The sequence below is a fragment of the Aythya marila genome, assembly GCF_965140915.1.
Source record: "Aythya marila genome assembly, chromosome: 2".
NCBI lineage: Eukaryota > Metazoa > Chordata > Aves > Anseriformes > Anatidae > Aythya > Aythya marila.
Window position 1 is genome coordinate 58,593,899 of NC_139043.1, and position 288,358 is coordinate 58,882,256.

The 288,358-nt window shown below is 42.3% G+C and overlaps 1 protein-coding gene across 1 annotated transcript; it reads left to right on the top strand.

Annotated features, from left to right (window-relative positions):
- The first annotated feature begins 8,884 nt into the window (after positions 1-8,884).
- GLI3 (GLI family zinc finger 3) lies at positions 8,885-217,765 on the top strand. Its single transcript, XM_082753540.1, has 15 exons — positions 8,885-8,908; positions 22,841-23,003; positions 73,467-73,709; positions 122,098-122,203; positions 145,599-145,804; positions 151,434-151,580; positions 159,612-159,813; positions 174,747-174,963; positions 176,439-176,555; positions 177,864-178,004; positions 203,956-204,105; positions 204,703-204,867; positions 208,772-209,062; positions 212,321-212,648; positions 213,818-217,765. The coding sequence occupies exons 2-15, from the start codon at positions 22,880-22,882 to the stop codon at positions 216,106-216,108; spliced, it is 4,728 nt and encodes a 1,575-aa protein (XP_082609666.1). The 5' UTR covers positions 8,885-8,908; positions 22,841-22,879; the 3' UTR covers positions 216,109-217,765.
- Positions 217,766-288,358: the final 70,593 nt, after the last annotated feature.

Below are 288,358 nucleotides of genomic sequence, written 5' to 3' on the forward strand. Positions count from 1 at the left end.
GCTGGGTAAACATACAGATCTTGAAGTGATATTTCCAACCTAAAAACTGTAATTCTTGCGATATTTTTTTTCAAAACTTGTGTTTGGTTTTGTCTTACCAGCTTGAAATGCAGGGCTATATATTATAGCACATCTTACATTGTTTTCCTTGTGTTCTCTTGGTTGGCCAATTCCTGGGCTGTGTCAGTACCAATAACAAGTTAGCACCAGCCTGCAATGTTTGTTCAAGTAAAATTTCACAGGCTTTTTGTTTGCTTGAGCACTACAGGACTGTCCTGGTTTCAGTTAGGACAGAGTTAATCTTCCTCCTAGTAGCTGGTAGGGTGCTATGTTTTGGATTAGGCTGAGAAGAGTGCTGATAACACCCCGATGTTTTAATTGTTGTAGAGCAGTGCTTACACCAAGCCAAGGACGTTTCAGCTTCTCACTCTGTCCTGCCAGCGGGCAGGCTGCGGGTGCAGCAAGAGCTGGGAGGGGACAGACCCAGGACAGCTGACACGAACTGGCCAAAGGGATGTCCCATACCATCTGGGGTCATGCTGAGCAATATATAGGGGTGGCTAGCCAGCATTGGGGCGGCCGGACTGCTCGGGGTTAGGCTGGGCATCGGTCAGCGGGTGGTGAGCAATTGCATTGTGCATCACTTGTTAGTACACATTATTAATAGTAGTACTATTATCATCATTATTGTTATTATTATTTTCCTGTCTTAATAAACTGTATTTATCTCAATTCACGGGCTTCACTTTCCCGTTTCTCTCCCCCACCCCATAGAGGGAATGGGGAGGGTGAGCAAATGGCTGTGTGTTTAGCTACCGACCGGGTTAAACCACAATAAGGACTGAAACCTTTTAGGTTCAAGCAAAATAACACACAGTTCTTCCAATTTATTAGGTAGCTCTCAGATTTTCTTGCCAACAGTTGACAAATTAGATGCCTGTTGACAAAGTGTCATAATTTCATAAGGCAAATGCTCCTTTACTTTTTATTTTCCAAATAGCTTCCTTAGGATGAAATGCTGCAAACATACCAAACATTGACATTTACTTTAAGCATGGGGGTAACTCCAGTAAATTCAATCGAATTAGCTGCATTCCCTCATGCCCATCCAAACCCATGGCAAAAATTCCACTGACTTCAGTGCTGTGGAGTGAAATCTGGACGGGCTTAGGAAGCAGGATTCTTATTTGACAAAAAATTGAAAAAAAAAAAAAAAAAAAGTTGCTAAGGCAAAATGTCGTTTATGCTTTAATTTAAGACCTACAGGCACATGTGTGTCCCTGGCTGCTGAAGGACATTGAAAACTGCTGGGAAGCTCAGTGATTGTTAGCTTCCACCTGGCACTGGGTTTGACTTCAGAGTGCCAGGGGTTCGGATCACAGCCGGACCAGAGTAGGAGAAGGCAGGTTTTGCACTGGGACTCCTCTCCAAACTTCCATGGAAGACTTCTATGAATTTGTGTGATGAAAGGTAGGAAGATCACAGTCTTTTCTTCCCCAAATATCTGCAGGTTTCTCAGCCTTTCTTTTGTGCCTTTGCTTGCTAGGTCCTAGGAAGAAACAAAGCTTGCTTATCTCACTTTGTGTAACTAGCTAGGTGTAATATTGAAAACTTAAGTCTTTCAGACCAGGGCCTTAAATTTAGACAGAGGGAGCTCAACTTTACTGTATTTTCTATCATCAGCTGTTTTGTGATTAATACATTTTTTTTTTTAAAAGTAGTACCAGAGAACTAAATATAAGGCTATTTTCAAAAAGAGGGAGCGTGTTTCAAGTTCAGAACAGCCAGTTCCTCCCAGGTTCTTGTGAATGTTTTTCATTGCAGGAGAGGAAAAGGGAGGGCTCAAACCGGCTGATGCAAATGACCAGCAAGGGAAAATAACTATAGGAAAGATGAGAGGCTATAAAAGGATTTTTGTATGTGTGCATGCATACATATTTGTGCATGTGACTGCTCTGTCGTTAACAAGAGCTCTGCACACTGCTGGGCCTCACACCAGCAGCAGCTTGATCTCTGTGAACATTTGACTATCTTTCTGTTGAATTAACCAAATACAGGTATGCTGGCTGCAGGCGAACAGAAAATCTCTCATCTGGTATAAGTTCTGACTGTTCAAGCTTGTTAGCGTTTCATGATGTACTAACTTTTTACCAACAGAACAGCCTTATGTTGTTGCATGGCATTGTTCATCTATTACTAGAAGCTGTAAAGCTAGATTTGCTGTATTTCTGGACTGTCGCCAGATTTGGAGCATGATGCCAGGGTTAAGGGTGGGAGCAGAGTCACCGACAATCCCTCCAAAGTATCACCTGGTGCAATATGTGTGCATTTATTTGATCCAGTTGGGGAGTGCGCAGCTCAGTGCCTTGTTCACAACAGGACTAAGCCAGCAAGAGGTGCAGACAGATGGATGTGAGACTGAGAGATTAAGAGAGGTAGATATAGATAGATAGATAGATCACATGAGATCTTGGTGGATGAGAAATTCATTCCTTAGATTCACTAATCCCAGATGTCACCTGTCTAGATATCATCAAATATGTTGTGCTGCATCTTTCTGTAGGGACAAATGTCCATCGAGGACAGATTAAGGCCAGTAAACCAGCTAGATTCCTGACGTGATTTGAGTTTGCACCCAGGTGGCCAGAGAGGATAAACCAGCACTTCCCAGGGATGCCTGAAAGCACATGGAAAGCTAACTAACATACTACTGTCACGCTTTACGCAGGACAACCTTAACTGGGGATACTGCTGTAGTGGTAAAGCATTAAAACTATGAAAAAGATACCCAGAAATGCTCACTAAGTGGTCTCATTATACATATGTAGGGCCAAGATTAAATTGCTTAGGAGCCGTTTATCTGTTTTTCCTGTTGCCATTAAGAAAAAGCAAATGAATCCCTTGTATGTTCATTTGAACTATGACAGTGGGTATCAACTAGCTATTAAAATAATTGTTTAAGAACCTGATGAAAAGTCTGAAGACTGCAAGATTTCTGTGGTATTTGAGAATGCTTTAACTCTAAAATATGGGCTAGTAGATTTAAAGCTTAGGGAAAAACCTAGTCATTTCTTTGGGGAATGCCTGAATGCCATGTTTCACCTCAGAATGCATATTTCCAACTCACTGCATCAACAGCTGGAAAAAAAAAAAAAGACATTTTGATGGATCCTTTATATATATGATATTTCCCACCATGACAGACACAACTGTACTAGGTAATGTTAAAGTAGGATTGGATATACTAGGAAAACTGTCTTTTTTTTTTCTGATTATTTCATTCAAGGAAATGGGTTAAATTCTGCCAGCAGAAGAATCTCTGTAAACTCCATGCCCTGTAGAAGGGCTTGTGACTACACCTTGCAAAATACTGCCAAATCCTTGTAGGTGAAGTTCAGCGTCTCACTCAGTCAGGAGAGAAGCTGAGACAATTCTCTCGAGAGAGGTCGAAACTATTCCAGATCATTTAAAGGGGATGTTAATGATGATCTAGCTAATTATAACAACCTAAATATCAGCACCATTAGCAATTTCATTTCTTATTATAGCATGGCAAAAAGGAGATAAACAGATTATTTATGCTTGTTCTGAGTGGAATTTTATTATTTTGGTGTCTTTATTGGAAGCAGCCTGTTAGACTCTGCTTTTCCCTGTATGCTTCCTACCTGATAATTAGTATGTAGAGTTTCTTTTAAATAGCAAACATAGGAAACTCCCTCTGCTTGTTTACTTGATATGTTTACACTCATATAAACCAGTGTCCCCCTCCCCCCCCCTCAAAAAAAAAAAAAAAAGTTTAAATTTATTGGAAGAAAACTTGCTTCTTGTGAAATCAATGTTCATAATAATGACGTGGTTTAATGCAACTATATATTAAATTAGAGAGGGTAAAAGTATCTTAAACAAAAGTTTATACTTAAGAACTGGAGAGCTCAGGCTTTCTCTGTAGCCAGCCCACAAGTATAGAAAATCCTGCAGAAATGAATGCATTTTTGGTCCATGTGTAAACCACACATCTTTGCGTTACTTTTCCTTCAGTAATCACAGCAAAGTTAAAATAAATAAAGAAGAGGTTATCTTTATGTAGTTAAGATGGAAAGTGAGTGAAAATATCATTATTTCACAAATATCACTTGATCTGTTTGATTTTATTGCAAGACATTCAAACCTAGTGATGGGTACGGTATAAATAGCTAGCTAGATTACTTAGATTAAATAGTGAAAGAAAGGACGGTGGATGAGAGATGATCTGCTGGAGTAGAAAGATAATCCTGATCACAAGGGATCAGTCCCTCTTCCACTGAAATCTCGCAAGATTACGTCCCCCCAAAATTTGTTGACTTCCATGTACCAGCTCTATATCCTACTTTAGGCCACACACCCTTCCCTGTATCCCCAGCTTCTCCTCCTGCAGACTTGGAGGATTTTCTCCTGCTACCACCTCATACCTCTGTTCTTCTTCCACCAGCTATCTCTTGAGACCTCTGTGCTGTGCTAGACAGCCATGCAACATTTTGCAAGTTGTGCAGCCAAGTTCTCTTGAGAGAGAATCAGCGTCTGCCCCTCCACTCCCCCTCGCGAAGAAGCTGTAGGCCGTGATGAGGTCCCCCCCTCAGCTTTCTGTTTTCCAGGCTGAACAGGCCCAGTGACCTCAGCCGCTCCTCGTACATCTTCCCCTCTAGGCCCTTCACCATTTTTGTTGCCCTACTCTGCACACTCTGCAACAGTTTAATGTCCTTTTCATACTGTGGTGCCCAGAGCTGCTCGAGGTGAGGCTGCACCAGCACCAAGTACAGTGGGACAATCCCTTCCCTCGACTGACTAGTGATGCCATGCTTGATGCACCCCAGGATATGGTTGGCCTTCCTGGCTGCCAGGGCACACTGCTGGCTTATATTCACTTTGCTGTCAGCCACAATTCCCATATCTCTCTCTGCAGGGTTGCTCTCCAGTATCTCATTGCCCAGTCTGTACATATAGCCAGGGTCGCCCCATCCCAGGTACAGGACCCAGCACTTGCTCTTGTTAAACTTCATGTGGTTGGTGATTGCCCAGCTCTCCAATCTGTCCAGATGGATATTGCTTTATGGATATTGCAAAAATGACCAGAAATCAGTGCTGTGTTTCCATACTTCAGTACTTCACCTGTGCTCCCTGAGATCATTGCAGGGAGACCCTGAGAAGGCACAGTAGATGTGCCCATTTCATAGGATTTATTCCAATAGGGTTTTATTTTTTATTTTTTATTTTTTTGGACACCAAGAAAAGTAACTGTCTTGATAGTTTTGTCTGCTAGGGGGTGACACTTACCTGGATAACAAGAAGCAGCAGCTGAGGGTCTGGCTGCCAATGGGGAGGTGGGTGCCAGTGCTTCAAATTTTTTGTGTGTGTGTATAATGGGGGAGGAGCCCAAGGGGTAGCAGGTACCAGGAATACAGAAGACGGCAATCTCCAGGGGCCAAATGCTCACTGGCATTGGAGAGAAAGTGGAGGGTGGTGCTGCTGGTGGCGCTAAGAAGACCAGCTCTTGGTGTGACCTAATGTCAGGTCTCTTGCATTGCAACTGGTGTTGGCAGGTTACCTGCAGCTAAAGGGGAACATGAGCACACAACCTGTTATTTTCAAGGCATAGTCAGAGAAGAAGTGGGGAAATAAGGCAGACTGAAGAAATGCACTAGGATTGTGCATGATACAAGTTTTGGCAGAAATGTCCCGTGGCTGTGGCATCTTCTGTCAGAGAGATGGGTTTGGGCACTGACCATTACAGCAGACATTACAGGTCTGCTGTAAGAGCCAGTGCCCATTTGCAGGGAAACAACATAGACAAGTCTCACAGTTCGGGCAGTTGGAGGGGCAGTACAGATGTGTAGAAAAATCAATGCATTTTGTTAATATATACTTCTTGTTTTGCTGTTGCCTCTTTAAAGTTCGATTCCTCTGAAGCAGACATGAAAGATTTTAAGAAAGGCAACTCCCTCAACAGAGCTGCCCATTTTCATTTTGCTTAGCTGAAGGGTCTTGGATGCTCTAAGCTTCTGTTACGTGCTTCATTGTCAAGGTGTTGAAACATTTACAATACATTTCAAATGGCAAATGTCACCCTCTCTCCTTCATTTTTTATTTTCTGCTTGGCCTGACCATTCAGACAGGCACAGGCAGAAACCTTCGTTGTTTTTTTCTGTGTTCTCTCAAGACTTTCACTGCTCAGAAATACATCAGAAGTTTTTTGTTGTTGTTGTTGTTTCTTTTTTTTTTTTTTTCCCCTCCATATAAACAGAGCTCAAAGCATTGTAACTGCTCTTTAGTTTTTAAAATTTCTTGACTGTCTTAATTTTGATAGAATTTGATTGTAATGAAAGGGGTTCGTTTGTTTGTTTACATCAGAAATGTGTGCCTTAAATGGAGCTGGTGTGAATCAGAAAATAAAATAAATAAATAAATAAATAAAAAAAAAAAATCACCACCAAAAACCAACCCTATGAAATATAATTTTATGATATAACAAGATGTCCACACTCCCAGGAAACAGGAAGCTCTTTTTTTCATAAGTCCAAGAGGGCTGTACTGATCTGAAGGGCTGTCCTCAACTTTAAAATCATAGCCCTGTTCAGACATTTTTCTTTCTATTAACAAAATTAGTATCTTAAGTTCATCAATACTGAATTATAATTGGTTTGATAAGCAGATTAATTTGTGTCTTTTATAAAGTAACACCTTGTGTGTAAGTTAATTTCCCCTATTACTTTTGAAGACTTTCACTATCCAAACTGAAAAAAAAAGTTTGAGGAAAAAAAAAAAAAACCTGCAACAATATAAAATAGGCAGTACAGAGAAAAGGAAAAAAGGGAACTATGATCTGAAGGAATCATATAGCTCTTAAACTGACCTCTAAAGTGACTAGAGGTTTACCTGAACACCCTCCTGTTTATAAATGTGTATTTAAACCAAAACGTCCTCAATGCCATATAGCTATTGCAGTATGATGAGGCAGCTAACAATATACCAGGACTCAAAAAGGAAGTCCTCTGAGATGAAAAAGGTGGAAGAGAGTCAGCTCTTGGTGTCTGTCTTCAGATTCTGCTGTTGCACATGCAGGGCCATGATTTGCCCCTTGGTTCATGGTCAGATCGCTGGCTATGGCATCATGGTGCTGGGCTCTCAGACTGCTGCCCTCTCCATGCCATGATCCCCCCAGTGCCCAGGAGCCAGGTTTGGGGGATCTGCTGGCCCTAGAGTGTGAGGCGGGTCAGAGGACATGCACCTCTCCCTGGCTGTGGGGGTGTCTAGCTGCTGTGTGTCTGTCCTCAAAGCCAGGGTGCTCCCGGCACCGTGAAGTGGGCTCACAAACCAGGATGCCCGGCACAGCTGGGGCTTAAGGCACCCCTGAATTACAGCCATCTCTCCAAAGCTATCTTTCCTCACCCAGAGAATATTTCCAGGTGAAAGCAAAGCAAAACAAAACAACAGGAAACTCAGACACGTGGTGGTGGCCTTTGGGTCAGATAAGATTGCCTTCTCTTGGTTTCTAAAAAAAAAATCCTGAACCAAGGCTCCCCAAACCACAGAGTGACTACGGCTTTGTTTTGTGATAAAACCCTGCACCTTTTCGACAGCAATGTGAAGGGGAGCTTCATCAAACGCACAGTGTCAAAGGCTGGTCGTTCATTTTTGGGGAGCGAATGGGCCTGTCTTGGAGCACTGCTGATTTTTGTGGGACGTGCTTGGGGCAGTCCTAGCTCGGGTACCTTGCTGAATCACATCGGTAACTATCTCTGCTCGGTGCTGTTGCCAGCCAGGTTATGAACAAAGGTGCCTATGAAGCATTTGACATTGTGATGGCAACAACTTAAATATATACATTTTTCCTTGGCCCCGCCTTTGGCTTGATGGAAAATGGCTGTGGAAATGGCTCGTTTATGTTTTCTGAGACTTTTATTTTAGCATCGGGGGAGCGGTCTGCAGCCGAGGTGTTGCTCCCAAAGGAGGGGGAAGAGGGGAAGGAGTAAGCCCGGTGCTCTTTTAGGCTTCCCCTGCAGCTGCCGTGCCTGAGGCCGGGGGAGTCGTGCAGGGAGGCCGGGAGGAGCTGTGGGCACCGCTGCCACCCTTCCTGCCCCTCCGTCTGGTCCCACAAAAATCGCTGTTTTTAGGTCAAGTCGCTCGGCTTCGGCGAAACTTTGCCTTCAAGCCCCCCGCTCCTCTCAGCCTGCAGCCCACCGGGAAGGGGGGGGGGCGCGTTTTGTCCCCCAAATCCTCGCTTTTGGGGCCGGGGAGGGGAGGAAGAGGTGCAGCTGGGGACGCAGGACGAGCTGGAGGATGAAGGAGGAGGAAGAGGGGGGTGAGGAGGGGGCCGCCCCGGGGGGGAGCCCGGCGTCGCCCCGCGCTGCCTCCCGGCTGTGGGCGGGCTGTCGCCGCCTTCGGGCCGGGCCGGGGGGATGGCGGCGGGGGGAGGAGGAGGAGGAGGAGGAGGAGGAGGAAGGGGGAGCGGGGGTGTCATGCCGAGAGGGCGCCTCGCAGCCCGCCAGGCCGCGGCCCGACCCGCACCCCGGGGCGCCGCCCCCGGCAGCGCCGCCGCTTCGGGGAGCCCGCCCGGCCCCATCCCGGCCCCGTCCCGGCCCCATCCCAGCCCCGTCCCACCCCGATCCCACCCCAGCCCGGCCGAGGGGCGGCGGGGAGGGGAGAGCAGGGAGACGGAGGGAGGAGGGGGGGGAAAGTTTAGCGGAGGGCGCTGAGGAGTAGGGAGCGTCCCGGAGCGGAGCCTTTCCCCTGCTCCGAGGCAGGGGGCAGCGCTGGGAGGAGGAGGAGGAGGAGGAGGAGGAGGAGGAGGAGAAGGGAGGAGGGGGCGGCGTTGGCGCTGCAACATCTGTAAAACTTGGCGGCGAGCAGAGGCGAGGGACAACTTTTCCGACACGTGAGTACCACGGCGCCCCGCTTTTATTTCCCTCCTCGGCGGCCGCGCCGAGACAAAACAGCGCCGGGGGGGTCGCGACGGGACCGAGGGGTGTCCCCCTGTGTGTGTGTCCCCCCCCTGGGCTGCTGGGTGCGAGGCGGCGGCTTTTTCTTTTTCCCTCTTCTTTTTGCTTCTTTTTCTTTTCCCCCCCTCCCCGCCTCCTCCGCTCTTTCCCTCGGAGCGGCTCGGCGATGCCAGCCCAGCACTCAGGCTGGGAGCTGGGCTTACCAGAGCCCCCCAAAAACCCCAAAAAAGTGCGGGGAGGCGGGCAGGGGGCGAGCCAGCACCCAGCACCCCCCCCCCTACGTCCCCCCCGCCGCCTCCCCTGCCCGCTACCACCCTTTGGGGGGGCGGGAGACCCCGACCCCCTTCACCCATAGGTGCTGTGGGGTCGTGGGCGGCAGGTTCGTCCCCCATATGGGGCGGCGGGCTCTTTGTTCGCCGGGCTCCGAGCCCCCCTCGCCGACCCCCGACCCCTTTCCCTTCCCCCCCCCCCCCCCAAACTCAGGGCCCGGGGGGGGTCCGGCCCCGAAATGGCTGGCGCTGGGGTGTGCGTGTGTGTGGGGAAACTTTAACGGGGAATAAAGGGGATGAAATGGGGTCGGGGGCGCTGTCACAGCCCGAGGGGCGAGGGGAAGCTGCGTCCCTCCCCGGTGTGTGTGGGGTTTGTGGGTTTTTGTTTTTTTCGGGGTGTGTTTGAGGTGGGCGCCCCGCGTGGGGGTTGGGGGTGGAAAGTTAAAGTCAGGGAGGAAAAGTTAAAGTAAAACTTGGGAGGAAAGTGGATGCTCGGCGCTTCCAGGGAGCCCTCAAGCCGGGCCCTTGACACACAATTCCTGTTCCTCCCCGCCAGCTCGCCCGCCGCAGTGCCCACTCCCAAACCCTCACACACCACGTGAAGAGAAAAGGTAAAAGGACCCCCCCACACACCCCCCACCTCCACCCCCCATATATTTTATTTATTTTTTTTTAACCCTCTGGTGCATAGTTTTGATCTGGTCCTTTGGGTACAGCGTCCGTGGCCTTCTGCCAGTTCGTATGTAGATATATTTATGTAAAACATTTTCTCTCAGCTCCTTGCCAGCTGTTCCACATTTTCCAGCTGCCACTTCAGTTTGAAATGATGGGCTGTACGGATCTCAGAGAGCCTTTTAGTCAAAGGTACGGATAGCTGTCCACTTGATATACAGTGTCACGTTTTCGAGGCTACTTAACTAAAGGAGCGTTGGCTGGCCGTCCACAGCGAAATGCTGGTTGCCGCTGCGCTCCTGCTACTTCCCGCTTGATTTGCAAGGCTCAATAAACGTGATTTTTTAAGCTTCGACGTGCACACTTCGTTTCTTTTGTGCGTGCTGCGGCGAAACTTGGAAGTGGAGTTTCTCCGAGGCCCTGAGATAATGCGGCTAATTAAATTAACAAACGTTTTTCAGAGGGCACCGCTGCCCCCTCTTTCTGCGCGCGCTGCGGGTACCTGTTCTGAAAGCGCTGAAGTCAGCAGAATAGTGAGAAATCAGCAAGTTCGTCCTCCCTCCGTGTTACAAAACTGCTTTTGGTGCTGAGCGAGGTTACGTAGTGAAATCTGCAGGAACTAGCCTTAAGTAGTTTGAATATTTGTGCAATTGCATTGTAATTTGGAAAGGTGCCTCACTGATTGATTCCTGTAATTATTTCATTTAGGTCCTTTATTAAAAATTAATGATGATCTGACACTTTCTTAATTACGTATGTCACGATTATTTTGAAGGAAGACGAATGCTGTGTTTTAAAAGTAAAGTAACCTTAAAATGTGAAAATCGCTTTGACCACACCACTGCGTTTTCAGCTGAGGAAATATATAGCCAAAGTAATGGTGAATGAGCCTAACAATGTAAACTGTAGGCAGCCTCCTGAGAGTCTGTTTATACAATGAAGCTTTGGGTTTAACTAGCTAGTATGTAAATACTATCAGCCTGGTGTATAGCCCAATTTTAAAAACATAAATAATAGTAACTATGAGAGAAGGCTGCGTGAAGGGGGAGGACTATTTCTTTTAAAAGCGGGATTATGTGATTTTGAATGAGTAAGAGGAATGAGTAAGAAGTGCGCTCCCTTAGTGTACGCACACTCTTTCTCTTTTAAGCAGAAGTGGAAGTAAAACTATGGCTTAAGGTGCCTGAATGAATGCACAGTTGCGTTCAGATAATTGCACATGCTTTTCAGTATGACATGCTGTTTTCCAAGGCATTTCTGCGGAAGTACTACAAAACAAAGACATCACCTGCATTTTCCTGCCTAAGTGGAGTAATGTTTTTGGCTTGAGAACGCATGCAGTGGCCAAGACAGCGTTTACGGCTATAAGTAATCTTCAGCTGTGAAAGGTACATTGTGTATTTTCAAACACAAAAACATTTTGTAACTGAGAAATTAAAGTATTGATCGTTGTAAATCATTTCTGTTTGTTTTGGAGTTGGTGCTAGAGGAACCAAATTGTTAAAGTTTTGAGATGGAATTTGTTCATCTCGCAGATTACTTATTTTTTTTTTATTTATTTGTTTCTAACGTGATAAATGTGTGCGTTTGATACCCACCCTCAAAAGTTTCAGTTACACTTCCTGCCTCGTTTTTGGGAAGGCTATTTCATTACCTGCACTCTGCAGTGTGTTTGAATTTCATCCTGTGTATTCAAGCAAGGAATGGCATGTTTTTGTGTTGCAGAGTGTTAGTGAAAAGTTAGTCATCTTTGCCAGATAAATAAGGAATCTGATGGTTATTAAAGCAGGATTTATTTGGAGTTATGGAAGGAAGCAGTTTAATGATCAGTGTTGCATGCACTCAGCTATATAGAGACAGTAATGTACAAAGAAAAAGCAGACTTGAAGGAAGAGTGAATCAATGAGTCATGAAATCCTCAGGAAAACCTTAGTAATGGAATGTTAATGCTTTTAGACTATAGTAGATTATCTTAAAAGTCAGACTTTTCTTCTTTATGCAATTGTTGTAAATCCCTAGCTAAAGAATACTTTGAAGAAGGCTTTAGTTTTTCTGGCACTCATATTCTGTAGTCATTCTGATTGTTTTGGAAGATTCAGGAAATTTTCTGCCAACTTGCAGTTAGGCAATTAAAATGCTAAAATGGCTACAGAGGAAGCTTTTTATTCAACAAAAGGTTCAGCTGTAATAATGATTTCAAGTTGTCTTTTAAGCATAGGTTTTATAGACATCCTCCCTTTAGACTTTGTCATTTTTATAAGGCAATTGATTTGTTATACTTTAAAATCAAATAAAATGAGACAGAATAAACAAAAATAGGGCATGGGTGCTGCTGCAAACTTTTCAAGTTCTTTCAGTGTATTTTTCATCTTTACTTTTATTTGATAGGTCTGTGAAATAGAGCTGTAGACTGGCAAAGACTTTAAATGAAATTTCACACTTTGATGATTTTTTTTTAACTTTGATATATTGACAGCAAAAGGAGCTGCAAAGCTTTTATATAACTTGAGCAGTAACGCCAAGCAGCAGTCAAACGTCTCTATGCATTTGTGTTTAACTGCAGAAGAAAAACATGTCCATGGGCAGTAGAGGGTTCTTATCAACTCCCTAATCCCAGATCCCAGCAAACCTTGAGGGCATGCCTCAGATCTTGCTGAAATCATTGTAGACTCTCACAGTTTGCAGATTAAATATGCTATGTGTTCCTGGCTCCAACAACAGTTTTATGAGCTCACTAAGCTTCCTGTTTTAAGATCCTTTTCTGAAGTTTTTAGGAGCTGCTAAAGGCGATGCTGTCTAGGGCAAGTGGTACTTGTTAATTTAGAGACACTTTAGATATTTCATTCTGTCTGTAAAAATAGCCAAAATTGCTATTTCCAAATTGGAAGGCGAGTTACGCTGAAAAAAGAGCCCCTTTAAAGAGTGATTCTGTTGTTTTAATGTGTTTGTCAGTACACAAGGTTACAAAGTTTATGTGAGGCTTGATTTGTTTTATGGGGGCTTGACTTTGACTAGGCCCTTTAGATCGAGACTTCTCCTGTTGTAATTCTAAGCACAGCATAGCTTTTAGTACATAATTTCTGAGCCTCTTTTAACCAATTGTATTTGTAGCAGCTCATTAAACATACCTTTGAAGTTCTTATTCTCCTTTAAGTGTCAAAGAAGGGAAAATGTATTCTGCCAGTGGTGAATTTCAGTGAGTCAGGTAGTTAACCCTGGGATTTGTTGACCCTTATGAAGGAAGGGTGGGTGTTGCACCTCGCATTCTGGGTCTTGCCTTGTTTCCTAGCTCTGAAAGAGTTAACTCTTATATCTCACTCCCTGTAATCATGTTTATGCATTTGGTGTAATAGTTTTAATTAAAAAGGAAAATACTTATTGTCCAACAACATGTGTCATGTTATTCCCAGGAGAACTTGAGCCAATTTTGTGCTTAAAGGTTATTCAATGAATGAAATTTTGAAAGCCCATTTGTCAAGGTGCTGCGTGGTTTCTGTTAGTTTTCAGCCCCCAAATTCATTGTCTGCATGGCCCAGTCATTAGTCATCAGTGTATTAGTGCTGCCTTCAGGCAATGCTGCCCAGCACTTCTTCACACCATTATAGCTCTAAAAGTGTACTCTGCCGACTTGTAGAATTACCGCTCTGATTTCCGCTTGGCTGGGTCTGAGGTAAGTCCCCTCCCTACCTTCCAGCTCACTCTAATCCCTGCTTTCTTTTAAGGCTGCTTTCTGCGGAGATCTAGGGGAAAACTTTCTTAAAGATTGCCCTGGCATCACACTGTGGTTTTGTTGTGGTGTACGCCGTACATATAAATTGTACCTGCATTACCTTGAATGCGAATTAAATTGGCTGCTGATCTGAAGAGTTGGTTTGTCTCTCTCTTTAAGAACACAAAAAGAAACAAGACAGTACATTGATCTTTAAAAATGCCTGCAATAACATCTAGATTGCAACAAGGGACAAACTAATTGGGAGAGAACACATTTGTCTCCTAATAGTTGCTGGGTATCAGAACTGGTAAGATCAGAATCCACTAACCAGAGATCTGGTGGAATAATTTTGTTAGCTGAAGTTGTCACTGTTCTGTCAGTTGTTTTCCTTCCTTTTTTTTCCTTTTTTTTTTTTTCTTTTTTTTTTTTTCCTTCACTGATTACCAAGACCAATACTCCCTTTTTAAAATGATGCTCAAAATGCTGCTGTGTGTTTTTGGTACCTGCTGGTTAGGTTAGGGCTGACAGACCCAACTAACCTTTCAGTGGTTCAAGAAGTGAGCTTCCCCTCAGCAGCGTTTGCTGCTTTGTACGAAATTCTGTTTTCTTTATATACAAATCTGTTAATGTCAAGCAAATCAACTGTGTGTAAAGAGTACTTCATCCAGCTGCTGAGAGAATGAAGCCTTCATTAAATAAGATGTATGAATACCTGAAACCGAATAGTCAGAAACACAGATCGAGTTAGTGTCGCTTCAGTACAATGTCTGCTGTTCTGAACTGCCTGCATTAAAATGAAATCCTAGCACTACCGATTCATAACTAGCAGGGCATGTGGTCTGGTGTGGTTTTCCTTATCTTTTCAAGTCACTATGGATTTTTTTCTTGGAAAATCAGACAGCTGGATAATGCTGTGATTACACGATTCGAAGAGGGATAGTGGGTTTTGAAGCAGTTTGTACTGCAGCAGTTCAGAGTTGTGCTGTTGTATTTTGTCAAGGTAAAAAAAAAAACTTGAAGGAATCACGATACAGTTTTACTGCTACTATGAGACAGGTGTAAAACCTAAAATAAACTGTAAAAGCTGAAGATAAAGTTTTATAAAGTACCTTTCACACTTGAAGTCCTTCTCGGCTGTGCGGAGCTTTCCTTGCTCCTTTTACTTGTGAAAACATCTGTCTTGGGTTAGAACGTGAAATTCTGGATCGAGGCATCCCGTAACCTGAAAGTGTGCTGAGCAGATAAATGGGATTCCAGGAGTGGGAATGGTGATCAAAACATGGCGCTTTCAAGAACGTTCTACTCGAGTCCTTTAATCTCGTTTTAAAATGCTAATTGTAAAATACCGGATACAGTCTTTTCTTCTTTCATTTGCATATCATAAGTTGAAAACAGAAGGCACATCTCTGCAATAGCTGTATATTAAATATGTTCTTCCTTGAGCTTAGTTCCTGTATAGATTGACACTGATATATAGGTCTAGTTTTGATTCTAAAGAAACTTTCATCTGTTGGGATTGATGACATAAAGCAAAAAGTGGGAAGAAAATGGTCTCGCCACTGGAATTCACGGTTAGCTTTAGCTCTCAAAATTAGAATATTTTGGCATTTTTCTGTGGCAGTTGTAGCGACTTCTTATTTGAGGAACTAAATAAATGATAATGCAAAGCAGAGCCATTACAAATGTTTGTAATTTTGCTTTACCAGGTTGTTTGTTGAAATACCAGCGAGAGGGGAAAGTAGAAAGCCTTGTATACCCTCAGCATAAATGTTTCTGGTGCTAATAACAGTATCAGTGCAGGAAGTCGTAGGGTTCGTTATCAACACAGCAAGACTTGCTGATTGTCTTCCTCTGGGCATATTCCTGCCCCTTCAAATCTTGAGCATACGAATGCTCTAAATCAGGTTTCATAAAACAAGTGTTTTACAGAAGGAAGTCACTATGCTAATATTTAAGTTTGTTTTGGATTTAGTGCTACTGAATTCCTGAAGAAAAATATGGGCAAAAAGTGAATGTAGACTTAACTCAAAGTAAGTATTCAAACTTCCCTACTGCTGCTACAAACAGTCCACAGGAGATTATTCCTCCACGTTAATTCTTTCACAGGTAATCTTATTTTGACATAATTATTAGAGCTTTTCCTGTTCTACAGCTTGAAGGACAAGGGCATGCAGGATTGCAAAACAAGCTTACTCTGAATTTTCTAACAATATTAGTTTAATTGGGCAGGAGTTATGATTTGTGAAGGGTAAGCGTATTGCTGTTTTTAACACTCTCCCTCTCCTGCCATAGTATATACTTACTGATTTGGAGACTTGAAAAGTATGTGGCACTTCCTATTTTTTAAGAAATAAAATTTGTTTTATTTTCTGTGATTAGATGGTTTGTAAGAGAGTCAAAGTTAAAATGAGAAATAGAAAGAATCCCAAGACCATCTGATTAAAGTAAATATTTAGATGCAGTGTTAACAGCATAGTTTGTTTTGTTTGGGTATGGGTCTTTCACTGTAAAGTTCAGTTACTAAATCTAAAGAGTCTTGGATAATGGCTGGATTATAAATTTTAACCTCAGAGGACGTATCAGCTCTGAAATGAAAAGCCACTAAAATGTATTGTAAGTTCTAGCTCAGTAACCCTCAGCCTTGTGCTGCTTGTCCCCAGACAGCAACTTCTGTGAGGGATGGAGAGAGGGGCTGTTAGGAGTCGGGCAGTTTGACCCAAATCCCACAGTCCTGTTATCCATTACATTCTGTTTCTTCCTGGGTAAGAAACTATGAATCACTGCTTTCCATGTGGAAAGCTGTTTTATTTAGATACAGGCTTTAATCTGTTGAAGTAATAGTAAAAACATTTAATTGGAGTTACACTTAACAGCAAGATAAATACCGTAGCAGGAGCAGAGATAATCTACTTGCAGGAGTATGTGGGTGATGTGTATGAAGTGCAGCCGAGGTGCTGCCTCAGTAGAAATTGTCACTCTCATCTTTGCTGATCCTGCTGTATGTGGGCATGTTTTAAATATTTTTTTGTAACTTTTGGCAATTCAGTTTATCTGCACCAGAAAGATGTAAGCAAATGTAATTCCTCTGGAGTCAAGCAATTATTACACTTGATCAGTAGTTCAATGTACTCCATAGAATAATTTCTCACTTAGGATCTTAATCACGAGGATGATAATAGTACTGCTTTGCCTAGCTGATTGCCTTTGTGTTTGTGATCCTGCATTATTGTTGCCACAAGCTATTTAACCTATCATGAACAGATCAGATCATCATTAACCAGGCTTTAGGTCTACTTGTTTTTCAGTCTTTATGGGGGAAAGAAATCAAAGGAAAGCAACCCACAGGAAAAGACAGCAGATAGTAATGAATTTGGAAAGATTGTATTAATACATATGGTGCCCTATAACTTGGGGTATTTTTTAATTTCAAGCAACAAATCTGCCTATCTGATCCAATCATTTTGTTTTGTCTTTTTTTCTAATTTTACTTTGCATTTCAAAACAGATTTAGAAGTATGCAGTTCGCAACTAGCGCATTTATAAATCATGCATGTAAATTATACAGAGATAAGTATTGTGAAGTATAAGGCACCTTTTTTTTTTTTCCCCCAATATATTAGTGATTTGATGTATTTTTATTCTTAGTGGTTATAAGACTTTTTTTTTGCCAATAAGACTTAAGTTTTTGCTTGGGTTGTATCAGTCTTAGTCTCATTGTGACCAGCTGGCTCAACAGGGACGAATCTGCATGAAATTTGCCCAGGAGTAGTTAATGGGGTTTGCAGAGTTCTGACTGAGCTTACAAAGAACTGAGGAAAGATGAAACTAGTTAGAAAACATATAGCATCTAGATTAGTTCCTATAGCTGTTATAAAAATGGTTTGGTGTACCAGGAGGAGGTTAGTGTTGCAACTGGAATATATTTTTGAAAATACCTGAGCACTACTCGTGTATTTTTCGGTGAGTGCTGTCAGGGGTAACTTTGGCAGTGCAGCTTTGCCAGCAGGTTTGATGAAGAGCAATGCTGAAATCGAGGTGGGTTTTAGAAGCTGAATGTACCTGAATCAAGCCTGTATAAATCAGCGTGAAACAGCTCCCGTATAATAGCATAGAATTGTCTCACGAAAATTTTGCATTTGAATGTGTCTGAACAAGACAGTTTTTTTTCTTTTTTTTTTTATATCCTTAAATAATCCCAAGGAACAGTGTAACTGGTTTTGATAAAATTGATAAAGGGTCCTTTATGGTTGAGAGAGACTGTAATTTCCTGATTGTTCTTCGTGCCTCCCCTTGTGTTTTTCACTTTCCTACAGTTGTGCTGTTCAAGATGTGTTGTATCCCCAAAGACTGCTTCCAGTAGTGTGGATCAAAGTAGTACCTATGAACACCCTAAATACCCAGAGCCATTTCTGAAAAATTAAACATGCTATGTTTGCTTGCACGCTGATTGGGGCACTCTGGTTGCTGATAGCAATCAGTCTGAACTTCCCTACTGCTGATGTAATGATGATGAATGCTGTGACACTGCTATTTCAGACAGCTCTTCTCAGCGGATGCAAACCACTTGTTAATGAATTGAATACAACTACAGCAGCTTCAAATGAAACTGGGAAAGGCTCTTTTTTTTTTTTTTTTTTTTTTTATGCATTAAAAGATACCTCCTCGAAAACGTACCTAATAAAGGCAGAAGGTTTAAGTTTGCAAGAAACATAACCCATTCTAACAAGCAAATTGTCAGTTTTTGATTTTGGTTCCTGACAGCTCACAGTGAAGCAGGTATTCTTGTGGAAGTCAGTGAGACTATTTGCATGAATAAAGATGGGCGTGATCTGGTCCTTTAAAACTAATTAAATATAAAAACAATGATCTAAAAAGTAATTCAGAGAGGAAAAGGAATGCAGAGCTGAAGATTTCTTGTAAAACTGACGTTTATGTTCAGAAAGGGTCGTGTTTCCTGCTCTTCTGGGGACAGGGCTGCTCCACTGCTTTCAGTTAGTTGGCATTGTGAGTAAGTGAACAGAGAGATTCCCACCCCCCCAGTGTACTAATATGATTATTTTTACTACTGCGAGGCACAGTTTTATGACCAGCATACGTAAGGACCGGAAATTATATCATTTCAAATTGCTTGAAAGATTTTTTTTTGTTTGAAATACACTGCCAACATATTGCCATTTGCTGATACTCCTTTTAAAAGAGACAGTTTTCCTTGTGTAACTAAGCTTGTTCCTAATTTTTTTGCAATTTAACATGTGTCTGTGAAAGTTTACATTTATGATTCAGAAAGAAGAGACACACCTGCAGGCAGGTTGCTGTTTTGAGAGGGATTAGGTCGAAAATGGGGGTCTGGAATTAATTGTGCAGGGGGTTCAGGCTTTAGGGATATTACAAAAGATTCAAGCATGGTTGAATGGGAAAAAGCCATGAATGTTTGCTTTCAGGAAGGAATGTTTATCCCTCTATTTACCTATGAAAGTTCAGACTTTCACCCATATACTGTTATAGCATTTTCTTGCCATTTATATGCACATGGAGATGCTGGATAGCTGACAGAAACTAGCTTTCTGTTTTTTTTGAATGCGGAGCTTGTTCTTGCAGAAGAGATATATATTGTCTCAGGCCTGGGGGCAGGATCCGGGAAGTCACTGACCCACATGCTGCGAGAGCCATGTACACGATAAAGCAAACCCCATCGTATTCTAATGTGGGGATGACGTCAGGCTGGCCGATTTTAGGAGTGCTTTTTGATAGGGATTAGTGGCCAGTAGAAATGAATCTTCATGTTGTCCTGGACCTTTTATTTTTTTCTCTTTTTCTTTTGCAGATGACAATTCTCATATGTTGGTACAACTTGTGAGAGAAAATAAAAATCACAGCCAAAATTACAGAGAAAAATTCTAGAAGAACTGTGTGTCTGGTTTGTGTTTTCAACCTGGGCTTAAGTTTGTGTTCATGGAAAAAAAAAAGATATTTTTTTTCGGGCACCATATTGGTTTCCAGTTGTCTGCTTCCATATCAGAAGTGCTTGGCAAAACACCCCAAAACGCATGCCTTCTATCGGTAGTCCTGCAATCTCCCTGGTTTTTCTGTCTTCTGTAGCTGTGCTTATCACCACGTAGCTGATGCAGCGCTGATGGAGCTGCTGGAGTTCTTGCAGATGCCCTTGGACCACGCGCGTGGGTTGGGAGCAGAGGGAGGAAGGCACAGGAGGGAACACCCGCAGCCATCGGCTAGTGATGCAGAGTGGGACTGAGCAAGAAAGTTTACTTTTGTGATGCTCTCTCTTCAGTGCTGACATTAATAAAACAGCCTCCTATATGTAAACTAAGCAGACATGAACCAGAACAGGTACCAAGAGCAGATGTTTATATTAGCACATAGCCAATTCTGCAATTTTCTGTCCAAAATTCCACTTCAGCTGCTACTTCAGACCTGCGTGCTGCACCATTGTCCACGGTAGGTAGCGTACAGCAGGAGGGTGATAGAGAGTGTTAGGAAATACAGGATTACATCTCCTAGTCGTCTCTGCATTAAAACAAACAAAAATTTAAGGAATGGATGGATGCCTCTCTGGGCAGCCACATGTTGCTCTTGAATTACAGATGATCCAAGGGTGCATTTTAGGAGATTAAAGCAGTGTTACCTCCTTACTGTACCTTTGTCTCTGTCCTATTCTGGGCAGCACTAGGATCAGGTTGTAGTGGAGGCACTGTCCTGCCATGGTGGAGAGGGGAAGGAGGTGGAGATACGTGAGTGTCTCTTGCTCCTATCTGCCCAGACATCGGCGTTTCAGGAGGTGCTGGACTGCCATAGACACCTGTCAGTATTTTCATGGCCTTTGCCCATGTGTTTCATGCCACTCTGCTGGCCTTGTGAAGTGGGGTGAAGTATGTGGCGTCTTCCTTTTTAGCTGAGGAGTGGCTACAATTGTGTCCTTTCATGACTATTAGCCAAAGACACAGGCTTGGGGACTGAGGACAAAAGAAAATGAGGGAAAAATTCTGCAGCTTCCCCCTCCAAGCTCTCACACAGCCAAACTCATTGATGTAAATGAAAACGCTGCCTCAATAGATGACTTGGCCCTTAGAATGCCAAACAGATGAAAAATAGCCACAAATGGAAATGTATAGCTTTCAAAACTCCTTCAGAGAAAGCCTTGAAATTTGTTCTTTTTCAAGAATATGATGTAACTCAAATGGCAGTAGTCAGAGCACATTGAAGGACTAGCTTGTGCACTGGCTAGAGAATGGGCAGTGGCAGATTTTGAAGCTCATGTGGCCAAGGCTGTGCAGAGAAAACCAGCATGTTCTGGGCTGCATGAGTTGCAAAGCTTGGCAGCAGTGCTAGCTTCTCCTGGTTTCTGCCATCACAAGGCACTGAGAAGTGCAATGTGAATGAAAATTGACCGAAGCTGTGAATGCTTTTGCATAGGGTCTGCAAAGGGAAAGAGGGAGAAAGCATATGAGAAATTTGGAAAGGTCCTCTACAAAGCTTGTGTGAGATCTCACCTCAAGGTTTGAGCATTGTTGGGTACAAATGAGGGGTGATTTGAGTATTGTTAGATCTCTCCGGCTTCGTATTTGAAGACACCTGACATCCCCTTCATGTACCGTGTTCTGTTACAAGTCATTTCTCAGGTCATGATAATATTTACTGCGCTTTAACAAGTAGGTCTTGAAAGTACTCTTGAGTGTGTTCTGTCCAGGCAGACAAAGCTCCGTTATGCTTAGTTTTTAGCCAGGGAGAAACTGGAGAGGGAAAAATGCCTTGCCGAAGGGTAGACCAGTAGGTCAGTGGCAGGGAGGCTCTGGTATCTAGTCCAGTTCTTTGGCTGTGTTGCCCAGCTGAATAATGATTCATTTAGTGATTGGGCTCCTCTTTGATCCCTACTGTATAACAATGAGGCTTTGGAGTGTTTTATTGTTCTATTAAAAAGAACTCCTACCAGGGAGGTGGGAAAGGGGAAGGTTTACTAGACAGCTGTGTTTGTGATGAATTGGCTTTGTAGCCTTTTTTTTTTTTTTGCCTTTTTTTTTTTTTTTTCTTCCTGGACTGTCAGAACTGGGGAAACAGGTTGCTAATGTAATTACACTTCATTATAGTTCAGTTTGTGGCTTATTTTGAAGCCTTTGTTACTTGAATTTGTTTAAATCTTGTTCTAGAACAGCACAATTTACTTCCATCTCGGACCTGCTTAGCTAATGACTGCAGTGCTGTTCGGAGCTGGAAACGTGCTCTTTAATTTATTACTGATTTTTGTTGTTGGATGGGATCTTGTCCAAAGTACCCCGGCACAAGCACTTCAGCTCTAAGCATGGTGTGTGCTAAATACCAGTTATTGGTGGAAAGCTCACGTGGACGGCTTGGTGTGCATCGAGTGAGCGGTCTCGGTGGCCTGGTGAGGCTGCACAAGAAGTTGTGCCATTTGGGATGCTTGTGGGCCCTTTTAGGTTTACGTGATGAGTATAAAACCTCTGAGAAGAAGGTGAAGTGATCTGAGGGGTATAAAATGAACGTGTTGCTGGAGATGGCCCTGAGAGGAGTCAGGGAAGGCAGAATAATCAGACAGGCCCCTCTGCAGGGCTTTCCATTTTCAGAGTTTTCATGCGAAGGAAAGTGATCTCATTAGCTGCCACTAGCAATAATATTTGCCTTTCCCTGTGGTTTTCAGGGTGTTGCTCCAATGCACTTTTGTTTGAGTTAGATTTCTGAACAAACAAAATGAGAGATGTTTACACAAGTAGGACAAGGTGTAGAGATAGACAGGATAATTCTTACTGCTTTGTGTTCAGATAGTGTGAATGTTGAAATTTAAATATTTGGCTTCTATAGTCAACATGAATGTCTGTCTGATTTCTTTTGCATTGTTCCAAAGTGCTGTGGACATAGGAGAGAAATACTGGCTTTTTTCCCCTGGGTCCATTAAAACCCCAGAGGCTTGAAAAAAAAAAAAAAAAGACCTATCCATCAAGCAGTGTAGAGGTTTGTGATGCTGATTCTCTTTAAAGGCAAACATACTTGCTTTTAGTGTTAGCTTTTCCTTGAATTCCTCAGGAATTCATGCATGCAAACCTGATTTGATGAGCACCCAGAAATGTCCTCTGGCCTGCTAACACACTTGTGCTGCAGGCTCTTCTTCAGTTGAGAAGTGTGAAGGGTTTGGGGCTAAGCTTTCCAATGGTCCTTAAAGCGTACAACTCTCTTGTTTCATTCAGGTATTAGGACAAGGAGAGCTGAAGTAATGAGAAGTCACCATGGAGGCGCAGTCCCATAGCTCTACCACGACGGAGAAGAAAAAAGTGGAGAATTCCATCGTGAAATGCTCCAGTCGAACAGATGTCAGTGAGAAGGCTGTTGCCTCCAGCACAACTTCCAATGGTGAGTAACAGCAGGGATTTACTAGAAGCCAAACCTACGGTAATTTTATGTTCACTACATTCCTTGTGAATTGAGCGTTTGCACCTGGATTGGTGTTTGTTCTAAGGAAAGGCTAAAGAAAACAAACCGGGGGGGGGTGGTGGTGGTGGTAATGGAAAAGTGGTAGGACACAATAAGGCCTGTTTTGGAATCAGGCATGGTCTTTTTTCTTCCAGATGTTCTAATTTGAGATGTAAATGTGCAAAGTTATTTATTATAGGAAGTTCCTGTTTTCGGCGTTTTGGAAATTGTCTTGATTAGCCTGGCAGGGCTTGTGAGCGCTTTGTGTTTTACCATTGAAATCTCTTACACGAGTTGGATAATTAGTTAATACAAAAGAGACAGAAGTAGCCCTGTCAAAATTAATGGCGAAGGGCTTTTGTCTTCTCTTCTTCTTTCACAAATAAACTTGCTCCTCCCAAAGTGCTGCCCCCACCTCCCCAGAGTTCTTTAATGGCCAGCAAGAAACCATCAGGCTACGAGCATATCCTCCCATGAGTTCATTTCAAAGTTGTGAATGCATAACTTGTTGATTTGCAAAAATGGAGTAGTTTACTTAATTCTCCACAGAGATTACCTCACTTGACAATTTTACGTATTCTCTGCTTCTCCAGAGAGTGTGTGAGAGCAAGCCCAGCCCTTTCATTGTTCAGTTTAAGAGGGCCAAGTGTATTGGTCTCTGCTAACACTAAATTCCCTTTGCAAGCTAAGAAAAAAAAACTGCTTGAAGAACTGCAGGCAGAGTTTGGCCCTATGGATTTTGGGTAGCTGCAGATGAACTATTATTTGGTGGTTGGTTGGTTGGTTTGTTTCCAAATGAGTCCAGTAATTGCTACAAATGGAAAATGGCTTTCTGCATATTTTGGAGGCCTAGTGGATCCCTGGCAAAATGTTTTCTGTCCACCCTTTCTGCTTCTGTCATGCTCACTCTGATATCTGGTCTTGTGGTCCAGGTCAGTTTCTCACTTCAGTAACTTGAAGAAAGGTTTGTGCTTTCTCAGAGAGCCATCTGTCTCCAACTTGTGTAAAGCAGAAAATCCACGAATCCTCCAGCCATACTAGGGGAGGAATCTCTGTGGGTCAGTAAAAATTAGATGGCACATGTCCCAGCATCCTTCTATGTGAACTGGACTTCAGATTCAAAGCAAACTCAGCACCTGCTGACCTAATAGTTCAAGTTGATCCCCAGGAGAATACAGAAACTTTTGAACAGCTATGGAAAAAGTTGCATCAGTTTTCTAAGGCACATGAAATTAGATCCTCAGCTGGTGTAAGTCATCACGGATCCATTGCTGTCAATAGAATTACAGAGGTTCACATTAGCTGAAGAGCTCCCCATTGTGTTGTGTTTTTTTTTTTTTTTTTTTTTTTTTCAATAATAGGATTTTCCACATTGGCCCAACTTCTCAGACAGATGCACACTTACACACATATACATATTCTTCCATGTGTTGGGGGGGTTGTGCTCAAACTCAATATTGGCACACGTCTCTTGACTGTTTGGGCTAGCTTTAGCAGTATCATCAAACGTTTCAATTAGAGGGCCACAAGTAAAGCCTTCAGGATGTTTTTGTCTAATTCTGACACTTGGTTTACTAAAACTGTTTGGTCAAATCATTTTCTCTCTGTTCTACCTATCAGCTTATTGGGAGTTATAAGTTAGTATCTACCTGCTGCATCTGCATGGTGTATTACTGCATGTCAGTGTCATCAAACTCCCAGGAGCTGAAAAGATTCTAGGTCTAATAAATAACTAGAAAATTTTGTCACTGTAATTTTCTCCTGTTAATGGATGGAGATGTTAATGTGGTACACATCCTGGGGCCTAAGCCTGTGTTTGTTAAGGTAGTAACCTTTTACTTTCAGTGGATAAAGGTTGGTCTTCTTGCAAGAGTCTTTTTATACTTAAGGGAAGTCACCTGGACCTCCAAGGTCTGGGTTTCTAATCTGCCTTCATGTGTAACTAAGCAAAAAAAATTCAGAGGTACAGGGTTGGGCTTCACAGGGATAAAAATTCCTTCCTGGAGATGAAGAATTTTCTCTTGGTCTAAAGGTTTCATGGAGCATGTACCAAAACAAAATCTACTACCAAAACTTTAGGAATTTAAGTTTTACTGTTGCAATGTTTTAAAGTTTTGCTTCTTGCAGATGTGATTGTCATGATAATGAATTTTGGTTACAAAGGACCAATTTGCATAAGACCTGGGCTTGCATCATCTCATTTGCATCTTTTGTTCTTAATGCTGGAATGAGTATTACTACAGAAACATCATCAGTTGATACAAGACACCACTCCTACAAAACTTGCAGCTTTTGTTGATTCAGTGCCTCCTTTTTGCAGGGGGCTCTGGTTATGTTAAATTGTTGTGATTTGCATTTGAATGCTCTCTTAAACAAGGTAAGATACCTTTAAAAATAACAGAGAAACAGAATCAACCTTGCTGTCTTTGTCAGGAGACTCTGCTGTGCTTGCAGAGCGACATCTGCCTATCATATCAATGTCACCTTGTAAACATGTCTAATATCAGTGTTTCTCTTTCTGGACAACACATTAATTAGCAAAGTTTGCAGGGTAACATGTACTTGAGTGACAGCTGTCTGAGAGACAGCTCTGCTGTTTTCTGAAATAGCCAGAACTTGGCTCATAAATAAGTTGAAAGCTATTAGTTATGTTTTTTTATGAAAAGCTTGCAATCGTGAAAAAGCATACATTAATGACAAAGAAAATACCATTATTTCAACAGTTCCCCAAAGTGGGTAACACACCCAGTAGTAGAAACTATTTTAAAATGAATGCTGGGTGTGGAAACCTTTTAAATCTTACCACGTGCAAACTGGGTACTGAAGAGCCTGCTGTAAGACCTATGCGCAAGGTAAAGAAGGTGGGGAAGGTGAAGTGGAAGGGCAGCTGGTGTTAACCCTAACTCTGCAACGAAAGGTATGAGCCTGGACTTGGGGATGCCCCTCACAAGGCAATAGCTTCCCAGTGGGCTCCAGCAACAAGCAAGCATGGCCAGAGTTTGTTAGCCACTTTTGCTGAGTTACTGTGCCTGCTTAATGCAAAAAGATTTCTGCTGCACTCACCTATCCACAAGCTCTTACTCTATCGCTAAGATGCTTGCACTGTGTTAGATAAGGGCCTGCCAGCATTTCCATTATCAACCCGTAATTTCAGGGATTTATAACTAAGCCATTAAAATGTGCTCCAGGCCCAAACATGCGGGGAAGGTCTTAGTGCTGGAGCAAATTAAAAGTTCTTTTAAAACACGTGTGATCAAAAAAATATATTAAAAAAACAATAATCATAATTTGTAAAAACAAAAAAATCTTTGGTGCACTCTGATGCCTGGTGGGACTTTGTAATTTGGAACCTCTCTTACTTTGTTTTGAATTTGTCTTTGCAGGCTTTTGATCTTTTCTGCTGGGTGCTTCGTTTAGTGTATCTCAACCAAACTGCATGCGGTTTGCTAGGATGTATTTCTCTGCAAATTTCGTTTCCTCCTTCTTTGTTTGACTGCTATGTTTAGTTACTGCTAGGGGAAAAAAAGGCGAAGAAAACTGCTGAGATGCTTATTCACAGAAGGCTGCATGAGTAAAACTTTTTGCTAGGGTATAAGATAAGCTTACTCTTGTGTCTTGAGTGATTTGGTAGCCTCAGACTGATCTGCTTTGGTAAAGTAACAGATAAATACGTTTTTTTATGTCCTGACCACATCACTGGTATCATATGGGAATACCGAGGCTGGGGTCTTGGTCTGCCTTGCTGCCCTGGTGCAGTGCAGTGCAGTCAGGCCTTCTCTTTTTGTGCGCGCATCCCTGCCATGATTCATGATTGCAGTGATAGTCTTGGGGCATCAGAAACGGTAAGACCCTGTTCCCTGCAATGTCTGTGCGTGGATTTAGGTCATCATCCTGAAAACTGCTGCATGCACAGAAAGGTTTTCAAGTGGTGCATGGAGCGGCTTTCTGAAGAGAAGTGTATCTCTGAATATGTTCAAGTTAGCTTTACGCTCCCCTCGGGGAGCCTTCAGCTAATAGTGCAGGTCACGAAACCTGTGTTGCTGGACCTCTGTTGGATCATGTGGCACTTCCTGTAACGTTAGGTAATCCTAAGGTTAAAAAGCAGCCTTCAGGCGAACGCTTTCAGCATTGCAGGGATGTGCACGGGGAGCTGCCTTGTGCTGAAGTGTGTTGAGTGCCGACACGGGCAGGTTCGGTCTCGGCTGCTCGTACACGCCTGATCAGCAGCACACCAGAGTGAGAGCAGTGCAGTCAGGTCTTGAGCTCCTCTCCAGCAACTTCTCAAACAACTGCCTTGCTTTGGGCATGGGAATAGCCCCACTGGGCCCAGTGTAGATATTTGCATGCTTACAGTTAGGCAGCAGCTTCAATGCTGTCCCGGGCTGGCCACCTCAGTGCTCCACTCTGCTCTGCTTTGTGGGTGAACCAGATTTATTGCTACAATACATCCTAAGAGGTGTTGACCAAAAAAAAAAAAACCTACGCAAACCCAACACAGCCCTTATCTACATGCAAATTATTTTTTTCACTGAATCTGCAGTATAGATATAACTGATTATTCATTTTATTTTCTGAAAAGTACAGGGAATTACTGTGCAGGGTGAATTAATGGTTTTTTGGGGCAAACCTGTGCTCTGCAGCATTGCTTGGAGAATGTTAGGAGATTTTAATACTGTGTTTAGCCTTGAATTATTTGCTGCTTGGCTTGCGAGTTTTGTCAGTGACTAAAATGTTTTCCACTTTTGCACATTTTGACTCGAAACTGATTTTTTTAAAGTTGCCATAGAACAATGAAGTTATTGTATAGGGACTCCTTCAGTGTCTGACAGGCAAGCACTTATTTTCAGTTTGATGTGTTTTGTCTAGTTTTTGACCCGTGAGCTCGTTCCAGTGTAATCCGATATTTCTTATTAACCTATTACTCTGCCTTAGAAAAAAAGCTAATTATAAACGTATGTAGGTTGTGGACTTGACTACCTTTATCAGAATCAGATAGTTATTGAGAACATGCTTTAAAGTGATAGAAAGCAGAAATTATTATCTTAATGATGATGTAACTTAAAACCAAGCTTGATAGATGAATAAATGAGAGGAAGTTCATTCGTCCACTTTGATTCTTTTAGAAGAAGAGCCAGCTTCATCCAGGTCTCTTTTTTTCCTTTTTCCTAATAGTTCTTTCAGGATTGAATGAGGAGAGTATGCGGCAGCCTACAACTCCATAGGAATCACATTTCCTGTTTAAACTTTCAGTTGGTTACCAGTCCTGCTGCTTGCTTTCAAGCTCACCATAAAGTAGGTGTTAATCATAATGCCCGTTCGTGGCCCCCTAGCTGGATTGATGTGCTCAGGGTCCTGTTGAGAGGTCAGGGTTCAAAAGAGATTGTTGGGTATCAAGAAACGTTGCCTGCGCTATTTTAGCGGCCTGCAAATTGAGTCCCAGAATGATTATATGAGACCTGATTCCGCACAGCGATCAGGAGATCCCCTCCTCCTCTGCTGGAATCAAAGGGAGCCAAGAGGCCCCGCTCGCTTCTCGTTTTCAGGTGAGGGAGGAAACAACAGCCTTTAGTATTAGATATTGGAAGTGACAGTCTCTGGTGTGTAAGTTTCTCTGAGATCTTTTCTTTTTTTTTTTTTCAGCAGGACAAATATTCCAAGTAGCTCCCACCTGTAATGGTGACACATGGTACCATGAAAAGTAAGGGTAGAATAGTTACATCCAGTGGTATCAAAAAGTCAAGGGAGAGACCTGAACGTAAAAGATTTTGTGCGTACTTCTGTTCTAATAATTGCAGCCAGATCCTATGAGAATAACCTCAAAGAAGGTACCTATCCTTGGGGAGGGTAAGCTCTCCTGGTGCTTGGGAGTATCACAAGCAAAAGTAGTCGAGGTTGTAATTAAGTGTGGGCTGTGTGTCTTGGTATATAGTAATCTGATGTGAGTAGCTGATTAAATGCGTGTTCATTCAGAGCAGTGCACCCGTGGTCCTTTATGCTTACTAATAAAATTTCAGTCATCAAGTTAGGGTTTGTCGTTGACTGTAATAACTCATTCTGCCTGATGCTATTTTCCAGCGTTGTTCCTCAGCGAGCCAGCCCTACCAGTATCCTGCTCTAAACAAAATGATCTGCAAGTGCAATACAGTATTGCTTCATTAATTCTGCAGAGATTTCCCTCCTGTTTTCCCCCCTTCTTTCCCCTCCCTATAGTGGTTAATAGCATAAGGGATATTAAATGTCAATCCCGCTGTATCCCTTTGCAAGTTCCAGAAAGAGATGATTGAGTGGCTTATCCTTGCAATCACTGTAATCAGTAAGTAATGACTTAACATCCTGCTGGATAACACGAGGTGGAATTGGCAGAAAACATTAGTTAGCAGTACAGTCTTGCCACCTGAACAGGGTGGGGGTTAAATTTAGTGAATTATATGCTGGGAACGTGTTTTTTTTTTTTTTTTTTTTTTTCCTTGAAGAGAAACAAAACCCAACAATGACAAAAAAATCACAGCACCCAACAACCATATTACAGTTGTACCTGGGTTGTGAAATAGAGTGATATGACAACAAAAAGGCTCAAAATGGGTCTCTGCAGTATGGCAGTGGTGCTTGCTTTGCAGGAGCCGAGCATCACCCATCAGACCTGAAAAAATTCAGGCATTGCAAGCCCCAGCACTAGGCTGGGGAGCAACCCAGCTGTTAGGTTTTTAGTAGGAAAAGGGCTGCCGGCAGCTGCAGCCACGGTGGTGGCATTAGCCTTGCAGGAAAAGACTCGCTGCTGTTAAGTGCTGGTCTCTGGGGACGACATCCTGCAGGAGAAGGGGGCTCCGGATGACCCCGCTGTATCCAAAAGCACTGCACCTCCCTCCCGGCCGCTGGCAGGGGTGGCAGGCACAAGGGGGTGGCAGGCACACGCATGCCAGGCGGCTGGGGGTGGTGGGAAGGGCCCAGGAGAAAGAAAGGCAGAAACCTTTCGCCTCCTGAAAGTTTTCCTGGGCTCTGAAAAGAGACCAAACTTGGGAATCTGAGAGTGAAGGAGCAATGTGGCAAAGATCTTCAAGTAAATAAAGAGATTTAAAAAAAATCCTTCTAATTGACTTAAAACCAGGCAACCCCTCTGGCAGGCACAGTATTTGCTGTACAGTTTGAGCTGTGTAAATTAAGGCAATTGAAGTAATTAAATTACTTAACAGGTTTTTAAATGGCATTCATCTTTTCTTTTCTAGATGTTTTCTATTTCATATCTGTCTCCAGTTAAAAGGAAACAATCAGGCGTCAGTGTTGCATTTGATTAAGTTCCTGCTCTGTATGTTTCTGTTTTTTTTTTTTTTTTTTTTTTGATTTGTTTTGTTTTTAAGATACAGGACTTCAGCTTCTGCTTACATACAAATGGTTACTAAATACGTATGCCAGTAAGTGGGAGAAGTGAGCTTAGGGTATGGTATGTGACTATGTAAAGGAGGTACTGCATTAAAACTGCATTCTCCGTCTTCTTTCCAAGTCCTATCTCATTATTTTGGGGTGGGGGGGAGGGAGATGCATGCTTCTGCCATCCCAGCTAAGAGGGACTGAGATGGATTTTATTACTTTCTTATTATCTTATTTCCCATTAAATGTCTGTGCCTTTGATGTATATATACTGCAAGTGGTCACAATTTAATTTGCAGATTCTGTGTTTGTTTGTGAGGCTGGCAGCTGAGAAGAATGTTGGCTTACTTGTAGATGTGATCTGGCCCTACTGATGCATGCATATTTCAAGTGTGCAGAGGCACTTTGAAAAAGAGAAGGCTACAGGAAATACTGTGTTTTGTTCAGATGATTTTAAAATATGACTTGTAAGGCTTTAGGGAACAGGTTTTCAAAAAGCAGTTCCTAATCTTCTGCCTGCTATCAGCCAGAGCCTTGCTACACGGGAGCTGCGTGTGCACATTCTTTGCACATGCCAACCACTTAAAATCTGCTTGCTTCCATTCATGTGGTATGACTTGCCGTGCATGTAACAACCGTCCCGCTTTCAGCCGCGTTGTAAATGCAAAAGCTAAAGTCCCGTGTATGCAAATCTTCAATGTATGTCTGGGTATACCAAACCGAGGGGATTTCTCTGTTTTACTGAATGGAATGGATTTGTAGTGATGGGGTTTTTCCTAATATGAGATGCTAAATTAGTAGAACTTAGGCAGGTATTATAAATTGCGTGCCTCTATCTCCCCATCGTGTACTTGCTTTTCTGTTCTTTTCCAGCATAGGGGTTCATACATAACAACAGAGGATTTTGCAGAAAAGTTGCTTCTGGTCCTGACTGCTAGCGTTTTTCCCTCCTTGGTCTCTCTCTGTTCGTTCCTTCTTTCTCTCCTTTTTCTTCTCTTTTCTTTTTCTTTTTTCTTTTTTTTTTTTTTTTATTCTTTCTTTCTTCCTTTTAGTTTTCAGAAAGTTGAGTTCCATCCCAATTATTAAATCTTCGGAGACCATTCCCACATGGTTCTGTAAATGGTAGCTTCATCCTGAGTTCTTTCATCTCTTTTCCTGCTCTCCTGGCTTGACAGTTGAAAAGGTCTGACTGTGCCACACAATGGTTTGATTGGTTTCTCTAGGGGAGGCTTTACCCTGCCTCATCATTCGCCAGGCAGGTGGACCAGAAAGTCTCTTGATTCTTTTGTTGCCTCTCAAAGTCCGAGGTCTTTGACTGAATAAATCCTCCGTCATGGGATAATTTGCTAAAAGGAGACTGAAAGATGTGAGAGAAAAGCCTCACTACTTGGGTGCTGAATTAATGAAATAACTGGGCCTTAGAGTTTGCAATTGAAAAATCACCAGGAATGCAATGGGTGGAGACAGACTGCAGAATGCAAGGCTGTTGCTTCCCCGTAATAAACTATGAGAGCTTTAAATGATATTGCTAAATACTCCAGCTCGCCTGGCAGCCTCTGGTTATTTGCATTTGTAGCCCCATTCTGCAGGGGAAGCCCGGGCCGAATAAAAGGCGTTTTGGTGCAGCCTCTAGTTAGTCATTAGATTATTACGAGGGGCTGGGAAGAATTCCATATGACAGAACTAGGGTTGAGTTAACACAGGACGAAAAGTAATTTACAGATAGGCTGTCCTCAGCCATCTTCGTAGACCCTGATAAGGTTTCATTTCAGAATGGATAGGCGACATTTCCACTTACGGGCCCATTCTGCGACACCTGTGATAACAGCTTCTGGATCCTAATTGAAATTGGTTTCAAAATGGATTTTCACTTTTCTCTGTCTGTGGAAAATATTGAATGGACTCAGAGCTGCCACAGAGAATCCCAGACCTTGGAAAATGGAGCAAGAAGCCAGGATCATCTTTCATAACTGTGTCGATGATATGACAGTTTTGTTATCTGTCTTATTAATGAAATCATTGATCACCTGATGAGGGAGATAATAAACTACATTTTGCTGCCGTTCAGGAAGCTCAATTAGATTTTTTTTGAAAATACGGAAAGGGGGGAAGCCAAACCAAAACAATGAAGTGACAATTTTAAGGTCTATTTACAACTTCTCCTTTGCAGAAGATTTTCAGACAGAAGAAGTCCCCGAGACTGTAAAATGCTGACTGCATCTTGAGCTTATTTAAAGTAGAAAGGAGGAAAGAAAGCCTGGTACTTGTGCTAAGACTTAGTTATTGGTTTTTTGTTTTTAACAAGCTGCACTGAGTAAATAACACTTAAGTCGTAGTAAGTGCCATGGAAACTCAGATGAAGTGAGAAACAATGGAGCTCGATTTTAGCTGAAGTGGGATTAGCGAGCGAACGCCCTGAATGCCCTGCCGTGGACAAAGGCCGCCGCTCAGGGTAGCGAATGCTTGCCGGGAGGATGGTTCTCCTGAAAATGATTTCTCCTTTAAATATGGATGTCAGTCTTTAGGCGTCAGAGCCACTCGGGCATCTTGGAAAAATAAGTTCCTTTCTGTCTGTTTTGTGCTAATGGACTTCAGAGGATTTTTAAACGCGAGCAGAAGTACTAAGTTGCCTGCTTGGGACAAAGTGGGCAAGCTTAGGAAATAAAATCGGGAAGGATTTTGCGATAACGTTGTTTCTCTGTTTATTTTCTAATTATTAGGGAAAGAGGTAAATATGCTGTTTGTGCTCGGTTGCTCTGGAATGTGCGCTGTGTTCCTTGAGGAAGGTAGGAAGGGCGAGTTTTCCTGAAGAGGGATGCCGGTGACTTCTCATATTTCACTCTGAATTGTATCCTAGGTGTCTCTTCAGCCTCTCTGCTAGCGTGGGTCAATCTAGCCCCCTTTTTAAGCTTGAAAGAGGAGCTCTGATCAAAGGCTTTAATGATGTCACTGATCTCTGGTGATTGATTAGGAACAGAAGTTCTGGAGCATTTTGCATGTCCGCCTTTTCCTTATCACTTCAAATCCATTAGTGCCTGCCCATTAGAGTAGCTTTCAATCAGGGGGGAAAAAAGGCAACAAAAAAACCCCCACGTGCTTATATACGTGTGTGCGTGTGTGTATGTATATATATATATATATATATATATATATATATATATACACACACTCCTGGTGTGTATGTACATATAAAGAAAAATAATAGTAGAGCTGACAGGGTTCATAGTCTGTCTGAGTTACAAATTTATTTTTCTTTAATGTAAAGGGAAACATTTTTTTATTGGTCTGTGTTGAAACAAGAAGGTATTTATTAGTTGCTAAACTTAGGCATAATTCTCCCCTGCTCTTCTGCAGCAGCTCTAAATTCATATACATGTAGGTCCCTGTCTACAGTGGGTTTTTGGCAGCTTTACCTTCATTTACTATAGTTTACCCAGAGCAGAATCAGGCCCATGCTTTTTATGTCTTTGCTGTGCTGCGATGTACTTTAAGATCCACTGTGTGTGCCAGTTGCTCAGAGATACTGTTAATTAGAGATTTAAAAATAAATATTTTACATGTACATCTTTTGGAATTTCAGAGTTAGCCAAAATGTATGCTAAGCTGTTTGAAAGATTTAAAAAAAAAGTCTGGGAAGAGGGATCCTCTGGCTGTCAGCTGTGGGAGAGGTTGTGAAATTGGTTTTACTCCTGTAAGTAAGGGTGGTGTGTGTGAGCAAGTGATGCAGGATGGAGTCTAAAGGGTTTGGATGTGACTTCACCGTGGCATGGACGAGGAAACGGGTAGTGTGAAGCAGGAGTCTGTTCCTGAATATCCTGCTTTTAACAGAATATTGTGATTTAAATGAAGAATTTAAAAACTCTGCGCAGGCTTTAAAAATCTTGAGTTAATTAATTATTCTGGTAAATTGAAGCTCTCAATATGTAGGATAATTCAAAAATGTTAATGTTATTTTCATGTATCTCTTTTCCCCTTTCTTTTCTGAGAGGTTGGTTCATTTTTTTTCTCCCTCTCTCAAATCTCCTCCGCTCTCTCTTCTACTGTTGTGCATTTCACACCAGGAGATGACAAGTCTTGTGATTGCAGCAGAGGCAATTGAAAGAAAATAAAAAGAGAGTTCTTTTTCTCTGGTGCTGGCCCATGAACATACCGTAAAAATTGGATTAGACACACCTAGAGTTGGGATTGATTGCATCTTGAATGGGAAATTAGAACATCTGAAAAATTCCTTTTTGGATGGAACAGAAGCACAAGAAGGAAAAGTTGGATGGAAACCAGAGAAGAACTGTAAATCACTATTAAAGTTACTTCCTATGGTTTACCATTGGTTGTCAAAGAAAATTGCCTCAGGCTTGTTTATAGCTAATTCCGTCTATAGAAAACTTCAATTTGTGGACTGGCCTCTGAACGGGATTGATAACTCTGTTTATAGACCAGGATGGGTATCTAAAGATAACAGATAATGCAAATGAGCCCTTTTTTTGATAAGCCAGGGAAGCAATTATGGATACAACTCGGTTGATGGATTCCAGAGTGCCTTTTCGCAGATTATAGATTTTTTTTTTGCATTATACTTTTCTGAGCAGTGTTGGAAAAACAAAATCAAAGTCACTCAAATAGAACTAAGAAGATGGAGCGGTTGATATGGCCAGCTTTCCTGCTACTTGTAAACACGGTGAATCAGATTAAAATATAAACAGGCAGTCCTCAGCCTTCTCTGGAAGAAATATGATTTGATAAAACGTGCATTTAATATTCAATTTACAGTTTCATCCAAAGTGTGTAAACGTAGGTGTCCCATGGGAGTTCACAGCTCACTCCGGATTTAATCCGGGTAAAGTGGTCCATGTAAAATGACCTTCTGGTTTCAAATCTGTATTGCTCCTCAAGGGGAGAAGCACAGAGGCTTGACCCTGTGAGTTGTTCAGTGTCTCCTGGGAAGTGCTCAGCACCTTTATTAATGAAGCCTTTAATCCTGGGGTGCCTGCTGGCTGCAAGGCGCAGGCTCAGAAAGCAATCTTGCTGAGTGGCACCTTCCTCTCTTTGAGCTCCGTGGGTTTTCTGACTTGAAGTGTCTGGGAAGCTGCTGCTTCTCCCAGTGGCATTGCTGTGTGTGAGGTCAGGGCAAGTCTCCTTCTCTGGACCACTGGAGGAAGGCGATCGTGTGCTTTGCTGAGAATATGTTGTGGGGGAAAAGTCCATGGGCAGGTGGAAGGGTGAGTGCTCTGGATGGAGGTACAGCAGCAGATGACTCTCAGTTTATTTATTTTTTTTAACTCTTTCAGTAAAAGTCTACGCATGAGAAGAAGCTGTACTGTGGAAATGATGTAACTTCAGCAAGTGTTACTTCGATGTGTTCTCAGAAAACAGAGAGCAGCAGGATATGGACATCCAAAGTAGCTTTTCCTTACTGCCAAACAGTAAGGAAAACACCCTCTGAAGGTTAAGAGGCAACCACTTTTGAAGTTATGGTTCAGAACAGGGAGCGTGAATTGCAGAATCCCAAGTGAGATAAAGATGAGAGAGCCTTAATCCTATAAAAGTCATGGCAAGGTGCTTTCATAATCATAATTTAATATTGTTCGTTAGTGTTAAAACTGGCTTTATTTCATTTAGGGCCCCAATCCAAAACTCACTGAAAAACTGAAAGGATTTTTAGCAAGTTTAACTGGTTCAAGCTTTAAATATTCAGTCTTATTTGTAGCTTTCCAGTTTCCTTACTCAAGCAAATGTATTTCATATGGTTCGCTTCAGTCAATGTTCTGGGCTCCTGACACCCTTTATTGGTGAACTATAATCTCCATCTCTGGTATAAAACGCAGTCTTGGCAATATTTTTTCTTCTAAAGATGTCTTATTTGAAAGTTCTTTTTTGTGATCAGAAAAAGAGAAAACAGCCTAATTGGATGAGTTAGTTACTATTGAGTTGTAATAATTAAAAATGACTCACTGTAATATTTTAGATTTCAGGGATTTGGTAGGGTACGAGCTTTGTGTCTATCATGAAGTCAGGGACACAACTGCCATCGACTTCCATGGGAGCAGCAGAAAGATGGCAGAAGTGAGCTGTAAGGGATTTTTTTTTTTTTTTTAATATTTAAACAGTCACAAGATGCTGTAAAGCTCATCAGTTTTTCACAGTCGCTTTCAGTAGCTTTCAGTAATGGTTCATACCTTTCACTGGAAAACAAAATTGAAACCAGCATAATTTTGCTTACAGAAATACCAAACTTCTAAGCTGTTCCTTAAATCCCCTTTTCTAGATGGGTGTGTGATGAATTATTTCTTATCTTCAGAGACTTTTGGCTGAAGAATTAGAATGGATGTTGTCATCTTTCAAACACAGTGACAGCTACAAGATCACAGTACCTCTGCCAAAAAAACCTACTTATGGTATTCTTCCATGGCACTGGAATCCCCTAGTGGATTTTTCCCAACTTCATTCTCAGCATTCATCCAAAGCAAAGTCAGTGCCATGTTTTCCAAGTGTTGGCCAAGGGAAAATATTTACAGTAGGTTGTCTTTCATATTTTCAATTTAATGTGGGTGAGCATTGTCTTTTGATGGTCCCTCTCCCTGAGCTTAAAATGTCTGCTCTGAGACTCTAGTTTGTTTCCTGAGATGATGATAGAGGTTAACATTGCATATATAAGAATGGGAACAATTTAAAAGTTCTGTTCTCAGCTTTGACCACGTTTTTTTTTTTTTTGATAATTCAGAGGATAGGGGGAGGTAGGTTAGTTTCACTGCTTACATTTCCAAAGATGCTTTTCTTCAGCCATCTAACTTTACAGCTTTCATACAATTTTTCTGCGACACTGCAAAAACTTTTTTTTTTTTTTTTTCTGAGAAATAACTTAGGTATGAAAGATACCTAAACATCACAAATAATGCAAGTATTTTAAGGCACTGTGGTTTATTGCTACATTTATCTTCAAGGCTCAAAACAGGTAATGAAATGAAGTCTACTTTAAAAATAAATAAATAAATAAATATATAAAAGTGAATGCCATCTATTACAAAAATATTAACAAATTCCACCAGGTGTTTCGCAAGAAATGCAGAGATACAGAAAGAGTGAAAGAAAAGGAGAAAAGCAGAAAAGAAAGAAAAAGGAAGGGCAGAAAGAAAAGCAAGAAAGTAAGAGTTCCGTGCTCTTCTGTGCTGTTCTCATTTAAACATTTTTTAAATGATTGTTTTGGTTGTCATGATCACAGCATGTCTGATTTTTAAAAGATTAAGAACCTGTCAAAAACCAGTAGTTTAGCACTACTAGACGGAAGTCACTATTTTTCATGGGACTGGTACTTCATCTGCTGAAGTCCAAGAGCTTGTATATAGGTGCAGTGCAGTTGATACAGAGTATTTTTTCACTAATTTTCTCAATGAATCTCCAAAAAACAGTTCTATTTTAAACTCCCTAACTATAGGGGAGAAGTTACCTGTTACCTTCCAAGATCTGCAGACATTTTGGGAAGTGAAGGCAGAACCTTGGCCCCAAGGGATAATAGAGCACAACATGGGCAATGTTTGATGGCTTTTTGCAGTCCTCATAAGCGCAGATCTTGTGCGTGGTCTGGCTATATGCAGTGCTGCATTTCACAGATGCTTCTGGATTTCCAAGGAATTTTGGCTGCTGTGGAAACCAAATCCTTGGCAGTCTGGTTGTGAGAGACCCCTGTCTTGCAGGATTAAACTTATTTTAACATGGAACATACCTAAACAATGAGAAATTTAGGCGATGGGGTGGGGAAAGTTTTTATCCTTATTTTGTTGGATTTATACTTTGCCTTAGCAGTAAAGAGAACAGGAAAATTGCTTTTCCTTCGCTTTGCTGGCGGAGTTGCAGAGGGTAGCAGTGTGTATATCTCAAGCTATCGAGCTGTAATTGAAACGGAGAACATTTAGATCTTAGCAGCAGTTAATTCTTCAAAATGTAAAGAGTCCTTGAAGTTAGGTGGATGTTAACTAAAGTAAACACAAGCCATAAAGAGGTATGAAATGACCTCACTGAGAATCTGTTTCCCAGCTTTCTGTCCCTGCAGGTTGTACAGTTCTCTTTCCCCAGCTCTGGAGGTCAGGCGGAGACAATTTCCGACCTGAAAAAGCGAGGCACAGAAATAAAAATGTGCAGATGTTGCAGGCAGAATGGTAACATTGCTCCTTCATCTGTTCCCTTCTAGGTAGGTGCAAGCAGTCCAAACTTCCTGTAAAGAGGTTAGTGAAGAGTTGGGAATTGGCTTGTGAGACTGCTACCATGTGAGCCCAATAATACCAGTTTATTTCAAGGAATGGAAGGAAAGAAGAAGCTAGAAGGAGGTGGAAAGGAAAAAAAAGAGATTACACTTTACAGTGCTTTCTTTAAACTTGTTTTTCTTTTTACTTAAAAAAGTATCTTGTACAAGAGTGTTTTCATATTCTCAGAAGGCTTCTATTCATAAACACTTGTTTTTGTTTCAGTGCTACAGATGCCTGGCAGTGACATACAATGAAAAGGGGACCATGTAAGCAGGGGAAAGGAGGAGGATATTTTACATTTCAGGGTTTAGGAGTGTTATGCTCAGGAAATAAAAAATTAGCAAGCACTTATAGGTGTCTGTTCTTCCCCATTCTTTATTAAAATGCGTATGATGTGGATCAAATGACTTTATTCAGTGCTTAGCATTTCAGCTACCTTGAAATGGGAGACTGCAGGCAGTTGGATAAATACATTGGAAAGCTGCCCAGTTTTACTACTGCTTATATAAGCTTGCCTGTATGCTCTGGGGAATCCTGTTTTGTTACATGTCACATCAGGATGAGTATCCCTAGTTTCCCTTTAGCTCTGGGATGCCAGAAGTAGATGAGTGGTGGGAGCGATGATGATGGCTGTCCCACTCTCTCCATTTTGGGGTAACAAAAGACCGTCATTAGGGACTTTGGCCAAATCAGGGTGCTACCCCTCTCTGCTTTGCTGTCATCTGAAAATAACACGTGATGTACATTACTCATGATAAGTAGTTACAGTCGAGTTATGAATTATTTTGAAATTGCCATGTTTTTGGAGTTGCCTAAATGATAATTAAAGCAACTTATTGTGAAGCTGGTATAATTAAGAATGTGTAAACGACTCCCTTATTAGACTGCTTTTTTATCGGGTTTCAAGAAACAAGGCATCACAGCTTGTTTATATGCTGGTATTTTATCTCTGCAGATGTATGTGCAGCCCTCAGCTGTGCTACATTTAAGATTGGATTTGAGGTCTGGTCCTTCCCTCGGTTGGATAGCTGTTCATGTCAAACGAAAATGCCTGAGAGTTTCACGCTTCAGATATTAGTATTGTAAATTCACCAGTGTGGTAAAGGAGACGGCTTTGAAATCTTTAAGCAGATTCTTTTTTTGTCCTTGTCAATGATACTGGCACAGGGATACATCTGTTTGTGGAGGCTGACCATTTACAGTATGAATGCACATGCAAATTCCTCACTGGACCCTGCAGATGAGCACATGTGGGATATACCTGCATCTGCTCCAACTTACCGCTACATCCTTCTGCTTGGGTTCTCCACCAGGAGAACCACTAAGCCATGTTTTCTTAAGTCTGTACCAGTAAGTAGCAATCTAGCTTCCTTATCTGCTGGCCTAATTTTGGGTCAAAAATTGCTGTTGGCTTGGCAATAAACCCTTGCAACTGGGTACTGCGTGATGATGCTGGTTACTTGCATTTTACAGTGCTCGTTGAGGGTTGGAACGCTCTGAGGACTCCTCTGAGGCTTGGAGTGATGAGGACAATGCATTTTATGCCATGTTTCAGAGTAAAACATAATCTTTTAGGGTATTTGTGATCTGTAGAAGCATTTAAGATGAAGGTCCTCTCATGCAGAGCAAAGAGTACAGCAGACTCTGTTGAAGGTAGTGTGAAGAAGAGGCTGAGAAGCAGGTTGGATGATGACAGTGGTCACTGAGTTGAGGTGACATGGATCAGCTGGTATGGCTGTACAGAAGTTGCTATGGTTCTTAATTCCTTGCTGTCTCTCCAACTGGTAGCGTCTATTCTTCCCTGAGAAGTCCCTTTTGTTCTTTGCCTGAAACCCACTAAGCTGGGTGGAGAACATTTCATTGTGTTGCATATTCTGAACTGTCCCTAATCCAGCCTTTTACTGTAAAATTAACTTCAAACAGTGCTTGCTTGAAGATAATGACCTGACCTAAAAATCCCAAATCCACATAGTGTATAGTCCTCTTTGGATGCTGACAGGTATTCTGGTATCATTTGCGTGTATGCATGTAGGTAGGATTGGGATGTTATGTAAAATACCCATTTAAGAATAGATTTCTAGCTTGGTGAAACTTTGAGGAAAATCTTTTTACTTCTTTTCATTGCAGATGTAAAAAGACATTTGTCTTTCTTGATTTACAGTGTTGAGTTAGAATAAAGTGGCAGGTGTCATTCTGCCAGTACAGACCCATGTGTTCAGAAGTGTTAGTTCATATGGTTTTTGCATATGCCCTGGGAGTTGCTGTTAAGTCAATATTTACTTTTCAGGGAGTAAATGTCAAAGTTGTGTCTGTGCTACTGCTGCCTCAATGAAAGAGTTATTTGCTGTGTCACCAAGCATCCTACAGAGCAGATTCCTGGAGTTTTAGAAGTGTTGTGATTAGGAGCTTATGGTAAGTAGCTGGAAACAAAAAAGGTGTTTTTCAGCAACTCTATATGACTTTCCAGATCATCTATTTACACTATTTTAGGCAGTGGCTCTCTCATGCTTCACAAGCAGCTTGTAAGTGCTTCTCCTTTAGGGTCTTCAGTAGCATCAACGAAGGCATATGTCAATTGGCATTACTGAAATTTCGGTTAGAAATATTGTATTTTTTTATTATTTATATTTTGTAGGAGGAGGACAACAGGGGAGAGAATTCAGTCAAAGACTTTGAAGCTGTCTTAGCAGCCTTTACATGTAGACTATGCTTGGTGTAGTTGGGGTTCCCTCCCAGCAGAAAAGCGGTGGGCTTAGCTGAAGATAACAAAGGTCTGATAGGAGGTAGGATGTATTAGACAAAAGGTTGCAACATGGGCTTGTCTGAACGTTGAATCATATCATATATCATAGAATGGCTTGGGTTGGAAGGGACCTTAAACGCCATCCAGTTCCAACCCTTGCCATGGGCAGGGACACCTCCCAGCAGACCAGGTTGCCGAAAGCCCCATCCAGCCTGGCTTTGAGCACCTCCAGGGATGGGGCATCCACAACTCCCTGGCAACCTGTTTACTCTGAAGAAATCTCTAAAAATGCACTTTTGTGTCAGATCACTGTTCCCTTCCCAGGGGAACCCAACAGTGCAGTGTTGATGCGGATAAGATCTCTAATGGTGGAAGGAGGCAATCTGTGGGTGCAAATGTGTGTTGCAGTAGCACGTTAGCCCTGGGCACACCTACAGTGTGTTTGTGCATAAATGCATCGTTTCTTCCTTCCTTGCTTCCCACAGAATGTGGCCACCACTTCACAAGGCTGTGGGAGGGAAGCTGGTGGTTATGCAGTATTTAACCTCTGACTGCAGTTAGTGGGAAGCTTAAAAGCCTTCTGGGAAAGAGGCTGGAGTGTGAGGCTGCCCACATCTTCTCCCTCAGCCTATAAAGCCAGGTGAAGCATAAACTCTTTGGAAGCTGGAGACTTCTGTGGAGTTTATAGCCCGATTCTGCAGTGTACTAAGGTGAGTGTCTTTCTAATGGGTCTTGACTGAACCCACAGGAGAACAGGAGCAATAGACCCACAGAAACGATGCTACCCGAGTTTTGCATTTTCCTCTTTTCCACTGAAGAAATCAGCAGGGAGAAGCATGTCTTTTAGTGACTGCTGAATATAAGCAATTAGAAGTCATTCAACATTTAGACTAGCTTAAATAGGTTGCACTGTATGTTCTCATTTATTAAGCGTTCCTGCTCTCCTGTGCCTTGGTGTCTTTGTTCAACGTCTCTCACCAGTTTTATGTATGAACACTTGGTGTTAGATCATTAGATTGGAAGGTGCCCTAAAGATTATTCAATTCCAACCCCCTGCCATGGGCAGGGATACCTCCCACCAGACCAGGCTGCCCAAGGCCCCATCCAGCCTGGCTTTAAACACCTTCAGGGATGGGGCAGCCACAGCTTCTCTGGGCAACCTGTGCCAGTGCCTCACCATCTTCATTGTGAAGGATTTCTTTTTTATATCTGACCTAAACCTACTTTTTTTTTTTTTTTTTTTTGAGTTCTAAACTGTTACCACTTGCCTTCTCTCCTCAACTCCACTCCACAACCCCAACTTTCTTAGCCTTTCTTCGTAGGAGAGTTGCTCCTCTGAATAATGAGCACATGGGCCTCCATTCTGAATGCCTTGGTGCTCCACAGAAACTGGCTGCCATGCAAACCCTTTCTGCACTCCAGCTATGAAACAACTGATTAGAAAGTTTGGATTTTCTCCTTAGCTTGCATTTAATTTAGTTGGATTTTGCATGGAGTGAGAATTATTAGTCTACAGGTGATGCATAACAAAAAACTTAGATAATTCAAACAACATGGCTTGTGCAAACACTTAACACATTGAAATACAGTTAAGCCAAGGATCTAGTAAAGATCAACCAGTCCGTACTTTGGTCATGGCACACCAACCATACTTTTTTGCATAAATGTGAGTATATTTTTTCTACTTTGTAGATCATGTAACAAAAGGGTAACAGATGAATCTAATAAATATTCCAGCAAGTGCTTTCATGTGCTGTTTACTGTAAAATAAAATTAAAACTTGGAGCATATGTTAGTTTTTCAGGGAAATAGGTTTCTAAAAAAAAGAATGAGGAACACCTCAAAGGCTAGATGTTAGCATTTATATGTAGCAAAGAAAATTTTTAACAGACAAAAAATATATCTGGATTTGCACTTCAGAAATGGCATTGTCTTCATGCAGTTCATAAATGTGAAGCTGAGGTGAAACTACATGGTTAAACTGTGATGTGACAAAGGCAATGTATAACCTCTTTAAAGTCTATATAAATCAAACCTTTAACCTGCTGCCTTTAAAAGGGAATGCCTAGAGGATGCTTTTGTATAACACTTTTTTTTTGTATTCCATTTAAATGTAGATTTTTAAGGCCTTTAGTATAGTGGTGCATCTTTTGCAATGAAATGTTAATCAGGACTCTTTTGTAGCAACTTGGTTGGAAGATAAAATATTTAGTGCCGTTGTATATTGAACCCACATTCCCTATATACACACATGCTATTCCCCTTCCCCCATTCCCTCTCTTTCCTGCTTTTTTTTTGTTCCCATCAGAGTTGTGAGGAATTATTCTAGTTATTATTTGGAGAGCTGACCTGTTCTTTCCATTACTAATAACCTAAGTTGGTTACGTTTCTGGCAGACTGCTACTAGAGAAGTGTAGGATCTTGTAGTTGGGTGAGTAATTGTCGATTATTCCCTTTTCCTCATTAGCCCTGTATTTCTGAGTACAAAACAATGATTATAGAAAGTAAATTTTATTCTTATTAACGTCACATCATAGTGAGCTTAAGTTGATTTGCTCAGGTGTAATGGGACAGAGTTTGGTCCAAGATTAATAATTGTTTCACAGACGTCAGATTTTGTTTGATTTTTACTTTTTGTCAGATTCTTCTTGTTGATTTATTGATTTTTCTCGATTATTTTCTTGACTACTTTGATTTTGTATACTTGGTAGAAGCCATAATGATAATATAATGATTGTAATGCTAGATTGAGTTAAACTGAGCTTTCCACAAAGCATTAGACTTCACAGTCCATGTATGATCATCCTTGACTGTAAGGCTTTACTTCAGCTGTGTCTCTAGTGGACCAATTTCATTTTTGTAAAGAAACACGAAAAAAAGAACTTGAAAGCGGTCAGGAGTTGATCTGTCATGGAATGGCAACGTGGGATTAAGGCATTGGGTCCGTTTTCAGAGGAGTCCAAAGCACAAATTTGGACTGAGGGGTTGAGAGAAGCCAGGGAGACTGTTCAGCATTCTTGCATTGGCAGGCATTTAGCATGGGATTATGCTGTGCTTTGTCTAAACTCTGCTTCCACAGAAATCAGTGAGAGCACGAACAGAGCTGAATCAGTGCAAGCAGCCTGATGATCCTTCTTTCCAGCTCAGCAGTGACCACTGTACTGGAAATACTCATGTGTTCATTGTTTCCTCCTTTTTAGCATACATACAGAAAGAAAAAAAAAAAACAAAAACAAAACCATAGGGACTTTGGTAAATACTTTGACTCCTTCCCAAACTTCATCTGTTAGGCTTTTATCCTGAGCATAACGCTCTCTGCTCAACTGCCCCAAACTATTCGTTATAGCTGGATGGTACTGTGCAAATACAAACCAAGCTGAATGTTCAAAATCGAAAGACAGATTGTGTCATTATACCTTATTGCATGTAACACACTCCAGAACACAGATACCTCACGTCCTCTGGGGGGATGGTGAAGTTTCAAGTATTCCATTTTGGAAAACGGTGCCATGTTCTGTCAGTCTCATGGCAATGCTATATTACGTAGGCAAGTTCAGACTAAAATAATGTCAGGTGTTCCAGTTCTGTATTTAGCAGGGGGCTAGCTTAAATATTTTTTTTCTGATGTCTTTGCCAGTCACTCTTCCAATTCTTCAGGAGTCACTACAGCATGAGGAAAAACAGTTTTTGGACTACTCACCCTCCCAAAAGAATCACTTTCATAAAGAACGAACAGGCTGAACAGAACGAACAGCCTATTTCTGTATGGGTTTCAGATTTTATTTTATCTTGGTGAGTCCCGAGATTTTGCAAGAATCGACATTCAGCAGTTGTGTGAGGAGGAGGTGTCTCTCGCTCCATTTCACTGAGAATTTTACTGGGAGGTATGGACTGAATTTCTTCCACTTGGTTTATTACAGTGCAGCTACAGCTCCATTTGTCAGTGACAAAGTATTTTTAATGATATTTTCTTAGTTTTGTACCAAGGAGTTGGTGTTCAGACCTAAAACCAAAGTAGCGGGCAGTAGTTCAACAAGGCCAGGTGCCGGGTCCTACACCTGGGGCGCAATAACCCCAAGCAGAGCTACAGGCTGGGAGAGGAATGGTTGGAAAGCTGCCAGGCAGAGAAGGACCTGGGAGTGATGGTGGATAGTCATCTGAATATGAGCCAGCAGTGTGCTCAGGTGGCCAAGAAGGCCAACGGCATCCTGGCTTGTATCAGGAACAGCGTGACCAGCAGGGCTAGGGAGGTGATCGTCCCCCTGTACTCAGCTCTGGTGAGGCCGCACCTCGAGTACTGTGTTCAGTTTTGGGCCCCTCGCTACAAGAAGGACATCGAGGTGCTTGAGCGGGTGCAGAGAAGGGCGACGAAGCTGGTGAGGGGCCTGGAGAACAAGTCCTACAAGGAGCCGCTGAGGGAACTGGGCTTGTTCAGCCCAGAGAAGAGGAGGCTCAGGGGCGACCTTATCGCTCTCTATAGGTACCTCAAGGGAGGCTGTAGCGAGGTGGGGGTTGGCCTGTTCTCCCACGTGCCTGATGACAGGACGAGGGGGAATGGGCTTAAGTTGAGCCAGGGGAGTTTTAGGTTAGATGTTAGGAAGAACTTCTTCACTGAAAGGGTTGTGAGGCACTGGAACAGGCTGCCCAGGGAAGTGGTGGAGTCACCATCCCTGGAAGTCTTCAAAAGACGCTTAGATGTAGAGCTTAGGGATATGGTTTAGTGGAGGGCTGTTAGCGTTAGGTTGGAGGTTGGACTCGATGACCTTGAGGTCTCTTCCAACCTAGAAAATTCTGTGATTCTGTGATTCTGTAACCTGTGAGAGCTGAAATTAAGCAGGCAGTGCTGTTACATAAAGGTGCAGTAAGAACCATCCTGTTAGGATACAGTAAAGGTCATGCTAGATGCTAACAGTGAATTCCTGGCATTACCAGGCTACTTCAGATTGGGTTAGCATCTAAATAATGGAATAGCATGCCCGAGGAAGGCTTTTGCTATAAAGAAAGTAATTTTTGTTCATGAAACTTCATGCTAAGAACCGCTGAAGTCACCAGTCAGTGGCAAGGACATAACAACATGCATTGATCTTGAGCCAGCCAAGGAGAGGAGGAAACTCCTTTTCCAGAATGATGCTCCCTGAGACTCCTGGATCAGTGCTGTGTGTGTGTTGCTTCACTGGATGACTCCTCTTGGTGTGCATTGGTTTTCAGGGAGATCGTGAAGAAGTTTTCCATGTTTAGCTCATAGCACTTTGCATGGTGCACCCTTTGGAAATGCTTTCTTGGAACCTCCCTGAGATTATTTGAGCACAAGGTGGGATCCTTAAATTTTTTAAAAGCCGTCGTGATTTGCTCTGGCTGTAATCAGCTCCACCCGGCCTTTCAGTCACTGAGCAGAGCTTTACAGAGCCTGTAAATGCTGTTCCCTAATTGCTTCTGAGCAATAAAAGGAACTCTTACACTAGCCAGATCTTTTTAAAAAAATCGCTGTTAAATATTAAGCTGTCTTTTATGGTTTAAATGAGGCAGCCTTGTTCTGCAGGGAGCAAGAACTGGGGACCAAACCGTTTGCAATCTGAGTCTGATCAACTTGCTATCAGGCTGGACTTTATTCTTCCTGGGCATGTTATTTTTGTCCGTAAAGGGAGGATTATGTATCCAACAGCTTCTATGCTTCCTACATGCTTGAAAGAAGAGTTTGACATACGTGGGGCTCCCTTAACATATGTGTTTAAGGGGGTACCTCGATGTGCCTGTGGCCCATTGATGTCCATGTCCTGCTTCCCTGAGCATTTTGCTTTTCCTTGGGAGCCAGCTATCAGACAAGGGTGCCTACATGAGGGGGATGCTCCTCAGGCTCTCAGCGTCCCCTGCCTTGAGGTGCACGGCATGGTGCACTGCCTCTGAGGCAGGTTGTGGGGCTGAGGCCACATCCACCACCTCGTTTGGTGCTGCCTGCCCTTCACAGCCCCTGCTAGAGGCATGGCTCCATCCTGGGCTGTGAGGACTGGGCTGCAGGATTTTGGGAAATGGACTAAGTGGTGGAGTAAGGCTGGTAAGGAAACAAGGAAACTTGGGAATATAGGGTAAGGGAAATGACAGCTGGATTGAAAAAAGTGAGGGGGAACGGTTTTGAAACTGGCAATGGGTAGAAGGTACAAAGAGCTGAAAGAGCTACAAATAAGTGATAGATGAGATGCCTAGTAGAAAAAGAGCAAATGGGTGGGGAAAAACAGACAGGAGCTTACAAGAAAAAGAAAAAAAAAAAAAGATGAACATGTGAGCATTTTCTTGAAAAAGAGGATATCTGTGGTGAATCACAAATGAAATATAAAAGTCAGTAGAGTAACAGAAATGAGGTTAGAGAGAAAGAACCAGAAAATCCCCAGCTATGTGTACACATTCAGAAGACACCTATATCTGAAGGAGGAGGTAAGGATGAAACAGGAGACAACTTATGACAAACCAACCACCATATCCTTAAGCATACTGAGCCCCAGCTTCTAGCCCCATTTTTGCTGCTTCTCTACCTCGCTGGGCTTCATTCTGACTAATGAAGTAATTTAATACAGTGTGTGGAAAAGAGAGCGTTTTTACACCTATAGAGAGAGTGATGTCACATGTTTTGGTTAGGATGGCAAGAGTTACAAAAATAGTCTGCGTGAGTGTTTTAAGTTGGAAGAGATGATGAGATCACAGCTTGAGTTGAAATGCAAACATTCTGCTGAAGCAACCTCATGCATAAGAAGTGGCCTGTAGAAGTTTTTTTCTTTTTTATTTATTTTTTTTTTCTTTCTTTCTTAAGGAAGCCAAACAAACCTGAAACAAAAATAACCTCTCCCCCGGATTTTTTTACGAGGCTGTTCGGGCAGGCCCCAGCCGATGACTCTCACGACAGGAAACCTCAGTTTGCAAGTATTTTGAGAGTCACCAGGGTTCTCATTATCCTAAGTCTACAAGTGATGATTGGTGTAGTGTGTAGTGGTAAACATGGATGTACAGCAGCATTTACAAAAACAGCATAAATCAACTGGTGTCGGCTTTTTGGTGGCAGAGTTCCCAGCGGAGTTGCCCAGCAGAGAATTGCAGGAGATTTAACTAGTGCAGAAGGATGTGCTGCAGGGGGGAGAGATAAGGCTGCCTGAGTATGAGGAAAAGGAAAAACAGCATGGCTTGCTGAATTTGCCAGAGTTTAGAACCATGACTGACAGGGGCACAAGATGGGCTGGGTGCTGAAGAAAGTGGGCTGCTGTTTCCATTCTTTAGTATAGTTCTTTAGGTTTCCACAGGTTCATTAAATTTCTTTTTATACTGTGTTTTAGGTCTGGTACGTCTGGGTCTTCTCACTAGCCATTTGTTTGTGTTGATGTGGCAAGACTGGCCTTCTCTATTTTTTTCCCCTACTTTTACCTCCTCTTTTCTTCCCTTCCCTTCTAAGTTTTCTCCGGTTTCATTTTGTCCATCATCTGGTCAGGAGATCAAAAGCATTTTGAAGCATCTCTTTGCCAGTTTCCTGTTGTTTTCACCTCTTGATTGCTGTCATTTTTTTCCCCTCACATGCTCCTTGCAATTTTTCCATTCTCTCTCATTTCCCTTTTCATTTTTTTCAGTTCACCCCATTTAAAATTCTGCCCTCTGCTTCTGAAGCTTTGCTCTCTCTGCTACAACCCTCCCAATTTCTGCTTGTGGAGCTGTCCTGCACGATTTTCCTTGTATCTCAACCTGGCTGCTTATCTTCATTTGCTGCTTTGGCAGCCTAACCTTACTTGGTTTCAGCAGTACCTGTCTCTGATGTTTTATTCACTGCTTGATATAATTGGAGCAGAATTTACTACCTTCTGTAGTAAATGAGGCGAAGGAGTCATACTCCTGGAGCTTTCTAGAGCTATTCTCCAGCTCTGTTTTGTTTACAGAAACGGGATTTCCAGTTCTCTTCACGTGAGTTAGAGATCTATCAAGGATTCCCGTTTTCTGTGCCCTATATAAGTATGTTTTAGTTTCCAAGGACAATTTTGAGCACTAAATTCACAAAGTGACCCCAAGTCACTGCAGGATGGAGGGAATGAAATGGAGGACATTACTAGTACTTTTTTTTTAAAAAACAAAACAAAACAAAAAAAAACAACGTACATCAGATCTTCCTCAAGTTCACTCACCATTCCCAAATCCTTTATGCAACTGGCAGAATGAGAACTCCTTTATTATATGTCTCTGTTCAAAAAATTGCTTGGGACAAGATAAGGTAATGAATGGATGCCTCAGGGCTCTGATGAAAAGCTATATTTACTTTTTAAAAAAGTCTTCCTATTTAATGAAAAACAGACACCATACTAGACTGAGCATGCCCTCAAGATATGCCAGTGTACACAAAACACAGAAAAATCTGTGAATCACATCGCATAAATGGTTGCAGATACTGGCACTGCAGTTCTTCACAGGCACATGACAGTGATGTTTACAAGCTGTAGGCATTGTGCAGATTCAAATTAAGTTTAGAAATGAATGTGATACAGATTTTATTGTTGCTACATTTGCAGTAAGTAAACTGGATGCATTGGTATCTTGTATTCATATATTGGTAGTGTTCGTCCAAATAAAACTGTTTCTCTTTTTATATACATTTACTTCAATTCCAAGTGCTGATATTAAGATAAGTGAATTTCTTAAAAGAAGTTTTGCTAAGGCTTGTAAGACTTTGATTAGTCCCATAGAAACTGGTCAGCAGTTCTGAGGTCCTGTGATCATGACATTGAAATGGCCACAATCTGACCCGCGGCAAAGATGCTTCAAAGTCTGGCATATGTGCAGAGTATATTTAAAGGTACGAGGAAAGATTATTTTGTCATTGTCATTTCCCTTACCGATAGTCTGCCTGCTGTCCCGTTCTCATTGCCATTTATTTTGATGTGCTAATTGGTTGCTGTTTTTCAGAGGAAGCTGACAGGGAAATCTTGAATTCCTTTCCCAGAAGTGTTCTGCTTGTAAGTTGGGAAAAGCTAACAAATATCCCGAAATAACACAAATATTTCCACCAAGACCACATCCAGGTGTGGAGCAGCTTTTCTCTCTCCCTTTGCCACCATCCTGGGTACTGGTACAGGCTAAGTCAACAGGGAAAATGCTACGTCCCAGGAAACAATCCAAGATAGGAATGTAACCGATAGAAGAGTTTATCTTACTGCAAGCCAACATTGTCTACTGGTACAGCAAGGACAAGCGTCGTATCGAAGTGAAAGCCCAAGGCGGTGGGCAGAAATGTGTGCTACCGAACAGGGATGTAGCTGCTGTGTGCCTTCTGTGCAGAGCTGGTAGCAAGGATGGGGGCTGTGTGGTTTATAAACAGGAGTGATAGAGAACAAACATGTCATGATTCATAAACTGCTACCACCAGATTCCTTCAGTGTGATGATAAATAATACAGTGTCGTTAACTAAAATGTACGTGAGTCTAAATGATTTATTTTCTGTGGTATAAAGCTTCAGGAGGAGGTCATAGATGATGTCCGTGTTCTCATGCTTCTACAAATGATGGACCAACTCTGCAGTAAAAGGCCAGTCCTTACTCTAATGTACAAAACACAGAGACAGTTTCTCCTGACTGAAACTGGAATATTTTTGGAGAGTTCATACTGTGGTGTTTGGAGTACTTTTAGAGACAGCAAAGTTCTTCCTGTTTCAGCTTGCTGAAAGGGAAACTATGTCCCTTTAGTTTTAAACTTCAGATTCTTCCCACAGCTACCCTCCATAGCCTGGATTGGAGTATGTGTAGGGAGAACAATCTTCAGGTTTCAGGGCAAAAAGGGGAGTAATGGCATGCATAATGCTAGATGAGTTTTTGATATTTGGCTATTTGTACACAGTAGCATGCCTTTGGGAGGCAGGGGAGCTGAAGACGGTGGAAGTTCAGTAGAATTCCTTGAAATCCTGTAACTATTTCATAATATTTCATAAACTTTTGTAGACAGAATTGCATGTATAGTTTGTATCTCATGTGTTGTCTATCTGTACTCAACATTATAGTATGGATGATAGTGATTTCTCCATCTTGAAATGTATAAAAGATGTGGGATTGTACACTGTCCTTTACAAAACTCCTAAGGAAAATACAGTACCTCTGTGTGTGGCAACTTGAATGTAAGCTGTATTTAAATGGGTTAGCTGTATTTAAATGGACAGGTCTGTAAATATTTTGTTAGTCCATACCAGATTATTTCCAGGAAAAACAGCTGACCAGCTGTACCCTCACTGCTGCTTTGCTGACTGGCCACATAATGACAGCTCCTGCTTGCTTGAGGCTGCTCGAATGCATTAGGAACAGCTACAAGATATGTATAATTATTTTCTTCTGGGCAGGTAATTTTTGCAGTTCCTGTCATGACATCTTGTGTAAACATTTAGCATGTTAGATTGTAAGTTGACGTAATGATTATGTTCTGACCAACCTCGTAAAAAGTTGGATGTTCCCTGCTGTATTTCCCTTTGAAATGAATGATTTCTGGGGATGTGAATACTTACGTGTTTTTTAATGCTCTGAGGCAGCTCTTTGGCATGTCTAAATCAGATATATATACTTTGGCTGTTGCCTGGATGGTGCTTACGGTGTCAGGCACAAGACTGGCTGAAAATACCTACTTTTAGAGGGCGCACGTTTTGTTTTCACCCAAGGAGGTGGGAGAGTTCTGTAACTGAAAGAATTAACAACGCAGATGTTAAATGAAGAGGTGTAATATTGAACAGATAAAGATAGGTGTTTTGTTTTGTTTTTTCAATGTTTAAGATGTTCTTTCAAATGGAGATCTCACTGGATGATGCTGTTTTACTTTGGCATATGTTAATGGCTGCCCTGAACCCTCATATGCTCCTGTGCAAGGAGAGATTTAATGGTGCATAATCAACTTTTCCAGATGCTTAACAGTGCAAAGCCTTTGACAATTTGTACAGGAAAGGTATAAAGTGAAACATTTGGATTTTGGATGCAACAACTCCATCTGACTTGATAAAAATTGAGGCAAGAGCAGTTGACTTTACATGTAGACTGTTCTGAACTAATGTTGACCCAGTGTATCAAATGAGGATGTGTCAGAATCAAACACACAAGGTCATTCAGAGTAAATGCTGGTCTTAAAGCATTTCATTTGGAGAAATGTTTCTCTTTGCTTTTTAGCTTGCCATAAGGTATGGGCCTAGTTTAATACCATTTTTACTGCCACAACAAAGAAGAATTTTTGACTGCAAAGGCAACTAGAGCTTCAAAGATTGAGTGTTCTGAGTGGGATTCTGACCAGCTACAACTGCTAGGGTCCAATTTCAGTTCTGCCTCTAATAGTGTAACCTCTCCATGTTCTTGTGGACCACTCTAAAATCTGAACTCTGGGGACTGTATGAGGCTGCTAATGTCCTACAGAAATATGCCCTGGAGCAGATTATCCCTGTCTTACTGGGGAAACCATGAGGTCTTGCAGAAAATATGGTGCTGTTCATGAGGGATCCTCAGTGCTGATATTTTCCTATAGAAAGGATGGATCTTTATCCCTCACTGTTAAATTGAGCTTTATTACTACGTGTACTTTCTCTATCCACGAACAGCTGACATGACAGTCATGACACTAAAATCATATTCTCCAATTTGTTATTTTTTTTTCCTCTTTCTGTGCTAGGAATGGAAAGGACATGAAGCAGAAACAACAGGAAGAAAAAAGAGGGAATTGATGGAGTAGTACCAGTTAAAACTCTTCCTTTCTAAGTTCTGTTCCTATGCTAGTCCAAGTTGCAGTATCATGAGGGGGAGTATTATATGTATTCTAGCCTGGCTGTAGTTTCTTGCTTATTGGCATGCTTCAGGAATGCTAGGAGTATTTTGATTTTATTTTTTTCTCCTTGTTGCTCAATTTCATTCACAAGAACTTCACATTTTTGCAGTTACTACTCATACTTCAAAGAAGCAGCACTTCAAAGTGATGTCCTTATGGATACTGTGGCACCAAACTTTCTCTTCCTCAAATTTTGTCTCTCTGATTCTAAGAAGTGTTCATCTGCTAATGAGGGATGGCTGTCAGGGGCTTTACAGAAGTCCTCTGTTGAACCCTGCCTCCCTCCTCTCTTGCCATCTGAGTTACAACTTCTAAGAAGAGCTTACAAGCAATGATGTGGTTTGGATCCTGAGAGCTAATCAAGGCCAGCAGCCTAGGAACTGCACAGATCTGTTTTCTGTTACTGGATGGTAGTGCCTTTATTCATAGAATCGTAGAATGGTTTGGACTGGATGGGACAAAAAGATCATCCATTTCCACCCCCCTGGGACACCTCCCATCAGACCAAGTTGTCCAAAGCCCCATCCAGCCTGGCCTTGAACACCTCCAGGGATGGGGCTTCTCTGGGCAACCTGTGCCAGGGCCTCACCATGCTCTGAGTAAATAATTTCTTCATTATATCTAATCTGAACCTACCCGTTTTTAGTTTAAAGTCATTCCCCCTTGTCCTATCGCTACACTCCCTGACAGAGTCGCTCCCCAGCCTTCCTGTAGGCCCCCTTTAGGTACTGTCAGGCCACTCCAAGGCCTCCCCGGAGCCTTCTCTTCTCCAGCCTGAACAACCCCAACTCCTTCAGCTTGTCCTCACAGGAGAGATGCTCCAGCCTTCTGGTCATCCTTGTGGCTCTCCTCTGGCTTCAGTCTAACAGGACTGTGTTCTTCTTGTGTTGGGAGCTGAACACAGTGCTGAGGTGGCGTTTTGCAAAGGCAGAGCAGAGCAGAGGGGGAGGATCACCTCCCTCAGGTTGGCTTTCTGGGCTGCAAGTGCTTATTGCTGGTTTATGCTGAGTTTCTTATCAGCCACTATTCCCAAATCCTTCTCTTCAGAGTTGCTCTCAACCCATTCTAGGCCCAGCCTGTATTCATGATTGGGGTTGTCCCAGCCCAGATACAGGACCTTGCACTTTGCCTTGCTGAACCTCATGAGGTTCCATACTGATCTCCACTTGGACACTGAGCCATTGACAGCAGCTCTCTGAGTGTGTCCATCTGGACAATTCCTTACTCACCGTGTTCCATCCATCAAATCCATATCCCTCCAATATAGAGACAAGGATATCATGAGGGACAGTACAGCAGTAGCTGTTCAGATATTTCCAGAACTGAGCTCAAGGAAAACACAAGTGGTTTGGCCAGTAAGGGCTCTTCCAAATGGCTTGCTGTGTGGACACAGCTCAGCTGCTTTTGTTACCATCACAGATGTACTTGTGGTCATCTATTTTGAAAGAAATATACTTATTATATGGACAAGAACTCTGATTTAAAAGGCTGAGAGTCAAGTCAGTGATGATGTCTGTGGTGTGCAGTTGTGTGCAATCCTGGTAAGACTGACCTTGTTTATTTGTATCTCTTCTGAGATGGAAGAAACATAGTTTGGTTTGTAGCCTGCCAAGAGATGTATGGTACCCATGAAGAAAAGCTGCTGTTGTGGTGCTTCTGTGTGCAGTGACGTCTGGGCAGCTTGGCCATGGGAAGAGGAAATGTGGGCAAAGGCTGGGACCGTGTGCTTTGTGCTGCTTTCTTGGATGGGTGGGTGGATGGATGGATGGGTGAAAAGGTTGTTAATGAGAGCTTTAGGCTTGTCATTATTTAGTGTGTGCCTTTTGCTGGGAAAATTTGATGCTTTGGCAAAAGTCATTGTGATCGGTGTAGTAGCAACTGTGGAAATACCAGAGTGGGAGGCTTTCAGAGGGCAGTACAATATTGATACCAAGCTGTGATAACAAAGGTCTGTGTTAAGATTAGATAAATTGCTGCTGTCCATAGTCCCACACTACAGCCTCTCTTGCCATGCTGTTAGCAGAGCCCAATTAGTATCAAATAACTAGCCTGTCAAAGTTGGGTGGATACGTTAGACCTTTTTGTTCAAAATTACTGGCTTGTAGTTGTTGTTTTGACTGTTCCCAAACTCATTGCTCTGTTTGTACACAGTTGTCACCAACGTGATGTTGGATGCCATCACCATGGTGTATTTTTCTCTAGCATGCGTAGCTTTTAGAGTTTATTTGTAGAGCATTTCCAGCACCAGCCCAGGTACATATTTGTCTTCCCCAGCACCCTTTTTGTGTTTTATCTCAGGTTTGTGCTGCCCTTAAAGGCCAGTTCCACATGTGCAGCTTGGTAGCCCATGGGATCAGCTAGGATTTCGATTTTGCTGTGTCACCCCACCCCCATCTTGGGGTTTTCATATAGTGGGTAGCATTCTTGTGCCTATATTTGCATAAGCTGTCCCCAGATCCTGCTATCTCTCTAGATCTCTGTTAGCTCTCATTCACTATCGGATTTCCGCTAGCCGTGTTTATCTTTAATACTCGCATGCTTTAGTTTCTGAAGTAGCTTTTGCACATTTTTTTGATGCAGATTTCTGATGTTTTCAGCATCAGTGTGCAAAACAGACAAATAGCATTAGTAGCAGCAATCTGGACTTTTGCATAGCTGCTTATATGCATGGTCAGATTTACTATTGTATTTGAAACCAAGCTGAGGAGGTTGTGAAGGAAATGAAACCCTTTAGAGCCAGCTGGGGGAGCGGATGGACAATGTTGTTATTTTGGAAGCATGAAAACCTGTGATATTAGGCTTGTTAGCATAGCTTAAAATCGCTACAAACTTTTATTTCTGAATTACTTTCTGGCCTTCAGGATGGAAGAAGAAGGGGTGATAGGGCAGTGGGAAGGAATTATTTGCTCTCATGCTAGCTTTTCATATTTTACTCAACAGTGACTTTTTGATGAGGAAAAAAAGGCGAGAAAAAAAGGGGTGGTGAATAAAAGAGAAAAAGTGGAATAAGGAGAAAGGTGGGAAAGTAAGGAGCTTGGAGGGGAAAAGGTAACACAGGTATTCTTCTCAAGTTAAATTCATAGTCTTTGTAAAGTACTTTTGTGCTAGACACAGAGTTCCTCAAATGGTTTCAAAAAAATGAACAAATTCTCACAATTTTATGTAAGGCTTTTTTACCTGCTTTTTTAGCTCATAAGAAGCCATTCTGTTCATGCATATGGTTAGAGAAATGATTTCCTATTTGAAATACACATGTTCAATCTACATTAAAAGCAGGAAAAGTTTTGTTGTTGTTAGTTCTCATAGAATCCTTGATATGTTTACTAACAGGAAGAAATGTAACTCCATTTTAAAGAAAAAATAGATGCAAGCCATATGTACTGCGCACGGAAGGAAGCATCTAAAATCTGGTTTGAGTAAAGAACTGTTCTGTGATCTCTTTGTAGAGCTGAAGGGAGAAGTATTTTTTTTGTTAACAACTCCCTCGTCCCAATTTTGCTCTGTGCTTGATTTTCTCTCCAGATTTGTTAGCTGTTAAGGGACGCTAGCAGTTTTTTAAAACTTATTATCTCTCGATGGTAAATACAACTTCCCCAAACTTTGAAATGAAACACTTTGGCAATGCAAGTTAAAATTCAAATTGGTTAAAAAATAAACATATACCAGCTACACTCAAATGCCTGGGAAGTTTTCATGAATCACTAAGGTTATCCTTTGCCTTCTTTACAAACACCCACACGTACTCATTCACGGCAGTTCTTTCACAATTCTGTCCTCCAGCAGTGAGCTGTTTCAAAGCCATCTGAAGTCAAATTCTGCAAGTAAATAAATCTAAAGTTTTTCTCCCACTTCTCATTTCTACCTGTGTTTCTTTGACATGGAAATTGTCCAGACCATGTAAGAAGAAAGACGGGATGTGATTTAATTATTCCACAGCTTTAATAACTTATCTGGGAACAGTGACAATTAATTGTACTGTACAGTTCATCAATCTTCGCTGATCCTGGATTAAAAAAAAAGAAAGTGTTCTTGTCAAGATAGGGAGCATGTGCTTTTTCTTCTCCAGGTGATCACTAGCAGTACTACAAAGTCCCCAGTCAGCTAATGCTTCCTTAAGAAGGAAATCCTTAAGACTACAAGTTTTTGCTGCAGTAAAGAAAAGGCAATGTTAACAATACAAAGCAAATGAAAGGAAACTGAAGAACCCACTGGAAACAGGTAGCCAGGATTCCCACTGTTCCTAATGCCCTATGAAAGACACCCCCACCTCTGTCTGTATTCCTGTGCTAGCTCAGAGTTTGATGCCAAGAACAATGGGGGAAATTTTGTTTGATTAAATACAGGTTGTAGAGTGGGAGAACCATCAGAGGGGAAAAGGGGATGACAGAGAAAATATCTGGAGAGGGGGGAGAAAAAAAAAAGAAAGGCAGGGGAAAGGAGCCCAGCTCAGTATGCTGGGATTAGGTGGGAACTTGGAGGTAGACATGGGAAATCATCAGGAACAGGGTATACTGGCTGGTGTATGTGACTGAAGGTCAAGGAAAAGACGTTGAGAGAGAAGTTGGGAACAGCTGAGCAAGAAGATTCACCTCACAAGGAACAGTATGGAGACAGGCTGGATAGCTGAGACTGCGGCTAGCATGTATTGTCAGATACAACGAGTCTGAAATAAGAGTTTTTGGAAAGGAGTGTGGGTGCAGCAAAAAGGACTGGGATGAGGAGATATTAGTAGGAACAATGCAGCATTTTAAAAAGAATAAGATGAAAGATGGAGCAGTAGAAGTACACTTCAGTGGAAGAAGCAGAAAGTTTGTTCTTACTAGAGCAACCTTCTTCAAAGGCTAAGGTGGAATTCAGTATGCAAAATTTGCAGTTATCAGCAAATGTCTGTGAACCTGTGGTGAGATATTCATGTTCTCCTGCCCTAGATGTCCTAGGGTATAACTTACTACTGCTACAGGGCATTTTGTCTGTTTGCTTCAAAGGGGTCAGTGGGTTGAATTGGAAGCACCCATTTCTTACGGCTGCCACGTTCTGCATTCCATTCAGCTTTCTTTTGTTTTTTTGTTTACACTATATGAAGCTACATACAAGACATTAAAATATTATTAGTTATATCACAAAGTCATGGTAAATGCTCTGAAAACTTGGGTTCTCAGGTTCTTACACTGAGTACCTGCAATTAGGGACATTAAGTGGGTAGTTTGTGTATGTGATGAATGATACCATCTCTCTACCTCACAGGACCATGGTAAAATACATTCTGTTAATGCTCATGAAGCATGCCAATAGTATTGTGATGAGCACTAAAAGGCCGGAAAGAAATGAGTAATTCTATCTGGAGAGCTGGATTGCAATGAAGTGCAGTAAATGAAGCAGAGGGGCCACATGTTGAACTCTGAGAAGAGAACTAAACACATGCTGTCCACCCCATGAAGCAGGGCTTCTGTAGAATAAAAACAATATGTAACTTTGTATGCATCTTGAAATAGATGTTAATTATGAACATGACGGTCCACAAGCCACCTTAATTTTGCCATGTCTTAAGGGCTAGATGCTGGGTTCAAATGATGATCCTTCCTGTTACATTAGTGTTCTAATAGCAATATATGTGTGCATGTGTATGCAAAGCTTGGCAAACACTGTCATAATTTTGTTTTACAAACAGTTGTGGCAAAAATACATACTTACTCTCAAGTCATTACAAGTAAAACATTCCAATTTGGGAAAAGGAAGGATAAATTAAGGACTTACTGCCCTTAAATGTAGATAGCTGCATTCATGTGATGGATCTTCCTGAGTAGTACTCCTCAGATGAGTGGTTCCAGGACTGAGTCTTTGGTGATTAAGCAGTTCTGCCTGATTTTCTCTGTCCTTCCAAGTGCTGGTATCCCACCGTTCTGCCATGTTGTTGACATTCTGTGTACATTGCCTAATGATTTAGAAATCCGCTCACATTCCATTAAAATTGTTATTACTTACCTCTGTAATGAGACAACTTGCTGGGCATAGGAATTTTATTGGTTTAAGGTGCAATTTGTTCCCTGTTTCCTTTGGGCCCACTCCTGCCGCTGTTTCCTGCTTGTAACTTCCATTGAAGTGAATAGTGGTTTTGTCTTCTGGAGGAGTTGAGGAATTGCCTGTAAACCCAACTTCTGCTGTCAAGGTCTAACATTTCTACAACTGCACTCCTCTTCTATGAAGATGGCTATGTTCACTCCTGGGTCACGTTTTTAATTGTTAGACTTTATAAAGACTGTACATGTATAGTTTTCCTAATTTCCAGTTTGTGACAGGTTTTACGGCCAGTCTGGCAAAAACAAGGTATAGTCAGTCACCATTTTCCTGCCTACATATTTGTGAGCGGGTGGTAAGTTGGGTGTATGAAAGCATTCCTGTGTATTCCTTCTCAGTGACCGACTGAAACTCAGAAGACAACTGCCTGGTCCTCAGAATAATCCTCATTTACTTGCAAACAGCGTAGACCTCTTAATCATTCAGATAGTGCCTTAGTGCGCAGCACTGCATGTGAATTTTAGCACATCGGGGTGCTGTAAGTCGGAAGATTTATTCTGGAAATTTTCTGAGTCACACCCCTTAGCAGCACAAAAGCAGCTTGGAGTGGGAATGGGTTTACTTCGGGATTTCCTCCAGGGCATGGCTTTCTGTCTTGATTCTCTGATGTCTAATAAGGTGCTGGTTCTGATCACAGATTTTTCTTCTGATGGGATGTTTATTGCACCTTCCTCCTTGGATGCTTTCTTGTATGATAAACGTAAATCTCTCTGTAAAGTTGGTGTTGGAGGGGCTGGTAACAGCATTTCCTCCACCTGTCTGTTGTCTTTTTTTTTTTTTTGTGTGTGTGTAATTATTTAGTACAGAAACTCCTGACTCACAGTCAAAAATGGTTTTATTTAGCCTTGTTTCCTTAGGAGGTTAGGGTAAAGAAGGTAGTGGTGTAGAAGGAGATGGTTACATATTGGAGGAGATGGTTATATTTTAACATGGTTAAAAAAAATCTTTCAATGAGGGCATTTGCAATTGAGTGCTGAGAAGAGAACTGGGTACTGACATGCTGTTGTGAATGCGGAGTCAGATGTGACAGGATGAAGTATACATGTATGTTAGTGGCATCTGTTTACATAACTTCTTCAGGCATTTGTATGTTTTTTTTCCACTTTAATTTGAGGCTTCAACAAGCTTTGTCTCTGAGACAGTCTTTCAAAACTTAATTTCCCAGAATTTCCCAGCAAAATGGCAAGTTTCACCTTGTTTTGACACAGAATTGTAACTTGAAAATAGGCGCCATTGGCTCATAAGCTTCACTAACATCAGCAAGTCTCTCAGTGGTCAGGATTGAGTCTTGGAGTGGAAACAACCTGAAAGCTTCCCTGGGCTTCATGCAGCGTGCTTTCTCACAGGACTCTAAATTTTCCTGCGCCCAATGGATTCTGTAGTTATCCTTGGGAACTACAGTTTATGTCTGGTGGGTTCATGATGGGACAACTCTGAGTAAAGGCTGAACATCTCTACATAAGGTGTCTGAGATGGTATACGGTAATTTTTTATGTAAACCAAAGGGTTATAGTTTTTGTAGCCCTTGTTTGTATGGGATACAAACAAGTGTTTGCCCCAATGAGAGGGAATTGCCCTGGATGGAGAGTTTAAAATTTCAGAATGTATTAGATAAAAAGAAACAAATGGAAGGCTTCATGTGTTTGGAGAGATGAATTGCATTCCTGCTGCTTGCTTGATCGGCAGCTAGTTGTAAAAACATACTGATACTATGCTTTGAAAAGCCAGTGAGCAAATGCAGGCCACAACAGAGAGCTCAGTTCAACAGTTTCTGAAATTATATAGACACCGCTGATTTGTGTCTGTTAGATTGCTGGTTCAAGGCTTTGGTTAATATCAAAAGTAGTGCATGTACTTTGATGTTAACACTCTTTAATGTCCAAGTTTACATCTTTGTTTCCGTGATTTTTGAAGATAAGACCTGAAAGAAAGGGAAGTATGCAGTTCAGTGAAGCTGACAGTGGTAACCTTACTGCTCTGGAAAAGGTTTTTTTAGTCTTAAGAAGGGAGTTGCAACAAGCAAGCCAGATACATATTCTGCTAGGAGAAGACTGTGGTCTGTCAATCTTTTTGCCATGAAAAAATGGCATTTTCTAATGGGAATTTGTTCTTTACATCTAGCCCGTTTTGATGTTACAATTCTGGTACATCTAAAAAGACTAATTGCATTTTATAGGATATCATCTGCAAGTTTTTCTGCCTTAAAACAAAAAATGGCTGTGGCATGGCTGATGATGCCACGAGTAACAGCAGAAGTAACATTAGGTGTTTAGGTTATGGATTATCTTTTGCTATTTTCGCTTTCACAAGGCTTGTAGTAAAACAGGCCCAAAAAATGAGATTAAAATGAAAATATTATTTATTAAATATTATTAATCTTAAAGGTTTGGCAGTTTGATCTGAAATATATCTGTATCATAGTTCCAAAAGACACTAGTTGCTCTGTAAAGGGGGCAAAAAAAAAAACCCTTATTGGCAAGATGGACCTTATGTCCTGTACTGGAGAAGAAAGAGAACTACTACTTTGAAAGAAAAAAAAAAAAACAATCTTTGAATATTTAGTAGGCTGGAGAACACTGGTAGATCAAGTCCGTTTTTATTACTCAGGTATTCAGGAAGCTTAAGCCATCATTCAGAACTTAAGGTAGCTTAGATGCGTAGAGGGGGACACTGGCAAAATTTCTCTGCTAATGGTACAACAGGCAGGAGAGTTGGATAGTGTAAATCCAAAGTCAGAGTCAGGGCAAAGAACGTTTGAAAGATTGACTTTTTATTGTTTTCCTGTTTTTTTTTTTTTTTTTTTCCTTAAATTTTTTTTCTTCTTTCTGTAGAGGGATGTGGTAAATACTTATTAGTCAACAGTTCTGTATTTGTGGACAAGTTGTGTAAATTGTGGACACCCATTTTACGTAACAGAAGTGGGAGTCATGCTATGTTTTGCAGAATCGGAACATTTAATATATGGCATGATGTAAGGCAGCTTTACGCTGACTATTCAGTATATTTTGTCTTCAGATCTAACTGGATCTTTTTGTATATATATATCAAATGGACTTTGTATCTTTCCATGTTTCCCGTGACTATTTGCTCTGTAGGAATACTATTTCTCTTATGAAATTATGGTCCATCAGCATTTTATCAATTTGGTGAGTGAAGAAGGCAAAGTTGTGAGAAATGAAGTGACTTATGGAAGACCAGGGAGAGATCTGAAGAACAGAGGGATCTTCAAACCCAGACTCCAATGTGAATTCTCCCATGAAAATTTTACTTGCGTAAGAACTGAAGGTTCAGTCAGGACTGCTAGTACTGATTCTCCTGTACTTAGAAAAAGTCTGTGGCCCTTTTAGAAATAGTTAGAATTCTTAGTAGTAAATTTGAGGCAGTCTTTTTTTTTTTTTTTTAATCCTTTCCCCTCTTTTTTTCTTCCCTCCCACTTTTTTTTTTTTTTTTTAATAGGCTCTTTTCAATAAAATCCAATTTTCTTGTTAGAATACTTTCTCAATTGGAATGAATCCTTCCTGGCTACAGTTCCACGTTCTTTCTCAGTACCCAGAGGTGATGATACCCCTGGGCAGGAGACAGTTGAGGTCTTTTTTGCTTGTTTGTAAATCATAGAATCACTCAGGTTGGAAAAGACCTCTAAGATCATCTATGCCAACCTTTAATCTAGTACTGAAGTCCACCACTAAACCATGCTACTAGGTTCTACGTGTGCATGTTTATTGAAGACCTCTGGGGATGGTGACTCAAAATAGTCAAAGTGAATTAAGTTTTCAGGTGGTTCCCTTCTTCTCCAGCCTTTAACCCATAAAAACTGTGGTTATTTTGGTGGGGGGCGGGGAGGAGGGAATGAAATGTAGTTTGTTTATTTTTGTATGAAATGAGTGTTGCCTGAAAATCCAAGTGGCCAACAATAATAAGGAAACAACGAAATCCCCTTTTGCCAGATTGTTTTGGTGCCTTCATCCATGCACATAATTAACAAGTTAAGAAATCTTAACCTGCCATGGCTAGTGTAATAGGAAGAGAGGGTGACGTTTTACTAAAAAATGTTTGGAAATGTTTTGAAGGTATGACTATTATTATGACTTAACTGCCTGATTTCAGGTGTCCATTGCATGATGATAAATGGAAAAACAGAATATTGCTTAAGATAGTTAACAAGCATTTAAATAAATGCAATTAGATTGTTAAAAGCTTGCAGAAATATCCCAATGTCTTAAAATCTGTTACAGAACATTAAGGTTAGAAAGATCGAGGCAGATGTAGTCAGAAAAGTGAAATCTTAAAAAACGTTCTGTTTATCTCTGGAACTCAACAGAAAACATTAACGATTAGCATATTTTTTTACCTACAAAATGATCTCTATCCTTTTTTGCCTAGTCAACATGCACCAGTCCTTGGGGCTCCATCTTTTTATTTTCAGCTGGTGGTAGTATACTTGGTAACTGGGATTTGAAGACTGTAACTCTGTGAGGTAGTATGGCATAACGCATCTCTGCCACAACTTGTGCATCCTGCACGATGGAGAAAACAGAAGAATGGTGTGAAGAGAAAGAGGTTGGCCTCTGGGAAGGTGCATCACTTTTTCAGGTATAAGGAGAGGCTTTTATTGAAAGGAGGGAGGTACCTCCATGGTATAGGCAGGGAAGGCAGTCTGTGAGCTTTTATACTTACTGCACCTATCTGCTAGGTAAAGAGATGGTTTCAGGTTTGTGGTTTTCTCAAGGATACCAGATTCTTGGGGAGAAACAGTGTAGATAAAAGGAGTATATGACAATTTCTGTGGATTAGTAGCTCTGCAGTTTTTAACTAATGGGCTAATGACTAGAAGAACATTCAAAGCATATTCAAATCCTTTGGTTTGCAGGACTTCAGTGTTTTCTGAGGAGGTTTTTTCTTTGTTTTTTGCATCCTTAGCTATAATTCTTGCATTTGTTGTTCAGCATTCTTCCCCTCCTGAATAGTTTAAACTTCTGATGAGGGTTGTGAAAAGCTCATTTCTGTGTTCAGGTAGCCACCATGCCTGTGTGTGTGCTTGTGCAACAACATCCATGTATCATCCAGAGCTTCTTCTAGAATCAGCTGGATTTTATGAAATGTAGGGTGTGGCTGAATTTGTGTGTGCACGTGTACATACATACGTGTGTGTACCTGTATATGTATCTATAGATATCTGTATACCTCTGCACACAAAAAAATGTATATATCATTTTAATCTGAGACCTTGATGAAGTCATTGTTCTCAGCTGCGATTGCAGCTACTGCAAATCAGGGCAGAGTAACCTCTAACATATTTTTAAACAGCTGGTATGCTTCAGAGGCCAGAAGTACAGGGATATTGTGGAAACACTGACTCTTACTGCAACTGTGCAAAAGGATGCAGCAATAAATAAATAAATTTCGCAAGGAAATAGGTGATATCTGCCATCTAAACTGAAGGGTTGTCATGGCTCTGGGTTGTTACAAACTGCTTAGTGACTGGATAGTGATTGCATTTAGCAGTTTGAACCCATATTAGGAAAAAAAAAGGAAAGATATTAACTTTGTATGCAAAACACTAATTACAGTAACTTTTATATTCTGTTGCTGCTGAGGTGTATGGCCTGTAGGTGTTAGAAATGGAGATGGTGTACCAAAGCGGGGTTATAACTCCTCTGTCACTATTTTGCTTTTTTTTTTTTTCCTGGCTTCTAAGCATGGCTAATCTAATTTACGTCAGGCTACAAACGGCTTTGTAAAACAGCTTTAAGGCCCGGTGTTGCTGCTGGCTTGGTAGAAAGTGACAGCACCACAGAATATGTCCCCCAGTGTCTACGAGTGAAACGAGGCGGTTACCCTCAGATAGGCATAAATGCACTATTAGATGGTTGAGAAATACATTTTTCCCCCCTAAAACCCTCCTGGGAATTTATTGTAGCGCCTTTGATGTAACTAATTAGCCCGCTCAAAGTAAGCAGTGACTAACAGCCTAATAACGGGCTAATGGAAGGAACTTCATAATGTTTTCAAATCAGGATGCTTTGGAGTGTCTTGCAAGAGGCTGAGGAGCTTTTCCCCGATGAGAAATGGTTGCCAATAGTCAGATCCTGATGTCTGCAGTCGTTTTTCTCTCTATCTGAGACCCCGGTTCTTTGAAGAGGCTAGATGTCGGAGCGGAGCACTAGTCCCAGAGATATTCTGAAAGTGCTAAGTTTGGTTTCAGCCCCCATCGGCAGACTTGGAGCAAAGAGTTTGGGGCTGTTACACAGCAACTTGTAGGCTTTACTGAATTTTGTACGGTGGAACACTTTATAAAAGGGGAAATGAAAAAAAGTCAGGTTGTTTTTGCAAGAGGTCCTTTTTTTTTTTTTTTTTCCTAGTGTGAGTTTCTCAGTCCTTAAGTAGCAAAATCAGAACATTAAATGTACTCTACCAAGGAGGGGAAATGTTTTTGCCTACTTTCTGGTCCTGTGAATTTACAATGAGAAATGATATATCTAAGTGTTAATTTTGCCAGTTAATTCTCCCTTCAAATGTCTTCTATGCCTGCATTCTGTTCTTTTTACCATGTTAACAAACATCTCCAAGACATTTCCCACTTGCCCAATAGCCTGCGCAGTGCTGATGCTGGACCCGAGTCCCTCTTGCTCTACTTGCACGAATAGTTTCACCGAATCCCTGGGATTATGGTGTGAGTAAAGCAAGCAGGATTTGGCCTTGTAGGCCCCACGAAGGTAAACTTAAAAGCTCACCACCTGCTCGATACCTGGGTGTGGGGTTTAGTGTTTCTTCCACAGCAGCCGATGTCGTCACTAACACCTAAACCAGAGCATTGGGGGCTGCACTCGCGAGCGGTGTTAAGTATCACTGCAATAATCCACTGTCTGTAATGGGAGAAACACGTAGCACTGAATTTGGGAAGGGAGAAAATGGCTTTCAGCTGTTTTGGTTTAAATTGTTTGTTTTTGTTATTTTAAAGCCTGGGTGGAAATAGGCTGGGAGACAGCTTGTTGAGAAAGGAGGCTCCCATTTCTTTGGGGGCCTGACCCTGCAAGTTGCTGAGGATTGGTGCCTCCGTTAGCTCCACCGAGGCTTGCAGCCCAGCAGGCTGGGGCTCCATGCTTCAGAGGCTCAGGCTGTGTGTACGGACTGGCTGGCCGCTCACCTGAGTGACTCTAGGCAAACTTGGCCAACAGGATACTGCGGGAATCTGGCTCAGCAGACAGCTTCAGCAGCTTGATCCAAGGTCACTGAAGTTAGTGGGATGGCTTGAGTATCAGGTCAGTAAACACACATTCCCAGATGTTGCTTGTTTTTACTTATTTATTTTTTTCCCCATGCCCTGCAAAATATTGTTGCCTTGCTCGGCAGGATGTTGGGGCCAGGGGCAAGGCAGCCCAGCCCTGCCTTTTGCCCTCCTTGTCTGCGTTTTGAAGGGAAGATTCCTGGGACTGACAAAGAGGTTTCCACAGCGCCCTGTGCCTTTGTGTGTATAGGTAGCCCTGTGTTCCTGAAGTAGGATTTCTCATTTTGAATGAGATTTTTGACATCTGTCTATAGATCTGATGCTAGGGTCTGGAGAAACAGACTCCCAGTTATATCTGAATTCTTTAACTGAATTCTAAGATGCTTTGTACAGTTAGCAACTTCCCCAGCAGTCCTGGGGAAGAGTTATGTGCACGGCTGGAAAACTCTGCGAGCCGTGGTTCAGGTGGTAGAAATGCACCGCTAAGGCAGTGGTGGAGCAGCGTTAGCTGTGTAAAGGCCCATTTGGGTCAGCGGGAGCTCTGCCACTGATCCAGAAGAGTGTAGGATCAGGCTCAGTTTTGGAAGTCATAGAAACTGTGTCCTGGCTTCCTCTTGCTTGGAGAAAAGGACTGAATTGAGTTGTGCTGTATGTGCAGCTAGACTGAATATACATATCACTTGTATAAAATAGCAGGGGGTGGAGTATTATGTAAGTATTTTCAGGATTGGGTCCGTAGGCAGTTCTACTTAGTCTTGCTGATAAATCCTTTTTCTTACAGTGAGAGTTAAAGTTTTTGTTTAAAAACAAAAGAATATAACATGTTTATGGAAACAAACAAGAATTCAGAGAAAAGAGCTGTGTATTTGTATTCCAAAGGTCACAAATCAGTTTCTGGAAAATACTATACATATGGTAATGGAAAAATAACTAAGCTGAAAATCCATTACGAACGGGAGTATAAATCTATACATTTTCAGTGGTGAGCTCAGATAGTGTATGCTATTTATAATAAAAGTCTTGTATAAGGTATGCTTAAGCATTGCAAAGAAGGTAAGTACTGTACTTGTTATCTAACAGATTTTGTAGCCTCTCGTATGGTTGGTCTCTATTTTTAAAAGTGATTATGAGCATTGTGCTTCATATCTGTGTTAGCCTTTCCAGAGCGCGTGCTTCATGTGCAATTGCTCCAAATGCAGGGAAATAACAAACTTGGTGCTCAATTTAGACTACTGTACCCACCCAAAACAAAACTTTGGTTACAACGCAGGCTTTTAAAGGCAGGCACAATCCTGCGGATGCATTTCCTACTGCTTTGCTCTTAAGGTGGCCAGAAAGTAGTGATCAATGGATGTATGCAAGAAGCTGCAGATGCCCATGTCCTAATGAGCTTGGCAATTGCTCTACTATATTATTCCAAGAAAGAAAATACCAGGTCTCAAAAACTTAGATCTTCTTAAACGTGAGGGAAATTGCTTTCTTAGTAGATACCTATTTTATTAAGAATTTAAGTAGTCAATCTCTTTTGCATCCCCCTCCCCCCTGCCTTCTGGTTCACAGCAACCTAAAATGCTACTTTTCTGGGAACGGCTGATATTCTGACTTCAGTTTTGTAATTTAATGATGGAGAGTTTCCTTAGTAAACCAAATTTAGAGTACTAGAATGCTTATCTTATATCCAGACCTTGAACATAAAAGGCATTTTATACCAGCAATTGTTCATTTAATGAGCAATTGCAGAGTGCAGGACGGTTAAGGGATTGAGCTATATGCACCATTATTGCAAGAAGTATTCCGAAATACCAGAAATAGGACGTAAGCTCTGATCAGGGGGACTGTGAGCACAATTACCTTCTTTTCAAATCCTTCTGTGACACTGCGGGAGGAAAAAGGACTTTGAAACTTGAAAGGAAAGAGCTTGCTTTCAACCTCAAAAGCTAGGAGGAAAGGGCTCTGAAATTTGCTCAGTATTCCCAATTCACCATTAGCCTGTTTCTTCCTTTAGCCTCAAGGCATTCTCCGCTTTTTGAAAAGATGTTAAGAAATTCAGTCACAATAGAGAGCCTAGTTTTGAACATGTTTCACTCGGTCCATTGAGGTCTGGTCTTCAGCCTTTGTGTGGGGTGAATTGAGCTGAGCAGCAAGCTGGTTGGGGAGAGGTGAATGAGCAGTCTCTGTGCAGTCACAAATTCTGGCAAAGAAAAGATTACCCTCTCCTTTATTTTACAATATGCATTCCTGTACAATCCTGCTAGTGGCAATATGCGGAGCTGAGCTTGTGCTTAGGTCAACATGGAGCACTTGGTTTATAGCAACTCTTGTTAAGTTTGTCTTGTAATTGAAGCTGCTGTTGACCTTGCTTGGAGACCATTTGTAAAACCGTTTATTTAGCATAAACTGAAATAATAAACCCTCCTTCTCTTAGGCCGATTGTGATAGGGTGACATTAGTTTGATTTAATGATTAGCCGCCTGACCCCTCAGCTAGAGAGAGCTGCTTGAATAGGGAGAGTTCACTAGGAAGCACACAGGAAGAATACTAATGAGCTTGTTAAATTTAGCATGGCACCAACCACTTTTAATTCCTCTAATGGGAGAAGCACTGCCTCTGAGAGAGAGGGAGGGAGACAGGGAGAGGGGGGGAAAGGCAGAGGAGAGAGAGAGAAAAAGAGAGGGAGGAATGTCCACAGCCTGGTAGCCAGAGAATTTTGGTCAAGAGAAGAGCTTGGAGAGCGTGTAAGCCAGGGTCTTTTGGACTGCGTTGTAAGTACGTTGCCTCTTCTCTTACCCAGGTGCAGCGTGCCGGCAGGTTGCTCGTGCGGCAGCAACGCTGCTACCTGCCAGTCGCCTGCAGGAAGGCGGTGGGGAACTTGGCGCAGGGACAGATTTAACCGGACCGGTGGTGTCTCCTTTAAGCCGGGGTAACTTTAAAGTGTGCTGGGGGTGATTTTCAGCAGGGTATATCAAGTAGATTTTAACTTTTTATATATATATATATATATATATAGTTGCTGATTCTACGAGGTTTAAAATAAAGAAGTGTTGACTTTGTCTCTTGAGGTCTGTGAAACTGTGATAAAAGGAAAGAAGTTAATGTGGGAAGAAAGTTTAATGGAGTTTTGTGCTTGATTGTGGTTTGCCCTGCTTTTTAATTTGCTGGGTAAATTAGCTGAACAGCCAGAAGTACGTTTGCTCAGACACACTGTCCAGTGCAAGCTGTTCTGTTGATTAAATGAGGTAGGTGCTCCTTGGTGCTAAACACTTCTAATAAAAACTGCTTCAGATCATAATAGCCGGACTAAATCGGGTATTTCTGAGTGGATGGGAGAATCTTGAATTAATGCAGTCGTTCCAGACTGGGTGCCTGTAACACGTGTCTCTGGCTCCTAGCTCGCAGGGCATACATGAAGAAAGGGAGGCTTATGCAGATTGCTTTGGAGGCCTGATTACTCTCTGCCCCCACCCCAGTCTGTCTCTTCTACCTGCAGAAGGCAGGATGAACGGTGCTGAAGTCGGTGGGCTCCCACCAGTAGGAAGCAGGTAGAGATGAGGGAGAATTGGTCCCCTTCACTGTAACTTGTCTCTGCAACATTTTAGTAAATCAGATGTTTCTTTTGACCCTAAAGCAGGCTATTCCTAAATCGTGAGAAGAGGAGTAGCAGCCATTGTGTGTTTGGCTGTGAGGAACCTTTGGCAGATGCTGCCGGGGAAGTGGGCTGTTTGCTTACATTTTTGCTATAGAGTCCCACTTGTTGCCATGGTGGACAGTATGTTTCCGTCAATAATTTGGCCCGGTGCAGCTTGTCTGCACTCACTCTAAAACTTGATAGAACAATTCAGCTGAAACAGAACAAGATCAGACAGCTTTCGCCCTTTGGCTCACTGAAGTGGCTCTGGGAGACTAGGCAGAATTATTGCCGGAGAAGTTTCCCCCTCAGTGTAAGCAGGGGGCTTTTCCAAACCTCTCGGCTGTTTGTGTTCTGAACCGCAGTGATTGTCAAGCCCCCTCGTCTGCCCCCTATCCAAAGCAGCTCTGTGGGGTAGAGCGGGAAGTAAATGCTTAGCAAAATGTTTGTCTGTTGAAATTCCATATTATTGCAAAAAAACCATCATGTTTACTTTTTAAAAAAAAAAAAAATCTGCATGAAGTTTTATGTGGTGGGCAGCATACAAAACTGCTTGACTTTAACAGCAAGCGGCATTAATTTCATGACAGAGAGAGAAGGTTGATACAGAGGAAAAAATGCGATTTTTCTTTTGTTTACTTTTTTTTTCTTGAGGAACCAGAAAAAAAAGGGAAAACTTATTAAAGCGAAACACATTTTTCCTTTAGTTTCAAAGTTAGTGAAAGTAGGTTTTGAATTTCATTCAGCAGTTTAAAAAATCGTTCCATACCAGTCCCCAGTACCTTGATTCATGACACATGCGTGTTTTGAGAAGGAAGGAATAAAACTGAAGCCTGAAGACAGGCATGAGCTTCTTGTTGTATTCCAGGATGGCAGTTTTAACAAATATTATCTTTATATGGAAGAGTAAAAGAACTGAAATCCTATCTGATCCTCAGATTGATTATACAGCCACACAAATCACTTTGGCTTGCTGCTTTCCATACCGTGGTAGCACAGGTTAGCTTGCTCTGCTTAAGGGTCTGTCAGGATTTCAAATGGAGTGTAATCCCCTATTTTTACAAGAGTTTACATCTCATCAGTGAAAGTTCACTCTAGGTTGAAATTTAACATAAAAGACTCCAGCTAGAGAGAAACGCGATGGAAAATGTGACTTTGGTTGGGGTGATTTATTTTTTATTTTTCAGTTATACAAGCAGTTTTCTAAAAACCTCATATAAGTTTTAAAGTTTTAGACTCCCTTTTGCAGTCCTCTAACTAAAAACAGCTTTGGTGTAAAAAGTGGAAACCTTAAACCCTGCTAATCCAGAGCAGGGACCAGTGCCTGTGCATATTAATAAAAAATAGAAAAGGGCAAAGGGTTTAAACTCTACAGCATTGTTGTCTGTTTCTATTAACTCTTTCTCCTCAGACCAATCCGGGAAGCGCTCTGTATGGAGAATTACCGCTGGCTGTTAAAAGAATTCAGTCCCTGGAAGATGCTGATAAGTCAGCAGACCCTGCTTGCCGTAATACCTGGAGATAGAAAAATAATTAAGCGTTCAATAGGCTACACTGCTGGGTTTTGTTGTTGTCCCTACTTTGGAGGAGAGGGGGCAGGGAAATGCCTGGAGAGCACAGCATTAAAAGTAATGGCGTAGCTAGTTTGTACGTATAATGCCCCAAATTCAACTCCGGGTATCTAATACGCATGGAGCCTGTTTGTAATCTAATTTATATGAAAGCAAATAGGTTGAGTTACGCTGGTGGCGAACTTGTGAGAGTAGGCTCATGGTGAATTGCCTGCTGGTGCCTTTGCTGTTTGAATGAGCGCAGCAGGGCAAGTTGTAAGTAAAAATGTGGCCCTGACCTCAAATATTCTGGCCTCTGACAACTGAGGTGAAATCTTGGCACTGCTGTAAACAACCCTGCTTTGCCTGTGGGTTGTAGGATAAGTGTACCTGAGCTGTGTTTATTTCCTAAGGGTACTGTATTTTCCTTTCCAGTTACCTTTTTGCACCCAGTGTTTAATCTGAGGTTCTTAATATACTTTTGAACAACTTTTGATGCTAGGAGTATTTATAAATATTTCTTCAAGACACACTGGTGTATGCCCACACATACAAGGTGGTTTATAGAGCAAGGTTGTACCTGGAACATGGGATCTGCCTGAATCCAGCCAGCAGTTATGCACTGGTTTAGAGAAATGTCTGTTTTAATGAAACAATAATACAACTATGGGGGGTGTTTACAGTAGATATTTGTGCAGCTAAGAAAACTCTTCTGGTACATGTAAAATACACCTGGGGAAGCCACATGTGGCTTCTGAGGGGAAGAACCCCTTGGTGTGGTTTTCAGAGGGTATGTGTGGCCCACAGGGGAGCCCAGGTTTGGTTAAACACCCAGCTGTGAGGCAAGGCAGGCCAGTGGATCCATCATCAGAAGGCCATAGGGCCCTTCACAGCAGGCAAAAAGGCCTCAGAGGGGGATGCTGGAGACGAGCAGGTGAAGAGCCATGGCCTGATGGACATGTGGAGAGGAGGCCTGCGGATACTTCTGCCTTCCCATACTAAAATGCACACATGCGATATCATAGGCCTAAGGGGTCATCCAGACTGGGGCTTGGGCTCCACCCTCCCCACTCTCTTTCATTTTCCCCCTTTTTCATTGAGATTTTTTTTTTAATTTGTGGATATGGGAGTAAGGACAGAGGGTGTGTGCTCCACCATCCTCCACACATGTCCCTGTGGTGGCACTGCCGGAGCAGTTGTCCCCAGTTGTGCCTGCCTTACGCAGCTGGTGCTGGATTTTGGGCAATTTTACCCATTTCCTTGTTGCCCACCTTGCCTCTCATCACTAATGACCTTTCTTTAAGGCTCCAGCCTCTCACAAAAGCAAGCCTCTGAAGGACTGGAGCAGCGCTGCAGAGCAGCAGTGGGTGGCGAGGTTTGATTTAGGCTCAGCTAGCGGGGTTCATCTTCTGCTGTTTGTGACAAATTGTTTTCTTCCTCCCCATCAGGCAGGCAAAACTTCCAGTCTCCTTGTCCCGGTGGCAAAAAAAAATACAGCAAGTCCGTGTCTGTTCTTGCAGGATTGATAGCCCCGCTGCTAAATGCATCAGTGCATGGGTGACGATGATCTACCGCCCAAGAGCCGAGCTGGTGTGCTCGGCCTGTACCCACAGCATCCCTCACAGCCCGGCGTGCACCGACGGCCACTAACTCGCGCCCCGGCGTTTCTAGTGATGGTGGTGGCGGGGAGAACTTTTTATTTTATTTGCTAAAAATGGACTAAAAGTCTCTCACTCTTTCTGCTCTCTCTCTCTTCTTTGGTATTTTTTTCCAGAGGATGAAAGTCCTGGACAGACCTATCACAGAGAGAGAAGGAACGCAATCACAATGCAGCCACAAGGTGGGCAAGGCCTCAGCAAGATCAGTGAAGAGCCCTCAACATCTAGCGAGGAAAGGGCCTCATTAATAAAGAAGGAGATCCATGGATCTATATCGCACCTTCCTGAACCTTCTGTACCTTATCGTGGGACATTGTTTACTATGGACCCCAGAAATGGTTACATGGATCCTCATTACCGTGAGTATTTGCTGCAGATTTGTTTCGGGGAGCAAGGTTGGAAGGCTGTTGAGGCTGTCAAATTGAGTGTCATTTTATTTGTCACATTGCATCGTCCCCGGAGCCAGTTCCTTTGTCTGTCTTAGGGTTGAGGTAAATGTGTTCTGTTTTTTTTTCTGTCTCAAGTTAAAAGCAGGGAGCAGTTGCATGGCAGCTCAAAATTAGCACAGGCCACTGCAAAGCAACTTCCACAGGATATATCATCTGTTGCTAATCCTCCTCAACGATCCAGTGCTGCATTTGCTCCACCCCCTTCATACACGAAGGAAAAAAAAAGCCTCATTAAAGAAAGCAGAGAAGGAAAATGAAACAGCCCTCAAAATCTTTTTTTTTTTTTTTTTTTTTTTGGAAACAATTTTGAAGTGCAGTATTAAAAGGAGAAAGGGAGAAAGGACTGCCTTGTACAATAAGAATTTGGGGAGTGATTGGAAACTTTATTGCTGCTGTTATTGTTTGCTTTTATTATTTTTAAGGATTCACTTTTTCACAAGCATGCAGGCTAATAGGGTAGTTTTGTCATTTTCTTTCCCAGCTATAGTCCCCTGAAGTTGTACAGGGGAAAAAAAGGCAAATGTTTTCAACTTCTGAATTCCTGCTCAGGCATTAATAAAAAAGTAAGAAATTAACTGACACTTGAACACAGATGTGGAATGGATTTATCCACAGGCAAAATGTGAGGGAGTTAAGCAATTTTTTTCATCTGCTTCTAGTTTTTTTTTTTTAAATGGCAAAAAATCATTTAGTTGTGTAGTAATGAAGTACATCTTGAGGTGTCAAGGCTTGTGCCTTTTGATTATAGATTTATCACCTAGTCAGGATACAGATTTGCCATTTAACCTTCCAGTCTCCAGTTCCAGATGATAGGTTTAAGACCCACAAAGAGGGGCCAGTCTGTGTTGTTTTTTTTTTTCCTTCACATCATTCAGAAATTTTAGTGTTTTAAGGCAAAAGGTCATTAGCCAGACAACTGATTAGTGAGGACAGCTGATTAGTGCATGTTTTTTTGCTAAAGAAAGTGCCAGGGATAAAAGCTAATTTTATCCCTTCATTAGTTGGGCTAGCAGCAAAGGGGAATGTTCACTCATCAGGGTGCAGATCAAAGTATGTCTCGCGCAACCTTAAATCTCACCGACCTCTTTTTTTTTTTTTTTAAAAAAAAAAAGAGCCTGATTGTTAATAAGAACGAAGGCATTATGAGAAAACGAATACTTGCTGTCTTTGTAGTCTAGATCAGTGTTTAGGGAAAAAGTTTGCAGCGAAGCTTTTCAGCTCTCTTCCAATGTACACACTCCGTTTCTGCACACTGTCCTCTTCTCTCGCTCTTACGCAGCCCTGTTCGAACCCTGGAGGGGAGTTACTCATCCTTCTGCCTGGAAGGGTGTGCAGCAGCACGCTAGTGGCAGACTTGCCTGCCAGAGAAGCGTGAATGTGCAGAGCAGAGTACTGCTCACAGTCAGCAGCACACAGAAATACAAGCTTGCAGATAGGAGACACCAACTGCAGCGTACAGCTTTGAGGATTAGTTAACGCAGACCCCAAGTCTCACTCAAAAACAAAAATCCTGGTAGGGAAGCAAATCACTTCTGTGTGTAGGCACTACAGCTGGAAGGAAAGGAAGCATACAACTGCCCCCCCCCCCCAAAGCCCCAAACAACCGAACAACAAACCTTATGCTAAATTTAGTGATTGCCATTTTGACCATCTGACCAGCTGCTAACTAACCTCTTAAATCTGGACCAAAGTGTCTCTGATACTACTAAAGATTCAGACTGAGGAGTAGGGTCCAGCCAGTCAGAATGACTGGGTGGTTTGGGCTTGGTTTATTTTGCTTTCTGTTATTAAATTTGCCTCTTTTGACTGGAGTTCCCAAGACTTTATGTAGCTGCTATGTCTATATTGTGACCAGTAACATGAGCTAGTTAGGATGTGTGGACTGCTAGGGAAGCATCGATGTCAGAAGTTGAGGGAACAGCATAAGTTACCCTCCATATAATGATAGAGAAATAAGTGATGAGTTAACTTTAAATGAACAACAAGATCCTAAAGCAGAAGTCTAAGCCAGAAAAATATCAGATGGGCAGACCCACTTCACTGCTGCTGTATTGAATTGCTGGGTTTTACTCACTGATTTATAAAATCCCTCAAGCTATTAATGTCATATAAAGAGCCATCATGCTTTTATTTACCTTTAATAGATGTGATACAGAAAGAAAACTAAAGAGACAAATGTCTATCTAGATTTATAGGGAAGCAGACAGGCTTACTGAAATTTTCATAGTAGTTGTATCATTTATATATGTAAGACATGCTTTCATCGAAGTGGTGACAGTATTCAGGCTGACACTTATAGTGGGCCATATGAACAAGGCTGAATAATGTAATCATATCCCAGTCCCACTGTAGCAACAGGTGAGGAACCAGCGAAGCTATTGTTCTTTTCCTTAGTTTCTTGCCAGTTTTCGTGGGCATATGGATAGAAAATACTGTTTTAATTCACCATAGTTGGGTATGTAAACACTCAGAGTAATTCCTTAGTTTCCCTGTGGTTGGAAAATATAGACTTTTCAAGATGCCTAATTTGTGCTTCTATATATACCCACTTTGTATTTAAAAGTGTGGGCAGGCTTCCTGTAACACAGGAAGAGGGAAAATAATTTTTTTTTTGTTTTGAAGAAGGACATCTGTATATTTTTATGGCAAGAAAAGAAAAAGAGCATTTAAGTCAATTGTGTGTGGAACGCATGTCTGCTCCAGGAGCTGCAGTTATTAGAAACAACTTGAATGCCTTGCATTTCTACATGTAAATATGCGTGTCTCTGTGTATGTGTGCTGCAGGATTTTCTGTTATAATTTTTTTCCTAATTAAAATGACTGATGTTGTAAACGTTGGGAATAATAGTTACCATATATGTGGAATAAATACCTCATCGAGGGGGAGTTAGCTCTCCTGCAGAGTGTGGGTGGGGAGGATGGTTGTGTTTCAAGTGGACCAGCTTTTCAAACAGCTGGGATGAAACATGCTATGGAGCTGGCGGCCCTTGTGCACCGCCAAAGAGCTCCTCAACTGTTTAGCAACCGAGGATGAGAGTGCGGCCTTGTGCTCAGTCTGGAGACCTCTGTCCTCCCAGAAATAAAAACAAAAACACATCCAGGCCTAAAACAGATATTTTTGTTTTCAGTTATTTTGTCATTGTTATGATTTTCTCAAGCATCGATTAAACACTGGTCACTAAGGATGTTTTTTAAAACTTTTTTTTCTGTTTAAAAGCTTTAGAGGAGATGACAAAAATGCTGGGGTTTCCCTTCATATGTTACAGCTTTTCTTTACTGAGGAGAGCAGCGTTACTGAGCTTGAGCGTGGATTTTTGCAGTGTTTCTTAAATGGATTGGAAAAAAAAAGTGTTTCTCAAACACTGATTATGGTGGTAGTTTGAGCCCCTTGTTAAAGTAAATTCTGTCTCCAGAGGTGGGGCTGAGGCAGGGATAGCAACTTCCTTTTGTTATTCTCTCCCCAATTTTAATTCCCACGCAGATTTATGGCAGTGCTAAGACTGCCTGTCTCAAAAGTCATTCCTCATGGAAAAAATGAATCATTCCTGATGTAAACACTTTGATTTAAAACATACTGCTGGTATTCTTCCCTGCGTTTCACAGCTCATCTGAAAGAATTGTTAGTTCCTAATTAGTAAAGCCTGAAGAATTATCTTAAGCAAAAAGCAGTGACAGTTCAGTTGGCTCTGATCTAAAAATTCATATACACAGGAATGGCCCTGGCAGGATTCTTTCTGGTACGTCCCTTCAGCTCAGTGGTTGCACTGAACATAGCTGAAAGCAGGATCTCACCCTGCTTTTTTTTTTTTTTTTTTTTTTTTTTTCTTAACAGGGATTTATTCTGCTGGTTTTGAAGCTTCTGTATCTATCTGGGGAAGCGGGAACTGCTTATTGCACATTTCATAGGATTAGCCCTCCAAATGCATTGATTGCCCTCAGTTCCCACCAAATGTGTCTGGACTTGTGCTTTGCAGGGATCATGTCCTCATAACTGCCCCCCTTAGATTCCCCGGTGTTAATGTCATCTCAAAATCAATTTGCAACACGAACAAAAGACCAAAGCAAGGAAAATAACAGTGCTAGTTCACTAGGTGCACTTGATCATTTACTTGTTCGTTGTTTTAATTCCCCTTAGAAGAATTCCCCTTCCTTCAATCTTCCCCATAGAAAAGGAGGGAGAAATATAATAAAAAGGAGATCAGACTGTTTCTACAAATGGTAAGTGGAAACACTGCATTAAAATGCAATCATAAAAAAGCAGTGACTTTATGTGGTGGTGTGGCTTGCACTGTGATGGTCATCTGTGTGTGGCTCATTGGATGGTAAGAACTGTCCAAGCTGCCACCAGCAAATGAACTCAATCCCCCTTTCTGGGCTGGGGGATGGGGTGGTGGCTGGTGGCCTCCTTTGTCCTCTCCCTGAAATGTTTTGGGCCTCCAGTGGGACAGCCGAGAGCCTTTAGGTTAGTCCCATGGCAGGCACTTTTCTTAGCACACCTCTAGGTTCCCTGCGTCACAGCATGGTGGTGGCCAGGGACAGCTCTTTACAGCCATTTTCTCCCCCAGCCCTGTTGGAGAGCAGTAGGTGAGTGTCAGTGAGGAATCCTTGCAGAGATTTAGGGCCAGAGTCTTTAAAGATGTTTAGGGGCTCTTCAATTTCAGCACGAGGTTAGCCTCTTAAATACCTCTAAAAGTCTGGGTCCTACTTGTTCAACCCTTTCTGCAGCAGTATGCGGAGGAGGGGCATAAGCACTGTAGTAACAAAACTATCCTCTGACAGTGATTTATGGAGTGGTTTCTAAATGTTGTCAAGCAGGGGTTGTTGGAAAAAAAGTTAAAGCATCTAATAAAATTCACAGGGAAGAAAACTCTGCTACAAAAGTGAATGTCAGCTGAGCAACCAAAAAGTTGGTCTTAATGAAAAGAAAATTAGCATCTTTGCACGAAAGCTTTTGGAAAAAAAATCTAAAATTTAATAGCTTATTTCAATGGCCTCCAACAGAAAGATCTTACTGCTTTCAAAATCAAGCTTAGTGTCAGAGACACCTTCAGTTTGAAATTTTGGAAGGAGCAGCAGACCTCTTGAGCTTAACAGCTACTTGGAAAGCTGTTCTGCAGGATGTCTCCCAAGCCTCTCTAGTCATGTTTGAGAAGTTCTGCTCCCTGTAAATACTCCTGCCTATTTCTCCTGAGTCCCTCTGTGGAAGAAGCATGGACTCTTTAGAGCCCTGAAGTAGCTGCCCCTGCTTGCTCCTCTCATTTGGAAGTTACAATTGCACTGAAAAGATTTACAGCTAGAAGTGGCACATAAAAACGTCCTTTTTCTACCTGATTTTCTTTCTCCTCAGCGTGAGACTGCAGAACCGCCAATACTTGAAAGGCCTTGAAATGTAATGTAGCTGATAAATTGAAGGGTGATCTTTTTGGCTTTTTGCTTTGCTTTAGCTTCAAGTTTAGGTTAGTATTCAAAGATACGTATTTACCATTTTTTATCTTGTCATTACAATTAGTATTAAATTCAACTGGAAACTACAGGGGATGATCTGGAGAGAGGTGATCCTGTTTGGGCAAAAGGTAGAATAGGATATTACTGAGATCTCTTATGAGTAATTCTGTTGGACTTAATGTAAAAAATGTCCCAAGGATCAAATTTTCAAAAGGAAAGAAAAAAAAAGTATTTTGTCCTTCTATTGCACCTAAGAGAATGTGACTACTGAGCACTGCTGCGTGTGGAGCCGTCTGAGGACCAGATTGGTTCTGTTAATCTCTTTCATTGGGTTGTTTTAAGAGAATGTGGGTTGGTTTTTTTGTTTGTTTGTTTTGTTTTTGTTTTTTTGAGAATAAATGCAAAAACACTTCTTCCACAGATTTGATTTGGTTTGTCAGGTGAGGCATTTTTAGATACTTTACAGTGTGTATTTGTTGTATACTGCCTTCATGGAAGGAGACAGAGTACATTGCTCAGAGCTATAGAATCATAGCTAGGAACTCTGAAAACCAGCCAAGAAATAATGTAATCCATCTCTTTAGCCTCAAGGCGGATCAGCTATCCCTAAATCAGGAGAGAATGAAAAGCTTCTTAAAAGTTGCCGTGTCCCTTGATACATGGACGTTCCTGTCTCTAAGAGTCTTGTCACAAGGTCTGTAGTGGGTTTGGACTGATCTTGTTTCCCTACATGGTAACTTCTATGCATCAGCAGCTGAATGGGGAAAAAAGGAAAACAACAAACCAAAACAAAAACATTTGGAAGCCCTAAAACTGAGTTGAAAAAAATAACAAAACAAAACAAAAAACGGTAAGGTTTCCTCTTCAGAGATTTGCTAATGCAAGAATGTTGAGAGTTGTGGTATTTGCCATTGCTGTGTACTCTAGAAAAAAAAAAATAAAAATCCCAAAGCCTGGTGCAGAATTGTTGTGCTCATTACTGCCATGACAACAGGCAAGATAATTAGCTTTCTCTTTTTATTTCTTATCAGCGATCTTTCTTGTGACGTTTTTGAGGATTCATAGTGCTAGGGTTTAGCCAAGTATGACAGGTATGTGGAGAACTAGTGGCCAAAGGAAGATATGCATCATCTGTTTCAAAACTTGAAGCATCCCATAATGCCTGAGGTTGCTGTCTGTCAGTCGTCTTTTTCTGAATGTTCTGTCCTGCAAATGTTTCTCAGCCAAGGATACATGGTTTGAAAAGTAGCCTGTTGGATGTGGCTGCTTAGAGCCTTAAAAAACGTTAGCCAGAACTCATCCCTGTGCAGCTTTTGGTGTCGGATGCCTTACCTGTATCTGTAAGGGGCTCTGTGGCTGCAACAACTTGAGTCCTTGTGGGAAAGCATGGGAGACATCTCAACCAGGTGCTGGTTCATAATTACAAGTCCTTGTATTTTTTGTGATTATGGCTTTCATTGAGAACTGAAGTGGGTTTTCCTGAGTTGATGAGTGTGAGTCTTGTATTTGTTAACCTCTGTGAAGCATTTTACACTGGCAGGAAGACAGTTCACTTGCACTAGTGGTCTTCCATCTGGTCAATGCAATAGAGGGAGTTCAATTACCTAAGCAGAGGTTTCAAGTGCTATTTAATGTCTGGAAGGATTGTAGGTGGTCTGTCTGCTACCCTGTAAAGCTACTGGTCTCCATCTACGTCTGATGTCATATCCATTAATTCTGTATAAAAGTCTCAGATAGAGTAGAGGTCTCAGATGGCCTTATGTGTTTGTGTAGGTAGCCGGATTCTCATAGGTGTTGTATATGGGAATTTAAATCAGTGTGTCCAAATGTACAAAATAAACATTCAAGTTCAATTCCTTTTTATTCCCATCTCCACTGCCATAGCCCTGTTTTCATGAAGAAATCTGTAGCAACGATTAAATTGTGGGGTAGCTAACAACCACAGGGTGCCCCTCTGTCACAGTCCCTTGGGGTAATCTCATTATGCCATCAGTGCTTGTCAGAGCGAGATCAGCATTTGCACCATCATTCTTTGCTTCAACCCTGGATTTGGGGAGAGCAAATAACTCTGTTAAGGGATTATCAGAGGAGGGCTACAGTGATGGTGAAGGGGCTGGAAGGGAAGACATATGAGGAGCAGCTGAGGTCCCTTGGTTTGCTCATCCCAGAGCAGAGCAGGCTGAGGGGAGGCCTCATGGCGGCCTGCAGCTCCCTCACGAGGGGAGCGGAGGGGCAGGCACTGAGCTCTGCACTCTGGGGACAGCAACAGGGCCTGAGGGCATGGCATGGAGCTGGGACAGGGGAGGGTCAGGCTGGGGGCTAGGGAAAGGTGCTGCACCCAGAGGGTGATCGGGCACTGGGACAGGCTCCCCAGGGAAGCAGTCATGGCACTGAGCCTTACAGAGTTCAAGAAGCGTTTGCACAATGCTCTCAAGACACACGATTTGATATTTTTATTTATTTTTTGAGTGGTCCTTTGGGGACCCAGGAGTTGGACTCTATGACACTTGCGGGTCCCTTCTTTCTTGGATATTCTTTGATGCTATGCTGCAGCCTCTAGGGCCAGAGGAAAACGCGTATGTGTGGGCGCTGAAGGATGGTGTCCCAGAGCATGCCTCAGGCAGTGGGCACACTGTGGACCTGCCCTCCCCATGGCACCATCTTGGCCAGGGAGGTTTTAAACAGCAGTGTGGTTCCTATTGACATGGCATGAGTTCAAGATTGTCCCATGGAAGTCTCACAGCACCAGCTGTGGCCTCCTGTTGGGCTCCAGGACCGAACAGGCCTTTAGTTTTAAGATAGTTTAAATGCTTTGGTTGTTGAATGATTTTCAGGACTGCTAGTGGTACAGCTCAATTTCTGTTGATTGAGTTAAGTAGGAGGAAAGGCTTCCTCTTATTCACACCTAGCAACCCAATTAGCTTCCTCTTAGCCTGTTTTTTGGGTAGTTGGCACGGTACTTTTTAACCTCTTACTAAAGCAGCGCTTAAATTGCTTACAACTGGGGCCCTTGAGCTGGCTCATTCAGTGCATTTGGAGATCACTGCAGAAACACTTCCCCTTTCGATCAAATTTATAGTGGTTACCATTTTTTGTTTGTGATGATATAACTTACAGCCAAGGCAGCAGCCACCAGTGTGGGAAACCAGGACTGCACCAAGTATCGGCATATTTGTAGCTGTGTTTTAAAAGAGCATAGCTTCGGTAATACAATGTGGTCGTTGGCATGCAACGTGGTGGCGTTGTCCACAGCAGCATAAAAGACAGTACTGGCATGGAAGTGTTTGTGTATGTACAGGTTTGTACTCTGTCATCATACTTCCTTTTAAAAATGAGTAGTCACTTTGCAAACAACAACAAAGAAAAAACCAACAGGAGCAAGAGAACATTTTATATTGTCTTTCAGAATTTGTCTGAGTGAGTTTTTGGAGTTCAGCACAGCTCCCTAGATAATGGAATCTCTTTTCAATCTCAGTTATGCATGTTTCCTGCTTCACACTGAATAAGGTAGAACAGAGGGTCCCCTATTGTTCCTTCTGTTTTCCCTTTCACATTTCAATGCTGCCCTGAGCCATCGGTTTTCCCAAACAGCGCTGATCCAGAACCCAGTGAATTCAATGAATCAACAGCTGCTGGCTTCAATGAACTTTGTAATAATCCCCAGTTGTCTTATAGTCTCCTCTTTCATCTTACCTGCTCCTCATGCTAGTTGTAATTTAAAATCATAATTCCCAAGGATCCGTGTTACCATTTCGCAAATGAAGAGCTGAACATTGTTATTCCTCTATCTAGAGTCCCCTGTTGAAGTAGCTTATGGTAACAAGCCAAAAGTAATGGCATATGACATACTTCGAAATAAATGGCTGATTATGGTAACAGCTGAGTGTAACACCAAGTGTTGAAGCAAATAACTAATGAGGTAGAATGTGTTGAAATAAATTTCATTGCGGTATGTCACACTCCTCAGTGTAAAGAGGTGCTGCATTTGATTTGTATGTTTTTTTGCCAACCTGTCTGCAGATACAACTGTTGAAAGCCTCCAGCTATGGACTTGAATTCTGTTAGACGTTGTTGCTGAAATGAAATCAGGTTATTTGTATGAATAAGGTTTGTTGGATCGAGGCCTGTGTTATGTAGAAACAGTGGCTGCTCACTTTACTGGGATGGACCAGCGTGGTACGGTGATAGCAGGCTGTTGGCACCAGTGCCATGTTTCATGCTGGATGGTATTTGAGTTGGCATCAACACAAGTGAGCTATAGTGCTTTTGACAATAAAATCGGTGCCAGACAACAAAAAACAACATTCATTGCTGCTGTGACAGGAGTGGATTTTCGTTTCCTTTTCACTGGAAGGGAGAGGAGGAATGCTGGTCATATATCACTGGCTAATCATGGAGCTGCCCAATACTTGGGATGTTTGACTTGGGGAAGCTCATAAATGCCTCTACTTTGCCCGAGACCAGCAGTGACCACGGCCTGTGCTTATTTGCACTCTTACAGATTTTCAGTTTTTCTTGATTTGTCAACTTAAGTACAGAAAATTTAAATAAGCTTACAGGGAAATAAAGCCATCTGGAGGAAGCCCCTTATGAATAAAGACTGAAGACCTGATCTGGCTTTGTCTGCTCCCATGGAAAAAATTGCAAAGGCTGGATGAAACCCAAAATGTTGGCCTGTGAAAGTGTTTCTCAGTTCTTGTGGGGAAATGGCACATCTCTTTAAGGAAGATAATTGCCTTCCGTGTACATCACAGATTGTAACACAAATCCTACTTTTAGTCGCGTCTTCCATGCTTCTGTACTTTCTAAACCAGCTTAAACCAGAAAGGCAAGTGGAGGATGTGCTGCTGTAGTGGTACTTCCCATAGGTGTTACTTTTTGTGTGTCTGTCACTCCGAAAGGGTGGTCTGTACAGGAGGGTAGGGCATCCTGTGCCTGTGTCCTGGCCAGCCTCCACCTCTAGGATTTGCTCGTAGACTGTGCTATCATGTGAGGCTCTCCTGGGCATACAGGATCCTGCTGGACCAGAAGGGCATAGGCCAGTGCTGCTGAGGGCACGCTTGAAGGCTGGCAAAATGCAAAATCACCCTGTTGTATCCTAAAGGCATCGCAGAGGCCACCCCTTTAAGAGGTGACATATACACAGATAGCACTTGCTGAGGCTACACAAGGCACTGGCACAATCCCCTGCGGACAGCAGCCCTGTGAGGCTGCTCTGCTGGCTGCTGAGAAGTGACCACTGTATTTGCTTAGGGAGGCTGGTGCTGGCCTCACATTGCTCTGTGGTTGTTAAGCAAAATTACCCTGCTGTGGGGATGTGGGGTAGGAAGAAATCTTCATATGGGTGGGAAGAGGTCTTCAACTTTCCTTTCCTTCTGAGCATGCAGTGCAGCATGTCCACAGGCCAAGCTAATTTGGCAACATGGGCAATAGGTCTTGGCTCCAGAAAATCCTGTGGTCCACTCAATGTTTTCCATGTAAAGTCTTTTTAATTAGCATTCAAACACTATAATTTGTTCCTCTTTTTTTTTTTTTTTTTTTTTTTCCCTACAATCTTTGCATATCTGGGTGTAATAATAAGAGAAAACACATCCAGCCCAGTAGTTTGATGTGGAGTCTGGCTATTTACGTGGCTGGTTGAATTCTTCCAGCTGTGATTTTCCAGGAAGCTTCAAAAGCAAAAGGTGCTTTCTCTTTCTTGCTTCCATCCTTCTGCGTAGCACTTCCGTAAGCCTCACCTAACTGCAACTAATGACACCCTTTTATGTTGTCAGTGCAGGGAACTGGGAGGTGCTGCTGACAATATCCTGTTCAGCCCAGTTATGCTTGGCTTCTTGTTCTTCTGACAGTGCAATGTGCACAGAAGAAAAGGACTTCAAAACTGGTTTAGAACTGATTGAGCGCAAGAGTGGGAAATTAGGGGTGGGAACTGTAGCAGCTTTCCTCCTCTGCCAAGCCTTTTTAGGACCCTGGTGACTTATATATTATGGCTCATAGCTATCGGAATAAAATCTGAGGACAACTCTCTGCACACATCTTCTCTCCCTGTAACTGCTTGATGCCTCCTGGAAGTATGTGCCACCAAGCAGGGGCAGTGTGCTTGCCAGGCTGTCGCTGTTTGCAAACTGAAACGCTGGCTCTGGGCATTCCTGGTCAAGTCATAGCCCTGTGTGTAAGCCGGTATATACTTTGTGTATGCCTGCATCTCAGGTAGGAAAGCTGCTATTTGACATGAACTGGCCAACTCTTTGTTTTCACCTAGGGTGAATCCGGCATTGTTACAGGATGCTGGACAGGGGTATTGTAGGATATTTGTGTGCACTATAGGATGTGTGCATGCTCTGCAGTAATTTAGTGTATTTTTTTTCTGAGGCTTGTTGCTTCCTGGTTATTTTCCTGCCTGTTTTTGTAATGTGATCTTTCATATACTTCTGTATTATGAAGCTTTTTGTTTTTTAAGCTATCTCTGATATGCAGCTTTCATATCTTGGCTCCCAGCAACGTTGAACCTCATTGTGAAGTCCCTTCGTGTAAAAGCCATCTAGTTATAACTCTCAAAAATAAGAGGCTTGTCTCCTGAGGACAGCTCCATATTGCGGGCGGAGTATAATCCTTAACATTGTTTTTTTTGCTTTCAAATAGCTGGGGACAGTGAGTCAAGGAGTGAGAACTCCCTTTGTTTCATGTAGTGTGCGTTGCAGGGAAAGAATGTAACAGAGCAGAAAATGAAGAAAGACATAAAAGAATCTCAGCTCAAGGAGGTCAGATCCATCACAGGCTTAGTGTTGCCTTCAAAGATGCCTGGGACAGGTGGCAGTTCAAGACAATCAGAGGAGAAGCATCCGCTAGCGCTGAGATAAGGGATTCTTGCAGAATCCTGCTATCTGGTCCCAGTTTGCTTTGATGTAACTCTGCTAGAGAAGACTTCTGGGAGCAGGCTACCGCTTCCCTCAGTGATAGGCTGCTGTTGTTCAGCCTTTTAAGGTCTCATTACAGTGGTCCTTGAGGATTAATCCTCTTTAAGGTTTACATGGGAATGGTTTTGTCTGAAGGCCCAGCCAGGGACCTTGGTACCACCTGTACAAAGCATTATTGCATTCTTTTGGTCTATTTTTTTTTTTTTTTTTTTTTTTAGAGTGGCTCATATTTAACAGTATTTGACAGAAAGTAAAACCAAACATCTCGCCTTTTTTGCTTCCCTCTTTGGCTATTACTGAGTTTTTGTTGAGCACAGCTTGAGCAGCCCCGTGCAGACATTGAACCATTAGCAGTAAATTGTCAGCTTCCGGTTACTCTACTTAGCCTGCTGCTTTTGGCAGTTTTCCTTTTTCTTCTCTTCTCTTTCCCCTGCCCCCTTTTTTTCCTCCGTAAAGAAGGGAAGTGATGACATTTGGCTTCAGAGTCGGAAATCATCCCATCGCTGTTTCACTCGTGTGCCTGAACTAGCGGGTTTTGCTGTAATGCCATTTTGCTCAGGGAAGAGAGTTCAGGTTATGGCATTGTCGTAAATCATCAGTGGTAATTTATTAAAATAGACTCATCTGCACATATAAAGGTTTGTTTATGATAAGAAGCATTTGCCTTGTTCTTCAAGGGGCAAACCCTGCTTCCAGTGAAATAGCAGCAGTGCAATAACAAATGTGGGAATCGTGTCCTGTAGTTTGTGATGCAATAGGAAGCAAGCATTTTCCAGCTCCTTGATGTATTTTGTTGTTAGTACAGTTTCCATGTAACTCTTCATTATATATCTGCATCTTGAAGATGGAAAAAAGGCACGCAGCTGCAATTCCAAACAAAGTGGCATATTACTCTGAACTGGGTTTCTTTCTTCAGTATTGTTCCTTGTTTCCCTAACCCAGGAAGGTGTTGCAGAGTCCACGTGATGTTATGAGACTCAGATGCTGGCTGAGTAAAGGTACGATGAAGGTTAATGTTGGATAAGTGAAAACAGTGACCTTGACACAGGGGTAAAAGTGAACTATCTGATCTGAGGGCAGTGAATAGCTTATGGGATTCATCTCCACTTCACCGTACAAGTCCTTAAGTTTAAGTTTCCTGAACTTGTATTAAGCAGCTTGATGGCCTTAATTCAAATTATGGAAGCTGGTTGTATATTGTATTTTAAACAAACAAGCAAACAAAAAAGAATTCTAACTAAAAAAATGCAGCAGTATCTGCGAATTGAATCCTTTTGAGGTAAAATAAGGTGTGCCTTGTTGTTGCCTATGGAGTACTTGCTCAATGGTTATGTGGTGATTTTACTTTAAAAAGAAAGCAAAAGAGCGCCTTCACAAGTATTCTGGGTTGTTTTTCAAGTGTTCTGTTTGGAAGGTATGTGGTATGCTGAAATGTGCTTGTAATGCACATATAGCATATTAGTTTTCTTTACATATAAAAATATTATGGGAAACCCTATAGCTAATGCTGGCTATATAAAACTGTATGATTCTGTTATTAGCATATATATGGCTATGACCTTCATACACTTACATTTCCAAACTGCGCATAATTTAAGAGTAATGCATATATTTAATTTTTACTGCATTTGTGAAGGTTGTTAAATTCTGCCCATACGAATTGTTTCCCTAATAGCTAATTCGGAGAGAGTGGGAGGATGGGAGAAGCAGAAACTAAGGGGGGAAAAAAAAAGATTAAATAAAGTAAAGGCAATAAAAAATGTCATGATGTGAGGTGCTGTAGATCCCTTCAAGAAGACCTGTCTTCCAAAGAAATACAGGCAAATTCTTGGCAGCCTAACTTTATACACACAGACACACCTGTCTGATTTATATATACACATGCTCTCAAGGGCTCTAGCCATAGTTTTGATACATGTATTGAATATGTATATAAATAGAATAATCTATGCTTGCCGTCTTCAAGATGCAAATATTTTGAATAATGTATTGTTAAATTGCCTCCTCCTTTAATTTCACATTAGAAGTAGTTGTCAGCAAGTTGGACTTTTATAGTACTATTCCGTAGGTTGCTGATGCATTTCTGACTTCATAAAATACAGGGAATGTGAGAACTCTTCTTCCCCAACCCCCATGACAAATGCATGAAAATTGCCAGTTGTAAGTATTTAATTGAATGTAATGGCTTTTGTGTAATTTCAGTGTAAGGTGCCATTATCAAGCATCTTTTCAAACTGAAAGTCAATGCTGTGGTTTAACAGTGGTTTGTATTACAGCACACGGTTCTTAAGTGTGTTTCAGGTGGAAAAATGTGCTCGGCTACACCAAGCCAAACTGTGAGCAGCTCTGCAAACAGCCCTTGCTCCTTTGCTTTCCCATCTGAAACACAAATGGCCTGGATGGGACGAAGGGGAGAGACAGCTTTTCAGGCAGTGTGATGGGAATGTGGTGCTCCTGCTCAAGGATTCAGCTGCGTTGTCTGTAGCAAGGCAGCAAGCTGTCTTCTGGGCTGTAATGCTAACTCCTCTGCTTGTCTTTTTCCAGGCTCTAAGGAATAATGCCTCTTGGAGACAGGGAAGTAAAGTGGCCAACTCTCACACTATTAGCAAATGTTACCATGGTATATGTACAAATACGAGGACCAGTATTTTCTAAATAACAAAAGTACCTAGTAATCAGTGAGGCTCAGCCATCCTGGAAGTTCATACCGTAAAGTTCAACCATTCTTTCATTGTGAGAGGAAAACAATATATGAAGATGGAAAAACAAAACCAAACCAAACCTAAAAAAACCCCACACAACAGGTTTTCACTGTTACATAAACCAAAAATATGGTAATTGATTTTGCTCAATAGGGGAACAGGCATGGAAAACATAACTCTTGAAAATGAAGTTTCCAGAAAGTTATAATCAGCTATAAAAATAGAGTTTTGTAAGTCTTTATATAAATCTGCTACAGCAGGTGCTACTAAAAATCTGTCTATATAAATATATAGGTGCGTGTATACGCTTATATATATGCATATATATTTATATTACAAATTTCTTTAGGGCTTTAAGCATCTGATTAGCCAAAAAGTTTTCAATGGTAGGGAATTCTGTACTTTATATTAGTCGTAGCGGCATGTTATGTTTTTTATTAGTGGGGAATAAAATTGTGATCGAAGGTGATCTCAGGCTACTGAGTGTGGAACAGACTAAGAGGTGTTCAGAGTAGGTCTTATGTTTACACCATATTGTCTTTGTCAGAGTTTAGAAAGTACTTAACCAATCTGAAAAAGAAAACCAAAAGAAAAAAGTAGTAACTATATGTGTATATTAAGCATTTACATATGTATATGGCATTCAGGAGCAGAGCACTGTTGTTAGCAAATAAAACTTTCTTTTAGAAGTGGCCATAGCAGCTGTAGATACAAACGCTGCAAGAAGTAATTACTACCCAAAATATCTATCAAACGTGATACAATCCGTGAGAACTGCAAGTATTTACTATTTAAATCGTTTCAGTGAATTTTAGTTACCAACTGTTGTGTTGAACACTTAGTATAGATTGAAATTACATTTCCAAGAGTTTGAAGAGGAAAAAATAAAATGGATGGATTTCCAAGTTGCCTGTCTTCAGAACCTTTTAGGGTCTCCTTGTATGTAATTCCTTTTTCTTTGGTCTTCCTTTTCCACCAACCTCTTCAATTTTTTTCCTTATTTTCTATGAAATCTTGTGCGCACTTCCTTCCTTTCCAGTCTTAGTTTCATCCATGCCTGAATGGGCTACCTCTTTCCTGACTTCTCTGTATACTTTTTTTCCTGGTCCCAGGTTAAAGCCACATAAGATTTACTTCTCTTATGTTCGTGCTGTAAGAAGAAAACCTCTTCACAACTTAGGTCACTCCTATGTACACTAGTACACGGAAGATCCTGTCCTGAGCTCACACATTCTGCAAAGCTTTCCTGGTTGGGAAAATATCAGCATGGCCTGTAAGACATAGCAAGGACCTGAACTGTGGCAGAGCAGAATCAAAATATTCAGGAATCTCTTGACAGGGTTTGGGCACTGAATAGGAGTCAGCTTAGTTCCTCAGTATCTATCTGAGTGCTGACTGCAGCTTAGGAGGAACATACAGGTTTTTGATAGAGGTGGCTAACAGGGCTTTTCCTTGATTTGGGTGGTGCAGCCTGGAACAGTGGGGTCTGGCCTTGGCCATGCAGGTGGGCAGAGCTTGTTCTGAGATGCTAAGGGTCTCATCCCGTGAAGTGCACAAACTGATCACAGAGCTGTTAGGGAAGCAGCCCTTCCCCACCAAAACCAGCTGAAGCCTTTCCAAGTATGTTCAGGATTAGATCTTACAATGTTCTAAAAGCAAGAGAGCAGATGAAGTACTTCTTAAAAATAGCTCAATTAGAAGTGATGCCAAAGTGATTTTGGTCCATTGTCTGTTTTCATTATTTCTTGGTACATACCCTGTTTTTACAAGGTGTAGTTTTGGGGAAAAGAAGGAAAGTAAATCTTTCCATCTGCTCAAGAAAGCAGTTTTCTAAGATATTAAAGGACTTGTTAAACATCATTCTTCGTGAATAAAGTCAATACACAGCTAGTAGTGGGAAATGTTTTCATTGTTGACCCACGTTATTTTTCAAAAAATGAAGCAAAACTCCAGGAGTTGATTAAAAGAGGCTTCATGTCATGTGTTCCGTATGAAATGCTATTTTTCTCTCCAAGAAGTATGCACAGATCCGTTTAATATTTGTAGCAACTGACAAGTGGAGAGGTTGAGATTTGCTAGAGATCTCCAAGGAAGTTTGTGGCAAAGCCACAAACAAAAATCTTTGTCAAATGTGCTAAGCCCATGCCTTACTAATTAACTAGAAAGACTTTCATGAAAGTGGATTCAAATCTCTGTTCCTAGCCTGGTTTTCAGTTTGGTTATTTATTTATTTTTTAACCCTTCATTTTATAGACACTCTTAAAAAGCCTTTTTACTGGTCATGATTTTTTCACACGAAGCTGTTTAAAACATGAGGTTGGGCCAATAATTTGATAGTTAATGACTGTTTAAGCTGTAAGCATTGCTATGGGAGCCATGCAGAGTCAAACTACAGCTTGATGCAGCAACGTAAATCTCTTCATTTTCAGAAGTGCCAAGCACTGAGAAGTTGTTGTTGTTGGTTTTTTTTTTGTTTGTTTGTTTGTTTTTTTTTTTTGAAAGCTCTTCAAGGCTTTGTAATTTAAAAATGAAGAATGCTTTCTTCAACATTGCTGAATGTCTACTGCATTCCTAGTAAGCTGAATATTTCTGAAGATTTCACTCTTAGAGTTTAACTTTGAGGTCTTTTTTTCTGAAAATCTTGGCCCCAACTTCCCGACTTGAATTTGAGTATTTTTCTTCGTGTGTATTTTGCCTGTATTCGAGGTGAAAGCAGGCTATGCTGCAATGAATGTGGTTGTTTTTGCTATGTAATGAAAGTGCAGGTGTTGTCAGGTGTGTAGTGAATGCAGCAGGTCTCAGAGGAGCAATTCTCAGCCTTGCCAGCTCTACTCACACCTATATATTAACATGATGACACATTTTCCCTGTTTATTGGAAAAAAAAGTGTTTGAAAAATACTAACTCCTCCTTTCAGTGCATTGTCATCTCTCAGCATTTACTCATATCATTGTATTCCACAAACTGCAGGTTGTTACAAGAAATGTCTTGAAGTTAATCATCTGCTTAATTGTTGTCCTTAACAAGATTGATATCCCTAATAGGGTGCGTTCATGTATTGAGGCAGGACCTTTGGGTACCCCAACTGGGGAAAAGAGGAGTTTGTGTGGAGAGAGCAGTGCAGGGACCTCACGGGAAATTCCTGAAGCGCTCACTTTAATAGCCAGTTAACAGTCACTAAGTGACAGTGGAGTTAACCTGTCTCATGGTTTACATAATGGTTTATATAATCCCAGCATTTATAAACAAGAAAATCAGTGGTTAAGGTGGTCATAAATCTTACATTACCCACACGGTAAATAGGCACGTTATTCTTACCAACTTTAAATTACCTTAACTCGACCCCTAGTAACTGATAGTCGAAACTTTCATTTTGGGGTAGAAAATCTGCTAAACTCAAAGTATTGGTTTGAAAACATCACGCTCTGCTTATCTTAGCTGTAATGTCAAAATACAAAGAACTACATAAGTATCTTACATGAAAGAGTAATACATTAATGTGTTATGCTAAGCACTTAATAAGGATATTATTCCTTAAAGCCCTAATTATGAGCCATTGACTATGCATTCAATTTTAACAAAATTTATACAAGTCTGTTATAAACACTTCCCTTTGAATATTTGTTTTCAGATAAAATTAGGAAACAGAGAATATGCACCTTGAAGCGTAAGTTTGATAACAATGTAACTGTAAAATCTCATCAGTTTAGGCCTCCGTTAAAGTTTCAAGTATGGGGGGAAGGTCTATTCATGGGTACCTGGTGAGGATAATGTACACATGTTCATTACAGAGAGAAATTTATGTCCATAACCACTCCTTTCTTTGGTTTGAAATCGCTAGGGTTTTGGAAGCGATGCCTTAGCTAGGTACGCTTCTGTCACCAGGCAACGCTAAACAGACTTTTGAAACAAATTATATTTGGAATAGGCAGTTTGGACTAACTTCAGGTGGAGTAAATCTTTCAGGGTATCCCTGGCGTTCTCCAAAATCAGATACCTATGCTATGCCTTTTGCAGGGGTCCTTTTTGTTAGGAAACACTTGGAAAGCAAACGTCTTCCAAGGTGACAGAAGTTCAGCTCAGACTTGAGCTTTGGCAAAGCTTTCGGAGAAGCAAATGCCATGAAGGAAGATCTTTCCCTTCCAAAAGACCCATCTGTTTTGCAGTTAAAGGAGGGTCCCACTATGACAGTAAATCAGTTGATCTCGAGTGCCATATTCCCACACACTGAATGAAGTGGTCTCTGAAGTAACTAGCGCTTGAGCCCACCGAGGCTTTACTGCTGCTGCTAAGCCAACATTTCAAACCACAGCAGTAATTTAACTGAATGTTAAGGAAATGGGTATTTATATATGTACCATGAAGCACAAAAGGTAGGTAATGGCAAGGTTGCGGTATCTCCTGGTTCCTTTCCAAAGGTGATGGTTAGTGAAGGCGCTTAGGCACCAAGAAATGTTTATTCTTGATAAAATAGGGCAGGTAGCGTCGTGTTTACTGTCTGCTCATTTGCAGCAATTGCAATATGATATTTTAATTACGGGGAGTCTGTGTATATTATAACATCCATAAGCAGCAGGCATCAAGCAATGCTCCTGATTTTCTTGCCCTCTTTTGTTAGCGCTCTTGCTCAGAAAGAATAAAGGGGAAAAAAAGAAAACAAACCTTCATTACAACCCTTCAAGAAGAGCCTGGGAAGGGTATAATGAGCAGTACTGCGCTGATATGTTTTAATAAATATTAGTTTACTGCATACCACAACAGAGAGCAAATACATGCAATTACTTGCAAATTTCTTCAGTGTTTGTACTTATAAATCTCTGCCTAAATCTTCCCAGCTGGGAGTTAGGCTAGTCTTTCTGCTGTGGAAGCAGGGCTTTGTTCTCATGTTCAGTTTCAGCTCAGTCTGGAATAATTCAGAAACGTATTAGATAGATTGCTGCTCCCAAAAGGCATAATGAAATAACCTTCACTCCCAGCCTTAGGGAAATAAGCACACAATCAGGGTTTGGGCAGATTTCTCGATTAAACAAAGAACTAACTGTGCACAAATTGCTCCATAACAATTTGTAAAGAGTCCACTTTATAAATTTCTTGCAGATGTAAAGCTGATATTTTTTAATCAGAATGGCAGGGCTGTTAAAGTCAAAATGTCTTCAACGTTTTCCCTTTGCTCCGTAATTAGTATCAGAAATATTTAGATTTAAAATGGGACTGGTAACACATCCTGGGTTATTTTTAATTTGTTTTTGGGAGTCAATGAAATGTGATGTCAAACCCAAGCTAAAATCTCCACTTAATATGTACAGTGAACTTAATCCATCTGGAATGGATTCAGGATAACTTTGTGCTGTCAATTTTTATTTTGTTTAATTTCATATGGTGTTCAGCAAAGGAATGAAAAGTTATTGCATTTAATGTTGTTGTGACTTAAGGTGTTCTACGGTCAAATTATTCAATAAATCAAAATCAGGCTCTGGCTGTAGCTGCTAAATGTTGTTTAGAATAGGATATTTAGGAGATTTTTAGCAGCTTTCCATCGATTGAACAAGACACGTGTCATGCAAAAAGCATGCAGTGTTTTGATGAATTGATGTATTAGATGGCAAGTCTAGGGACCCAGTAAACAGAACTTCTTATTTTACCGGCCTTTGTTTTTAACTGGAGAGCTTCTGTTGTAAAACAAAATACCACTCAAGTATCATTCTGATGCCTTAGTGCTTGTCTGTGACCCATACGCTTACCCTCTGAAATCTCCCGACATTTAAAAATATGTACCTATTTTGTACACATTAGTTTGCCACTGATTACCGTATTGTTCAGCTAATTAGATGGTTCTGAGTCCTGCTCGCACCTAATTGTAAGAGGATATTGCTGCTGTTTGTGAAGAATGGCAGAGAGTCTCTGAATGCCCTTTCCTTGAAACATCACAACAGCACCTTGGGCTTATCATTCCATCTCTGGCTCTGGTTCTCTTTCTGCTCTATCCAGATATCAGAGCTGAAATCAGTAGAGCTGCAGTCCCATAACAGAAAGCAGGCCCCTCTCTTTCCTATGTCGCACTGGAGAGGGGCTGCTGCATGTGTATCAGCATAGCTATCATCAGACACTGATAGGTCCAGTTTCTACAAGCTTAATGTTCAGTTTCAGATTAAAGAGACATGATTTAAAAAAAAAACAACAAAAAAGGAGCTTTCCTCAAAACACATGCACTTACTTGCCATGAAGCATGCTGCTTTCTAAACAGCTGTAGTTTGCATCGTACTCAGCCTGCTGCTGCTTGGGCCCTGGGAGACCAGTGGCGTCTGCAGGCCGGAGAGCTGCTCCTGCAAAGCTGCGGCTGAGCTTACAGGATGTTTGGTGTTCTCACACAGAACATCGTCTCCTGGAAGTCCTGAGCACTGACAGTAAGTTATGAATTGGGCGGATTATAACCTGGAGGCTCTCTGCACTATTTTACCCTTTGTGGGTAACATACAGACCCAACTGGCCTGACAGCACCTATCCCTTTCAAAGGAAATGTGAGAGACGTAAGCAGGAAGCCTAAAACCTCTTCCTGGACACACTTAGGCTCCAATTCTGTTATTAATTTATAGCTGTGCAAGCTTAGCTGTGGTTTGGGTGCATATTACAAAGGGGGAGATAAAATGCATGCATACATTCTTGCTGAAGACTGGACTTTATATACTTCTGCTGAAGTGCTTAGCACACACGCTCACCTTGTGTACTTCAATGTCTAACCTTGTGTGTCAAAAATAATAGAAAAATACCAAAATAGGTTCAGGAGGGAGGAGTGCTAGGGCTGTTCATTGTAAAAGGAAACAGCGAAATGGTAAGCGGCATCGTGAGCTAAAGAGGAAAAAGGCAACTGAATTTACTGGGAGTCATCTTATCTTTTACTCTGCTTCGTGTTTGACAGGACCTTCTGACAGCTTTTACCCATCAAGCAGATATGAAACACTGTTCAAACTACTTATATTCTGATAGCTGAACCCAGGGTTAGGAAATGAACTTTCAGTTATAGTGGACATTTAATTAAATACAGTGTCGTCCTGCCAATAGAGAACTAGCAATTGCTTGAGGTGCTCTGCTTTTACACTAGAGAATCTGCAGTGGCATGTTGAACAGGAAGGCCCAGCTTGGTTTTCTTTTAAAATTGCATTTAAATGTACACTAGATACACATTCATCACTTTAATCTAAACTCTACTGTAAATTAACATGTATAGCCTCTGAGATCATACACTTTCACAGAAGTACTCTAATGAAACTTGGCAGCTTTCACCCAGTAACATCATTTGTTCCATTCACTAGCAAAAGCAGACCTCAAACAAGTCAAAACTGTTTTCAGTAATGAGTTCCATTATTTTTCTTTATGTTTTTGGAGTCTCAAAAGCCTCCTGTCCTGTGTCTTTATTTTACAATAATTCAAAAAAGCATGACAAGCCTGCAGCTGTATCAAAGGAAAGCTTTCTTATGTAAGATCCTGAGATGTTTGTCATTTACAGTAACCAAGTGTAGGACTTCAATTAGCCTGAGTGACTTGTCAGTAAGGAAGCTTTCTTCTCACAACTGGTACATTAGCTGCTTGATGTTCACAGATGCTGTTACAAGTAAAGCTGCCTTTCGTGTGGATGATTCAGTTGTAGTCTTTTGCATCCTCAGTGATACTCACGTAACGCTGACTTGAAAGTCAGGTGCTAAAGCTAGCTAATAAATGTAAGGGTTTTGTCTGAATTCACCATTTCTGTTGGCCTCGTGTAAAAGTGCATGCTATATATTGTAGATGTACCACTGAGTCCAGGCTGGTGAATGACTTAGTTACAACCATCTGTTATCAAGCAAAGGACGTGACTGCTCAGTTTTCAGGGCGGGGGTAAGGAGGGGAGAGGTATGAAAATTGGCATTCTGTATTGCTCCTCTGTAAGGGAAAACCAACATAATCCACTTTTGGCTGTCCTAACATATAACAATGGCAGAAAACGAAAATGATATAGGAAGGACCCATGCGTGCAGCCTAAAAAGTGTGTGTGTTTGGGGGAAGTTACAGCAAAATTTCCATGCAGTTGATCTGTTGCATGAGCGGTGATGTCTGCTGTGGTTGTAGTTTGCTCGTCATCCTGTTTAAATGAAGGATAACCCAATTTATTCAGAAACAAACCATTCCTTTGCGGAGGGTTCAGTTCAGAGTTTCTCTCAGCTCAGAGATCTGTCCTGAACTTGCAAGGTAGTGAGTGGGACAAGCTGAAGAGAGAATGGGCTGCTTCACTGCAACTTGGGTCACTTAATTTATATAGATACAGCATTTCTGCTGAAGAGGGTATTGAAAGAAATACTTTAGATCTATCTTGTACCTAACTGCTCTGCTTAATTGTGTAGGTGCCACTAAGGAATAAGAGAGATTTGAAATTTCATATTTTCAAGCGAGTTATTTTCTTTTATTCTGATGGCTGTATATCATGTCTGTAATTCTATGAATTGTAGTGGCAAGGGAGAGAACGTCAGTTCTAGTATATATGTCTTCCTCTTGAAAAATACGACCTGATTCAACAGATGACTTGATGACCTACTGAAGTCTTCTGCAGAAGTCAGTGTTGGTCTGCAAATAATCGATAGGTCAGCTGACAGCTTTCAGTATGTCTCTATGAATTAACCTCATCATGTCTTCTGGATCTATTCTGATGAGTTATCCAGTTCCAAGTTTTTGGAAGCAGGATCAAATGCCTCAGAGGAGGAGGGAATTTGTCTTAATAATAGTCCTTTGTTTATTAAATACTTCTTTGTGTGTGTATAAGTTCTTGAGTAATCAAGGAAAAAAAAAACAAACAGAACCTTAGTAGAACTGTGCTGATGTGATCTTGGATTTACAGCATGGTTGGTATTCCCACCAATTAATCCATGTTGCCTAATAAAGCTGTGTTAGAGACCAGTTAGAAAGGCAGGAGAAGATACAAAGCCTCTCAGTAGAACTGAAAGCATCTTTCTGATAGCAGAAGAAGAGGAATGTCCGTTCTACTTTCCAACTATTCCAGACTTGGATTGTTTCTGTTCCTATTTTTTTTTTTTTCTTCTTGGCTTCTTCTCACTTTGTGCTTTATTTCTGTCAGACCTTTTTCCTTCTCTTTTCATACAGCGTCTGTGCAGCATACTTAGATACTGATTAATGGGAACCCTGACTCAGAACACCTGGCTGCAATGAGCCCTTCATTTAACAGTGGATAAACCAGCAGACTTTAGGGCAAAGAATGCATGTACCTCATTCTGGTGATCAAGTTTAAACAACAATCTCTTATATTCAGCCTCCACCATCTAGGGAAAAATTGATAATGTTTGCGCATTTATTGTCAGCTGCTTTCAGCATGACTCTCTGCAGTGTCCCATGGGTTATATTGATGTGTCTCTTTTTGTCTTCATTCTCCGTGATCCAGAATCCATGGGTAGCTCCCTCCTCCTTTTGTGAAAAGAGCTGAAGATGCCCCACGTGTTTTTTCTGGCTCTACCTGTGGTTAGTTGTTTCTGCATGGAAATCAGAACCAACTTCTTGACGCTGGGCATACCTCAGCTGCCCACGTTTCTGTTGCTCTAGACATGTATGTGTATGTCTAGTATTGCAAGGCTTTCATTACGTGGTCTTTTTTCTTTTTGTTACTTTTTTTCCTTTTCTTTCTCCTTATAGAGAAGTGTATGGTTGGAAGATCAAGGCTAAGAATTATGATGAACATAGTGAAGGGAGAGAAAGCTTGGTGTGACTGGTGTAAGAAGTTACCTTGGGTTTTCTATTAGGCAATGGTGGGAGTTGGAAGTGTGCAGAGAGCAGTCCAGGGCACACAGACACCTTCATTAAGATGGAGTGAATTAGTCCTGCAGGTACTTTGGTGTTTGACTTTTTTTGTCAGTATATTAAAAACACGTTAGACTGACCAAACACTACACTTTTGGATTGGTAAACTTAGGTGTGAGTCTTCTCATCCAACTGCCTCGTCTAAGACACATGTAAAGCAGATGTAAATAGCATTAAAGAAACAGAACACCCATGCTGGGGAAGAAAATGTGTCAGCATTCCAGATGGCAGTCTTGTCCCTAACCTCTCAGATGCCCATTGTGTATAAGCTGTTCTCCCAGCTTACGGTTCACATTTTGCTGGACTAAGTTTTCTTGTGGAGCCCTTTTTGTATCTAGTTCCACATTTGCTGTAAGTAATAAGGAATTCTGTCTGTGTTCAAGCTTTTATTTCACTAAAATTTTCACTTTAAACTCTTCTTGCAATGAATTCTACTGCATTGTATTGAGCATACTTTTTTTGGTCCTTTTCTGTAGCTCTTCACCAAAAGTTTTGAAAACGTCATAGTTTCTGTCCATAGTCTGGACATTTCGTATGGCTTTGTTTGCTTCCACTGTATGTATAGCCATGATTCCTGCTGCCTCTTGCAGGGTCACACCGTTGTCATTTTGTAAGTGCCTTCTTGAAGGATTGCTTCTGCTCTCACCAGCAGATCTGAGGCTTGTTACCTTTGGTACTTTGTTTTGTTTTCCTTCTAGAAGTTGAATTATAGTCTGGTTTGGTCTAGTCTGCTGACAGAAAGGCAAATTCTCACTGTTTTTGTAAGTATTAATCATAGGGTGTTTTTGGAGCATCTTATCTCAAATTAACTATTCTCCTCTAAACCTGCATGTTTAATTCACCTGTCTCAAACCATCAAGAAATTAACGTAAATCCTTTCCCTCTTATGAAGTTGTTATATCAGGTAGTATCTCTCAGAAGTTTCTTAAGTTTCAATAGTCCTTACATTTCTGTAGTAAAGTTGTGTACTTGCACTTCTTCACACAGCTGTCAACTATCAAACATAGCCAATTCTTCTGACCTAGCAATAGTTAACTTTGGCCATAAATATATGTCAGAGTGCTTCTAGCATGACTGCTAGTCAGTGGTTAGGTAATCAGCCATGTACCATGATGCAGCATTCAGGTAAAATTCATTTGCAGTTGGGAATTCGAACACAATGCATGTTCTCCAGGATGTCTTGGAAACAACAGGAATTGTCAGGAAAGGTGTTTGGAGAAAAAAAAAACACAAACAAAAAACAAACAAAAAAACCACCACCTGATAGCAAAAGCAGGCAGAAAATAGCAAAAATAGGCAGAAGTGATGCCTGCCCCATAGCCTCTAGAGAGCAGAGAGGATCCCTGGTGAATGAATGAATTTGGAGAATTTGGCCTTGGCTTCTAGGGGAGGATTGTAGTGCTACAGTGTTGGGAGGAAAGATGGATAGAATAAAGTGGGTGTGAAAAAACAAGGCTAAAACTGGTCCTCTTCATCGAGGAATCCAAGGACTTCTTAATGTCAGTAGGTGCTTTCCTATATCCAGCAGACAAATAAATGACGGAAGACAACAGGAGAGGAAGTGGCCTGATGTACTCTGTAACAGAAAAATATCATATGAAGAATGTAGCGTAGGTTTCAAAATGTATCATAGGTATCAAAAGGGGCTCTTGTCATTGAACTTGGAGATGGGAGCAGAAGTCTTGGTTTGGTAAGAAACAACTTGGTGGATGCACTGAGACAGCAGTCTGCATGACCATAGTGAAGTGATATGTGTATCTGTAGTCCCAGCTACGTTTATAGATGTTTTTTTCTCAATAAAACATCCATTTAATTTTAGAAGCATGGAGTCTTCTTAGTCTAGCTGACATCACCTTTTAGAATATAGCATGATACAGCTGTTCAGCATGGAAAATCAGATGCAGCTGGTTGGCTTGAAATGAATTTATTTTGAACAGAAAATGTTTTTATTGGTGAATGATGGACAGCATGTACACTATACCCTAGCTAAGTATACACAGCTTATCAGATCCGTCTGGAATAATGATAATGGTTATATATGTTAAACAAACAAACAAACCAAAGTGTACCAGAAGCATTAGTAACTGTCAGGGCCTGAATCTATACGTCTTTTTAAATAATCTTGCTGGAAGGATTTTTTTTCTTTTTCCCGTTCTGTGCTTGTACTCTTAATTGAATGAAAAATTAATTCATGCAAGATGGCAGGGCAGCAACAAAATATATAACCGATTCTGAAGGTAAGATATTTGAGGCAAAATAAATTATTGCTGTGAAATTCAAACCCTGAAGGAGGGATTGAAGAGATGCGAGGATAACTTTGGTTTATGTGGCTGTTGTAGGGTTCTGTCAGCCAAGCCCAAGGTGACAAGTTGTTGACTCAAAAGGCTGTGCAGGAATGTTAAATGGTTATCGTTATTTAATACTTAAGCTCTATTAAGTGACAGACTCTTCTTTACATCTTCAAAACACTTTTCAAGCACGCACTGGTTTGCAAGGCTGGAGGCTGGCCCTTCTTACTTACTTCTTACTGGCCTCGAGGTCTTAAATCCTGCGATGGAGCTGAGCTGGGGACGGGGGGAAGTTACCAAGGGTTTCTGCACAGATTGATCTCCGCTCTTTGTGGCACAGAGCTGGTTTCAAGTAGGCTGGTTTACTCTGGGGGTCACGGGCTGGTGAGAAGCCCCTTTTTACCTGTGATGACTGAGGACTGCTCATTTAGAAAGCCTGTATGAAGCTGTCAGTGTGAAAGCTAAACAAACAGCTCCTGGGCCCCCACAGGGTAATCCTGCAACTTTAATGCAGGTTAGGAGAAACCTAAAACCCCTTCATTCCAGAGGCCAGGACTGAGTTATGTTTCAGTGTTGGTGGTGTTCACCCTGAGTAAAGGCCGTTCTCTTATTTTCATCTTTTGCTGGGAGCTTCGCCGTTCTTACTAAACAGTGAAAAGAGCACATTTTCTAATGGTCTTCGTTAGTACAGAAAATTATCTGTCATTAATGGTGCTGTTTTGATTTGATAGTGTTTGAGTAATATATAAAAACATAGATGTATTTGGAAATCGAAGGTGAAAGTGTACCCCTCTTGAAGTCAAAGGCAGCTTCGGCAGCTTCCCCCTGCGTACACATGCACGTTCACTTTTAGGGAACTATGACTTCTGGAAATCTATGACTTGTGTACTCTCTGCTGAGAAGCCTAATTTTAGGCCCTTCTCTTTCTGTCTTGGCTCTAATTATTGTCTATTGCTTTCTCTTAAATTCGGTCATTCCTTTGAGCTCTGTGAAGCATTCTGACTAGTTTTGCTTGCTTTGTTTTGCAGCTTTCAAATTGCAGTAATCTGTTTTACGTTACGTGATTATTTCAGCTTAGAATATCTCCACCGCACAATTCATGTGCTTTATAATTAAGAAACGTTTGTAATGAAAAACCAGATCCAAACAATGAAAGGCAAGGACAAGACTTGATCACACGTCTAGGGAAAAACCAGCAACAACCCAAACCTCACCATATTAAAGCTCTATTTTTTTTAATCTGTTCAGTTCATTGTTTTGATCATCGGATGTTCTTCTTTCCGAACTTGTTTTGCCAATGTGACAGTAAAATATTTATGCGTCAAATGTGCTTTGGAGAAACTAGTTTTTGCATCACCTGTGAAACCATTTCTTAGACCTCTCCTAACATCCTTTGCTGCCCTTTTATGCTGGAAGAAGAAAATGTTAGCTCGGCAGAAATCAGCATGAGAATGTAAGACAGTTAAGGTACATTAAAGTCTTTTATAGTCATAAATTCAGAATTTTTCACTTAAAGGGCTTGCATTTTTTATGAATAGATACTTGGTATGTAAAAGTGGAATACATTCAGCACACTATGAAAAATATCTTTGTTAAGAAAGAAGGAGTCAGGCTGCTAGCAAATACCCATAATACTAGGAAAATATCAAATTATGTGACAGTAGTTGCACATTTTTGAAGCATGACCAAATAACATATCACTCGAAGCATTTCCCTACCCTCTTGTTGTTTTTTCCCCCCTGGAACTCAGAGGAAATGGATACTACACACCCACCCATTCACAAAAATCCTGGCGGGGAGCCAGCTTCCCTCTCTCTTCATCTGTGAGCCAAGCTCCGGTCTCCGTTCCCCTTCTCCTTTCTTACTCCTCTTTGCAGTTGCTGCCTGACAGATTTGTACCTATTTCAGCAACAAATGAGCTCTATAAGGCCCTCTCACAGGGGTCTCCTGATAGTGCTCATTATCCACACGGATCCTATTCCCCTGTGTTTCCAAAAACTTGCATTTTTGCAGGCCTCTGGCTGGTTGCAGTTTTTTTTTTTTTTTTCTTCTTCTTTTTAGCTGTTACTTTATTTCCCGATTCTCCTTCAAATTTCTGCATGTTCTTGTCTGTCATTTCAAAGTGTCTGTGTTGGCATAAGCTGCTGCCAACAAGTGGGGGGAAAAAAAAAAGTTCAAAAGCCCTTGCACACATCCGTATGCCAGATCTTTGCCAATACCTCTTCCCCAGCTGGTTTGGCAGCAGAAGCAGTACCTGTTTTGGCGGCAGCGGCTGCCGCAGCCGCTCCAGATGCTGTGGCTGGAGCGGTGTGGCAGGATTTAAACACACAGTGCAGCACGCATCTGTGCCAGTGCCTGGGGGTTTGAGGCTGAAACTGTCAAATGAAAAACAGTGTGTACCGAATTGTCCCCATAGTAATTCTCAGCTGCTTGGGGAATGTGGATTTTGGATCATGGCCAAACTCACGATATTTTTATTTATTTTTTTTTCCATGTTGGGGCTAACACCGCACGAAGAGTCGCTGGGATATTAAATAGAGAACATTGGCTGGAAAAGCTCTTCCCGGCAGACACCTCTATATTTTATTTTATTGGCTGGAAACTCCCTGGCCTGCTTTAGTCTTGAGTCTGCTAAGGGATGGCAAGGCCTGAGCCTCCACAGGAGGGTGGATGGGTGGATATGACAACGAATGCCTAATACAGCCGTGCCCTGTGCTAGGTGCTGGCTCTGCTCGTGACTGCCCTGTAAGTGATGAGGAGTCATCATTGGAGTGTTAGTTTAGCATCCCGCCACGACAGGGCTTATTCCCACTTACCTTTAGGCCGTGGGGTCAGCACAGAGCCTGTGAGTCTCTCAGTTGGTATGGCTCTGGTTGGTGCTGGTGCTTGTGCCCACCGGTGCCCAGCCCGCTCAGGTGCTGATGCCACACGTGGTGGACTCTGTGCAGACTGCCCCAGCTCCAGGCTCGCTGCCTGGGTAAACAGGCCAGGACTGTAGCTGTGAATCCAAATTCTGTATTAGCATGGCTCTGCTGTTGCTGGTTCCTGGAGTCTTTGCCATTTCTGTGCTGAAGGAGCATACCAGGTCTTCTTAATGTGACTTGCTTGTGGGAGACTCAGCTCCCAGTTCTCAGGAGGTCTTCTTCATCCAGGGGTGTCCATACATGCTGGTCACATCTCCTGCTTGCAGATGAAGTCTTGGCAGGCTGCTCCATACATGTAACAAATGCCCCTGGTCCTGGTAGAGGTGCTTTCCTTAAAGAACTGCGCACACACAACAGCACTTAATCAACCTGAAGCAACCTTATCAAGCTCCTTCGCGTGTCAGGCCTCCATCAGGCTCCCTGATTGCTTTTAGGGTCTGGTGTGTGCTTTGCTGGGTTTGTGTAAGCAAGATGAGTAAACTGGCTTCTGAGTCAGACAACCTCGGAGCACATAGAGCTGGTCGGCAGTGCAAACCATTTGTGTCCCATTAACACAGCTCTTGTTACAGCGTGGTCCTCAGGCTCCTCCTCACCCACCAGCTCAACACCCGGGAACAAGGAGCTTCCTTGTGCTCAGGGTGCAGAGCGTCGAGCCAGAGATCGCTCTCTGCTGCCGTCACGTGCACAGGACAAACACCATCCGCCCCGAGCCAAGTGCTTCAGTTAAGAAAGACCTTAATTGCGGATTACTTACAGAGGGTTTGCTGACCCCCCTCCTCCCCCCCCACCCCCCATTATGCCCTTCTTGAGAAGGGGGAGAGGAGGGAGCTCAAAACTGTTGTTTTCTCTCCAAGCCTGTGTTTGAAAAGGAGAGTCTCCCTTGTTTTTTTTCTTTTTCAAAAAGCAAACGCTATGCCAAATTTGTAATCAGATACAAATAGGAACGAATGCCAGAAGTGAAGGCAGCCAAAGGGAGCTTTTCATCTTGAGAACTGCTTTCCCACCTGGCCAAAAAGTCCCTGCATGTGCCTGGCATGATGGTTCAGCCCTCCCTGAGTCTCCCAAAAGGGTCTGCCTAGTGCTCAAGTGTTTACCCTGAAATCCATTCAGTCCTGGTTCTTGCCTCACTTTGGCCTTCCCAAAATCTTTCGGATGAGAGGGAACAAAAGGCGTGTACCTCTTGTCATGAGGATTTACATGCCACTTCTGCCTAAAAAGCAACTTACAGCCTGAGCGCTCTAGGAAGTGGCTTCGCAGATTTCCATCAGAACAGACCAGCCTTCTGTGTGACGGAGGAGGTGGTAGATGCTGCTCCTTTTGAAACATCTTCTGTTGGTCTCACCTTCCACTGTGCCTCATCACAGGATTGTTCACTGTGGCACAGTTTAAGGTCTGGTGTTGGCGACTGTCTCTGTCCTGGGTTCACCCCCAAGTTCTAACCGTGATGTACAAAGGAATCTACAGGCCTACTAAAAACAGCTTTCTGGCTTCCACCTGCTTTAACAATTTGGGGCTGTTCAGCAAATTCTGGAGTTCCATTTCAGTGAAAGGAAGAAAATGCTAAATATACTTGTCGCTACTTTATAGCCTTGGTCATGTTTGCACATGAGAAAGGGGCAAGCCCCTCTTAATTGCTTTTGGCCTGCACTGAAAGGCTACTTGTGCCACCATTATTGTAAACATCAGTGAAGTGTTGCCATCTCATTTTGACTAATGAGAATATGTCACCAAGAAGAATCTAAGAGCATAGACTATTGTTGATGCCAGTTGTTCACATTCTGCTATCAAGAAAGCTGCTGAACTCAAGCATGATTGAGAGTCTCTCAAGGATGACCCTGGGCTTGGGCATCAAGTAAGAGGTCATTTTTTTCCAAAGACATGTCACCCCAAGTTAAACACTTGGAAAAGACAAGCCCTGGTGATCTCTCATGGATCTAAACCAGAGATCTGGATTTCTTCAGTGCATGCTTTTTCTGTGTTTCACTCTTTGAAAGTACATTCATAAGATGTTTACATGAGTTATTGTCTTTAGCTCATTTGAGGTTTTTACTGCTGCAGTATGGGTAGATGAAATGAAACTAATTAGAGACTGCTCAAGTAAAGAATATAGTAGAAGTAAAACTTGCAGAGAAAGATGGGCTGATGGGATTTTCCTGTGTTCCTAGGATTCTTCTCTATACTTGTGGTTTAGAGAATGGGGGATTTCCTTATCTCTGAACTGACTCTTCCAAAAAGCTTGTCCATTTGTGGCAAGAGGGTAAACTAAATCTGGAGGGAAAGCTGTAGTCAGATGGTTGATGTCTGAGATGGAACTTAGTTTAGCTCTGGCACCCTTGAACCATCAACTCAAAAAAAAAATGTGTTATTTGGGTAGGCATAACTTCTTACAGAAGCTGAGATCATTCAGAAATAAAATTCAGTATGTGTCAGTTAAATACCTCATCAGGCCAGTGCATCTTCTCCTTGTTTCAGCTGATCAAACAGAAGGAAGAATATGATGCGTACGTGCAAGCTATTCTTATTTTGCTATCATCAATAATATATAGAATAAATACATGAAAAAAGGGAATAGGGAATGTTGTTGTCTGTTTTGTAGCTTACAGTTATTCCTACCAAAGATTCTGTAAAAACAATGGATAGGCAGTTTTCAGCTAGTAGCTGAAAGTGCGAGGGAACAAAAAACTGCAACAGAAAACTGTGGAATGTTGTAAAAAAAAAAAAAAAAGTTCTATGGAAATGGTCTGTTTCAAGTTGAAGATTGGGGAATGTCATAAACAAAAAATTATTTTTTTCCCTTTTGTATTAGAGAAGCCTCGGGCCATAAGCATCTTGAAATAAATGGATTTTTTTTTTTACCCCTTTGAATGGGTCAGAGTTGCTTGAAAAAATCGTATTGTTTGTACATAACCCACAAGAGCAGCAGGGTTTTGATTTCTATTTTTAGCATCCGCAAGTTAACCAACTTGGTACGCTGGGAAATCCCCAACTCCTGGCACCTAAAGGTTAATATTATCAGCTCTCCAAGAACTGGTTTAGAAGATATTTTAGTTCCATTAGCTCAGCTTGTGTTATCAGTTGTAATAATAATAGTAAATTTATTGCCTGTATTATCATAGCCCCTCAAAGAAATGGATAAGACTGTTATTTTGTCTAGTTCATGCGGAAACTTAGGGGGTTTTATTTCCACTTTAAACCTAAATTCAGCTGTTCCACTATAATGCTCAGAAAGGATCTTTCTACCTCTCATTTTTTAATAAACAATCCTCATAAACACAGATTATAGCCTTAAAGCACAATGTAGAATACTCGACCCTTGACAGAGAGGACAAATAATACCCTTTGTACAGGAAGCATCTATTTAGACAAATAAAAATTATTGCTATGTGTGTTATGCAATTCTAGTATTGACCTGTACAAAAAATGTTGAAGATAGCCACAGTTAAAACATGCAGATTTTAACGCCTGATGATACTGTTTGGAAAAAGGATGTTCTGTCCTGACATCCCCAAGTACCTAACTGCTCAAGATCGTAATTTGGTGTATATGAGCATGCAAAACATACATACCTGTTTGATGATCCTGTACCAACATGTGTGCTCATGTGTGTTTGTGTTGGCTCTTTTTGTTTGCTCACAGGTTATGAAACCTGGGGCTTTCTCATTTTCCAGCTTTTCTCTGCAGCCACAACAGCTGGAAACATACGTGTGTTGTTTTTTTTTTTTTTAAAAAAAAGAAGGCTGAGATTCTTTCTTAGTGACATGACTAAAAAGGCTGGAGCCTTAAGAAAAAAAAAAGGAAAAGAAAAACAAGAATGATGATAAAATCACAAGAACTACATTGAAATTAATGATAAAACTCTCATTGACTTAGTGGGACCTGAGTTTCACCCTGAGTATGTAAATGACTGGAAATTACGTTTTCAGTCTCTACAGGGCTGAAGTTGCAGTTGCTTGGGTGTCCTAACATTCACGTCCATACTTCACAATAGTCAATTTACAATCCCATTAACAGTAGTCCTTTCCTCTTGATGTGACCGTTTGAGTAACTTCAGTGCTCTCATGGCTTGTGAACACTTAGCTCCCAGCTACGTGCCCTCAGGCCCTACTGACAAATTTTCAGAAGGATTTTTAGATTTTAGTTGGTTGGTTTTGCCTGAGGATGTATCTAAGAGAGTCTGAGTAGTCCGTAGTTTACTCTTTAAGGGTGTGCTAAAAGCTGTGGAGATAGCATTGGTTGTGCCTTACCAGTGATGCCCAGAGCGTGCGGCCTACGGTGCTGGCTTTTTCCTTCCTCCTCCTTTTCTGACTGCTTCTTGGGTCTGAGAGTACATTGGGAGCTCTTGAGGAGGTTGAAAATCTCTGTGCAGTTTTTCCAGAAAGAAAGAGCTTAGTGCTTTGTCTGGCAAGGCGCATTGTTGATGAAACAACTTTCCCTCTTTTCTACGGGCCTCTGCCCTGGCCAATTTAACAACTGGGTTAAATACTGAGAGAGGTGGGGTAACCTTGCCATTGGTAAGGGTAAAATCTGATTCCCTTTGTAGAGCCAAATATGCCAAAAGCACAGTACCAAAGTAGCACTGCTTTTCCAGTTTAGCAGGTTTACCTTATATTATTGGATCACCACTGAGTTTTCTGTGCCACAGCTCACCCAGGGCTGGCAAGGAACATTTTGGGTTTTCTCTCGGTGCCCGCGAAGCGGCGGCGATAGTCATCGGGGGCTTTCAGCCTTGCGGATAATCTCCTTGGGGTTATCATTTACTTACAAACAGACGTGTGAAGTATTTGTGGAAAGGCTTTTGAAGCCCAGTTCCACATGGATGCTGCCGACCGGGCCATGTTGACACAGGGGCAGAGGATTTCTCTGCCCGGTGTGGTTCTCCTCAAGTGCTAGTATTCTGTGGCTAAACTGTTTGCCTTTCTAATGAAGTGAACTGTTTGTTTGAAATATGTGGTAGAAGGTATTTAAACAGAGACTAAAGTAAACTTTCGGGCTGTTCAAATAAGCCATGCATATCTGGTTTGTGAAGTGAAGGAAAACAATTTGGCTGCAGCTTACCTCTGGGAAGGGCAGTTAGGGGCTGTTTGAATAACAAACTGCGCTGAAGCGGATGTTGCTGCAACCTCTCGCAGCCCTTTGCGATGGCTGCTGCTCATGCAGGCATGCCTTGGGATGTTGCCTCGATGGAGAATTTGAAATTATTGTCATTATTTAAAACGGGGATTTATTCATTAGCTGTGAAAACTCGGGTACATTTATATTTGATTAAAACCATCCCAATTAGACAATGGACTGTTGAGAGCCAACATATGCTATTGCCTTTATAACGTCATTAGTAACCCAGAGTCCCCACTTTGAAATAAGATCGTGCCCAAGTACGCAGACATCTGTTTCTGCCTAGCCAGATGGAGGTCAGAAACATAACTTAAACTGCTAATCCTCATTGTGGAGAGGGGAACAGGAATCTGAGGAAGGTAGTAACAAATGAACTTGGATCCTGCTTCTGGCAAGGCACGAGGTATCAATGGCTGATACAATGCCTGGAACATGCACTGCATAGATCTTGTAATAAGTTTCTGCCTAACCGCAAGCACGAGTTCAGAGAGCAGAGGAGGGCTGCGAGAAGTGATACTTTCTGTGGTTACGGCACTCGAGTTCGTCTCGGAGAACCTCGCTGCTATTCCTGACACTGCCACGGTTTTGTCTAATGGGACTGTTAGTCAGCTAATGCAGAATGCTGCTCAACAATGACTGGCAAAATGGAGATCTTGATCATAGCAAATGCTTTTCGCCCCCTACCGTAGCACAAAACAATTAAAACCAGTCATGTGGGGAGTTCAGGAGCAGAGATTTCCAGCGCTATCCAACAGGGACCATATGTTTCCATCCATCACTTATATTTTTTGGTGAAGAAGAAAGCTCCAAGTTGGTTGGGACTACAATGCTCCATCCTCTGGCATTGTTCACCCATGCATTCTCCTCAGGAATAAGAGTAGTCACAACACTACAGACTCCTTCAGTTCAGCGTAGAGATTAAAACAAACAAAAAGTCCTTATGCTCCTGGAGTGCAATAAATATGCTAGAATTTCAATAGGATCCAAACAAGCAACAATAGTAGCATTAAGAGCTGGCGAACCCTTTGATGTTATTGACCAGAAAAGGACTGCTGTCGTCTCTGTCACGAACATTTAAACTTTTGACCTCCAACCTTTGAGTCAAACAGCTTTTCCATATGGAGTGTTACTATACCTCTCCAAGTGCCACTGCATTTAGTAGAGCATCAAACACTTCACTGGCGGGAAACCGATGCTTAATGTGTTGGAAAAACTCCAAGACTGCCAAGGGGTGTGACTGAGCTGTCTCTTCTTCTGCTGAAGGGTAAATGAAGTCCCCGGTGAAGTCCCCCATTTTCCTGTAGCCAGAATGCACTGAGATGCAGAAGGGAGGACTGCTGCTCGGTGGGCAGGGCACACACATCTCAGTTATTTTTATTACCGCCGTGTGCTTGATGTTAGCCGCAGACCAAAGCCCTGTTTTGGGCAGTGTGCTGCACAGCCACGGAACTAAAAAATTTGCTCTTACAGGCTTGGGAAGTCTTCCTACTTGTGCCTCTTAGAGCTGCAGAGGCCCCGCAGGAGGCAGCAGAGCAGCCTGCTGGCGTCCCACGGCTCAGGCACTGCTCTTGGTGAGGCTCTGGCTGAATGTTAGGGGAAGGGCTTTGCAGCCGTCTTAGCTCTGAGGCCAGGACTGCACAGAGCACGAGAGGCCAAACTGGCTCACACCAGAGGCCTGGCATCCATTCCAAGCAGTGACCAGAAGCAGATGCCCAGGCGCTTCTGTAGGAACAGGGCAGGTGGTTCTCCTCCCCTTGCACCCCCAAGTACTCTCCCAACTTCCAGTCACTTGCAGTCCAGGAATTTCCTTGTCTGGAAGCAGTTTCTACATATTTGGACCCCTACTGCATTTCTCTGCTGTGAGTTTCCCCACACTCCCTTGAGGCCATTGAAATGCCCAGAATCCGTAGCCTCCCGTGGCTGCTGGCAGGGTGGCAGGGAATGGCGGGCTGTCTGCCTGATCCTCATTTGGCTGTCTTTCCCCTCCACTGGCTCTTGGTGTCTCCTAATATCATCCTTGGCTTCTCCTTAAGGATGTAAGGATGAGAATGAAAAGCAGTGACTTCCTCTGCAGTGCTCCCTCACTGCATGGCAGTGCAGAACAGTCCTTTCTCACTCCTCTCACATTTGTGGGGTCGTGGTCCACCTACCTCTACTTTTTTCTCATCTTGTCCCTTAAAAAACAATCTGAAGAACACTGATGTCCATAGTCAGGTAATGTAGCTTTGCTTCTAGTCAGCCTGGACTAAGGCAGGAGAAGACGATGTTGCTATAATCATCTATGTTAGTGCCAAAAAGCTCAGTTATGGGCTGGGGCCCTATAGCAGCAAGTACCGTAGGCACAAAATGCAAAGGTGGAGACTGCTGTGAGGAGTTTGAACATGCTTGTGTGCTTTTGCTGTGTAGAAAGATCTTTGGTAATGTTGAGGACTGCTTTGCCTACTGTGATATTTGTATGCTTCTGCCTGCTCACATCTGGCTTCTTTCACATTCCCTTTTCTCTCTTTAATGGTACCATTCTTGAGGGTAGGAAAGCTCTGCAGGAGGATCTGGATAGGCTGCACCAATGGGCTGAGGTCAACTGCATGAAGTTCAACAAGGCCAAGTGCCGGGTCCTGCACCTGGGGCGCAATAACCCCAAGCAGAGCTACAGACTGGGAGAGGAATGGTTGGAAAGCTGCCAGGCAGAGAAGGACCTGGGAGTGATGGTGGACAGTCGGCTGAATATGAGCCAGCAGTGTGCTCAGGTGGCCAAGAAGGCCAACGGCATCCTGGCTTGTATCAGGAACAGCGTGACCAGCAGGGCTAGGGAGGTGATCGTCCCCCTGTACTCAGCTCTGGTGAGGCCGCACCTCGAGTACTGTGTTCAGTTTTGGGCCCCTCGCTACAAGAAGGACATCGAGGTGCTTGAGCGGGTCCAGAGAAGGGCGACGAAGCTGGTGAGGGGCCTGGAGAACAAGTCCTACGAGGAGCGGCTGAGGGAGCTGGGCTTGTTCAGCCTGGAGAAGAGGAGGCTCAGGGGCGACCTTATCGCTCTTTTTAGGTACCTCAAGGGAGGCTGTAGCGAGGTGGGGGTTGGCCTGTTCTCCCACGTGCCTGGTGACAGGACGAGGGGGAATGGGTTTAAGTTGAGCCAGGGGAGTTTTAGGCTAGATGTTAGGAAGAACTTCTTCACTGAAAGGGTTGTGAGGCACTGGAACAGGCTGCCCAGGGAAGTGGTGGAGTCACCATCCCTGGAAGTCTTCAAAAGACGTTTAGATGTAGAGCTTAGGGATATGGTTTAGTGGAGGGCTGTTAGCGTTAGGTTGAAGGTTGGACTCGATGACCTTGAGGTCTCTTCCAACCTAGAAATTCTGTGATTCTGTGATTCATCCTCCCTGGTGAGACTGCTCACGCAGTCCCAGCAGTGAGGTGTGTGTGAGCTGGACACGGGGCAGGCAGGAGAGCTCAGGAGATGTGAGTGAATGGATGTGACCCAGCACAGCGTGAAGCTGTGGGTACGACTTCACGAGGAACTTGCCATGCGTTGTGGAGACAAAAGCCCTGTGGTGGGGAAAAGGAAACTGGGAGGAAAGCTGTCTGCGGACAATATCCTCACAATAATCCAGCAAAAAGGACAATTATATCTAAAGCTGTTTGGTAATCGTCTCATCCTCTGTTTGTATATTAGGAAATTATTAGAAGTTGTCTGTACAGGAAAACAAACATAAAACAATCACGAGCAAAACCCAAAAGAGATTTGTAAAGAATGAGCAGTTTTGAGCAATTAAACTATTATTTTTAAGGAATTAAATAATGAGTAGACAGAACATGGTAGGTTTAATTCTCTCATTTCAGCTCTTAATTACCACTTTTCATTGAACTGTCAGAGAGCTTCACAAAGGACATCTTTGCTAACAGTGACCATACTGAGGCATAGACAAGGGGCGTAATTTGACTAAGGCCCTTTTCAATAAAAATATTTGCCTTGTGAAGCTTGGCTTGAAAAACTAACACAGATTGGCTTGAATATTGACAATATGACATTCTCAAAAATAGCCTGAGTGAGCGCTTAGGATAGATGTCAATATGGCAAATTAAGGGAACTTGCCTTACTTTCCATCTTCTGTAATGATCTGAAACAAAAAGCACCCAGCATAAAAATGAAATACGTGGCAGAAACTCTCGAAGAAGCTGAGGGGGAACATGAGGGAGCAAGGATGAAGAACACAACTCCAACTGAAGTGTTTAGCAATGTCAAGAAGTAACAAGCAGGAGCCAGTTTCTGCCTTTACTTGGCTTGAGCAGTGCCGATTTCCCCATCAGTCCCCTAGAAATTGTGGCATAGGTTGCTACCACATCACAAAGGTACTGTAGCACAGTGGGAAGATGGAAGATAATGGTACATGGGAATGTGTGTGGAAACACACACCCCTGCTGGAGAGAGAAATTTGCAGAAATAGGTTATTTGGCTCACAAAATTCTAAGACTTCTTCCTCCTGAACAATGTCATGTCAGCCTACATGAAGGCCTGATGCCCTGAAGTGCAGGAGTGATAACAATGTAGCTCTCCCAAGCTGGAAGGAACCCAGGGAGCAAAACCAAGTGACTGTGATTAATTTAGATTATGGATATAAAGATTAAAGAATGCAATAAACGTATATTACTGAGTGGCCTGAGAGCACGTGCAATAGCTATCTACTCATCTGCAAGAGCTTGAAGAGTGTAAACACCGCAGAAGGAGAGTAATTGCTTAGGATGGTACAGAAAGAAGCGAAATAATTATGAGTATTTGGATGAATTTAAAAAAAAATCAAGTTGAACAGCAGGGAAAAAAAAGTCTTGCCGAGACTTCATCTGATTGTGCATCCCATAGAATCTGAACTCTTTTAATATCTAAAAATAGACCTAATTGATCTAATTATACTTTTTACTCTCTAATTCCTATCATGCCATAAATTACTCATCAAAGCTGCTAAGTATAACCTGTTCCCAAGTCTTTCACCCTGTGGTCCAGAACCTCAGCTGCTGGAAAGCTGTTTAGCCACAATGATTTGCATCGTGCTGTTCTGATACCCAACTGTTCACGATTTGACCTTTGAAATAGCTTTTAGGCTTGATTTTGCTACACAGAAGAACGCACACATCTCCAAAGCGTTACCTAAACAAGTAATGTTTTCACACTGACTCCCAGCGTTCTTTTACCAACTTCTAAAAATGTCACCAAAGCTTGTTTAATTACCCAACTGTTCTTTATTCGCTCCCACGTCAAATCAGCAGCATACAGGGATGTTTCTGGAATTTTTCAAGGCTTTACCTTTCTGTTACCTCTCCGTAGCCACATTTACATCTGCATCTTGCACATATCTGTAATCACTACGTTAATACACATGGCTGACAGCAGGGTGCTCAGACACTTTCATTGACCAGTGCTGAGCCACAGATAATAACCAAGCTGCTGTATGGCAGCTCATCACTCCCACTGGTCAGGGAGCCCCTGTTCAACCTCTGCTTGGGATTAGTTTTGAGTTGTGAGCTTTCTCCTTAGCTCTCTTCCATGTAGATCAGGATTTATTTCTTTTAAAATCTTTCCATTTCCTTAGTTTCCACTTTGCAGACCTCCTTCAACCACTGAAATTGTATGTTACAGGAATGTGTATGCATGTGTACCTATGTACAAAAGTGTTTGTGTGTAAATGTACAGACACAGAAAAATGTTTGTGTATGTACAGCAGTTTTGCATACAGTTATTTGTTCCCCTTAGAGGAGAGGATGCTGAGGATATGATCTTTGTACACACATGTAATCAAAGGTGGGAAGCATTCCTGAGCATCAGGATTAAACTCCCTGCCTGAGGAGGTCGAGTTAAACGAGGATGCTTGTGTTGCTTTCCGTAATTCTGGTGAGGCTGATGTGTAGCTGCAGAGGATGCATTGATGTGCGGTAGCACAAGAAGTTAGGGAGAACAACAGCAAAACAGAAAGCATGTTGCAAGGCAGAAGATAAATTATTTTTTCACTGAGGAGAGTCCATTTGAGGTAATGGAGGGAGGGATTTCTTTTGTCAGTTTCCTGGCAGAGGACAATTTGTCATTTTCTTGTGGAGACCACGTTATTAAGTTTGTTAAGAAACGCTGCATGGGATCCAGAGGTTATGAAAAAGATGAGCTGTGCTGTACCCAGAGCCAGCTGCATGAGATGAAACATTTTCCCTCCAAGTAACTTGGTAATGAGGCCAAGATGTCTCGTCATTGTCTTTTTCCTGAAAGCATGGGCCAATGCACAGATGCTGGCTATACACGACTTGCTAATGTTCGTGAGGGTTTTCTGAGGTTGCTTATAGGCTGAAGCAGCCAGTGCTGCTTGCTGGGAGGACGGCGCTATTGAGGTGGGCTATTCCTGCTGCATTTCTACCTATCTGCTGTTTGTCCTTGGGGAAACTGTGTCAGGGTGTCTTGATTTTCCTTCACTGAAAAATGTTTTCCCAGGGGGGAGCTGTGGGGCAGCGCTTCTGCCAGGCAGTGCTGCGGGCATGCTGCTCAGCTGGGCAGGAACACAACCACTGCCTGATCAGGGCAGCACTCACGGCCCTTTGGTTACCCGTGAATCCATCCCAGTGGATGCAGTCACTTCTAAGTCACCGGCCTGTGATGAACCACAATTTATATTTTTAGAGGATGTGAGAATCTTGAGTTCAGGGTGTTTTGTAGAAGTAGCGTATTTCTTACCCTATAAGCCTGTCTCTTACTACTTTTTCTTTTTTTTGTTTGTTTTCTTGAGCAAAGGGTGCGCTGAAGTGAGCTGAATGGACTTGAGGAAGTTTATTTAGTATTCCAGAGGACAGGCCGGCTTCTCAGACAGCAGAGTTGCGGTGACAGGGGGGAATAATAAGGCATTCAAACTGAAATCAATCCAGCAGCTCTTTAGCCAATACCTGCAGCAAATTTGGCATATTAAAGACCTCTTGGTGCCAGCTGATGAAATCATTTCCAGCCACTTTTCTTCCACCACACAGATAACTGCTCCTCCTTCAAGCGTCTGGCACGATGGTTGTTGTGGAACTACTGAAAACAATAAAACATGTTCCCACAAGGTGTTTAAGTTTACAACCTGAAAAGGGGTAAAGTGGATGCCAAGGATCCCAGTTGCCCTGAAGTCTTCATTTTCAGCTTTGCAAAGGTAGACATTATTTTTTCAGCTGTAACAAGAGGCACAGAGCTGGAGCTGCGTTCTGGTTTGTGAGGTTTGGGCTGGAACTCCTGTGGTTTATATTTAATATCAATCTATGGGTTTAGCAAACAGAAGCAGAGGATAGGGAGGGAATTCTGTTCATTGTTATTAAATACAGACACGTAGAAGGGACAGGGTCTGATTGAAAACTGTGTTTTTCAATGAAAAATGTACACCTACTGCATGTTAGCACAATTAATGTGTGGTGTTTCTGAAATTAGAGAGAACTTACCAATTAAAAATTATTTCTCTCCTTTTCCCTCTGTCCGCTTGTAGTTTAACCCATTTATTTGTCTCTTTATGGTTTTGCCGTGGCTTTTTCTTCTTTGTTTTCCCCTACTTAAAAGCTCATTCTCTGTAAAGTCAGGCAGCAAGTGGTCCCATTCATGTCAACACTACAGTCTCTGTGCTGGAAGTGTGCACGCACCCCCAGACGCAGAAAAGCCTCCTGAGATAACCGGCCGTAGCACATCTGTGGATCAGCCTACAAATAAGCTGTGCTTCAGATGGCAACCAGCACCGCTGGAGCAGCAACCCCAGTCACCGTGGGGAGACTCTTCAAAGTGCACGGAGTTAAGTGCATGCATTACCGTGTGGATGTGGCTCAGTCATTTGTCTTCCTGATTAAAGCCTTTGTATAAGCATAAGTAGAGAGCATAACTCACCCTGGGTTGAAGGAAAACTAAAAAAGTCCCCCAAAGACAGCAGGACATGCTCTTACTGAGCCCTAATGCAAGCTGTAATTAAAAAAAATAAAAAATCCAAAATAAGCTTGGCAAAAAAAATATCACCTGATTCTTGCCATAAAACCTGGCAATCCCATTAAGTTCAGATCAGTTGAAGCAAATGTGCGTGAAGAAACAGTGGTGCCCCTAGGGACTCTGCAAACCTGAATATTAGAAAACTCCCATCTGGTGATCAGCTTATGAACCAAAGGAAGTGTAGAAATTTGCTGGCAAACTCTTCAAAACTCTTCTGCGTATTGAAAAGACATTAGTGGAGAGGCTATATTTTGCTTGGTATTGTTTCTATTACATCTGGTATGAGATCTTGGTACCACTGAGTTCAGCATCAAAACCCAAATGAATTCTAGTGGGGAGAAGATTTCACCTCAAACGAGGTTACATCTCAGATGCAGTTTTGCACCTGGCTTAGTTCTGACATGTAATTTGGTGAGCTGATCGTTCTGATGACAAATGTGCTAAAACACAACCAGTGCTTCCTGTCCTGTGCTTGAATCCTGTGTTTGCTTGTGCCATGATCTCACAGTGCAGGTGCAGATGTTGGGGCTGCACTGAATGCGTTCAAGCTGATCCAGGCATTTTCTACAGTAGTAAATGTTTTCTCAACGTGCTGAGAAATTCAGTCTGTCATTTCAGCAGCCATCCTCCTCAAGGGTTTGGCAAGGATCACAAGGTGCTTGAGCGGACCAGTTAGCTGAGGGCACTCTGTTTTACATGCCTTGCCATGCCAGCAAAGCCCAACTCCCCAAATTTAGCCATCCCCTAACTGAATTAGGCTCATTTGAGAGACTACGGCATCAACAGAAAGATTATCTGTAACATCAGTGAGCTTTGGGGCAGCCTGACCTCTTCAGCATTGTCCCAGGGTGTTGCATACCGTCCCTAGGTGGGTTTAAGGAAAGGTTGGACGTGGTGCTTAGGGACACGGTTTAGTGGTTATAGTGGTGGTAGGCAGCAGTTGGACCTGTTGAACGTGGAGGTCCTTTCCAACCTTAATGATTCTGTGCTTTGAGCCAGTGTGAATGATCTGCCCTTCCACCGGGTCTTGCACTGAGTCACTGCTGGCTGGCTGCTGCATCTCTTCAGACGTCTGTTCAGATGTACTCTTCAGCACCGAGGAACATACATACCCGTCATTTTTCCTAGTTTCTTTCCCTTGATGCTGCAGAGGAGCCATAGGTTGCTGACTTTCAGAGAACACGTGGAGATGTCTTCTTTCTTTCCTTTATAGGAGTGATTGTAATTTGAGGGAGATGATCCTATTCACTTTCTTTAAGGAGGTAAGAAAGATTCTTGAAGAAGAAGTAAAAAGGCACGTTTTGCACAACAAAAAGTCAGCATAAATTGACATATTTCCCAGAATGTCTTGCCACGTTAAAATGGATTGGTTTGCAGCATTTCAGACAGTTGTATCTCCCATTTTGTTTTAAGGAGGCTCTGTTCACTGTGTAGGAGACCGAAGAGCGTCTGAAGGAAGCCTGCAGGAGCGGGCAGCAGAGAATTCAGGAGAAGGCAACAGATACCACGTTCAGCTATATGCGAGGAATGTGTTTAAGTGTATTTCCAGTACCTTGGCATGTCCTTAAGAGCTCTTGAAAATAGTGAGAGTTAAACACAGAATTGGATACTTCTGCTGAATGGGAGCCGAGGGCTCCAAATACACAGGCAGCATCTGTCCGTCCTGCCTCCTATGCTGCATGCTTACATCAGGGAGTCTCTGCAAGGATGTAAGGGTTTCTTGCAGGATTTGTCCAGGAATTCATAGTTGCCTTTGGATGTCTATAAGAAAGCTGCCTGGCAGATGCTGTGCTAGTCTGCATCTCAGCCAGAATTTTTAAGAAATTGCAAATGGCAATAAATAATTTCCTTAGCAGGATAGGAAGGTTCCTATTTGTTAAGTGTGAGAGCTTTGCTCCTCCAGCTTTAAATGGGAAACATGTAAACGTCTTTGTAGTCAGAGCAGGTGCCCTGGCTTTTGCACTGAGTTGCCCCTGGTTTTCTAAACAGGTAGAGTACCCTGATCAGCAAAGATTTGGGTAGGTGCAGTTTCAATTCCAACCTGTGAGAAGTCTGACTTGCTCTTTGCTCAGCTACTGCACAAACAGTAGTGCCAGGATGTGCTCGTAGTATTCCAGTGGTGGTGCCCTTAATGAAGCAGTTTGCTGTGTGGCATATGAAAAATTTAATGGGAAGCTGGCTGGGGCTTGTATTAGTGCTTTGCAAACTTCTTAATACATATTTCCATGTAAATGCCTGTCAAGCAATTGCATTTTTATGGAGTTTCAGGTGAGCTCCAAGCGAAGCCCTAGATGATGGGTGTGTTTGCAGGTCTCTGATGCAAGAGGCTTTCCATGTAAATATTCAGTGCTCTTAAAAATGGAGTGGTTTTGGCCTTTCCAAGCTTGTAGTATTCCCTGCTTGCCTCTGTGCGGAGGGCTTACAGAAACATGGCAGGATCTGAATTCCCTCCATAAAACTGGCTCCACTGGTTGTGCACATTATTCTCCCTGTCTCCCATTTAGCGCGTTAGTTTGCTGACAGTAGAGTACACAGCACTTAGCAGCTGGTTTGCGGAACCATCAGTCAGGAAATTATATGATAAATAGGAGGTAGCCGGGTTTAGTGGCACTTTATTCTGCTCCAGCAGTTTTAGCCTGACTTTGGAAAAGTCATCATGTGGTTTTTCTTAAGGGTTGCAACAGGAGATGGCTACAGTGTAGTAACTTATTACACATACACTTGAGTTATGATGTTCCCCAGCTGTATTGCTCATGTGTAAATAATAAACGGTGAGATGGATAATTATGTTGGGTTTTGATATGCAGCTCTGCTCAGTCGGTGCAGGGCCGATGGAGACAACTCCCTGTGCTGTGATGGAGTACGGCTGCTTCCCAGATGGAAACTGCAAACAAGATGCAACCAAGATATACAAAGGATCTTAATGTGAGAGGACTCGGAAAGGTGTTCCTGGAGATTTATGTCCCATGTGTTCAATACAACTTGTTGGTGCTCTGCAAGGCACCGGCCCCGCAGAGGGGAATACCATTTTTGAGTTGTTTAAAGTGCATTTTCCCTTCCCCAGATAGGGGATGATAGATGATCGCGTTCAGCTCCAGCGCTGGCCCTCTGGAGGGTTAAATGGCCTTTCCCTGCATATCTCGGGGGTAGGTGCTCAGCGTGGGGCAGCCTTGGCCGGCTGGGACCCGTCCTGCCTGAGATGGAGCAGGGAGGTACACTCAAACACATCTCTTGTTCCCCTTTTCCCGTGTACACATTGCTGGCTGGCGAAGAATGCATTTCGTGAGGTGGAAGCAAGCATCCTTCATTCAGACGACAGCTCTGTGCTCGCTGGGCGCTCCGGTTATCCCTGACGCGCTGCTCCTCCCGCTGAAGTCCAGTTTGTGCAGCAGAACTGGACTGAAAGCTGCCATGAGGTCGGGTTCCCGGCTCCCATTAGTAAGCCACAATTATTTTTCATTTCTGGTGCTAAGCCCTGAGTCAGTGCGTGGCAGAAATGTGCTGTGGCTGATTGCATGCTAGCTGATGTTTCACAAAAACAAGCCCTGAAACTGGGCAGGCAATTTCAAATGTTTCCAGACTTCCCTGAAATACTGGAAATATTTCCTCACAACGTACGTGATTTTCCCTTCATCTCCTGTGTTTCTTCCCTGAGGGCCATGATTTTTGTTACTCTAGTTTTTCCTTCCCTCTTCAAAACAATAACAAATCAAACCAACTTTAGACAAATGCCAAGGGAAAAATCCTTTTTTTTTAATTTTATTTTTTACCATCACTAGTTGGCGTGAGGCAACTGTTTCCATAGATAACATAATCTAAGAAAAGGATTACATTTTGATGAATAGGAAGGGCAGCACATATGAAGAGAAGATACTGTAAGAGTCGGCAGGCAAAACTGAAGCAGGCTTGGTTTTACACTGAGTGCATAATTAAAGATTTTTTCTTTCTAGAAGCATTTTAGTAAATCCATGACATGACCTAACGTCTGTACTTGTCAGCTTTTAGTATCGGATAAACACATGACCTCATCCCAAGTGGCAATCAGGTAATAATTGGGCAGGATCTGTTTGCTCTGTGCTGCTGGAGAGGCTCAGCACTTCTCGGGGAGCTGTTTGAGTTTCATGCACTTGGGATGCAGCCGGGGATGGCACGGGCTGACCCGCAGCCTCCATACACGCTGGTGGCAGAGGAGCTCGTCCTCAGCAGCGAGGCAATCCTGCCGCAGGCGTGGTGGGGAGATGTGGGGTGGGCTTGTGCTCGGCCCCTTGACAAGAGCCCCAGCGGGAGGTGGGGGCGAGCAGGGGCGGCCCAGGCGCATTCCCCCTTTTGTCAGCCTGGTCGCTGGGGCTCTCTGGAAGCAGTAGGGAGCGGATTCGTGGCAGCTGCGAGCCCCGTCCTTGGAGGGAACGGGGCAGGGGTGTACGGCAGCTGAGGGTCTCCGGGTCTGCAGCCACAGGGACAAAGCAAGCACTCATCCTTTTTAAGAGTGGTGCATGTAACAAACCCCTTGTCCTTAGGCAGATTCCTCGTGATGTGTCTGTCTGTCCGTGCGATGCGGTTAAGCATCTCCGGTACGGCGTTGCTCCGTTGCATTTCCCTCTTAACTTCACTGTCTGATTCACTCCAGATTGTCGTTTCTCAGCAGGCTGCTTCAGTTTTTCTTTCCGTTGTAGGACTGTGCACATCTCTGAGGGTATACATTTTTATTGTATTGTGTTCTCTGCCTTCCCTTTTCTTCCTGGGATATATTTTCTTGTTTTAATAAAAAATAAATAAATCAGGAATGCTTATGAAAGGCTTGATGGTCCTTTTGATCTGACACTTCACATATGGGCACATAATTATTTATTAAAGATTTCTTTATGTCCCTTTCCATTTAAGCTATAAAAAGAGAGCACTGAAATTAGTAAGTAGATACTCATGCAAATACAGTGGGCCAAACATTCAGACAGACCTGTCTGACTGCAGCAGGAAAGCAGAATTCGACCTGTAAGTTTTAGAGCTGTTGGCACACTTTTTAACTATCTTTTCCGTTTTGATCAATGCTGTTTCTAAAGAGTCACTGGAGATACTCAGATATGGGAACCTCACTTGTTTTTTTCAGATCCGCCTCACCTCTTTCCAGCATTCCACCCTCCTGTGCCAATTGATGCGAGACATCATGAGGGACGCTACCATTACGAACCATCTCCCATTCCTCCTCTGCATGTGTGAGTATTCAGTATTTCCCCTCTGCTTCAGCTGACTGGGCTACCTTGAAGAATGGGCAAGTACATGGATCTTCGCCATGCTTAAAACCGTGCACCTGGAGCACTTTGCCAGTGTAGCCGAAGAGAGAAATTTATGTTTAGAAAGCATAGAGGGTGTCTGTTTATAAAGCAAAACCAGGCTGGTGCCTGAGGAATTCCTGTTCTGGTAGGTGGCTGGCAAGTGTTACCTATATATTTTGCTGACATTTATTCTGTGTGCTGTTGTTCTATAAATACTAAATTAAAAAGTGCCGAACCCTGTGAAATACAGCCAGGCAAAACGTGTATTTTGTCTGGATGAGGCTTGGGATTCTTCATAGCTAAAATTCCCTCTTGTGCCAAAGGTTCTTTTTCCAGTGAATGCTATGAAGCATAATGAAATTTTTGGTAAATTTTCATAGTCCCTGTTGTGTGCACGCACAGGCAATCGGTTGATTGATGGGAATGTCACCCAAACAAAATGGCAAATGTGATAGAGCACATGGTTTACACAAAGATAAAAGAAATGAATACCAGTGATAACATGCATTAGAAAAGGGTGGTAGTGGTGAAATCCTGCAGAAATAAATATTATCTTATTCTATATGTGGAGACAGATATCAGCGTTGCAGAATAAAACAGTTGTGTCCAAAAATCTGCTATATACCATTAAAAATGAAGCTGAAAAGCAAGGCTTAGTACTTTGCTAAAAGGCTTGATATATACATTTAATCATATCTACTAATCACCTCTCATACTGAGAAAATAAAAGAAGAAAAGCACAAGTAATACTTTGAAGAATAATGTGAGTTGTTTAGATGGCAGATTGCTTTGCTATGGCTATTAGTTACAGCTGTGTAATTACATATATGCAGAAGAAAAATGAAGTTGTTTTAAAACAAGTCCTCCTCTGTGAGCAGAATTAATTGATATTAACAATCCTAACTACATGCCCAAGTACACACACAATATTTTACTGTTTTTTTGGATCAGTCTTCTATTACTGAATTGTAATTTTAGAGCAGATTTGCCTGGAGGTAAGTAATAAATCTGTGTTGCAGTCTTCTTGGGCATTAGAGGAAAAGTGGGTATTTATAGAAGGGGAGAGTGCAGAAACTTGTGATTTATTCCTGAGTTCCTCTGATGCATCAGTATCTCCACTGATGTCAAACACGTTATAAAGTATACTCAAAAACACATTTAAATTTGCTGCTAAAAACATTGTAAACTGCAGGAGGCAGGCTCATACAAAGTCATTACAGTCATCCCAGATTTTGCAGTGTATATGAACATTTTGACTAGATGTTTCTTGGCACTTTTTTCCACTGTTTTCAAAGCAGAAGGAAATAACCTGTGGCTGGGAGCTCAGGAAAGGGTCCTGCTCCTTCTGAAGCTAATGAGAAATTTGTCTTCAATGTGAGCAAGACCATGGTAGGAAGCCCTAGGAAGCAATTCCTGTGTTGTTGCAAACAAGGGTATCTGTTCCATGGCTTGCCAGAGCAAGGGCAGCAGGCCTGAGCCTGGTCAGCTGGTGAATTGGATCCAAAGTGGATCACTGATGTGTTTTAACTCACATTAGCAGAGGGACTTCTTCCAAAATCTGGGCACCAGCTGTGAGCCTCCACCAAGGCTCCTGATCCCGTGCTGTATGGGATCCTGTCTGGCCCCATGATGTCCCCTTGGGCAGGGGCTTTTGCGTGGGTACCTCGCATCTGCTGCTTTGGGTGACGATGGGAAATGGGGAGTAGCATCTATACTGACAGAGTGCCAGGGTTCCCATAAGAGCTCCTAAAGACGTTGCCTCCTTTGGAGTTCGGTGGTGCTCCCCTCTGGCGCCGCGCTCGGTTGCAGGGATCAGAGCAGTGAGTCACACACGCCCCGCGCCCTGGTACCCCGCCGGCCCTGCCTGGGAGCCCTGACTCAGCTGGGCCCTGCAGAGGCTTGTAAGAGACCAGGAGATCTTAATGCTGTGCCGTATGGCTGCAGGCAGTCGCTTTGGAAACATGCTCTGATATTGGCCCAGGCTCTACGCTGAAAGTTTCCTTGATATTGGCCATTTATTTTTCCATAAACTCCTGTCAATTCTTCTGCTCATTTAGTTTGTGTCACAGTTAAAATGATGAGTTCTAATAGACCCCTGGGCCATTATGGTCAGTGTAATTAAATGTAAATTCACAATTACGCAACTTTAAAAGAAAAAAAAAAAGTGTGTTGGACTCCAAGAGCTTCTTTGTAGGTTCTAAGGTTTCTCATGCTTTAGCAGGTTTCAGGAATATGTTTTAATGTTTGTATGTGACAGACGCCAACAGTTTTCTTGTGAGTTTTACAGACCCTGATGGAAGTATCACTTAGGAGTGTTAGATTTGGGATCTTTTGGAACAATTGTTTGCACTGTAGTCCTAATGCCGTAGAAAGAAAGGAAGGAAGGAAGGAAAGGATGGAAGGAATGAAGGAAAGAAAAAGAAAGGGAAGAGAGGAGGGAGGGAGGGAAGGAGGGAGGGAGGGAGGAAGGAAAGAACGAAGGAAGGAAGGGAGGGAGGGAGGGAGGGAGGAAGGAAGGAAGAAGAAGTGAACAAGAGAAGCAGATATGAGAAATTATTTGAGAATTCTGAGAGAAAATGGCTAGAGCAACAGTGAGGATATGTTTACCCACAGTTTCATCAATGACTTCATTGCATGAGTGGTTTTTCTCCTTGGCTTCATAGCACCTTCAGATGTGGAAAAATAAAAAATATAAAAATAAAAAAGCAAAAGAATTGGAATAATTCCAATTATCCAAGCTCCTAGAAATGTGTTCCAGAACCTGTCAAGCCTTAGTGAAATTAGTCAGGAATAATACAAGTGCAGAAAAAATGTGGAGGGGGCCTTGACCACATGATATCTACAACATATACGCATAGTTTTGAACAGTGGCCAAATCAAAAAACAAAAACAAAAACAAAAAAACAAACAAGTGGAGGAATTTTTAAGGTGTTACAGGTCTCTTATTTACGTCCAGCTCTAAAGATACACTCATATTTATATGTATGATTTTTGTAGTTTAATTGCTGATGGGCAAAACTATATCCCAAATTTCACCCTGGAGCCAAATTTTATAACTGGGTTATAAACCCCTAAAGCAGGGGTTTATGTTTATGATGGAATAGCTGACAGATGCTTATGTATACTAGGACTAGCAGGCATTGCTGTAATTATGCTATCGTATCCTATCATTAAAGATTTCAATTGAAAGAGGTTTATAAATTGCTCTTCTTCTTAGATAAACCACCCTACATTAAGGCATCAACGATATGGTGCAGAATTAAATTAAAATCTCATAAAATGAAATATGTTCTGTATTAGCTGTTTGACACTTAATTTGCCTCTGAATGAGTAGAGGAAATCACAAATTAACCTGCCTTTGTTTTTCCAACCATGGCTTATTAGGTGTTAGAACAACTGCAATTACAGACCAATAATAACCCCCAACCCTTATGAATATGTACTGAAATATGTCACTTTGTGTTACCAAAACCTGTTTGTTAGGACTGCTTAGTTATCCTGGAATTTCCACAGTACATCCTCGGTTTATACTTCAGGGAAGACGTATGAAACTTCAGTTGTTCTTTAGCAGCGACATATGAACACTGTAATTGGATCCAGAGCATGTGTTTTCCTATTATTTTTATTTTTTTTTCAAATTCAAGGCATGAATCTTATTTTTCAAGATATTTCCAGTAAACTGTAATTCAGTTTTACTACTTTTCATTGAACTAGCAAGATAAATTACTTGTTAAATATCATATGATTAAAACATACCAAAAGAAGCATGGCTTTAAAATAATCCCACTGCTTGTTTTGGTTTCCTTTGTTGTTGCTTTTGTCTAGCTCTTTCTTAATTTTCAGAATTGATTTCTGAAGTCAGGTACTAAAGCAGAAACTGAAGCTAAGCTCATTTTTAGTCCTTGACATTTGCCAGGCCATCCAATAGAGAGAGACCCCTTCTCCAAGTAGTGTCCAGTGATTCAAAATCATGCTGCTGCTGAGGGTATTTGAACATAAATTAATACTTTGAGCATGCTATTTTTTTTGTTTTTATTTTTTACTCCTTAGGAGCCAAGTCATAAATTTGCTGTTAGGTAGCTCTTAGTCATCTGATGTCTTTGTTGGAATGAGTCGTTAGCAGTGAGCAGAGCAGAACAACAGCATCTCGACTATTTTTATGACAACACAAATGTAAATAGCTTTATAGTGCCACAATTTTAAAAATTCGGCTTAGCCAGGATGAGAGTTTCGTTAATTAGAAGGAGAAAGCTCCAAAGGCAAAGACTAACTTTTACTCACAGATTTAACTGCAGTGCTTTAAGAAATTAGTGTCTGTGGTCACTCATCCCCACATCTTTAGGGCGCTGTGTTAACAGGTTTCTCCTGATCTGCTTATTACAGAGTCGGGTTGGACAGCCTTTACGGAGACCTGAGGTAGTATTGCCAGGTACCACTTGTGGCTGTGAAGAAAGTCTGGCCCACAGAGGTGAGGCAGGGGACGATTGCAAAGTGGCAATGTCTGGAATGGCTCCAGAGTGCCTGTGCATGTCCTCAGGGTGGTTAATGGGCATGTTGTAGGAGGCTAGTACGAAGTTAAAGTTTCAGGGCTGAACATACCACAGGAACCGTGCGTGTTCCCAAACGTTCATCCACTTAGTCTTCATCTCTCTTTCTCTTGCCATCCCATTTTCTGTTAGCCCTGGGCTGTGAGTAAGGGAGCGTGAGCAAGGAAATCCAAATGAAAGTGAGCCGATGTTACCGCACAATCACGGCCAGGAGGAAGCTGCAAGTTAAAGCTGCTGTCTTGTAACTTCCTTGAATCAGCAGTACTCCAGGCTCCTTTTTTCTAGTTGCTGATTGAGGCTTGCCGGGATCCAAGTTTGGCAGTCACAAGCTCCGAAATTACGCACATGCAGATAATTATGCATGTGCCTAGCAGTAATCCCTTGAACAGATATTTTGAACTGCATGAATGCACCGGCACTAAAACAAAGCATGTGTTCTGTTTGCAGTCAGCTTCAAGTTCATAAAAAGAGAGTCTGATCCTGGATATGTTATTTCATATCTAATTTTTACAGACATCAGTTACACAAGGGTGAAAAAGAAAGAAAAGTCAGGCCCAGGCATTTAGCTTTCATCACCCCCTGATTTTGCAGTAAAATGGGGAATGTCCAAATGTGAAAAGAGCAAAGCGTTGGCCTCGCAAATTGTCCTTGATGTTGAGAGAAACTGCTTGCTATACGGTTCATAGGACATTTTCCTAACCTTATCACAGATATTTTGATTTTAACCTTATACTTTCTTTCCTAAACTCTTACTCCTTTTAAAAATCTTAGTGTTTTAACCTCCTAAATCTTCTACCTGCCACTTTATCTCAGTGTACCTCTAAGCCAGAAACTTGACCAGGAGCTTCTCAGTTTGTCGGAGGATTCATTGACTCTCTTACAGTGGGAAGGAGAGCCCCAGCCAGTGTGAAAAACATCACTGGCTGAATTGGCTTTAATTACTTTAAGACTTGGAAGAAGTTTTATTGTTTAGCCTGTAGCCATTGAAGAATAAAGGCTGAATGAAGATCTTAGGACATGAAAAGATGACAGTAGTTATAATCTTTACAAAATCATCCATGAAAGCATTTTCTGTAAGCAGGGAGAAATCTTGAATAGGAAGCACCCCAAGAAACCTGTCCCTGGAAGAGGGGAAGGTGCAGCACCAACTTAAGCAGTTAATATCAAAGGACATTGTTACAGCAAGCATTTGAGAAGGAAGCACTGTGGTCCAGTGTCTTGGTAAGCTTATTTGATTTTAGTTTATGCCATGGATATGCACGTCACAGGCTCTGTAGGCAACACACATGCCTCTTGGTGACAGAGCGGTGTGCTGATGGTAATTAGTAGAAGTAAAATAGCAGGGTTGGATGCCCACGTGTAATCATCAGGAGTTTTCATTCAGTGCCAGACGTTTTACAAATCGGGGAAGAGGAGGCCTGAGTCTAGGCCACAATTGTGCTCTCTCATGCAGTATGTAGTGTTGCATCATTTAAAATAGTGAATCAGTGTTCTGTTCAGCTGGTACTACTTGTTTAGTAATATTTACCGTAAGACTTTCAGATCATAAATTCTCCTTTGCAAGCACGCTTGCAGAGCAGCTTCAGAAGCAGACCGCATTTTTAAAAAGTATCTGAAACTGCGCAAAGTTTGGAAAACACATGATTCTTTGTTTGGTGGCATATACTGAAGGGTGGAAAAAAATTGGTGGCTGCTACTGTTAACATTTGTGATTCTAAAAGCTGGAAGAAAAAAAATGTGCGTGCATTAAAACAGGGAAATATCTTTGAATGTAGCTGTTTTACATAAATTCTTTTACATTGATTTGGTTAGGTAAGCTCTAGTCTAAAGTTTCTGCACATTCCGTTGAAGTCTTTACATTTCTCCTGGCTTTCCTTCCTTCTAGAAAAAACAGACACTATTGAGAAAATAGTATCTTATTTAAAAGATCTTTTATGCTGGCAAATAAATTGTAGATCAAATGAGGATTCATTGCTAAAAATCATCCCCATTTTTAGCGAGCACATTTACATGAAAGCCAACAGAATTGCCTCTAACTGCACCAGATTAAATTTGGTTCACATCATTCATCTGTTTCTGTTGCGGATAATACTTTGTGACATAATCATTTTCTCTGGAGTAGCTAATTGTAATGCCAAGGAACTACAGATTTATAAAGGAGAAACAATAGCGGCAGATAAATATTGCTTTAACAGAGAGTCTTTGTTCTTACACAGTGAGCTTGATTTCAGGATGGCTGGGGAAGTTATAGCAATTGAAACACGAGGAAAATTTTGGTGAGGCTTTTAATGTAGAAGGAAAATCTAGACCTTGTAAAATGCAATGATTTGTTTTGTTAAAAATTATTTTGTAGAAACTTTCCCCCAAATTTCTATTCATCTCTTGTGTTAAGAAAAAAATGACAACAACAAAAGACATAAAGACATAAACATAAACATAAGACATAAACATAAGACATAAACCTTGTCTTTTTCTTTCTCCATGCCTTTTCCTGCTGTTATCACAAGCTCTCAGAGGCTGTCTGGTGCCCTGACAGCCACCCTATAAAGCCACATGCACAAGTGAGATTCACCTTGTATTCTTTCGTGCTTCACAGAGAGCCAAAGATGCTAGAGAAACAGCAGTCCCCAGATGTATGAGAAAGGCATGCCTTCACCAGTGGGCTGCTGGCTGACCACCATTCATGATACAGTCACTCAGTAGCAACAACAGCTTGCAGGACAGATCCTGGCACGATGTAAAGGGAGGAAAGAGAGGGGAGATGCTTCGGTGGTTGCTGTGTTAAGTACACCTGAAAGGCTGGTTGGCACAGGTTCATCTGGGGGGACCTGAATCCAGTTGAAAGGGATTCTTAGAGTGGTTTGCATGGATTATGGTGCTGAAGAGAAACAGCTTCTAGTTACCAGCATTAAGGTCTGTATTGCCACTGGACAGCAGTGCCACTTAGCTGTTTTACCCCATCTGGGCTGTTAACAACACTTAGACGAATTCCCGGCTGCCAGTGAGAAGTGGTTCCCTAAGGCAGGCTTTCAAACCAGCATAAATTAAGAGCTGATGGAAGCAAAATGAATGGCCACCAAAGTCATGCCTCAGGACACCTTTTCGCGTGTAACATTTTGCTGTAGACTGAGAAATAACTAGGCATGGCTTCGAGCATTTGGGATGCTCCCTGGGTGCGTGTATATGTACAAGTGTGCACATTTGTGTGCATGTGCGTGCACCCTCTTCATATAATAGGATGAGTGTCTTTTCTTGGGTTTATTATCGTGGACTTGGCCTGAGTTATTTTTTATTTTTACAGTTAAAACTAGTGGAAGGATCTATTCAGAGTCTGAGAAAGATGGAAAATTAGAGGGAAAACATGAACAAAACAAGTAGGAAAAATATTCATGCACAAAACCACAGAGGATGCAAATCAGTGGGTCATTGTCTTAATTTATCATTTAACCAAAAAATGCACAGAATAGCTGCAATACCAGAGTTTTTGCTACTCGAAATTTATATTATCTCATTCTGTTATCAGCTGCAAAGAATGCAAGCTCTAAATATAGTGCACATTCAGAGGCTCCGAGCCTGTGGTTTCTTGGACAAAATTCCTGTGTTCTTTGTGCTGTAGTCAGCAGTATTAGTCGAGTGAGCAGATATTGACTGTGGTATTCACGTGCAGTGAACCAGAAGCAAGCCAACTCTATAGAGGCTGCTGTCAAACTTGTTGCAATGGCCTGTGAGGTACTGGACTGTGACAGACTCCTTTTTTTTCTGTACAATTCTTCCACTCATGTTAAATCTTGCTTCAAAGAGAACTGAAATGTTACAGTCTTAGCGTTCTTTCTTTCTTTCTTTCTTTCTTTCTTTCTTTCTTTCTTTCTTTCTTTCTTTCTTTCTTTCTTTCTTTCTTTCTTTCTTTCTTTCTTTCTTTCTTTCTTTCTCTTTTTTTGCTTTCTTTTTTTTTTTTTTTTTTTAAGTGTAGTGGTGAGATTTCTGTGTTATGAATTGGAAGCCCCTAAAGTGAGAGTAGGTATAAACTGGAAGAAATGTGAGCATTGAGTATGTCTGCAGCGTAGGAGCAAAGAGCATCTTCATCGTACTCTCACACAGTCCTTCCCCAACTTGGGTTCTCTCCTCCCCCTACAAAGGCATCATGGCCTATAATCTTGGAGTATGGATTGAATTTAGTTCTGAATTTTTCAGAAAAAAAAAGACAAGGCAGAAATTAAATACCACCTTGCTTCTGCCACCCTTCACTCAACCCAGTTTATTATTTATATGCATGTATGTGTCCATATTTGTTTGGATATTTGTAACAGAAAACAGAACAACAACAGAAAGCTGTTGTTGATTGTGCTTCTGAGATGTAAGAGACTAAACTAGCTACCCCTTGCATATTCTGTATTATATGATGCATAAATGAAAAAAAAAGGACCTTAATTCTACCCGTAGGAATGTGCTCAATGGGTATTTTGTCTGCGTGCCTCAGGGTAGACTGGGCCAACGTTTGTGACTGATTTTATCGATTAATAGAGGAAGTGATTCAAAGAAAACTGCCAATGCAGTTTGATTTTTGCTCTTAGGATGGTTTACATGACCAAAGGAGGACTTGGGGCTTTCGTTTAGAAGATGCTTTTCATTGAAGCTGGGGCCTATGTACTTGCTATTAAAAACTAGGCAAGGATATGTTGCGTAGGCCCTTCAAGCATTGAAGCTGTAGGTCTGATCCTGCAGTAGGTTATGGCTGCATTTATAGTTGGCTTTGTAAGGATGTTGGTGAGTTTCTGGAGACCCCGCAAAGGTTAGACACAGAGGCAAAACATCCTGAAGAAATGAGCCAGGAATACGTTTCTTCTCAAGGAATGAACTGACCTGTCTTCTCTTGAAAGCATTATTTATAGGGTGCTGTGACCACTGGTGTTAAGGATCAACAGAAAATTAGGGAGTATTTCACATGAGAGAGAATTTCTAAACATATCAGATTTAAGTGGCTATCTCTTTAAAGATACACATCTTTCCGTCCCGCATCTCCTGCTGAAATTCAGCCTAGATTTATCATGGCTTTTTCTCTGGCCTGTGTAAGAAAAGATTGATGGTCTAGTCCAGTTTATAGAGGCCACCAACACAAATAGCCCCATTTAACAACAGTGTAGACAGATTTGGTGGGGAGGGCAGGAGCTGTATGACCAGGAGCAATCAGGTGTTCTCATCTTCACGGTGGAAGATCACTATCAGTGTACATCATCAAGACAGTACCAGGAAAGCTTGCATAGCTGGTCTCTGCCTTGGTTTGCTGTACTCCTTCCGTGGACATCAGGCTTTTCTAGGAACTATGTTTCTAATATCCGATCATTAGATTGAATTGTGAAGGTGCAGAGGTAGCAAATGTGTAGGTTGTCCTGCTGGTGCAGCTGTGTCCCACATTGGCCAGTTTGTTCTTTTTGGGCTTTTCATCTGCAGCCATTGCTAGCTGTTGTGTTTAGGGAATTAATAATGATTCCAGCACTTAGATACTGCATGTATGTCAAAGACTTCAAACCTGAACTTACTACTTCTACTACTACTGCCAAAACATTCATTTGCTTTATACTTACTTAATGCTTGTTTTTCACATATTTTCCCCCTATAGCCCCGGTAGAAGTGGTGCTCCCACCCATTTGGGGTTTTTGAGATTGTTAAAAGATACAGCTTGGCTCAAGGAATGCTTTTTAAACTCCAGTTCTGCACACAAATAAAGCAAGAACTGCAGTGTGAAGTCTTTGTCCCTTGCTTCTTCTGATGGCTATGGTATTCCAGTCATTATACATTCAACATTGGTGAGAACCGACTTGTAGTGCAGATTATGTAGCATCACAATGGCTTTCAATGCCTGCAAGATCAAATAAAGAAACTGGCCCATGTAAGAGAAAACTTCTTAGCCCGACATGAGAACTGAGTGTTTTCCCACTCTGATTTGGTTGCACCCCAGCCAGTCCCCACAGCTGGACCTTTGGTACTGGAGTGGAAAATACAGGAAGCAACTGTTGGCAGAATTTCTTTCTTCCCCCTCATAACTTAGATTTTTCAGCATTCACCTTTGCTATACATCGTGCTTCACAGAGCTGTGCATTCTGCTGCCCTTGTGGATGTTGGTGCTGATCTTTTGCTTGTCTGGTGTTTGTGGTGGTGCTCGGAGGCAGAGAGAATGCTGTCCCCTGGTTTCCTGATAAGCGATGCTCACAGAGAGCTGAGAAGCAGCTGTGTTTTCAGTGACTCCTTGACTTCCAGTCCTCAGTGCAGCATATACGTGCACGTGGTACTGCCACTGAATTAGCAATAAAGAGTAATGCTCTCAAAATGACTCCCCCCCCCGCCTTGTCCAAATTAGCTGCCATGGATTGATGTGGAGTGGGATGAGTCATGTCTGAAATTGCCCTCTGTATTTTATGCAGACAGTAATTTCTGTACATCCATGTAATTGTTTTTGCTGCAGGTGGTACTGTTAGGTGAGAAATTCTAGCTGGTGCGCTCTACGTTCAGTAGTAGTCGCCAATCCTTGTGAATATCAATTTTGGGCTGTCTGGTAATGTTAGTACAGAAACGAGAAGCAAATCCTGCCACACCTCAACAGGAATGATTAATGCTGAACCTTTGCATCACTGTTTCTGTTAAGGTTGTAGTCCTTTAAAGTTAGAATTTGTCTAATGTTCCCTTCACAAGCAAATGTTGGTAGCAAGTGCAATATGACAGACTTCTGGTCACCAAATGTGTATTTTATTGTTGTCAGCTTGCTTTTGTTTTAAGCAGTTGAGATCTGATTTCAGCATGTATAATTAGAATTGAAGGAAAGTTTTCTTCCTTTCTCTTCCCCAAATCTCATTTTTGTGATGTTGTGGACATGACTTAAAATAGGAGCATGAAACGAAAGCTGAGGGGTTTGCTTTGCTTTATTTGTTTATAGTTTGGAAAAAGAATGTTTCTTGCATCACAAAACAGACTTTGAAGGGGGTGTTCATATGAGGTAATGTGAGAGGCTTTTCAGGTATTTTAAGGGGCTGAAGAATGCCTGCTTTCTGCTGTCTTAGCGGAAGGAGTTAAGGGAAGAAGAGAAGCACAAATTTGCTGAAACAATAGTAAGCGTGACATTCTCAAGTGCTGGGCAGAGAGGGCTTATGGCAGCAAAGGAAATAAATGAGGAGAGAGGTACTTGTAAGTACTCTAAAAGCTTAGTTCTCTAAAAATTTCAAAACACTAAATTAGGGGAGTAATAACCCATTAGTTGGAAATGATGTTTTTAAGAGAGCAGAGTACTTGTGAAATTGAAGTATCAGTTGATTTCAAAGTCTAATTTTATTGTCACCAATCCCACCCATGGCAAGAGAAACTTCCCAAGCATACCACAGGAGCGTTGGTGAGGCTGACACCAGGCTCGCCCTCTTCTTTCTGGTCAAGCAATCCCCTGGCGGGTACAGGAATCTGGTCTTCAGACTGTCAGAGTGGATCCCAAGGAGCAATGAAGTCTTTCCTCAGAGGGTATCGGTGCACATGGGTAGGAGCAGTGTTTGCGTGCTGGCTGCGTCCGGGTCCCATCTGTGAACAGCCAAAAGATGAATGAGCAGGAGTTGCAGAAAGCATTTCAGCTCTCTTCTTAGCTCCCTACCGTTTGGATGTTCTTTCCCCAGTCACGCATGCATGTACGTATCTGCGCCTTCTCCTCTGTACATAACAACTTCAAGGATATTTTGTAAAAGACCTTCAGGCATTTTCTGAGTGTTTTTGAACCACTGTGCCATTCACCGGTGTATTTGCTTGGATAGAGGTCTTCTTTGATGAGGTTTTTGTCATGCGCACCCACTGAAGTTTCAGTGTACTCAAGCATTAGAAAAGCCACAATTTGAGCGTCTTTGTTTTCTTTGTTGAGCTGTTTATTTTGCTTTCTTCCCACACAGTTCCCTGGCCTCGCTCTGACAACTGCTTTTCTGCATGAATTACATTCCTCGGGGCCGCAAGTCTCCTAATTCTTCCAGTCGATTTGATTCCTGCCTGTGTGATTAGTCCTCTGCTCCAGCACAGAGTTGGTCTTTGCCAAGCAAACTGCTTGCTAAGTGCCTTTAACATGAAGACCTAACTACATTTTTTAACCTCATTAGTGCGTAGGGCACTGCTTCATTCCAGCTTAATAACATGGCCACTATTGAATCATCACTTGCTCTAAAACAGGTTACAAAAAGGTTACCTAAGTTGTCTGGTTTTCTTTTCATATGACTGTGCTTTTGCTGGGTAACAGTCAGTCTCTTTCAGCACATGTCCAGTTTTAGCTGGGAAGTCCCTCTTGGAAAGGAAACCCATCAGTTCTGTTCAGTCAGATTTGTGATGCTGAGAAATTTTGTCTTTGAATCTTCAAAAGATATTTGGCACCTAGTTGGAAACAGCGAATCTAATGCAGCTGTAAGAAAATGTGATTTGGGGAGAAAAGGAGAAGAGGCTTTGGGGGAGCTGATAAAATTCCCCCATTTGTTTCACCTTTGGAGTTACGAAGATCTCATCTTCACCAGTTTAAACGCAGACTTCTCACTATAAGGCTGGATTTACAGCCATGCAGCCACAGTCTGCGCTGGTTCACTTTGTCTCACAGGACCAATTTTTAGCTGAACGTATCGTCACTGAAATTTAGATTTCAGTTGCAATTGCCTGTAAACTTGAATGGAAAAGATATTCCTGGACTTAAAAATGTTGTAAATAGACTAAAAAAAGAAAAGTTTCCTAAGAAGACAGCCTCACCAGGGAAGCAGGGAAAGAAAAGAGGCACTGGGTCACATGCCACTTGTGATGGTGCATTTGTGCAGTTGCATAGCACAGCCACTCAGAGGGTGAGACTTCATGATTAATGGTGTTTATTCTTGACAGAAGCCTCCTTTATTTATCTGCAATACAGTTTAGTGATTTTATCAGTCACCTGAATGAAAAATATTCAGTCATACCAATATTGCAGTGTAAATTGAGTAGAGTCACTTTTTATTATATCTTTCAGCCTTATCATCTGCACAGTAATTTTCTAGCAGGGGTTTGATATAGAAAGGCTGGATTTAGCTGTACTTGACACAAAGCCTCTTCAATTTCCCCTAAAAGTTCAGGCTACTCTCAGAAATGCGTATAAATATATATATAAAACCCTCTTATCCAAGCAATTTCAGGATTTGAAAGAATAAAGATAAAATGCACAAACCTGGATGTGAGAAATGTTGTTAATGTGAAAACATCTAATAGCTCTGAAGCCACTGGTGAAATGCTCTGCAGTGTTTAAGCTTGTGGCTTACTGCAGTTCTTTTTGCATGGCTACGTAGTCCGACTTTCTTCTAATCAATCATCATCCAACTCCAATCAGCATACAGGCAGAGCCTATCGCTCATCCTGGGTGTAATTTCAGAGTTGAAGACTATAATGGCCACATACAGCACATTAGTCACTGTGATAACAGCTAGTGGCACTCCTGAGGAAGGGGGAGGTTGGGGGAGAGGGGGAATAAAATTCTTCTCATTCTCACAGTGCATTAGTGAAATAGGAGCAAATGTTAAACAAATGTTTATTCAATTAGCTGACTTAACAGCATTAAGTGTGAGAAAGCTTCTGACACTCCTTTGACCTGCTGTTTTGCGGGAGGAGAGGAAGGGGAAAGGGAAAGAAGAAAGGGGTAGCGGAACGCAGGCAGGATTTATATATATGCCCGCATGCTCCTGTGATGGTGCCTCTGTGGTTAAACACTTCAAGAGATGGCAGGCCCTGCCTGTAACTAGGAGGAAGCTAAAAGTTGAATAGCAAATGAGACCACCTCTAGAGCATCAAGAGCGAATCGCAGAGCATGGAAGTTTGCGGTAGGAATGCAGTTGGTAATTTCACTGTCCGATCTGTTATTAATAACAACAGATAATTAATTAGCATGCTGTAGACCTTTTAAACTTTCCTGTTGCACTTTGAGCTACCACATGAAAAATGAGTGGTTTATGGGAGGTCCATGGCAGTCTCTCGTCTAAGCAACACATTTTCTGAGCTTATTTGAATAACATTTGCTTGGAATGTGAGTCTGTTACATATTTTCAGTCAAAAGTTGTGCATCAAATGTAGCTTTGATAGTTATCCTTGGTGTATTAGTGGCCACAAGTCATTAGACTTGGAACCAGCTGAAGATGGGGGAGGAAAAATGTACCAACACTGAGGCTGTGCTGTGTAGATACAGGATCTTATTCTATTTATGGTTCACAGAAGTCAGTGCGAGCTGCGTGAGGTAAGACAATTCCTTGGTAAGGCTCTACCAGAAGCAAGCAATGGAAATCCCAGCTGGCCAAACCTGGCAAGCATTACTTTTATTGATTGTTTGCATTGCTGTAATGTCCAACAGCTCTGTGCAGGGTCAGCACTCTGTGGAGTGAGCACTGTGCAAATACAAGGAGCTCGACAAAGACCTCACAGCCAATATGTTTTGGCAAATGAACTCTAGTGAGTCTTAATGTGTGTGAAAGCAGGTTAACGGTGAGATTATCGCTATGTGAGAGTGAGAATATGAAGCCCAAGCTTGACTTGGAGAGACATTGAGAAGACAGTACAGGGTTTTATGTGCATTTTGAAATAAATAAAAAACATAGTATCTGCATACACTTCTTAGGAACACACGAAAAGACTCCAAACCAGCACTTGTGCAATGAAGAAATGAATATGCTCAGTGGCATCTGAAGCAGCAGTTGCTTACTGTACAGATGTTAATTTGGGATGAAAGTCATCAGTGTTACAGCTTGACCTTATGTAAACAAAATGTTAAAAATATTAAATAGTTGAGTGAATATACACTCTTTTTTACGGTATAAACATCTCTTGAGTGAGTCCACAAACTGATGGTCAGGTTATTTATGAAGTATTGCAGGTAGCAGAGAAAGTGAGTAAAAAGCTGGATCTGCATTGAGGCAGTCCATCAATTGAAAATAAGGAATGCAGTCACTGACTGAGGATTTGGTGTGTTGATTAATGTAGCCAATTTTTAACTGTAACTACATAATGTTAAGACTTCCCAAATAAGGAAAGGCGAACCAGAGTAATATGCTTTTGCTGTGGGTCATCAGCTGGTTGTCTTGCATGATTTCCTGCACCACAAACATTTCTTGTGCAGTCACTCGTATCTTTTTCTGTGCAATAATACATTTTAACTTTATGAGGGAAAAACATTCTGATCTAACCCAAAGTAAGGATGTTTGTATGTTTTATGAATTTGCATTCCAGAACTGCACCTGTTTTGTAAGATGCTGTCCTTGCCACAGTGAGAAAATACTCATAGCATAGTATCTATTGGTCTGACCTTGTAGACACCAAGCACTTCCTGAGCACTTTGCCACAGTTTTACATCTGGGCAAACAGCTGAAGAGCAAGTGAGCAAACTCCTTAAAGGTGGCAGATAAGTGATGGAACACAGAACAGGGCCTGTGTACTTCAAATCCTGGTCTAGTTGCTTTTATACTTAAGCTACATAGGCACCAACCTATTCATGTTTGATATGTGCATATATCTACCGAATGGAGGGTTACTAGCACATGTATTTCTGTGACTTGCTTCCTCATACTGACTATAGGGCCAGCGTGAATCTAGGAGAAAAAGCAAGCAAAATATTGACCAGTCTTGGAACATGAGAAGAAGTATCGAAAATCAAGGTTCTTTCTCATATTAGGAGTTGCCATGTTGCCAGGAGCTCTTTCACATGAAGAGTGCTCTGGCATTTCCATATATTCAATTAACTCTAATTCTTTAAACATTCTGAATCATTTGCTTAGCTGTCCTGATTTCAAGAATGCCATGCAGGTTGCAAATTCAGTTAGAAGTCCAAGGAGAAAAGGAGCTGTGGAATTGCATTTTAAAAATAGGCAGTGCTGTCCTCACTGTCCTTGTATTGAAGTCAGTGGAAGGTTTTCTGGTGGCTGTCAGGGCAGCAGAATTAGGTCAGCACTTTGTGCTTATAAAAAGTATATTCCCAGTCACTTCAGGATTTTATTAATGGAAATCAGTGGACAGTTTCTCATTGATTCTGGTTTATATAGTATTGAACCCTACAATAACAACTAAAGATTTTGAGAAGCAGAATGATTGTTTGACTCATGATTTTCCCATATCATTTTGGTGTACAATTAGTTGCATGAGTCTGATTTATCAAGGATGTACAACCATGAATATGCTTGTAACAGTGAGGAGTAATTTGATCATTTGGGCTAATCACAACTATTAGAATTGTTCTCACTTGTATTTTCAGGGTCAAGCCTTATTATTTTGGAACTCAGCTTGCTTAATATGACAAGTTTTTACTAGCCAGTTGTTGACTGCTGGTGCAAAATGGTCAGTCTGTACAAATAGTTATGGTATTAAACATATATAATCATTTAACATGGGAAGTATTACCAAAGGGATTTAGCTTTGTGCTTTAAAAAAGGACTATTCACCTAACAAGAAAAGTACTTATTGCTATTTCATCTTCCAGGGTCTACTAGAAATAAAAGTGTTAACGTGTTTGGGGGCATCCATCAGGAGATTATTTGAGATTTAAAAAAAAAAAAAAAAGTAAAAAAGAAAAGAATCACAGACAGTTTAATGAGTTCAACATTTTTCAATTCTTCAAGCAGGACTGAATTGAACAGATATCAGAGAAACAGCATGGATATCATTGGTATGAGAGTTATGCCATCAGTGCTTGCTCCAGCATTGAATAACGTACTGCTAAATGATTAAATATCGAGGTTTGAACTTTGACACTTTCATAATATAACAAGATGGATGAAAAGGCAATAATAAATTAGGTTATGTTACAATATTTCATCCCACTTCGTTGACAAGCTTTGTTCTGTGAGATAGATTATTGTTCCATCTGTAACCTCAGCTCAGTGTCATATTTACAATGTTATAGTTAAGGATCACTTGCTGTTTTCAATATAAATGTATTTTTCAACAGATTCATAAAAGAGCCATTTAAAAATTTATCAGGACAAAACTTGGCATTAAAATTTGCAGTCCTGGAGTTATAGTTTCCTCTAAAATCAGGAAATGCTTAAATCACCATGATTTTTTTTAAGATAGGTTATGCTTAGAAGAGGTTTTTACCTAAGCACAGCTTAAAGCAATTTGGAAGCCATTTGTGACAGATCACCTCTCTAACACCAAACCAACCTCAGAATTTTGATCCAGACTTTCCTGTGACACAGACCTTTGCGGCCATCCTGAGTGGCCTTAAATCTGCTTCCAGGAAACGCTGCTATTTTAGTGCTTTCTGTGACAAGCATGGAGGTTGTCACATGTCATGTGTTTGGGCCCACTGTACTTCTCACAGTTACAGGGGATGCCAAACCAGGGACCATGTGTACTATATTGATATCTTGGCACATTTTAGAGCAGTTCCAGCTCTCCAAAGCAAAGAAAACCGATGTGAGGATCTGGAGGCCACTAAGGGGCCTTAATTGCCTTGAACAGCCTCACGTAGGACCTCCACCCACAGCCATGCACCCAGAAGTACTTTTTAAGCTCAGCCCAGGGCCCCCAGTCCCTGTCTGAGTCCTGCTGTAGGTGTGCCTGTCTCTGGCCCTGCTCCTGGGTGGGCTGGGGCCTGCTCGCGAGGTTCCTGTTCTCCCGGACCCCTCATATCTATGATGCAGTGTGTCTCCAGTCCTGTCTTTGGCCCTCCTTCTGTCTGGGTGGAGTTCATCACTTTGCCAAGACTCCAACTGCTGATTATCCCTGCCATCAGCACCTGGCTTGGCTCACCTGGCCCAAATCTGGTGGGACTGAGTGCATTGCCTGTGCCTGGGTTATCCAGGGCTCCTGGCTTGCCTTCTCTTAGGGACAGCTGCCTCTTGCTACTCCTTGAACTATTCCTGCCACTGGAGTAGTTCAGAAAGGTGGGAGGACAAGTGCAAGTTTGTAGGGAAAACAAGGCTGGGTAGGGAATGCTCTGCAGCTTCTCTAAATGGACATCTGGAGCTAAGATGGCAACTCTTACCTCACCCCATTGCACCAGTGGTGGGAGACAGAGACTGGAAATTATTCTCTTGAATCCTGTCCATTTGGCACTGAGCGGGTGGGGTGGCTGAAGGACCGTGTATGAAGTCAACAAATTCCATGCTTGCTTACTTATCTGTAGATTTTTGCCGCTACTCTGTTCATAGACAGAGAGCAGTATGTCACTTGCCTGAGTGGGCATCTTGTTTCTACCAAAGAAAAGGGTAGCATTTCCACTTGAATTTGAAGCATCTTATCTTCTTCACTGAAAACTGATTGAACGCTTATGTACCAAAAGCAACCTAAAGCGTGTGGTATGAGAAGCCCCTGCTCTCACTTACTGCTGATACAAAACATATGTGATCATTTCAGGATGATGCCAGGTAGTGATATTTTGAAATAGGTGTAACTAACTCATGCTTGCCACATCAGCTTTCAGAATGCCATAATTCTCCTTCCCCAATTCAGAAAGGGTTACATGGGCCGAAAAGGGAATTGCACTTTGCTCAGTTTTTGTGATGGCTGAATTCCAAAGCTGCTGCTGGTTGGTCTCTGTGTGAAGAGTTTCTCTACTGCAGCTGTAAGCAACAGAACAAAATGACACACCAGTTTTATGAATAATAACTGAATTCTTGCTTATAGCTCACCTGTAGTTCAGCAGTGGCCAGAGAAAGTTTTAAAAAAAGAAAGTGGCTTCACCTGTTTTGTGATTTATCATGCATCTGATTCCGTTTGCAGCTGCTGAACTTGTGTGACCATGTAAGTTTTTAAGACTCTGCAGGCACCTCCGTAACATTCATCAAGAAAAGTGTCATGACTAATAGGAAAAAATATACCTGCCTCCCCGTACACTGAGCTCACTGCCTCGGCATGCACGTGCCAGTCTCCTGCTGAGTGGTTGAGACTCTCCAGAGCATCAGAGTCTGGACAAGGGGAAGTTGGCAGACTGGAGATGGGTAGGTGGTGCTGTGTTAGGTACAGCAGTTGCGTGTCATTCACAGCATTTTGACATGTTCATGATGAAAAGGAAGGCAGTCTGGCCAGAAAGGAGACACCTACATAGCCAGCCCTGCTTTCTGCTGCTTCTCTGTCCTGGCTCTGTCCTCTTCCAGCTCCTCGTGCTCCCTCAGGCTCCTCATTGGCAGGGTGGTGTGAGAAGCTGCAAAGTCTGTGACTTAGTGTAAGCACTGCTCTGCAACAACTAAAACATTGGCATTATTCTCAGCCTAAATCCCGATCACAGCACCATACTAGATACTAGGAGGAAAATTAATTCTGTTATTTTTCTTCCTTTTCTGTCCCATTAAACTGTCTTCATCTCAACCCACGAGTTTTAACTTTTTTTTTCCCACCCATTCTCTCCCTGACCCTACTTGGAGTGGGGGAGCGAGCAAATGTCTGTGTGGTGCTGAGCTGCCTGCAAATCACGGCATTCTCTTATACTTCAGGAGTGTAGGTGTAGTCAAGGTTATTGAGGATTAGAATAAAATCAGCCTAATGTCAGAAACCTGGGGACCTCTGTCTTCACATAACTGTTCAAACTATCTTAGGCATTGTATTAAATTTTAGTTGAGTTTGCAGGAGCTGTGGGTGCAGACGCAAAGGTCCTGATCTGGAGGAAGCCTTAGTGCCCTAAGTGTGCTGCTGAACGGGAAAACCCCTGTGTAGGAGAAGATGCAGAGAATTCCTGCCTCCCCGTGGTTTACAAACGAGGCATAAAATGTCAAGCAGTATCTCTGAAAACGAACCTGCCTTTTCTCATGCTGAAGGCTTGTTGTGTCCCATGGCATGGCCTCAGACCCAAGGCAGAGCACCATTTGCCAGGGCCAGTGATGAACTGCATGTGCAATAATAATGTTGGGGGAGGAGTGCCACTCACATCTGGAGATGTGATTTGCTTGTCACTGACAGAGCCAGTCCTGGACTGTAGTATTTGTTATTTACACAGGACAAAAGTCAATCTTTACTGGTATGTGAAGAGGTTGCAACATAAGATCAGATGCTGCACTGGAAAACAACAGCTAAGAGTAAGCACGTTCGGCTGCACCCTTTCTAAAAGTCATATTTTAGTTTGAAGGAGGGAGTTAAACAGTTAAAAAGTTGTCCATGCTGAAGTTTACCATGAAGGGGAAGGAGAAGAAGGGATTTTTCATTTATTGGAAGAAATCAGGAGGGCTCAGACAGCAGGAGCTGAGAGCAGATGAAGGCAGAGGGAAAATGGGACAGTAGGAAAGGAGTGTCTGGAAACACAAAGGAGTGAGAAAAGCACAGGCTGGAATTGAGCAGAGAAGTTAGCAGCAAGTTAAAATCAGATACTGGAGAGAAGATTAGTAAACATCAGAGTCCAGAGCTGGGAATTTTATGTGGAATCTGATGACTCCTTCTTTCTGCCTCCACTAATACAGCGGTTGTGCCTGCTGCTGATTGATGCTACCCAGATGGGTGTCCTTTCTGCAGCATCCTCAGACACCAGGCATGCGGAGGAGAGGAGGGAGAGGAAGAGGCAGGGCAGAGGAGGAGAGAAGCAGTTGAATCCCAGTGTCCTTGAATGGCTCCCACTGGGTCTGAAGGGAGAGGCTGACAGCCTGGCTCTTCATCTCGCTCCCGCTGCAGCGGCTGGCTGTTGGCCAGTTGGAGAGCGAATCGCTGAGGATAACACAGGCTCGCAGCCTTCTTGCAAAAGCTGTTTAACAGTTTTCTGTTCGATATGCACCAGATAACACCAGGGCTCCTGCTTGCCAGCACTCTTGTTTGGGTTTCGAGCTCTGAGTTTATGCGACACTAGAAGAAATGATTTGTAAAGTGACATTGTGAGCTTACAAACTCAGTTTCTTTGTTAGACGTGTATCGAATTTGCTATACTACTGCGTTTTCCTCACTGCCGGGATGGGAAATTCACCCTGTAATGTGATATCCAGCTGTGGTATTTTCGCTTCCTACTTCGCCATGAGTTTCAAGGCTCCTGCATTCCACCCTTGGCCTGGCAGGGAACCACAAGACAGCTAATGCTTCATGGCTGCTTGGGTTTCACAATACCAACCAGAGCAAAGCTGTGTTTCCACCAAAGCCGTGTTTCCAAAACACTGACGAATCAAAAGCACACAGAGAAAAGGTGCTGCGAGGGAAGGGGATGCCTGTTTTGCACTGTGGTGGGAAACTGCTCCTGGTTTCTGCTAAGTGCATTTTAAACACGATGGATGGCGAGCGACTGGACTTCTCTTGGGTGCTTTGCCTGGGTGCCAAAGGAGTGATTGCTCTGATGCCTGCTGCTAGCACACCGCCAATGCAGCCCTGTAACAAACGTTGAAGCAGGGGAGGTATTTTCATACGTGGAAGGCTTACCTTGCAAAAAGCCTTGCAAGAAACACATGGAAGCCAAATAAGGAAGGGAAAGGGGGAAGAGGGAGAAAAGCACAACAGGAAAGGTCTTTATTCCCCAGATTTTATGAGCCCTTGTGGATTTTGTTGCAGGGAAACTTGTATCCTGTTAGGAATGCATAACTTTGATCTCTGTCCCATTCATAGGTTAGTGTTTCCAAGCCGATAGCAGGGCAGAATTGGCTCCCATGTAAGATTATGTTCTGTTGGCCTTTTAGGTGATGACAAGTATCTCCATTGATCGCGGTGTGTGTATGTTAAAAGAAAAAAAAAATACATTTCTTGCTTTATTATTCTTTGTAAGCCAGCAGCATCAAAGGAACAGGCTGCCCTTGCTGCTCTCACAGCTGCTGCCTGTGTCTGTGTTGTATATATGCTAAATTAATTGGAAAAATAGGAACAAAAAGACATTTAGTTCGGGTCAACCAGTTGGACTAGAGCAAATACATGACAGGCTTAATCATTGTCTTTTGCCAAAGAGCAGGTTGGCAAGGGCAGTCACTCCAACCCCTTCTGATGAAATTTGGATTTCTTCCAGTGCCTTTGGAGCCTGGATGCTGTGAGAGGAGGGTCTTCACTCTGAGTCCTGACGCTGTCATACCGTCAGGGTGTGGTGGTGGAGAAGGTTACAGCAAATTTCTTGTCTTTTGTCAGCTGCGAACTCAACATTCAGCCTTGCTCCATCACAGCTTCGTACACGCAGCCTGAGAAGGCAACACAGCTCTCCCTTCGTATGGGTGATGCATTTAGTTACTGTTGACTTGTTAAAGGCATCGGTCTTTGGTGCCAGGCTAAAAGCAAACACATACAGCAATCTTTGTTCCTTTGCCACCAAGTTTTCAGTAGCTTTTGTGGGAAGGGACATCAACAAAATTGCTCCAAAAGGCTCAGCTGTCTTAATGGCTTTTTTGAGTTTTCTGAAATTATTTCTGTACAGACATTCAATCTTGCACTTTCAGGAAGGGTAAGCTGGCATATCAAGGGAGTGGGTGCAGTGTAGCTTCAAACTTTCCAATAGACATGGTCATGAAGACGTAAGTGATTCAGCATCTCAGTATGTCTTCCGTATTACAGCAGTAATTAGTATCTGGTATACAGGGTGCATATTTCACACTAATTAAAGCGATTATCTACTAAACTCTACAGAGAAAGGGTATTGAGGGATGTAAAGATTATACTATATATACATGTAAGCTTGTGTTAAAACTGGCCAGAGAAATGTTGCTAATAATAAGTACAGAGAAGAATCCATTTCCTTTCCTTTCTCTTGCCAGGCAGTTGAATTTGGTGGAAGTTACTACATGTGCAAGCCAGTTGTTATTTTTTCAAGAGATAAATGTGTTACCTTTAAACTGTTTTTGTTTATCACGTAGATAACCTGGCTGTTTTTTTGTTTGTTTTTCTTTCTTCCTTTTGCCTTCCAGGCCTTCTGCCTTATCTAGTAGCCCAACGTACTCAGACCTTCCGTTCATTAGAATTTCCCCGCACAGAAATCCTGCTGCAGCATCGGAGTCTCCCTTCAGCACTCCTCACCCCTACATTAATCCGTACATGGACTATATCCGCTCCCTGCACAGCAGCCCGTCCCTCTCCATGATCTCGGCAGCACGCGGACTCAGCCCGACAGACGGTGGGTTAAGACAGCCTTCCTGTTTTCTGTCATTGTAGCAACTAAAGTTATATTAATCTTGTCAACATTTTTCGCCCTCATTCAAAGCAGCTTCAGCAGGTTTGTCAGACATATTCATTATGTCATAAATGTTTCAATACTTCATCAGCCTATCATGGCTCATTTGTACATTTCACAAATGTTGAAACTTCAGAAAAAAAAAAAAAAAAAGCCTTGCCTCATTCAAAATTTAAGCTGGAAGGATGGTGTGTGTCTTGTGACATCTTTTGTTTGTGGAGCTGACCCTGGGTGTGATTTTGATCTTTGAAGAAACCCTGTGCATCTTCACTGATTTGAGCCACATTCTTAATGAGTGCACATCAGTGTAGTGCCATGGAGTTCAAGTGCCAAGGCTTGTTAATTAACACAGTATTTTTCAGTTATGTAAACCATACATTGATTTGGTATATTTAGTCAATAGTTCTGATTAAGGTTCTGTAGATTTATTTCCATTTACCCTAGCCCAAAGATATGAGACTGAAATAAAAGAGGTGGACAGCACACTTGAAATGTTGGTGCTTTAGGTCTTGGTGGGACCACAGCTATTACTGTCCAGGTTTTTTGGGTTTAAGTGAACCTCCACAATAGGTCTTGTTATTATTCTGGCACATTTCTTATTCATTTCAATTGGAATATTGGTGAAGTGAGCAATGAATAGAGTTGCACATGGTCTCAGTCTCATTAACAGTAGGTATTCAATAACAAGGTAAGTAGTTTGACATTTCAAAATTGTGGTATTTGCTGAAGAGAGCTGAAATATAACACACTAGCAAACAAATATGTAGTGAAGATAATTAAACTGTTATTTTGACTATGGAAAAGATGTGCCCACTGTATGCAGAAACTTACCAGAGTTAAACTGCCTTTAGGTGAATTTGAAAAATGAGCAATGCACCCTATCCAAATGGATAACTAATTAGTCCTCACTTATAAGAACATATACCTTTACAGTTAATCCATTAGTTATGGGCACATATTCTTATGAGAATAAATTTTAATGACCTAGTGTCTGTCAAGTTATACGGCATTCACATAGGGCTTTTCTAGCAGCACTTTGGATGTTGTATGAATCCTCCCTAATTCCACCCTTTTTATTTCAGCACAGCTATTTTCTTTTTTAACTTTTAAACATATATATTTTGAAGTAACAATTTGGATGCTCAAAGATACATGTTTTGACTCAGGGAGCTTTGGAACATTTGATTTGGGATAAACATAATATATCTATAATGTTATGGCATATTTCAAGAAAATTCTTGCAGTGTATATTTGTTCTTTCTTAAAGCTAATATGCAGAACATTTTGCTATCTTTTCTTTAGTAGCCTTCAGAATCACATTCATGCAGAATTTCATTGATACTAAGGTACCTCCAATTGCACATACCAAGAAAGGAAGGAAGGAAACCACCTATCACACTAATGTAGGACATTATTCCTTTGTAAGTTCTCAGTCTCAGGTACATGGTGCTTACTTCACTTGCTTGTGTAGGCATATAGTGCCACCCAAATACTCTGGGGTATCTGGCTATCACCCAACACTCTAGAAAGGCAGAGATCTCCTAGAGGTGTTTTGTCATATTCTTCAGGCCAGCAGTAATCTCTGAAACTCTAGAGCGTTTCATGGTAGAATGCAGTTTCAGATTCTGGCAACTAATTTTAAGTGTCTACAGTACAGAACCCTACCTGTGATATTGGTGTGCTATTTTGCCATTATAGTGCAGTGAAATCTACATAATGCAGTCAGTGAAACCTTAGGAAACTATTCAGCTAACCCAAATATAGGTGCTAGTATTTTACTAGCTGAATCTGGAGCTCAGTCATAACTACAGTAGTGCTAAGACTCACATGTCTACAAATTAGGTTTCTGGTGTTGGATGAGGTCTGTGGAATATCTTACCTTGCCTCCAGCTGCCACTTCAGAAAGGTAGTTTTCTCCTTTAAGGCTTGCTTCATGTCTGCCAGCCTTGGATATCCAGGGGCTTTCAAATGGCATGAGACATTTAGGTGTGCAAGACACAGGCTTGATGCATTGCTGCTCATGCCTTGAGCTTTGGTCACTGACTTTATACACAAATATAGTCTTTCATAAGTACAAGTTAAATGTACTAGGTAAAGCTTTTTTTCATCATTTTTTAAACAATTACATATTAGTTCACATTTTCTCTAGGTTCATGACTCATCTCTGATGACTTATTGCAGCCCAGGTGTTGTGCAGCAATGCCTGAAAATATAGTAAATTAATGGAGGCATTAAAGATATTTTAATAAAACAACATGCTTATTGAAAATCTGTTAAATCTGTTCTCTGGCATCCATAGGTTGTCATCAGGTCAGTCAGACAATAAAATGGCTTTTTTTCAGGTATAGGTTCCAGGAATCAGATAGTCCAGATCATGGTTTGGGCACTGCAATGAAAATTTAAAATCCTATGATGTAAAAGGGAGACATGCACGTAAAGTACTGATAACATGATGGACATCATGGCTTAAGTCATATAGCATTTGAAATTTGACAACTTGTAAGTTGTTACTATTCTTCTGAAAGTCATAGCAAGATTTCTCTTCCTACTCTTAATTGCTTTAGGCCAGTTAAATAATTAGGTCAGTGTACTATTGGGCTCAGTCTGTTGTCTTACAGATCAGGGGATGGCCAGGAGCCAAAACAATCCGTAACACAACTAAGAGCAGTTTCACATTTACTATGGGTCTTGCCAGCTGTAATTAATGACTGCCACAGCAGCGGTGATGGTAGTGTCATGTCATGTACTGTGTCACTTCACCTTGCCCAGCAGAGCCAGTGGGCTGGGGATGGACAAGGATTCCACAGAATAACACGAGTGTTCAAGGCAGGGTTAAGGACTGAACCCGCTGTTGCTGGTGTGTGTCAAGCTGAGAGCTCGAACAAAGCTCAGCAATGCCCACAAATGCAGAAGCACAGAAGCGGATGCCTCCTCCTGTAAAAAGGCAGGAGCAAAGCTGAAGCTACCCAGGGATAAACAGGAGAGAATTCAGTGCTGTGGGCCTTCCCGTTTACCCTTCATTTACCCTTCATGCAATACATCATTTAGTAGGCTAATTTTTTATGTTTGAAGAAGGTAGTAAGAAATGATCTTTAAAGAGCATCAGAGCATTTCTCAGCATATGGAACATTTAGTAATGCAATTATGAGCTTGCTATGTGTTCTGCAGCAGTTCATTTTAACGTTTGCAGCCAATGTTATTGTTAGTTAACCCAGACACTTATGTCAGAAAGCTCAGGAAGTATGTTAAGTGTGTCTGGAAAGATATGGTGGTTGCCTACTACTGTAAAACTTTAAAATCGGTGATTCAGGGTGAGTTACTCGTCTTTTGGAATTTGGTCTGAATGTTTTTCTTGCTGTTTCACAGAAAATGATGGTGGCTGAAGTAGATTATATTTAATTAAAAAAACAAATTTGTAATTTGGAAAAATAATTTGTAATTTGGAAAAATATACCAACAACCTTTAATTTATCTCAGCTTATTTTCTTATACCATTTCGGTTCCTGTTCAGTATACTTACATTTTTTTGAATCTTCCCTGAAAATTGGTTGTATTTGACATAACTTCAAGACTATTTTCTTCAGTTCTATTGGGTAAAAATAAAGGCAGGTGATGCACTTTAGAAATGTGGTTGCTGAATAAACATGCTGTATTTTCCTCTGTTTAGTATAAATGTTGATTATTTGCTTCTGAGGTTTGTATTTGGGATCCAGTTCTCTAATGTAAACATAAATTATATTTTTAGTAGTACTATGTAAGTAAGAATATTCAGGTAAGTTAATAAAACACAGAATTGCAGCTTGAAATTCTGTTTCCAGGATTCTTTTTTCAGGATTTGGTTACTGGGATCAAATAAATGTCTCACTAAATAATAATAATAATAATAATAATAATAATAATAATAATAATAATAATAATAATAATAATAATAATAATAAATAAAAACAACATTTGTGGTGTAGCTTCTGAAGCTAAGGAGCTTTAAGTTCTTTAGGCTAACTGATGGGCTGATGTACCATCTTCTGGTGAGCAGAGTGTAAGGAAATTTTAGGTGTTTTGCAAGTGGCAGAAGTAGAGAGTGGAGATGAAGTCTGCTCCCCTCAGTTTGCATAGCAAGCCAGAGTCAGAATCAAGAATGGAGCCCAGCTCATTTTCTGATCACTTCAGTACTTCTCATACAAGCCCATGAAATGACCCTGTTCTTACTGTAGCATTTGGAGCCTGCTGAAATGAGATAATACTAAAATGACATGGATTTTTGTGTTTATCTATAGTTGCCCATTAGTTGATAGGACTCTTGAAAACTTAAGGGGAACAGAAAGCTCACACATTATTTTTACAGGAGAGAAAGGCTAATATAAGTCACTATCAGAGGACTGCATCACTCATCACTTATGGGTAGTAGAGCCCATTTTGTCTGTGCTTCTGACTCTGCAAACATGCTTATAAGTCAAGTACATGTATATATGAACTTTGTAGGATTTGATGGCCGCATTCATTGACTTCAGTCTGTCCTCCAAAAAAAAACAACCAACCAACCCGCCCCTGTTCATGGATGGCAAGTATTTGTCCTGAAAGCATGCTTTGTCCTTGTTTACTCCTAAACTTTTATGCAAACTGTCACTGTGAGTGAGAGTCTGAGAAGACCAGAGGTCTTAGAATAGTAGAATCATAGAATGGGTTGGGTTGGAAGGGACCTCAAAGATCACCCAGTTCCAACCCCCCTGCCATGGGAAGGGATGCCACCCACTAGATCAGGTTGGCCAATGCCCCATCCAGCCTGGCCTTGAACACCTCCAGGGATGGGGTATCCACAGCTCCTCTGGGCAACCGGTTCTAGTGCCTCACTACCCTTGCAGTGAAGAATTTCCTCCTAATGTCTAGTTTAAATCTATCCTCTTTTAAAGACCATTCCCCCTTGTCCTATCATTATCTACCCAAGTAAAGAGTCCTTCTCTATCTTCTTTATAAGACCTCCCTAAGTATTGCAAGGTCACAATGAAGTCTCCACGAAGCCTTCTTTTCTCCAGGCTGAACATCCCCAGGTCTCTCAGCCTTTCATCATAAGAGAGGTGTTCCAGCTCTCTGAGCATCTTTTTAGCCTTCCTCTGGATCCCTTCTCTGGTCTTCTGAGCAGAGACTCCAGAAATCTGAATGGTTATGGAAGTTGAGCCACGTTGTTACCTTAGTGATGGATTCCTTTGGGCCAGGGGTGAGGTAAATGAGAAAAAAGCTCTAGGAAGGTTTTCCTGCATGTGGTTAGCTTTTTATGGAATGAAATAAATCGTACTAGTTTCCATTGCTGTCAGCCTGTCACTTTTTGAATCACTTAATAATATAAAAAAAATGAGATCACTGAGCTCATTAATACTTTATGCTTGCTGTTTTTGAATGGTGTCTTTGCAGTATCATTGGTTGAAATACATTGACCAGTAGTGCTTACTGCAGATGTTGCATTACATTAAAAAAATAAACAAGCTGTTTTAATAGCCAGAGAAACCAGAAATGTGATAAAACTTTCCTTTTCGTTTATCTTACGTCATTAACGCTGCTTTTTATGTTGTGTTTTTAGCTCCACATGCTGGCGTCAGTCCAGCTGAATATTATCATCAGATGGCTCTGTTGGCAGGCCAGCGCAGCCCGTATGCAGACATCATTCCTTCAGCTGCCACTGCTGGAGCCGGTGCTCTTCACATGGAATATCTTCATGCCATGGATAGTAAGTGACATTTTCTAGAAATACAGTCCTGCGAAGGGAACCCCATTGTCATTCCTGGTCTGACCCAAAAGGTCTCCACGCAGATAAAGAAGTGGGAGTCAACACAAGTCTCTTCATGAGGCTGGAAGACCTAAGCATTGATTGCCAGATGTACAGAGGTTATATTGAGTCTGAAAGTGAACTATGAAAGAAAGTAGGGAGAGGAACAGGACTGCTCCTGAAAGTAGGTTATACATTTTATTTCCAGCAGGGCTTGAGTGCTTTTGAAAATGTCCTTTTCTATTCACAATCAGTAACTCACTTTCATCGTTAGGGTGAGTATTTCCCCTGATGAGCTCTCTGTTAATAAAAGGTTTATGTCTGTTTTTCCATTAGGAGAGCATGTTACCCTCCTTTTTAGAGAATGGTAGGCATGCCTACAAGTTGTAGGCGTAGGCATCACAGACTTTGATACTGCTTCTAAGGTGAAGCAGGTTGCTGAATTCTTAAGGATCCTGTCTTAGTTTTCCCTAGTATTAAGAACATTCTTTACCCACTTCAGCATCTTTCAGACCTTTAACATATCTCCCTTTCTCTGGCGAAGGAAGAAAAGAGAGCAGACTATTCCCAGCTGTTCACTGTTGCTTCTTTTGATCAGCTTGAAAGGTAATGCAGAGTACTCCCCTCTAGTCAGAAGATGTTTGTATGCTTATTGGGATGAACATTGTTTCTTCCAGAAGGGAAGTGAAAGGCGGTAACAAAAGACAAGCACTGCTGACTCTTGCTTGGTAGTACAGAGCAATGCAATAGCATTAGACCGCCTTATTGTCCCACAGCTTTTTTAGATCTTTGTTAGCATGTGGTTTCTTCTTACCCGTGTCCCACTGTTGGCTGCATGCCATAGCTGCTGATCCCCAGGAGCGTGGGAGTTGGAAGGTTCACCTCTGGAACAAGTGGGAATATAGGTAGCTACCCCTGCAAAACACACTCCTGGGAGTGTGAAATATTTGACTTACCAGTGATCTTTACAAGAATCAGGCAAGACATATCACTGTGGAACTGGGAAGGCAAACGATTTCCATTTTGGTACCTTGATAATGAAGGGTTTTTTTAATTCAGTTTCTGTTATCAGTCTCATATTGCACTGGCAGTGTGCACAGGGATTTCACAGTAATGTAAAATACCTTGGATGCATTTGAGGAACATAATAAAACCAAACAAGGAGTATGGAACAGGAATTAATGTGCATGTTTCAGTGCTTGAAAGCTTATGAATTTGATACTTCCTAATTTGGATTTTGAGAGGAATATGGAAAGATGAGGTACACTGTTAGTGCAATTAGTGCATATTAATAATAGCTTGCAGAATGGAAATTCTGTTGTAGTAGCAGTTCAGGTAATGTAAATCTTCTGCTGTGTTCCAGTTGTGAGGAAAAATCCCAAGCTTGTGTAAATGGATGTGACTTCATTGAAGTAAAGGGATATTTTGTACTTGCAATGTTTTCGGTTCCTATTGGGAGAGTTCCCAAATGCACACAGATAGAAGTTCCTAACCACGTATTTAGCTGCAGACGTGATGGAATGGGCCTGTTCAGTCTATAGGAAGATGGATACCTAGGTGTATGATAGAAAACCTAAGAAAATCAGAAGGCACTGCAGTACTCATACCAATAATGGCATATGCACAAAGGACCTACTTGTGTGAGTAGAGATTATATACTCTGTAATCTACATAGAATTACAGTTTTTGCATCCCAAGCATATTATCACTTCTTATTTAAGGGGAAGTGTATTGACCTTTGCCCATAACTTCATCCCATTCATAAAATGTACCTAAACACTAGCTCTAATAAGGATGTTTGCTGTCACCAGCTTTAGCAGCTATATATTTGAAATGTGCTCTTTAATTTATTTTGTGTTTGTTTTTAAAAATTAAAATCACACATTCGAGATTCAATATAGTGGCAACTTTTCAATTAGGGATTATTTCAGAGTTAAAGACAAAAAATGTGTAACAATATTATGCAAATGGGTTATTTTTAAACAGTAAATAGAGAATTAAAATAAGAACGAATCCTACTAAGGTCACTCAGCTCACCTTCTGTATTTGATGAAAATGTGTTTAGTCAGGCAATAGCTGCTTTTATCTAAATAGAGTATGAAGTTACCCTTTTACTTTGTAAAAACTAATTAAAACTATCCTAACTTGCATGGGTAAAGAGTAAATTAATTGTCATTAAATAAGAATCTGAATGTCCTATCATTCATCATGCTAAAGAAAACGCCTTTCTTCTTTGTCAGAATTTTACATTAGAAAAGAGAACAAAACAATTAGCAGGAAGCCAATATTAAGGCTTTAAAAAAAAAAAAACAAAAAAACAACAACAACAACAACAAAAAAAAAACACAATAAGAATGCCCATGTTTTCATTTAATAGCTGAGTACAGTGATCAATGCAAAGCAATGTCATTTGTTTGCATCTTTCTTCTTAAGGGTTTATATAGTGATCTTAAAAGTGCTCTTTCACCTTTGCCCAGTCTCGTCAAAGGAAACAGAAGAGAGATTGGTAGTTTGCTTCATTATCTGCTATCAAATTCTGAGTGAGTTAACTCAAAGACTGCTGCTCATTTATTCCACACAGCAACCAATAGATACAAGCAAGACATTGTTCTTATTTTGTCAAGCAAGTCTGTCTCCTAACTGTGTGCTTATGCAGCACCTAGCACAGTAATCTGGCATCTTTACCCTGTCCTGTAATGTGAATAATAATGCCCACAGTTGTGGATGATATGAGCAAGAGAAGGGTTAATCAGAAACTTAAATGTTGCCCAAGGAGGAAGAAACTTCTTGAAGCTCTAAACTTCACCGCCCGTGAATGTTTTAGTATGTTGTGGGAGAGTAAGGCCAAATTCCTGTATGCTTGATTGGCGTGTTTCCTCATCCTCTCACGTGCAGCATGAAAAGTGGACCAGAAAGTTCTGTGTTGTTTGTAATGCTTTTCTGCCGCTTTGACAGCCAAAATCCCTCACCAAGTCTTCCCATCATCTTGCTTGATCTTATGGGGTCAGATATGTTAGCTTTAATTATAACATCAAAGTAACCAGGAGAGTAGCTGGAGAACTAGCTGTTGCTATTGACAGTAGCAACAACTGTAATTCATTATTGTGGCTGGAACGATACTGTATGCAAAACGTGTCTTTTAATCACTTACATAATTCTAAAAATCACGCGACTTTTGGGGTTGATGTCTGCATATTTCTTTTGGAGAATCAATTGTACTCTGCTTTTGAATTGTGTTTAGTGGAATAATGGAACCATAGAATAATTCAGGTTGGAAAAGATCTCTCAGATCATCTAGTCCAACATTTAAGGTTGGCAAGTACGTTCCCTGAAGTTTCTAGGTTCACCTCCAATCAGTATTAATATCCTCATTCTGATTAACTTCTGCCTGTGCTCACCCAGAATAGGAGATTTTCCCTTTTCAGAAGCCATTCAGCATTGGCCTCCCCCTTTTGACATTACAGACACTGATAGCAGCCCCGTTGATGTAACGAAGTAGGTTTACCTGAGGAGTTGAACCTATATGAGGAGCTTTGAATTTAGGCTTGCTTGATTCCTGATTTTCAACCACATCTGGAGAATGAATGCAGAATAGCAAATACATTCATTTTCCACTTGCACTGACAAGTGTTAGAGCATTTTAGAAACAAAGACAAAATTCATGACAGACTCTCATGAAGTAAAAACATAGTTTACACATATGTGAGCAGAAGCCAAAAGGAAAAGAAAGAAAAAAGAATGCTTTAACTAAAAATGAAACAAAACAAAACAACAAAAAACCACCACACAACACCAAACTTCCATGTTCACAACTTTCAATAGAAACTAATGCCTTGGATGGGTTCAAAGAAGTTTGATTTAAAGGGATAGAATAAAACAGGTTTGATGAAGTTTGATTTAGAGGGATGGAATAAATGATACATGTCTGAAGATTGCCTTATAAATGATTAAGTAATGCTAAAAACTTCAACTCAGAAATCAAATTCATGGGCAAATTTGCTGGATGGCATATTCCATTTTTGAAATTTATGATGGAGATAGATATCTGTTATTTTAGAATTGATCTCCACCCCAGGAATAAGATCTTTTCTTCTGACACCTGCTGGGTTTTCTGTTGGCACATTGTAGTCTTTACTATCTGCTACTGGCTTTTTTTTTTTACTATAATGTCTGCTCCAAAAGGGTGACATTCCTAAACAAATCTTCACTGTCAGCTTACATTTACATGCTTTGCCAAAGCTGATTTTTTTTTCAGTGCTTGCACAGAGGTAAATGGATTTTTAGTGAATCACTAGTCCTGCATTTTTTGGTTTTAAAGCATTTTATAAAGATTGCGGAATGTAATGCTTCAGTGGGAGAATACAGTGCGTAAACATCTCAAATTGCTAAATAAATATTGAAGTGTTTGTGTTTAAAATAAACGCCTGGGCAAGGCTGAAGAGTTTGTCTTAGTAGTCAGAGTAACTTACAAATTGTGATCTAGTCCTTTTTATAGTAATAGACTGAGTAAGAATGATGTTATACTAAATGAATGGTTTAGCAAACATTCTGCAGGCTAATGAATGGACAGCTCATGCTGAAGACTTTTTAAGAATGTAAAATCTAATTAAACCATGGAATCTGAAAAAAAAAAAAACAACCAGTAATTCCATTTAATTGTATTTTATTTGAAAGTTGTGGCCTCCCCTGAAGCGAATCCCCTTCTCCCACTGTCAGATTCTGCAGAGCTCTTGCGTGGCCTTGGCTGTGGTTCCTGCTGTGAAGCAGGAATGTCCTCCTGTGTGTAGGGGACTGCTCACCCTTGGGAAACTGGCCCCATCCTAGGTAGATGGAGGGTGCTGGCAAATATGCCTATCTAGGTGGGGCTAGAAATGGGCACTGCCTGGAGGAGAAGAGGAAGCCCCAAGCTGCTGGATGGTGTGGCTGAAGTCTGGGCTCTCTGCAGCCAATGCCCAGCACTTCTCCTCTGGTAGCTGGAAGAGACCTCTCTCTTTGTCACTGCCCACAGATCTCGTGCATCTCCCACAGTGCAGGGGACAGGCATGCCCTGGCACAAGGCCTGGAGTAGCCCTGTGCTGAGGTGAGGAGTGGGCTGGCTGCTGGCAGCAGCTGGGAGGCAACGGGGAGGTTTCATGAGCATTGGGAGCAGCGCTTAGAAGAGCCATGGCATGACTTAGACAAGGGGTGAAGCAGATGGGCTCAGTCCAGAAAAGGCAGGAGGAGGACAAAAGTTATTGCAGTTTTTGAGGATCCATGGAGAGCATGAATTTCACTCCTGGGTGATCTGCTGAGGGTGACTGTGCTTCTCTCCAAGATTGTAAGAGGTTTCAACAGTTGTTGGTGATGCTTGCTCAGACCCCTCTGAGGTATGGGCTGGGGTACTGATGAGTTCAGCTGAGTGCTGCTGGCACAGAAAATAGTGGCTGATCAGAGAAGAAGCAAAACCCAGCTGTTGTCTCCTGCTTTTATTGCATACTCTAGCTTCAGATGAAAGATGTTCAGTTGTTAGTGTTCTTAGTAACTGCTCTGCTTTTTTGATCAAACCTATGCACCCCGTCTCTAGTTAGATTCAGTATCCATCAAGCCACATTTTGCAGGCTCCTAGCAACTTTCCCAGTTTCCCAAGGAGCAAACCCTTTGTAGTTGTACAGATTCAAAACTGCACGTCAGATCCATCATCACATTTGAAACTGCTCAAACAGTGACATCTGTAGAGCACAATGACTCTAGACTTAAATACAGCAATTTAATGAGGTCTTGTCCCCTTCTGAGTATGCCTGCTGCCTCCTTGCTGGCCTGATGAGGTCTGTGCTAGAGGGTTTGCATCAGTGTTCACATAACTACAAACGGTTCCTGTCATACGCAACACACCATTGGGATAGTTGGTAATAGATGCTGCTGTGGTAATGGTGCTTGAACAACATCTCACTTCGCTGGTCAGCCAGTGTCTGTCAGGTCTTGTCCCCTTTGCTTTCTGCTTAGCCAGGAACACCTGTACTTAAGCCACCCCCTTGTAAAACAGCAATAACAGAGTTTATTCACTTATAAAACACTCAAGTTGTATCCTCAGCTGAGGCAAATTACACTACCCCTACTGACTTCAGAGGAGTTGTTCTAATTTATGCTGGCTGAACAGTCAGCAGATGAGCAGTGGATGAAAGATGTAAGTGCAAAGTATTGCTATTTTTGTCTTACCATAGCGTGTATCTTTAATTTCCTTATTAAATACATTGCAGCTTCTTATAGCTGCTGATCAGTGTTGGGTTTTATTTTGGCACAAATAAAGCATTTCAGCCTTTGAAAGATATGGAGCATGGTACTAAGAAAATAGCAAGCAGATGCAGTACGATAGCAAGCTTGTAAGAAGGAGATAAAAAGGATTACATTAAGTGTAGTAGATTTAGGAAGAAATAAATGACTATGTCTAAGTTTAAATTGATGAATCAAGACTGTGAATTTTCATTGAAAGGCTAAACACTATGGACTCTAGTGCATAGAAGGAAAAACAATACAAAACAACGTGTCAGCCAGATGCCAAAGAGAATTGACACCCACGTTGGCAGTTGAGGCAAAACTCAACACATATTAGGAAAAGGACTACAGGCAGAGATCTGATCACACAAGCACAGCTGTAATAAAGTGGCAGCTTTTAATACCAGATAAAAATCTTGGATAGCATGTACAGAGAGAAGGGCAACCCACTCAGATGTGTAAGGAAAGTGTAATGGCAGACTGTAATCCAGCTGTGTCCTGGAGATTGGACTAATTGCAGTCCATTAGGCTGGTTAAAGTTAGGCACATAAATGTAAATAGCCCATTGAAAAGTTGTCCTGAGCACCAAGAGATGAGCAAGAATCAAGAAAAGCAGACCCATAATGGAGGCTTGTGGCCCATTGTTAATTACAAGCAAGTTACAGATGAAGTCAAGGAGTCTGGGAGAAGTAGCTGTAACGCAGGCATTAAACCAAAGACCTTCATGACCCTGGCTGTCAGGATTGTTAGGACTCAGTCCTTTACTGTAGCAGGTTAAAGGGATTAAAAAGGTAGAAGCTGCAGTACTGTTACAGGAAATAGTTCAGTACACAGCAGGGAGGCTAATTCTCTCTTCAGTTTCAACTGAGATGGAAAATAATTAAATAAGGGGAAGAAATTTAAGGTGATCTATCTTCCGTCAGGACTGCAGATCATTGGTTGATGGTAAAGGTAAAGGTAAAATAGACCAGAAGAGGCAAGGATTTTCAAAGCAGCACAGAGAATTTAGAAATGTAGCACATATTTGTTTAAATGGTATCTGTATGGTTGCCTTCTCTTTACTGTTTTGAAAAGTTTAGTTCTAAGGAAATCTGGCAACCTGTGGGCCCCTGTGCACCCCAGCACAAGAATATGGGATCCTGGACAAATTCAAATAAAGCCTACTGTTTATCAATCTAATGCCCTGAATGCCAATTTGACTTCTGTTGGTAGAGCTGGCCTTTACAGTGTTTTTTCAGTACTGATTTTTAGTTTTGCATCAAGTATCGCACAGGCAGCACTACTGTCAACAAAGGAAATGCTGCAACTTCATTTCTACACTGTATCTTACAAGTTTAGCTTTGACTGTATGTATTAAATGATGCGGGTTTGGGTTTGCTGGTAGCCCAGATCTGAACCACTGTCTCATTGCTTGTGGTTGAATTAATGACGTGAATGTCTAAGAAGCCATCAGATTCATAAATCACCAGAAATGAGAGGGATAACTCATAAAAGTCTTTTCCTTTTGTTTAGCAATTTATCATTTTGCTTGCACATTAATAAACAGAGCTCCCCTGAGGTAAGCCACAGGAAGATAGATTTTTCATCCTAATTTTCCTCAATCGTAGCCAGTAGATCACAAGTGGAGAGAGTGGGCTTGTCACAGCATGTTGGTGTCTTGTGACTCCCTCTACCCATCACTGATAAAAAATAAATGCGATTAAGTACCCCGGTGGATAATTATTTGTGTTTACATAACAGGCGCCAGGTTTCCGAGTCCGAGATTGTCAGCTAGACCAAGCCGAAAGCGTACGTTGTCCATATCCCCCCTATCTGATCACAGCTTTGACCTTCAGACCATGATACGGACATCTCCAAATTCCTTGGTCACAATTCTCAATAATTCTCGTAGCAGTTCCTCAGCCAGTGGTTCTTATGGCCACTTATCTGCAAGTGCAATAAGGTAAGAACAGCATTTTCTATGTATATTGTATATTCTTGTGTATGTCATACACACACACACAGGCACACACAAGTGTGAATGTACACTCACATCTTAAGTAGCTGTTCTGTTTTGTATATACTTGTATTTTACAGTTTCTATACTGTATGTTCACTAGAGCTTAGTTTAAAGTATAAAATACTTTTTTTCTTGCTCAGAAAGGTAACTACAAGGGACATTTTGGCATATTATTATCCAGTGTATGTGTGTGTCTACTCAGGAATCTGTATTCAGAGAAGTTCTAGGATAGGCTTGTGACTTAAGCCACTTGTGCTCTTCTGTTCATAGATATATCTGAGTGAAATGTTCATACATTACAATCATCAGACAGTAAAGCACAGACACACGGTGCTGTTCAATTAAAATGTTTCGCTAGAATTTCTTGATATCCATGATATCCATGCTCAAGTTTTTTCATATGTTAGTTTGTATATTGAAAGATTAGACTTTCTGTGGCTGAATTATCTTTTTTTTTTTTTTTTTTTTTTTTCCTACCAAGGAAGTGCTGTTATCATCCAGTATCATCAGAAATGCAGTGATTTTCACTTGGCCACTTCACTTGCATGTGCAAAAAAAGAGCCAGAAATGCTTGTTGTGAAGGCAGATCAGAGTAGAGGCAGGGAGAAACTGTACTGTTTAGGGAGAAAGGAAAGGGAAGCAAACAGAGCACAGGGAGATGGAACAAAAGCCAGAGTGGAAGAAAATGAAAAGCAGCATAAAAATGGAGATGCAACTGCAGAACATTCTTGTACGTGTGACACTGCTATATCTTAACTGAGAAAAGCTCCTTTGGTATTCAAAAAATAAAAAAATAAAAGTCGCCCACTTCTCCAAAGTCTCAGAAAGTATTGGTTTTGCATTTGTGGCACTCGAACAAAGAGTACTTCTGGTCCCTGGCTTAAAAGCAACCTCCACCTTCAATTTGCATTGAGGGAAAGGAGCAAGTCCCCACAGCAATTTCTTTAGATCTAAAAAAAAAACATTTTTGGCAAGGCTCAAACATGCCTTTCCAGCAAAAATGACACACTTAAAACTTCAAAAAGTGGCTATGGGGATTTGCACTGTTGGAGAAAATGGGGCATGCAACTGGTGTGTTGGAAACCATGAGCCTGCCAAACTTTGAAAGTGACAGCACTGTAAATATTTGGTATTAGCATAAGTGCTGTCGTGTTTTTTTTTAAGCACTTCTTTTAAATAGTCGTGTTCCATAGCTCTGATGTACTTGAATAGCTGTGTAGTATTTCACAGGTATGATATCATAGCTCTGCAATACAACTCTACAATCTTTGTAACCACAGCCCCAGTTACCAAGCTCCCTAATGTGGAATATGATTTATATCAGTAGCTGGCAGCAGTTTTGGACCACATCTGTTAAATATATGTGCTGTATGGAGGTGTACTATCCCCACTGTCGTTAAGATGGGATGGCACTTCAATTACTAACCTCCTTTTCCATTGCTTGTAACTTTGGTTAAGCAAATAGTGCATGAAAGTTGGCATACTCTCTACGCTGGAGTAAGTCTTCCCTCCTTTTACTCTTCCCCCACAAATGGAAATGATTGCTCTATGTTTTTGACACATCAGATCACAGACATAAGGGCCATACCTGCCAAGCCAGAGTCAGATGAATAGTTTTGCTGAAGGCAGTTGTAGAACTTATGTGCAGAGACTGAGTAAGGAAGGGTGCACCCACTGATACAATGGGTCTTGTGAAATGGTGTCACTGGGGACAACAAGGCTTGTGCAACTGAGCCTGTGGTTGGCTGAAACTTTCAGCACTCCCTGGTTATACTTTCCAGGCATGCATAATATAAAATTTCACACCATTTTGAATTAATATATTTATTTTTTTTTTACGAGAGTATGTTCATCGTGAAAAGTGGTAAACATATCACTCCATTCTTTCCCTCTTTGAAAGGAGGGAAAGGGAGAGAGAGCTAGCTCTTTTCCCAGCATTGAAACTCACCTCTGTTGATGCCTTTTAACTTCTCTCATGTAAACCTGTCTGCAAAAGAGTTACGCTAAAATAAACAGTGACATAAGGTATTCAACCCAGGCCACATTTCATTGCTTTAATAAATTCCAAGACTAAATAACAACAGAGCTATCAGTAAAACTTCATTTATTGCAGTTCACTGTCTTGTAAATAATGCATTCAGCACAAGAACTGCTGTACTGAATCAAATCATAGGTTCATCCTGTTTAATATCCTGTCTGCAGCAGTGATCAAAATGTAGAAAAAAACTTTTCCTAGTGTAAAATCCCAGCTTCTGGAAACTTGCAGGTAAATCTCGTAGGAGTTACAGCAAGAAAAGGGTATAGTTCAGCTCTGCACATGGAATTCCAAGATAGGAAGGATTTGGATTTTAGGCAATGTCAGTATTGTTAACTTTATTTAACATTACACAGTCCTTCTACTTCTAGATCTTGTTTCCAATTACTTTTAACTGAGCCCAAATAATTTACGCTTGGCAGCATTTTTTCATGGCAGATGACTATCTAAAGCTGAGTATTAAAAAAAAAAAAAAACAAAAAACACACAAAAAACACACACACACAGAAAAATTCTTAATTTCTCAGAATGATGTTAGGGGAAACCAGACTTTCCTGTACATAGTAGAAGAGCTCTTGCTAGCATTTCTCTGAGAAGCTAAAATTTGTGAGGAAAGTCACCTAGATGCTATAGATACGGTCTTTGCTGTTCCTGAGAGCTTGTCCCATTCAGCCAGTGATAAGCCTTTAAGAGATTTCAATTAGCATGTGTTAAATAGATGTTTACTAAGAATTCAGCGTGTTTCAGTCCAGGGCCCACAGAAAGGAAGGAGGACTTTTCCCTGCAGCTGCAGCTCCTGTTAATCTGCTGCTACCTCCTTGGGAAGCTTGTGGAGGCAAAGCTGTCTGCCCAACCATAACAGCCTTCCTTCCTTGAATGTGAAAAAGAAAGCAGTCTTCAGAGGAAACAGGTGCCAGACCAGGAACTGTCAAGGCTAAGCACACTGGGACAAAATGCTTCCAATAACTCAAAGAAAGATTACACTAGACGAGAGAAAAAGCTGCAAAATAAGGCATGCAGAAGCCAGTCATTAACGAGAATGAAGGTACTGCCCCCTTGTGATTGTGCGTTGATACCATCTTTAATTTTAGGGTTGCACGGTGTTTTTTCACAGGATCTCTGCCTACTTCAGTGCACCAGCTGAGCCACCTCTCTGGATCAGTCAGAGCTGTGGGACTCTCCCTCAGCTGCCTCAGGCAGCTGTAGAAGAGAAGGGAGCATCTTAACCTGGTTATTTGCTGCATGGAGAGTGGGCTCTACTCTTGCAACAAAATCCTAGCGTGACACTGGGCAAACTGAACTAGTCAGAAATGACCATCAGGGTCATGTCATACAGTTTCTTTTCTGGAGGCCCAGCATAAAACTTAATTTTGCAAAGAAGCTGAGCGCTCACAGCCATGGCTTGAAGCTACTGACAGCTATTTTGAAAATTTCATGTTCTGTGTCATGTTAATTAACCCAGGAGATCAGGCCTCCATGTCTGAAATTGGGCAACCGCAATGAGTGGCACTTCTTACCTTAGTCTGTCTTTGATTCATGTGCCTGTGCAAATCGAGTCCTTCCCCTTCACCTCAGAGGGAGGCTGAAAGCATTAATGTTTTGTGAAGTACTTAGATTCTGTGGTGATGAGCACAGTAGAGAAGCTCAGGAGGGTATCAGTAATTATGTATTCACAGAAGGTTTAAATACAGTGGAAAGAAGACCCATGGGCAATAGCCTGGGCAAGGAGAAGAAAAATATCAGTGTTTTTCAGTGAAGAATATTGTGCGTCTTGTGCCTGAACGAGGTAAGCATCCTGAAGGGGGAAAAAAAGGCGCATGGTCACATAATTAAAGACCGATGAGTGAGAACATGAGGGTATGGGCAGGTTAGTTCTGGTATGTTTGATTTTGTAGGCTCAATGCTTTTCCAATCTATTTTTGCAGAGGTGCTACTTGTATTAAGAAAGTATCTCCAGGACCTGATTGGTCTTTTCATTGGCTAAAAAAAAAGGTGCATCCTCTGGCTAAAAGATTACATCCTGTGTTTCACACAGCTTTTCAGCCTAGGACCCTCTGTATGAGCACCGTGGGATGTTGAGGGTGAAGCCAAATAAAAGGAGACATTTTGGGCTGTGGTTTTACAGAGGCCAGCACGAGAGGGCTCTGGTGCTTGACATGGGTACTACTGCAGCTTGAATAATAAATAATAATAGTTTAGCACAATCCAGATAGGGCTCGACTTGGCGGGCGCTTTGTCATTGTCAGCTGGCAGCATAATGCTGTATCCTGACTACTGGCTGAGTACTTGAAAAGAAGATGTCGCTCCTGCTGACAGCTAATAGTGGATCTCCTTTAGCACACCAGGTAGAGCTTCTACTTTGTGCATTTGAAAACACCTGGTTTAGGTCTCAGCTGGGAAAGATTATGCAGAAAGTAGGCGTATGAAACAGCATCAAATGAGGATAATCCTTCATTTGACATTTACTCATTTGGTTACCTGCCTCAGTCCTGCAGTGCAGCACCCCTGCTATTAATCTTTTGTCAGGATGTACTTACATGTTATATCTGCTACCTGTGACAATTATTAGACTTTGCACTTCACTAGCACTTCTTTTCTGAGAGGCAGCATGGCCTAGCGTGATTATAGCAGGGGTAATCACTTCCCATAATATTAAGAGTACCAATTCAAAACCTTTACAAAAGATTAGCTGGTCTTTAATAAACACAGGAGGTTGGGACTTCATGTTCTGTATGATCTGAAATTCAGAACCTCTGTTATTCTTCCAGTCCCTTAACAGCCCTACAATACCAAATCTACAGTTCTCAGAAAATGGGCCAAACTCCCTCTCAGCTACAAACTGTTTAAGTCAGGAGCAGTTCCACCTACTAGAAGAGATTTTCTTACGATCTATGCAGATGTAACTGAGAATACACCACAGCCATCTCATAACATGCTAAAAATCAGTTTCTTATGAGCACAGGAACCCTTTGGGATTTCCTCCAAGGTCTAAAAGAAACTGAAAAAGCACAGCAACACTTTTTTTTTTTTTTTTTTTTTTTCTCCTGGACTCTGCCCCTGCATCCCTGATGTTGTGAGAACAGGAAGGAGAGATTAACACAGTGTGGTTAATTACAGCCAGATTCTGGTTGTTCTGGCCCCAATCACTTTGATCTGAAGCTGGACACGAGGGGAATGGCGTTGATGCATTTGCCAAGAGCACTAGAAAGAGAGAGCCAGGTTTGTAGGGAAAGCTTAGGTAGCAGTGGATTAGTATCACCGAGGAAGACACGAGACTGTTTCTGCAAGCAGGTATTGGATTATCAATGATTTCCTCATCTCATACAAGCTTCTTGTGTAGAGCGTTTGTGGTAGAGTACCCGTAATGAGTTAGTACCCTCCTCTCTGTACTGCTTTACAGCTAGAGATGAGTGACCACGTATTAATTTCTACAGTTGCTCTTTGCAAACACAAAGAGAAAAGTGAAGAGAAACATAAAACCAGACTTAAGACGTATTGAAAGTATATATATATATATATATTTTTTTTTTTTTGCATAAGAAAGTAAAAGTAACTCCAGCAGGGAGCCCAAAAATTCGGACTATGCACTGTATAAAAAAAAGCAAAGAGTACCGTATTATTAGCTGTAAATTATCCAATTTTTGAATTTAACAGAATGTCTTGTAATTATAAGACAGGGAGTCCTCATGTTCTCAGTCTTCACTCTTTTTTCAATATTTTTTATATTCTTATTATGTTTCCTTGTATTCATCTCCTTTCTGAGGCAAATGATTGTTTTGAGTCTGCTCTTTGGAGAGCTCTGGCATTGTCATTTCTGCCGGTACTCTCTGAAACAGTCTCCCTCTACTACATGCAATAATATTCCAGAAAAGGATCAGCAATATAAACGTACTATGGTTTTCTGTATTCTGTATCCCGTTTTGCTTGCCTTAATGTGTTTTTTACACAGTTTCATGTTGAGAGAATTTTCATTCCTCTTTTGAATTCTGCACTGGCCTTCGTGAGTTAGCTCAGTTGTCTTACAGACAGTGTATCAATAGTTCAGACTTAACCCTTCAATATCAATATACATCTGGCTGTCGGTGTTGCCCATTCATCTAGCGTATTTGACTATAAAGATACTTCTTAGTTCTTCACCATACTGCTCAAAATAATTTTGTCAGAGGCAGCTTTTGTTTTTTCATTGCTTACATCCGCTGCCAGATTGTTGACAATTACACTGAAAACAAAAAATGCCATCTGAGAATTCATATCTAACTTTTAGTAAAAAAAAAAAAAAGCTTAATTCTTATCTTTGATTTCACTTTTAGATTTTAAGTTCTGTGTGTTTTGAGTATTTATTAAATGTTCGTAAAAGGGCACAATCAGATGCTGCTTAACAAAGTGAATCTTATAATGGACATGTTTAGAGCAGAACGGGTAGAACAGAGTATATTTGGCAATGTTTTGCAAGAACCTTTGTTTGATAGGATGTACCAGATAGAAAATGTGTTATTTCTGTTGGAATTAAAGGTGCTTTGCCATTTTGTTATCACTCTTATTGGGGTCTAAGTGAGACACAAAACTGATTTGAGTGAAAGCATTTCTTGCATCAAAAGGTCTCTTGATAATAGCATGTCGTATGTTGTAAATGAAGGCATAGTTGCAGTTCAGATGGAGTCAAATTCAGACCAGGTGTAACCCCACCAAAACTGTCTCTATTGTAACTAGGCACATGTCACATATGGGCAGCACAGGGCTTTATTCTCTGTGGTCTTGAACCATGTATAGTTAATCTACAGAAAAGAATGTAACGCTCTATCATGCCATAATAGCTTCATTTTATACCCTCTTTCAAGAAGTTTGAATGGCAGGGAAGTGCCACAAAGTGAATAAAAATGAAATTCTTCAGTGTTACGGAAAGTTGCATCTAATTCAGGCCCTGTTGAAATGGAATTCTGCAGCTGGCCTGCTGCAGAAAGCACAGACAGAATGCAGGATGGAGACATTCAGGGAGATTGTTCTGGAGATCACCTGCATCTTGCATTGGAAAGTGGTTCGTGATTTTCACCACACATAAACACAGTATGGCAAGATCTCTGCCTTCAGAAAGCACATAATGTAAGAAGTCAAGCAAAATAAAGAAATACAGAATATACAGGTGCATGCTGCATACACATTTAAATGTACAGATAAACATATATACAAGTGTGATTACATATTTACATACATGTGCCTGTAGATGCATATACCACAGATCCTGTAATTAAAAGGCATTTTGAAGCAACTTGCTCCAGATCAATTTGGTGTTACTAGAGTTTAAATCTTTAGACAAGGCACTGGATCCAGTGCAGTATTAATTACAGGAAAGTTCTGTATCTAAGAAAACTGTGCTGGGGTTTTAACACAGAGCTCACTTAATTTTCAGACCCTAAAAACAAGAATTAATTAGCACTTTCCATGTAATTAATGATACCAGCTTCAGAAACAAAAAAATGCTTAGCCATGAATTTAATTTAAAAAGATGTTTACCAGAAATGTCATGGGCTTGCACGGAACAAACACAGATGAATTGTGCAAGATACTTTTAATACAAAGCCCGTTTAGGATGCTAAGGATTCCTAGACAGGAATATCACAGTTAGGAGGACAAAACTGTCAATTCTGTCTGAGCATATAAGGTTAATCAGGTTCTGTTGCTCTCCGAAACTATTCCATTTTACTCTGGCATCTGGCAATGTATTCATGAAGAAAAAATTCACCTAGCCGAGCAGATAAAACAGAATAGATAATATGGTAAGCTGAAGAGAAAGTACAAACCACAGAGTCTGTTAATTTTAAACTGGTAATGGAAAAGTGAGAAAAGAGGCAACGATGCATACGAGTTAAATACAATTGTAAAATGATGACTATTATCTGACAGAAGCTGAAAAAGTAGTATAATATATACTGTGCTTTATTAGATACAGGATACATCTCTACAAATTCAGTTAGATGACTTGTCTCTAAGTTAGTGATTTTTAATAAAATATGTCAATATTACAAATGCAGGGGGATATTCGTGAAACCTAGTCACTTTTGAAAAATGTGTTCAGTGCATTTCAAATTTCATACCTGCCTTTAGGATCATGCCACATGTCTGGTTTCATGGTCACAGCCTTATTTTGTTTTCCTCTGTACTTAAGTGATAAACCATAAAACCAACTGATTAAAATTGTGCTGCGTTGTCTACTCAAACATCAGTGCTGCCATTTAGAAAGCAGAGAGAAAAGAACAGAATTGAAAGCAAAATTCTTCTTTCTTAGTTATAAAAATGTTGTGCATATTGGAGGCAAAATGCTTCACAAAGAGGTGCATTTTTAAAGTCTCCCATCCTGGTTTTGGTTTCCATTCGGTTTCCATTTTACATCTAGGATATTTCAAGCAGTAAGAATTTCACAAATCTTTTCAAGGCTATGTGGTTCCTGAGTGCGTTGTCACTCCTGTGACCTGAACAATGTGTCAATATAAAGTCTTGCAGGTTGTTTCCATCAGGAGGAGAAGTAGATGACAGGGTTGGAAACTTCTTTTTATTTGCTCCCGTTTGTTCACAGAGAAGGTACATGAGTTCCTGTTCCTGCAAACCTCAAACTTCAGGAGGCGGTTTTCTTACATGATGTTCCTGGCTTCTTCTCATCCAGTTACTGTCCAAGGAGAACTCATCTTCTGTATCTCTTTTGGGGTCAGGGAATGAGTCTGTCCTGCTAACCATCTACAGCTTTCCACATCTGACTGCGCAGTGTTCCTGGCCGCACATTGCAGATATGCATAGTTCCATCAAAAGAGATGCATAAACTTCAGTGTTTGAAGTCAGCTTATGCAGATCTGCTTAGCACCCGTGGTTCATCTCCAGCCACTCTTTACTTACATCCCATGCTTTGGGCAGTGGCTCATGCAAGTCAGTTTACTGTGGGATGAATGAAGCTACTTACATTAGTCCTTTTAAAAAAAAGAGCCTCTGCGCATGTGAAAGCTATCACGAGTGTAATTATGATTTGTATTATGACTTAGTTCAACAACAATTTCTGTGTCTGTAGGGCCTAGGTTTTAGGACAGCACTTCAGGACTCTCTAATGTTGGTCTCATTTCAGCAGTGCTTACGAGTTATTAGGGATGCTTTCCTGAAAAGTAGCTGGTTACATTTGTTTTATGGGAAGGGTGCTTGTTTGCCTCTCAAGAACATTCATAAGCAATAAAAGACTTTAGAAATCCAAATTAAAAACTAAAGGTGAATTCCTGACCTGCAGAGGTTAAAAATTCAGTGAGTCCAGGTGCTCATGCAACATTTATTGGTGGGTTACTGCACCCTGGTTTCTCAGTTTCACTTACAGTGGGCTTCATACAACTCTTAAGGAAGAGTAAGACAAAATAGTCACATCTTTACCGACTTGAGCATAAGCTAGAAGAAGCTATGACGATACCTGATGAAGGTAAGCTAATACCTGCTGATCAGCTTTATTCAATATGAAGCCAATCCCCTTAACAAATTACCTCTTTGTTTGTGAACTGAGATCCTTTTAGGAGTGGCTTGGATCATTTGGTTTTCTTTGTGTCAGTAGCTGATGGCAAGATGGAGGCAACAGAGTACGCTGAGAGCTCCAAGGCTTCTCTGCCAGGAAGGTCCCATGTACCCCCTTGCAGAGCAGGAAGCTCCTTCCCCCATGAAGTGAGCACTTGTGTTGCACTTGTGTGTATCAGATCTTGCAGAGCTGTGTTTGTTCCTTGTTGTTTGTGAGGATAGGAAAGCCATCACAACACGAGGAAACTTTCGTGATACAATGCAACTATACTCAGAGTTTTTACAAGATTAGGATCTCTCTTGCAGAGGAGATCCTTTTGCGTCAGCCTGTCCACTTAGGCACACCTATGCGATGTATAGGAAAGAAGGAATTTTTCGTGACTTTGAATTCGTAGCTGTTTTGCGGTAAATTCTGCAGTTGTGACCAGAAACTGGACGACCTTGTTAGTAGGACAGCCACAAAGTAGCCACAAAGTTTGGTTTTGATTATAACGTCTGTTTTTCTTCTTCTTGAAGTCAGTTCCTTAAAATTTGATGTGCTCATGTAATTGCAATGTAGTTCACTGCCCTGCTTTACCTCCAGTGAAGGGAGTTTGAGACTTTGCAGAGGAGAAGAGAAAGAGAGACACAGACTGACAGACAGGTACGGAAGCCCACAGTATGGAAAAATAAATGACATCACTGATGGGCTATTCTGTCATTAAATATGAGTTATTGAATATTTAAGTAGAAGTATTACACATTTTTTTTCTAACCCTTACCCCCCATAAAACTCAACAACTAAAAAAATAACCTTCATGTAGTTTACTAGTAGTCTTACAAACATTCATCTTTTCCTTATCTTCCTCTCCTCCTTTGTTAAAAAAAAAAAGTCTGTAACAGAATTACAAATCAGAATCTCTCTAGTGGTATAGATTTTCTTTTTTTAAGTAGATGGAAGAAACAGATTCATAATTCACTTACATTTCTGTGAATCCAAGATGTTTTGGAAATGACTGTTGTTTTGGAAATCGTGAAAGATCGGGGCAGCCATTTTGCACTCTTTTGGCATCTGGCATTGGAAAGTGTTGAGCACCCCACATCTGAACTGCAGCCCCTTGAAGGTATCTTCAAAGAAGCATGAAGCAAACTGAGGCCTCTGAAGCCACTCATCACTTCTTCAAAAAATGGTTGTGGTTTTCACTAGATGTGGTCTCGTAGCTCTCAAAATCACTACTTGCAGGCCTTGTTTACCACCTCTGAGTATGAATTTTAGGCAGTCACTGAGTGACAGCGTTGCCATATAGGTGCAATTCTAAGCAAACATGGCTAGAAGGGCTGGTGAAGGCCTGATGGTGCCACGGCCCATCCTTCCTGTTGATGCTGGTCTCCTGACCAGAAAACAGCATGGGGCCATCAAGAGAGCACACAGCTGTCGGTCAAGGCTGAGGGATCTCCAAGGGGTCTCAGGGGAGTCTGGGCTACAAAAATGCTGTATGTACCTTGTATTCAAGAGTTATTGGACAAAGTGCTTTAAAAACTTTGGGAAGGAGAGGAGAAATCCAGGTCTCCCTTCCCAACAGAGTGCTCTGTGCCAGCCGTGTTTAAGTTTTGGTTTCTTTTTCTTCTTTTTGGCTCACAATATGAACTTTATTGTCGAGCAGCCTGAATGGTTTCTGAAAGGCAGAGAAAGACCTGACACCTTCTGTTCCTTAAGATCTTTCTGATCTTTTTAGATCAGAAAAATTGGCCAAGTTGCTCAGTGACAGCATCTCGCCTAAGGGTGACATTAAACTGAGGCAGGTCATTTTGCCTTATGAAGAGCTCTCCAGAACCAGTTGGAGAGAATTATTTGAAGGCAGCTGTCTGAGATATTTAGGAAATACCCTGGTGCCTGAACTGTTATCACCATTTCCAAGTACTCTTCCTCAGATGTTCTGGCTAGTTGCTACCCTATTTGTCTGCTCCCTCGTGATCTCCTTTTTGTTTCAGTCTGAGGGGTGTGAAGTTTGGAAAGAATGTAAAGCAAGTTGCGAGGCTCCATAGGAAAATCTCAGTACCTCAGTCTCAGCCCTGTGCTGTTGGGTACTGGGCAAAAGAAAGATACTAAAGAAATAAGGATTCTTCCTCCTTTCATCAGCACATCTGTGCATGTGTTTCTCAATGCATCTGCTGCTGGTGTCATTGTTTTCCAGTAAGAGCCCCTAGCTAAGATAATGTCTGGACAAAAGTCAGAAATGCCTGGCTTAGCATCCTTCTGGAGGCTCCATATGGTGTTAGAGAAGATGTAAAGAAAAATGGCATCTCTGTGGGGTAAAATGTATCCTTTTGATGGAAGCCATGTGTATTTATGTACAAAGGAATAACAAATATACTTACTTAACTTTTAAGCTCTTGCACTGTACTGCTGCAAGGCATGTCACTGCAGGCCAGTGAGACTGTCTTCTATATTTGTTAAAGTGGAGCTGCTCTCGTCTTCTAGTTAAAAAGATGTTTTGCCATTGGAGGCATCATCTCTTTTTGTGTTGCTCTCTGTGGGGTAGAGAATGCAAAGCAGGGATAACTGACTAAAAATACTGTTGGCACAGCAGCCGTTCCCCATCTTTGGAGGGACAGAGGCTAGAATATTGCCAAACTCCAGTAAATATATATGAGGTACATTAAGTGCAAATTGTGTGCATATATCTTAGGGCTCCTATAGTATTTTCTCCTTCTCAGGGCCAAAGGTTCCTCTTCACCATCCAACTTCCTGAGTCCTTATCACCGGCACTGTAACAACCTCCTACTGAGCTAAAAATAAATTCATATCACAGCGGTACCTCCTGCCCCTCCTGAACTGTTTGGGAGTGATCTCCTGTGCTCTGGATAGGTTAAAAATGAATGTTAGGTGCAGGTGCTCATGTATCTGTATTCACAGAGCTGATAGGCAGGATATACGCTCAAGGCAGTCATGTCTTGTGGATGAATCCTAAATTTGTCTTTTTACTGTGTAGGATTTGGAGAATATTGGCGAGCTTGTGAACTGGGACTTGCAAAGCTAGGTATTGCTGTGCATGCTTAAACACCTAGAAAACAAATAATAATAATAATAATAATAATAATAATAATAATAATAATAATAATAATAATAATAATAATAATAATAATGACTGTGTTTCTAAGGGTGGTACATACTTGGAGCTCCAAATGAAATGAGACCACTTATTTTTTCTTTTAAACTGATTCAGCTAAGGAGTGAAAATGTCCTAGGTACTAACTGCTCATAAAGAAATAAAATACTTCATCCAAATTGTTTGCACGTTGTATTTGTTGATCTCAGGATTTGATAGCATCTTCAGAATGGTGCCGTCTACTGTTTAAAGTACACAAGATTAACTCACAGTGTATGTAGCAGGATAGAGGCAGGGATATAGTAAAGAGGCATCGTTTCAGCCTCATGTATGACATTGTAATTGTATGTTTTTTAATGAACAGACCAGAGTAGTTACACTTAGTAATGTTTGTTACTAAAAAGGAAAATGGGTGTTAAATCATTGTGTTCTTTGATGAATGGCTTGTACACTGAAGAATAAATTGAACAAACTGGCATAGAGCTCAGTGAACATGAAATCAGCTATTAGAAGAAAGCTGTGAACAAATTCTGAGCCTGATATGCATCTTTTGATTAATGTCCTATCAATCATCCATAGTGGCTACCTTAGCTAAGTCGTGCTGTAATCATTCATGGTTGCTTACAGGAACACTAGCAGGGACTATAGAGCTGCAATAACTGAATATTATTACTGATTTCTCCCTAACTCTTGCTGTGAACAATTACTGTTTTCACTCCGTTTCTGCCTCCCTTTATTAAAAAGAATACAATGCAAAATGAAAAGAGAGTTCCTCAAAGACCAGTAAAATTCTCCCAGGGTATTCTTAATGATATTCTGTCCTAAATGGGCAAACTATTGTAATGCACAGTTCTCACCAGGAATAATAGTAATGTAATCACATTGAAGCTGTCTCTATATGGATTGGAGTCAAACAGACAAAATGTATAGTCAGATTAATGAACACAGAATTTCTGTAGAAGTATTACTTAAAATGGTTGAAATGATTTCAGCTCTTTTTGTATCACAATATTTTCATTTAATACACTTAACAGTAACAGCAATTAAGACTTGAGACTGTAAATTTGGATTAAATCCACGCTTTTGACATTAGAAGAAGCCTTGATTATTAAAAGGTATTATGCCTGCACCTCTTTCTTTTAAGACTTGATGTTTTAAATTTGTATGGCTCTTTTGAACTGATCTTTTTTAAAGAAAAAAAAATCAATTAATACCCTGTTTATTCCTTTTTCTTTTTGCTATGGTTATAAGTTATTGGAAAATGTTTACAGGAGAATCTCATATTTCTGTGGGTGAAGATTTAGCTCTGTACCATTTATTTTTTAAGTATGACACGAAGAATGCTTTGGCAGTACCCACAAAATAGTTCCTTAGATGGCAGTGTAATTTCCTCCAAAGTCACTGTAGTCTGGGAAATACAGTGAAGTAATGAAGTGATGACAGGTATTAACATGCATAATGGGCTTTAATAGACATTTAATGTTGTTTAACTGGAAGAAGAAGAAGTGCTTTCCCATTGGAATATTTCTACATTGAAACTCATTGATCACCAATTTCAGAGGGGAAAGGTTAATCCATCAGTTTCTGTAACCAAACAGCGCTGATGGAAATTCTTTAGGTGACATTCTGGATGAACTGAGCTTTCCATCTTTGCAAACAAAAGAGTGATATGACAAGTACGGTGTTCAGAACACATTTAACCAATTGATTTTCTCTCCTCTTGTAATAAGATCTAGAGACATATGAAAGAGCGTAGCATGAGCCAAGATTAAAGGAACTGCTTCATACAGGCGAACATAGGGGAACTGCATTATCAATAAAAGTACTATAAAGCATGTAGGCACCCATTCTTTTTCTTTATCTAAAGTTTGTTATTGCAATAAATAGCTGTTATTGAACTGCTTGCCTTTTATTTCAGTTTTTCTGAATTTTATTTTACTCAGCTTTCTGTGGTTTTGTGGTAAATGTTAGTAAAAGATGTTATGTTTTGTTATGGTATCATTTTTGTGCTCACTAGTAAATCCAGACCAACTCTGTGTTTAAAAGCTGGATTTATCAGTCGTTGGGGCACAAGGAAAGACATGAGGGGAGGAAGGGATCTGACTTCAATTAATGTAAAACATCAAATATTTTTAAGGTTTTAATCTGTACAGTTCCATACAGTAATGACCCTCATCATTTTCCTTCCTTTTCCCTCCTTTTTCTCCCAAATTCAGCCCTGCTCTGAGTTTCACATACCCTCCTACACCAGTATCCCTCCAGCAAATGCATCAGCAAATTATAAGTCGTCAGCAAACCCTGGGTTCAGCCTTTGGACACAGCCCTCCTCTCATCCATCCTGCTCCAACTTTTCCTACCCAGAGACCTATCCCCGGCATCCCCAGTGTCCTGAACCCTGTCCAGGTCAGCTCTGGGCCTTCTGAGTCCACACAGGTGAGAGACAACAAAAGAAACCTTTGCACCCCAATAATTTAAAAATGAAAAAAATGAAACAAATCACGTTGTCTTGTTGGCAATTAATCACCACTGTCACGGAGACCCTTCGATAACAGTTTTCTTGCAGGTATAGCATTTGCAGTCCCGTTATTATAAATCACAGGCATATACGCAGTGTTCCTGATTGGTAGCATGCCTTTTAGTCCTCATAAATATTTCAGTGTGCTGCAGCGGCTTCTCATTCCAACCTGTCTTTTCTGAGTCAGACAACTTAATACAGGTAGGGAGCAGAGAAGGGGAAAAAACACACTGAAACACTTAATGATTTAGAGCTTAGCATCTTCACCTCAAAATCATGTTGACTGGTATACCTCTGGACACAGAGACACATTCTGCCATCCAGAATGGGTGTGAGTACAGAGCAGCTCAAAGATTGTACGGAGGTTTGAAGTTTCTTGTTTTCTTTTTTTTTTTTTTTTTTTCTTCTCTGCTTTATGCAAAATTGGACTTGGTAGGTTGGGATTAGTCATTTCAGTGAGCAAAGCTGTGTTCTCAAAAGCTGGAGATGTGCAGCAGGGAATCAGGCCTGTAATGTGCATGGTTCTTGTTTTGTTTTTGTTTTTTTTTATTAACTCGTGGTTTGTTTCCAGATGACTTGGGATAGGTTATTTATCAGTCTGGGAGCTGTTTATCTCCTGGCTAGCTTTTACAAATGCAGAAGCAGAATATACTGCTGTGGGAAGCATATTGATTTTTTGTGGGGTCTGTGCAAGTTCAGATATCTCTAAAAGATCTCTGGATTTCTACAAGATCCATTTGCAGGTGTAGATAACAGTGTTCAGTCTAGCACAGCAAGAGGGAAAACAAGATTCCAGCCTGTTTATGTCAGCGTTAGTTTTGCTGTTGACTTTAGAGAATCCGGGGCTTCATCTAGGATTTTTCAGCAGAGACATTCACGCTTGTGTTCAATTTTCCTCCCTATCCATCATTGTAAGGGAAACACAATAAAAGAGCTGAGATGTTGCATACAGACATGAAGTGGGGAAACTTTTCCTCCAAGTGTAAAAAAAATCATCTTCTCATGTTTATTCTAACTAGTGCATAGTGATTTCGCTTTTCAAAGTTGCGTTTCTGAAGTCATCATTATGTGGAAAATCAAGTCCTTCCTACCCCTCCCTGGCCCGCCAAAAACAGCATTGGTTTGTAGCAAGGAATTACATCAAATGCTCTCCTTCCTGTTCCCTCCCTGCTCCATTACAAGGTTGAGTGATGCAGTTCTTCCACAAGTTAATGCTATGTAATTGAAACACAATGTAATTGCATATCCAATATAATTAACAGTGTAGCTTCTCCAAATAAAGTTGCTGAGCAGATGCTGCATATTTCTGTTGGGAGCTACATATTTATCACAGTCTAATTTTGTCTTTTTTGGGGAAAAAAAAAAAACAACACAACGCACCAACTGCCTGCAGCAGAACAAACCCACAAGCGAGTCTGCAGTGAGCAGCACTGGAGATCCAATGCACAACAAGCGCTCCAAGATAAAGCCCGATGAGGACCTCCCCAGCCCGGGCGCAGGAAGCGTGCAGGTATGGCCTTCAGCTTGCAGTCATCAGCCTTTTTTTCTCACTGCTGGAGGGAAAACACACCTTTCCCCTGTTTTTAGCCCTCCTGCCCTCCTCAGAGCCTTCAGAGCCCTTGTACACACACACAGCTCACGGTAGCAAGGGACTGAGTACAGGATTAAACCCAAGCAGCGAGGCCTTACTTTGCTACAGAATGAGGGCAGAGAGGAAGGAGGCTGAGGGAGAAACATCTCTGTTGGTTCACTGAGTGCTCAACCCTCTGTTCTCCACAGAAAAGGGAACCAAAGACATTTGGGTCTTTATTCAGGATGGGTTTTCCATTTGGCAAAAATATTTATGCCACATGGACTTTTAATGGATCTTAGCACCGAGCTGCTTTGAGGCCTCGTTGCTGGCCTGCAGTCTGGCTTGCTACACTTTCCTTACTGGTTGATCCCGCTGGTTTTAGTAAAGTGACTTGTAATTTACAGTGACGAAAGGCAGGTCAGTGAATCAGTGACTTGATCTTGTGAGAGAATCCATGAAAACATACAAAACAAGATCCATCTAAATCCCTCAGCAGGGTTGAAATGGAGAAATAGCATGAGTTCATAACCCGAACCGAACGTTTACGTCAATGTCCTACTCTCACCCTGAGCCAGCACAAGCTGGGAGAGGGATTCACTTTGAGGAACTGAAGGTGGAGAATCAAAACCCCAAATTAAATGCTGACTTTCCCTGCTTAGCCCTTTCATGCACATATTATGGACAAGAAAGGACTGACAAGAGGCCTGAAAATTACAAGTCTATTCTTGGAAAGACTTTTATGTGCAAATCTGTCACTGGACTAGCAATGCAAACACACTTTGGATAACTGGTGATGCGATTTATGTCCAACTGTAGTAGTAAAGACAAATTCCAGTTAATTCAACTATATTAAATAATGTCTTTTTTATTACTACTACTTGTGTATAATTAGGGCAAGTGTGCAAATATAGAGCTGCATAAATACAGGGTAAAGGAAGCGAGCCTTTACAATTTGATTTTAACTGACAAGTGAATGGGTTTTATTTTTTACAAATTCTCTGCAGTTAATATTTCTGGGGAAGAAAAATACATTTTACACATATAGCTGACACATGGTTTTGGTTTACCAGGCCTGTTTTGAGCTTTTATATTTCGTAGAGCAGAATAACAGGGTGAACTGAGGGTATAATAATCTGTTTCCCCCCTACTCTGTCTTTCTTTCAATGCAAAAGTAATTCACTTCTCCTCCTCCATTTCAGAATTTCCTCTCTCCTCTCCTCACGCCTGTTTTTTTCTTCTCTCCAGGAACAGCCAGAAGGAATGACCCTGGTAAAGGAGGAAGGGGACAAAGATGAAAGCAAACAGGAGCCTGAAGTGGTCTATGAGACAAACTGCCATTGGGAAGGCTGTTCCCGGGAGTTTGACACGCAGGAACAGCTAGTGCATGTAAGTTAATGGTATTCAGGAACCGGGTTTTAAAACTATGTGACCTTTTTCATGGGGGTCAGGTTCTCTGACCCTGTGCTGAGTCAAGTTTCTTAGCTAACAGCGCTGCAAACTGGAGAGGGGTTTATGAGTTTCTGAGAATAAAGAAAACTCTGAGCCACAGTGCTTGACCTGTTCAGTCAGCTAAAGCTTAGTGTAAAATTCAATAAAGTCTTCAATAGAGATTGTAATGGCTCTGATCCTGTAAGCCAGCAAACGCTATTTTGAGTTAGAGACTTTGATAGTTATTGAGTAATAGTAAGCTGGACATGAATTATTATTAACCTTTAGCCAAGTTTGATTTTTTTCCCCAAAAGGGACTGTAACAGTAGAAATGGGCGAGTGGAGTTCTTCCCCTTCCCTAAGGGTTTGCAGCTTTTTTGTATCAATTTACTGTTCTGTGAAAACTGAATTGGATTATTTGGCTAAATACATAGAGACAGAGTTAGTTCAGTCCTTTTAGCAAAAGCAAACTGTAGGGTTCACTATTTATGCAACCATATTAGCTGTATCTGTCTTGTTTGTCTTGTTTTTTCTTCCCCTCCATTTGCTGAAGGAAATTATTACTATTTTTTAATATTGTAAGCTAGAAAGTGAACCACCAAAATTCAGAATGTAACCTACCAAGTACAATACACCTACGATTTCCAACCACTTAGCTAGTAGCACCTCTTAAATGTCAATGAGCTTATCTAAATACTCTGAAAAAAAAAGGAATTCATAGTACAATTTAGAGAGGACCTTCTTCAGCAAATGATCAGTGTGTCAGAATTATATTTATTGTAGAAAAATGTTTAATACTTTCCTGGAGATCGTGCAAAATCTGTTACATAATATGGCCAATAGTACTGAAATAACATGTTGAAAAATGTACTTTTCACCACAAATTGAAAAAAAAAAAAAAAAATCAACCACCATATATTTCCAAACACTATGCAAAATGGTAGATTGATGCTGCAAAGCTGACTTCAGTAAATCAATGCCAGCTTTCACTTGCTGGAGTGTGACAGCCTGGTGGTGATGGAAATTATTCATCAAGTATTCAGTTTCTTATTTTTTTATTATTGGTAGTAGTAGTAGCAGTAGTGACAGTAACAATAGCAATAATAATAAATTAAAGAATATCATGAACTGAACTAATGGCAAATATGTGGCCTTTTGGGGGGAATTCTTTAGATACTTTTTATGCAAAAAGTATCCTAACATTTTGATAGGACAAAATGAAATGCGAGGAGCGGGCCTTTTAATGTTTTATTATCTTTTTGGGAAGAAATTCCATATGAAAGGCTGCTGCAAAGGGTTGGACACATTTGAAAGATCAAGTGTCGGTCTTGCAATTGATTCTATGCAAACAGACTGATTGACATCATCTGGTGCTCTGCACAGGCCTGATCTTTATATCTGCTCATAATTGTAAGGCTAAGGCTTTATGATGCCTGGAAAACTGTTCTTAATATTCAGAAATGATCCCAGCAATGATGATAAATAATTTACACCAAAATATATGAAATAAAAGAGAAATTCAGAATAAAGGTGCCCTTGGAAATGAAAAAAAAGGAAGAGGATTTTTTGAAGTTGCAGATACAACATTTAATTGAATTCCACTGTGCCTTTTACCTAATAGCTAAAGTTTTATAGCTGCAGGTAAATTAAAGTAGGATTGTTATTTAAAAAAAAAATAAAATAATAATGTGTTGTTTCTAGTGTGTTTTTCATAGCAAATCTGACAGTATTATAAAGGTCAACAGCAAGAATTCTCTAAAAAAATGTATTTCCTATGGTTTTGCATGATGGCAACATCTGAAATGGGTTTCTCCAGCTGTAAACACAGGCAGAGGAAAAAAACAACAAAACAAAAACAAAAACAAAACAAAACAAAAAACAGGTTTCTGTGATAAAAGGAGTTCTTTTTGGCAGATTTACGTATGTTATGGCATTTAAGATTATGAGGCACAACTCCTGACTTGAGACCCTGAAGACAATAGGATCATCATCCTCGTCACAACCATCACATTCAGGTAGCTCAAATCACACTGCCAGAGTCAGCGTGACTCAGTGATGGGGCCCGGCTTTGTGATTTCGTTTGCTGCTCTGGCAGCAGCCTGCTGTGTGGACTTGAGCGAGTTATTTCTGTCCAGAATTGCAAAAGGGCTCGAGACATCTAACTCTGTTTGAAAGACTGGCCATGCTCTGTCTCCCTCACGTTTTGTCAGCCCTTGATTGTCACAGCCCCTTGATGCACACCTGCAGCAGCGCTGGAAATGAAGTCTGGATCTCAGTAGGGCTTCATGGCAGAGCAGCCCAGCTTTGCTTAAGTGTGCAGCTCTGGAAGAAAGTGTTAAGTCCCCGAGCAGTGGTTCAGTCCCTGAAAATCTCCCCACTGCTGGGGCTCATGGCCTTGTACCCAAATACTTGTGGGTAAATCTGAGCAGATGCAAATAGCCATGGCTGCACGTTCCTCTTTGCGCTGAGCTTCTGACGTGGTGTACGCACGTGTACACCTGTGTTAGGCACAGAGAATGTGCCTCTGGTATGAGTACGTCCGTACTCAGTAATACTTACACTGCAGTAGCAGCTGGAAGCCTCGTCAAGCCCAGAGTCCTGTGGTACTCGATGCTGCTCAAATGCAAGGGAAGGAATGGCCTGGTTGTGGGCATTGGGTTGTCTTCACACTGTGACTCCAGGGACGTGTATGTCAGGCTCTTCAGTGCTGACTGGAGGTACCTGAGCTGGCTTGTGTACAGGTAGGCATGTAGCTAGGATCGTGCTATGCTTCCCAGCAGGTTCAGGGCTTTGCAGGATAATAGATACCAACCTTCACATCTTGCAGCAGGGCTCTTCTGCATTGCCTGTGCGAGTGCTTTCTGACTTGCTGGCAGACTTTGCAGAGCATCAGTTAGTTGCTCCGGCAGAGACTGAAGTGGGATTTGAAGTAAGATGCTGGACTGCCACCTGGGACATCAAAAACATGGGTAACTTTCCTGTTCTGTTAATTCTACTGAGGAGTTGTAATCACCAAGACAGGGGCACCTGGGATAGATGAAGTTAATAAAAGGTTTAAATTGCCCTGGCAAGACTCATTCAAATGACATCTGTCAGCATCCCTGTATTCCCTGACACTCAGTGGGGATGATCTGTGTGAGCAGAGAGCTACAGCCATGTGGTCAGAAGTTGGGTGGCTACCTGCATGTGATAGAGCACTACATCATATCGTGTACATACACCTTCTTGACTAAGGGTAGTCAAGTGAACTGTGTAGAGAAACTAAGTGAGCTATGTAGACATTTACAAAGGATTGCAAGAAAACCCTTTCCTGTCACCCACTCCAAAATTTGTATATTTTACGTGGAAGTATTCACAGCGTCCTTTCACCTGTACAGCTGTAGCTCTCTAAGCCAGTTCGCTGAGCTTTGGAAGTTTGGCTGGGAAAATGAAAAACTGTAAAATACAGAGTTTCAGAAAAAGACCTTAAAAGCATTCCTGTACATCCTGAAAAAGCTGAAATTTCAGGATCTGCATGGGCTGACAGTAAGTCTTACAATGAATGTAATTTTTCTCCCGTTTCTCAGAGGAATAAGGATACTCTTCATAGCCATGAATGTTTAGTAGGGAATCAGACCCCAAACCCCCCATGGTGCAGAACAGACTGTTGTTGCCCAAGCTTTGCTTTCAAAAGCATCAAAATTTTAGAGGAACTGCAGTGTTTAGGGAAAAGATGGAAGCCTGTTTCTAGCTGTTTATTTTGTTTCTTAAGGGGTTGGGTACATTAGAATGAATTCCAGTCCCACTAGGTAGAGTGGAGCTCAGGGCATCTTTTCCGTGATACACAGTCCACACAGCTCACATTATTGATATCATTACTGCCGTTATGTACAGGGTGAATCCACAAGCACATACGCTTGTATTTTGAAAGAAGTAAATATGGGTTTGCTTGTGTATATTCCAGTCTTTCTGTCACATGAGGACAGCATTATTACCTTTCTGGAAATTGTAGAACCGATTTACTCTGAAATCAAGGATAGGTGAATCAGATTTTAGCCATGTCTGCATTGCAAAGTGATGTGTAATACAGCATATATGAAACAGTAAATGCAAACATACTTGTGTCTGAATATGTAGTACAGCTTTACAGCACAAATTGTGGTCTTGGGCACAATGGTCAGCACACACTGGCATTTTTCTGCTTTATTTTCTGTGGTGAATTCCAGCTGTTATTAGTGTAAAATGTGGGCGCTAGTCAAAGTGTGTTTAGGCCTCAAGAGACAATGTTTTCGGACTGAATTTATGAACAGAACCTGTGCTGCTATGAATAAATAACTAAAAAGCTACATAAAAGAATTGTTATTGACCCACCCAGAAGGCTTTGACACCGTAATGATTTTGGTGTGGGAGCTCTTATTTCCAAGCGATATGTGCCACTTAGAATTCAGCGTGGTTAAATTTTCATGATACATACACCAAACGGCAAGGTGTTAAACCATTCACATGCTCTGCCTTATTTATAGCACCCATCCATCCTTTTTTTTTTCTTTTTCCTCTTACAGTTAATAGAAAGATTCATGATTCTTCATGGTTGTCTATCTAGTGTCTGACAGTACCGACTGCCCTGCTAAAGCAAGTCACTATCTATAATTGATATCCTTCTATGGAATAGGGTACCGGCTGCAATTGAAGGGTTTGGCTGAAAGCTCTTAAATCCTGACAAGTTCTGCCCTTGTTCTGGTTCAGTCGCTGAGCTGCACAGCTGGGATCCCAGGGTTATTTGAACTTGGTGCAAAAGGGGTGCGTGTGTTTCACATTAGCAAATCACAAAGTCGGAGAGCAGCATTAGAGCCGCTGCTGTGGTCGCCTGCCAGGTCGTCTTATTTACATTGCATTGCGCTCCTGTAAAGATTGTTCACGTTGCTGTTTGAGCATGTGTGTTATGGATTTCTTTCTTTCCTTTCTTCTTATTAAAAAAAAAAAAATCTTATTTATTTTAAAGCGTCAGTTTGCTGCTGGGGTCTTTATCATTCAGCTGTTTAATTAATTTCTCTGCCCAGCGAGATATTATAATTGGGCTTAGCTGAGCTCAAGTTTGTTTTAAATATGTGATAAATGCACTTGAGCGCCCAGAAGCTAATAAGATATTGTATATTTTTATAAATCTGCTTTTTGTTGCAGTTTGTCTTCCTTTTTTTTTTTTTTTTTTTTTTCCCCCAGAAATCAGTTTAGAATAAAATATTGCAAAAGGGTTAAACACTAAAGATAAAAGTTTGTTTAAGAAAATTATCCTTCAAGGAAATGACTGAAGTTATTGTTAAATATTAATACAATGGCAATCAGAAAAATGCAGTCCTGCCTATTTCTCATCCCCCTTGCTGTGTACCCTTGATGATAATTATTTTTTTATTCAAAAACATGCTTGAAGAACTGCAGAGCTATTTTTTGTTAGTGTTTTCTCCTTAATTGTGCAGTAATAAAATTCTCTTATTGTTGTTGTATTTGATTAGATGAGATCAAAAAGCCCTAAACTGACAGCGATGGTTTACACTCAGGATTTCATTTGCTGAGTTCTTCCTGCCTTTCTTCCAAGCCCTGGTGACCGAAGCACTCCCCTGGCAATCACTGGGGCAGTCACTCTAATGCTCTGCCAGGCTCTCCTATTGCACCTCAGCCCCAAGGAAAGTTTCTTGTCTTTCTCAGGTACCCATAGTAATTGCAATGTGCTGAAGATACCCAGAAGAACCATTTTGAGAGGTTCCCTGAGTTGAGTTTCTGACGGTTTTTACCCTCTGCTTCTCCATAAAACCCAGGCTGTGTCCACAGGCTAGCTCAGCTCAGGTTTTCGTGGAATCATAGCATGGTTTGGGTTGTAAGGGACCTTAAAGACCATCTAACTCCACCACCTCTGCCACGGGCAGGGATGCCACTCACTAGATCAGGTTGCCCAGGACCTTGTCCAGCCTGGCCTTGAACACCTCCAGGGATGGGGCATCCACAGCTTCTCTGGGCAACCTGTACCAGTGCCTCACCACCCTCTGAGTGAAGAATTTCCTCCTAACATCTAATCTAAATCTCCTCTCTTTTAGTTTAAAACCATTTCCCCTGTCCTGTCATTATCTGACTGAACAAAATTTGCTCTCCATCTTTTATTTATGTTTTGCAGCATCTGCAATGATTTGGGGTGCCCTCATCACCTCGAAACACTGAAAAACGTGTTTGACTGGGAGATGGGGAGCACACTGCTCTCTGAGGGACCAGACCCTTAGGAGCAGGTCATTTTGGACACCTGTAAATAGGGACACCTAAACTCAATAGACTTCCAAAACCCTCCCTCTTACTGCCCTTGGCTTCTTCCTCAGCTCCTCTCTCACCGGAGAAGGGCAGGTAAGGACTGGAGGGAGTTTCGCCTCTCTACACTAAAAAGGATCCAACTGCACTAAGGGAATAAGCCACTCCTTGAGATGAGAGCAGCTCCCCTGAGTAATAGCTGCAGTGACAGAGCCGTAAATGAACGGGAGAGTCACGCTTTGCCTACCCCTGAGCTGACAATGATGTGGTGCCGTTCACATTTGTGTGGGCAGGCATCTATACCTTGAAGTAGGCAATTACAAACAGCTGCCCCAGAAGGCAGATTATCCTCGGTGCATTTCTTTTCTCTTGGCTCTGGAGGTATGCTTGCAACTCCCCATAGTACAGGTGAAGTTCACAATCCAAATGGGATGTAGTGGCAACATCCCAGTTGCCATGTGAATTTGAATATGTGCTGGGATTTTTTATTATTATTAATATTATAATTCACAGAGGCTGTTTTCAGTGCATTTCCATTATGGTTTTATTTGGTCCTAGTGCAGTAACACAGATGCTTCATCCCGTTCAGAGTCTCATTGTGTGTGACGATGGCAGCCACTGCCCTGAAAGGTTCAGAAATGTTTCCTTTAAATTGAAAAGAGTAAGAAATAGATAAGGACATGAAATCCATTATAGTAATCTTTTTTTTTTTTTTTTTTTTTTTTTCCCTGACAAAAGAAGAATGTTTTACTTAAAACAGCAAAGGTTTTTTGGTGGTGGTTTTATTTTATTTCATCTTATTTTATTTATTTATTTATTTTTTCTCTGTGGAGACTGGACCCTGCCCTGTATTTGGAGAAGCAATGCTGTGTGCAAAAAAAAATAAAATTCTTTGAGTGATACAAGCCCAGGGCTTGGACTGAAGGCTGGGACAACTTTGGGAAGTCAGAGAGCTGCTTTAAAGGCAAGCAAATACCATGCAAAGTTTTTCTTCAGCTTGTGTATCCCCTCAGTGTGTTTGATCTTTGTAGCTGTGAGGGAGGAAGGTAAAGGAGAGAGAGGGAGAAGAGATTATACAGCAAAAGTAAATAATTGTGAGAAAGATCTGTACAGAAGTTTGTAGTGAATGTTTAATGTTTAGATTGCAAAATCTCCTCCTTGCTGTCCATTTAAAGGCCAAGTTGTAATTAAGATGCCACCTTACTGTGCTGGGTTATAGGCAGCTGAACCTGCAGCTTTAAAATGTGCCAGAACAGTGGCATTTGTGGCCCAGCGGTTCATTACATACCATCCCAAAGCTAATAAAGCTGATCTCTGCCCCTAAGTGCGTGTTCACTCTCTCTTGGTTTCCATGTGGGTATCTAACACAGCCTTGTTGTCCTGAAGGACGTCTTTAACCCCCTATCAGAGGTAACCATGTCAGTGCTGGGGGGTTTTAAGGTTAAATCACCACAGACCGACCTCGCTGCTGTTTTCTCTGTGCTCCGTGGCGCACCAGCAGCCTCCAGGGTCCAGCACAATCCCTGCTTGCCTTCCCAGCACATCCCCGCTCCGCACCACCACCGTGATGCCCTCTGCCTTCCAGCAGTGTTAAAAGCCAGCGCGGCTGCCCTGTGAAGGGATCTCATTTACTCAGGGCTTGCCCTGAAGGCCAGCTGTGCTTTGGCTGGGGTCCTCTTGAGCACTCCAGCATCAGCAGTTCCCCTACCTAGAGTCTGGCTTTTGATGAATTACAGAGGAGAAGGAAAAAAAGAAAAAACAAAAAAGTGGGGATTTTTTTTTGATAGAGAAAGGTTTACAAAAAAATAAATCCCCCCTAATCTGTGAAGTCTTAAGAGGGGATTTAGAGAGAGAAATGTAATCATTTTTTTATATTTTAATTCCTCTGTAATTAGCATTTCTTTCACAGCATTAGGAAAACTTGTTGTTAGTCTGCTGCTGCTATGGCTACTGTTCATGTGAATTGCCAAAGTCATTGTCTCTGAATTGGTGTCCCTGACAGAGATGGCCATATAGTTGAAGTAACACTTCCTCCTGGCTGCTATGGGTAGGGACTGAGCAGTGCTCCTGTGCCTGGAGAGGTTACTGCAGCCTTTGGGACTGAACTCAGAACCAGCAGGCACTTTAATGCGAAGGCCACGCATGACAGCGAGCAAGGCCTGGCGGCTCTGTGTGGTTTCAGTCACAAAACACTTTTCAGATGGTTTGTGGACATACCCATTTATTTAGTGTTTATTTGCCCTGACAGCTGAGCTAGTGAGCTCCTCCAGGTTAGTGATGTTCCATGGGTGGCTCCCAGTTTTTTGGGGCAGTGTAGGATAAGAAGCTGGCAGACGAGTCCCAGGGGAGACCGTGCTGCCTGAGTGATGAAGGCATAGACAGAAGCAAAGCTGCAAAGTGAGCTGGTTCTTCAGCTCTTGACTCTGGGTGGCATATCGTGTAGAAGAGAGGAAACAGAAATTGCAGCCTGCTGCTTTTGCTGCGTGGGAGCTGCAGGGAAGGTTGGACTTGTGCACTGACGGATACTATTCAGCCCTGTGCAAAGGTAAAGCATATTCCCCTGGACAGAGCTGCCATTTCTGTGCAGGTTTTTCCTCCTGTGCTACTGCTGACCAAGTGATTTGCTGTTATGTAGCTTGTCTTATGGTGGCAAACCAGTGGAACATCTACAGGAAGCTTCCTGGAGGCCTCTGATCTGCATGATGTGTTTCTGCACTGCTTTTGTCACCCACCTCAAGAAGAGTAGGATTTTATCTTCATATCTTTGTCACAAGTGCCATGTTCTCCCCTCTTAGCCACCCATATTGTACCCAAAATGTTTTGCCCATGGAAACCTGGTGCCTGGAAGAACTGAAATCCATGAGTGCAGGCCCAGCTATTGCACGTGGAAGCTATTGCAGGTGGACGTGTAGATAGAAGTGGCAGACAGGCATGTGCAAGTGAAGGCAGGGCTGGGCAATCTGCATACAGGCTCAAGTGTGGATTCTGCATTTGGTTTTGAGGGCTGGGCTGTGTGGATTGATTTTTGCAGCTGCTTTTGCTTGTGTAACCTCTTAATGGAAAAAAAAAAAAAAAAAAAAAAAAAAAAAGAGCATACAAGTCTTTTATTGTGGTTAACCAAATCTAATGTTTTTCAGTGGTCAAACTTTCATGTGAGTGTGACTTTTCTTCAAGGTGCCTAATCTATAAAATGAATGGGTGGTGTTTTGGTCAGGAGTGGGTCCTCTGGTGGCTTGCACTGTAGGTATGAGGTCTGCCTATGCCATTCTTGCGTGTATCGCAGGGCTGAGATGCTGCAGTTCTCTGTGAGATAAAGTAGTCAAGCTGAAAATGAAACAAAGCTCTAACTGTATCCCTCCTTGTGTTTAGCAGAGATAAACTACAGTGGAGTCTCAGTGCTGCTCCGTTTGGCTTCTGGCAGCAGCTTTAATTGGTAAAATGCAGATTTTTTTTTTGATCAAGAGAGGATTATTCTTGTTATCAGTCTGGAGCATCTTATTTCAAGATGAAAAGACTTTGCTGAATTACAGATGCCAACATTTTTACAAAGCACTTTGGCGATTGACATCTCAAAGAGAAAGTATGATTTATTAGCCTATAATGGCTAACACTGAGCACTGGGCTAGGTCCCACTGATTTGTAAAATTGCTTAATATGAATTGCCTTTTTGTGTAATTCAAGCCCCTGGTTTTTCAAATAAACTTAGAATATAAATTGTATGAAATGTTACATACCTGGAAAGGGAAAAGAGGAATGGGGCTGTGTGGCTAAAAGAAAAGAAAGAGAGAGAAAAGAAAGAAAAGGAAGGAAGGAAGGAAAGAAAGAAGAGGAAAAAAGAGAGAAAGAAAGAAAAAGAAAGACCTACTTCTAAATCCATCTTGGTGGTGCTTTTTTACAGTAGTTTGGTTGATATGTTGGCAGGGTAAAGATTAATAACAAGCCTTGTCGCTATCAGTACCTGCTTGTCGATTCTCTGTAACAGGGCTGTCTGTTCAGCATGGAAATTATTGATTAAATAAAAATTGCTATTAGATTGTGATGTGATCCATAATCACAAACAATGGTGGACATTCCTCTTTCAGATCCCAAGCCATGCATCAAGTTTTTCCTCGCAGTAATTTATATTGTGCTGACACTCGCACCCATTAGGCTTTTATCCTTTCCTACATGTGTCAAGAAAGCACTAAAAGAAAGAACAGCAGCAGCACAGCGGCAGGTAGGAACTCTCTAAATTTTCAGAGAGAAGCACAGCGTAGCTAAGCCAATCCTTTGCTCCTAGTTAGCACCTTACCCCAGGAGTGGGCAATATCCCTTGAATTCAGGGACCTTTTTTGAGTGTTTTCAGTGAAAGCAAGTGCTAGCTCCACAAGTATTTGTACCTAAAATGCTCACCGCCTCTTTTTGCTTCTGTTAATCCCTTGGCACTGGTTTTGTTTATGATCTTTGTTTAAGGTGCACCCATGTCAGGATGATGTGGAAGGGACGTACAGCCCAAGAGATCAAATACTTTTTGTTTGTTTTTTAATATTCTGGAGTGTGAAGGACAAACGAGTTTCTGATATTTATTTAGTTCTGATGCTTCCTAATTCGAGGAATTCGGGATCAGAGGGCTTCATTTAAGACTGCCTCACTTTAGGCTGAATTAATTAAAAAGATAAAATCTCACTCTTCTTTTCCCAGCACATGTGAGCACAGTACCAACTTTCTGCCTCCTGTGAGAGACTTTGTCTCAAACTAGTGGAAACTTAGTCAAGATTTTTTTTCAGAGTTTGGCCATTTATAGGAATTATGCTCACACAGCTTCTCAACCACTTTTTCTCAAAAGACCTTAAAAATGTATGCAGCAAAACGGGCCAAACCCATCTTGCCTGGCTACAAGGGAGAGGCATTTCTGTAGCTCTGAACTGCAGATTGCTGCTAGTTCCTACCAGCACTAGGCAGAAATACTAAAAGAGTTTTGTAGCTCTGTACATGAGCTGAGAATATAGCAGTTTAAAATATGGGTACATGGTATTGTGTTGTTTTTTTTCTTACTGTAATTTTTTTTTTTAAAGTTAGCAGAGTTAAGGCTTTATCTCCTTAACTGTTATCAGTGCTGATTATTATACTATGTATATTTCTGTATTTTGTTAGTGTTGAGACATCTTTTGCACATCTTTCTTGTGGCTAAAGCATTTCTAATGCTGCCACAGACAACCAAGAAAATCCTACCTGCAGTATCTGACAGTTTGCCACATTACACTCAGCTTAAAGAGCATTTAACAATAACCTTAGCTTGCTTCATTATGCAAGGCACAGACAAAGTTTTCAGGCTTGGCCACTGTCACTTAAATCAAGAGACCACTTCATTCTGCAAAGCTGGAGCATGTGCCTTGCACACCTCGCCTCCGGTGCAGCCACTTTCTCTGTGTGGATCAGAGCCAAGGGATTACCAGCCAGGAAATTAATTGCCAAGGGGATTCCGACACTTACGGTTAGTAAAAAAAAAAAAAAAAAAGAAAAAAGCCTGAACAAAGAAGTGTGGTTTATATCACACTCTGAAGGCACCAGGCACTAGCTCAGATAGGTTTTGGATGAGGGAGAGTTGCAAAGTTGCAGGCTTCTCGCCGAGGCTGCCCTTCGGTTTTCTCCTGCAGACTTGGGGGCTTGACTGCCAGCGCAGGTCTTCCCCTTCAAATGGCGCCAGCTTGGTACACGGAAGATGAGATGGATCTTTGAGATAAACCAGACTGTTTAGGATTGATTTTTAGTTACCAGAAGCACCTGTAAGTTCACTGTGAGTAAATTAAAGTTGGTGTGCGGAATGCAGGACAGACAGAAAATTGGCTTCAGCTCTTTCCTAAGTGTGTTAGGTGATACCACCTTGTTCTACTATAAGCTCCTACTCAGTTTTCATTCCAGTTGCTCCAACATAGGGCTGTAGTCTGGCTACAACACAGTGCCTGTGGTACGTACAAGAGAATAGAAAATGTTATCCCATGTCACAAGAGAGATAAAAGAATATCAAGGAAAACCAACTTCTAACATATGATAGAGACCTGTGCTAACCCTGACTCTGCTGTGATGTGGCTGGGATGCCCAAGCCTAACAAGGGTGTGAAAGATAAATTCTAAATGGACGTTCGATGGACAAAAGCCAAGGGGGGTCTCAGAGGAGCAATAAACTGTTGTGCATGCTGAAGCTTTTTAGAAATGTTTCGTAGAGATGCTAGAAAGGAAGAGCCCCAAATATCTCCTCCAATTGTCATGATGTCATGGCTACAACACAGTGCTGCTTGTTACCCACTGATGCATTAATTCTGCCAGCATTTCCTCTGTGATGAAACGAACAGTAAAACATGCATTACCTAGTGAAGATTTTGATAACGCTTATCACTGCCAGAATTTTTCTTTCTAGATTCTGTGAAAAGTGTTGGGTGTTTTTAAGTCACTGTATTCCCAGCTTTCTCAAAGTTTTTTTTTTATGCATTTAATCGTGAAAAGTGGATCAAGCATTATCTCCTAATCTAACCCGCAGCTTTCTTAGATTATATATAAGGAGACATCTCTGTGCATTTCTTGAAATAAATCCCTCTATTCAAGACTGCTTCTCTGCAAACAAAGTATTGGTATTTTTATTGTATAGGCAATTTGAATGTATTCATGTAGTAAGCACAGAGCTCTCAAAAATAATAAAATTAAAAAGACTTACTGATTTACACAGGTAAGTCCCGCTGAGAAGTATATTTTCTTTCATTTCAAGTGTATCAGCGTTAGTTATGCTGTAATCAAAGTATTAAGAGCAGAAGAAAGTGTGTGGTTTTACAAAATCTGGTCCAATATTTTTTCTAAACGAATTTCGTACTGTTCAGCAAGTCCTGTCTACTTAGTCTGCTTAGTGTTACTAGCTGTATGTTTAATACACCCTGAGGAGTAGAGTCCATTTAACCGTCTGACATTTACCTTGCTATTGCACCCCATTAGGAGCACAGTCTTTTCCATTAAAAAACAAAAAACAAAACAAAACAAAACAAAAAAAAAAACACAAACAAAAAAACAAAAAAAAAAGTTTTGTTGTTTTTTGTTTTTGTAAGGGATCAAGTATTTTGCAAATCCTTCTGTGTAGATGGATGACCCACTGTACCAGACTGGGAGTTTGGAAGTCTTCAAAATTTCATTAAAATGATAATTTTTGACTTTTCCTTATTCTGTCTTGCTGTACCCTTTCATAGATTTATAAGTTGGCTCATGAGATTAAGTGGTTTGTCTCTGCTAATACAGAATGATATAAAACTGCTATATTGCATGCTAACATTTTAACTCAAAGAGCCTGTTGGTACTAACCTGCTTGCAGCCCATTTCCAAAACTGGGCACTGAAAGGCAGTATAAATTTTAACAGATTTTTGTTATTAAAGCCATACAATTTCTGTAAAATAGCTCTGGCTTTATATATTCATTTTGTGTACTACAGTTCTTGGGATATTTTGCTGGGTTCTTTTTTACTTGCATTTCTTTCTGCTCTAGGCATCTTTACTATTGAGCATTTATTTCTTGGCTCCACCATTCTGGTCTGGAATGTAAAGGTTAGAAATCTCTTCCCATTTTATTTTCTCGTTAACATGCCCTATTTTAAAGGAAAATGTTATTACTTTGAGCATAGTTTGAACCCACTGCTCAATAGCTAAGTATAAGAGCTGCTAAAGCCCCACTCCTGCAGAGAGCTCAGTGTGGTTGGACCCATTCGAGTTTAACAGGCTCTGAGCCCCCATAAGAGCCCATGTGAGCGGAGCAGCTCACAGAATCGAGATCTCATCTCAGCTAGGAGCAATGACTGGAATTTATCAAAGCCAAACAATACAGGGGGAGAATAGTTAATTTCAGGTTTAATATATACAGCAGGTCTGATTTCCATTGAAGTCAGATGAGTTACGGTGGCAGGAAGGAGGCCTATAGACTTTTGTCTTCTGCAGCAATGTGAGAAAACATCTGAAGTATGTAGTACTTCTACCTTGTGTGGTGATGTGCCTCTTGCAAAACTGAGCTGGCATTTTCCTTCTTCATGCCATTTGCAAATACAATGAAATATCGTAGTGTAATGCTTCTTTATGGTGACTTCCTTCTGCAGTGTGCTGGCAGCAGGGCTTTCTATGCCAGTAAGAAAAGCCCAGATTTAGGCTTTTAAGTGTGTTACACTAACACCTGTACTAGTGCAAGGAACTGAGGTGTTTATGTAGACATATATATGTATATATTTAAGGTAAGTCCTGTTTTTCTTGCGTGTTTTTGTTAAAGAGTGCACACAGCTGTGTGTGAGTTCAGGATTGTAACGAAGGAAGTCAGCCATTGCTCACATTGGATACTGCCTGTGAGGAAGTTCCAATGTGAGGGTTTTAAACTTGGTTTTCGTGGAAATTCTCTAGCAGTTGCATGCAAAATCAATTTTTATCCCTAAATGCAAAGATCATGAAGCAGAAAATTTTGAACGTGAGCCTCAGGTAGTTTTCTGTCCTCCCATTTTCAGTCACTTGCAGAAAGTAACAGGCAGCGTATTTTCTATGCAGCATTCACAGATAATGTGAGACCTGCTGAAGGGTAGGTTTTCAGTTTTTACCTTCTTCGCCATCCAACTGTAGGAAAAACTCTGCCCTTGTTCGTACACTACTGTTTTGACTAGATTGAGAGAGGAATGTGTAACTGATGTCTGGGGGAGCGTGGAGCTCCTCTCTTGTAAGGCTGCAGCAGGAGGAGGCTTTGTGCCTCCCTGCAGTCATGCCACAAAGCTGTTTCCTGAAGGCAGGAATTGTTCTTGCATCTCACCCTGTAGCATTTGGGTCTGTAGCAAGCTCACAGTAGGCCTGTGGGGAGAGCTCGTGTGCATGTGTGACAGAGAGAAAAAAGGCAGGGAAAGAATGAAGGAAAGCAGGCAGAACAGGCTGAAGATCATCAGTGCAGGGCTAGGTATAGGACTTGGGAGCAGACCACATTCTGTCACTGCTGCATTGTAAAGGCCAACAGCAGTCACATCACTTGGTCAGCAGTGGGTTTTAAATCTTTTAGCAAGTGGCCTTTCTTTAGACTCTTCTTCCAGCCCTATCCTTATGAGCCCAGCTTGAATGCTCCCTCATTACTGCAGAGTTTCTCCCTCTTTCCTCTTCTTTTCTCTTTGCTAGTCTGTCTTGAGTCTCTTGGTTTATGCTGCAGGCACCAAATTAACCTAATTTGTATCATATGAACTTTACACCAAAGACAGGTAACTCTTAAATGTGGATGCAATTTGGGGACCTAAATGGTAAGAGCATAAGAAATACAAAGTAAAACTGAGCCAAACAGGGGTATGTTAAATCATTGTTCTTAAAGTGATTTCTGCAATATCTAAACTCTCGTTGAAGGTGAAGTTTATAATGGGGTTCTACCTTTAAGACTACCTTATCCAAAAGGGATGACCCTGCAGCAAAAGGCTTTCTTTTGCCCAGGTCTTGTAGCTTAGCCATTACACGTTCAGCACAGCTCTGTACCTGTGCAGGCAAACGTGCACAAGGAGAACCACGAAAGATGCTGGAGCTAGTGGAAGATGGAGGAGAGTTGTTCGCACAGTGGGGTGGAGCACGTAATACAGAAAATTGATCACCAGGGAGCACTGTGGTGGAAGCAACCAAGAGGGCAGCCAGAGTAGAAAAGTAATGCACGCAGTGGTTGGGTTAGGGCAAAGTGGTTGGGAGAAATGCCATGGGCAGACAGCTTGCAGCTGGCCCCTTTTACCCTTTCAGGAGCAGTGGGGATGTCTCTTCTTCCCTATGCCCCAAGTCATCCTCACAGTCATCCTGTAACATCTTTCTTCCCTTCAACAGCAGTTCTCAGGAGAGGAGGGCATACCCTTGGAGGGCAGAGACATAACCATAGCATCCCTGTTGGAGGACAGCTGACTTGAGCACGTGCTTCATGGTTTCTGCTTTCCGTGCATTCACTTCTCTGCCACAGCTCTCTCACACAGATGCAACTAGCCCTGTCCTTCCACATGTCACAGAGAGAGAGGGGGGGACTTTTTTTTTTGGTTCATTAACATCACAAAATATGGAAGCTGTGATACCCTGTTTAAAGTAGGGCAAATGCAAGACAGAGCATCAGTGCTGGAGGAACTTGCAAGGCCCAGTTATCACAGCAGCATGTTCTGAAAAATTATTTCCATATACTTGGAAAAAAGAATAAAGAAAGCATGAATTCCTCTAACATGCCAGTTTCACCTATTAACCTCCCAGCTACTAATACAAGAATGCAACTTTCAAGAAAGCGATGGCACTTGATTTTTAGACAGAGTTATGGAAGGCAACATCAGAGAAGAAACAAAGCTGAGAGTCATCAAAGCATCTTTCCTACTGCTGTAAAAGTGGAATGATTAATATCCACGACATTTATGTTAATGTTCTGGCAGAATCTCATTTATTAAATTTTCAGTTTTAGGAAATAAAGATGCAGTTTTTGCCCATTGCTTTACAGCTGCATGCTTTTACACAGGAAATCAAGAGAGAGCTGTAAAACATTGCCCTTGATGGAGCTGCATGTTACTGCTAACAGACTTAACTGTGCCGTATATGTGAATATATGTGTATTAAATGAAACAAGAACAAGATGTGATGTTATTGGGAAAGAATCCTCACAATATCCCGTAAGTTCCATTCCCTCCACAAAATATCTCAAAGCCTACCAAAAAGCTGTCCAAAACCTGGAAACATAGACACAGCCTAAGAGAGCTGGTTCTCAGCCTGACGAGCAAGCTCTGTTTTCTCTGCTGGTATTATAGCATATCCATACTGTATAACTACTACATCAGAGATTAAAAGAAGGTCATGCTGTATTACGAACCGCTGCCTTTATTTTTAGGATTAGATAACTTTTCTCTTCTTTTCCTCCCCACTGATTCTCTTTATGTCCTAAGGGCAGATCCTTTCTCTTGGGTCAGGAATGTAATAAGGCAGGTTTTCCTCTCTCCAGGATATTGTGTCTGTCTCACTGTGTTTAAATTGCCACAGAAAGCTCTTCTGAGCAAAATACAGTATTTTCTTTGTACAGGAGCCAACGATTGACGTATCCTTGGGGACTTCTCTGTCTTTAGCATTTAAACATACAAGTTGGATATGTTTAACCTATTGATAGGCAACAGAGACAACTACAGAATTTATTGCAGGAGAACAAAAGGAGAAGCAGAATGAAAACATTTTTTTATTTATTTTTTAACTAGTGGATTGAGAACTTTTGTTGCTGTTGTTAGTGTAGAGAAATGAAGAAAAATAATCAGACCTATATTTTCAGCTGAAACAGGGAGGCGAGAAGAAAACAGTCCTGCTGGGTTTTGTCCTTTGAATTAGCATATTCCTATCTGTTAGTAATACAGCATCACATTTAGAGAACAAGAGTTCTCCAGGCCCATGTGTAAGATCCTGCAGCATCTGGAGTCAAAAAATGACTCCTACAAAAGGAGTAGTAAACTTGTAGTAAACCGCACAAAATGCAATTTTTTTAATTAATTTTTAGTAGTTTGACTTATTAATTTTTAGTAATTTGACTGCTCTCATTCCTTCTGCATTCCTGGCTTCCAAAGTTAAATAGCCCATGAGACGAGAACAGCCACTTTCTGTGTCTTGCCCTGACCCCAGATCTTTAATACATTTTAAAATATGGCTGTAAACCTCGTCCTCCCAGTGGCAGCTGTGCTAGCCAAAGACAGCTGTTGGCCCCAACTGTTTGTTGCATCTCCAGTAGAGGCATGGTTCCCCTGTCTGTCCTTCATGTGGGAATGCTCCTTCAGACATCGCAGTCAGAATGAGCCATATTAGCACAAGCCATTCGGACCAAGGTGAATAAGGAATTTATGAGCTGTTGAGGCACTGAAGTTGGATGTGCAGCAACTTCTTCCTAGGGAAAGGTGATGAGCTGCTATGGGGCAGAAGACGTTGTGCTTCCCCACTGTAAGCATTCAGCACCAGCATCTTTTCCTGGGGCAGAACATGTAAGTTGGAAAGACAACATATTTTCCTACTACATAGCATTACACTCCACACCTGTGTGGAAATGTGGCGCTGGGTGAAAAAAGAGAGAGAAAAGTTTGCTTGGTTGAGGTGGAGAGGTTCCTGATGGGCTGTCCAAATAATTTTGTAGTGTAGGCAGCCACCTTGGAATACAGGTGTGCAAGATGGGAACCATCTCTCAATCTCCTTTCCCCACTTACCTTTTTTTCTTACTGTTTCCGTCCTTTCTTCCACCTATCGGTTTCTGTGCTGCCCTTTTCTAGCGCCTGGCATCCCCTTCCATCTACTTCTGCAGGCTGTCTTAAGTTATAAATCATCATTATTTTTCAGTTGATTCAGGCTTCTAATTTTGATCCCTCTCTTTCTTCACTGACTGCTGTTGCTAATTCTCAAGGGACAGAGACAGGAATCCAGAGCAGCACAGGAATAAATGAGCTTCAAGTGTGAATTCAGCTGCAATGCTGGCTGACGCCTAATTTTTCCTTGCAATTATGTATTAGGTCACATACAAAGAGTTCATATATTAAGTTTGTTAAACTGTGTAAGTTATATTCCCTATTTTCCACATCCTTTGCAACTCTCTGAAATAACGCCTTTTTGACTGAAACTTCTTTTATTTGGTGAGTTGATTATTTTTCTTAATGGAATGAATAAAACCTTTCTAGTCATGCTGGAGTTATAAACACTCGTGCCACATATTTAGTTGTACTATTAAATAAGTCGCACTCCTCTCTCATATGTAATCCCAAAATATCTGACTGCTGACCTGTGGTCTGCCACTAGTCCACATCGAGGTTTACATTCATGACCAAATCTTGGGGGAGAGCAGGGGGCTTCATTTGTTTGTAGTGGAAAACTTTGGAAATTAATTATTGAGGTTGAATGACAAGATCAAACACTGCAGAGTGAGGAGTTCAGTGTGTGTGCAGACACAGTGTTTAGTCCATTCATTATACACAGAGGAAATTGCTCGGCAGTGCTTTAAAGATCCAGCTGATTTTAACTGTGGGTGTTGCGTTTCAGCAAAGGTGTCAAGATTGTCAAGGCACTGAGCCGCTTTGGGCCAGATCGGGGGACTGTATAAATTGTCATGTTGCTAATTAGCATTAGTAAATATCTGTCACTAGAGTATTTCTTAAATCTTCTATAAAGTATGCAAGACAGCTGCAAGGACTCTAGTGGAATATGCGTCCAAAGGAAAGGAAGCAGGAGTGGAGATAGTTATCTGAGCTTCTCCACAGGCATGTGCCTATGCAGAAACGCTGAGTTCTTCATGTATAACTATGGCTTTGACTTGGCTTTAGGAACTGAAAGCGGCTTAGGCATTTATGCCACCGTAAGGCTTTAAAGCAGCTTAAGTGCTTCTTCTGTCTTAGGAACTAAAAATGACTTAAATACTTATGCCACCCTAAGGACACAAGGTCAAAAGCATACTCTTGTGGTTGTTTAACCTGGTTGTGTCTGCAAATGATCTTTAGTAGGGGAAGGACAGAAGGGATCCATACCTATTTTCCAGCAGATAAGAGGAAATTAAAATGCATGCATTGTTCTAACAGAGTGTCACAAAGGTTAGCAAGAGACTCGATTGCAGTGATTGGAATGTGTCTGAACAGTCTGCTGGGGATTTCACTCTACAGAGATGCATTTTTTTTGCCTCCTCACAATGGGATTTCTATTGTTGCAGGGTATTTCCTGCCTCACCAGGACCTCCTTTATACCCTGACTTCTTTACAAAGCTTTTGTCTGTCCATCTTGTCATGGATCATGGAGTTAATCTTTATCGAGATGTTAATGAGATGGTAGGGAGGCCTGGCTGATGTCATCTCTTAGTTGCCTGACTACCTAAAATGGTATCGAGGAGCAGTGATGAGCCGTGGATTGCATCCCTGGGGAGCAGGCAAGCATGGGTACTTGCTGAAGTGCTGCCCTGTCACTTTGCTGAATGATGATGCTCTTTTTACAACTGCTCATCCATCTCAGGAAGCTGTGTGGGTCAAGGACCTCAACAGTATGCATACTGCTTGGGAAGGAGCGGCTACGTTCAGTGGGAATCAGAAATCTAAATACTTCAGTGCGTGTAGTTTAGGTTTTACTTTTCCTGAGCCTTAAGTCTCCATCTCTAGTGTGGCTGCAGCAGCAGATACTATTTCCCAAGGTTTGTTGTTAGGAGAGAGAAATTAACAAGTATGAGGCCTTCAGGTGCTTTGTAAATGGTCTCAAGTAACTATCCAAAGAGAAAGAGAGATCTGTACTTACATCTACACAGGGTTAGGGAAGTCTGAATGCTGTTATGCCAGGTCTGGTTAGCTCTGGTGTACTTCGTACTGTTGTGGCCAAGGAGGTGAGCTCTGGCCTAGAAGAGGTGAAGAGCAGGGCTGGGAGGACTGCTGAGGTGGGACGGGATAGCACAGTCCTGGAAGCAGCAACGAGGAACGTAGGCACAGAGTGACAGGCACAACGTGGGGACTTCCACACCTCGAGCCAAAGCAAGGTAGGAGACAGGGAGCAAGGACTTGGTCATCATAGAGAAGACCAGAGGGCACCAGTTCATTTAATCCAGCAAGTGAAGGCAGAGAGGAGAGTATAGTCTGTAGATTACTTGGGGGTGAGCTATGAAGAGAAATAAATACCATGCAGGGATGTAGCTGTTTAAGCTGAAGGGTAGCTTTGGCACGAGAACAAATGAGTATAAATTGGCCGCAAATAAATCGAAGCTAGAAATGAGTTGCTAACCAGCAGAGGAGTGAGTTCCTAGAGCAGCTTTCCACTGGGGACAGAGGGAGCAGAGTACCAGCACAGAAGATGAAGCTTGCTGGGTTCATGAACAGGATTACACACAGTGGAGCTTGCCATAGCAGGGTGGGCTTGATGACCAGGAAGCCCCCTCCTGTTTCTAACTGTACAAATCTCCATCCCCTCTGCAAAACATGTAAATAGGAGTGTTCCCGGCGGGACCAACAGGTCAGAGACAACTAATCCCCTTCCAAACCAGCCTCAGAGCCGCTGAGTCTGTTAGTGCTGGACACAGTCTCTGCGTATTTCCCCTGTGCAGCTTGAGGGCTCTGCGACTCCCTCGTGCAGCTGCAGGATAAGCTGTATTTACCAGCTGTCCCACTGCAGTGTTTCTTCACAGTTCGCTCTTCATTTCCTACATACCAAACGCAGCAGCTCTGCTGGTTTGAGGGATTTTCTTTGGCAGCACAGTTCAGGGGAAGATGGTAGATGTGCTAGAAGACGCTTTAAGTGCTTCTTCTGCTTAAAGTCAGTAGTTAGGTTTAGCGAGGAGCTATTTTATTTAGCACCTACTTTTTAGTTTTTAAAATACAGGGGAATAACTGAGAGGCTAAAAAAGCCTAAAATAGTCATTGTATAATTGAAATTAGAGCAATTTTTGGCAATGCTGATATGATGCCTTCTTACTCAATTTACCAATGTAGCGTGGTCCCTTCCTAGTTTTTTCCTAGTGTATTCTGGGGTAGTGTGTTCAGGGTAGAAAGCAGCATTGCCCATTTTTTCTGCTTTATCCCTCATATGACACTTCCTTTTCAGATGTAATCTCAGTTGCAGGTGACAATCACTCTTTTTCTGTTGTTCCAGCTCATTCCACTGGTGTGAAGGGCAGGCTTTCCTGCTGCTGTTTGACTACTGTGACAGCACATGTGGCCTTTGTTTATGTATTGAATAACTAACGGTACCAGGCAGTCAACTTGGATATGCTTATACATTGCCTTTATTCTAAAAAAAAAAACACATAGCGGAGGGAAGCGAAGCACTAAGATTATTACAGGTCCCACTTCCAATTTCATCTCATTATCTGCTGCAATATGGAGTTACATGCAGAGTGTGCATTGATCGTCTAAGAACATGTATTTTCCAGCATGTTCCCTTTTAAAATAATGTTTCTTACTGTGTAAGCATTTATGCTTCCAGGATGATGCAGGTTGTGCTTCCAGATGCCAGTTTTTGGAGCTTCCTCAGCAGAGATGTCACACCAAGTTCAGCCTTAATTTCAATACATCTGTTGGCTGTTTCTTGTACTGGAATTGAAATCTACCTCAGAGCTTCCTTCTTCAAAGTTAGGGCACTCTAAAACCAAAATCAGTGTAGAGGTCAGCTCCCTCTGTTCACCTTGTAGCCAAATGTTAATAGCAGCATTCTTTAAATAAAAACAGCAAGGACAGACTGAGGTTTGGTAAAAAGCATTGAAATGGCATGAAAGTGACTGGAATTCTGCAAATGATCCCTGTTTAGCAGCTTTTTAGAGCTGTATGCAGTGGGATATAGCTACTAGAATACCAGCCTTTAGCAGGGCTTTTTTTTTTTTTTTTTTTTCAGGTCAGAAATTCTTAATAGTTCTGAGCTGGTGCTTCAGAGCCTTATATTAGCAAGCCTGACACTAGGGAGTAATATCGTTGGCTTTCATGCACCTATTTACTGTCATAAGGATTACCAATGTAAGTAAAACTTGCAGGTTTGGGTCTACAAAATTAAAAGAGAAGCCTTTTCAAAGCCTGAAACTGCATCAAAATTCAATTTTACCAAGAAAAAAAAATCCTTCTGATCTAGTCCCTGGAATGTGACATTTCATGGGTGTAATAAGGTTACAAACAGATTATAAATTGAAACCCTATAAATCCTTATTGTACTGTACCAAAGCTTCTGCTTTGCATAATACTCTTATTCCTGACTGTTCTTTGTTTTACAAGCTCAAAACTATTCATTCCCTCTCATAATAGAGAACTGGGGAGTCAAAAACACCATGCAAAATCCAAAGGTAATTATCTGAGTCAAAGAACCTGAATGCCAAAGTTCACAAACTTCTGAACTTTTCTAATTGCTGTTGTTTGCACAGGGAGACCTCCCCCTTCCTTTAAATGTGCTTTAAATATTGAACATTGTTTTCTGCCAGATTACAATCATTAAAAAAAATCCCTGTACTGTAGATTTAGTACCTGTTTTATTGGTATAGTACTTCCTAGGTGTCCATAGCAGATGGCCGATCAGTTTTCCAGTCACACCTTGGGTGTGCAAGGGTATTTGAATCTGGCCCTACGCAGTCAGGGTAACAAAGGCAGTTCTTACCTGAGAGCACTGCTGAGTTCTGCTGTTGTCCTCATACTTGTGCTCATTTCATGTGTAGCAAGGCTCTTCTTCCAGACCAGCCTTCCGCTATTCATATGCTTCTGTAGGTCTGCTAAAACATTGCCCCGCTGCAAAAAGCAATTGAGAGGTTTGGTCAGACAAAAAGCAGCGGAGGTCATGTGAGAGCTACAGAAATTACCCAGATTAGCAGATGATGTAATGAGCTCATTTCTTCTGGGTTTTACCTGAAGGTGAGGATCCTCAGAGGGGTTAAATGAGAACAAGATGGCTTTGCAGGCAAGCCCTCAGAGGCCTCTTGGAGCATCAATGCAGCGAACAGGAACAGTGCAAAGAGGGGGTTGATTGTAGCCAGAGTAGAGGGAACAGGAAAGGAGTGACAAGGTAAGAGAGCAGAGCAGGTGACTATGGAGTGACACAGTTACACAGTGAAGTGAAGGTGATCACAAGATGCTTGACAGATGAGACAGTGCAGTGATGTACAGAGGTGGATGATTCAGTCATGATCCTGGGTGAGCTTTTTCAGCAGCTGCAGTGAGCCTGGACAGGAGAAGGGATGAGGAAAGGAGCAGCTTGCCCATGAGAAAGGGTAGATTTAAAGGATGCTCACACTGAAAAAGGCTACATTTCTGGAGGCAAGGTGCAAGCTCATTTGGAGCGACAAAAAGTGTCCTAAAGAGAATGTCTCTGAAAGAGCATCCACAGTGTGTGTGTCCACCCAGGACGGGTAAAGAGGACTGCTGTTGTGAACTGATTGAACCAGTTTTGAAGATTTTCTATCAAATAGAAAGACTTGTCTTACCCACCCAATTTTATATTATATACCTCTTAGCCATGTAGGTTTAACCAAACAGCTCACAGTCTGTAGTATTTACAGGAAGGTGTGGCCAAGAATGTATTAAGTTTTGCCCCTTTACTTCTTTTTCTTTCAAGCAAGAAGAGCACACTTTAACCTAATTTTAGTGTTCTGGTTCTATTTCACAATGCTGGGCATCTGTACGCGTTTGGTACAGGCGTGCGTAATGCAAAGGGACTATGGAGACAGGCATTTGAAACATAAACCCCTGCAGATTACATGCTGTACTTTGTCCAGCACATCTGTTCTGTTCATACACTCTGTGCACCATCAGAAACTTTAAGAAATAATAATAAAGTTTCAGAAAGAGAAAAGAGCAGTCATCTTTTACAGGCAACGCACATGTGTTTGCCATGGGGATGCTGTATAATTCCGAACATAAGTGATTTTATTTGGTTTTCTGATTGTTTTCAGGACCTTAGAAAAGATGGGGATTACCTTTCTTTCTATTCCAGTATGAACTACTGAGTTTCTGTATGGCTGGCTTTTTCTGCAAGCTACTTATGGAGCAGATACTGATTTCATCTCTGTGCTACGATCATGTATAAAACTCTGGAAGGAGCTTTTCTCTCATTCTAATGAAAATAATCACATTTGCTGAGAAATGCAGCCATCTAGTGGCACAGATAAAATGTTGTGGTAGAAAACACAGCAATGATGAAGTCTCTGAGGCAGCGTTTCTCAAAGAGACTTTGGGAGGACGAGTCAGGTAGCTCCTGCTGAAATTCCAGCCTTTGTGCACCTTTGAAAGTCCTGCTGTAGGATGCTTTTGTTGTTTTCTGAAGTTGTGCAAAAAAAAATTCAACAGTTACGCCTTAATAACTTGAGGCTGGCCTTTGTTCACCCGTCTGTTTTTGCTCAGAATCTGAATCAGCGAGAATTAAATCTGTATTTAAATACTCTGCCAAACTGGATCGTGATGAAGGTAACAGAGCAAGCTATTTTTCTGAAAGAGTAAAAAGGTACACAGCCCTGGGCTGACTGTGGATCTGCTCATATAGATTACACTGACCACAAACATGACGTGCATGAGTGTAAGCAGGCCCAGGCCCAGGGTAGTTGTTCTCAGAGGCTTTCAGGTAGGTCATTCTTCACAATGGCAAAAGCTGGCTTGATGGATGCTTCTGTGCTCAGAGTTTTTAGTTACTGGACTACGTAGGGTTTTGTTTTCCCCACCACAATCTATACACTAAGCCAATACTGAAAGAAAACAGGTAATAAGGGAGTGAGTTAAAAGATTTGATGGAAACTTGGTTTAACAATGGTGTTGATTTTTGAGGTTGGAGGACGTCTTTTTAAAGGCTTGATTTTGTAATCCTTGTTTGTGTTGAGTGGCACTTAAGGCTTCCCTCATCCAAGAAACCATTACTCAACGTGAATCATGTAAGTGGTGCTGTGCATGAGATTATCCAGGACCCATTTAACAGCCTGTGTCCCTGAGGCCTGATCCCAAGCCTGTTGACGTCAGTAGAAATGAATTCATGGGCCTTAGTGGACTTCCAGTGTGATGTGTAATTTAAACCCTGTGTTCTCTTTGGAGTACTGACAATCTTACTTTTTTGGCACCTCAAGATCTCAGTTCACACCTGAGCCTCTGTTCCTCTTTCAGTATAAGTTAGCAGTAAGGCCGATGATGAAGTTACATTTCTATTAATCTGTGATCTGTCTTCTACCCGAACAGCATATAAACAATGACCATATACATGGTGAGAAGAAAGAGTTTGTGTGCCGATGGCTGGACTGTTCCCGGGAGCAGAAACCATTCAAAGCCCAGTATATGCTGGTGGTCCACATGAGGAGACATACAGGGGAAAAGCCACACAAATGCACTGTGAGTAAAGGGCTCTGGGCTTTGAAAGGGAAGCTGAGGCTTCCTACAGGGAGCAGAACAGCATAGATGCTGCATGTCCTGACCTCTTGTCCACCAGGTATCTACTGGGGAAGAGATTGCTATGTCTGCTTCATTATCCAGCTGGCCCAGATGATAGAAGTTTAGGAGAGGGGATTCACTGGATAATTTGGCCCATTCTTCAGATTTAGAGAGCAAAAAAGCCCCAGGGGCAATATTACACAGGGCTCAATTTGCTTAATTATTTAAAAGCACTTTCTCTTACAAAGCTACATCTGGGTATTATTGCTGGCCACCAGTCTCCTAGTGATTTTGCAGTGGATTTCTGTCTTAGATGAAGTATGCAAATACTGTCCTCTCCTATAAGAGAAGATTTACATAGTGCTGGAGGCATTTTAACTTGAGATATGATGGATTTTGCAGGGGTAAATTTAAAATCCAAGAAATCAAAACAAAACTAAATTGCGCAAGGTTATGAAGGCTTGGAAAGTTTCTAAATTTTTATAGGTCAGCTTTTACCATTTCTTGCAAGTACAAATATTAAAATTAATCCAGACTTGTCTTACTTCTTGTCTTCAGTTTGAAGGGTGTACAAAGGCCTACTCCAGACTAGAAAACTTGAAAACGCACTTGAGATCTCACACTGGAGAGAAACCATATGTGTGTGAACACGAAGGCTGCAACAAAGCCTTCTCCAATGCATCCGACAGGGCCAAGCACCAAAACAGGACTCATTCCAATGAGGTAAGTAAACACGGCTTCCAAAAAATAATAATAAAAAAAAAAATCCTGAGTCAAAAAGATCTGCAATGTAGTCATAGCAACTTATTACAGAGGACAGACATAGAAATCTCAGCAACCTGAAGGGGATAAATATTAGACAGCTCTTACCAGCACAATCATCTTAGTGTCACAGGGATCTAAAGAATCTATAGGTCATTTTATTAAGTGTGAGGGAATGGAGGGTAGAAGGGAGGCGAGTCTAAGTATGTGTATTAACCAGGGAAGTGTTTGAAGCTGACACGCTGTGATCATTTTTCCCTCTGGAGCTCTCTGGGCTCATTCAGCCCCTAGAGCGTGTCCTCTTGCCTTGTTGTGTGCTGACATCTGGTGGCTGTCGAGCCACAGTTCTTGCTCGGGGAGGAAAGGAGCTGCAGCCTCTTGCACTCCTCACCACTTCCAGCAGAGCAAGAGCAAAGACTGCGCAGCCAGGCTCCGCAGCATCTTGCAAAGTCCTTTGCAGCAGCTGCTGACAAGTATAGAGAAGTCTGCAGAGGCTGGAATATTTGGGTTGCCATAGAAGTTATGAGTTATGCATTTTCCCTCTTCCCTGGGCTATTTCACTCTTTCTGTCTATTCAGAAAAGACCTCACAGAGCAGGGATGCAGTGGTGGGAATTTGTTCTTTTCCAGAGAAACTCACTGTGGCAGTCACAGCCATCTCACCAACTCTCAGTGTAACACCTCTGTGTGTTTCCTGTTAGCGCTGACCCGTTTTTATGAGTTGCACCATCTTGGTGCTTTGTCCCTGTTCCTGTTGCCCCATTTCAGGTTACACAAGTTACATCATCTTAATCTCATATCTTGGGGGAGTTCAGTCTCTGTTGATCTACTTCTGTAACAAAGTGACACGCTGGGTGGATGAGGGAGAGGCTATGGATGTGGTCTACCTTGACTGCAGTAAGGTTTTTGACACCATTTCCCACAGCATTCTTCTCAAGAAACTGGCTGCTCTTGGCTTGCACTGGCGCACGCTTCGTTGGGTTAGAAACTGCTGGATAGCTGGGCCCAAAGAGTCGTGGTGAATGGAGTCAAGTCCAGTTGGAGGCCAGTCACTAGTGGCGTCCCCCAGGGCTCGGTGCTGGAGCCGGACCTCTTTAATATCTTCATCGATTATCTGGATGAGGGCATCGAGTGCACCCTCAGTAAGTTTGCAGATGACACCAAGTTAGGTGCGTGTGTCGATCTGCTTGAGGGTAGGAAGGCTCTGCAGGAGGATCTGGATAGGCTGCACCGATGGGCTGAGGTCAACTGCATGAAGTTCAACAAGGCCAAGTGCCGGGTCCTGCACCTGGGGCACAACAACCCCAAGCAGAGCTACAGGCTGGGAGATGAGTAGCTGGAAAGCTGCCTGGCAGAGAAGGACCTGGGAGTGATGGTGGATAGTCAGCTGAATATGAGCCAGCAGAGTGCTCAGGTGGCCAAGAAGGCCAACGGCATCCTGGCTTGTATCAGGAACAGTGTGACCAGCAGGGCTAGGGAAGTGATTGTCCCCCTGTACTCGGCTCTGGTGAGGCCGCACCTCGAGTACTGTGTTCAGTTTTGGGCCCCTCGCTACAAGAAGGACATCGAGGTGCTTGAGCGAGTCCAGAGAAGGGCTGTGAAGCTGGTGAGGGGCCTGGAGAACAAGTCCTACGAGGAGCGGCTGAGGGAGCTGGGCTTGTTCAGCCTGGAGAAGAGGAGGCTCAGGGGAGACCTTATCGCTCTCTGCAGGTACATTAAAGGAGGCTGTAGCGAGGTGGGGGTTGGCCTGTTCTCCCACGTGCCTGGTGACAGGACGAGGGGGAATGGGCTAAAGTTGCACCAGGGGAGGTTTAGGTTGGATATTAGGAAAAACTTCTTTACTGAAAGGGTTGTTAGGCACTGGAATGGGCTGCCCGGGGAACTGGTTGTCACCATCCCTGGAGGTCTTTAAAAGACTTCTAGATGTAGAGCTTAGGGATAGGGTTTAGTGGAGGACTGATTAGTGTTAGGTCAGAGGTTGGACTGGGTGATCTTGGAGGTCTCTTCCAACCTAAATGATTCTGTGATTCTGCTTGACCTGTCCCCTATTATGCCTTCACCTTCAGGCTAAATCAGAAAGTTCTAGCAAGGCAGGACATACCTCCACGCTGACTGTATGGTTCTGAAACCACACCAGCTGCATTCATTTTCACGGCAAAATCCTTCTCTAGCTTTCTGTCAGGCCTGTCACGAATGGGCTGGCAGAATCTAGGAGCATTCATCTTGTTACAGTCCCGTGGTCCCTGCAGCATCCCTTGAGTCACAAGGAAAGCAGAGAGCATTGCACATACCTGAATCTGCCCTGTCCTTAGAGCATGTGGCCTCAGCAGCCTAACAAATACACTGAAGCCCAGCAGCTACTTTGTGTATTGTCACCAATATAGAAAATACAGACGGATGTTCACCAAAGTCTTACCCATATCTGACTTCCATTTTGTGCACTGTCTGAACCAATCTGTTTGTTGTGTAACAGCAGTTGATGAATAAGATCCTCACAAACTTGCAGACATGCTGCCTGTTGTTTCATGTCAAGCAGTAAGTCACCAAGAAAGGTTATCTATCGCACATCATTTCTGGTAGGTGCAGCAGGAAGGACAATTGAAAAATTCCCTTTACTGTTATCGGGCTAACATCTTAGGCAATGTATACTGATGTAGGGCCTGCCATGAATGCCACTGGAAAGCATCGACCCAATTCAGCACTTCCTCACAGTCCTATTTTGATTGTAAGTAACCTATAAGCAGATTTAAAAGCAGCTCAGATATCTTGATGAAGATCTGTCATAACCGTAAGAGAACTAGCTGATGTACGTTTCCATAGCATCTTGAGAAAAACCTGCCTCAGTAGCTCAGCATCAACTTTACATTACTAACAATTGACATTTTTGCTCCCATTCAAGTCAATGGGAGTTTTTTTCCACTGACGTCAGTGGAAGCAGGCTCAGGCCATAGATAGCTATTAAGAAGCCACATTTGTCAAAGTCTCCCTAGTGCCATGTATAAACAGACCGAAAACCCCTTTAAGGAACTCTGCATGAGGATCTCTTTTTTTCTTGAGGGTTAGTGTAAATAAGACTAAAAATAGTAGTTTCTTGGAAACAATTCAGTAATAAAAGTGAGTGAATGATACTTTGTTTCCCAAGGCAATTAGAGTGTTTAGGAAGGGCTCAACTCTTCCTTTCTAATCCTCTCATAATATAAGAACAAAGAAAGTCTTGGTGAGATTACAAGACAGTACATTTACTTTTCTCCACATTGCTTACTGAAAAAGTGAAATTCATAGACAAAGGAAGCTAGTTTTAAATAAAGTGAGTGATTAGTTATGCTAGTAGCAATAATATTACTATTGAATATATTGATGCAGTGTGAAAATGCTTGTGGAATTGAGTCCTGTGCTTTGACATTTAAACTAGTGATCTGACAGGGCCAAGAAAGGAGTTCTTCCTCAGATACTCCTGCCTGAAAAAATGTCCCAACATGTTCTGAAGGGGATTGTTTGCCTCTGTGTACTGCAAACAGGATATCAAACTGCTGAGAGAAATGGACAGGATTCAAAGTTGGGCCAGTCTTCATAAATTCATAAATTGCCATCGCTCTCTTGGCTCTGCTGCTGTGGTAAATCAAAGCTGTGCCAGTTCGTATCATGTGAGGCTCTGCCCTCTGTAAGCTGTGCAGCATTAATGAGTACCTTCAAAACCAGGGGAAATCAATAGGTTTGACTAGATGCAGTCACTCTAGAGACCATAAATTAGATAACAAATTCACTGTGAAAGTGTAGAACTGTAGCACCAGCTGTGCTCCGAGGAGTTCTTCAGGAGTCCCATATGGAATTAAATCTAATTTAAGTGTTTTTTCCTGGCTTGGCAGAAACCGTATGTTTGCAAGATCCCAGGCTGCACAAAGCGCTACACAGACCCCAGTTCTCTCCGGAAACACGTGAAGACCGTGCATGGCCCAGAGGCACATGTCACCAAGAAGCAGCGGGGAGATATTCACCCGAGGCCTCCGCCACCCAGAGACCCAGGCAGCCACTCTCAGACACGATCACCGGGCCAGCAGACTCAGGGTGCAATTGGAGAGCAGAAGGACCTCAGCAACACTACCTCAAAGCGCGAAGAATGCCTCCAAGTGAAAGCGGTCAAGGCAGAAAAACCAATGGTATGCAATACACCGTGCCATTCCCTTTGTCCTTTCTCTCTTTATAACGGCTTAATAATCCCTTTATGAAATGCTCAAACCCATAAACTCTAGCTCACAAGGTTGGGTTTTGTGAGGTTTTCCTTTTCGTTTACATTGTAAAATGTTTTTAAAGCCTAAGAAATAGCAAATAAAAAGATTACATCTAGTCTGTGCAATATGCAGTAAGTGCAGTGCTGGCAACTCTCACAATAATTGTTTCTCTTAAAACTCCATCTTCTGGAATCAGCATATTATGAGAAAATCATAGCTTTCATTTTAAAAAGGCAGTTTTTTTCCACTCTCCTGTTTACAGAAGACAGTTAGAGAATGTGAATGCTGCAGGCTCAAAACCAGAGCACAAATAAAACTCAGTTCAAAATACTACAGTGATAATGTTGACAATGGTAACTATGGAGAACCTGGAGAAAGAATCAGATTTTACGGGCTTGAGGTTGTCAAGTCTTAACAAACTGTATCAAACTGAAAACGGGATAAGGTGAATATCTTTAACAGCAGGAAGAGATATTTTGATAATATTTGATCTCTGTTATGATGTGGCCTCTTATGTTAATGTGATATTTAATCTAACTTGACCAAATTAGTCTAATTTAAGTAAATTAAATTGAATTAGTAGTTGAATGTTGAAAGGACCGTATTGCTCTTCTTAGAGCTTCTGGGTAATATTTATTCCATTTTCTGACATGCTAAATTAAATTAAGAAGTTCTTCTTTCATCTGCCTGCATTCCATGGACCATCCTGTCCACAATGGTTAAAACTAGTAAAGGCCTTTACTAGTTTACTAGATCTCCATCCTTTTCCATGTCTGGGTCCACAATTCATCTGGATCAACCCTTGGGCACTACACCTATGAGGCCTCCAAAAGCTGCTCATATGGTTAATCTTCGTGCTGTAATTCAAAATGATTACTCAGTGAAATACAAGTTACTGCTATGTTGTGCTGAAGGCTTATGCCCAAACGGTGGAATATTAATCCCGAACTCATAAACTTACAAGGACACAGAGTTAACTCCCTGTGAAGTCCCAAGGAGACCCTCTGCTCTCTTTGGTGATAGCTACCTTAGATTACAAAGGAACAAAACCCATTCACCTCTTGCCTAGTTACCTCAATCCATAGCATTATTGAGGTATATTGAGCTGTTGAATATAGATGGTTTCAATATGAATATAACTTGCGTCAGAGGGATATTAGTTCTGATTACTTGCATAGTGTTTGATATTTCTCACTGAAAGTATCTTCTAAAAACAATCCTGTGTTTCCTGTTTTTTACTGCATGTATGAATTGAGATACGCTTTCTGTTTTTTAACTAATCCGATGTCTTTTCTGTCTAATGCTCTTAAATGTCTTGTTCTAACTTCCTAAGGACAGTGGGTAATAAGGTGAGGGCATTTAAACTTTTCTGCTGTTTTTCTTATTGCAACATTATTTATGTCTTTATTTTAGCCTTCTGCCTGTTGTCCAATCATTCATTTATTTAGTAATGTGCAATCCATCAAACTCATTCCCAAATGTAATGTGCTGTGAGCATTTTGCAACACTTGACATGTGAAAAATCTGGCTTATATTGGTGAAATGTCTTCAGAAATGTCTTTGAACCTTACCCTCTAGATGAAATAGTTTTTTTTATTATTTTTTTTTTCTTTTTCCTGTTGCACACCTAGAAGTATATGTTTCCCATAATGCTGTTCTTACTTCTGTAACCTACCTCACTGTGATCTTGACACATGGCTACAAGAACAAGCTTCTAACCATTAGTGCTCTTCTTCCATATGGCACAGAGCTATTGTCCAGAAACGTAAGCTCTCTTCTGTGTAATAACAGTTGCTTCTATTCTTGTCACCAAATCTGCCATGGCCAGCATTTGGAAATCAACTTGCTCAGTGTGGCCTCGTAAATTCTAAGTATCATCGTTCAAGTTAGAAATAATAAAATAGTTATTGCATCTGAATGGACTCCTCAGGGGCATATGAAACTAGAGTACTGCCATGCCTCTCTGTCTTCATTCACTGATGTTAAAAGAGAGAGCCGTCACTGCTACCTCAGAAATGCTAGCTAGCATTTTTCGGTAAGAGTGTTCATAAAAATCACAGGCTGGTCAAAAACAAAACAAAACAAAACAACAAAAAAAGCTGAAAAACATTAAATATTAACATGAAACTGTTCTTGGGAGCAAAATAATCACTGCATGCACAGATTTGTGGTCACAGTGATACAAGGTACAGTAAGATGCTGCTTCCAGAGACTTCTGTCTGTCTTGCTGTCTGTTTTGTTTGTCAGTCTATTTGCCTTAGTATTTCAGTTTGTTAGAGGAATTTTCCCATTCTTTTACAAGAACCTTATGAGTATAAAAAATAAATCAAGCTTGTACTTCCCCAAGAATCCTTCTACATCAGCAGGGAACACTGTTAAGAAAGAAGAAACTATTGCAGCAGATTTATATTCCCATAGATAGCAGGCTGTACTGTGTACTTAGAAGATTCTAATGAAACAAAGGATTTGATTCTGTGGATCATCACCTTCTTGATACAGGGCAGAGATGAAATAATTTAGAGCACGCTGCTAGGGTCCTTCAGGACGCTGATAATATGATACAGTATTTTTGCACTGATGCTCTGTCCCTGTTTTATTACACGCCAACATTTCTGGCCAACCACTGCTCGTAACAATGAGCCTTAAGCTTGGAAAATACTTACGTTCTTTAGCCACAAGTCTAATTAAAAAAAAAAAAAAAGGCAAAAAACAAATTCCAGTGCTGTTGGAATCTTGTTTGTTTGTTTGCTGCAAGCCTAGCTTTGCAAATTAGACTTCATAACATGGCTGAATTATGATCTGGTTTATTGACCTGCAGTTTCCATTGGGAACAGTGCATACCCAAAACATGAGTATGCATACATGCATGCTCATGAATGGTACGAAGTGATATAATTCCCAATTATGGGAATAACTGACATAAATGGCTCATGTAGATATAATATATACTGTCAGCAAGATATTAAAGTGGATTTTAGTCTCAAGTTTTGCAATGGCATTCATTGCAGTTAAAGTCAGTATTCTAGAAAGCCTCCTAATGAACGACTGCTGTCATCATTTAATGCTAAACTTTTCTTTACATTTGGTATCCTTTGGCTCCATTCAGATACACATTTGTTGCAAGTACCCTGTTAACATTGTCTGCTTAATCCTCACGTTCTTGTGTTTCTTCTTGCACTCCAACAGACATCTCAGCCAAGCCCTGGTGGTCAGTCTACATGCAGCAGCGAACAGTCCCCCATCAGCAACTATTCCAACAATGGGATCGAGCTTACTCTGACCGGTGGCGGTAGTGTAGGAGACCTCAGTGTCATCGATGAAACCCCAATCATGGACTCTACCATTTCCACAGCCACCACAGCACTTGGCTTACAGGCCAGGAGGAATATGACAGGGACCAAATGGATGGAGCAAGTGAAATTCGAAAGGTTGAAACAAGTTAACGGAGTGCTTCCAAGACTGAACCCCGTTCCACCTTCCAAAGCCCCGACCTTGCCGCCTCTCATAGGAAATGGTGAGATGCATGTAACGGGAGTGATAACTCTTTCTGTCCTTAAATTTCTTGGTTGCTATCTCAATCTTGCAGCCTTTGTAAAAGACTAGCACAGTTTATGAAATTCAGAAGCTGTGAGAATAGTCCGTAAATTGATCACTTTTTGTTTATCCCCTTATTACAAGTCCTGCTACCAACCCTGAGGGACAACCGATAGTCCCATGTTTTATAGAAGGGGAGACCAGCAGGAGTGCCATGTATCACATGTGAAATATTCTCTACAGTTAAAGGTTTGGACCTAAGATCAGCATAATCCTGTCTTATTTTTAGGCAAGGCAGATGAATTAAATATCTACCAGTTCATTGTATGTAATTCTTGCAGACAAAACCTTAAAAAAGACGCTCTTTGTGCGCATGCACTGGACTGCCCTTTAAACTGCTTCCACACATACAAGTAATCATATGTACAGATACTACTGCTACTAAAGGGAAATATCCATGAATGGGAGCAAGGTGACCCTGAAGATCCATAGCTGTTTTTGTATGAGCTGGTGCTCGTTGCTAAAACGTATGTCCCTGCTGCCTCTACATTGCCTGTGACATACCTGTAGGTTTCTGCTTTCTACCCAGCAATGACTGCCCAGGTTTTCTGAAACACATTCAGTCAGAAAAAAACTATGTAAAATTAAGAAATGCATTCTGTTTACTTAAAAACAAAACAAAACAAGGAAACCAGCAAAGATGTTTTGCAGTTGTTAGGAGTTATTTCAAGAACATTTCAAGAAGTCTTAGAAATGACCTTGAATAGCCTCCAATTTGTATATTTTGCCATTCCATGCAAATGCCTGTTCAATTATATTTTGCCTATAAAAAGCTGTCGTACAAATGTGTCCTTCTGGCACATCAGTCAGCATAGTTGCACTGCAAGCCAGAGGACTACACCAGCTGATGACAGTTTGTGGCTATGGCCTATAAATTTTGTGCTGGGATTCACACTGAAATGTTACCATTGAGTCTCTAAATTAGCTTTTAACCTAAGGACACAGTTTTTATCCCTACTTCTTTCAATAAAGATCACTGCTATGATGTTGTAGACATTCCTTCTGTACTCCCCTTACTTCTTTACTGAGTGTTTTCTGTACCAGTTTTGGGGTAATGCCTGTTTGTTTAACTGTGAATTTTGCCTCCAGGTACCCAATCAAACAGCAGCTGCAGTGTAGGAGGATCCATGACTATTCTGCCGAACAGGAACGAACTTTCAAGTACAGACATCACTGTGTTGAACATGCTGAACAGGAGGGACAGCAATACGAGCACAATCAGTTCAGCCTACTTGAGCAGCCGCAGGTCCTCTGGAATCTCACCTTGCTTCTCCAGCCGGAGGTCCAGCGACGCCTCGCAGGCTGAGGGAAGACCACAGAATGTGAGTGTTGCGGACTCGTATGACCCCATCTCGACGGATGCCTCCCGGCGCTCCAGTGAAGCGAGCCAGTGTGATGACCTACCAAGCCTTCTCAGCCTCACCCCAGCCCAGCAATACAGGCTGAAAGCTAAATATGCAGCAGCTACCGGTGGACCCCCACCAACTCCACTGCCTAACATGGAGAGGATGAGCCTCAAAACAAGGATGGCACTCTTGGGTGACTGCAGGGAATCCGGAGTATCTCCCCTGCCTCCAGTGAATGCCCCTCGAAGATGTAGTGATGGTGGGGCAAATGGTTACAGCAGGAGGCATTTTTTGTCTCATGATGCTCTAGGAAACGGGACAAGGAGAGCCAGTGATCCGCTAAGAATGGTCTCCGATAACCTCTCTGTCCCTAGAGTCCAGCGTTTCAACAGCCTTAACAGCTTTAACCCTCCTGCTTTGCCTCCATCCATGGAAAAGCGCAACCTCATTCTGCAGAACTATACCCGTTCTGAGGGTGGCGTCTTCCGTGGCTTCAGCTCCCCCTGTCCTCCGAGCATCAGCGAGAACGTCGCCCTGGAGGCTGCTACCATGGAAGCGGGTGGCAGTTTGAATGATGAGGATCTCCTGCCAGATGATGTGGTTCAGTATCTGAATTCCCAGAACCAGGGCATGTACGACCACCTGCTGAACAATGTCCTAGACAGCAACAAAATGCATCACGGCGCAGTGTTAGGAAATAACAATCCCAACAACTTTGACCAAGCCCCTCCAACGAGCAGTCAACCTGCCAGCTCCGAGGCGGACAAGAGCGATTTGCCCATTCAGTGGAATGAAGTAAGCTCAGGAAGTTCTGACTTATCTCCTTCAAAACTGAAATGTGGTCAGCGCTCAGCAGTGCAGCAGACTCGGGCCTTCGGACTGTATAACAATATGATGGTTCAGCAGCAGAACCCGGAGAGAAGCAACGTGGCCCAGCAAAACGGCTATCAGAACCTGATGGAAAACGACGCTTCCTATGGTTTACAGCAGAACAATGTCCTTGGCAGCGGAGCCAGTAATTCTTTCAGCATGCAGCTCAGTAAGCCTTACAGTGAAAGCATCAGCAGGCAACCAACGATTTCTGGGGCAATGGACAATTCCTGTGGCATGGCAATTCAAGGGCAGAAGCTGAGAAGTGGCACCATGCCAGTGAATGGGAACCAGCAAAACTTTGGACATCCCATGGCTTCCAGTGATCAAGCCACCAGTATGGCAAATGGAATGCACAACAGGAATATAATGGAGCAGGAATATTTGCAAAGCCAACCAGTTGGAGATGGAATTCATTACCAGGGAGTCAATCAATCCGATCAGATGATGCTAGGGCAGGTTAGTCCTACCTCACAAAGCAGCCTTTATCAAGGGCCACAGAGTTGTCCGCCGGTATCTCACACCATTGGTAGCCAGCCTTCAGGTTCGTTGGTGGCCAAGAGTTATCAACCATGTGCCAATTACAGTGGCAACAGACGGCAAAATGCATTGAGGAACAACCTGACACAACAGCAAGGACATGTAAGTGATGGCAACCAGACGTACAGGGTAAACACCGTTAAGATGGAGATGCAAGGTCAATCACAGCAGTTCTGCTCTAACGTGCAGAATTACTCTGGTCAGTTATATGACCAAACCACGGGCTTTAGCCACCAAGCTATGAAAACAGGTTCTTTCTTTGTTTCGGAAGCTAACTGCCTGCTGCAGGGGACTGCTACTGCAAACTCATCTGAGCTTCTTTCCCCGGGGGCTAACCAAGTATCAAGCACAGTTGACAGCCTTGACAACAACAGCCTAGAGGGTGTGCAGATTGATTTTGATGCTATCATAGATGATGGGGACCATGTCAGCTTAATTTCAGGAGCCTTGAGCCCGAGCATCATTCAGAATCTCTCCCGCAATTCCTCACGCCTCACCACTCCCCGAGCGTCTCTTACATTCCCAGCTATGCCCGTAAGCACAACCAACATGGCTATTGGGGACATGAGTTCTTTGTTGACCTCACTTGCAGAAGAAAGCAAGTTTCTTGCTGTTATGCAATAGACATGAAAAACAAAAACAAAACAAAAAAAACCTTTGGAGATAACAGATGAAAAAAGACTCATATTTTTTAGTTGTGTATGTATTTTAGCAATCTCATCTCACCTAAATGGGATGTGTTTCAAGTATATTCCTTTTATGGAATAAGGACTCTGAAAACCCTAAAGTGTTCTAGGGAGAAACTGTCTTCCATTTCAGTTTTGAATCAGTATTGCTACACCCATTCCCCCACCTCTCTCTCACCTCTCTCTCTTGCTCCCTTTTTGAATGTCTGTACGCTTCCTTTTTCTTTTCTTTTTTTTTTTTTTTTTAATTGTAAACCAATGTAAAAGTGTGATGTGCATGTTTTTGTTTTGTTTCTTTATTTTTTTAAAGAACGATCTGATGAAACGACTTAATTTTCTGTTCCACAAAAGAAACTTGACTTTTTAAACTGTTGCAATTTCTCCCCTATACATATAGGCACAAAATAACCTGGCACAATGTAAAGTGAACATAAAGTGAGGAAATCCCCTCCGGATGCATTGGATACATCACACTGAGGTGGACAAACAATTTCGACATGCACTGCCATGGTACCCCTGAGCTGTAGTTTGAGGAGCACATGAAATACGAGGTTCAAGCAAATAAGAAATTTAAAACCATCAGCCCTTTGATCCCTAGCAAATGTTTAAGGCTTTTGTAAACACGCATATAGATAGATGTCACTGCCTCGCACAATGATACTCAGATTGTGTCATGTGTGTTTAACCCATTTCAGAGGAGGGAGAGGACCAGAAAGCTATTCTTAGTACAACTCTTTCTTTCTTTTTTTTTCTTTTTTTTTTTTTTTTTAATCTTTCTCTTTTTTAAATGACTGGATAGTAAAATTACATGCCTGTTCCGTATTTTGGGTAGTCTGTAATCCCTTCTTTGCACACTACATTGGTGGAGAGATGTTCAGGATCTCATCATGGATTATTTCATATAATGAAATAATGAAACTCCAGTATTCCATGCTGGGAGTTCTTTTTTGTTTCTTGGTTTGTTTTTAAATACAAATTGTTGAAACATAATGTACTGAGCCGCTAGTTCTCATTCGTAGCAGCTATTCCTTTGCCAAAAGAATTGTCTTGTACATCGCTTCTAGCACATACAGCTTCATAGATGGATCATGTGTTTTAAAATAAGTAAATGTCCATTGACATAATACACAGTTAGAGCTTCAAAGGCATCGTGGTCTTGGCATGTAAAACCAATAGAAAAATAATAGCCCTGTTCTCAGACTAGCCAAGTAAGTCAAAGTGATTACAAGCAATCTGATAATCTTGAATATTTTTCCAGTGTATCCAGGCCTTTCAAAATTAGAAGATTTAAACTGCCATTAAAAATAGCAAAGAAACAAGCTGAACGGCAAGTTTGTCTGGTAACTCATCAAAACTTAAAAATACCAAACCAGTTGTCTACACTTGGTGAAAGTAATGTGCATTTCACTTCGAGTCAGTGCCTATGCTCAGCTAAACCAGCAAACATTGGACTTAATGCCCTGTGGTTGTGAAGTTATTCCCTGATAAAGGTGGATGGAATTTGCTCTGTAACAGCCATCTCTAGTAGCACATTTTTATCTGTGTTGTGCCCCTGAGTTGTGTCACCGTGCTCCTGAGTAAATAGGTTGGGATGGAGGACATGGACAAGAGCAAGGTTTAAATTCACCCATTCCTAGAAGCTGCACTGAAGTCCAGCCCTCACAGTCTTCTCAGTTAATACCTCATATTTAAATCCTGCTAGGGGATGCAAATGGTGCTGGCACTTACACTCATGGATCTGATGTATGTAGGGAGTTGTAGACTTATAATGAAGAGGGGTATTTTGGTCTGTTTTGGACTACAGATATCTATTAGCCTGGTCAGAATTAGGAATAGCACCAGAAGGTGACACCTACAGCCTAGAAGGCCGTAGTACTCATTTTTTGACTGGAAAAAAAAGGGTAAAATGCCAGCTTGTTCAGGGCATAGAATTTGAGAAATGTGTAGGAGTACAACCTAAGTGCAGCTGTCTGATAACGTAGATTTATTAACAGCTGTTAAAATCAGAGGAAGAAGCTGTAAATCAGAAAGAAAACATCATGGAAATCTAGTGCTGGAACCGTATTTGGGCTTATCACAGCATGTACTAAAAGTGAGCTGGAATGTCAGTGATCAATACAAATAAAAAAAATCCCTCGATATTCTACAACTTTTATCAGCAGTCCACTCCTGTCTTTCTCCATATCTTTGGCAAGGATTTCTTTCCTTATCTGCATTATGAATGTGTATACCCTCCCTCTGTGCTCTTTGCCCATTGCTGGTTCCCCTCGTGACCTTCCTGCCCATCATCAGCTTGGACGGCCCTTCTGTAGAGGTCCCCAGCCTGCAATTGGGAATGGGGCAGAGCTCATCGTGGCAAATGGTTGTTTGGCTGGAGGGGTGCTTCGGCAGCCACACTTTACCTTGCAGCACACACCCCTGCTGAGAAACAGCATTATAGACATTAGGAAAGGCTGTGCTCTCATCAGCTGGAAGTATTTCAGATGGTTCTTGGTAACCAATCGCTGGCTGTTTATTAAGCCATCAATTACATGTTTATAAACAATTTCAACAAGGAGACTTATGACGGGGAGTAGGTGGCTTGGGAGAGAAGCCTTTTATTGTTATAGAGCCAATACATTAAAAAAAAAAAACTTTTTTTTTTTTTTTTAACTCAATTTTCCAGTTCATAATTGTATTTACTAGTTCAGTTGAAGCTGGGAAGCTATTAACACATGTGATCCATCAGAGCTTAGAAGGATCCATTCACATTGCTTAGGGCTAAAAGGGATTGTTTGAGTAGCTAATTTGCCTTCCTGGATTTGACAAACCTTTGTCACTCACTTACCCCTGTCTCGGGCCAACAGTGTGTCTTGGCCTAAACCACACGTTCCAGAAAGGCATCCAGTTTTCATTTGGAGATGTCAAAGAAACAGAGACTCCACCATATCCCCAGAGAGTTTGTACAAATGCTTTATCATTTTCACCGTAAGCATATGTGCCACTTTTCGTATGTAAAGGTATCACTTCTCAGCTTTTAGTATCTTCTCGTGCTTTTCTGTTTGATGCTGAAGATGTTGTTTTGATACTTGAGCAGGTATCAATACATCCTAGGCCAGCTATCTTATGTTTTGGTATTGTTTTGATAGAGTAGACTGGGAGAGCCTGGCACCATTAGGTTTGAGACCAGTTTTAAGTTGTTAACCACCTTCTGGATGTGTGTTAGTCTGGAGAAAGTCTCACTAACATCATGCTCAGGTTTACTAGCACACTTCTACTACTCTTCTTCCAGTTACAGAGCTGGAGCTTGCCTTCATGTGTCTGGCACATCAAGTGGCATTACCATGGCAGTTAGAAGCCCACCACTCACCTAGAAAATGCAGATTTTCACTCTTTTTTTTTTTCTGTGGGGGGGGGGGGCGGATTTTTCCTATTTTTTAAAGCATTGCAGTGGGCACAGACTGACTTGAAATCCCCCTTTCTTCTAATAGCTATGTGGGGATCTTCCAGATCCATTACTCTTGGCCTTGGGCGCATCCACCTCACTCACATTTTTCCAGGCATTTTTGCTTTCCACAAAGTGGGAGCCACCAGGGAGAGCTCATCCATAAGGAAAGGTATTTTTGCAGAGAAGTCAGTGGGCTTCCAGAGCAGGTTTGCTGGTAAGTACGATGGCCTAGTGCATCCACACAGCAGATAATATTATTCTCTCCTAGGAGAACGGTCCCAAATGGTACGTGCATTAAAATGCTGGCTTGCTTTCTCGCTTCCAGTCATTCTTCCCTCCCCTCCCTCTCTCGATGAAATGGCCTGTCGGCTCGCCCACAGGCGTTGCGCAATGGCTCACCCTTCTGAACAGCAGTGTTTATATTCTCGCAATGTATGTGCCTTATTTTGTGTTATCTTCTAACAGAGAGGGACCAAGATACGTTGCCAAATTTTCACAAGGAGGCTGTACTCTCTATTCAGCTAATAGCACATACCACTGTTAATAGTGTCTGAAGTGTCTTGTAAACCTCTGGTATCACGTGTTATTGTCCTTGGATTGATAGAACGTCTTCTATTGAAAAGTTACTGTTGTCAGTTCTGCAGATGTGTAACATAAAAATGTGTTTCTTTTTCACTTTTTTTTTTAGTTCTTTTTTTTTTATAAAGCTTGTAATCCTTTTTTTTTTTAAAAAAAAAAAAAGTGTAAATACATTTACGTACAGTAGGAATAGTGTTCGGCTGTAACAGGCCTTAGTGGTCTTCATTTGATAAACCTGCAGTTATGATCTGATGTTTCTCGAGCCTTAGGTTGATCTGAAGGGTCTGTAGCACTGAGTACATATAAACTGTACTTCTGCTTTCAGAACCACTTAGCTCTTTTGTAACAAAGAAAAAAATGTTTCTTACAATGTCAATAAAAACACAAAAGCCTTTGTACTTAAGTTCTTAGCTTTCAGCTTTTAAAATATCTCCTTGGGGGAGGGAGTTAGTTTTTAATTTCACTGGAGAGCCTGGTTGCAATCAGTGCATGTATCGGTTCCACTGATGTCCGCTCGGTTTTCTGTTTGTGCTTCCCAGATGATTGCTTAATTTCATTCACATTTTAAAAACCGATGGGGAATCAAAACAGGGCGTTTACCTTCCCTTTAAAGAAAAATGGCTGCGGGGGTGCCGGACACAGCAACACATGAAACTACTGTGTCGCACAGATAGATAAAATTTTTGAAAGGAGGGGAGGAACCAACCTGGTTAACCCTCCACCACAAGAGAAAGCATTTCAGAGGTCAAACCCACACTGCATTAGACTCTGTCCTGCTATACTGGGGCTGCATTTTCTTACCTCATTCACCAAGCGTCTCTCCCAAAGGCTTGGCCACCCACAAAGCAGCACAGGGCAGGGGAAGAGATGCTGATGTGGCTGGGTTCGTCTGTACATGGCTACTGTGGTGGATCGTTGGGTGGCCTGCAGAAGACTTAAATGCAGTCTTCTTCAAAGCTGGGATTTTGGACAGATTTAGCGAGTGTTACTGTTGAGGGTAGCAGTCATGGGCTTGTACATAGCACACATGCACAGCGAGTGAGATCAAGTTAGCTGGGGCACAAGCTATAGTAGTTGTTAGGGAAGCTTTGTTTTAATGTGACTGAGCCATTCTCATTTCAAGACTTCTCTTTCAGTTACTGTATCTTGGCAAGACCTAGTCTGGTCCACTCAGTATGCAGCATCCTGCCTTGGCCTAAATACTTCAACCATTTTTGCGGTGAAGGCATGTATCCGTAAATATTTGTTTTTATTTCATGTTAACTTCCCCTCCCCCCCACATACACTGTTTGGCCACTATTAAGCTTTTGTAATTTAGTACAGAGCTTAAAGTTTGGGAGGGAGAAAGGGCAGCAAGGAGAGGTGTTGCATGTCCAGCCGAGAGGCGAGAGAGACAGGAGAGGCCTCACAGCAGGAGGAGCTGTTCAAAGAGACCTTGTGGCAGGACAGGGGGTTGGTGGTGGCCTCCTCTGATGTTCTGCCACCCAAAATCCTCCCAGAGTGTGGTGGTGACTCTCCCCACCAGCATGGTTGGCTGGCATGGTGGGTGCTGTGGTGCTCACAGCTGCCAGCCCCCTGAGGCCTGCTGCCCTGCCGCAGAGGGAGGCAAGCCTCAGACAAGGACATGACGGAGCAGTCAAGGGCTCTGTGCTGACTGCAGGGGTAAGCATGGTGTTTCTGAACCTGACCAGTCCCCTGTTGACAGCAGCTCTTTGTGAAAACATCATTCAGGCCTGCCTTGTGCTGGCCGTTGAACAGAAGGGCAGCTGACAGCACCTACCAGCCCTTCAGCTGCTCAAGTGGAAGCCCAAGCAGAAGACCTGAACGGTCCAGCCCTGTGCACAACATCCATCAGTCTGACCCACTTGGAGATGAGGGCCTCTCACATCTGACACACTAAAACAGTAAAGATGTGCCCGTGCAGGCACAGGAAGAGCTGTGACTTGATATGATACAGCTCGGCGTCACGCCAAGTCCTTGGGAAACCAGGAAATAGCAGGGCAGTCTTGGTTTGTAACATCCAAAATTAGTGGATGCTTTTGACCTTCAGTTAGTCTGTGTTTTGGTGCCAAAGCTGTAAATTAATTAATTGAATTCATTAAACTGGTTTCTTACTTCAGAGGGGCACGTACCCGAGAGAACTGCTGTTTGAAAAGCCTGTGAAGTACTATGGAGATACATGGCACTGAGCAGCAAGGCAGGAAAAAAAACATCCTAAACAGACGATGTGAATTTAATACACCCAAACGCCAAACACAAGGGCAACACAAAAACTGCTGATAGCTATAATACAAAGAGCTGAGACCTGCCTGGGTAGGGGATGGAGCACGGCAGGAGAGCACGGGGAGGGCTTAAGGTGCTGCTGAGGTTACCGGGCTGGCTGTGAGCCATGGCACCATAGGGTAGGCCAATGTCATTTTTTCCTTTCTCAATGTTTGTGGGCTCGACTGTGCAATCTTCATACAGTTTTTTGAAGGGGGGATAATGGGAAGGAGACTGCTTGTTCTCTGCATGCTGAAACACTAGCTATTTGTGTTAGGAACATAGCTTTGTTACATGATTAGTGCAATGGGAGCCCCTAGGCACCACTTCCCAGTACAAACAACCAATAATAATAATAACTCATGCTAAAATTGTTTGCTATTTAACAACCTGGGCCTCTTTCCACCCAGGGAAGCACATAACCCATTTGTGTTTCCACTGCCCTTGTTCCCACTGCCTCCGCCCGTTTTCCCTCTCTGACTTCGGACTGGCCCAGCAGCTTTCCCAGGCAAAATGGAGTGGGTTTGGGCCAGGAAGAAGGAAGAATGGGCACTTGATGGGAACGCTTGCACCCGGTGCCTGCCTGCACGGATGCCTCATGGCCCCGATAAGCCCGCACACAGATGCACCACTAGCCCTGTGCCTGAGACGATGCTGTGTCGTGTCTCGCCGAGCGTGGCAGCAGCACAGTTGGAGCCAGGAGTGGTGGGCAGATCAGATGGGAATGAACCGTAAACAGGATCAGTTCCCGGGGGCTGGCTGAGCTGCTCCAGCCTTTGCCAGCAGCACCAGGATCTCTGTCAGGTCTGTGGGGCTGTCGCTAAGCCACCCTGCTCTACAGAAAAACATTGCTAATGTTCCCACGACCAGAGCAAGACAGAAGAGACAAATAACTTGGACAGCAACATGAAACAGTGGCAAAAATCTGGAAAGCAGAGCAGGAGAGAATAAAAAAACACGAGGGTGGAAAGCTATGTAGTGATCAAAAAGAGCCCCAGATGGATATGAGCTGAGAAAAGGCCAGAGATAGAAATAGCAGTGCTAATTATCCAAGCTGAACGACCCCATTGCTGCTGTACCTGTGCACTCTCCACCATCCTTGGAGTCCCTGTGCTAGTGACAGGGAGCTAGAGCAGGGAGCTGCCAGAGCTGGCTGTACAGGAGGCACCATGGGAGATGTGTGTGCCTCCCTGTCCTCTCCCGCTGCACCTCTGCGGCTGGAAGATGTCCCATTTCTGCAACATGAGCAGAGAGCCTTATCCAGCCCTCCCAGGCCATAGGAAGAACTCCGTGTGCTGGTCTTGCCTTGAGGCAGTTTGGCTTGGAAGACCTACAGCACATCCCACAGGGCTGGAGGGTCATGGCAATGCTTTCATGGGCCAATGGCTTCATCTGCCTCAAGGGCTGCACCTCAGGCTTGTGCTTGGCTGAGCGGGAAGCCAAGCAGCAGTGGCACTTGTGGTGGCCACACCACGGTGGTGGGGTGGGCCGTGCCACACTGACTCACCTGCACTGCACTGCATGCAAGAGATACGGCAGGGTTTGAGTGGCCTTCCTTTAAAAAGAGACCGTGATGGCATGAGGAGCCGCCGATGGGCAGAGGAAGAGGGCTGCAGTCCCAGCAGCACGCTTGCCCAGTGCCGAGACAGGTGGATGGGCCTGTGATAAGTCCAGCAGCCCAGCCCTGGTGCAGAGCCCAGAGGAGGAAGCAGCCAGGTGCCACCTGCTGCAGCCCAGTGAGGACGCATTCTCACGGGTACAGGGAAATCCTCCTTTCTTCTCCTGACCCCAAGACTTTTCCAGCAGGTTATGACTTTTGGCCTCCTCACCGGCACTGTGTCTCTCACATTCATCACTACCTGGAGGCTCAGCATCAGCAGGGGGAGATAGCAGTGGGGCAGCAGAAAATGCAGGTTTGCAGGGCTGCTGCAGATGGCAGGGTGTTTTCCTCCCACCAACAGTGAAAGTCAAGCTCTCCTTTGTAGTTCCCCTGGGAGAAACAGCACAGCCAGTCCTCCAGGGCTGCTTTCTTCTCTCCACATCACCTTGGAGCAAGAAAACTCCCACTGCTGCCCCAGCTGGGAAGTGCTGTCCTCCAGGGCACCAGCACTGGGGCTGTGCCATGCTGCTGTTGTTCCTTTTGCTTCTAAATTCAAGCAGCTTGTGTCCCTCTGCAGCCTGCCGTGCAGCGTCCCCACCCCGGCACGCCACTTGGCCTCTCTGCAGGCTGCTGGCTGCCCGGGGCTGGTGGCATGGCCCTTCACACCTTCCCCCATCCAGCCCTTTTCCTGCCTCGGATTTCTTTCCCTTCTCAAGGCTGGCCTGTGGCATAGAGGGAAAACAACAACAACAACAAAACAACAAAAACATTTCATGCTGTTTTTTCGCTCCATGGCTGCTCCCCTGGAGATTGCTGCTGTTTTCTCCAAATTACAAGAAACGGCTAAAACGCTCAAAGCTGTGCAAAGCTGAGCCACACAATTAGGAGGTAGCAATGCCTTTTTCAGCTCTGTGGGGTGCAGTCTTGAACCAGCATAGCACTTCTTGCTTACCTTCATGTCCTGAAACAGCTTGGGTTTCAACCAGCTCCTCACCCGAGCACTGCTTGGCTCTGGTTCAGCTGGAGCATCAGCAGAGAAGGAGAGGGCTCAGCACCGGCCAGCAAAGTGCTGCCGGGAATCCTCCTCTGTTGGCTGGCTGTGTGCTGCACCTCAAACTGGAGAGAATCAAAAACCCAGCGCTGTTCCCAGTCTGCCCCAGACAGCGTCATTTTTTAAGTACTGGTGCCACTGCAGCGTGTTTGCTGATCACGAGTATTTGGTCAAAGTCTTCTTTCTGGTAAATGCTGGGCCACCGCAGCCAAAACATCAGATTTAGAGGAGACAATACAAACAAAAAGGCTACAAAAAGGCTCTGTGGTGTAGAGCCACCCAATGCACTCAGCTAAAAGGGGAGCAACCCCATTTCAAATTGAGAGCACCTGTGAGAGCTGCTCACATCCAAGCCAGCTTTTCCTCCTTTGTCCAGTGCCTACCAAATCATTTTTGCAATAGAGGAGGGCTCTGGAAAGAGCACCTGGGATCCTCATTGTGCAGGTGGGCCTCGTGTCCTCACCAGCAGCACTGCTGGGCCAAGGGCTGCCTTGCTCTCCTTGGGGCTGGAAACCCCATGGCTCTGACTCAGCTCTGGGAAGGAGGGAAAGGAAAACCTCCCTGCAAGGCAAACAAATGGCAAAAACAAAACTCGGAGTGAGATGGGCCAGCTGCCTCCTGGGAAAGGCCCTGGCTGGCAGGAAGCAGCATGGGATCACCTCGTCCCTATGTCCTAACCCTGTGAGCACTCATGGGGAGTGGGACATGCAGCTGTCAGGGGAGGACACCTACTGTACGCTGCAGCAGTGCCGCATTTGCTTGGTTTTGCATGTGCGCTTCCAGCATGCAGTGTCTTTCCATCTTGAATTAACCCTGTTCCAGTATTTCCTGCTCCTCTCCAAGGGCTCAGCAGCAATCCATCAACCCCTAGATGTGTGCAGTCCCCTGGGCCCTGTCACCTCCCCGGGCACGTCTCTCTGCCCGTGCACTAGCTTGGCACATGGCTTTGGCCATAGCTCCAGGTGAACGCTGGGTGTTCAACGTGCATTTATCTCGGTCCCTGCTGTTGCTCATCCACCCTTGCTGCTGGGGACTTGTTCAACTCCTGCACTAGCCCCTTGTCCAGGCAAAGCAAGGTGTCGTTCACAAACCTGCAGCAGGAAAAAGCTGTCTTTGAGGCCGAGGTCTTCTCAGTGGTTCAGTGCTGCCCCTCTGTGGGAGTCCTGGCTTACTGTGCGGTGCCGTCCTGGCTGCCGAGCCAAAGCCACCCACCGCCCCGCTCCTGCCCGGTGGGCTCAGCTCTGGAGCACTGACCCCCTGCCTCCCCACGGCTGAGAAGTGGGAAAATGCAGGTTACTGGTGTGCTTGTCGCTCTCTCTCCAGCCCCACTTCCAGCCCATACCCAAGACCCTTCACCCAGCTGCACTGTTGATGGGTGTGAGACCTCTCTGGCCTCTACCACCCCCATCCTTTTAGATGTCCCAAAACTAGGCAAAACCCTGTTTTGGAGGAGCATTGGACAGGGAGATGCAAGGGTCTGACAGAGCACATGAGCATTACTTTGCCTTGCCTTTGCCCCTTCCCACTGGGAGCATTGTCATGAGTGAATGAGGCAGTCCCCATCAGCACTATGGCCAGGAGGCATCTGGCAGATAGTGGCATCTTGCAGATACTCTAAGCAGCAGCTGGGGATGGAAAGCGAGGAAAAACACGGTTTTGTCCTGGAAGGAAGGTCGGATGACTGCAATTCCCTGGGCTGGCTGCTGGCCAGCAGAGGAGGTAATGAATAATGCCCACTCAATGTCAAGTAGCAGGAGGAGAGGGTCATCTTCCTGCCTGCTCCCAGCCCAGCACGACGGTGGCATTGCTACTGGTGCAGAGGGCAGAAATGCCAGCAGCATGGTCTGCATCTCCTCGCTCAGCCTCATGGCTCTGCCCTCAGAGGCAAACCACCAGCCACAGCCAATTCAGCCTGTGAAAACTGGTGGGACGGCAGCCCAGAGACTTGTGGAGTTTTCCATGGTCAGTTATTGTGCTGGCATGGCCAGGAGCTGCTATTATTAGATGGCATATGAATCACTTACATGAAATGAGTTAGCAGGCTTAGCCTGATCTCAGTTGGCTGCATGTCATAAAAGCCCCATTTGCAGCCCCAGTGAGAGCTAACGTGAAGGAGGAACCTCATGGGAGAAACCTTCTGCCCAAAGGTCACTCGGCTGCTCCCAGCCAAGTGGGAGACATCAGGGTTGGGCTGAGAGATCTGTGCCACCGAGCCTGGATCTCATGGCCTTGGTGGCCAGCCTATGGGGATCTGCATGGCCCTGCAACGGTGACAATGGAGATAGAGATTGGGGCAGGAAAACTACAGCCCTGCTCCTGAACCGTCAACATCATGCCAAATGCCATAACGCAAAAAATTAGGGGGATGCAACCTCGTGTGGTGGTCTGATGGGTTTGGTTGACAAGTTGCAGTCTGACAAAATGAAATTTATTTTAATAAAATTAAAGTACTGGTTTTAGCAGGGCTGAAGCCTAAGGGTCCATGTGCCTACAGGGAAGGGAGGACCCCAGGGCTGGGGTTTCCTGGCATGTTCCTGGGAGCTTGCTGGGTGCAGAGCAATAGAGAGATGGGAGGGAGCTGGAAACACATTTGCTTTTCTGGATGGGAAAACACTAATGCCCTTTGATTCCTGCTTTGACTCATTTTAGCCTGGAACTGCAGAAAGGCAGCACAGTCAGTAACAAAATTCACAGGAATGGCAGCTGCTAAACTTTTCCCTTGCTCTCCTCTCAACTAATTTCACCAGTGTTGCTCCTCACTTAGGTTCTTGCAAATGAGAGAAAGTCCAGTCCCTGTGTCCTTTCCTATCATCATGAATCAAATGCATTAACAATGATTTTCAAAGCAGAACTGTGCCATGATCTGTCCTTCACCCTGTGCTTTTCCTAGCAAAATTAAAATAACCCACTATGTCATCTTTTCACAGGACATGAAATATGATTTTATATGCATTGCAAAATCACACTAAGGTACATTACGAAGAGCAGTGGAGTACACACCATTTCTTATAGCATAACAAAGAGGCCTTTATTTAATAACGGACTATTACAGCACAGTACAAAGATTTGCTTTGTTCAGTGACTAGAAATTGTTTGCAGATTGTTCTAGCCACCGAGAGTTGACAGTTCACTTAGGAAATCAGTTCTTAAAGCAAGAGTGCCTGCATACCTGCTTGGCTTTGAGTGCTGCAAGCCCAGAGTTTCATGGGGTCTAGCCTAGGTTTCTCTTTCAAAGGACTGAAACAGTGAAACATTTCTGAGTATGTTTCTCCATGGAGGAAGCAGAGCCATGGTTTCAGCTGTCAACCCCCCAGGAAAGCTTCCAGCTTCCTAACCAAACTGCTGAAAGCCAGGTACATGAGGTTGCACCATGGAGCAGATTTGTAGGAGCAGCCACCTCAGCAGCAGGGGCTGAGCTGCTTGGGGTTGGCTCCCAGCTCTCTGCAGGCACAAATAATATATCCTGGTATAGATGATGTAAAGAACAGCGTAGAAGAAGTGGGGTGATGCTACAGGGAGCTAGCAGCTTTTCTGCATTGGAGAGGGCTGTGATTTCCCTTCCTCTGTTGCTGCCAGTTGTTGCCTGCACCTGTCCAGCCATGGGGCACAGGACACGGGGGTTCCTGGAGCCCCACCACATGTACTTGCACCTCCAGCAGGTGATTAACCAGCACAGCTTGTTTCAGTCATGCTGGGCTGGCCAAAAGGTGCCATTTGGCTTGGATGCAGCAGTCCCACAGATGGGGTGTGAGTGAATGAGGAGCAATGTTATTTCCCAGAGAGGGAACGTGGCATGAAGGAACATCCATTCACCTGTGGATGTACCTTGATACCTGTGACCAGCAGCTCCAGCTGGGCATAGGGCAATTACCAGCCTGTTTTCTTATCACGACACTTCAGAAGCTGTGGTTGTCTTGGTGAGCTTGTAGTGGGGTGAAGGAGTAGGTGCATCATTGGCCCTTTAGCTCTAAGACAGGGCACTTGATGAACATACCTACCCAAGAAATATCTAAGCCCAGAGCAAAGAGGAATTGTTTTTCATTGTGCTGCCGAGGCCAAGGAACTCAGGTGTCCTGGTTCAGAAGAGGTCCTGAATGCCCATAGCAACTTTGAGGACCTTGAATCCTTAGGTATTTCCAAAATATGGGCCATGAACTTGTGTGCCTACACACATGCATGCACATTTTGTTTGTTTGTCTATTTGTAAGCAAACAAATTCACTCTCACTTTTCTGATGTTTCTGGGAGAAAAACTGAAGGCCCCTGTGGCACCAGCCCCTCTCCATCAGTCAACCACTTACAGCAGGGAGCTGGAAATTTGGCACTTGGCCCTGCATTAGCTTTTGGTGCCACTGAGTGGAACCATTTGCAGGAGACGGGAAAATCTTCCTCCTTCTCTGTGCCCTCTTTTGCATTGCTGGACTCTGCGCGTGCCACCTCCAGCAGATGCAAGGACAGTGTCAGTAAAAGGGCCAGTCGTGTACTGGGACAAAGCAGCAAGGCTCTTGCCAAATGCATGGCCCCACGACATCATATGAGCTTTTGTTTGTCTCTCAGTAGTGAGAAAGGGAAAGAAAAAAATGGGGGGAGAAATTTGACTTGGAGCAGCTCCCTCTAGCCATTTATTTACCTTGAGTGCATGCTTCATGCTCTTACTCATGGGTTACAGTCATGGGTGCACATAAGGTCTTGAGAGTCCTTAGCAGTAATCCCTCGACAGAGGAGCTGGCTCCTTGCATGCTCTAAGCATTTTTGCTTCATTGCTTTTCTCACCAGATAACAACATAAAGTAACATCACTGGTGCTTCTGGCAACTGCTGGACTTCCTTTCCCCACGCGTCACTGACGCACACGTAGCATGGGAAATGCTCCTCTGTTTCAACACACAGCTCAGTGCTAGGCCAGGCAGCCTGGGGTGAGGAGATGTGCAGAGCTGAGCCATCAGGCACTACAGTGCAGGATGCAGATGGCTGCTGTCCCACTGGAGGGTGCCCCAGTGTCCGTGGCACGTGGAAGTGCTCTAGGCTCACGGGTCCACCACTGATGATGAACTCTTCAGGGATATGAAGTTGGGCCTACTTCACTGAAGCCTGGAAAGGAGAGGTGGGAAGGAGAGAGAGGCCAGGAGCAGGAAAGTAACTGGTGACACCGTGAGTTACAGCGGTGTCAGAAAGGCAGTAACTTTAGCCTGCAAACAGGAAAGCAGAGGTACCTGCACTAGTTCAAAACAAACATAGCCTTGGCACCAGAGTGACGTCCCATGGTGACTTTCACAGACATTTTTCTTAGGCCATTTCCTCTCTGACACCGTACTTCTTGCCTCCTGTCCCACAGTGAAGCACACGTTGAAATAAGCCCACATATGCCAATTCACCCCACTCTTACGTGGTTTTATGGTGCTTGCTGATAATGTGCTTACCACAGCTTGGCCCTTCCGTCGCAGACCAAATTGTTCAGTTTGGACACCAGATAAAGGATGGGCTTCATCCAACTTTACAGACCTACACTTGGCCTCTTCGTTGCAGCTCCTTTTACAAGCAGAGAAGAGAAATGGGCAAGATTCGCCTGACCTGTTTTAGACACCGACCTGGGGAGGGGATGACTCATAGCTGTGCCTATATTTCCCTATATTCCCCTCCATAAAGGGAGCATAGCGTGACTAGCTCACATGGAGACATCTATGTTTAGTCAGATGAATCCCACCCAAAGTGGCTGCAGCTGCCGGAGGAACATGAGCTTTCTCATAATCGCTTCCCTTCCCCATAGTTTTGGGGCAGAGGGAATTACTTGAACTGATGAGTCCTTGAAGGATTCCTCGAAAATTGCAAAAATTATGTTTGGAAGGATGTGTGTCTGCTTGCATCAGGTCTAAACATGGTTCAGCAGGCTGTGGAGGTCCCAGGTGAGAGGGCATTCAAAAGGCAAGCCAAGAGTGGCATTATCACACTGCTAGCAGGCATCCTGAAAGTGGAAAAAGCAAAGACAGCAACAGAAGGAGCATCCAGGACAACTCTTGGGTTCAGACAGCTACTAAGTTGGCCACATCCCAAGAGAAACAACTTCCGCTCTGTCCCCTGGCTCCTACCCTTACCTCCGCCTTCCTCCTTTCCCTCTGCTTTCTTCGGTCATTTCCCTCCTGAATAGAAACTTTTGGGAGGCTTATTTCCTTGCACCTGTTTCAGCTGTGATGTAACTGCGGTAATAACTCAACCACTGTTGGATGGAAGGTTACAGCTATTTCTTGGTTCCTTTCTTTTTTATTATTACTTTATGGTTATATTCAGAGATGGGCCTGGACCAGAGTTGCACAAGAGGAGCACTCCCACGGTTCGGGAAGGTCTGGAGCTGGAGTCAGACCCCTCCATCTCAGCTGGCTTTTTTCTTGATAATGTTCTCCAGAACCCCAGGTCTGATGTTGGAAAAGTTCAAATATAAGTCATAGTGCAACCTCCATAGATGAGGCCAGTCTGTGGTTGTAATGGGACAAAACAATGTGCAAAGACTTACATTCTGCCATAGCATGTAATATTTTTCTTCAGTTCTTGATGGGAAAGAAAGTCATTAAGAAATGTTGGGAAAGCCAGCTGCTGCCTTGCCGTCCAGAAGTAGTAACCGAGATGCTTGACACAGAGATCAAAGTCAATGGCAATAATGTAGGCCTCTGTCCCAGGAGTATTGCCTATGAGGCCTCAGTCCCTCGCTGTATACTTTAAGATCACATGTCTTTTAGTCACAGAGAAAAACACATTTTTTGGATCTGTTGTTCAGTGTGACTAGATACTTTCTTCAATGGGATGTTCTGGTCTCCCGGCTGCCAGGGTTGAAGATGAGCCTGTTTTGACAAGCCGATAGGACCTCATGTTCTTCATTGTCTGGTCAACAACATCAATACTGAGCTTGAAGACTTCAGCTATGCTGAAGCAGCACAGTCCTCCAAAAGCTTAGCTGGTCTGTGCCATGGGTAAAAGCCAGAAGAGACCAACCAGGGAACTGGCTTGTGCATTGTGCACAGGTGATTTTGGCAGGTGATTCAGAGACCATGCTGCAGGAAGATGCAGACCTTCCCCGGGATCAGCAAGTCATCAGGACAGTGGCAGTCCTGGGCAGGATCACAGCCATGTGCCAGGGCCAGAGAGACGTCCTGGACCAGCTCATACCTTCCAAAGGATTTTCCCAATCAATTTCCTGTACTTCACAAGAAGATGAAGAAAAGGCTACAATACCCCACAACATGCTGCTTCTTTTGTACTGGAGAATAAGAGTCTGCGGCCAAAAACCTTAAAAGTTCAGCACAGTCCCTGTCTCAGCATGGAGCTGCAGCAATGAGAAAACTGAGGGAAATACATATATTTTCCCCATCACCATGACAAAAAGGGACAGAAATGAGTTGAGAGATGCCCAGGAGTTGAAAATCCCAGTAAAACTTTAAATATGACAGCTGGAGATTTCCTCTTCAAAGGTGGACTCAGGCATATCTCTGAAGGAGGGTCTCATGCCACAGCTGAATTAGTGTAATTCTGTGTCCCCTCACTGCAATTCTGTTCTCCAGCATCACAAAGACAAACCAAACCTCTCCTTGGAAAAAATGACTTGTTTGCACACTTTAAAACTTACATGACAGAAGCAATAATTTTCCCAGCCACCAGGGCACTTCAGTGGCTCTCCCTGGCATTCCCATATTCCTGCTAGGAGGTGGACAACAGGTAAGACTGCTGCAGCCCAGGGGTGCTCCTGCCTTCCCAGGTCGGGTCATTTGCTCCTGGGTTCCCAGCACCATATGAGCCCTCTCACCCATCTGAACCAGCAGCGATCGTGGAGGTAGTCACCACAATGACCCCGTAATCCTGCTTTCCATGGCACAGTCTCCTGTCCTGTAGGTACAGCCTGAACTCTTTGTTCCCAGATGTATTACTTTTCATTTAGCTAAATTAAAACACATTTCCTTGGATTGTGACCATTCAGCCAGGCAATTCCGATCCCTCTGTAACAGTAAACTATCCTCTCCATTATTTACTAGGCTGCAGGTGGACAGACTGAAACACTAGCCCTGCATGGGCTGCCCCCATTCAGCTCAATGGGCTGTTGATGCTGTGCAATAATGACAACTATTTTGGTGTCCAGGGAATCGATTATTTCATAGTTGACTCTTTCAGCTGAAATACTCAGCTCTTCTGAGATTTGGGAGCACATTTGGGATCACTGAAGGAGTAGCATCCTTTCCTCCGCAGCCTGTCTTATCGCTGCATGATAACAGCCTCTCACTGCCTCCCCCTCTCCATTTCCTCTGTATGTGGAAAAGCACAGATAAGAAAGAAAGAGAGAAGGAAAACAGATTCACTTCATTAGTTTATGCTCCGAGTCATGCAATGACAGGGCTGCTGAACTGACATCAACCCCTTTGCTGTCCTCCCCGCCACAGCTGCATCCTACCCTGAGCAGCAAAATATGGCCAAGTGGGGAAATTGAGGCACAGGAAAAGTGAAAAAAATCGAACTGTCCCCTTCCTGCAAACACATGTGAGCTGCTGCTGTGAGGTTTCCTCTGCAGCCCTTCACCCTCTGTGCTGTGTGGCCGTAATGCTCTGCAGCCTGCAGAGCAGATGTCATGCCCTCCACGTCTTCTCCTGCACCACAGCACAGAGGAGCTGTGCAAATCGGGACAAGAAAACAAACCCGAGCAATCTGCCAGGGGTCAGAGCCTGTTCCTGCTCACAGGGAAGTATAAGCCACTGGGTCAGGGAGCTTGCCTTCTGTTTGTGACAGCGTGTTTAGCAATCTTCCAGGAAGATCGCTCTGCAATGACCACATCCAAACCATAGCATTAGTAAGAGCATGCAGCTTTACGGAGCAGGCTTTAAAACTGACCACACTGCTGCGGGGATGCATCACACACATGGTGTGGGTGGCTTACCACCTAGCCTCTTATCCCTGGGCTTATTGAATCAGAGGCGGTGTCACGCTGCGGAGGCCACCAGGCCACACACACGTACCTTTCTGGTGCACGTTGCCTAAATCCTGTTGATCAATGACTTCCTGCACACTTACTGGAAGGCTGTGGGAAGAGGCACATAAAACTCCCTGCACTCATTTAGCCCTTCTGTCAAAGCTGGAGAAGTCCTGGCCTGGCTTCAGCTAGAAAAACATATGAAATATATCATCTGAGGCCAAGAAGAATGGAAGTGGATGGCCAGCCCGGATATTGCTGCTCTTTTTGCACAAAGGCTTGCTTCCGCAGCGGGTGTGGGTGATCCACCCGAGAGCCCAGGTGCTCCGGCACTCACCAGGTACTGCTCTGATGGGGCAGAAAGTCAGGCTAATGGTAAATCGTGTCGGCCCACTATCTATAAGCATAACTCGTCCATGGTTAGAGTGCTGTGACAGCTGTGAAAAGCACAATTTATTTCCTAGCATTTGCACTTTTCGGTCTTCTCTTCATGGCTTCATCTGGGGTACTCACAATGAAGCCAGCAGAGAACTGCATAAAGAGTGGAAGAAGGCCTATCTGGCAAAGGATTTCCAGATTTTGAGATCTGGCTTCCTTTCAAATATGAACGGAAAAACAAAAACGTCCACATGCTTCTAAAGGGGGGGCTGATTAAAAACAAACAAACAAACAATGGGATGACTAATGGTTATTGATGGCTTCATTTTTTTGGGACTCAACTTGAAGTACTTTAAAGCAATCCGAGTACAAGGAGTTAGACTGTGAACGCCTTCTGGAAACCAGGTCCTTTCAAATACGCAAACCTGAGCACACGAAATGGAGACAAACAAACAAACAAACAAATAAATAAATAAATTGCTTATGCATGCAATTTTGAGAGATGACCGGAGCAACTTTCACAGAACCAGACCCCACTAGAAACATGTCATTTATTTTTTCTCTTTCCAGACAGTTTTACTGTTGGGTTATCATATTCACATCAAGCATCATTTGCATGGAAACAACTGCAGGGAACTGCAGAAAAAAATCATCAGCAATTTCAGTTGTGATTATAAAGTATTCATGGCAGAAATGCCTACATGGATCTAAAAATCAGTTAAATACTTGGTTATGCTATATTGAAACAAAACATGTTTGTGTTTTCCTTTCACTTATAAACTCATGCAATTAAGTTATAGTCTTATTTGGCTAGAAATGGTTGTTAAAAAAAAATAAATAAAGAATTGCAAAGCAGACTCTTATTCCACAGCTGGATTAGTTTAAGCATCTTCATTGCAGTAGCGTGGGGATCACCATGCTAGCAAGAAGCCTAAACTGAAGCTAACCTGTAGGGCATGATTTCTAAAGATGTTAAAATGCTGATGGTTGGTACACAACAGGACTTTCACAACAGCTTGGAAGGTTGATGTACAAAGCTATTCATTTAGAAATGCACTTTATAGCAAACCGCTTGGCTGTTCGGCCAATTTGTGTTCTATAGGCCCCAAAAGTCTCCTGTGTTTTTGCTATTGTGAATCTTCACAGTCCCAATAAAGTGGTAACTTAAAAAACAAAACAAAACAAAACAAAAACAAAAAACCACCACCACTAACAATAACAACAAACAGAAAAAAAAAAGCTCCAAAACTTTCATCCATGGTATTTTGATGTGTATTCAAAGTATTGAAGCTATTGGCATTAAAGGTATCCCGAGCAGGTAGCAGCATGATGGTAGTGGGAATGAAGAAGAAAAGTCCCAAGTGATAGAGAGACCCCTGCTTCTCTGAGCAAGAGCTTGGAGGTGGCAGAAAATACCAGGACCATGTTGGCGGGTGTGAAGCTGGCAGCACTGGTGTTGTCAAACACCCAGGTGCCCTGAACTTCAGACCACCAGGCTGGGATCATCTCAGGTGTATTTTCTGGTTGATTTTAAATTAGCAAGTCAAGGCAAGCAGGGAGGAATCTCAAATTCAGTGTGACAAAGCCAAGGCAAATTGATCTGGTGAAAAGAAGTCAAAGAATAAACATTTAATTAATTAATTAATTAATTTATTTATTATTTTTTTCAGATCTCCACACATTAATTCTGGGAATGTAGGTAACTGGCAACGGGAAATAAGAGTAAAAATAATACTATGAGCCTGGCTGTGCTGAAAACCCTCCAACACCATGATGCTGTGGTCTCACCAGGCATGGAAGAAGTGTCAAGATGGATGTGTCCTGGCTGCCCTGGGTGCTGATCACTTGAGACTCGCTCAGAGCAGGGGATGCTGATTTTGGGTGATGCTGGTCTCCTATGAGAAACCCGAGAGAGTAAGTATGGGGAGCTCTCAAGATGACTCAGACAAGGAAAAGAAAATTCTGACTCCTTCTTTCAGGAGCCATCTTTCATGCAGGAAAGAAGAAAGTGTGATGGTTACTATAGGTGACTTCAGTTTGAGAAATTCTTGAGGTCCCACTAATCCAGCAATAAAACAGCCTAGAGTTTCTAAAATTAGCAAATAACACTTATGCAGCAAAGAAGCAACTACACATGGAAGGAGATGGCCTTACGATGGACCTCATGGCTGGCCACTGCTGATTCCTGAGTTGGAGGTGGCTGCTTGCATGGGGACTGGTAACTATGGCCTGATTCTGTATGGACAAAGAGAAGAGATACACAAGTAATGATTAATACACAAGGCTGCAGTAGCAGAGAGATTTCCCAAAGGTTCTCAAAACTGCAAGCCAAATTAATATGGATGAAAACTCAAAACAGAATAAATTTGAATGAAGAGTGTGCGGGCATACTAAAAATAAAAGAGAAATGAATAGTTAGTCATCCCCACCCTTTCTACAACCATGCTCAGAGCTTAAGCTAAAAACTCATCCAAATTCAGCAGCAATTGGAAATTACTAAATAGATCACTAACAAAGGAAGAATAAGTAAAAAATATTGATGATGTTGTGAAATGCTGAGTTGCAGGGAGGGAAGCTGTAGGCCTCAATAGAAATCATACTGCAATGGGAACACAAAGAACAAGGAGCACAAAAAATGCACTAAGGACAGAAAAAAAAAAATGTCCTAGCAAAGATAGACATCAATCATAAAACAGGCAATGTCGATGCTGAAAAGGCTGAAAGAGTTACTTATTAACCTTGTATGGGAAAGGAGAGGCAAGGAGTTTATTTCCTGTGAGAAGTCAAATTGCCTTTCAGTCCATCGATAGGCAAGGACAACAAATTTAGCAGATCAACCTTCTGCCTGACTGCTGTGCCAAAAGGGGCTCAGGTGGCATCCCGCAAAGAGCTCTGCTTAGGAAACACCAGCTTGCGAAGTGTGACTGGGCTGCAAGTAAGTGGAAACCCCTGGCTTGCCCCTCTGCCCCGTGCTGGGAGCAGGACGCAGGAGAAGGGGGGTGCAGCAGAAGTGGGGTGCAGGAGAAACTAGGTGCTGCAGCCTTGTAGGAGCATTGTCTGAGGCTCCAAGCTGTGTTTGCCAAAGGGGTGCTAAAAACCTGCCAAGACACAATAAAGAGCAAAGCTGCATTTGAGTGTGACGCTTTCCGAGATGAGTTTATTCCTGTCATCACAGAGAGGATTCAGAGGAGCATGGATTTCAGCGTAAGGGAAGAGGACGGCCCCTCCTAAATCTTTCTCTGTCTAGCAGAGAAAGCCATAACAACAGCTCAAGGAGGCTGACTCAAGCCAAATCAAATGAGAAAGCTGGCACCAAGTGCTAAGAATGAGGGCGAATAAATTACTTAGCAGGGTCGTGGATGGCTCTGTTTCTGGATGTTTTCATTGGTTTTGGTGGGGAAAACATTCATGCCACTAGCTGCAGACAGCCAAGTGCCTCGGCCAGTCTCTTCAGCCTCTCCCACAGAGAAAGATAAAAAGCCCTGCAGAGGATGATTCGCTGTACCTAAATTAAGCATCTTCTTCGAGTTGTCCTCTGGAGGGGCCCACCTCTCTCTCTTTTCCCCAGTGTTTGCAGAGGGAGACCAGGTGGGTGCCAGGTACATGATTTACCTGCCTGTGGCTAGCACAGATGTACTACCTACTGGCTGCAGACAAACAGTGCAGCAGCTTCACTCCTGAGGTCAGGATTCAGAAATTGGCACAAACAATGCCCGCAGCCATCTGTGCAGATCCAGCAATGACCCATGCAATTCAGACACTGAGCGGAGCACTTCCCCAAAAAAGGTCACCAAAAAACATGGGCTTGAATCCATTTATAAAGTATTTACTGAATATTGTGGACAGGCTGCTAGCTGACTTCCACAGCTGGCTTCCAGCTCACAAATGGCTCACACCACAGAGCCACAGGAATAATCAATACCCACAGTATGTAGGGAAACCCAGTCTTGCAAGCAGGAAGAGTTTTTGCAGCAAAAATCTCAGGCTGGACAGAACAAGGTCTACTTGCTTTTATTTATATGTGGGTGAGAAAATCTGGGATGTGGATTTGCCCCTGTTTTGCTTTGCTTTCCGTAGTGTACTTTTTTTTTGTTGTTGTTCTTTTCTTCCCCTCCCATTAGATCTCTATCAAGAGTGGTCATTTTTCACGATCCCAGCAAACACCTCTATTTCTTCCTTTGAAGAAATTTTCCAAGTTCCTTTTAATTTATTCCATCTGGCTCCTGTTCAAATGCCATTTATCAGCTGGTTCATTCAAAACTGCTTGCTGGGGATGGGTTGCAATCCATCACTGCAGCTGGCGAAGAAGCCACAAGCATGCAGATTTCTGGCTACCAGCTGCCCAGGTAAAACCTGGCCACCTCTGTGTGCCCATGCATGGCATGCGCCGTGCCGAGCAGCCTGGGGACTGTGGGTGTCTGTGGGCAGCAGGGAGCAGCAGGGAGCCCGGGTACCCATGGTTATGGATGGCTCTCTGAAGTGGACATCTGCACATCACAGTCAGGAGGTGATGTGTTATGTGTTAGGCTTGGAAAGGTGTCCCTGCTCTTTCCTTTCCTCCGGTCTCTGCTTGTAAATCTCCTTTTCCTTGGGTTGCAGTTTAGTAGTGTGAAACACACAACCAGCCAAGGCTAAGGGCTTCATCTCTATGCTAAAGATCTGAACCATTTCTAAACTGGTTCAGTTAAACCACTGAAAACTGCCGTGGGAACACCTCTTCTTCGGCTGAATTCTGATCAGGCTGACTGATTCCCAGCTATACACAAGTAAGCCCGGTGTAAATCCATGCTAAGAGGCCGCAAATGGAGTTTACTCTGCTTTAGCTGAAGTGGTTTACTAGACTAGAGTGGTTCATTCATAGGAAAAAAAGCAATGCAACCTATTCCTATGCATGCGCAAAGCGGAGAGCTGCAAGACCATTTTGTTTCTCATTCCTGGTCTCTCATTAAGGGCCGTGCGTTGATCATTTATTTATTTCTAATTTAGCAACAGCAGTCCCACGAACTGCCTCCTTGACCTGAGGTGGCTGCCAAATGTTTAGTTCAGGACCAATTTCAGTGCTACTGTAATCCCCTGCACTGGAGAGCTGGAGCAGAAGAAAAGCTGAGCCAACCTGAAACTGGAGCTGCGCGAATGGCGCCAATCTAATTAAGTTATGAAAAACTGTCCCTCTGGAGATGAGTCTCCTGCAGCTCGCAAGCAAAAAGGTGGAGAACATGTGAATCTGGCCACAGGCCTCAGCTGTTGACAACCCAACTTACAAAGCATCTGTACGCATGCCCTTTGGGAAGGAAGATAAGTGGTACTCAGGGGAACCACGCGTTTGTTTAACTCTTTGTTCCGTACCCAACCAGGCAAGAGGAAAATGTTTCGTATTATGCTGAATACCATCTCAGGTTCTGGCAGGATTACTCGTCAATATTATTGCAGCCTCTTCAGTTACAGTGCTTCAGCAATAAAGTAGTTAGACTGGCTTTGAAATACAGAAATTCAGGCAACACAATCACGCTATGAAAGAGCGCTCATTAGCCTTTGGCTGACCTTGAAAAATTGTGTTTCTCTCCAATTCTTCCACAAATTGCCTTTAAGGAGACCTTCTTAGTTCCACCAAGTCACAAGGTTTGACTGTGTGACTCATGTTTTTTAGCCGCTCTCTCACGATCACAAGGCGTACTTGCCTTTTACACACAGCCACAATTGCTACAAGGAGGATATGTAAAAATGCACCGATGGCCTTATTAATAGTGGCATGTTCTTATTTGTTTGGGATTTTTTTTTCCAACCTCAAAAGTTTCATAATGAAATAGTTGGTCTTATAAAGAGTGTCACTCATCAAGTCAAATATTATGGCTAGGTCACTGTGAGGACTCTGTCAGATTGTGACCCGGCACGATAAAAATCCCGTAGCTGTGGAAGCTGAATTAAGTGTAATCAGACACTTCTGGGGGCATGAGCTGGCTCTCAAAGGGATGCTGCCTCTTGTCCGAGACAAATAGCACCGCTACACAAGCACCGCTACATTTAAGCTACAAATAGCACCGCTACATTTCCTCCAAGACCTTGCTGCTGCTGGACACGGGCCACCAAGCACGCTGAACCAGGAGGTCACCCGTGCCTACATGCAGTGGCCGAAACAGATGCAGGGCTGTAATTCCACCCAAAAGAGGGCAGTGGTGCTCGTGGCCAGGCCGGCAGGCAGGCCAGGCGGGAGTTTGCTCTCCAGCTGCTCGGCTTTCCCAACCAGCTGACAGAAACCCTCCCCAGCTCTTGGCACCGGTGGAGCAGAGCTCTCCCTTTGCCTCTGCTCTCACTTCCTCCCTTTGACTCATTAGCCCTTTTGCCATCATTTCTCTTGAAATTCAAGGGAAGAAATCATGCGGATCCGTCAAACTCCATGCTGTGTGCCCCGGGCCAGGTGCCTCGGTGTCACCTCACCGATCAGTCCCTTGGCTGCCAGCCCGTGCGCGCCCTTTGCAGCGGCAGCTCTTGGATGAGCTGAGGCTTGGGCATAGCTGGGAATGGAAAGTTGGACAGCCTGCAGTTTATGGCAACCAGGCAATATCCAGAAGCTTGATGTCACAGGAAACCACTGATACTGCAAATAATTCAAAGCAATTAGAAAATAATCCCCAATCTGCCAACTTTTCCCCCCTGTGCGAGTGGCTACATGTTTTCAAGCAGCCTGCTTGTCCAGCCCCACAAGCTCACCTTCAGCAGGTGTAGTTTATGAAAAAAACTAATCATCCCTGAGCACCTGCTGCTAACGCTTGTGCTTATCATGGTCATCACCCAGCCACAGCAGGCACAAGCATTTCCACAGCCAAAAGCCAGCATGGGTCCCAGTGCCAAGGTGGGGAGAGACACCCACTTTGCTTCCCAGCACCAGAGGTTGCTCAGCCTGGCAGCCTCTGCTGTCTTGAGCTTGTGCAGTTAATGCTGTTTTCTTGGCTCCTATGCTAAAAACACCAGACATAATAGCAGCAGCCAAGGTATTAACAACAAAAACAGCAGCAAAGACAATAGCAACACAAGCGTAGCTCATAAGCTTAGCTTTGTTTAATGGTACAGGATCTGCACAGCCTCTGGGAGCTGGACTCGGAGCAAAAACCGCAGCCAGCTTTCCCTCCTCTGCTGCTTTTGATGGCTGGGAATGACTTTGCTCCAGACCAGCCTTTTACTGCAGGGTGAAGTGAAACAGCCCCAGCGTGGGGCAGCGAACACAGGCCTGGAGGTGTGATTTATGACGCAAATATATTTGTACAGTGTTTCACACCAGAGGTGAGACACAGGACAGGTGGGTAGCGTGGCACAGCACCCCTGTGCTGCAGCTCTGCCTCCAGGTAGCTCTCTGTGCCCTTACAGGGTTCCCAGGCAGGCAGGGGTAAGCCTGGATGGACAGACAGATGGGGGTCACTGCACTGAGACAAAGCTGTTAAGTTGTTCTTCAGGCTACATGCTGAATCTGACCCTCCCAGGTCACTCTGGTACCGTCCACTGACAGAGAAACCAATATAGCGGGGTCAGACTGTGCTCTGACTATAATGTCCTCTATCACAGATGTACCCGCCCTGAAATGACCTGATTGCTCTGTGTGTAACCCACTTGTTTCTTCAACATCTGCTAGCACCTGCACAGACTAGGGCATTTAAAACCTGACTCTATTCTTGCATTTGAAAACAGACTGTCATCTAAGTAAAGAGCAGAGTCTATCACACTCCCTGTTCTTTCCTGAAGCTGCCTGGACACTCTCCCTTCCAAATAAAATCTAAAAACTTAACGTCTTTCCAAGAGGGACAACCTACTTGCACCCCTAGAGGATGAGATACTGCACTTAGTGGAGCATGGTGCAGACCACCAAGCCAGCAAGGTTACTAATATTGTCACCAAGACCAGCAGTCCTGGATCCTGCTGGCTCTGTATTACTCCCAGCTTTGGGGCTGGTGGTGGAGGCATCACTGCATGATGTTCCTCTGCTTGCCAGTGCCTCTTGTACTTGGTGGCACCTACCGGTAGATGTCTGCAGGTAAAACTCCAGCTTCAAGGGCACCGCAAGCAGAAACCTGTGTGTGCTGTTATTTCTCTGCTATTTGTGTGCATCTGGTCAGATGTCAGACTAACTCTCCACTTCCCTGCAGAGGTGATTGTACCAGAACAAGGACCCTCACAGGCAGTACGATGCAGTGTGGAAAATATGGGCCTTTTTCTCCAGAGGCAGAAAGAAAAATTAATGCTATTGAGTGTTAGGAGAGGATGAGCAATGTCAGTATTACCGCATTTGGGAAAATGCAAACATGAAATTCTTTCCCAGTGAATAGTGACAGTACCGTGCTATGTAGAAATGTGGGGAATTAGGCAGTGTCATCCCATGTGATTTGTACATATTTAAGAGGGAATTAAATCCTTGTGAACCTATCCAGCTTTACAGATGTTGAGGCCTGATTTGGCTTGCTGGTGTGCCAGTTTTACATGGAGGCAACTCCACTGAGACCTGTGGAGTCATTAAACACTGACAGAAGAAAGAGGAGCCTCAGATGCTGCCACCCTATTCACCATGCCAAGGAACAGCAGGCATTTCCCAAACATTTCATCCATTGAGCAACAGTAGCAGCACTGGCAAGGGCCTCCGTGACCTGCTTTGCCCACTGCCGAGCCCATGTGCCCAGGGGGACCTCCCTCAGGAGAAAGAGGTTTATCTGCTCCCCTTCTGCTTCTGGCCTCCCTGCAGTATTGGAGGAATGTCAGCATCTGCCAATTGCCATTTGCACATCATCACTGTGCACAGGCTTTAAAGGGGCTTTTGCTGTACCATTTGGTGCCCAGATTTCCATTCGCTCTTAAATTAGTGTCATATACTGCAACCACTTTAATGCTGGAGCTCATGCAGCACCCTCTTTGCTGAAAGGCTCCCTTTCCGGTACTGTAATTGTGATACACCCCACCGTAATCATTATCACCCCTGTTGAGGGATTGCCTTCCCACTGCATACTGGGCTGTGTGTGCTGGCTGAAAGTAGCCCGATGACCTTCCTCCTTGTTTGTGCCAGCAAGAGAAAAGTCCAGGCCCAAGCATCAGGCTTTTAAGCAGGGCGCCACGAAGCCACATGAGGGGTGTGAGCCTCCCCATCTGCGTGCCGCAAGGCTTGCTGCCTCATGCAGACGGAGCCGGGCGTGGAAATGACACGGGGTGCAAAGCACGCTGAGCACCAGGAGTAGCCTTTGAGCGAGCAGCAGGCCGAGCATCCCCTTTCCGCCCCCATCCAGGGAGGAAGGGTGGAGCAGGCTAGACTGGGATGGGAATGTGATCCGAATCGCGCTGCTGCGGGGCTTGCATACCGACCGAGTGAAAATGCATGCAGCCATGTCGGGTCTCCCCCCTCCTCACCCTTCACCAGTAACTTTTGGCTTCAGGGTGAGTGTGGGGACATGAATGTCCGTGTGTGTAAAGCAAAGCGTCTGCACGTCGTGTGGAGCAGCCAGGCTTCAGTGGTGATGGGTGCTGGTCCCTAAGAGCCCTCTGGCAGCCTCGCAGTACTGCAGCCCAGTGCCTGTGCCAGCCCTTGCCAAGCAGCCCTGCGGTCCTGTCTTCTCTGGGCCTTGGAAGCAAGCCACGGGTGCTGGGAGAAAGGACTGGCTTTCTTTTCTCTTCTTTCTTTTTTTTTGATATTTTCTGACAAACCCACCCAATTTTGCAACATTGCAAAATGAAGACTTTACCCGTTGTTTGTTTTGTGTCCTGCTGAGGGGAGGGACAGAAAGAGCTGGGTGAGATAAAACAATGGAAATTAGAGTGGGATGGAGGAGTGTGAAAAACAAGAAGGTTGAGGTTGTGAACAGCGGGACCCAGCTTGGGAGAAAAAAGCCCTTTCATGTATTTAGGCAACATCTTATAGCTGTGCTACGTATGTGTCCAATACCAACCCGCTGCGTACCGAAAGCACAAACAGGTCTGGAGTTGTTAACAGAGCCTGCTGGGCATTTGTAAGCTCCTGGTCAGCCTAAGGATCACCTCACCTTTAGCTAAAGTCTATCACATACATATTGGTGCCTGTGCAAGCTAAACTGTCTTAAAACAACAAAAACCAGAAACCCAACCCTAAACAACCCTGGGTCTAAGAACAACCGTGGAAATCCCATCAGGTAATCGCGGTGAGCCTGGCACACTCAGCAGCTTCTCGGGGCTGCTCCTGGTGCCAGAAGCTCCAGCTCAGCATGCGGTCCCTGGAGAGGGCAGTGGTGCTGGACCCAAAGCTACCAGATCCCTCTCTTGTTTGTCTTGTCTCCCCTTTCGTGCCCTCTTCCACCGTGGAATAATTTGGAGAAGTGGTTGGAGTGCAGCAGAGAACAAAATCAGAGGCTGTGGTGCTTGGCAGCCCCACCTGGGATGGGCAGTTGGGTGCTGAGTACCTTGTCTTTACGAGTCTTTGCACAAGGGGCTCCTGAGGATCCCAGGAGATGCCTATCTATCTCCTTCTAAACAACCCAACCCCCTTTTAAAACAGCACTCTTATTTTCATGTTTTCACAACACCACATTTGCAGGCATGTGATTAGCCCTAATTAATGCTTGTAATCAATGAATGTTTAATCACTGCTGGTGAAAAATGCTGGGTAAGTGCAGAGCAGGGCTTGATTGAATGCCACTGCACTGGCTAATGTATCGCTCTATTACTTTTAGATTCTGCTTAAGCAGGCAAAATATCTGGGCTGGTGTAAAACAATCCTGCATTGATCTCTGCAGCCAAGTGGGGTCCTTCCAGTAATTAGAAGGGTGGTGGCAGGAACAGACTCTGCTGGCTGCAGGACCAGGGGGACTGGAAAGTTTTTTTTTTTTTTTTTATTTTTAAATCTGAAAGCCATGAAGCAAATAACAAGAGGACTGGTCAGCTCTTTTGACTTTAAGCTGTAAAAAAATCATTTAGCATTCCCTGATAAGCCCCTTGATTTAAACAGAGAAGCAATTTCTGCTCCCTGGGAGTTCCACTTGAGTAAGTCTGGCCCCAAAATTTCACAGGCTCAAATCTCTGGAACCAAATTCCAGGAAACATTCATATGTGGATGATACATCTGTAACAGATACAAAGGGGAGAGGGGAAGCATTTGGCAATTAGGAGCTGGAATCATTTATAACTCCAGCTGGTACTTCTCTTTTTTCAGGTGAAATGTCTTGAGGGGAGGAGGAGAACCTGTCAGTGGCATGCTTTGCACTATGTCTTGCCTTTTCTCCATATCAAGGCTTGCCTCTATGAACTCTTCCAAATGAGGACAGTTTCAGAGGCACGAAGTGGCCCTTGATCGTGCTCTGCTCTGCAGCACCCTGTATGAATGCCATGGAGAAGCATCCTCACTGCACTTCTCCAGATGCACACGAGCATGCATGAGAGCAAACTGTGCAGAGCATAAGGGATCATGCATCAGAGCTGTGTCCCAATTCCTCACCTGGCCATGCCTCCATGGACCCTGCAAAAGCAGGGCCACCCGATGCCAGGCACCCACAAGCACCGATCCCAGCATGATTGGGGAGGGAGAAGAGGACAGTAGGAATACCCAGCATCCTGCAAGCTCACTCCCACTTCTGTGACATGGCTGATGCTTCACGATGATCAGTAGGGAATCTTTTTATATAGAAAGAAAAGGGACTCAAGAAAAGCAAAAGAGGTGTTAGCTATGGGGGACTCATTTTCAGTTTCCTTGTGAATCCAGACAGGCTCCTTGGCACTCAGCTCACAGCTCACCCAGCACTGACTTGCAAGGCTGGGCACTTACAGAAACCATGGCATGGGCACACACGTCTCAAAGTAGAAGTGAGGTTTCAGCAATCCAGTCCGTTGTCTCTTTAACTTTATGTTCAAATGCTCGGGCCTGTGCTCCAATATAAATACATTGCCTGAGTTTCCCTCCCCCTGCACTGTTCCTCTTGAGCTGTGGAAGATTATGCTCTATAGATAAAAAAAAAGTGCTTGTTTCTTTGACAAATGCAAGGCTTAAAGACCACCCTCTGTTCTTGAGCAAAATTAGCTTATCTTTGCCCCAAAAAATGTTGTTACTAAATATGAGCCATCGTTTGTGTGTGGCCTGAATGAGACGCTCAATTCATCTTATTAGAGGTTATCCTTTGAGGAGCTTTAAAAGGAAATGCATTGTTCTTAATTATTCTTATCTCAACAGCTGTATAATTCCTGGTTTTGATTTAAAAAAAAAGAATATCCAAAGAAAGATTATACTGAAAGCTGGAGATGGGTCTGAACCCAGATTGCAGGGTTGAACTGCAGCCCTTGTTCTGTGCTAAACTGTCTTCCCCTTGAGAAGGTGTGTGTCCTTCTTTTTCTCTCAAAGTTAAACAAAGTGAATCTGTGCAGAAAATGCCAGAAAGTCTTTGAAGGGCAGGCTTTGTGTTTCTTGTCTCTGGTTTTAAACTTGTCCTAATACTGTTATTTTGGCTGTATCAGAAGACAGTGAACAAGACGTGGTGAGGAAATACTACCTTCCTTTGTCATTCCTGCACCTCTGGCTACCCTGAAAAATGTTGTACATGTTTTCATCAGAAAGGCCCAAACCCAATATTTCTTTTCCATTCAGTGAAAATTTTAAAAAATTTCAAAGCAAATTGAAATTTGAGTGAAATGCACTACCAAGCAAAAAAAGCCGCTTTCTGTTGGTTAAATGTTTGCACAAAAAGTGACATTTGCTGTGATGCTGTACGGTTGTCACAAGCTGCTACCCACTTTGAAGTGGAGCAGCACATAATGGATCAAATTCTCCACAGAGCTTAGTGCCAGAGTTTCAAGTGCTTGGCATCTCGCATTTGGTCCAGCTTCTCTGAAGTGGTCAGCATCCAGCAGCTTCTATTGTGACAGTAAGTGGCAAGATGTTTTGCGAAAGGGCTTAGCTACCAAGCTGCTGATTTTTTTCTGAAAAATCTGGTCCAGGATGGTACTGAAGGCAGTTTCATCTGGTTTGATTGAACCAGCTGTTGAATCACAGCGGATTCCTTGAACTTCTTATTATAACATGCCTCCACCACGACACACTGTCCCCTCTCCCAGCAGCTAGGTAGCCAGTACCACCACTACCATTTTATCAGAAACAGCAGCGCACTTGTGTGCATTTGGTGCTGGGATGCACAGAGAATATGTGTGTGCCATGAAACGCTGCTGAAAGGACTTGAATTGTAAAACAAACAGGAGCCAATGTGAACCCTGCATGTACCAAGGATGCCTCTGGTTGACATTTTAAATGACCAGCTTGATGGAAAAATCTGTTTCAGCTGGGTTATTTAGTGCTCATCACATCTAAAAATCAGACTGCTTTGGTGCCATGATATGGAACTAGGTGCTGCCTTTGACAAGTACTTGAAACCATTAGCAATTAGACAACCCTAACAGCCTGGCTGTGGAAGCTTTTTGTCTGGTGTAGCAGACCTTAGCCTCACCTTCTTTATACTCCAAATACCAGTGGAAAGATTTAAAATAAGTTAAGCAGCTGCTATGACTGCTTACCATGCTGTGTTCCTTTTGGCCTTGATGTAGGAGGTTGGAGTGAGGATAAACTACCACATTTGCCTCACTGAGCAGCTGCACATCCCGCAGGGGCTCCTTTCAGCCTGGAAGAAGCGCAGCTTCTGCGTCCCTTTCCGGTATGTCTTCGGTATCTTAGCCAGGAGGATTTGATCAGCTGGACAGTCAGAGATCTTCTCACAACAAGATGCTTCCCATAGCACATTCAAGAAGTGTTCAGAGATGTGGTAAGCTCTGTGCAAAGAGTATCTTTGGAGGTGGGGCAGCCAAGAGGCCACGCAAGAAAATCAGAGCACTACACATGGTACGTGGTATGTGGCATGGGCCAGTGGATAGGCACCAAAACATACCTTAACCAGTTCCTCCTGATGATCACAGGGTGAAACAGCTGCCCAGTTTGCATGGTGCATGACTGTTGCTTGTGTAATCAGCTTGCTGGGCATCCAGAGCACTCTCTTCCCTCACGTACAGTGCACAGCACCTCACTCAAACACCCTGAAGGACTGTTATATTTCCTACATGGCAGTTTCCAAAGAACTAATCTTGAACTGAACATGCTATGAAGAACTTCTGTAAGTGTCCCAGTGCGGATATTGCTGGCTTAATCTCTGGCAGATAGCAGCAAGGGACTGCTAGCCAACACTGGTAGGACAGGGAAGCACAGTGCACATTGTTCAGTTTCTCATACATGCTTGGGGGTAAAAAGTATGTTTTTCTTTCCACTAGATCTTAAAATGTCAAGCAGCTATCGAGCATGTTTTTAGATATCTAAATCATAAGGATTTGCTTGTTGCAGTCATTCCTTGGTATATTATTTGCACAGTGATAACATAGAGGATAATAAAACAGCCTGCAGTGGGCACTCTCCATACTGACATCCACACAGCTGTGGCTGCTGCTAAATTCAGCAAGTGATGGTTATTTTGTAAAAATAATGATAAAACAACAACAAACAGCTAACATGAATGTGTTTGTGAAAATCACCTTCTGTCCAACACCCAGCAACTACCCAGCACAGAAATATAATTTCTCTGAAGTAGATCCACTCATTAAGTGGTGTTTGATCAGAATACCAGGCTTCACCTGGAACGAAGCACAGCTATTACCAGTGGGGGATTTAGGCCCTCTCTCCTATGGTGTGCATTTCTAATCCCCCAACAGTGACGTTCTTGCTTTTATTTCTCATTAGTGAGAGGCTACGGGAGGACTACAAGATTAATGACTGCAGCATGGCCTCACTCAGTACCTACAGCAACGGCAGCTGTTCCCTCATACAAAAAAATATTTTTCTCTGGGTGCTCATTCTACCTACACCAGCAGTAGAGATAAGGGCATTTACAGTTTCCAAAATCCCTTATCTTTATTTCTAGACATTCTTAGAGAATGTAAGAAACATCATTGCTAGGCACGAAACAAAAAAATGACCCCACAGCCAAAAGATGCACTACAGCCAGATTTTAAAGAAATAGCAAGGGGGTATGGCAATAGGCCATCTCTTCCAAAGCCAGCTCTGACTGCTATCCAGACACATGCTTCACAAAGAGTGAAACTGCCAAACAGGTATTGATCACAGAAGAATTCTTTTCAAATACTTATTTTCATTTAAAAAGACAAATTCCTGCATCTGAGCAGAACCTGACCATTAACGGGAACTTTAAGGCACTGTCCACACAGAAATAACCTTTTGCCCGCACCAGAGAGATCAGACACACACACAAACAAAAATAGCTTGACTCATCCAGACGGTAATTCAAAGCAGCAAAATACATCCAATCCTACCCAAAACCCCATCGTGTATTTTCCACGTGGAAAGTAGACGGCTCCCACAGAGAACATCTTGTTGTCCTAAGCACTTCTGAAGTTACTCTAGAAAAATCTCTCTTCTACCAAGTCACGCAATATGAACAGGCACATAGCTACTCATCACAAACATACGCTATTTTGTAGAGTTTTCTACATTTACGTAGTTGCTAGGGATACAACTCAGTGGGTCCTCTTGACCTGAGGAACGATTGAGCAATCTCTGCGCACGAACTGATTACAGAAACGGGATTGGGGGTGCCTGGTACATCTCATGAGCAAGCTTGTGTCCTACCCCATTCAAAGCATGCAGCTGGCTTATACCAGTGGCTTGAGCACCAAATGATTTTAAGCCTTATTCTTGTAGTGCAGTCCTGGCAGTGTCCGGTTCAGGCTTCACTGAAGATGTAATCTCATTCGAGCATCTTTCTCAGGGAAGGTGTGGATGCCCCATCCCTGGAGGTGCTCAAGGCCAGGCTGGATGAGGCTTTGGGCAACCTGGTCTGGTGGGAGGTGTCCCTGCCCATGGCAGAGGGTTGGAACTGGATGATCTTTAAGGTCCATTCCAACCCAAACTATTTTGTGATTCTGTGATTCTGTGATCTTTGATCTTGTTTTACAAACTCGGGGTGAAGCACTGGGCTGACTCTAAATGTATAAATGTGACCATCCATTGCTCAGCATCCAGAAGTGACAAGAACTCATCCACTCTGCATCATCCCAATGCTTCTAGCTGCCAAAAGACTCTTTTAACTGGAAAAGAAGGACCGTGCATTTCTGCAGCGAGAGGATCTCTCACATCATAAACACAATGTTGTGAATGTAATTTTACCAGAGGATATAGCTCTCTTTCCATTTAAAATAGAGAGGGGTGAAAAAGGTTGGACAAAATAAAACCTGATCTAAATTTCCTCTGAAGTCTTGAGATGGACTTAGCAGAGAATTAGATAGAATGGCCATGTTAAAATAACTCGATCTCATTTGAAAACATCAAAGAAACAGAAACACCACAGGCCACATTTAATAACTGGCTGCCTGAACAGTGAAAGGAAAACTGTGTAAGCACCACCTCATATACCAAATATGCACTGATGTGTGCGAAAAAGGATATTCATGTACTCCACCACCATTTCTCCTCAGGCAGTTGTCCGTTCCCTTGCACAAACCTGGTCTTGTACAGACAGAAAGTAATCAAATCCATTTGTAAGAGCATTTTGGGTACCTAATTTTGAAAACCTATCCCCAGACAATACATTCTGCCCAAAGAGGATCGGTATGCTCTACCAACATGAAAAGCTGTTGCCAGTACTAGTATTCAGGCGGGTTCAAATTTCCATAGGAAGCCTGATTTTAAGTACATTAATTTCTGTGTGTCCAAATGGAAATGCTGACTTCTGCAGGGCAGGTTTTCAGTGCTCTCTTTTTCAAAAGAGCCTTTCAGGGTGTCTCCTGCTTGAGCTCTCTTAGCATCACTCTGTGCAGTTTTGGAAAGGTAAAGCATGTTCCTCAGTCAGGTGTTTTCTCTCTACCTCTTATGAAGGGACCCATGATCCTTCTTAAAATGCTTCCTGGCAGAAGGAGCATTGCAGTGAAGTTTCCAGGTAGTGCATGGAGTGACTAAATGAAACCTCTGGGAAGAAGTTTGGCCTGACAGCACCAGGCTCCAGGCTACAGCTGTGCCCTCTGCTAGACTGTGCTCTCAGATAAGAGCTGCGAAAATGATCTTTGTGCATCTTCCCACCCTGTTATCTGTCCACTGTCCTCAGCTGGCTCAGCACTGGGATAAACGTGCTCTGGGGAGCTTGAGGCAGGCTGGATGCTGCCCAGTGGCCCAGCCACCCCACCCCGAGGGATTTGCTGCCTGCCCTGGGCACACAGCAAGGGAAAATGGGTCGGGAGGATGGGTGTGAAGCTGGCTGAGCAGAGCCCAGAGGCTCTGGCCCAAGATTTTGCCGGTCAGCTTTATTACAAACATTTGTGGCGTCCCAACGAGAGCACTTCAAAACACTGGCGCTTGCACCGCAGGCAACAACTGCAGAGTGCGGCACTTATTTATTTATTTATTGCTATTTATTAACTGAAAATGAATCTGTTTCTACACTTTTTAAATTCTTCTGGGGGGTGGAGAAGAGTTGTTAAACTCTACTCCTTGCCCCGTGCAACGGAAGGAGCAGTTTTTCCATGGCTGGGGAGTGAGGAGTGTGCTGAACGGAGGCTCTGCACAGTCACGGTGCCAGCTCTGGCAGGCTGTGCCCATCACAGGCTGGCCTTATTTCAAAATCCGGGAGCCAGTTTTAGTGCTCAAGAAAGTAAGGAGCAAGCAGCATGGCTGTGCCACCTGTGCTGCCCTGCACAGCACTGCCAGCACCATGCCTCTTAGCCATGGCCTGCAGCAGCCTTGTCATCCCAGTCCCTGGGAAGGGACCTCTACAGTTTTCCCATTTGATTTCTTACACAGACTTTTCTACAGCCTGCCTCAACAAAGTGCAGTCAGAGCCTCTGATCACTGGGTCGTGTCTTTTTCCTGTGCTGTCAGGTTGAGTAGTGGCTTTATTCCCATTTGACAGAGGCCCAGCACGAGCCCCAGGGCCAGCCCGGGAGCTGGGGCCAAAGGGGCAAAAAACAGGCTCCAGCTGCAGGCTGGGATGGAGGTGAGAGGGTCCCAGCATTGTGTTGAGGCACATGAAGGGCAACCTGGAACTGCTAGTGCAAGGCCTTCACAAAGGCCACGAGCAAACGCTAGACCAGCCAAGCCCTGAAACTAGGAGAGGCAGCTCCCCTGGTGGGTCCATTTTCAGATTTCATGGCCTTGGATGGTCTGACTGGTCTGTGCTCTGGGGAGGGGATAGCTAGAAACTTTGTTTTTTAGCAGCAGGAACACCTTTCAGAACAGATGTGCCCAGAGAGTCCCAAACATCTGCAAAGCTTTTGGGTTCTGCTCCCGTGTTTGCTAGGCAGAGGCAGAATAGTCCATATTTCCCAACCTTCTGTTCTCTTTGAATTATTGCAGTTTTGAAATGCAGCGGTATCATCCATGGGCATTCAGAAGAAAAGCTAAAAATAAATTTAAGAAAATAACCCAAGTATTGGGGTGTGTGTGTGTCTGTGTGTGTCTCTAAAAAACCGAGACTCCAACCCTGATCTAAACCAGACTGTTTCTTTCCTTCCCCCCTCCTCCGTGTCTCACTCTCTTATTTAAAGAGAACTGGAAGGGAAAAGACGCCATCAGTCTCTGAGTCTGTAAACCTTTCCCCTCCCTAATATCCGAGACAAGACTTAAAGAAGAACCAGTCTGGAATAGAACATGAAAAACCTTCTGAAAAATGACTAGAGGCCTAATGCTGTCACTGTCCCATGTTTATTTTTCTTTCTTTGATGTCTGATGTCAAAGAGAAAATAATGTCATCTGCTGGAAACTCAAACATGTTTGCATTTTGAGGTAATTAGAATTAATGTTGGAGGGCAAAACTAACACCGCGCCACTCCAGTCTTTCCCATGTGAGGAAAACATTCCGTAATGACTTACATTTAATCTGGGACCTGGCAGTCAGTCAGCAGCAGCCCGGATTCAGGCAACAGGGTAATGTTACAAAAACCTTTTCTGAAATAAAATAAAATAAAATAAAATAAAATAAAATAAAATAAAATAAAATAAAATAAAATAAAATAAAATAAAATAAAATAAAATAAAATAAAATAAAATAAAATAAAATAAAATAAAATAAAATAAAATAAACTATTTTTTCTGAAATGGAATATAATAATAATAATAATAATAATAAATAAATAAATAAATAAAACTATCTATATATGCCCTGGTTTGTAAATGCCAGCAGGGGCCTGCAGCCTGGCTGTTGATCCAGCCCCCAAAGGGTGCAATTCTGCTGAAAACGAGCGGCTGACAAGGGTGTAAATCAGGGAGTAATGGCAGCACTGGTTCAAGACCACCACTGCTTCCTAAGTACTCAGCACCCACAATTGCCACCAGATTTTCTGAAGAGCTTGAGCCCCCATTCAGATCTAAACAAGGGCCAGACTTTTGTAAGTGCTTAGCACGCAGCCTCTTCCCACTGTGACATTAATGGCAACATGCTGAGCCCTTTCGGAAAACGGGTCATACACGTTTGTTTTGGACTGGATCTTGTCACCCTTATACATGTTGAGTAGCATCGTACTCAGTGAAGAGTCCTACTAAGCAGTGCCTCTCTGTGTGAGTGGTGTTGTGGAAGGACTTCTTCTTAAAAGACAAATGCAAGCTGTGTTGCTCAATAATACCATGCTGTTCAGGGCTGAGATATTATGGTTATTACTGAACTCTGAAAACCTGGGCTGAACATAAGCAAGCTGAACTGAGTAGGTATGGGTTGAAGTTTGGCTCCCGAGAAACTGGGTTTGGTCCTCATGGGGCAAAAAGAAGAAGAAGAAGAAAAAAAAAAGGTTATTTCTGGACTGAGGAGTTTCATTTGAATTACTCAGCCATCTTCAGGGGTTAAAAATAGAAAAGAAACCTTTTCCAGTTCAAAGAAAATAAATGGCTACACTTATCTGTGTGGGTAATTAAAAACAGCTGAACTCCAAGAGCCGAAACCTTCCACACAGCTAGTCCTCAGTGAGGAGCAGCTTCCTAGCAACATTTGACATACTAGAAAATAATGGCATTATTAAAGATTGCTCTGGGGTAAGTGCAATGCTGTGTGCTGCTACATTCAAAGGCAGGTTACTGGCGATAGAGGCCCACAGTGCCTCTGTTGACCTCAGCTGTAGCTAGGAGCAGAGGCATTTTCCCTTCTGCAACTGTGCAGAGGCATGTGCCCTGGCCCTTGCCATTGCATGGCCGTTGTCACCGTCAGGATGACTGCAGCGTGGTTAACGTACTCATGTGACTGGGCTTGTGCTGCTGTTCTACCTCATGGGTTCCCTGAGAGCCGTGGGGACGTCACTGGTTCAGCGCACTGGTTCTGTCATGCACCGTCATCGAGTTCCTCGTTTTCTGCCTTCCTTCACCAGATGGTGTGGTCTGACCGGTCACGCGGTCCGTTGGAGGCACATGAAGCAGAAGTGATGCAGGGTGCTTTCCGCTGTCTGGTCAGAGTCCAGCTCAGTGAGTTTCAGCAGAAGGATGGGACGGGCAGAGAGGAAGAGACAGAGGAGACATTCCCACAGTGAAACTCTGCTTGGCTTTCTATGGTCACATCACAGTTCTCCTCATCCCCTCAGACCTCAACTGATTGCCACTTGACAGCCAGAAATCATCTGCAAAGGCAGCAGATCAGCTGGAGGAATCAGCAATGTCTTTCCGCACAAAGGACAATGTTTTAAAGGCCGTTCTTCTTCATGTTTCATCCAAGAAGCCTATAGGAAAATGAAATCCCAAACTTTGACTATTATCCAGATCATCATTCTTTTTAAGCCTACAAAGCTAAAAGTAGATACCTCATATATTTGCAACATATTTTCTTTATTTAGCCATGGCCAAAAAAGTGTAAAACAATAGCATACTATCCTCTTTAAATTTATATTGGCCAATACAGACAACTCCAAAGACAATTTCCCTAATCTGTGACTGCCTCCCAGGCCTGGACTCTTCCAGGCTATTTCCCATGTTGACAAGACAAAAGCATCTCTAACAACTGTGCAAGGCATAATCCTGCAAATGTCAAGGCCATACAAATTCCTGGGCCCTGAGTGCTGCCTACACATCAGATGTACTCCAGCCACAGCCAAGCAGGAGGCTAGAGGAGGGCCATGGGATGGCTTTCTTGCTGTTTTCTTCAGCCCCAGCCTTCCCTGCTGCTTTCCATCTTCCCTACTGTTCACCTTCCCCCATTTTGCTCCCCATCTTTCTGAAAAATACCATTTTCCTCCCTATCTTTCTGAATAATACAATTTTCCTTTCCAATCTTCCAGGCTAGTGACCTGCTTAATACACAGCTATGGGAGGAGCCAAGTGCTGATGAAGGGGAAGCATGTGTACACCTTGAACCCAGCAAGGAGCACTTCTACAAGAGCATTTGCCCACTGACTCCAGCCACACATTTTCTGGCAAAGCTGATGACTAGTGGTGGGAAATGGATTGGCAGCAAGCAAGTTCTCACACAGAGGAAAGACAGCACAGATCCACGTTCCCTGGTCTTTTTCTATCTAAATAAAATAAAATAAAATAAAATAAAATAAAATAAAATAAAATAAAATAAAATAAAATAAAATAAAATAAAATAAAATAAATCCCTCTGCTTTCTTCTTTTCTAAGAGCAGTGCTGCTATCACAGCCTGCCTGCTGCTCACTGTTCCTCCCTCCCTACTTGTTGCCTCCTCATTTCCTCCATTGCTTCTCACCTTTGTTTCCTCCCTGCTATTCCTCATGCTTTTGCTTCCCTGGGCTCCACTTCATTTGCAGCAGCCGGGGTCTGCACAGCAAGGGTACTGTGAGATTAACCAGGTTTGGAAAGTTTGCCTTTGCTGTGCACACATGCTCTGTTTTCTTCCCTCCACTCCCATTGAAGATAAATGTGTCCAAAACTGCTGTGAACTCCTCAGAAAAGAGCTGGCACAAAGCTCCCCAGCCAGAGCAGTGCCATGCCTTTGTCTTGCGTAGGAACCCGCACACAACTTACAACAAAAAGAATGGCAACTGCTAATAGAAATAAAAAAAAAAAGTCTCCCCACACAATATGCTAGCACTTTAAAGAAGAAAAAAAAAAAAAAAAAAAAAAAGAGAGAGAGAGAGAAAAAAAAAAAGATATCACACAAATTACAAGTCTTTCATTGCTTAATGTAGATATATTGTACCCAAAACTCGTTTCACTTCATTTGGTGTGAAGCTGTGGTAAGCCTATTAAAGCTGAAGGAGCTGCATCTGCCTCGAACTGGCGCAAGCCAGATCATGATCAGATCCATTACATCTATTGCTATAATATCATCACCTCCCATATGGTGCCGCAACCAGTCCGTATGCTGAACTGAGCACTGCCTAAAATCTGCTCATCCCAAAAGCCTCATCGGTCTTACCCTCTGTTACATGAAGAGAAGATTCCACCACCACCACTCCATATCCAAAGGCACGAACATTGCTACAAAACTGTTTAGAAGTTCAAGTGTGTTACAGAGAATTCATCACTCATCCTCTACTACTGAACACAGGTGCTCAGACCTGCTCTCTGGCAACAAGCAGAGCTAAATTTCCTTAGCTGAGTCTGTGTGGGCTTGGCCCTTCGTAAACTGTACTCTGCAAAGCAGGTCCATCCTCTGTTGCTAATACATTCCTCCCTCTCCTGAAGATTAATGTGAATTTTAAACCTTTGAAGCAAAAGATTTCTTCCTGTGATCTTCTCTTGCAAATAGACACCTTGTGGACTTTCCAGTGCTGGTAAATAACAGTTACATCTAATTGCTTTAAAAATGTATCTGTTCAGGTATTCCACCTATTTCACACTTCATGTGAAATGAGTATTCTGGGATCCCACTGCTTTACTGAAGATGTATTTCTTCCAAGTTCCTCCAGCCTTAGATTCTTCAATTCCTATCATCTCTGCAAAGGGAGCACAAACAACAAAGAACCAACACACAAATACATTTATCTGCTCCCAAACCCTCTTTCTCTGGCACTCAACTGACATATGTGGTTTCCAACAAGCAGCATTTATCATTTCAGACTTATCCTCATGTCCTGTCCTATTTTTATCTACTGCCACGGAGCACCTCATTTCCAAACTAAACCTCACCTTGTAATCATATTATGCAAATTTCCTTGGGTGAAATGTTTTGTTTGTAGGTTAGTTTCACATAGTGAGCTGCAGCAGATTTATGCTCTTTTCTTCTTAGCACCCATTATAACTGATCTTTCATTTCTCCTTCACTTTGCTTTCCAGATGAGAACTCACCTGACTGTCAGGTGAAATTTCTGATCTAAGAAGAGAGGGATTTCCTGCTGTTTTCTTATGCTTTTTGCTCCACTGGAATTTCCTCATTTTTATTCTAGCCAAGTTCCCCACTTTTAAAACATCAAATCTAAATTGGCAGTGATCAATATCATCCAGAAGAGTATGTACACTCACTGTCTGTATTAACTCCTGCTTTTTCCTTAGGGGTAAACTGAACCTCCCCCAAACTATGCATCAAAAAGAGAGGCTTTAAATAGCAGTCATCTGTGGTATTAATCAAGTTTCTTCTTAAAACCATCCCAGATGTGCCACTCAACCAGCTTATACTGGTTTCTGTAAGAACACCCACTGTTATTATTGTACCAACAGATTTTGCAACTTCCTTAATTTCTTTTAACACATGAAGGTCTTGAGCTAAGATCTTTTGCAGCAATGAGGATGTGCTAACAGCAGAGGGTTGCATAAATCTGTGCAGCAGGCCAGTGGACAGTGAGGGCTGTAGGTACAGTGTGAATGAGGGCAGGGTTTCTTTAAATACTTTGCAAGCCCTGTAATGTAGCTGATGGTTTTCTTCAGTCTGAAAGCTACTGGAAGCTAGACAGATGAGCAGCAGGATGTGAGCTTGGCCTTACACAGCTACATATGCACGTGAACACGGACTGCGTGAACCCAGAGCACTTGCCTGATTTTTTTTTTGTTTTGTTTTGTTGTATTTTTTATTTTGTTGTTGTTGTTGTTGTTTGAGGGACGGGGAGTGTGTCAGGAAACCTGTCAGAAAAGGCAAGCAGATGGGCAGGGATCCACAGCCACTTCATACCAAAGCAGTGCAGAAAAATGGCGTTTGGCAGAGGATGAGGATCCTATAAAAGAGCTCTCCGTCTGGGCCTGAGACTCTTGGGACATTCTGAGCATTTTTCGTTCCACCACCCTCAGGCAGTGGGAAATTACTACCTCTTGTGTGAGCAGAGAGAAAACAACTAGACGTTCCCATTTTAGCATATAGGAGGTAGATGGGTCACCCTGCCGAAGGGCTGCCCTTTATTTATGTTAACAGGTAGGTATTTCCACTCTGGCCATGCTCTGGGGATTCATGGCCTGCTCAGCTGCTACCCTGCATGACCCAAGGAGAATTATGGCAGCACTTCCCTTCATTACAGGTCCCCACATTTATACCCTGGGTCCCTTGATGAAAGCAGACCCCAGGCTGCTGTCTGTAAGACAACCTGATTCTTCCTGTATGTGGAAGTCTAGCTTTGTATTATCATATGTTCTAGGTCTGTTTTTTTTTTTTTTTTTTTTTTTTTTTTTTTTTTTAATTGGATTTGCCACTCTGAAAATTTGAGATTAACCCACTGAAATCGAAGTGGTAAAAGCAAAGCCTGAGGAAGGCCCAGCAAAATGACAGCATGCTTAGCTGGAAAGCACTCATACTGCAGGCCTTTTTCAGTCATACCCCTTAATACAAACATCATACTCAGCCCTGTGACACTAGAGAAATCCAATAACATTTTCTCATGCAATGGAAACATTTTTGTATAGACTTACATTTTATTTGGGAACTGGCTATCTGTTACAACCAGCAATTCAAATCTAAGCAATGGAGTAATATTTCAAAAATGATTAGAGCAAAACAAATAATCACATGAATGGTATTATTTTGCAAAACATGCGAGCCTCAGTAATTTGTGGGTTTTGGTCCCTGGTGCTAAAATTGTGCTATGTCTTTAATCAAGCTAATTATGCAAAACTTTCTGAAGGTCACAAAAGGTTCAGGAGGAGGCTTTTTGATGCTGAAACACAGACCAAACACCCATAGTACATCGATCTGATTAGAAACAAAACTCTGTTTTCTTCAGACACATACTGGCTTGAGAGGCCAGTGTGACATGCCAGCATTTATACCTTGTGTACCCTCAGACTGCTTTGCACACCTCTGCAAAAATGAAGTTTCCCCGCCTGCTCTCTAACAGGGATATGGAAATGAGCCTTCTCTTTCCATCACTGTGCCCTCTAAAAACATTACATGAGACTTACAGCATTTATTTATTTTTTGGCAGGCAGCCAGAAGAAAGAAAAAAAAAATCCTCTTTCAAAAATACCCCTCCCTGTGAATTGGATTATGTTGTAATCCGTTCTGGATCTACCCCAGGCCTGCTTGCCTTCTGGGGTAAAATGACAAGGTTTTGGACAGTCTGCAGGGCTGGGCGGAGGGGGTGGACCACCAGGAGTCTATGATACAGCCCACGTTTCTCTCCCACCCCCTCATTTTACAGCCAAGAGGAAAAAACCTGTACACAGAGTCGGCTTTGTCCATCTGCAAAACACACGATCACCCAGGTTGCCGCCGCTCATGAGGTCATGCTGAGTGACAGTGGTGTGGGGCGATGTGGAGGCACTCCTGCCCCACCAGCACTGCTCGGGCTGCTGGCCCGCGGTGCGAGGCATCACTGCCCTACCCCACGGCCTCAGCTCTGCGAGGGCTCCTACCCCTGTGCCACGACCGATGCTGTTTAGCTGATAGTTTCTGCGGCTTTTCCCCTGCAAACTGCCACTCTCCTTTATTTCCTTTTTCTTCCTGAGTGGTCTCCACGGCCACTCGCCTCCATCTGACTTTGTGGTGAGCGGGGGATTGCTGGTGTTCTGGAAACCCGATCACCGCGTCTCTGGCTGCAGTGTAGGGACCAGACCTCTCTTCAACTTAAATTGAGGGCGACTCGATGACAAACTGAAGGGACTTCAGAGAGGGGAAAAAATAATCCAAGGCTTAGATGTGGGCTGAAGGAAAACGAAGGGAATGGGCTTTGCAAATATCTTGGCTGGATGATATCTAATTGGGGTATGATAATTCCCTATAAGTCTTAGGAGGATATAAACACTTAAAAGGCAAAGGAATTGATTAGGACCGGAGAAGGGGGTATAAGTGGAATTAATGAGATGAAACTGAGAGCAGGAAAATTTATGCTTTACAGCAACATCTCCTATTAATGAGATCTACTACAGTGTGGGGTAGGATTCCAAGGAGAAGCAATGGAAACCTTGTTGCTTAAACTGTTTCAGAGAAGACTGGACAAAACACTCAGGAACACACGGTAGGGAACAATTCCACAGTGACAGGAGGATGGAAAAGATGATCTAATAGTAGCTGTTTCCATTTCTAATTCATATGGTGACTTTATATTAGAGGGTCTTTTTTTAATTTTTTTTTTTAATTTTTTTTTTCAAGCGGACATCCAGTCATCGGTAAAAGATTCCTTCTGGTATTCCATAACAGTCCTATATTTTCCTGCTTCCCAAATCCTGTCTATTACACATATACACAATAGACCCAATGATTTATAGCAGAAACATCATCCTCCATTCATCCTATTTTGCTGAGTTACTGCAGGGTCTCTGAACAGTGGTTATCTTGTGTGCCGTATGAGCTAAAACATAGCAGCACAGCACAGCAAATTCAGTCAGATGATTCAATACAAATTTCCTGGCTTTGAAAAGTCAAATTTTCAGTCTCATTTGAAAACTATGTCTTTTTCCTATTACCTTTTCTTCACATACACAGGCAGTTTAATAGAATAACACTTAGAAAATCTTTGAAAATAGAGCCTTAGTAGAAGAAAGGCAGAGCCAGGCATTATTCAGTACAGAGAGAAAAAAGCAGTTTCTCTGTACTGGAAAAAATCACCACAAGAAAAAGGGAATTTTTGCTGAAGACACATTTACTCCTCTACCATTAACTTTGTAATGCATGCTCTTCTAAATGGCATGGAATTTTTTTATTGGTTTACATCCTATACATGAAAGTGGCACACTCTCATTTCAGAAAGAGGAAGCAATAAAGGTTCCCTTAATGGTTAACGTAATAACCCAAGTGATAGCACAGATAGCCTGGGGAGGTCACTGAAGCCGAGTTGCCTGCTAGGAATGGTGTAGATAAAGCCCATCCTGCTTTAGGTGAGGGTAGAATAGATGCTTGCTCAAGCTCCTTTCCAGTCATATATATATACATATGACTTTTTTCTTTTTTCTTTTAACAGTATCTTCCATCGGTCTATCTGCAAGTTTTCCAGACATCTATCTGCTAACATTTGTGCAGATGCATGTAGGTCAGCTAAATCCAAACATCGGTAGAGCCTAAGGTCAAAACAGATTGTTGAGCTTATCTTGTCCAGTGTTTCTGAACATTTTCCCAACCGTGATCTCATATTACAACAGAACAGAATAATAGGCCCCTTTCCATCTTCTTGCCTGTAAAGAAGGAGCAGCTGAAATCCCGTTGGACGTCCCAAGACCAGAAGATTGAGAATGAAGGCTGTAGGTCAGCCCCCGAGCAGAGCTGTATACACCAGCTCCCAGTGCAGATGGGTGCACAGCTGCATGACTGAAGTGTGCAAATGGCAATATGCACAGGCAGGACACAAAGCATGTAAAGAAAGGGACTCAAGGTCTGCTGTCTGCCACATACCAAATTAATTGTTGGTAGAAGGTGACTGATTTTTGGAGACTCTTCCTAACGCGTACTAACGCTGTTCAGAGAGTCATGCTAGCGTATACCACAGCTAACGCTGACTTCATTAGAACTCTCTGGTCAATGAAAGCAATTGTGTGTTGTCTAGTGGTTGGACTGGAAGACAGGAAAAGATTTGATTCAATACTAGCTGTGCTCCTGACTCATAGCTTACCCTCCAAGCAAGTCATTTGACCTTTCTGTAGTTCAGTCAATCTGGCTGGAAAATTGTGCGGGAAGAAGAGAAAAGCAGTATTCTTGCTGAAAACCACAGACGGAATCTGAGCTGAGTTTTCCTAGGTTAAAAAAGAAAGAGACAATATCAGAAGGTGAGTCAGATTCCGAACCTTCCTGGCCTTTTCCACTCAGGACGTCTGGTAGTATCATCATTATCATAGCAGAAAATCATTTACTTCAAGTCTTGCTTCTAGCTCAGAAACCAAAAGGAAATACTCGGTACTTGTGCCAGGTACACTCAGCTCCTGAATAGATTGAAGGACTATCTGAACAGATTTAATAACTTTGGACTTCTCTACATGGGTCATATTTAAAGGGTATAAATAACCAGAGCAAAAACTGGAACAGAGATGGATTTATATTAATAATATTTTTTTTTAAATTTTTCTGATGGGAAAATGGAAAAAAGTAGGGACTTAAAAATACCTTTTTTTTTTTTTTTTTTTTTTTTTCCCCTCTGTTATGCTTTCTGTCAGATTTTGTACTATAGAGACCTAAAGAACATTTTCTGGCAAAATACCAAGCTAAATACAACATGGTGTAAGTTCCTAATAATGGAAAGAAAGTTGTGGTGGGAAAGTGTCTAGAGCAGATTTTGTAGACAGAAGGTCCCTGAATTGGCTGCAAAAACAATTTCTTTTTCAGAATGTCTTCCTCATTTTGAAAATATAAATAGCTCTAATTAAGTGCCCCAACCTTTTTCTTTTAGTATGAGTAGGAAGTGGAGCTGTAAAAGATTGATTTTGGCCAGTACTGCCATAAAGTGGTGAAAACAATAACGACCTGTAAGGGAAACTGAAATTCAATGGGGGCTGGATTTGTGGTTCTGAATATCTTGAAAATGTCTCTGTTTTTGTGAGAAACCTCTTCTGGACCCATGAAATCAGACCCCCTCTGGATTTCAGGAACGTTTGAAGTGGAGCAAAAGGCCCTCACCCTGACAGATGACTCACGTGGAGAGCTACCATATGAATGGTACTATTGACGACACATCCATGCATACAGCTCTGCTGGATGTACCTCTGCACAGCGGGTCTTGGGGGGGGGGGGCAGGGAGAGGCAAAACTGACAAGCACTCTGCAGTGAGGGGATCACATGCAAAATGCTGAAGGTGAGTGACACTGTTGGGTTCAGGTGCCGTGCATTTTTGTTTCAGCCCTTAATGAAAACAGAATCTGCTTTCAGTTTGATACCAGGTGAAATATTGTGATGCTTTGATCTGATGGTAGAAATATCTCTAGAAATGAGGCTTTAATATTGTAGCCATCACACTGCTGACTATTTATCAAGGGGTCTACAAAAGACCTGGCATATGAAAAATGTTTATAAATTTTCACAGATCTAAATGTTCTACTTAAGTCTTCTGAACTTCTCTTCAGAAGTCTTGAGAAGTAATTAGCTCTCTCTCATCCTAGGTAGAGGGATTATAAGAGATTTTAGGTTAATATGACCCAGCAACTATAATGACAGCATTGCATAATAGGAGATATTAGCAGGGAGGAGCTGGAATGTGGAAATGGGTTTTCTCCATCAGATTTTTTATTGTTACAAAATGTGATACAGATAGGAACATTTTTATGAGTCCCAGGGATACCACTTCTCCATCAACATCATTTGAAGACAACAAGTCTCTCAATTTTATTTTCAATTACGTGGTAAAACATGATCAAGAGGCTCCTTGTGGGCTCCTGTGAATTAATCACAATCACTGAACTGTTGCATTAAAAGACATAGAGGACCTGATGGACAATAGAGGTCTGGCAAGGTTTCACAGTAAACAAATCTGAAGTGAAACTTAAGTCTTCTTTGAACTCAGACCTGACCTTGACCTAAGCAGGATTTACATCCAGAAAGTACTCTCTTGGCTTATACTCATGAAGTCAGAACTGCACTGCTGGACGTGAAACACTGTGAACTCTGATGCTCTGGAGTAGACCCATGCATCTGTATCACCTGGAAAGTTAAAAATATTTGGACATAGAATTTGATAGGAGTTGTCAACATTGTGGGCATGTCTCATCTGTTAGAGTTCTGAAGAGTTTTAAAAGTTTTGCTTTCAATCTGTGCAGACACTTCATTTTTAAAATTCCCCTCTGTTACTTCTTGTGTGTAGAAGAAAATTTATTTCCCAAATGCTTATTTTTTCTCCTATGATGCAATTGGAGTGGAATACTGTCTCTTTCTCACATGCTTCTATATTGTTAATGCATTACTTTGTGCATTCAGATTATAGTGACATAGTAATTTCAAGGAATTTACAATTTGGTCATAAAATACAAGTGTACCATGACCACACAACAGGAATAACATTCATGATATAATCCTAAATTTTCTTATTTCCTTCAATCTTATTTATACAGTAATACTGCAAAAATTACCTTACATTGCAACAAGTAAAAGCAACTGAGTCAAGTCCAAAGGGACAGATGCAACAAACAATTTTTCTTTTTTCCCTTGTGTTGAGCTGGTCAAATGCAAGCCAGCTGCACACTAGAAACAACGTATGCATGGCAATTATGTGTGAGCTAAATATGCCCTGATTTCTCCATGAGAAGATAGCTTCAGAATAAATAAATCTACTCACACATATGGGGATTTTGCCTTGCTCTCATCTTGAAGGCCAAACATTTAAATGGAGAATTTGCCTTTGGGAGATGGAATAGCCAGGTTAACTTTCATTTTAGCTTAGATGCTCCAGCATCATAATAGTGCTGGCTAAAACACGGGGCAATCAGAAAGGCCCTAAGATGGCCTGTGGGATGCCAAATCTGATGTCAAACTGTTCTCTGATACACACCTTATACAGTAATATAGTGGTTGTTTTCTTCATCTACAGAAGTCTGGAAGAGTTGAGACTTGTTGTTTTTTGCACTTTCCCTTTTTCCTGTTCTCTCTGTGAAAGCATTACTACTTCTTACACTGGTAGGATCAGGTGAAAGTTCCTGGGGAAACTTCTTTCCCACTTCTTTATCCTGGAGCTCATCAGGGCTCCTTACTGCCACAAGTTTTTTTCCTCCTTTGATTTGTGTTAGTGGATCAAGCTGTCAGGTAATTCTTCTAACTCATCTTTCCAGAGGTCTGCTACAACCATGGTAATGTAAGTCATGCTTCAGAACCATGGGGCCCCAAATTGTATGCTTATTTAATTAAATATATTATATACTTAGATATATAAATGAAAGCTTTTATTTTATTTGTCCTTACAATAAGCAAAAAAATGGACTAGAATGAGAAAGAAACATGAAAAACATGGCAGATAAAGCAGATGGAAGTTAATTTATATGAAATTTTGTATGGAATGGAAATGCAGCTTATAGTTGTTTATGAGAATCCAGCTCCTGCTATTTGAAATTGTACATACCAATATCTTGGTATATCTAGAAAAATGCTGATTGCTCTTGGCATATTAAGTCTGACATTTTCTAAACCAGTTTATAATAAAATATAATGAATGAAGGACAATCTTTCAGATTAGAAGGCCAGTTTACTCAAGCAAAGCATCAAAATAGCATTGATATGGTAACAGCCTGGCATCTCACAACGTGCCAGGATTAGAGCACAAGGCTGCTTCCGATTGGAAACCACAGTGGGGAAGTTCCTAGTTTCTCTTCCCTATAAACTCTTCCCTATAAAACACCCATTCCTTTCTAGATGATTCATAAGATAATGGATATTCATCCCGTAACTAATCTATCATTTAACATAGGCTTTGTGGCAGCATATGCCACTGTAATTTGAGAATTTTACTTTGGGAAATAAAACAATTTTTGTGGCAAGCTCTTTTCCTTCCTTCCTTCCTTCCTTCCTTCCTTCCTTCCTTCCTTCCTTCCTTCCTTCCTTCCTTCCTTCCTTCCTTCCTTCCTTCCTTCCTTCCTCTCAAATGGCACTGTTCTGAACTACAGTTTTCACCCCAAAGTCTATATACCCAGTGATGGGCATTTTATCATAAATTGTATCAACTGTCCATTTCCAGGAGGTTGACTAAAAAACACTTGAGGAATTGTGTCTCATATCCATTCCTAAAAATGATGCTATCTTCTACCATGCTGCTATTCTCAGCATTTCCTCAAATTGGAGAGATCATCCTCAAAAATCTTGCCTTGGTAAAAAGAAACAATCACATTAAATCCTGATATCAGAGGGAAGTAATTTTATACATGACCTTGAAGGCTGGATGTGGGCAGAATAGAAGGGGAGATTCCTAGCTTTCTACACAACCTTGTAACTATACTTGGAAGGTCCCAAGAAATCAGACTGGAAATTTGGGTTGCGTTTAATCACACCACTACTGCACTGGTATTTTTAATGACTTTTTTTTTTTTTTTTTTGATTCTCCAAAATCCCCCTGAAGAATAAATACCCTACTGAAGCCCTACAGGTAAACACAGAAGAGAGGATTTCCAGTAATGTTTCAAAAAATGTGTATGAAACAGCTGTCCAGGTGGGACATCCAAAATACCTGGTGCAATGGTACAGCATAAGCTATTTGTACTGATAAATTCTAGTCATGATTAATCTCAGATCCCTGTCAATAAAAGATTTATCACGCAATGCTATGTCTTTTATATTTGCCTAAGAGTCTCTCCCTTCCACTCTGACCAAAAGAAGTGAAATCAAGATTAATCAGTAAATTACTTTAACCTCGGTAGGGTTTCTCATTAATTCGTGGTTTCTCATTTCCCACATCCCCATCACTGCATAAAACTTCCCCATTTACAGACAGTTCACTGTTTACATGATAAACATACTCCCTGCATTACCCTTCTGGACTTGTATTGCTCAAGCGTGAGAGCTTCAGTACATCCCACTTCCTTACCATCCCCTTGAAACCTTGCTGATGACAGTGCTTGGTGACCACAACAGGCAGTGAGTACTAATATTGCAGTACAGAGAATTTCCCCCATCAATGAAGCATAACATTCAGTTTCTCCAGCTGTTCTCATTCCTGGAAACCTGCTGGAAAAAGCCACTGTGGAGGTAAATGGACTATCTTGGAGCAGAAGCATCACCCACATCTTAAAAGAAGTGACAGAAGAGGATGGGGCTTTTGCCCTGAGAGTGGGCTGTGGCAGCTCCTTTTGCTGCACTGCTGAGATAAAAAAGAAATACTTTAGAGTGTCAGTAGTATCTGGAAGCTCACCAAAGGGGAGGCAATTCCTCTGGAGGTTTAGCTGGGACAATTGACTGCCTGCAAGCTTGTGCCTGCACGAAGAGGCTTCACGGCTAAAGCTCATCCCTGCCCTGCTATCCCTGTTTCCCTGCGTGGCTACTGCTCCACAAAATGCCACTTCACATCTGACAGGCACAGCCCTTCCTGAGAGGCAGCCTGCACCCACTGCACAGCGATAAAGCCAGGTTGCCATTTCTCCCATTGTCACAGGGAAGTCCATCAGCAGGGTGGGTATAGGGGTATTTCTGTCTCTTTTTCTTTCTGTCTTAACAGTGTAAAATATTTCAGGCGGCAGCTTCAGAAACCAGACTTCCAGCCTACCTGATATAAGATACGGCACTTTAGAGATTATGTTTGCTTTGGAAAAATGCACTCCACCAAGAGTTTTACTCCAGGGACTTGCTAGAGATGAACCCTACTGAGGCACATATCAGTGTCAGTAATATCTCTATCCCATTAGTACTGCCTATCTAATAAACCTCACCAGCTTCGTTATAGGGTTTTTAGTAGTGTTCTTCCAGAATTATCTCTGCAAATCAACTGATAAGAGCCAGGAGAAAAACACTAAAATTGACCAGCAACTTACATTGTACTCATCATCAGATTCAAGCTATCTGCAAAACCAGAGGCGTTTAAACTGTATTCAAAATTTACCAAGTTAATTTGTATGTTCCTCCCAATTAATTAACTAAACAGTAAGAGCCAGGATCCAGTCTCAGATCCAGGGATACCATCTGTCACAACCTGGCTCGGTCCCATCATGTAAGGTCACCAGTCTGCTGTGAGTGGGCTCCACCCATGGTGTCCCACCTGCTTCCAACCCAGCCATTTCCGAGGCAAATGGCCTCTCCTTGTGCTTCTCATGGCCCTGGGGCACCTCTGACCCCTCTCTGGAGAGGTGAAACCCTGCAGGGCATCCAGCCCTGCCATGCTGCCTGAGGCTCACACACACTCCTGGGAACTTCAGCTGGGGTTTCAGGGGACCATTTCCACACTTCAAACTTAACTCCCCCACCAGGACAATGTGATGGAACAAGGAGCAGTGTTTCAGCAGAAGAATGTCTGAACCAGACACGGGTACTCTTGAAAGGAATTGAAAATCACAGCCCTTCTGAAATAGGGTGGAGTCCTTGCTTAGTCACCCCTTCCGTGAACGTAGGAGCTGGGGTGAGCCCATCCTTGTTTTCACACACTCAGGCAGGACTCAGGCATACTCAGCTGCTCTCCTTTGCAGCATCCCCACCGCTGTTTTCTCCCTGCTTTTCTTTATAAAAAAAAAAAAAAAACATCCCATGGGAAAGGCCAGTACCTAGAGGATACTCGGTACCTACCAGTACTTGGTGTTCTGAGTCCTAAATTAGCATCTTGATGGCTTCTTATAGCTAGTGCCTGGAAAGGTCGCTGAGAACATTTCTGAGGCAGGGCCAACCCAGTAAGCTGGTTTGATGATGTCTACATATGTGTCGGGGAAGATACAAGATAGAGCCATGCTCTTGGCCCCAGATGTGTGCTGGGTTCTTGAGAAGGTTCACCACTGGGGAACCACCCTGTGGTGTAATGTCACCAAGCCACTGTAGATAAGGATCCCTCTTCCCAGCTGCAAAGCATTGATTAAAGGTTGGCGGAGTGAAGCCCCAGCATTACGGAGCTCAAAGGAAGATCTGACTTTGATTTCACTGGAGCCAGAGCTACAGTCATGGGCTGCAAATGATACAGGGCTGTGTGTACAGATAAATGGGTTTTCTGGATTGCCCTCAGGGCACTTAGTGCCTTGTAAGATCAGGACACAGATGCTCATGTGGCTTTTGACATCTCCTGAATTACGGTAGTTCTGAAACCTCATTGCAGTTAACTTGATGGAAGTGTTCTAGACAAAAAATAAAGCAACTATCAAGAGACACAAAAGAATGATTTGTGATAAGAAATTAACAGCAATTCTGTGGCTCACCTACCCACAGAATAATATATTCTTTAGAGGAAAGCAGTCATCTACCTTTTAAATTGTGTAGAATTTAAACATACTTCTGTAAGATGTGTTTGAAAATGATGTTGAAATGGATATGTTATCAATGTTACATAAGAAAACTATATTTTAAAGTGTGTGTTTTTACCAGGTCACCTAAAAACACATAGCCCATAAGTGTAATCAATAATTAGATCAATATAATCAATATAATCAATAATAAGTGCAAACAATAATTAGAGGTGCATGTGTACGTGTATGGGCACATGTATTTTCAGTAATAAATTTGAAAAGTGCAAATAGCATCTATGAAAAGGAACATTTAGGAGGGATCAAGGAATAGTGAAGGGATTCAAACTCTCTTTAAAGTTAAGAAAATATTTTATCAGTGTACTCTAAATCTGGTGGTATAAAGATGGAAGATACAAACTTACCTAGAGAAACTGCATATATTTTTGCCTACACCTACTGAAGAGCAAATGAAATCACAAAATAAATTAAAAATAATTAGGAACTTCAGGTGCCTCCACTTTGCCAAATTTTATTCACTGTAACAGCACCTAGACTTCTGTAGGTAATTTGTTGAGCCACACAGATAGGTCCTTATAGGGTCTGGTCTGAAGTTAAGCACCTAAAGCACACAGTTGGAAATGTTAGATGAAGAAACAGATGTGTGAATTATCTAATTTCCATTGATGTAAATGGGAGTTAAACACCTAAAGAAGGAATGATCTGCCTCTTTGCTGCAGCCTTGTATTTTAGTGGATTCTGCAGAGATTTAAAACTTGCGCCAAAGATTTACAGCTAACAGCATTTTTCACCCAAAATCCTGAACAACTGATGAATAAATAAAAGCCTCTATTGTCATTCAGCATGATACTTCTTTTTTTCAGCAGTATAATGCTTTTACACTTTCCAAAGGTAGAGCCTAAGCTATAAGATGTTTCTCTCATCTGCTACCTGGGGGAGAGCCGTGTGAGCAGCGTCATGTTTTAATTGAGGCAAGGCTTGGGATTATGCTGACAGGCACAGCATGGTGGAGGGAAGGGGCTGAGCAGTAAAAGTCCATGTGGATCCTTTCTTGGTCTAGACAGGATTTGCTTTTAGGGCCAGAATAAAACTCAGATCAGAAATGAGGCTATCCTTCATCAGCCCACCGTGGATCTGAATATATTTCTACTTGGGATTTTTCCCCTCTCCCGTCAGTCCAGAGGGTCACTTGGACCCCTTTATTCTAAGTTTAGGAATACCAATCTTTTTCATTGGTTTTGAGGATGTGAGAAAAAAATCCTATGGGTTTTGAAGGCTGAAATGAAGCAGAAACCTTTTGCTGCTGGCTGCAATGCAAGTACATAGAGATGGCCTGAAGCCCAAGCCATGATTTTTTTTTTTTTTTTATTTCTTTGGGACCTTACAATTTGGGAAACCTAGACAGCCTTGCAGCTCATTAGTTCGGTAATCCCTTTGCTTCAACAACAGAAGCAGAGGGAGATGTGACTCATTTCCCAATCACCACTACCTCTGGCAGCTGAAGACAAATTAGTGCCCAGTTTCTGGGCCAGCAAGTTAGATGTCTGTAAACTCAGTGACACCAGGCCTGTGCAGTAAAGGTGATGCCACCTGTGTGCGTGCAACAGCCACAGTTTTTCCTTCAAAATTTTCCATCATAAAGTGGGGAAAGTTCCCAATTCTACATTTATCAGCAGTCTATAGTTTTCTACCAGCTGCAGGGTCAGGAAAGCCTTTATGTATATAAACAGCTATTACATTTGAATTGTCTTTTTTTTTTTTTTTTTTTTTTTTTCAGGCAGAAGCATGTTTCTTATTTATCTGCAAACATCCTGTTCAAATTTAAGATTTTCTGTGGTAAGTTGCTGTTCATTTTTATCTGTTCTCAAACCAGTCAGGATGGGAATAATTTCTGATGGGTGACCAATAGTGAAAAAAAAAAGAGGAGAGAAGATGTATGGGGGGTCCTGGGCATGGTGTGGTTGATGTTACAATCTGAATTTGAAATGGGATAACATATGGAAGGTCTACCAGGACTTCTGAGAAAATCAGCTAGCTAGCCTGGGATCTGCAGGACATATGCAGGGCAAATACATCCATGTGTCCTTTTTTGACTATTAGTCATTACTGTGCAGTTTAAAAAGTATGCGTCATGAAATAATCTGGGTAACCTTATGTTCTAGCTGTTATACATGGTGTGCCTTGTGCCTTTCCCTGAATCTATCGTTCAGATTTTTGATCAGACATACATGTACATCAAAACAGCAATTACCTGACTCCTCTTCTGGAAGATATTTCTACATCTGCATTTCAAGAGGTTTTTGTCCGTAGGTTCGTGCTTCGGGACTACAAGATCCTCAACATTTAGTTGAGCAAAACATTCTTAATCCAAAATCAGGTTCAGGCTTCCTATCATATTTAGATTTATGAACAGTTTGCAAACAACTCTGCTGAAATACTGATTATCTACAAACCCTACCTGAGGTAATGGAAGCAGCAGGGTATGCATAATATTTTTGCTTTTGTTTATGTTTCTGTAGTGGTCATTTTTGTTCTTCAGTTTGCATAGAGTCCCTTCAGCTCACTCTACATCGTGGAGCGTTACCACAAGAAAAATGCTGTGAGAGCTATGCTGCATTGCCTTTTGGTTTTTGTACGTATAAATCAACCATAGATCATAAAACACAACCTGTAATAACAATCACCAATATTTAATAAATTTCTGACTAGTTTGAAAACCTGTTCAAATACTTTGTACCACCCACAAAAACATTTGTAATAAATTGCAAGGCAATAAAAATCACATAACACGTAATTACTGGCATTATTGTATCCTTCACTTTTTTGAGGGGGGAGGAGCTGGGCAGAGAGAGGAAGAGGCTGGGTTTGAGGAAAAAAAAAAAAGGAACTTTTCAGCTGAATTTTATGACCTAATTTGTTATACGATTCTTTAAATAATACACTTTGAGCAGTGATAAATATGTAAAAGGAGTTTTTCAAACAGATCGCAAGTTCTGTTTCTGAATGAGTCATTTCTGATCAGTAGGATTCTCTTAACAAGGGAGTTACAGCAGAGGGACCAAAACACATTTCCATTGAAACCAGTGGCAAACTCCCGTTGACACCAACACAGGACAGAGGATTGACTTGACAGGCACATTAAAACCAAGAATGGAAAAACTTAGAGAGGTGTTGTTAAAAAAAAAAAATAAAAAAAATCTGAAACTACTCCTCCAATTCAACTTCCATAGTTTTTGGCACATTTTATCATTCTCCTAGTTTGCACACAGGAATGAGGTGTAAATGTGTAAATGACTTAAATATATACAAACACTAAATCCATGTTTACGTTTGCACTAACGTAAGATTCTGCCCTCATATCTATGGTTTGTGGTGAATTTCCAAGAAGTTGGTTTTACCAAGAAGTTGAGTTACTCATTGCTGTAGGGATATTGTGCTTGTGATTCAAAAGAAGTCATTTTACCAACCAAGGAAGAAAACAGAAGATCTATTAAACAAACAAAGAAACAGAACATGGGTTTTCAGGTGAAAATATAGGCTTCTCTGCTTAAAATAAGGACTGAGCTGACTGAATCATAGTATTTGCAAACCACCAAAAGTGATTTAGAAGCATTGACATTTTTGTTACTCTTTTTTTTTTAAGTACCTAGCAAGCCTAATTCCCATGGAAAGTCCCGGGAACTTGGGAACTTGCATGCCTCTGGGAAAGGGACTCAGATTCCTCTGAATATACTACATGTGAGCTTTTAGATGTTTAGCCATTTGAACTAAATTACCTATTTGGTTTTAAAAATATATCATTTAGGAGCTTTACTCATGATCCTGTCCCAGACTCATTCCTTTTCAAAACCCGATTTACTCCTTGATATATTCTCTGATAATTATTCCTTTTCTAGGTAAAGTATCATAGAATTAAAGCCCTTTAGTTTTGCCAGGAACTCAACTAATGTGATCAACAGCACAATAGGAAAGGTTCAAAACACTGGAAGGGTTGAGAGACAGGCACTGTATAGGCAGTGCCTCAGGAGATGGACACCAGTGCATCTTTCAGGTGCCAGCTGCAAGGCAGGGCTCAATGCTTCTGGAAATGTTCTCTGTCTCTCTAACCTGGTCCTGTTTTGCCCAGTCTCAAATACTGATCTTGGCTCTCACCAAGGACACACACCCCTTCATGTCTGGTGATGCTACCATGTAGAAGATAAAAAGAAGTAAAGACCAGGTGTTGAACCTTGTCATGAATGACTTTGTCCCTGGTAGATATCCCAGGATATCTATGGATCTCAGAAAGACTTCCTCTTCCTATAGAGACTAAACAGACAGCTCATTTGAAGGGAGGCAAACTGTTTTCATTCCCCTAAAAATAGGATTAAAAAGAACTCGACATGTGGAACTCTGCAGTTTCCTACCTCCTTTTGATTTTTTTAAATTTTTTCCCATCTAGTGTATTTTCATCTTTAAACAAATGCTTTGAAAAATGCACTTTAAAAAAATAAAAAATTGTGCAATTAGAAAAACATTTATTTCAATACTGCTGAAATGCTTTTCCTGTCTAATTTAAAGTCTTGCAGGTGAAAATGTAAGAAAAACAATTTGGGGCATTTTTCACAGGCAGTCACAAGATCCGGTAAGACAAATTGTGGACCAAGGAAGGAGCAGCCTCTGCCAACTGCAGCAGCTGAGTTAGAAAGTTACATTCTTCCACCAAGCCACTTTTCCCATTGTTAACATGTGTACCAAGGCATTTGGGGATGATATGCATGCGCTGCACACAGACAGTCATGGGATTAAACAGAGTCACTCACAGAATACATTAGCCCCAGTTTTAATTGCAAACCTTCCAGCCCTTCTGTCACACCAGAATCTCTTCGGATTTACAAGGATTACAACGAGTAGAAGATGTTATGCAAAGAAATTACAACAAACATCAGCCTCAGCATCTTGGATGCATTCATCTTCTGACAATGAATGCTCTATGCATACACAGGACACTACATGTAGATCATTTAGGGCTCACCAATGAGCAAGTGGTGTGGTTGAAGAACCAAGGAAAAAAACTCTGTTGAATGGTATTAATAAAATCATGGAACCACATTTTTAACAAACTGAGATGGAGGAAGCAAACTGGAATTTAGTGTACACTTGAGATGCAAGATTAATGCTCCCAGAGCAAAAATGTTGAGTTCAAATGTCTAAGCCAGTAAAGGCATATTTAGACACCTAAACAAAAATGGCCTGATCTGCTGTGTTGCTGAGCACCTGCACTTCCCAGTGAGATCAGTGGGTTTTGCAGGCTAGCTTTAGGAACACAGGTTTGAAATTTGTGAGTATGAAATGGAATAACAAATGGGGAGTGCAAAAGCTGTGTCAGCAGATGCACTAGTCTTTGCCATAGTAGTGTCCTGCAGATGTTAGAGAGACGAAAGCAATTTTCCACGATAGATGATATGTTCAATATATATACAATTAAAGTAATGGGAAACAAAACGAGAAATGGGGTCACGCTCATCTGCTCTTTTGAAGATGTTTTTTCCATAGAAAGAAGCAGCTGAATGCAACTGTCGTTTAGTTACATCAAAACAACATAACATGTGCGAGCAAGGGAATCCTGGCACGTTAATTGGCAGAGTAGCTGGTAATGTGCTGTGTGCTGGACACCGATGCCTCACTCTCTCCCTCCCCTCCCCCCCCCCCTCCATCTTTTTTCCTTCTTAATAAGAAAAGTAAACTCAAGAGAAGGCTTCCAGAAAACAAATAGGCATTGTTCCCTGGATGGTAGATACGTGGGATGTACACAACAGATTTTGTTCCACTGGGTATGGGAAGACGAACAAGTCACCACAGGGTAAGCCAGTATGTTGGATTTACAGCACACAAGCTGCTCTGTAGTAATAATCCTTATGCACCCTGCAGGACACTGCAGTAAATGCAAAATACTTCACCTCTCAAAGGACTTGGATGCCTAAAGACACTCTATCTCCATGTGCCTAACCCATACTGAAATCCATGGGAATCTGGCACACAAGAGCTTTTGTAAACATTACTAGCTGTCCACCTGCAACTTTATGTACCTAAAATCCTTTGAAAAACCTGACCCTGGATCTCAGGCAGGTAATGAACCATTTTCATACTCATTTCATTTGACGCACGCAGAGCATGTAGGCCATTAGGAGAACTATTAACTCGCTCACCACTGCCTGTGTTACTGGTCCTTACGGCCCCTGCTGCCGGGGGAGAAGCAGGAGGCTGGTGGGGTGGGTGGAAGGGATTGGCATCCTATTGCTCTTGGCAGTTTAACTCCTCCTCATCCACCTGCATCCCCTCTTTCTGCCAAACTATGAGCCCCAGTCTTTTCCTGGTCCAGTAACATCTCCCAGAGGGCAGGTTGATGGGTAATATTGCAATTCCCTCAAGTTCAGCTCTAAAATCAGTATGCTGCAATTGTACCTAAAGAGGCTTGAGTTTTGAAGTTGAGTAGCTCCTGCTGAGGTCAGAGGACAGAAGGCCAGTCTAACAGAAGGTTTGAGATATGAACAATAGCTACCTGAGTGCGGTGTGCAGGGTCAACCCTCCTCTTTCTGTGGTAAGACCACCGCTGTGGGAGTTAGGGACCCCTGACTCTTTGCTACTGCTTCTTCTCACTCTGCTGCTGGTATAATGCTGATGGTGCTCCCTTTAAGTCTCCTGCTCTCTGAATGGTGGGGAGGATCTGGTGAAACTACTGACACGTAAGCCCATATGATATGACTGGCACGTGTTATTTTCAGGCAGTTGTTAAGGGAAGTCTCAGAAACTGTATTACAAGCTTCAGGACTTTTGTGTAGAAATGACAAATTAGGAGAGCAGTGTGATGGCATTAGGGGATTCACAAGTCTGAGATTAGCTTATTTCCTGTTGCAAATATACTTTGTCCTGATGTTATGCCTCACCCAGCTCTGATACCACTCTTAGACTAACGCACTGTAATATATAATAAAATTGCCAATGTTGTATAAATTTGGTAGGTGTTAAAGCATTTAGTGCTTATAATTTCTACTGTAAACAAGAGCCTTAAAAACCTTGGAAGATGTAAGCTTAAAATTTATCTGTTAGTTTGTGTTTTTAAAGCACTATTGAGTAAACTGATATTGGCCTCTTTTGCATGTGAACTCCATTATACATAGGTCCAGAGTAACTCTATAGACTAAATACATGTAAACAAGAAAAATAATACACCATGACTGAGAAGATACTAAACGCATAGAAATCATGGACTTAGAACTGTGGAAACTTTAATTTCTCCTGTAAAAATATGACCTAAGCCTGTATTGCTCTAAGTACACCAAGAAACAACAACACAGAGCTCAAAAAGTAGAAGTATTGCACAGGTTATTTAGGCCTGAGTGTTACTGCTAAGTGCACCTGTGGTCATGAAATACTTCATTTAATTTGATGGGATGAGAAATCTGAGTATGAGGAGATAGTAGCTCATTAAGGGGCTTACAGTCTTTCTTGTTACCAGAAGAATTTTATCCTTAAGCAGTTTGGCACAGATAAGGAAAAAAAAAACACAACTCATCTCACATCAATTAAGTCTGCACTTTAGCCACATATCCTTTCCCTCCCTATCTTTGTGAAAGCTGGAAGACCACAGCGTCTGGCAAAATATTTAATGATAATAATACTAAAACATTTCCCACTGACTGAAGGAACTACAGAAGTAACACATAGTGTGTGTAGGCCTCTGTCCAGGAATAATAAACTATAGGTTTCTGTCTGATGGTGAAAAAGAGCTCAGATAGCAGTGAAACAAATACATTTATCCCTGTAAGACTGAAAGATAGCTGTGCTGGGCCAAATATTAAGTGAAAATTACTAGGGATAAGCAAACCCTGTGGAGCTGGAGGTTTTGTAAGCAGTTCAGGCTTTTAATATATTTTGGAGTTTTATAAAATCCCAGGCTTTGAAAAAAAGAAGTTGGAGAGGGTTGGAAAACTCATAACTCTCCTTTTTCTGTTCGCTCCTACTCCACTTCTTCTGTAGGAAAAATGGTAACAGTGATGTAGGCTGCACAAGAAGGAGGACAGAAGTACCCATGCCCCTTTCAGACCTCCAAGTCTTGGTTGCAATGCAGAACACTGAGGCAGACACTCCACCTTCCTCACACCCGAGCAGCTCGGGGGGAATGTTTTTCCCTCAGCTGAGCTAGGAGAATGGCTGGCTGGCAAACATCAAGGTTTTCAAGCCCCTTGTTTTTTGTTGCACCCATATTGATAATTGGTACTTCCTTATGAAGACCTTCACTGCTGCAGCCGGTCTACTACATGTGAATCTTTGCTTTCTTTTTTTTTAGGACAAAGAAAGAAAAGTTAAAGAAGCTAAAACAAAATCTAGCTGCCATGGCTTCTGAAAGAGGCTGTCCTGAGTTGTGACTTCTCAGTTCAAGAGGTTTGCATTGCTGATAATACCACACATCTGCAAGAAACTATAATGCTACCTACAAACCCAACAGCAAAGCAGTCTGTGAGCTGCTGCTCACCTTTCTGAACCCCCAGCAAGGAAAGACAAAAACAAGAGCAGGAGCACAGAAGTTGTGCTGGCAGCAGCAGCTGGGAGCAGGGAGTTACTGCTCTCCAGAGATATCCAGCTGTTTCAGCAGACAGCCCCATCACAGCAGCTGCTTTGCCCTCACCCACTGTTACCTAGCTTCAACTTTGCTAAGCTGAGCTGCAAACTCCAATGTTATAGCCCCAGCTTTCTTGCACAGTGGCAAGAGTCAGTGACCTTAAGCTGAAGTGGAGAGGCAAATGATGTGTAAAATTATTGCAAATACACAGATTTTCTACAGAAAAAATGGGCAGCCACAAAAAATAAGTAATCTAAATCATCACTTAGGGAGCTACACAGCCCTTCTTCCTTACAGAATCTCTTTATCTGCTGGGAAGAAAGCAGCCTGCTACTGCAAATGGTGCTTTATTCATTCGGAGGAGAGAAAATGGAAGAAACCCAGGCTTGCTCTGCTACATAAAAGATTTACCACCCATTCTGAAATCCAGCAGTAGCAAAGGCACAGACCAGGGTACTGAAAGACAGCAAAACTCCAGGTATACCACGATAAACAGGCGTAGGCTGTCTTTGCTCTGCCACCATCAAGTCCCTGCTTTTGAAGGACACAACTTCCCTAAACAGCTAAATAGCATGAATGTTTCATGCTATTGGCATGGCTGGAAAGATTTTGCCCAGAGCTGCAGCTGAGTATTTTGGCATCCATACTCCTCCAGCTGTAAACATCCTCCATATACCCTGCTGGCAGTGTATATTCCTGGGTTCAGTGGCAGAAGCAGCAGACAGGGCTTGGACATAATTCTCTTGCTTAGTTTTTACCATTTGAGCCCTTGCTCTGCTTCAGATTTCTCCGACCCAAAAGGGGGATGACTAGGAGTTAGTGACTCATGAAAACAAACCTCTCAAAGAAGAAAAATGTAGCAACTGCCTTATGATAGAGAGAAGACAAAATATCATTACTTCTCCCATCCACAACAGAAAAACATGTAAGTCTAGAGATGCAGTGGGGAATATATGGGGATGAGGGCAAAGGACTACAGTTCATGATCACAGAATTGCTTCCTGAGAGAATGGGAAGAGTGGGAGAGCTTTACAGAAATCACAGGATGCAGTTTTAAGTGAGATCCTCTGAAAACATGGGACTTTTCTCCTCTTCATAGGAAGAGTGTCTGGCCACAGCTAGGAACTCATACATTGTTAATTCAGGACTTCCTTCTCTTCACAGCAGCCCAAACTGGCATTTTGCCCCCTTTAAAAGGAAAACAAATCGAATCCTTTTGGAGTTCTGTTCCTCATTTCAAAAGTGTGTGAGTGGGTTTGAAATGAAACAAAATATGTCCCCCTCTTATTAGTAATGCCAAATTGCTGGAACTGATTGGAGGAAGGAGAGATCGGAGGGCACATTGCATGAACTCTGCACAGATTGCATGAAACAAACCTCTCTCTCTGTAAAACAATGCAGTTCAGGGGCCAGTGAATTGAGCATAAACCCCTGAGAAAATATCAAGCCAAATACATCACTACAACATCGCTGTTTTCAAAGGAACTGAAAGATGCAATCGATGCATATATCAGACAGCATTTGCTGAAGCCTGCCAGTCTGAATTCTACTCAAACTGGTACAAAGTGGGTGTAGTGGTGTTTGGATCAATGATCTGATATCAGCAGAAATGAAGTCTGAAACAGCACTACACTCTAGAAACAAATCTTCTACCACCTCTACCCCATTTTGCCTTCTTCTCTCCCTGCACATCCCCCCATGCCCCCAGGCTGAATCAGGGAACTCAGCTGCATGGTATCTTGTCACTGAAAAGCTAGCTGGAAATGGCTTCTGCTGAGATGTGTTAACCATGGAAATATAGCCCTGTAAGCCCAACAGCAAAAAAGGAACCTGTAAGCAAAATTCTCCTATCTGAGGTTTTACCTAACACTGTCTGAAAAGGGCGCAGTGTACCAATAATTATGTAGATTGCTTCAGTCATTCTCTGGAGATGTGGCAATGTGCATGCAGCGCAAGCTAGAGAAGAAAGTCTGGAGGAGGCATCAGTCTGTTTGCATTATGCAGTCATCATGCTTGCTGGAGTTGACTTGCAGCATCTGTGAACAGACTTCTCCTAATAAAGAGCTTCTTTAATTGAAGGATAATGAAATCCTACGATTTTATTACCTAGGTTAGAAATGATGAGGGACTGATACTCACGCTGAAGAAGGGTGCATGTTTAAGAAGAGAACAAGGCAACATTTATGGAGAGAAGCAATATAACACACTCTACAGGAAAGCTGGATTTCTAGACAAAGAGTGTTGCATAATCACAGAAACCATGCAAGAGAAAAATGGATTCTGAATACTGAACTGACCTTAAGAATTAATAAGGCAAAGATTTTTCCCAATCTCATATGCAGTACTTTGGCTGGGAAATACAGGAATAATTGATAATTGTAAATGATTTTAGGCAGAAGGACACTATAGACAGGTATTGGGGTTGGGATGGAGGTCAGGGAAGTACTTTATTTTACCTGAAGTAAAGAAGAAGAGAGATTCTTAGGAGGTATGTGAGTTACACAATGAAGAGCTCTGGTATCCACATGTAACTGATGAGACAAAAAGATTCTCTAATCAGAAACAGCTTTTTTTTTTTTTTTTTTTTTTGGACATGTGATTTCAGTTTGCAGAAGAAAAATGTCAAGAGAAATATCCCCAACCCTGGGGAAACACATACAAATGTCAACAGCACAGGAGCTGTCCAAAGGAAAAATCAAAACAGTGACAGCCATTAGTGCACAGAACGAGTACATAGAAGCAAGATAAAGAAGCCAATGACTCAGGACACAGCCAGACTGAAAATCATGGCTCAGTGTACATACTGTGGGAAGAACATGAAAGGCAGAAATTAACATTCTCAGCCACTGAATACAAGAGCAAAGAGTGTAAGAAATATGTCCCAGTGTACAGCCAGTTGAGAAGGAAGAACAGCTTTCAGCAGATGAAGAGATTGGAAGAGAACTAGAGTTGTCAGGATTTATGGAAAGATTGGGAAAGCTAGTAATAAGGTTGAGTACAGCATTAGGATTTGGAAAAGAAGAGCTCAATTTCATTGCCAGATCCTTCAAAGCTCAAAGGGCTAGCTGAAGTGTTTCAGCCAGCACTAGCAAAAGGCTTATGGCTAGTGAGATAATGGGTCAAAAAACCCTATGGTATAGATTTGGATGACTGTTAGGGATATCAAAAGAGGAGGCAAAAAAAAAAAATCATAATTAATTGCTATGTCCTGCAAGACTTACAGGAACAGGATGAGAATGGGTGAAGGATGAAGATTTTTTTCTGAAGCACCATTAGTTCTGACTGTGCCTACAGCGTCAGCTTGAAGACGAAAAGTATGTCCAACACTTCATCGCAAGGCTTGCAGAGAAAAGTGGATTATAGTTAGAGTTCCAGCTTAATTTATTGTTAAGATCAGGGTTAGGATTTGGGAGAGCAAGGACTGACCAGTTTGGTTTGCTCCTGTGCTTTGCTGCTGTGCTATGACCTCAGTTTGGCTGGTAACGGATTTGACGTGTCAGGTGAGAGCAGCTCTTCCCTGTGGCTGTTTCAGATCACTGGCCAGACTTGATAAAGCCACGCAGAGCTCGGACATTATGCATATGGGCCTGTTGTTAGAGTGTCAAACCAAAGGTCCATCTGGCTCTGATAATTATTATAAAGAGATGCCTAGGGTGTAGAACAGAGTAAGCCTGATTGTACACTCCCAACATTCGGACATGAAATTCATTTTCACGATCTTGTCTAGTCTCACTGTGAGTACATGTAAACACTCAGTTCCACAGGCTAGGAACATTGTGCCTTAGTTATATGGTCTGCAAAGAACCAACTTTGTCAGCAGTTTTAAACACATCTCTTTATAATTTCATTTGATTAATCTAGTGTTTATATTGGAAAAGACAGTGGCCAAATGATGCCTATTGATTCTGTGAATGATTTTATAAATCATTACCAAACCCTCCCTTGTGTTGTGTCCTTTCTAGAGTAGAAATGTCTAACTTACTTACATGGCCTTTGTATGACAATTTGTGTGGCCCAGTTCTACTATATTTTCATCCATAAGCTAATGTGCTACCTCAAATTAGGGTAGAGCTCTTCAGCTCTCCAAAAAGTAGAAAAGTTATGTTGAGTTTGCTTTAGAATAAGCAGATAACATGCTACTGTGAGATCCCATGAGGTCCACCACTGCCAGAAGGCCCGTAGCATTTGCGAGCTGTTAAGGTATGGTTGAGTCAAGGTTTTGAAGGGAGGTTTTGAAAACTGTCTTTCCTGCTTGACTCTGTAAGGTTTGTCTGCATGTACAGAACCAGATGTGGTTCATGGCTGCTCTTGAGGACAGGCTTAGATTTGCTTAGGACCTCAGAAACTAGAAACAGGAGAGGTACAAATTCTGATGTACCCAGCAGGGCCTGCAGATCCATGAAGAGGTCCTTCTGGAATGAGGAGAAACCTATGCCACAAATACCTTCAGTTTCAGAAGAATTGCAGAGGAAAAGGTAAGTGGTTAATTTTTATCTCTAAAGGTACATAAACATTAGTAAATGAATAATTCCTGGACACTGGAAAACACTTCTCTACAATATCAAACTGCTAGAAACAGTTAATTTTGGCCTGCTCCCAAACAACTCACAGGCATGCTTTGGTAGATAGGACACTGCAGGAAATACTTCCAGTTCCCAGCATGGATTTTGCAATACTTCCTCTGCCACGGCTCCCCAGCAGCATGCTGTGCTTGGCTGGTAGGAGGTGGCAGTGGACACCCCAGTCTAGATGGCCTCGCGGTACCCCTCAAACCACTCCAAGACCTGAAGTATAGAGATCGAGGAAGGGCCATGAAAATCTTGATTGCTTTGCTCTTCACAGGCCTGGCAGCAGCCACACAGCAGAGCTCCAGGGGTGCCCATTGGGTTTCCATGCTTCCTGCTGTCAGGGGACAGGGGAAATGTGGATGTGTTTGGGTATCAGATGTCTTACAATGAAGGACAATAAAGAACACAAAGATTGGTGGCTTGGAGGAGGAGTTAATTAGCCACTGCCTGAAAAAAAAAAAAAAAAAGTCTCCCATTAAAACTTCAGCAGATGAAACAGCAACAGTCATGAAGGACATCTTTACCACCTATTGAATGCTCAGGGAGCAGCTGCACCAACTGGTTAGATGTCTCTGCCTCTAAAGTTCAGCCCTGGCAGGCATATCTGCTTAGCCAGACATGTGCATGTGGGTTGTTTTAGAAAAAAATTGCCCCCTTTCCTGAGCTACTCACCTGCTGCCTGAGGGCACGCTGGCACAGAGCAGCAGCACAGCAAAGGTGTTTCTGGTAAGAATTGGGATTAGAAAGCAAGAAACTGCTTTCCTTCCTAAACCTTGGAATTTCGAATGAGTAGGTGGAGAATGCAGCTTAAAAATGGGAGTCTGCAATGTAAAATATAAAATGTTTGTTCTGTAAAATGTCTTTGGTTACTTTGACTGCCTTCAGGCTAGGATTGGGATCAGCTCATGGACTGCAATTTAGCACAAGAAAATCTAGAGAAAGACACAAGCTTAAATCTTCCAGGTGTTGGTAGAGAAGGATGAAGCAAGTAGTTGTGTATATATGACTTTTTTTTTCCTCTCTAGCCTCTGACTCAGCTCAGAATTAATATTAGGATCAGGTTTTAAGAAAAGAAAAATGATAGCACTAGTTCTAGTATCAAATATTGGAATTTCAGATTAATTTTCTTAGGCTGTAAGCAGCTCTTTCAGACGCTTAGTGTTTGTAGGCCAGGGAAAGAAGAAATTTGGAAAGATTTTTATTTCTGAGTCTAGTTATAGTAAGGAAGGAGAGATGAAGTTAGCAGGAAAACTATATTTTTGCCTTAATAGTTTGTGATTTTCTGTTTTGGATTATGGTTAGTAACATGGTTAGGTGTACCGATAGAATTTAATTCAGAAAAGTAATGTTAATATTGCTCCTAAATCTTAGAAGCTGTGCCAAAGTCATGTATTCATTTGACAGAAATTATTTAAGTTTTACTTCTGTAAGAAGGCAAAGCTCCATTTCAGGGTTGCAGCTTAGAGGGTGAAAGTCTGAATAGTTTTATGCTTGTACCTTGCAAGTCATAACAGGTAAGATGAGGGACAAGGCTACCAGGAAAAAATAACCGATGAGTAATTTCAGCACTTTTAGAACCTGTCTTTCAGGGCACAGGTAAGATGGAGGAGAGGAAGTCTAGACCTTCAGGGACTTTTCTTGTTCTGGAAACTTGCCAACATGACCAACATGAGGTAAGTAGCCTGCAGGCCAAATAGTTTATGATTAATTTTATAGTCCTTATGAGTTGCAGGTTGTTTAGTCCTAGTCTATTTTAATACAGTCGCGCCTGATGAGGGATAAGAAATTAGTCATAAATCCTTTTTCCCTGCTAACTTCATCCAGAATCTTACCCTCTCAGTGCCTCTAAGATTCAGGAATAAATCTACCTTCAAAATTTTTGCTTCCTAAACCCTGCCCTGGCAGAGAGGCCTGAAAGCCTGACAGGAATCACACTCAAAGTAAGACTTTTGTCTCTGAAAGCTACATCAATCATCTTCCCTTCACTGAAAGCTCTGAGTTTTGGTAATAAAGCTAAAGCTAGCATTCCTCAGTCTTAAACCTTGCCCAAATCTGAAGAAAGATCTGTAACTTGCAATAGGCTTAATCTAATGATAAGCCATTTATCTGCACCCTTGAAAGTGTTTTGGGGCTTCCAAGATTTGGGGAAGTAGAATTTTTCTGTAGAGTAAATCACAGTTTCTTATTTTCTGATGCTACCTGTAAACCTAAACTAAATTCTAACATTCAAAACAACTCATATTCAAATCCAAATGAAAAGACATCCTTTCCACTTTCCAGCACAGGAAAACTGCTGGGTTAGGTTTAGCATTCAGCATAACACAGATTGAGTATTATTGGTTGTTATTACAGGACTGCAGATTTTCCATGTTCAAAGACCAAGTGCTAAAGAAGGGACCAGAAGGATCTTTACCTGTTCTTAGCCTCTCTGCTAGCATTAAGGCAATGGTAGCATTTAGGAAAGGACAAGATTTCAAGCAGGAGACATGGAGGGACAAACTATTTTCTTCATTCTACAAATGCTCCAGGAAAAGGGTGATGGACAGCTCAGGAAGAGCATGCAGTTTAGTATTCCTGGCCTTTTGGATGTAGAGTAGATTAAGTCTAGGGTTTTGAAGACAAACTGTAGTTTGCTGTAGCTTGCAAGGTAGACAGGACTGTTTCTCTGTTTTGGAATAAGGCTCAGGTCACTATTAGGTATTTAAAATCAGTTTTTCAAGTCAGTATGAGAATCTGGAGAATACGGCAGCATCTGGCCATGCTGCCTCTAGGTTTCTCCTTTGTTTTCAACACAAGAAGATTTTGTCTCCAGATCTCCTCTTTGCCTCACTGGAGAGGAAATGATCCAGCTGTAAAGCTAATTCTTCAGTTCCTCAATTTTCTATACCCAGACGTACTCCTAATTATAACTTGCCAACTTATCACAGCCACAAAACTAAGCATTTCTGCCAGCTAGTTTCAGTTTCATTTCTAACCATAATAGCAGAAACTATCCTTACTCATTCAGACTTGCTCCTGTGAGTCCATGGGCTAGCACTGAGAATTTTACAGCAGCTAGCTGTAAGCCACAAATGTTCAGTTTCTGATGTCATCGACAACAAGGCTAACCAATGATCTCTCTTCATTGTGCCACTGACCAAAGATGCCTGCTTAATTCAGGGTCAGATATTGGTTTTGAGGTTAGGTTAAAAGTTAGAACTAGGGTTCAGGTTACTTTTGGGACAGCAAGGACTAACAAGATATTTTCATTGTTGGGCACTGCATGACCTGTAGGACTAGAAGATAGGCTATCAGAGACAAACGGCTTATGATTAATTCTCTTGCTGTTAGGGGTCTCTGGACTGTTAACCTTAATTTTAAGGTTAGGGTTCAGAAGATCTGGGTCATCAGAGCTAGATTTATTGCTGGATTCTGCAAAGCCCAGAGGGCTAGGCTGATGGCTTGAACAGGAATGAGCAAATGATTTGTGGTTCAGGGCAGTTAGGGATGACTAGGCCATGGGAATAATGTAGCAAACGGTTCGCACAGATGCCAATTTTGGCCTCAACAAAGATCTGAACTGGTAGAAAACAAGCAAATGATAAGTCACGGTGTCTTTTAAATTTAATTAAGCCACCACCAAAAATGCTTTCTATGAATATATCAGATCAACAAATTCATCAAACTTAATTTCATTCTGTAGGTAATATGATAAGAAAATATTGTAAGACTGGAATAATTTATCAGTTCACTAATGATTATTCTGGAGCAATGGATCTGGTTCAAACTCAGAGGAAGAAACAAGCATCTACATCTACAAATACATGAAAGCACATTAGTGTGAAAAATTTGGTGTCACTGACACACCAATCCACTAATAGAAGCATTTCAAGAAGACTGATACAAGACAAGCAGAAATAACTTTTCATGTGCAGCTCAAAATGCAGCCCTGATAAAGTCACTAACGATGACAATAGCCATTACAGCCAGAAACCAGCATAGAATAAACCTGCGGTCTAATAATCAAGAGAAAGCCTTCAAAGCAAAGTGAAAGGGTTCTACGTAGCAGAATATTGAATAGACTTGCACCCTTAGTAACGGTGCAGTTACTACCAAAATTGTTTTGGGCAACAATACCCCATGTTCTTGATGCCAACAGTGGCTTGTGGCACCAGAACTACTGCCAGTTACCTGACCATTTGTCATTGCATTTGACATTTAACTTTGAGTCTAAATATTGTTGTCATGAACCCAGCTACCCAAGTTTTATGCTAAGTACTAAACCTGTCACTAACTAGAGGGATTCAGAAGCACCAGGTGTAGTTCACCACAGCACTATTGCTGTAGCCAAAGATAACAAGAACAGGCTATCCAGTTAATTTCACAATAACAATCACAACCAATTCCCAAGCAAGTACTAGGAGTATCTGAATGCAGACAAGATGAAGCCAGACATCTTTTGATCTGAGAGATATTGGTCAGACCTGAGAAGCAGAGATAAAAGCAAAGCCTAGACCAGGAGATGAAAGGGGGAAACCACTGATTTACATTCATGGCCCGTTCCTTTTCTGGGCTCTGCTTCCTCCTAGCTCTCCCTTAGACAATTAACATACAATGATATCACAGGGGTGGTCCTGAATGGACCCTAAAAACAGTAAGAATATCCCAAAGTTCCTCAGTCTGTTGGGCAGAGAAGGCAGTAGCTCTCAGATGGGGGTAGCTCACTTGTGTGGCCTCAAAATGACTACAAGAAAGAGCAGGGAAAGAAGCAATGGAACATTGTCTCTGCTTTTCCTGCTTTCTTTTGCTTGTTTTTCCTACCTGTAAGCTTTCTCTCCTTCTCTGACAGGCACTTGAAGATGCTTTGAGTTCACTTTGAGCTGGTGGTGGCACAAGGATAGCGAACCAACAGGACCAAAGGTTGTGGCTATGGTGAAGATCTCTATGTGCATGCAGATGCTGGATGGCTGCCTACACCTTCCTATGCCTTCCCTTCCTGGTGCATTGGTGAGTTGAGTTGGGCTGAGGGCATGAGCTGTGTCTCCTGTACTGGCAACATGGATTCCTCCTTCAGGGCAAGTTCAAGATCATCAGCTTGAGGCAGGGTGCTAGAACAGAACAGAACAGTTGGAAGGGATCTACGAAGATCATTGAGACCATTTCAGGGCTAACCAAAAATTAAAGCATATTATTAACAGCATTATCCAACTACCTCTTGAACGCTGAGAGGCATGGGACATCAACCCCATTGAAGTTTTGACCACTGTGCCATGGAAGTTAGCGTACGTAGGGGTTGTGAGAACAGGAGACAACAAGGAGGAGTAGTCCTAGGGCTTTGGGAGTAGAAATACAGAGAAACTGATAGGAAGTGACAATGAACCAGGAGCTGGCATGCAAGGGCTGTGAAGTTGGGAGAGGTAGACTAGACAGGTTCTGATCTGCTAGCATTTGAAGATGTCATATTTATTTGTTAGGAAGATATTTAATTTTTAGAGATGTGTGTTATACTTCAGATGGGGGCACTCAGCATAGAAAGGTTCTGCAGAAGGCCAGAGAGGATGAATGCATGCAGGGAAAGGGAGAGGTAGACAGAAGGGAGGGAGGAACAGGAACAATATTAAGCACTTTGAGGAAGACCGTGCAAAGCTGGCAGATCAGAGCACTTCCCTGAGCAGTGGAGAGAGGCACATTAAAGTTTTCAGAGCTA

Bases quoted from the DNA above. Each gene is read 5' to 3' on its own strand.
- GLI3 (XM_082753540.1), top strand. From the start codon at position 22,880: ATGGAGGCGCAGTCCCATAGCTCTACCACGACGGAGAAGAAAAAAGTG. The intron at 151,581-159,611 runs GTAAGTGACATT...TTTACATAACAG, and splicing joins ATATCTTCATGCCATGGATA to GCGCCAGGTTTCCGAGTCCG. The intron at 212,649-213,817 runs GTGAGATGCATG...TTTTGCCTCCAG, and splicing joins GCCGCCTCTCATAGGAAATG to GTACCCAATCAAACAGCAGC.